This window comes from Manis pentadactyla, chromosome 12, assembly GCF_030020395.1.
Source record: "Manis pentadactyla isolate mManPen7 chromosome 12, mManPen7.hap1, whole genome shotgun sequence".
In the NCBI taxonomy this organism is placed as follows: Eukaryota; Metazoa; Chordata; class Mammalia; order Pholidota; family Manidae; genus Manis; species Manis pentadactyla.
This window is the reverse complement of record NC_080030.1, coordinates 4,939,677-5,213,607: the sequence shown is the minus strand read 5'-3', so window position 1 is coordinate 5,213,607 and position 273,931 is coordinate 4,939,677. Positions and strand designations below refer to the sequence as shown.

At 54.9% G+C, this 273,931-nt stretch overlaps 17 protein-coding genes and 1 long non-coding RNA gene across 48 annotated transcripts in view; 6 read left to right on the top strand and 12 right to left on the bottom strand.

Annotated features, from left to right (window-relative positions):
• ZNRF4 (zinc and ring finger 4) overlaps window positions 1–19,693 on the bottom strand; it is a 27,396-nt gene extending 7,703 nt beyond the window's left edge. Inside the window, 2 exon segments of the mRNA XM_036882925.2 lie at window positions 16,425–16,526; window positions 19,654–19,693. Of these exon segments, the coding sequence (XP_036738820.2) occupies window positions 16,425–16,526; window positions 19,654–19,693 (142 nt within the window).
• Window positions 19,694–38,390: 18,697 nt separating this feature from the next.
• TINCR (TINCR ubiquitin domain containing) lies at window positions 38,391–46,801 on the bottom strand. Of its 6 annotated transcripts, XR_008993005.1 has the most exons (4): window positions 44,702–44,825; window positions 40,769–44,123; window positions 40,091–40,177; window positions 38,401–38,731 (listed from the first exon to the last, which is right to left on the bottom strand). XR_008993005.1 is itself a non-coding variant. In XM_057489784.1 (2 exons), the coding sequence occupies exons 1-2, from the start codon at window positions 46,719–46,721 to the stop codon at window positions 44,054–44,056; spliced, it is 330 nt and encodes a 109-aa protein (XP_057345767.1). In that variant the 5' UTR covers window positions 46,722–46,801; the 3' UTR covers window positions 38,772–44,053. The 6 variants fall into 6 exon arrangements, 1 of the variants encoding a protein (XP_057345767.1); XR_008993003.1 differs by having other exon boundaries at window positions 38,391–38,731; window positions 40,091–44,123; XR_008993006.1 differs by lacking the exon at window positions 40,091–40,177 and having other exon boundaries at window positions 38,403–38,731.
• Window positions 46,802–59,192: 12,391 nt separating this feature from the next.
• SAFB2 (scaffold attachment factor B2) lies at window positions 59,193–88,193 on the bottom strand. 3 transcript variants are annotated; one of them, XM_036884394.2, is made up of 21 exons: window positions 87,805–88,193; window positions 86,614–86,701; window positions 82,764–82,828; window positions 82,477–82,680; window positions 80,974–81,036; window positions 80,213–80,240; window positions 78,792–79,302; window positions 78,318–78,367; window positions 77,708–77,808; window positions 73,259–73,408; window positions 73,055–73,167; window positions 69,610–69,740; window positions 68,260–68,351; window positions 65,603–65,739; window positions 65,181–65,471; window positions 64,033–64,173; window positions 62,875–62,917; window positions 61,788–61,915; window positions 60,112–60,224; window positions 59,882–59,948; window positions 59,193–59,594 (listed from the first exon to the last, which is right to left on the bottom strand). In XM_036884394.2, the coding sequence occupies exons 1-21, from the start codon at window positions 87,988–87,990 to the stop codon at window positions 59,438–59,440; spliced, it is 2,859 nt and encodes a 952-aa protein (XP_036740289.2). In that variant the 5' UTR covers window positions 87,991–88,193; the 3' UTR covers window positions 59,193–59,437. The 3 variants fall into 3 exon arrangements, with proteins under 3 accessions (XP_036740289.2, XP_036740293.2, XP_057345765.1); XM_036884398.2 differs by lacking the exon at window positions 87,805–88,193 and having other exon boundaries at window positions 86,590–86,701; XM_057489782.1 differs by lacking the exons at window positions 82,764–82,828; window positions 86,614–86,701; window positions 87,805–88,193 and having other exon boundaries at window positions 82,473–82,596.
• A 139-nt stretch (window positions 88,194–88,332) lies between these two features.
• Window positions 88,333–118,318, top strand: SAFB (scaffold attachment factor B). 4 transcript variants are annotated; one of them, XM_036884412.2, is made up of 22 exons: window positions 88,333–88,660; window positions 91,607–91,691; window positions 91,785–91,874; window positions 100,829–100,893; window positions 100,974–101,180; window positions 104,458–104,520; window positions 107,043–107,070; window positions 108,013–108,523; window positions 108,948–108,997; window positions 109,817–109,911; window positions 111,507–111,656; window positions 111,733–111,815; window positions 112,097–112,236; window positions 112,392–112,480; window positions 114,041–114,147; window positions 114,407–114,697; window positions 115,816–115,953; window positions 116,174–116,216; window positions 116,800–116,918; window positions 117,199–117,305; window positions 117,657–117,723; window positions 118,006–118,318. In XM_036884412.2, the coding sequence occupies exons 1-22, from the start codon at window positions 88,472–88,474 to the stop codon at window positions 118,133–118,135; spliced, it is 2,847 nt and encodes a 948-aa protein (XP_036740307.2). In that variant the 5' UTR covers window positions 88,333–88,471; the 3' UTR covers window positions 118,136–118,318. The 4 variants fall into 4 exon arrangements, with proteins under 4 accessions (XP_036740307.2, XP_036740316.2, XP_036740334.2 ...); XM_036884421.2 differs by having other exon boundaries at window positions 88,346–88,660; window positions 117,205–117,305; XM_036884439.2 differs by lacking the exon at window positions 91,785–91,874 and having other exon boundaries at window positions 88,347–88,660; window positions 117,205–117,305.
• A 4,755-nt stretch (window positions 118,319–123,073) lies between these two features.
• MICOS13 (mitochondrial contact site and cristae organizing system subunit 13) lies at window positions 123,074–124,906 on the bottom strand. Its single transcript, XM_036884677.2, has 4 exons — window positions 124,756–124,906; window positions 123,895–124,072; window positions 123,645–123,696; window positions 123,074–123,298 (listed from the first exon to the last, which is right to left on the bottom strand). The coding sequence occupies exons 1-4, from the start codon at window positions 124,782–124,784 to the stop codon at window positions 123,201–123,203; spliced, it is 357 nt and encodes a 118-aa protein (XP_036740572.1). The 5' UTR covers window positions 124,785–124,906; the 3' UTR covers window positions 123,074–123,200.
• A 134-nt stretch (window positions 124,907–125,040) lies between these two features.
• HSD11B1L (hydroxysteroid 11-beta dehydrogenase 1 like) lies at window positions 125,041–130,283 on the top strand. Of its 17 annotated transcripts, none has more exons than XM_057489765.1 (9): window positions 125,041–125,289; window positions 125,495–125,544; window positions 127,198–127,284; window positions 127,366–127,496; window positions 128,062–128,173; window positions 128,445–128,608; window positions 129,021–129,127; window positions 129,260–129,425; window positions 129,506–130,283. In XM_057489765.1, the coding sequence occupies exons 3-9, from the start codon at window positions 127,212–127,214 to the stop codon at window positions 130,010–130,012; spliced, it is 1,260 nt and encodes a 419-aa protein (XP_057345748.1). In that variant the 5' UTR covers window positions 125,041–125,289; window positions 125,495–125,544; window positions 127,198–127,211; the 3' UTR covers window positions 130,013–130,283. The 17 variants fall into 17 exon arrangements, with proteins under 17 accessions (XP_057345748.1, XP_057345746.1, XP_057345757.1 ...); XM_057489763.1 differs by having other exon boundaries at window positions 127,168–127,284; XM_057489764.1 differs by lacking the exon at window positions 125,041–125,289 and adding an exon at window positions 126,249–126,595 and having other exon boundaries at window positions 125,310–125,544.
• Window positions 130,284–131,585: 1,302 nt separating this feature from the next.
• Window positions 131,586–133,321, top strand: LOC118911962 (60S ribosomal protein L36). 2 transcript variants are annotated; one of them, XM_057489779.1, is made up of 4 exons: window positions 131,586–131,820; window positions 132,068–132,162; window positions 132,665–132,799; window positions 133,196–133,321. In XM_057489779.1, the coding sequence occupies exons 1-4, from the start codon at window positions 131,601–131,603 to the stop codon at window positions 133,283–133,285; spliced, it is 540 nt and encodes a 179-aa protein (XP_057345762.1). In that variant the 5' UTR covers window positions 131,586–131,600; the 3' UTR covers window positions 133,286–133,321. The 2 variants fall into 2 exon arrangements, with proteins under 2 accessions (XP_057345762.1, XP_057345763.1); XM_057489780.1 differs by lacking the exon at window positions 131,586–131,820 and adding an exon at window positions 131,874–131,941.
• A 109-nt stretch (window positions 133,322–133,430) lies between these two features.
• LOC130680008 (lon protease homolog, mitochondrial) lies at window positions 133,431–152,513 on the bottom strand. The gene is made up of 18 exons (XM_057489754.1): window positions 152,061–152,513; window positions 149,121–149,209; window positions 148,398–148,517; window positions 146,433–146,664; window positions 144,717–144,778; window positions 144,009–144,138; window positions 143,732–143,815; window positions 142,689–142,909; window positions 141,250–141,388; window positions 140,403–140,581; window positions 138,091–138,178; window positions 137,658–137,780; window positions 137,464–137,580; window positions 136,083–136,223; window positions 135,545–135,710; window positions 134,679–134,893; window positions 134,432–134,596; window positions 133,431–133,759 (listed from the first exon to the last, which is right to left on the bottom strand). Exons 1-18 carry the CDS (start codon window positions 152,487–152,489, stop codon window positions 133,583–133,585), a joined length of 2,877 nt encoding a protein of 958 aa, XP_057345737.1. The 5' UTR covers window positions 152,490–152,513; the 3' UTR covers window positions 133,431–133,582.
• A 98-nt stretch (window positions 152,514–152,611) lies between these two features.
• On the top strand, window positions 152,612–185,818 carry LOC118911879 (cation channel sperm-associated auxiliary subunit delta). 3 transcript variants are annotated; one of them, XM_057489757.1, is made up of 22 exons: window positions 152,876–152,981; window positions 154,594–154,648; window positions 156,739–156,815; window positions 157,548–157,620; window positions 158,306–158,420; window positions 160,367–160,434; window positions 161,760–161,873; window positions 164,966–165,049; window positions 167,395–167,545; window positions 168,446–168,541; window positions 170,922–171,004; window positions 173,370–173,540; window positions 174,925–175,038; window positions 175,816–175,908; window positions 176,463–176,521; window positions 178,184–178,262; window positions 179,557–179,609; window positions 180,691–180,765; window positions 181,552–181,680; window positions 183,064–183,247; window positions 184,524–184,681; window positions 185,529–185,818. In XM_057489757.1, exons 1-22 carry the CDS (start codon window positions 152,908–152,910, stop codon window positions 185,764–185,766), a joined length of 2,343 nt encoding a protein of 780 aa, XP_057345740.1. In that variant the 5' UTR covers window positions 152,876–152,907; the 3' UTR covers window positions 185,767–185,818. The 3 variants fall into 3 exon arrangements, with proteins under 3 accessions (XP_057345738.1, XP_057345740.1, XP_057345739.1); XM_057489755.1 differs by lacking the exons at window positions 152,876–152,981; window positions 184,524–184,681; window positions 185,529–185,818 and adding an exon at window positions 152,612–152,867 and having other exon boundaries at window positions 183,064–184,300; XM_057489756.1 differs by lacking the exons at window positions 154,594–154,648; window positions 156,739–156,815; window positions 157,548–157,620; ... (1 more) ...; window positions 184,524–184,681; window positions 185,529–185,818 and having other exon boundaries at window positions 152,877–152,981; window positions 183,064–184,300.
• LOC118911977 (uncharacterized) lies at window positions 164,791–166,594 on the bottom strand. Its single transcript, XR_005024678.2, has 3 exons — window positions 166,465–166,594; window positions 165,603–165,727; window positions 164,791–165,057 (listed from the first exon to the last, which is right to left on the bottom strand). It is a non-coding gene; the product is annotated as an uncharacterized LOC118911977 (long non-coding RNA).
• Window positions 185,819–187,977: 2,159 nt separating the features above from the next.
• Window positions 187,978–190,144, bottom strand: LOC130680011 (proline-rich protein 22-like). The gene is made up of 3 exons (XM_057489777.1): window positions 189,914–190,144; window positions 189,759–189,821; window positions 187,978–189,160 (listed from the first exon to the last, which is right to left on the bottom strand). The coding sequence occupies exons 1-3, from the start codon at window positions 190,035–190,037 to the stop codon at window positions 188,118–188,120; spliced, it is 1,230 nt and encodes a 409-aa protein (XP_057345760.1). The 5' UTR covers window positions 190,038–190,144; the 3' UTR covers window positions 187,978–188,117.
• Window positions 190,145–190,315: 171 nt separating this feature from the next.
• LOC130680009 (tRNA-dihydrouridine(47) synthase [NAD(P)(+)]-like) lies at window positions 190,316–194,353 on the bottom strand. The gene is given in 9 exon segments (XM_057489758.1): window positions 190,316–190,701; window positions 190,807–190,935; window positions 191,009–191,197; window positions 191,468–191,543; window positions 191,727–191,868; window positions 192,203–192,355; window positions 192,509–192,550; window positions 192,899–193,411; window positions 193,658–194,353. Coding segments are annotated over 9 exon segments (1,752 nt in total). The 5' UTR covers window positions 194,093–194,353; the 3' UTR covers window positions 190,316–190,628.
• A 2,555-nt stretch (window positions 194,354–196,908) lies between these two features.
• Window positions 196,909–198,161, bottom strand: LOC130680012 (lon protease homolog, mitochondrial-like). The gene is made up of 2 exons (XM_057489781.1): window positions 197,810–198,161; window positions 196,909–197,727 (listed from the first exon to the last, which is right to left on the bottom strand). Exons 1-2 carry the CDS (start codon window positions 198,014–198,016, stop codon window positions 197,560–197,562), a joined length of 375 nt encoding a protein of 124 aa, XP_057345764.1. The 5' UTR covers window positions 198,017–198,161; the 3' UTR covers window positions 196,909–197,559.
• A 2,372-nt stretch (window positions 198,162–200,533) lies between these two features.
• On the top strand, window positions 200,534–226,162 carry LOC130679942 (cation channel sperm-associated auxiliary subunit delta-like). Its single transcript, XM_057489546.1, has 16 exons — window positions 200,534–200,551; window positions 201,902–202,105; window positions 205,197–205,280; window positions 207,738–207,888; window positions 208,789–209,006; window positions 213,715–213,885; window positions 215,270–215,383; window positions 216,161–216,253; window positions 216,808–216,866; window positions 218,528–218,606; window positions 219,900–219,952; window positions 221,035–221,109; window positions 221,896–222,024; window positions 223,408–223,591; window positions 224,868–225,025; window positions 225,873–226,162. The coding sequence occupies exons 1-16, from the start codon at window positions 200,534–200,536 to the stop codon at window positions 226,108–226,110; spliced, it is 2,028 nt and encodes a 675-aa protein (XP_057345529.1). The 3' UTR covers window positions 226,111–226,162.
• A 2,061-nt stretch (window positions 226,163–228,223) lies between these two features.
• LOC130680010 (proline-rich protein 22-like) lies at window positions 228,224–230,488 on the bottom strand. Its single transcript, XM_057489776.1, has 3 exons — window positions 230,258–230,488; window positions 230,103–230,165; window positions 228,224–229,504 (listed from the first exon to the last, which is right to left on the bottom strand). The coding sequence occupies exons 1-3, from the start codon at window positions 230,379–230,381 to the stop codon at window positions 228,462–228,464; spliced, it is 1,230 nt and encodes a 409-aa protein (XP_057345759.1). The 5' UTR covers window positions 230,382–230,488; the 3' UTR covers window positions 228,224–228,461.
• Window positions 230,489–230,890: 402 nt separating this feature from the next.
• Window positions 230,891–235,217, bottom strand: LOC118911200 (tRNA-dihydrouridine(47) synthase [NAD(P)(+)]-like). Its single transcript, XM_057489759.1, has 10 exons — window positions 234,997–235,217; window positions 234,001–234,286; window positions 233,242–233,754; window positions 232,852–232,893; window positions 232,546–232,698; window positions 232,071–232,315; window positions 231,812–231,887; window positions 231,353–231,541; window positions 231,151–231,279; window positions 230,891–231,045 (listed from the first exon to the last, which is right to left on the bottom strand). The coding sequence occupies exons 1-9, from the start codon at window positions 235,092–235,094 to the stop codon at window positions 231,205–231,207; spliced, it is 1,677 nt and encodes a 558-aa protein (XP_057345742.1). The 5' UTR covers window positions 235,095–235,217; the 3' UTR covers window positions 230,891–231,045; window positions 231,151–231,204.
• A 6,983-nt stretch (window positions 235,218–242,200) lies between these two features.
• Window positions 242,201–255,202, top strand: NRTN (neurturin). 2 transcript variants are annotated; one of them, XM_057489752.1, is made up of 3 exons: window positions 242,201–242,629; window positions 251,650–251,825; window positions 254,615–255,202. In XM_057489752.1, the coding sequence occupies exons 2-3, from the start codon at window positions 251,657–251,659 to the stop codon at window positions 255,037–255,039; spliced, it is 594 nt and encodes a 197-aa protein (XP_057345735.1). In that variant the 5' UTR covers window positions 242,201–242,629; window positions 251,650–251,656; the 3' UTR covers window positions 255,040–255,202. The 2 variants fall into 2 exon arrangements, with proteins under 2 accessions (XP_057345735.1, XP_057345736.1); XM_057489753.1 differs by lacking the exon at window positions 242,201–242,629 and adding an exon at window positions 242,944–243,151.
• A 2,414-nt stretch (window positions 255,203–257,616) lies between these two features.
• LOC118911992 (3-galactosyl-N-acetylglucosaminide 4-alpha-L-fucosyltransferase FUT3-like) lies at window positions 257,617–263,377 on the bottom strand. Its single transcript, XM_036884745.2, has 2 exons — window positions 263,195–263,377; window positions 257,617–259,149 (listed from the first exon to the last, which is right to left on the bottom strand). Exon 2 carries the CDS (start codon window positions 259,135–259,137, stop codon window positions 258,022–258,024), a length of 1,116 nt encoding a protein of 371 aa, XP_036740640.1. The 5' UTR covers window positions 259,138–259,149; window positions 263,195–263,377; the 3' UTR covers window positions 257,617–258,021.
• Window positions 263,378–273,931: the final 10,554 nt, after the last annotated feature.

The following is a 273,931-nucleotide window of genomic DNA, read 5'->3' as shown; positions in this document are numbered from 1 at the left end:
GGGCCTTCAGACCTATGTTGCCTGGCTGCCTCTTGGCAAGGTGGCGGCTGAGCTGGGAGATTGGAGGGGATGGTTGGAAGTCTGGGCTGTGGCCTTATTCTTGGGGAAAACTGGAGGCCCCTGTGCCATTCTGGAAAGCAGCCTAGAGCCACCCACCCGGTCCCAAAGGATCCATCGACATTCAACTCTTGGGGCTGCAGAATGTGGCTGTTCAGAGCACAGGCTGGAAATCCCAGAGACCTGGCTCTAATTCACCCTCCACAACTGCTTGGCTGTGTGACCTAGGGTGAGTGCCTTCACCTCTCTGGGCCTTGGTTTCCCCATCTGCAAGATGGGAACAGATATAGTAGCCCATTTCACAGGGCTGCTGTGAGTCCTATATTAGATCTAAAATCCTTATAAAATGAACGTGGAGTCAGATATACAGTAAGGGCTCAATTTAGCAATCATGAGGTGGGTTATTATTACTGTTTGTTGAGCTCTGGGATGTGTCCTGGGAGCTGGAGCTGGAGCAACAAAGGAAATGGATGGTCCCCACCCCCACCCAGCCCCATGTTCAGACCTTATTTCTTCTTCACCCTTGCACTTTACATGTGAAGGCTCACAGGGACACAATGTAGGATGTGGACAAAGCAAAGTTAAAGATGCCTCCGTGACCTCAAGGTCTCTCCTTTTTGCTGATGGGGAAACTGAGGCCCAGAAAGGGGCAGGGAGGGCTCCCAGGCCTCCACCTCTGAGCCCAGCCTGGGTTTTAAGAGGGAGCCCAGACATTCCCAGTCACGTCCCTGCTTGTCTTTGATGCTGCAGCCACAGGAACTGCCTGCCTGCAATTTACCAAATGTGACAGTGTCTTGGCCCTGATGGCACAGCCTGAGCCAGTAGCATCTGCAGGGCTGTCACCTCCCCCGCCGGGTTAGAGTGATGGACCGAGGAAGCAAGAGTCAGGCACTTACGGTGTGCCAGAACCAACCGGCCAAGTGCTTCTGCAGACCTGGGGGACAGCTAGAGACACCCAGTGACCCCAAGGATGCACGCATCATGACCCCATTAGACAGATGTGGAAAGTGAGGCTCCGGGGCAGAAAGTAAAGACCCCCAGGTCACATAAGTACCCACCTGAGTCCCTCCTATGGCCAGGCCCGGGGCTGGTGGCTGCAGACAAGCAGTGACTAAGACAGACCCATGCCCTGCTGTCTCAGGGCTCACATCCAGTAGGGAGGATGAGCACTGAGCAATAAACGCTATAAATAACTGTGGGGTGTGTTGGGTAATAAACAGTACTGGAAACAAGAAGCAGAGAAGAGGGTACGGGGTGCCAGAGATGAAGGAGAATGAACAGTATAAAAGCAGGGGAGGCCTCGCTGAGGAGGTGACCTCTGAGCAGATATCTGAGAGCGATGAGGCAGGGAGCTATGGAGGTGTCTGGAGGAAGGGCATTCCAGGCAGCAGAAGGAACTGCATGTGCAAAGGCCCCGGGGCAGGACTGTGCCTGGCATGTAAGAGGGAGAACTAAGAGGCTGTGTGGCTGGAACAGCGTGAGTAAAGGGGAGGGCTGGGAGGGGACAGGCAGGTGGTACAGGGCCTGTGGGCTGTGGGGAGGGGGCAACACCTGACTCAGGTGCTCCCAGGCACCCTCTGGTGGCTGCTGAGGGGAGGACAGGCCGTGGGGTATAAGGATAGACAGGGGATAGGCAGCCACAAGCCAAGGAACCCCTGGGACCCCAGAAGCTGGAAAAGGTAGGAAGCACCCTCCCCTACAGCCTTTGGAGGGATTCACTGGGCTTAAAACCAAGGTGTCGGCCAAGCTGGTTCTTTTCTGGGGACTCCTGGCGGGACCCCTGCCTTTTCCACTTACCCGAAGCTGCCCACGTTCCCCGGCTGGTGGCCCCTCCCTCCATCTTCCAACCAGCAGGGTGGCATCTACCCATTTCTCTCTGATTCTGGCCATTTTGTAATTCTAGAGTCCAGAAGTGTAACATAATAAATCTGTGTGATTTTACGCCACTGATTTGGTAGTGATTGGTTATAGCAGCCAGACGGAACTCATACAGATGGTTGTAATGGTCTCCATTTAACAGGAGGCAGACTCTGTGCTGAGCTCTGCCCTCCCCTCCTCCCTCCCTCCCCCTTGCTCACTCTGCTCCAGTCACATGGGTCTCCTCACTGTTCCTCCAGCATGTCAGGAATGGTGCTGCCCCAGGACCTTTGCACATTCTATGCTTTCTGCCTAGCTTACTTCCTTCTGCTCCCCCCTCTCCAAGCAAACTCATTTTTCAAATCACAGCTCCCATGTCCTTTACTCCTTCCAAACACATTGAGGGGAGAGAAAGGGGTGAGGATGTCTAAGAGAGAATGTGAAAGGCTATCCAAAGAAAGAAGCCAGGCAGAGACTGGGAAGGAGGGAGTAGGGAGCTGGGCTGAGCAGGGCTGGGGCTGGGTTGCTGAAAACGCTGCTGGGCCTGGGGAGGGGACAGCTGGCCCCTGCTGTGGGGAGCCCCCCATCCCCCACCAGTGTGCGGGCTCTTGCACATCAACACTCACCAGAGATGAGGGAAGTGTTTTCTCTCCGGCTGACACTTTTGGCAAAATACAATTGCTCCAGCTTTTTTCTGTGCAAAAAACATGTCCATCAAAACCGTCCCTGCGGCGCCTGCAGGAGAAAGAGGCCGCTGGATTTGGTCTGGGAATTGCAGAAAGAGCTCCAGGGAGATGGAGACGCGGCAGCCTTGTCTCTCTCTGCAGTTGGAGGGCAACATAAAACAGTAGGAATAATAGTACAATGGGGGCCACTTGCTGACACTTGGGTGGGGTGGACGCGCCCCTATCCGTGTCTGTTCTGTGTGCCTGTACGACTTCACAGTTACTATCTACATTTTTCAGATGAGGAAGCAGAGTCCAGAGAGGGGAAGACACTTCCCCAAGGTCACACAGCAGTGCGCGGATTTGAACCCAGACCCTACATCACTTCCCAGGGATACCCGGAGAAGCCCCTACCCAGAAGAGCTCTTCTGGAAGAGGAAAGGCGGTGGAGGTGGAAGGATCAGCATATGCAAGGGCTTCAACTAAGTGCTGTTGAACAGCTCCAGCTGTGGCCAGCACCCTCAGTTAAACCTGTCTGTGTGGGGCCTAGAAGAAAGTGCACAAGTTTAGAGTGTCCCTGGCCATAGCCGTGATGGGGACAGTGTTCTTGGCATCCCCCACTGGGATGACATCTTCCTCAACTGCCTACATCGTCCATGTCACGTCCTAGTCCTCACAGACCCCTAAGCCAGAGATAAGTGCAGCGGCGGCAGCCGTGCCCCCTTAAACAAGTTGCTTAACCTCTCTGTGTGCCAGTTTCCCTGTTGGTTAAAATAGACAGAAAAAATAATCCCTATTTCCCAATTAAAACGGATGATGTTCCCATAACACTTGGGCCCTGGCCTGGCACACAGTAGGGGCTTATAAATGTGGAATATGATTAGGTCAGTGATTCCTGACCAAGGAGGGGATCGGGGGTGGGGGGGGATCTTCCGCCCTCCCCGCCCACCCAACCCAGGGAAAGGTGCGACCTCTAGAAAGGCAGCGGGAAGATGGCTTCAGTCCTGGAGCCCTGCTTGCCGCCTGTTCCCGTGGCAAGGGATTGAGTTTTCTCGAACGTCGCCCCTCCTCCCAGCTCCCATCCGGAGCCAGCGCCGCCGCATAAATCCCGCTTTACGGCTGTTATTGACGGGGCGCGGGAGAGCAGCCTAGCAAGGCCCAATTAATTTTCCCGGCTGGCATCTGTGCGCCAAACAGATTTCTGAGCTCCTGGAGGGAGGGGGCAGAGAGAGATGGGGACAGACCAGGCTGAGGACAAGGTCGTGGGCAGGCCGGGGCCTTCTCACCTCTGTCTTAAGAGCACTGTTTAGGGAGTCCCCTGGCTCTTGTCCGAAGGGTAGAATAGTTGATGGCTCTAAACTCTGAGTATGGGGCAGGGTTTGCAATTTTTAATTAGGATGAAAATAAGGGTTTCACCACAGATATTTGAGCAAAAACCCAGAGGAGGTGAGAGAGGGAGCCATGTAGCTTTCTGATGAAACAGCTTGCTAGCCGAGGGAACAGCCTGTGCAAAGGCCCTGGGGCAGGACCAGTCCCGGAGAGCTGGAGGGACAGCAAGGAGGCCCGTGTGGCTGGAGCAGAGTGAGCCAGCGGGTGAGAGGGAGGAGGGGAGGCCAGGAAGGGGATGGGGCAGGTCGTGCAGGACCTTGGGGGACACGGAGAAGACTTGGACTTTGACCCAGAGGGAGGTGGGAGCCCTGGAGGGCTGTGGCCAGAGGAGGGGAACCTGACTCAGATGCTCACAGACGCCCTGGGCGGCCGCTGAGCAGAGGACAGACGGTAGAGGGTGAGGGCAGGACCTGACTCAGGTGCTCGCTGGCGCCCCCTGGCTGCAGTGGAGAGAACAGCCGGTCCGTCTCCCTGCAAGGCCCCAGGCGCTCTTGAAAAGGAAAATCAGCGCATATGAAGAGGCGTCAGGGCCCTCTGAGCTTTCTAGGATGATAGAAACGGTCTACATCTGCGCTGTCCAATATGGGAGCCACCAGGAGCTTCTGGGGCAGTTCGCTGTGGAATTGCATTCCAAATTTAACTTTTCTAATTACTTTTTTTTTTTTGGTGGTAAAATACACACCACAAAATTCACCATCTTAACCATGTCTAAGTGTCCAGGTCAGTGGCCTGAAGCACATTCACACTATTGTGCAACCACGCTCACCATCCACGTCCAGAACTTTCCACCTTCCCAGCCTGAAACTGTCCGCATGGAACACTCACTTCCCATTGGCTACTGTGGCTAATGCTGCTCTCCGCATGGGTATCCGCAAGTATCTGTTCCAGTCCCTGCTTTCAGTCAAATTTCATTTAGTTTTAATTCGGTTAAATGTAAACAGCCACGTGTAGCGCTGGCTACTGTATTGGATGGACAGTGTGGCTCTAGAAGGGTGAAGACGAGAAGACATCTTTTTCTTTAGTGTAGTTTAATGCTCAGTCAGGGCCAACAATAACATCTTCTAAGCCACTCACACTCATTCATTAACATCGTGCCCTGTAACCCCAAAGGCTTTGGAGGTAGTGGAGGAGCTCGTGCCCAGGATGAGGCCACCCGGGCCTGCTGCTTCCTTCTCTTCTCCCCAGGGGCTAGTGGCCTGGACCCCACAGGCCTGGGGGTGATGGCCACCATGTCATTGGCCACCCCTCCCTGGCTCTCGCTGCCCAGCCCTGACTTAGAGAGCCCTGGCACTGCTACGGCCCACCCCGTGGCATGGGCCTCATTAGCATGGTGCCAGGAGCAAGGGGGCTGAATGGAGAAGCTGGCACTCCTTGTGTGTTACCTGAGCTTAGAGGAGCCCCTATGGAAATGTTTAAATCGGGGTGTATCAGCCAACTATTGCTGCATCACACAGAACCCATAAGCCCAGCAGCTTCAAACAGCACATTTATTATCTCAGAGTTTCTGTGGGTCAGGAATCCAGGCGTGACTTAGCTGGGTCGCCTGCTTCACGGTTCCATGAGGCTGCAATTTTGGTGTCAAGCCTGGACAATAGTGTTGATGGGGGAAGGGTCTGCTTCTAAGCTCCCGCAGGCTGTTGGTAGGATTCATGTCCTTGCAGCTATGAGCCTTAGGTCCCTAGATGCTCGCTGACTGTCAGCGGGATGCTGTTCTTGGCTTCCAGAAGCCACCTACAGTTTTGCCACATGGCCCTCTCCAGGGACTGTTCCCAACATGTCCATTTGCCAGCAAGAGAGAAAAAGAGTGGAGAGTCAGCTAGCAAGATGGTCTTATATAAACTAACAGTCATGGAGGTGACATCCTATTGCGTCTGCTGCATTAAGTCCCACCCACAGACAAGGGGGCGGAGTCATGCAAAGTCATGGACACCCGGAGGCAGGGATCAGGGGAGCCACCTTAGGGTCTGTCTGCCGCAGGAAGCAAAGAGAGAGAGCCTGAAATGGCTCTGGGCCCTGAGGGGCTTCTGGGTGGGAAGGAAGAAATAAGGAGGAGGGAGAAGCTGAAACTAAGAGATTAAGAACTGGAAGAAAGACATTAAATTCTATACATATTTTTGATGTCCCCTTGCAACCTCGCATCCAGAAAAGACAGCTCTAAGTCCTCTTGTTCTCACACTCATACTCCGAGCCCGGTGTGACATCTGCTGTGATGGGAGAGAGGACCCTGGAGGAGCCCAGAGAAGGTCTCTGATCCACCCTGGGAGTTGGGACAGGTTTCCTGGAGGAGAGGCAGCCTCTGCACTGACCCCCGAGGATGAGACAGAGGTGACGGGTGACAGGGGGAATGTGCTCTAGGTGGAGAGACAGCCAAGCCAAAGGCCTGGAAGTGTGGATGAGAGAGAGAGATGTACATGACTGGCAGAGAAGCCATGCAAGTGGGTGAGGGGCCCAGTCATCGCTTTGCCTTGGAGGGAATCAAAATGCTGTGCCCGTTGTACAGATGGAGAGACTGAGGTTCCGGGAGGTGAAGCTGCTCTCTCCCGGTCACATGGCTGGGAAGAGGAGTAGCCTCACTTGCAAAATGGATGTTTGAGGTCCTTTTGTCTTATACCCTGACTCTGAGGTCCCCTTTATGACTTCCAGATTTGAAAAGAGCAAATTACGTGGTAGAATTTGTTGAGCACTTCCTATGTGTTAAGTACTATTATCAGGCTATATTTCCCTCAGGGGGTCAGCCCAGGGTCAAATATAGACCGATACCTGTTTTACACATTTTTTAATGGTTGGGGGGAAAAAAATCAAAGAATATTAGTTTGGGACACAGGAAAATGATATGAAATTCAAATTTCAGTGGCCATAAATAAATTTTTTTTGGCACACAGCCACACCCATCCATTTATATGTTATATATGGCAGCTTTTGCGTGACAATGGAAAAGCAGATTATATGGCCTGCAAAGCCTAAAGTTTTCACTGTCTGGCTTTTCACAGAAAAAGTTTTCTAGTCCCAGCTGTTCATTGTATTTCCTTAGAACAGCCCCAAGAATTAGATGTTATTACCTTCCCCAGTTTATACAGATGGGGAAAGTGAGGCACATGGGCTAAGTGGCTTGGCTAAGGTCACAGCGGATGAGTGGCCAAGCAGAGACTGGAACCCGAGTCTGTTGGACTCCATGTACAGTGCTCTCAGCTCAGCACCATACCTGGTCACGCCCTCTGGTGCTGTGTCAATTGAAACTGGGTGTCTGCATCCAACTTCCTCCCCCAGCCAGGCAGTCAGCAAGCGCTCAAGCCCTGACCCTCTCTCCCCTTGGGACCATCCAGGAAGACAGTCAATTAAGAGCAAATCAATTAAACAAACTCCGTGCTGGCTGCTGCCCTGTTTTTTTGACCTCAGCCAAGAGGCTCCATTTCCGGGACTGGCTGACTTGGGTTCAAGCAAATGCATTTGTGGGCAGATCTGAGAAGAGGCTGCAAGATCAAAAACTGGAATGAGGAATTTGGACCCAGACCCCTGGGGGCCTGTGATATTGGCTTGTATAATCTGATACCCCTTGGGGGAGGCAAACTTGGGGGGCCCTGCGTTAGCAAAGGCTGGGAGAAGGGACCCCGTGGAAATGAGAGCATGTCCTGCAGAAGATGAGCTGCTCAATTTGACTGGGAGAGTGAGGGGAGCCATGGGAAAAGAAGGCTATAATTTGCTCATTTTACCTGTCAATCAAGTGATGAAGGTTGCTGTTTTCTTTCTCACATGCTATTTGAGAGATGGGACACCTGAAAAGGGAGCGTCATAATGCAGGCTTTTCCTACTGCACTAAAACCTGCAATGATAGGAGATCAGAGCTGCTGCAGACATCTTGTTAGGGGTCTGCGTGGAGCCTGAGAACAGGGCAATGCAGAGAAAGCAGAGCAGAGATACAGAGAGCAATGCGACCCTGGATCCAGCCATGCCTGCAGCTCGTATACACCCGGACTTTCCACTTATAACTTGGGCACTTATGTATATGGCTTATGTGCGGTAACTGAGAATGCTTTCACCAAACATTTCCTGCTCTTCACCTTCTAGGATATGGAAGATTAGATTATTATTCAGCAAATTCCACTCAAACGTCCCCCAAATTCCGTGGGAGGAATAGACTTCTCTGGCCCCAGCCATGTGACTTGAATTGGCCATGGCCACATGAGCAAAAGCAACAGTGTGCCAGCTCTGAGCGTAGGCCCTAAGAAGGATGGCTTGTTTCTATGTGCCCCCCTTGTAGTTCTGCCTACAGCCATGAGACAAATATGCTTTGCGTAGCTGCTAATCAAAGGAAAGTGAGAAATAGACCAGTTCTGAACACCAATTTGCCAATCAGAACTGGGCCCCGCTGACATACAGATGTGAGGGTAAAAAATAAATGTTTGTTGTTGCAGGCTGCAGAGATATGGTGGATGCTTGTCACGCAGCAATAGCTGACTGCTGCGTAAGCACACAACAGGATTGCACTTCCTGGCGACTATGATTGGCTGGGCTGGCCAGGGCTTTGTGACTAATCTGCATTAGAGAACAGGAAACAACCTATGTTACCTTCGGGCCAGAGCGTTTGGAGCTCTTTCTCTGGGCCTCAGAGACCAGTGACTTTCCAGACAGTGGCTGCAGCAAAACCAAGCCTGTCCTAAGGCAGTAAGGACAGACTTTTTTGATCGGTTGGGCAGAAAGAGATGGCCCCAATTCTGGTGAGAGAGAAGACTCTCAACTCTAACAACAGGTCGCATTTATCAAACCTTTTCTGTGGTCCAGGTGTTCTGCTCAGCACTTCTCCTGAGGGATTTCATTTTAATCCACCTACCTATGCTATGAGCTAAGAGTTAATATCCTCTCCATTTTGCCAGCCAGGACACTAGGTTCAAGCCGGGGTCATCACGTGCTCAGGGTCAGCTAGCCAGGAAGTGGTGGAGCTAAGAATTGGCCCCGAGACCTGTCTGGCTCGGGAGTCTGCCTCTCCCCAGAATCTGGCTTCCCTTGGGCCACGATGCTCTGAGCGTCCGCAGACATGTGGTTTATCACTCCCACCAAGGGGATTTCACATCAACACAGAGGCCACATGGTCACAAGCTCTAAAGTTGCCCAGGCCCACCTGTTGGAATTTAAGTCAGCAAAACTGTAAACAAAAATTTAAGTCCAACACATCCAGCTCTTTCTATGATCTCACCGTGATGGTGTGGGATCAGCACGGATACCCAGAGCTCCATCCTACATGAAACTCGAAATGCCAATCAGTTTCCTTCTAAGTGCCATGTGAAAAGAGACCTGACCCCCAGGTGTGGTGCGGGCTGCACAGTTTCTCGGTTTGCGTCAAAGTTTTTGAAAACACCATCAATAAAAGACCTCCCTTCCACAGTTGGTCTCATTTTCCAAACGCATCCTGCCTCATACTCACTTATTACTGTATCCCATGGATTCTGAGCCGCATGCCATCCCACAGAAAACTCACTGTTACTTTATATCCCACTAAGGAAGAAAACAGTCCTGCCAACTAAATCATGGCCCAGGCGAAGAAGGCACACCTCCCTGTCAGAGACGCTAAAACCCAGAAATTGCACATCTCTGAATCAGCGAAATGTGGTGTGTTTGTTGTTTCATGACCGCCTCTTCTGCTGGACCCAGGACGCAGGACGTTGTCTTGGTTTTTGCTGATTTTCTGGCGCCTAAAGCAGCGCCTGACACACAGTAGGTGCTCAATGAATATTGGTTGAATGAATGAATGAACGAACTGCCTGGCCCAGTGCTAAGAAGTTCTCAAGCACTGTCTCATTTCATCCCCACCATGGGAGACTGAAGCCCCCAGACGGGTGGTGACTTGCCCAAGGCCACACAGCCAGGGCTGAAATTGGCCCCTGCCCGCCTGCTGCAGAAGGGGCAGACTCGACTGCCCCCAGGACCCTTCCTCTCTGGCTGCGCTTCCCCAGAACCTGTTCTGTGAAAGCCCAATCATGCCTGCCCAAAAGTCGTCATCGAAATTACTGCCGAGCCCTTGACTCGGGGTAATTAAGAGCATTTTGGGACGTCTTGCTTGATTAAAAGCAGATCATCCGTTCAGAATGAAAATTCAGAAGGCAAATTGCTTTTGTTGCTGCCACGATGCTATTTTAAACCCACGCGGCTCTCCAGCTAATAAAGGCCCGTCACTCGGTCTGTTGGCCTGCCTGGCACCCATTTGCATGGCTCCCTGACTGCTGTTTACTGCCATCGCAGGCTCTGCCCCGGGCCTGGAGGGACCCCTGTCAAGGCATCAGAGCCAGTGGGGCCCGGGCCAGCCTCAGCGATGCCCCCAAACCTGCTCCCTTCTCAAGGACACCCCAACACTTGCCTGGCCCCCCACCTGTCCCCACCACCCCACCTCAGGCCTCATCCTCTCCTCCTGGCCTCCCCAGCCTCCCCACCTCCCATCTCAAGCCTTTCTATCCAGCCTTCGCAGCTTCTCCCAGCATCTGATCAGGCTGCCTGCAGTCTGTCTTCCCAGCTAACCCCTCCTTACTCCACATCCTCAGCCTGGAAGCCCCCCGCCCCCCAACCTCCAGGCTGGCTGGGAGGAGCTCAGGACTCTCCTGGCTGCCTGTGTGACCCCCATTACCGCTCTCCTCACCAGGCCTGTAACAGGTCACGTGCTCGTCTCTCCTCCCGCACTGTGAGCTCTGGCAGGACAGGGCCAGGCCTGTCTTGGTCACAGCTATGTCCCCAGCCTCAGCCTGAAGGGAGGAAGGCCAGCCCCTCGGCCAGCTCTCCCCGACCCCCAGGGCCAGGGAGGGGTGTGGGCCCCCCTCTATAGGGCTGGGGGCTGGGCGCTGGGGGTCCGGTTCCAGCAGAGGTGGGGCAGGAACTGCAGTGGGAAGTCCCTCCCGCAGGGGACAACCCGGGAGCATCGGGTCCCCTCACAGGGTGTCCAGTTACGGGGAGGATCGTGGGCACACCTTGACAACCTTGTCATTCAGGGTGTAAAAGGCAGAGGACCAGCTGACAACCATCTATCATGGTTTTAAAACAATGGGCATACGCTTCAGCCCGGCAAAGTCTCTTCTAAGGATTATTAATAATGTAAAGTGATGGTGCTCCTCCAGGGACGATCCTGCCCCTCAGGGGACACTGGGAGATACTGGAGACGTCTGTGGCTGTCACAGCTGGCTTGGGGCAGCTCCTGTCCTTCCATGGGTGACGGCCAGGGAGGCTGCTCACCCCCCCACAGTGCCCAGGGCGGCCCCCCAGAGAATGACCCAGCCACAAATGTCAACAGTGCCCAAGTGGAATGGGGCAGGTGTGGGGGGGGCTCTGATGCCGGCTAAGACTTAAGGACATTCATTCCGCACCAGGTTTTCTGGGAGCATCTCTGTTCCAACTTCCCATGAGGTGGACACAGACACCACCCCATTTTCCATATGCGAAAAACTGAGGCCCAGGGCTGCAAAGGCCCATCCCAAGGCCACGTGGTCTGCTGCAAGGTCAGCCACGCAAGGGCGAGGGCTGTAGCGTCTGTTGCATCCACGGCTGGGTCCCCGGAGCCTAGCTCAGGGCCTGGCACAGAGCGGGCTGTGAGAAGAGCAGAGCTAGGATTCGAACCCGAGTCAGATGCTTGTCGGGCATTGGACCCGGGTGGTCCTGACTGCTGGAGTCCAGCTCACAGCCCTGGGCTGAGAGACCCCTCTGCTGTCCCCCTGGTGTCTCTGCAACTCCTGGGGCAGCTGAGCCCCACGAGGGGGCCAGGGGCCTTTTGGGGATCCTGGAGGCGGTGGTTGAAGCTTAGCTTCCCTATTGTGGCCGCTGAAAAGCGTGGCCGCTGAAAAGCGAGCCGGGGCGGCTTTGCCGAGGAGCCCCACCGCCCGCCTTTGTGCCCTGAGCCCGTAGCATCCTCTGCTCCGAGCCAGCTTCCTTTCAATGCGCTCAGGTCTGCGCCCCGCTTTCCCGGCCTCCATCTCCGCCTGAAAGTACCCCGTTCTGCCCGGACGGCCTGGAATGCACCTTGCTGGTCTTCTCTTGGCCTCATCTGCCTGTTAATCTCTTCCTCCTGAGCTGTGGGAGGAGGAGGGTGGGCAAGAATAAATAAACGTGGAAGGGAAAATAAAGAGAATCTCTGAGCCTCCGGCAGAGGCTTCCATTGAAGGGGATTTTCACCTGGCGCTCTGAGATACTGACAAAGGGAGCGAGGGGCGGGCGCGGGAGTCCAGGCCCAGCACTGGGTGGGTGCCCTTGGCCGGGGAGCTGCACTGAGATATTCACAAAGACAAGTTCATCGGGCCTGTTTTCCAGACATCCATTAACCCGTGCTGGGGGACCGCCATCAATGCCCCCAAGCCTGGAGAAGGCTGGGGGTGTGGATGGGTATGAGCCCAAAGTTGCAGTGGGGACTGGGAAGCAGAGACCTCCCCTGGGGGCCAGTCCCTTCTCATCCCATGACTTGCTGTGTGACCTTGAGGAATCTGCCTGCTGTCTCTGTGCCTTGCCAATAATCAGCCCTTTAGGCTTCCACTGTGGAGGGATGTAGGCTCTGGGGTTGGGGGTGGATCGCTTCCCTTCTCTAAGCTTTTCCAATAAAAACAGCCCATCCAGTGTATGTTGTTGAATTCAGGTATTCGGGCCCAAATACTGACCGTGCTGCTATGTGAGCCAGACTGTGCACTGGCCCCTGGGGATACAGTGACCAAGACAGCTGGGTCCAGCTTTCCGGGGGCTGCAAGTGACCGTGGACCAGGCAGCCCAGCCCCAGGGCGATGATGGCCTGGATGGGGACACAGGCGCTGTCAGGCACACTCAGTCCCCTGGGTAACCAGGGACCGTTGCCTGGAGTGGGAGCCGTCTGGTCTGATCTCCCAGGTCTCCTTCGGGTGCGCAAGAGAAAGCCCAGTGAAGGTGAAGAAAGAGGCCCAGGTGGAGGACGCAGCAGGGGCAAGGACCTGGCAGAGGGCACGGGCATCTGAGGGTATCAGCTGAGGGTATCAGCTGGGGGGATGCAGTATGCTGGGGGGTCAAGATCTGTGAGCAAAGAGACATGTAGAGAAAGGGGGGAAGGGTGTTCCAGGAAGAGGGAACAGCATGTGCTAAGGCCTTGAGGTAGGTCTGTGTCTGGGGTCTTGGAGTGCCAATGAGGAGACAGGAGAGACTGGTCTGGGCTGGGATAGCTGAAGGATTCCTGTAAGACTCAGGGCTAAAGCCTGGGCAAAGGTTAAGAATATGACCAGCCTAGAGCTTAGCAACAGAGCAGGCCAGGGAGGACAGAGTGGAGGACTGGAGGCCAGCTCACAAAGCTCCAGGATTCAAAGCCTCGACTTTGCTTGGGGCCTGAGGAAAGCCTGAAGGTTGTGAGCGGAAGGGACCAGCCAGAGGCAGACGCCCAGCCTGGTGTTTACGAGCCAGCCTGCCTGCATTTGAATCCCAGCTCTGCCACTCTTACGCTGTGCCACGTTGGACAAGTCCCCTCCCCTCTCTGGGCCTGGTTTCCTCATCTGTAACATGGAGATAATGGTCATGCCTACATCACAGACCTGTGTAAGGAGGAAATGAACAAATCCCTGACAGGGTCTGGGCTTGGAACACAAGAAAGCAGAAACCACAGGCTCATTTACCTCGAGACAAAACTCGGCCCTAAAGATTCGGCATCCTCTTCTCTGCCACACTGGCTCTCGTTTTCTTTGATGACACGTGTGCCCGCATCCCTGGGTGGGGAGTCTTGCTATTGTCAGGAAATGATCCGCCACCACCTGAGCTTGATTGCACCAGCCCCTGGCCCCAGGATCCACTCACCGCGGGGGCAGGGCAGGGACGACGGGGCATGGAAGCCCCACAAGGAGCGCAGAACTAATCAGGGCGCCATTCGCCATGGGTGCCTCGGCCCTTGCAAACTCTTTAATAGCATACAAAAAATGATGGCTTCCTGGAGGAACAGGAGGGAGACACATTTTGCATTAGGACTTTGGTTTCTTATTTTAAGAAAGAGCATGCAATAAAATCCCTGCCCTGGGTTCAAGCCAGAGAGAAGGGCTCCAAGGAAATGGTGCCTCGTTGCACAAGTCCTGCATCCCCCCAAGACTGAGGGGCTCTCTCTCTCCGAGGTGCTTCTTCACAGGTCTTCTGTTCTGCCGTCATGTGGTGCTTATCCTTCTAAATGTCCCCCCTCTGCATCTGCCTTGCACCTGGGAGGGACCCAGAAATGCTGGTTCAATGGAAGTGAGTTGCTGCCAGGGGCCATGGAGCGGTGGGAGGTGGGCGTCTGAATCCATGCTACCACTGGGGTATTTCTTCCTTTGGTAAATATTTATTGAGCATCTGCTGTGTGCCTGAGCCTATGCTGAGCACTGGGCCCATAGAGAGGACCAAAACAGACTTTTTTAAAAAATGCTTGCCCTTGTGGAAGGAGATGGGCAGACAGAAAACAGGGTGACAGGAGTTATTTGGGAGGTGCACAGGGCGAAGGGGCCTGATCCAACCAGGGAAGGCATCATGGAAGGCTTCCTGGAGGAGGTGACTCTGCGCAAAGACCTGAAGGACGTGTTGGGAGGAGCCAAGAGAGAGGATGTGATGAGGGATGCCAGGTGACCAGGGAGGAGGCAGAGCCGTGGGCAGAAAGGTGGGGACAGATGGAAGAAAGGCTGCAGAAGGAAAGCAGGCAGGACCCAGGGACTGACCGGTCATGGGGGAAAAGGAGGCAGGGAATGATTTTGAAGCTGACATCCAGGTCTCCAACTCGGGGATGGGGGCATGGCAGGGCCCCACAGAGACGGGGACCCAAGAGGAGGAGCAGATTTGGGGAGAGGCTGAGGCCGCACTGGATCCTGAGGATGGAGGCCCCGGGGGATGTCCAAGGGAGAAGGCCACGGTGGGGGCCTGCCCTGTGGGGAGGGGGCTGGGCTAGAGTCAGAACTGGTGTCAGTCTAGCACTGCTGTTCCCTCTGCCCAGAACACCCTTCCCCCATGGCCTCCACCCAGCTTACAAGCTCTCTCCTTCCAGGCCTCAGCCTGGAAGACACCTCCACCTGGAAGCCTCTCTGAGTTCCCACTGTGGCTGCGTATCCCCATCACCTCTGGAAGCCGGCTTTGCTGTCACTGCCTGGCCACATGAGCCCTGTCCAAGTCGGACGGGGTCTGCCCCAGTCCTGCGCGTCCCCAGCACCCGGTCAGCACCAGAGACCTGTCTGTGTTCCAGAAACAAGTGGTGTCTGTCATGACTCGGTCAGGCCCTTTGGGAAACCCTTGGCGATCTCCCAAGCCCAGGCCATTCTTCAAGGGCCCAACATGCAGAGGATTCGCCTGAAGCAGGCACCGCATATGTGAGCGAGACGGGGGACATTTCTCACTGCCGAGGCCCCAGAAGAAAGCAAAACCCACAGAAATGCCGAAAGCGCCCATTTATGTTAGCAGATTATTTCACGAGCGGATGCTTCTGCTGCGTGCCACCCGCGATGCAAAGCTAGCAACCAGGTCCTTTATATGAGATCATTACCTGGTTTATTTTGAATTATGAATTCCAGGTGCACCAGAGGCAGACTCATGTACCCACTGACAGGTATGAACTGAGCGCCGACTGGGTGCCAGGTACTGTCCTGGGCGCTGTGTGTCGATGGCATGGTAACCAGTCAGCCCTTCCTCAGTCCTGGGGGAGAGACTGAGAAGAAACACATCAGCAAAAAAATGAACAAGAACATTTCAGATGTTGATAAGTTTGGGACCAAATACGTAGATGATGGGGCTGGGAAACCCAAAGGTGCTACTTAAACCAGAGAAATTAGGGAAGGCCTCCTGGAGGAGGTGATATTTCAGCAAGTTGAGATGGAGCCAGCTGTGTGGTTAATAGAACAGAGGGTACGGCATGTCTGAAGGCCCTGGCACAGGACTGAGCCCCACTGAGCCCCCACACTGTCCTCATCTTTGTCCCGTAGCTGTCTCCATGATCTCCTACCTGCCAGGGCTGGGGTGGGGACCTGGGGGAGAAACCACAGGTCTTCAGTGCCCCCACCTAGTTTCTGGACACTAGTGGGAGAAAGATGATGACCGCAGCTGTCATCCCGAACTGTGGTGGCGGTGGTGTCTGGCCTCCATGCCTGTGGGCCTTATAGAGGTCATTGTGGGTGGGATTCCTTTATTCATTCAACAAACCCTGGCCTGGGGCCCCTTTTGAGATCAGTCTAACCCAGGCTGAGCCCTGACTCTGGACTGGGGTGCTGGATCCTGCCCACCTCTGAGCCACAATTCCCGGGAGGAGACTGCACCCCTCCCAGCACCACCACCTCTAAATCCACCGCAGGGCCTGGCTCTGCTGGCTTGGCCCAATCCAAAAGCGCAGCGGTCCTGCCCCACCTTTGCCCCATGGAGTCCCCAGGACTGGAGGTTTCCAGAACAAGGCAACGAGGGAGTGTGTCAGGGTTCAGGCCCCAGCCAGGGAGGAGCGAGAGCTCTTGTCTGAGAGGCCCTGCCGGGAGCTCCATCTCTTACCCAGCAGGGGCCGCATTAGCCGCTCAAAACCCATTCGGGAAATTAGAGCAGAGGCCTTGGCGACAATCACCGGCCATTCTCTCATCTCCAGTTCCCAGGCTCCTGCAGCGGGTGGGGGGGATGCAGGGAGATAGGGGGGTCCCGGCTGGCCGCAGGGCCCAAGGCCTTCTCCAGGCCAGCCAGGGAAAGAAAAATGCAATCACTATGGGTTTAAGGGAGTCGCTTCTCTGCTCCAGCACCTTCCATGACTCCCAGCTGCCAAAGACTTCAGTCCAGACAGTTCACCTTGACAAGCAACACTGTATCTTGGCACCACCAGGGGAGAGGGCTGCTCTGCCAGCTCTCCACCTGTCTTCCCACACAGTTTGTGGGCTTCTGGAATGTCCCCAGCCTCAGCGGCTCATGAGGCAAAATGGGGCCAGGTTTGCATTTATTTCAGAAGTAGGGTGGACTTCAAGAATGGTTTGATCCAGCACTTTCAGTGGTCCTCAGGAATCAAACTCTGGTCCGTCTTCCGACATTTAGTCCAGAAACCTTCCCCAAACTCGCCAAGTTTTCCCACCTCCCCGCTCTCGCTCACACCCAGCTGGCTCGTCCCACCCCTCCTAATAACCCTGCCTCCCCGCTTTCCTCGGCCCAGAGGTCACGCCCAAGGTCAGCACAGCAGTGGAGTCCCTGGAAAGAGAGGTCAGGACGTTGGCTGGACCCAAGCCAAGATTTCTCAACTTCCCCACTTGGAGAATGAGAAGTCTTGGACCCAGGATCCCTGGGATCTCCCTGGGCTCTCAGGTTAAATGGGTCTGGGGCCCCCACAGGGGATGTGCACCGGGGAGGTTCAATGTCTCTCTCCTCTGCCACGTTTGTCCTAAATCTGGCTCCCTCGGGGTTGAAAGGAGGCTGCTGCCAGCTCTGGGGAGGGAAGGAGAGAGAGAGAGACTAGGTTCAAGAACCAAGCTACCTGTGCCTCTACCCTGCTGCTAGCTGGCTTCACACTTACCATCTATACACATTATTCATTTATCATGTTTATTGTTTTATGCCTCTTTCTCCTGCCCTTGGACAGTCAGCCTCTGAGGGCAGGGACAGATGACCACTGGACTCTATATTGTATCCTAAGTACCCAGAACAGTGCCTGGCACGTAGCAAGGGCTCAGTAATATCCGGCGAATGACTAAAAAAAGGCAGGATCAGCCTTAGGCAAGTCACGGTTTCTCCTGGGACTGAGGGTTGGGTCAGCATCCCCCGAGGGGACCAAGCAAACATGGGGGTCTGTTGGGTAGGATGCACAGGGCTGGGTATGCGTGTCCCTGGCTCTCGCCCTGTGGGGTGGCTGTGTCCCTTTCCCAAAGACTCAGATCTTGTCTAGAAATAGTACCTTTATTCAAGTCATCACAAGTTATCCAAATTCAAGTGAGCCAGCTATGTCCTGCTGAGACCCTCCACCTCTCCATCTCCCATTTCGCTGCCCCTGTGTCCTCACCAGACTCCTCCTAAACACCCCCCCCACGTTACAAAAGAACCTAGTGAATGCCCGCAGAAACAGAGGGGGCTGTCCACACGAGCAGAAGCTCCACTTCCTAGGGATTTACTCGGCCAGGCTCCATGCCGTGAGCTTTTCCCACCTGGTGTCCTGTAATAAGCTTCACGGGTGCTCTTACCGATCCCATTCTACAGATGAGAAAACTGAGGCTCACAGAGGGCAAAGTAGCCTGTCCATAGCGGTAGGAAGTCCCAAAGCCGGGTGTTATGGGTTGAACGGTGTCCCCTACTCCAAAAATAAAGAAAAGAGAATGCTGAAGTCTTAGGAGCCCCCAATACTTGTGAATGTGACCTCATCTGGAAACAGGGTCTTTGTTAAGATGAGGTCCTTAGGGTGGGCCCAAATCTGGTATGACTGGTATCCTTTTAAGAAGGAAATCTGGACACAGAACCACACAGAGAGGCCATGTGAAGATACACACATGGGAAGGTCACCGTATACAGTGTACAGTAAGTACACGGTTACATACCCAGTTCACTGACTGGATGAAATCATTGACTCCAGGATTTCGAGGGCCCGGCAGGAAGGCAGGTGAGGGGCCCAGAGGCCCATGCGACGGCGGAGAAAACTAAACAGCCCGTTTTCCCTGGATTATAACACTAGCCACTGGCCACAAACCTAAGACTTGAACCCAGGTTTGTCTGCTTTCACAGCAGGCCTGTGTCCTCCAAGTTTTGGAATAACCAGGACGCAGGGCTCAGAAGCAAAGATGGGGAAGAGGGAGGGCTCCCCCAAATTGTCTGCCATGCATTACCCTAAAGCAAGGTCTCCCCCTTGGCACTGCTGACACGGGGCTGCGTGGTTCTCTGCTGGGCTGCCTTGGGGGTGGGGGGCAGCACCCCTGGTCCCAGCCACTCGAAGCCAGGAGAACCCCCAGTGTGACAACCACAGATGTCCCCAGACACCGCCCAGTGTCCCCTGGGGGGCAGACCCATCTGATGGAGAAGCCCTGCTCTATAAAGAGCTGGCTCCCTGCCCGCAGTGCTCGTGGGCCAGGGCTGGGAAGACCCTGGAGCCCACAAGTCCCAGCCTGCACCCAGCCTGCGCCCAGCCTGCCCAGTTGCAGCCAGACCCAGGGAAATTGGATTAACTCAGAGAAGCTCGCCAAGATGATCTGTCACGTCATCTGAAGGACAGCGTATTGATCTCCACATTGCGAAAAAAAATTAAATGATATCCCTTTTTGTTATTTAAAATGCTGTTTAAGCAATTTCCTAATGGACCGGCCCGGCCCCGGGCCAGGAACTGGCTGGCCGGCCAGCGGCCTCCCCGGATTGGGTGGGGGACGAGGGAATGTGGATGTGGGCCTGTCGTCCCCTGGGTAATTGATGACCCCCAGAGAACCGCTCCATTTTGCAGGAGACGTGCACGGCTTTGATTTATTAAAGACATAACAATTATGAAAATAGCTGATTTATAATCAACTTGCCCGGGCCCCTAATTGATTTTCGGGGTAAAATTTAGACCGGGAGGTATTGACACCCTGGGGGCAGGGCCTTGGGGTGTCCAGAGGGCCGGTGTGGGGCGGGAGGATGGGGTGGAGAGACAGTGGCTGAGCCTGGCTGTATTCTCTGTCACCTTGGGAGAGAGACTTCCGGTCAGCTTTGCCCAAGACAGTCAAGCTCCCCAGATGCTCCCATTTCCAAATGACCCAGGTGGGCCCTGGGGCCGGCAGAGGGGCCGGATTACCCACAAATCTCTCAGGGTGCTCCAGGTCCAGGTACCTCATTGTTGCATCCAGAGGCCATGAGGACCAGGCACTGTGCATGTAAATGAGTCTGTCCCCTTGTGTCTAGAACCTTCCGGAGCCCCATGGGAGGGTTGCCAATTTAGCACAAGTATATCCCATACACTATTCAGGCCATACTTATACTGAAGAATTATTCACGTTTATCTGAAATTCTAATTTAACGCCGTGTTTTGTATTTTACCTGGCAATCCCACCGGGACAGTTCCATGCCTGCTTTCAGAGGGAAGGAGCAACAGCTTTGCTCTCTGCGCAGGGAGAGATTAGACTAGTTGCAGGGACCCAGGTTCAGCCTTGTTATTATTGCTGTGTGACCTTGGAAAAAGATCTCTGCTTCTCTGGACTTGAGTCTTCAGCACTGCAAAATGGGCATGATCCTGGCATCTCCATCACGGGGTGCTGGGGAGGAGAAAATGATTTGTGGACACCCACACTGGATGGGTACTTAATACATGGGGGGAGTCACTTGGGTCTTCCAGAGTACTAACAAACACAAAGACAGACAGACAGGACAGAGAGGAGCACCCCCTATTTGAAGATGATGTGTTCCCAGAGGGTGAGAATTTAAGTTTGCAAATCAGAAGGTTCCACCAGTTTCCTTACAAGGGGAGAGAGGAAATGAAGCCCGTGGGACACAGAGATTCCAGAGCGCACGGCTTGGCTGCCGCCCATGCCCAGTCCCCGTGAGGGCCCTGCTGAGCAGTTTTAAGTATCGTTAAAGATAAAATAATTTTTCCCCCTCTGAGCCGTGTGATTGACGAGATAATGGGCCCCGCCGACAGGGAGAAGGTCAGGCTGGAATGTAATCAGTTTTTTCCAGAGCAATGCATAAACATGATGGCACCGCAGCTGGGAAAGAGGGAGGGACTCGGGACTGTCCCCAGACTCTCTGAGCTCTCAGCCAAGAGGCATGATGGGGCCACAGTGCCTGTGGAGGCCAGGAAGACTTCCTGGAGGAGGTGTGTGTGGCTGCAGCTGGGATTGGAATAAAAAGGCATCACAGGCAGGGGAGACTGGGTGTGCAAAGGTGTGGAGGTTGGACGTGTCTTTTTGTGCATCTTTCCACCCCCACCTGATCCCACTGACAGAACACACATCTCCCTGCCTATTCCCAGTCTCAAACCTTCCATGCATCCCAGACACCCACTCCACCTAAGGGTTCAAATCCTGGCTCTCCCTAGGACATGTCCTCTCCCCTTCCCAGCCTCAGTCTCCTAGTCTGTAAAACAGGATGGTCAGAGTCCCTCTCCAGCCTGCGGATTCAGTGTGAGGACTCAAGAAACACCAGTGGCAATGCTCGAGGCTACAAATAACAGGAAAACCCAAGGGAACTTGCTTCAACATTAAGAAACATTTTTCATCTTACACAACAAATCATTAAGGTCTTTACTCAAAAGACACCTCTTCCAGGAAGCTTCGCTGATCAGTCCTGCTTTCTTATCCTCCTTCATTTTTCTCCCTAGCACCTATCACTTCCTGATACTATGCATTTATTCATTATCTCCTCCAAATGTCAGCTCCCGAAGGCAGGAATTTTTGTCTGTTTTGTCAGATATGTTCCCAATGGCACACAGAAAGTGCTCATTAAATGTCTGTTAAATAAATAGATGACTTATTCCATCCACGGATGATTGATTCAGCTATTTGGGAACATAGTCCTGTGTCTTTCTCAGACCATCTACCATGTTGCTCCTCATAGTCCGATATGATTGCCCAAGCTCCAACCATCACATCCTTGTTTGAGCAGCCCAGAAGAAAAAGGATGGAAGGATAAAGGCGGGGTTCTCCAGTGGACTGTCCCCTGTAGGGATCACTCCCAAAGCCCCTCCCAAAGTCTCATTGTCCAGAACTCAGTCACATGCCTCATCTAGCTAGCTGCAAGGGAGTCTGGGAAATGCAGTCTTTAACAGAGTACTCTCCATCTTCCTCCTCAATCCAGCAGTGGTTCTGCAGATGAGGAAGAACAGGAAGATGGATGTTGGGAGGCAGGGAACATGGACATCCTCCCAACCCACAGCTGCCGGTGCCTGTGTTAGTTTTACCACCAGCTTAGTGAAACACTTAGTAAAACAATACAAATATATTATCTCACACTTCCGGAGGCCAGATGTCAGACTCAGGTCTTACTGGGCTAAAGTCAAGATTTTGGCAGGGCTGGCTCCTTCTGAAAGTCTCAGGGGAGAATGTTTCCTGCCTTTTCCAGCTTCCAGAGGCAGCCTTCATTCTGTCAGCAGAGTTAACTCCCTTTTACCGTGTAATCTAAAGTACTCATTGTGGGTTCTGGGGATTACAGCCTTCATCCCCCTGGGCCTCCTGCCTCCTCCTCACAGCCTCCATGGAGGAGAAAATACCACTGTACCCAAGGCCCAGATCAGAATATCGAGGCCCCCCAGAGATTGAACAAGCTGCCTATGGTCCCCCTGAGTCTCATAAATTCCAAAGTTGGATTTCAAATTCACGCCAGTGTGACTGCAAAGCCTGTGCTCTTGTCCTCCAACCGTTGTTTTGCAACCGTGGCTATGATTTGTATCATTACTATTTTTCTGGCTATCATTGGTCGAGTGCCTGCCTCGTCCACACCAGCCCCCAGAATTCACGCTCAGGCTGACCCTCTAGAGAAGAGTGTTACAAAAGAGACTGCGGAGGCCCAGGGAGGTTGAAGGACATTTTAAGGTCACCCAATGGGTGGCAAGTCTAAACTTAGTTCCAAGCCCACCTGGCTACTGATCACTGCCCTCCCACCTCTGAGGAGAAAGCTACGGCCTAATGGAAACTGCAGATGATCCTGCTGGGGTTTTTTTTGCAACACCAGGGACTCACTAAGGTCCTTACTCCTTCTGGCAGGGGCTGGAACGGCAGAAGTCAGGGGAAAGTGGGCCAAGTGCTGAGTGTGCAATGTGACGGGTCTCTGCAAAAGCCAGTGGCCACACGGCACAGAGGCCCAGGGCCCTGCACATGATCAATCTTGCCCCATCCCTCTTGCTGGCTGCCCTCCAACACCACCCTCCATCCTTCCATCTCCCTGTCTCTGTTCTGCTTACTGAATCCTGGAGAAGGCATCCCACCAAGACACCCATGTGAGGAAGGTCAGCCCGTCCGTCATGCACACTCAGAAGCAGGATTCGCCAGCCAGGGAAAGAGTAGAGGACAAGAACATAAATCATGGGGTGCACGGGCCAGGTCCTCATCTCAGAAACGTCTCTAGTGCTGATGGGCTAATTAAGCTTGCTGTGCTTCAGTCTTCTCATCTACAAAATGGGTTTAGGAGAAAGAACCTACACAGTGGGACTAATATGAAGGTTATATGAAGTATGACAAGCACTTTGGTTAAGGACAGTAGATAAATCTTGTGTTAGGCCATGGGAGATTTAAAGGTAGCCTGGGCAGGCTTCCTGGAAGAGGCAACATTTGATCTGGGCCTTAAAATATAGGGAGAATTTGGAGGGACTGACAGAGGAAAGGGGGAAGGCCTGGTGGGTGGAATGGTTTGAGCAAAGGTGTGGAGGCTGGAAGTTAGTGACTCAGTGAGGCACCTGGGTGGCAGAAGATAAACACCTGGGTGCTTATAAGGGGAAACTGAGGCACAGAGCAGTTCACTGATTTGCCCAGGGCCACAAGACAGGCAAGATCCAGGGCTGGGATTTGAAGTCAAACACCAGGGCCCCAAGGTGCCACATTCACCCACTTTGCAGGAAGGGCTTCTACCAGCAGGGCCTCACTGCAGCCCCAAAGCTGCTCGATCAGCAGCACCTGTCCCCTCCCAGGTGCTAGAAACTGATGTCCAGCCCTGTCACTCCCATATCCCCAGGACCAACCCAGACAGTTCCGTAGTTACAGAGGTTCTATGGATCCCACACGCACAGACACTCACTTGGTACCTGTAACGGACTGAATTGTGTCCCCCACAAATTCACGTCGGAACCCTAAGCCCAAGGCCATCAGAATATAAGTGTATTTGGGGATCGGGTCTTTCAACAGGTAATTAAGTTAAAAGAGGTCAGTAGGGTGGGCCCAAATCCAATAGGGATGATGTCCTTACAAGAAGAGATTAGAACCCAGACACGCACAGCAGGCCGACCACATGAGGACACAGGGAGAGGACAGCGAGCTACAAGCCTGGGAGAGAGGCCTCCGAAGAAACCAACCCTGCCCACACCTTGCTTCAGACTTCTAGCCTCCAGAATTAGAAGTAAATAAGTGTCCTGTTTCCGCTGCCCTGTCTGTAGGATTTTGTAACGGCAGAGCCCTAACAAACTCACATAGCACCCAGGAGACCAGCCCCACCAGACCTGAATCTTCAGTACTCAGGACTCTGTGGTCTGCAAGTGACAAAAAAAAAAACCAACAGCAAAAACTTGATTCAGATCAACTCAAGCAAAAAGGGCAAAATATTTGCTCTCAGGCACAGTTTGATCCAGGTGCTCCAAGCATGTCAAGATCATCTATCTCCCCCTCTGTTAGCTGCATTCACGGGGAAGTATTTCCCACACAGTGATCAGATAACTCCTAGAAAGACCAGGCTCCCATCAGCAGCAACCCTGGAGGAAATGAGTGTCTTCTCCCCCAGAGCAGACCCACCCCGTAAACCCAGCAGATGTTCAGGAGTTCACTCTGATTGGGCCAACTGGGGTCACAGTGGGTAGCCCTGAGCCAGTTGCTGAAGCCAGAAGTTCAGAATCCTCTGATTGGCCGGCTGTGGGTGTCTTTGATTGATCTCCCCCCAAAATAAGACCCTGAAGCCAGGATGGGGGTCAGGGAACACAAGAAGATTCCAGGAAGCCTCAAGAGGGGAGGAGAAAGTGAGACCTGGAGGGAAAGAGCCTACACAGGGGGCACTGGTGAGCAGGTGAATGTGTGGGAGCCTCTAGGAGGCGGCAAAATGTGCCTTGGAGTTATACCAACAGCAGAATGAGGGAGCTGCCGCATTTTTCCAGCCATTCCCCATCTGTAAAGGCTGAGGGCTGCATTAGGTCTCCTGTCTCCGGCCTGGCCCGCCTGGGGCTGAGTGAGCTCCAGTAGCCAGGAAAATACCCAGAGGATGGGGTGGGGCTGCCACATTGGGTTATAGCCTCCCTCCCTGGTATTCAGGTTGAAGTCAACTTTGTCTGAACCTCATGAACCAGAGAGAGGCGCCAGGTTGGGGTGCATGCGGCCATTCTGCGGTTACTTCTGTGGCTGCCACAAGGTGTCACTGCTGAGCAATGGCCTTGCGCCGTCTGGTCTCTCTTAGCCTTGGGTGTCCTCGCGAAGCCAGATTCTTGCACCAGCCCCCTGGAACCCCAACTTGGGTCCCCGAGATTAGAGCTGCTTGGTTTACGCACATGAATAAGTCCAGGCCCTAATCACCAAGCTAGGGGAAGTGAGAGAGGTAGGATTTCCCACCCCACCTGCTTTAGAACCAACAGGCTCTCCTTTTTTCCTTGATTCAGTCCCCACTGGGACACCACTGTGTGTCCCTTCCTGCCTTCAGATCGCCATCAGGGCCACCTCAACCCAACAGAGAGCATTTCAGAAGCAAAGGAATCTCAGTCCCTTTGCTCCAGTAAATTCCACCTCATCCCCGTTGGCCAGCTCTGCACGGAGTTTACACGGACCTTGGGGTGAGGTGTATTGGTCAGCTGTTGCTGCATAACAAGTTAACACAGACTCAGCAGCTTAAAACATTAGTTTATTATCACAGTTCCTGTCGCTCCAGGATTTCTTGCAAGGCTGCAATCAGGTGTCAGCTGAGGCCGCAGTGACCTCCAGGTTCAACTGGAAAAGATCTGCTTCCAAGTTCAAGAGATCGCACACGCTACTGCTCATAAGAGCAGCTGCCACAGGAATAAGCTCAGGCTAGAATGCCAGAAAAAACATCCCTGCTCTTCATGGAAGGTGACTGTGGGTAAAATTGCAATATTTCCAGAATCTCTTGCCTGGCCTTAGTGCATTCCCATATCAATAGGTGTTTCCAAGGGGTGGAGAGAAGTAGTCTATCTCCACATCAGTAGGTGATTACAAGGGGGAGCAGGGCATATCTGGACCAGAGGTTGAATGGGGTCTCCTCTTCTGCAGCTGGGTCACGAGAGACGTGGAAGAGCAGAACTGGACGCCTGCTTGTAAGACATAAACGGGTTTCTCCCAGTTTATTTCTCCCTTTGACTGATTTCGGTTTCAAAGGTGTTTTGTCCCGGGATTTGCCCCACCCCACCCCGAAGTTATAATAACCATGCCGGAAAACCTGGTTGTCCCAGTCAAAAGCCAGCTGAGCCCCCCCACAACCAAGCCAAGATTCAGGACAATAGGCACCCACTTAAATATGAATAAAACTAGGAGGAACCATTCAACTGACTCATCCTAAATAAAGAAGTTCTGCTTCACAGAGTTTATCTGTCTCTACTCGACAAAGGGAAGGTGGCTGGCAGCTTCTCCTGATTAAAAAATGTCACGTTCCACCCCGCCAGGCATCTCAGTGCCCTCCTTTTTCATCCACCTTCCCAGGAGGGCTCAGGGGCAAGGGAACACCCTTCCAGGCTTGCAGGCTGGACCAGGAACTGGCCAGGGGGCTCTCGAGACCCTTTAGCTGCCACAAATGGGGTCCCTCCCTGCCATCCTGGCCCTGGCTGCTTGTGATGGAGGCTCCCTGAGGATCAGCTGGCCTTTTCTTTCCATTTCCAGCAACCCAAGATCCCCTCAAGGACAAGGAATGATACACCTGGGTGGAGATTGGCAGAAGTGTCTCCAGGAAGCCTCAGACCAAAGTACAGATACATAGGGAGCAAGGAAACTTGTGTTCCAGACTTGGCTGTGACCTTGAGCTTGTCACTGTCCAGGAAATGCTTGGTCAATAGATGATTTCCTGGCCCATCCCTGAGTGCCCCAGATCTCTTCCAAGGTCTGGACACTAACGGCACTGCTGGGACCTGCCCCAGTGCCACCATTCGTATTGGTCATTGACACAGCTCTCTACCTGTAGCTAAGTATGTTTGGGTTTTTTTTAGCTATCACCCCAGAAAGCAAGGGTTCCCAACTGGATAGCTCAGTGGCTAGAGCACAGACTCTAGAACTAAACCTGGAAGGGATAAATAAAAGAAGCAATGATTAGAAACCTCGAATGATGATCCGTCCACACCAGGGAACCCTAACACCACTGAGCTATACACTTAAAAATGCTTCAGGTGGTACATTTTATGTGATGTGCATTTGACCACTATTTAAAAGCAGGGGCAAAGGGGAGAGGGGAAGTTTTTACCCTTCCTGGGGTGACCCCACCTTGTCCTTCCCACGCTGTGGCTCCTCACCAAGCGGGGCTTCGACTAAGCAGTGTCTGAGCCAGGTTTAGAGAAACTGAGACCCAGAGAGGGTGGGGAATTGTGCAGAAGCAAACAGCATGGAGGGTGCATGGCCAGAGTTTGAAAGACAGCAAAGAGGCCTGAATGAAACAGGCGGGCCCACGCATCCCTCTCCTGGGAGCCGCCGATTTTGCTTAAGCTCCTGCCAGGGGGAGGCAGAAAACGAGAAGGAAGCATTTTCTCTCCTTGCGGGAGCCTTGGGAATTCCACCCTGGGGAGAGAGGTGCGGCTGCTGAGGACGTCCTGTTAAGTCTCCGATCATGAAATTAGGTGATTTCATTATTGTCTGCAAAGCGTTCGTTCCCGAGGATGTTTGCGCCTGAGATCGTCACCTGTGATACAGGGCACTGGAGTCAGCCATCAAGGACCCCTACGGCTGCTCAGGTGGCGGGAGTCCAAGGTGGAGGGGCCAAGAGGGTACACAGAGGTGGCCCTGCCCTTCACCTTCGTGCACACAGAGGGGCTCAGGAGCCAGAGAAGCAGGGACCTGTCCAAGGTCACACAGCCAAAGAGCTGGAAATACTGCCCTGCCCTGCAGCCGCCCTTGGTAAATCAGTCAGGTCTCCTCCCCTGCCCACAGCCCTCCAGGGCTCCCGCCTTCCTCGGGGGCAAAGCCCAAGTCCTCCCCGTGGCCCGTGAGGTCCTGCCCGACTGCCCCGTCCCTTCCCTGCCTTCCCCTCCTCCCTCTCTCCCCCTTGCTGCATCTATCCCAGCTCTTGGGACTTAGCAAGTCCTCAGAACAAAATTAAAGGACCCAGTGCAAAATACACGGGCACCTTGCACACCTGTAAGATCTGAAAGGAACTTCAGGTTCATGGCCTCTACTTGGATTCCTCTCTGAATGAGGAGCTCACTACCTTCCACCCACTCCTGTTTCATCTCTGAGCTCTTCTGGCCACTAACAAGGTCCTCAGCAAATCTGGGCTGAGTTTTGTGCCCTGGACTGTGTGTGTTGGGGTGGGGGGTGGGATGCGGAGTGAAATGGGGTCACGTGGGGGAAGTTCTGGAGTCTGTGCAGCATGGTCAGTGTTTTTGAGTAAGTCGAATGCCTGCTTGAGGCCCCGAGGGTGGGATTGGCCCAGAGTGACTTTCCTCTCTCTCTCAATGTCCCTCTCTCTTTGTTTCTGTCTCTCCTTCTCTGTTTGTCTCTGGGTCTATGTGCTGTTCAGGGCACACAGATACCAACACAATTTCTCAGCCTGCCAAGAAAATTGCCAGAAGCCCCAGCAGCAGAATAATTGAATCGGCGGGCGGCCGGGACAGAATCAAGTAAAGGAGAAAGGGGGGAGTGCTGGGGGTCTGCGTTTCAGCTAAAAGCGGGGCCGTCCGCGGGAGGATGCACGTAGCTGTGGGCCGTGGGGGCGCCGGTGCGCAGGGCAAGGGGCCGTGGAATCCCACGCAGGGGCCTGGCTCCCCCAGCCCCACCCGAGCAATCAGAGTCTTCGGCACTGTCTCTGCCCCCCAAAAACACAGAGTCTGCTGAACCCTCCGAGCCATTTCGCAGGCCTCAGATGGGGGTCCCCCAGGGTGCACTGCCAGGGGCAGCCGGCTCGTCAAGGAGAGATTCCATGATCTGAAACGCATCCATCCACACATTCCCTCAGCCCCGCACATCCTTCCTTCCATCCGTCCATCCGTCCATCCCCCTGCCCACCCACCCACAGCTCTGATCTTTCCACAGGTACTTATTAAGCTCTTACTGAGCCGAGGCCCCGCTCAACTGGAGCTTAGCGTCTAGTTGGGAAGATAAATGTTAGACAGACTGTTGAACAAACAACTCCATCACTGAAATTGTGGCACTTTCTTAAGACACACTCAGTCTGCCCCGGAGTGTGTAATGGAGGGAGGGGGCTAATTAGACTGGGCGGGGGCTGGCCACGGAAGGGCCCCAAAGGGGAATAGTGTCACCGGCAGAGGGAACAGCATATGCAAAGGAGAGGCCGATGTCTGGCATGTGGCTCAAGGGCAGGGCGCCTGAAGCAGCCCCTTGACAGGACGTGGGGACCCTGGACAAGGAGGGGCCTTGAAGGGGTGACAAGGAGCCGAAGGAGACCAGAATCGCAGCCAGAGAGGTTGGAGGGGAAACAGGGATGGGTGGAGGCTCAGAGCCCGAGGAGGGGAGACCTAGGCGGGGCCAGCCATGGCTTCGGCTCGCCCTGGTGGGTCAGTGGGGCCCTGCCTCCCGCCCAGGCTCTGACCAGCGACCTCCTGCCCCTTCCTCGTGTCGGACAGCAGCAGGGGCCCTAAGGATCATCGAGGGAGGCTCTTTCAGCAGCTGGTTTCTGGAAGCCTCTGTATTCTCAGCTGTGAAATGGGACCATTTCAGCCACTCCACGAGGCCAAGGGGAAGCATGGAAGCCACAATGACCACAGCAAGAAGTCACTGCATCCTCCACACCACCTCCAGCGTGGCCTCTCGGCCTCTGCGTTGCTCACTCATTCATTCATTCAGTAAATATGTATTGAGGGCCCAGAGACTGTTCTGGATGCTGAGGATACAGCAAGGAACACAACAACCGCAGTCCCTCTGTCCTCAAGGAGCTGATATTTGAGTAAAGCAAGCCAGAGAATAACACACAAATGCCTAATCTAATTTCAGGAAGCAGTAAGAAGGATAAAGCAGGCAAAGGGGACAGAGTGGTCTGGGGGAAATGCCCATTAGCTCGGGTAACCACGGGAGGTTTCCCTGAAGAGGTGATACTTGAGCTGAGAGAGTGGGAGCAAGTGTCAGTCTGGCTAAAAGTTTTGGGAAAACCATTCCAGACAGAGGGAACAGCAAGTGCAAAGGCCCTGAGGCAGGACCACATTTGGCATTTTAGGGATTGGCTCCTTTTTGTGGCTGGAGCAGAGGGAGAGAGGGAGAAAGAGTCCATGCTCCCTGACCACCCACCCCTGGGACTCCCCATCCCCCTTCCCTGCTTGCTTCTCCTCCATTGCAATTTATGCCATATGCCAGGTTATACGTTTTGTTTATTTATCTTGCCTGCTTTCTCTCTCTCTCTGACTGTCAGACTCATAAAGATGGGACTTCTTTCTTTCTGGCTGGCCTGTATATTCCCTGCTTTACCTCAGAGTCTAAAACACACAGCCTGGCACATGGTAGACACTCATGCATAATTTTGAATAAATGAATGAGTGAATGAACAAGTACATAGGCATCATTCCCAATGGAAGGGCCAGGTGGGAAGGCAATCAGAGCCTCCAGCCACTTCAAGAGGCCCCTTCAGGAGGTCAGAGCTGAGAGATGCAGGGTCAGGCCCTCCCTTGATTACTGAGATTCTAATTAACTCTGAGGCCAAGAGGGCTGCCCCGCTCAGAGGAATTATGGATAAGTTTGCATCCAAGTGTTTGAGCAGCAGCTCTAACGGGGGCAGGGCAGCGGCGCCCCATCTCCCTCCACCAGCCAGCTGGCCGGGGAGGCGGGCACAGAAAGAGGTCATTTGCATAGACAGGTAATTGGTTTTGCAAATAAATCTGGTTCTTGAAATTTGTAGATTAGCAATAATACGTCTCCAGATGAGAGAAAAAGGTCACGGATGAATAAAACAACAATTAAACTTTCAGGAGATTATTAAACTAAACAGAAACCTGGCACGGGGCGGCCGAGGAAACATGGAGCGAGGCTGGGAAGGTGGGAGAGTTCTGGGGTGAGGGGGTCTGCAGCCCTGCGGAGCCAGTCAATGTCTTGGCCTTCCTGCCTCGTGTGAGCACCTTCTGCAATGCCGGGCTCTGGGCCTGGCAGGACCTTCTGTGGGATATGCCCAGGACCCCACACAGCTTTTAGGATCCCATTGCTCAGCAGAGAAAACTGAGGAAGATGCCCAACACCGCACAAGGCAGGATTTGAACCCAAGACCACAAGCTTCACACAGTCCTGGGTGGCAATGAGCCCCATCAAACACTGGCGAGGGAGTGGGAAGGATGGAATCTCTCCTCTGCCACCTCTTGGCTGTGTGACCAGGAATCCTCCACCTCACCATGCCTCTGTCTTTTCATGCCTCCCAAACTGGGGCTGAGGGCATCTTATGCATGATTTTTAATTTGCAAATGTTTTTATAGTTGGGTGACAGTGAAGTGTGACAAGGAGGTTAATGGGCCGGGCATGATGGAGATGCCCTCTTGGCCACCCCAGCTTCTTGGCTGCAAGCAACAGAAATGTGTCCCAGGAAACATAAGCAGAAATGAAATGTACAGGCAACTGTTGGAGTGGAAGAGAGAGGTGGAGAAAGGGGGTCAGCTGATAGAGAAGACTTGGGAACTTGGCAGGTAATGAACATACTTTACCACCCACTGGCATGTGATCTTGGGTGACTCGCCTTTCCCCTCAGGACCTCTGTTTCCATCTCCGTAAGACTGAGGATCATTGTGCCTGCTGTATTTGTTCAATACAGTCATTCAAAGTATTTGCTGAGCCCCAACAGAGTGCTGGGCATTGTTCTAGGCACTGGGAACGTAGCAGTGAGCAAAATGGACATAAATCTCTGTCCTGGTCAAGCTTGCAGTCCAACAGCAGACACAGACTGTAAGATAGATGAATCAGTAACATCTATAGGGTTTTAGAGAGTGCTGAGTGCTAGGAAGAAAACTAGGGCAGGAAAGGTGTCAAGAAGGGGCAAGGATTGGGGAAAGAAGGAGCCAGGGAGTGATCTGGGGGACAGAATTCCACAGAGGGAACAGCCAGTGCAAAGGTCCTGGGACAGAACCAGTGAGGAGCTTTGTGTGGCTGAAGGAGAGTAAGTGAAGGGGGAAGGGAGAAGGAGAGGACAGAGAGGCAATGGGGCAGGTCATTCAGGGGTCCAGAAGTCAAGGAAAAGGGGCATTTCCCTGCTGGTATCACTGAAATAGTGACAAATGTCCACTTCTTCCCAGCCCATTTGGTGACAAAAGCTGTAGGCTGTCTCCAGTATTCATTCTCTATTCTCCTTTAATGCAGAACCTTTCCAGCTAAAAACTCCACTTCTCAGACCTTGCAACTCAGTGTGACTGCTTGACTTCATGATGGATAACAAGATGTGAGCATAAATGATGTGTGTAAATTCCAGGCTGTAACCTCAGAACATAAAGACAGGCCCTCCTCTCAGGCTTCTTCCCTCCCCCAAGCACCATCCTCTGGAAGGTGGCTGTGATGGCAGGGGCTGGAGCAGCCATTATGGTCCACAAGATGGAAGTTTGGCTGAGGAGGTGGAGCAACAAGTCTGGGTCCCTGGTGATTGTGGAGCCACCACTGAAGCCTGCAATTATGCCCAGACTGGGGGACAGGGAGTGACGAGCTTCCCCCTCATCTGAGTCATGGCCAGTTTGATGGTATAGTCATGGTTTCACGGCAACATAGATCTCAAATCAAGTTTTTGAGCACTGTCACTGCCCACATTGCAGATCTCAGACTTCCTTGCTTCCCTGCTAACAGTCCCCTGCTGCACACCGCCCATCATCCCCCCTCCTCTTTCCAATTTCCCTCTGACTCTGCCCTGGATTTCCCCACCTTGCAACAACCAAGCTGTACCACGCCAAATGCGCCACCTTGTGGCTGACCTTGATACTGACATTTTTGGTTCTCCTGGAAATTCTGCGCGTTTGAGGCTGCCTTCCAACAGATTCTCCAACAGACTTAGTTTTATTCCAAGACGTCTTCATGAATGTCCATCTGCTCCCACATCCTCTTTCCTTTTGTATCTCTCTCCTCCTTCCTTCCAAATTTTGGTTGCTCCACTAAGGTTGAGCTGGGTCCTTTCAACCTCTGAGTCCTATGCGGCGATTCCGTAAGGCAGAAAGGGAACCAGAGAATCTGGGTGACCCGGCCGAGTCACACAGGCAGGCCGCCCTCCTCAAAGTAAGCAGAGGAGAAACCTGCTTGAGAGGGGACAGACGGCTGACAGTCTGGTCTGGAGAACCTGTAGTCTGAGTGTCCACCATAATCCCCCCACCAGAGCTATAGATCATCTCCCCCCATTCATTCCAGAAACAGGGCACCACGGCTGGGTGCCACCTCCTATTCCCCACTCGGGGACCAAAACCCACTCACCCTCTCCCTCTCTGGGCCTACAGGTTAGTGTAAGAGCTGTGATGGGGATGCCCGAGAGAGGCCCTGAGCTAGGCTCGCCTTCCTAGTGGAGGTGATGTGTAAGCTGGGCTTGATAAAGTCGAAGAGAAAGAAGGCAGCGCGATCCGCGCACCGAGGGAAGAGCAGAACCAAGATTCCGTGCCCCTGAGAGACATCAGAGCAGGGGCAGGTGTCAGGGGAGGAATGGGGTGAAATGAGGGCGCTTGAGGCCAAGGGCCGTGGGGAACCGAGGGAGGGCCGGCCCGGCCCCGCCGCCTCGCCTGCAGCCTCTCTGCGCCCGGGAGCGCGCGGGAAGGAGGGCCGGGAGGGGTACCTGGCTGCCTAAAGCCCGGCAGCTAATGAGCCCGGTGCGCCGCGCACTATTTTTAGCAGCCGCGCCTCGGGACGTCTAATCGCTCCGGCCGGCTCCCGCCAGGCTGCCATGGAAACGCTCAGCGCCGCAGCCGGGGGCTCCGTCCCCGGTCCCGGCCCGCGCTCCCCGCCCCTGAGCCCCGGGCCAGGTCGCCCGCGCCGCGCTGCCACCGCCAGGAGCGCCCTGCGAGCCCGCGCGCACCGCCGCTGCCCCTCTCCTGACCTTGGAGGGTGAGGGGGCTCAGCACGGGGCGCGACCTCGAACCTGTCCCATCCCGTCTCGGAGCCTCCGTTTCTCACCTTTAAAAGGGGCCTACCTCATACGCCTGCAGAGGCCGGGATGCCTGGAGCTCAGAAGCCCAGTGCGGGGCCCCACAGTGATTTCAGTGACTCACTGGGCACCTGCAGTATGCCAGGCGTTTGCCCTAAGCTTTCCGGGCTCAAGTTTATTCATTTAATCCAGAGGCATTTTGTAGATTGCATTTCACAGGTGGGGCCCCAGCTCCAGAGAAGTTAAGTGGTCCTCCTAGGGTCACAAAGCATGCAAGTGGTGGAGTCGGGATTCGAACCCTGGCTCCTGGCTGCTCCTGGCTCTGGAATCTGAGCCCTTTCCACTGTCTCACTGACTGAACTGCATGTGGACGTAAACTGGAGTTTGGAGGGTTACCCACCTTGCTGAACGGGAAACCAAAAGTGGGGCCTCATTCCCCCAGGACAATGGGTTCATCAAGGCACAGACTGGAGCAGCAAGTTGCCCCGTGCCAAGCGCCGGAGCTGGGCTCTGTCCCCAGCAGAGGAGCCATATTACTGAGGGCTTTGGGCACGTGGCCCGGTGGAGCTTGCCAGCGACTGACACCCACAGTTAATTAGGGCTGTGTCGCTGAGGCAAGTTGACAGTGACAAGCTGGGGAGTCAGGAGGGAGGGGTCCGAGCTGGGGAGGGGAGTATGAAGCTCTGGCCTAGGCCAGGGCACGGCGCTGGAAGGACAGAGTAGGATGGAGGCCAGATAGGACAAGAGCATGCCGCCTAACTGCGCCGTTCCTCCGTTTCCCCATCTGTAAAATGGGGTGTTGCTCATCACAGTCCCCACCTCCTAGGGGCTGTGGGGACGATCAGAACGTGCACCCAAGTCCTACCGCCTTCTGAGTTTAACATGTGGACATTTTGTTTCACATGGACTTTCTTGCACTGGTTTGGATTTTCGAAAATACGATTTAAAATGGTATTCACCTTGCCGGCTGGATTTGTCCAGGACCCCTTAAATCTGGCCTCACCCTAAGCCCCGCCGGGTGATGATCTCACACACTGCTCGTAACTGTGCCTGGCTCATAGTAAGCACTCGAGGATAGCAGCCCCGAAAGTAGCTAACATTTCCCTAGACCCAAAGGCTGTGAACGATGCACAAGGTTCTGTGTTGCCAAGAGTCGGTTTCATGATTCACTATTTAGGCACCAGGCTGGACCTCTGGCTCTGGACGGGCGCCTGCCTGGAAGACAGTGGGATAGCCGACATCATCGCAGGTATTATGAGCAAGCCCGATGGGTTGGGAGGGGAGGCGAGGGTGGGAAGGAGGCACCCCGGCGCCTGCACACCGTTGCCCGGAGCTGGAATTCCCGTGCCTCCTTCCCACCGCCCTGCCTGGCCCTGAGCCCGTTTCGGTACCAGCCCTGCCTCTGAGGATGTTCGCTGGGAGGAGGTGCTAGAGGGGTTGGCAGGGCTGCCCAGAGCTGGGGGCAGAGGGGCGAATGCAGCCCCCTGTCCCCCACACCGTTCCCCTGTCACCTGGCGGCAAGACGGGCTGAGGAGACGGGGCCCAGGTTACCTTGCCCCTCCCCCAGCCTGGTTATAATTAGCCCTGAGATGAATTAAACATGAGGCGGGCTCAGGGCGGCAGCACCGTCTCCGACACTATAATTGTTCCCGGGCAGCAGGCAGAGGGCGTGGCTGGTGAGTGAGGCCGGTGGGTGGGGAGAGAAGTCACACGCCACCCACAGGCACCGTGTGGGCCCCGGTGTGTGTGAGGCATCTGCATGTCTGCGGTAGGTGCACCTATGTGCCCACTTGTGTGTGTGTGCGTGTGTCCTGGGGGCTCACCAGGCATGAGGCTAGTGGCCTGTGGGCCTGGAGGAGGCTGACGGCTCAGGAGACCTGGCAGAAGGGGTGCAGCCGGCAGCCCTGGATCATTAAAACTGCCACGGGCATCGTGTCTTCCTGGGAATCCATTACTCCAATTGCCTGCCACTGTGTCCATCCAGGGCTTCCCCCATTAACAGATGTCATCACCCACTCTCACCTTCCTGGGGACCCACTACTATGGTTTCCTGCTAACACACCTGAGTTCCCACTCGAACGTTCACGAACACACAATTTCCCACAGTACAGCTCTGGAAGGGCCGAGGAGAGGCACATGGTGGGAGCGCCATGAGATCGAGGGATAAGGTGACAGAGGGTAGGTGCAGGCCTGTCCTCTCCTCTCTGGACCTCACTCTTCCCATCTACAGGGTGGACCTACCGTGGCCAGAGAAAGACTTGGGGTGGGGGATGGATGACAGGCGCTCACTCTGGGTTCACCTTCCCCACCAGATAAATTGATTCCCTAGAGGAGTTGAGGGAATTGGTGCCTCGTTTTCCCCCTCCATGCAATGGGGCTACAATGACTCAGGTATCAGAGTTCGACCTCCAGGCCCTGTCCCCTCCCGGTTGCTGCCTCTCTGTCTGCAAAATAAGAGGATAATAGTGCCTGGGGGTGAGAGAAGAGTGAGCAGGGGCCCCTGGGCTGCAGCCAGCTGAGAGCTAGGGCACCTCCAAACCTCCCCAAGGAAATTTTTAGACCTAAAAGATGTTTTCCTCATTCACGACCCCTCCAGCCCCAAGGAGCCCGTGAGCATCCCCCCATTACTGATATCCTATCCGAGCTAGGCCAGGTGGGGTCCCCAGCACCAGCCCTGGAGAAGCTCCCAGGCTGGGGGGACCGAACCTGATGGGGAACTCCCAGCCCAAGTAGTCAGGCCTATGGGGGGGTGGCTGAAGTCTCACTTTGGAGATTCACAAGGAAAGCCTCCTGCAGACATGTGCCCCCAGAGTTTTGAAGACCTAAGAGGATTCACACACGGGAAGGAAAGACATTCATGATAGAGGGAACAGCCAAGGCAAATGCTTGGAGGCAGAAAGCAAAATTAATCACAAATGCTGGTCTCGGCAGGAACCCAAAGTGGCTTTCCCGGATAGGGCAGTCTGCCCGGGCTTTTCCAAGATCTCAAGTCAGATCCCACTGTGGTGGGTACAGTTAGGACTGAAGAGCACAGACCCTAGAGTCAGACAAGCTCTTGTAAAACAGGGGTAAATAATAGCTTACATCCCCAAGAGCTATTAGGAGGAGATGACCTAAGAGAAGTGTGTAAACACCCGGCGCATACTCAATGTCCACAGGGCAGCTGCTGTTACATGGTTCCAAATTGGACTATGTAGATCATTTTTTAACAGTTATATATTCATTTCAATATATATTCCTCCAAATTTATATACACTGTCTACTCTACCCCCCAAAGATATATATCTAGTTTTTCATGGTAGAATATAAAGGTGCATTTCTAAAATAGATATATTTTGTTGGAAAAGAATGGGGAGGATGTTTAGAGACAAAATAATGGAATAAAGAGAAGCCTGGAGTCGGGAACCACCCGGGTAATAGATTTCTCAGCCTGTTCCTGGGCCCAGTAATTAATCCTGAGGGGCTAATTAAGTTTGGGCTTCCATTCCAGCCGTTCAGCGGCCTCCTTCCCCGCCTTCCGTCTCCCCTAGGGAGGCCCAACCTGGCCCACCCCTCCAGGGCCTCCCTCCTGCGCGCCGCCAGGTCCCCCAGATCCCTGGGCTTAATCATCAGGAATTAGGGTTTAATCAGAGGCCTTTACTGCTGGGAGGGAAGGCTGTGCTGAGGAAGGACCTCCCAGGCGTGGTCGCCCTGGGCAGAGGGCGAGGTGTGCTAGGCAGGGTGGAGCCGGTGCAAGGGTAGATCGTGGTAATATTTAACATTTTGATACTTTGTTCTCTGTAGATGTTTTTGCATTCATTGTGAGTTTTGGGTTTTTTTTCATGTTGCATTAAAATAGCACTTATCGGGGTGACTGAGTCTGGCAGCCCCTTGTCTGCAGAGGTAAGTGACTTGCTTACCGCTCCCTAGTCCCCAGGTGACTGCCACTCGGAGCTGGGCGCCCCTGAGCATCCTGAGGCCAGGAGCTTATTTGAACCTGACCACTGTCCGAGGATGGTCTGTTACTGGACGGATTTTGTAGATGGGAAGCTGAAGCACAGCAGGGCAAGTCCCTGGCCTCCGGACACTCAGCTATGGGGAGGTAGAGAGGCAAGATTCAAAACCTTGCCTCCTTTGAGGTGGGGTTATCACCTATCCTGGATCCAGAGACGAGGCAAACAGCCTCCCTCAACGGCTCAGAGCCTTTGCTCTTGCTTAACCCACCGTATCCCGTCCATTTAGGAGGAGAGCGAACACCGTACCCCACGAGGCCCTGCACAAACCTGCCCCCACCGGCAGTGAGGTCCTTGGAGGGCGGGGGAGGAAGGGTACCTGACTCGCGTGCTCACAGGCGCCCTCTGGTGGCTGCTGCGGGCAGGACATCGTTGTGGGGTACGCGGGGCAGAAGCGACTGGCCTGCTGCTCAGGCAAGCCGTACTCAAATACCCCGATATTTGCGTCGGCGGACTGTCCAATATGCGAGCCACCGGCAACTTAAATTGTGACTAGTTCAAACTGAGATGCTCTGTAAATATAAAACACACACCAGATTCTAAAGACCTGGTCTGAAAAAAAGAATGTAAGTTAACTGATTAGCAATCAAATAATTGATCACATGTTAAAAAGATGTTTTCGATGTATTGAGTTAAAAAAAACATACATTAAAGTTAATTTCACCTGTCTTTTTTTACTTATTTCCCTGTAGCTACCAGAAACTTTTAAATTACGTATGTGGTTTCCATGATCTTTATACCAGGCGGCGCGAGCCTAACTCGAGGACATGTGAATGTTAAGATGTGGCAGCTTTTGCACCGTCCAGCAGAGGGCACTGTGCCCTTGCGGTGGGGCGCGGGCGACCAAGAATCTGAAGAAAAAAGTCGTTTAAACATTTGCTCTTTAATGGCGGTTGTCTTAGATCAGTTCTTAACCACGCAGACCTGTTGGCCATCTGCCACCTCTCACCACGAAAGGGAGACAGATCCACCGCTGGGTGAGGATTCTGCCTCCAGCCCTCCAGCCACTTCATTCTGCCGGCAAAGGCGGGGGTGAAGAATTAGGCCTGCAGAGTCAACTCATCGATACTGCATTTATTGGGGACCTACTGTGTGCCACGCCATTACCTAGAGGAGACTCCCCGAACAAATTCATCCCGACAGATGAGGATGTTTTTGTCCTTCCCTTTTGCCAAATGAGAAAACTGCGGCTCAGAGAGGGAGAGGGAGTTGCCCGAAGTGGCCCAGCAGAGCCAGGCTCTGCCCCCACCTCCACCTGGCTCCGGTGCCTCTGGGCCTCTCCTCTCAGCCAGCTGCCTCCCAACCGAAATAAACTCCTGAGAAGTGTTGGGCAGACAAAATGGCGAGGATGCTCTTTATCTGCCCAGATCGGGCCAGCTCAGTGGGGCAGTCAATAATGAATTCTGAATTTTCTCCATTTATCACGGTGCCAGGAGCCAAAGTACCTGGAATCCCAATCTGGAGCCTCTGCGGCCCTGGGTTACCTGGAATTTGACACAGTGGGGACGGGAACTGGGCAAGGGACCCTCACGGAGCCTGGGAAGTGGAGGGGTGTTCCTGGCTCCCCAGCCCGTTACTCTGGGTTCTTAAATGTTGTGTGATCTACTGGTGACCAGATCAGACCACGGCCCAGCCTTCACAGTGCCCTCGGACTAGTGGGGAAAATACACACTGAATGAATAATGCTCTAAAGGAAGAGAACCGGACGGTGTGAGAATGCAAAGCAGGAACGGGACTTGTCTAGGACCTCCCCAAGAAAGGGACACTGAGCCTACAAATCAGAGGATGAGACATGAGGGGTGCGGTGTGGCCAGGGCGCTCTGCACACAAACCGCGGCCCCAGCACGGCCCTGTGGCTGGGAAGAGCTTTTCCCAGGGGGATCTGCCAAGGGGTTTAGTGGGTCTGGCGCTCAGACCACAGGGGTGAGGTCAGTGCCAAGTCAGAGCCCTCGGGGCGAGGCCTGGAGCCCTCACAGTGAGGCCAGCAGCCTCCAGTGGACAGCCAGGGGCCATCGGGGAAGAGGCAGGCACGTCTGCAGTGATCTGGGGGACAGCAGGGAGGCTGGGCCCGCCCCAGGTGAGTCAGAGAGCAGGCTGGGCAGTCGTTTTGTATTTTCGTACAACTGTTTCCCCCGGAGGATTCTTTCAAACTCATCTGGGTGCAGGCGTGAGTCAGGATTTCTCTGCCAACAAGCAGCCTCTGCCACGCATGCAGCTCTTGGCCCAGCCACCCTGGACACCTCCCTTCTCCAGCAGGTGGGGAAACTGAGGCCCAGCGTGGGACTGGGACCACCCAGGATCATTCAGAGGAGGACTTTCAGCCTAGCCCAGAGCAGAGGATTGTGGGGACTCAGGAACAGCCCCCCACCTCACCCTGTAGCTTCTGGAAGAGTCTGCTGGACCTTGAGCACCGTGAGGGCCAGTGGCTGGTGTCATGGTCACCATGCTCTCCCCAGCACCCTGCAAATCATACGGGTGTGATCAATGATTGCAGAATGGATGGTCCCAGCAGCTTTTGAAAATGCCCCAGATGTCATGCTCAGGGCGTCAGGGGAGAGAGGGTCCTTTTGGAAAGGGCGCATGAGAGCCAGATACAGGGATACGGAGAGAGTCAGAGATAACCATCCAGCGAGGTGGGAAGACACAGAGAAAGACAGAGATGGAGGCAGAGACCCACACAGAGATAATAAGGAGAGGCAGAGGTAAACAAACACAGAGACACGGAGGAAGAGAGAAACAAGAAGCAGTTATGTAGAAAGGAGACAGTGAGATGCAGAGACAGATGAAGAAAAAGAGAGAGAGAGGGAGGATGGCAGGGGCAGGGCCGACCCTGGCCTGTAAGGGAGGCTTTATGTGAATTACAGAAGGATCCCCCTTCCTGGGGCTCTCTGGCCCCCTCAACTAAGGACTTTTGTGCAGTGAGCAACCTGCCCCACCGTCTGTGGCAGCCGGAGCAGAGTCTTCCTTAGTATTCCAGCAGGCAGCACACGGAGGGCTCCCAGTAAATGCCTGCTGAGTGACCAGACGGTACTACAGAAGGCTAGAACCCACCTGGAGGCAGAGAGAGGGACGCCGAGCAGCACTGAAGCAGGAAGCCCGGGCGCCTGTAGTTTCTGCCTGAGCTGCCTTCTCTGGGAACCGCCTGGATTTTCTTGCCATCAGGGAAAATTCCCCTCGAGGTACCGGGACCACAAACTGAGAGGGTAGCCAGGGTGGGAGCTGGCCCCTCCCTGGGACGCCGCGGGCCCCAGCGTGGACGGTGGTTGCCAAGTCTCACCTGAAACTCCTCGCAGCCCAGACTTGCTCCTGGGGTGGGGCCAGGAGCCTGGGAGGCCCTGGGGGGGACCAGCTTACTCCATTGTCACAGCCCAGAAAGGAGAGGGGGCCAGCTTGGGTCACCCAGAATAGGAGTCGAGGGAAAAGGCGTTCCTGGCAGAGAGAACAGGCCGTGCAAAGGCTTGTTGGTGAGCAGCAGAGAGGGCAAAGGGGGTGCTTAGCTGGGGAGATTGGAGCCCAAAGACCACGTTATGGGCTTTGAACTTGATTTTATTTTCAGACGCTTACTCTTTTACTCAATACACACTCCAAACCGGCCCCAACCTGGTCCCAACCTGGGTGATCCCGGGACCCCAGGGTGCCTCCTCAGACTGGATCTTGAAAATTTAGGAGTGTGCCAGGTGAAAATTTCGACCAGAAAGGGCTTTTGGGTAGAGAACATGCATATTCAGAGGTCTGGGGGAGGGGCAGTGGTGTATTAATGAAACAAGGGCTGGAATCTGGCCAGAGTGGTCAGTGACTGCCGGCCCCAATTGGTCAGGACTGGGCCAGAGAGAGAGAGAGATCTGGGGCCAGAGAATCCCAGAAGGAAGTGGAGGCTCTCCTTGGAGGATCAGAAGTGGCTGCATGAAGAAGTGGGTGTTGGAGCTGGGGCTTTGGAGGATAAATAGGAGTGCCAAACGTAGAAGGCATGCAGAGTGAGTACAGGGGCTGGACCAGAATTCAAAGAACATGCTGATGGAGTGGAAGGGGAAAGAAGGACTACAGGAGGAGCAAGAGACAACGTCAAATTCTGCAGATCCAAGCTCGGCAGCCCCGCCATTCAAGGCCAAGAGACCCCCGGAGAGCGTCCCACGGTCCTGCCAAACCACGTCAGGATGGAGCCTCCCTCAAAGTCCCCGTAACTCCAGTGGCTGTCGTCTCTCTTCCTGGGCCCATGAGGGCACTTGGTGGGGGACACTTTTCACACTGTGGCTCTGGGACCTCCAGCCAGGCTTGTGCCTCAGTTTCCTCGCCTGGGAAATGGGGATACTGGAAGCCACTTTTGTTGTTTCCTCTCAGGACTGGGAGGCCTCCAATGAGCCAGGTGAAGGAAGGAATGGAGAAAGGTAGGAGGGAGGGAGAGGCACAGGGGGAAACGAGAGAGGGAAGGAAGGAGGGGGGAAGGGACAGGGTCTGGACCCCTCCTCCAGGGTGACGCCAAGGGACAGGTCCAACATTATTATTTCAGAACACGCCAGAGCTGTCGAGGCTTAAGAAACGGGTGATGATTTGCATGCAATTTGCATACTGTTTGTTAAATGTCAAACTGGCCTGAAAAGGCTTTACCCCACCCCCACTCCCCTTCAGGAAGCACCCTCCCTCTTCTGCCTCAGCGCCCCGCCTGCGCTGGGGCATTGTCAGTTCAGGGCCTGCCAGGGGTAGCCGCTCTGGGCAGGAGGGGGTGACCTCAGACACCCCACCTATAAAAGGGGCCATAATCACGGCCACCACCTCACACTGCAGTGGAGTTTAGGGTAAGTCAGAGCCTGGCAAGGGTGCATCCTGGCACATAGTCGGGGACCAAGGACTGGAGCTGGGTGATTATGGGAGCCACTTCCCTGCCGGGCCCAGGGTTGGGCGCAGGTCCCTGGATGTGCAGGGGGCTATCCAAGAGGGGTCCCTGGGTGCGTGGGTCAGGTATGAACGGAGTCCCAAACCAGGCACAAGCGAGGATCAGGGCTGCCTCCACTGCCGTGTGCCCCCGGCGGCCCAGCTACTACCTGGGGCCTCAGTTTACCCACTGCTGAGAGGAAGTTGAAGGCCCTGCCCTAGCAGGACCTGCAAGGAGCAGGCACTGAGATCTTTGGGTACCCAGCCTTGGGCTGGGCACCAAGGGGGAGAGGAAACAGCTAAAACCCAGGTCCCCCGCACTGCGTCTCCAGCTGTCTGCAGGAATGGGGGTCCCTCTCTCCGACTCCTCTGTCCCCCGCCCCCTCCGAGGCTGGCCAGCGGAGCCCAGCAGGCCTGGTGCTGCCCCCATGACAGGCAAACGTGAGGTCTGAGCACGGATCTCCCTTGGCCGTGAGTTATTATCCCCCCTTCTCCGCTCTGCACCCTGCAGCAAACATGATTCTTAATTGAAACATTATTTCTCAACAACAGTCTCCCCCACCTCTGCCCCTTGCACCAGCAGCCCCTGGACCATGAACCCTACCCTCGAGGGCAAGCGCAGGCCCCTGACTTCCCCAGGTTCTGCACAGAGGACCTGAAGCTGTGTGGCCACAGGTTAGAGGTCCAACTGAGGCCCTGCGTTCTACTCAGAGGGTCTGGTACCCAGAATTTGCACAACACAATGCCTGGAACACCCTCCACGATTACCACCCACGCCTCAGCCTCCCCTCCAGGTCCCCGTCCGTGGTCCATGCAGCCAGAGCCCTTCAGATGCAAACAGGAGACCCCATGCAGAGGGCAAGGCTGTGGGATTTAAGGGAAAGAAAGACACAGCCAAGGGGTTGGCATAGGTGCAACCTGGGGAGGTGTTTGGAGTAGGGGCTGGGGGCTCAGCATGATGCTGGAAAGCTGAGCAAGGGCTGGGGTCCCCCTGTCTCCACCTTTGGTCATTTGAGATTTCATGAGTAACTGGTGCACCCCCCAGCCAAGGCTGCTCACAGTAGAGGGGGCATGTGGGAACCCCAAAGAGGAAAATGTGCTGATTGGCTGGGCAGGAGAGAATACAAGAAGACTTCCTGGAGGAGGCTGGAATCTCAGGTGGGTCGGAGCCACAGAGGAGAGTGTGAAAGGTGCTTCGGACAGTGGGAACAGCTTGGGCAAAGGTGTGGCTGAGAGGGGTGACGTCCTCCTCCTTTCCTCTCCCCTCTGTGCTTCTCTTCCTGGGAGAGCCTCTGGCTGCCTGTGGGAGCCTCCCAAGGTGGTTTGGGGGTGCCCACAGTCGACCGGACCCCCTGAGGCCCCAAGTGGAGAGCCGTGGCCTCAGAGGCACACACACTTAGAAGGTCCGCCGCGGCTCCTCCCAGGCTGGCTGGGTGGCGCAGTCCTAGGTCAGCATCAGGAGCTCCATCAGGAGTGTCGAGGCAGCAGGCAGCAGCTGGTCAGGCCGCTGTTACACGTCCACTCCGGGAGCGCGAACCTGGAACAGCAGGAGGGAGAGGATAAGACAATTCCAATCCACGCCTGTGGGAGGATGAAAATACCAGCCCTCTAGTCAGTTTCCCTTCTTCCCTTTTCCCTAACAGCCCCGACATGGACGGTGACACCTGCAGCCCATTTCTTCCCTCCTGATGGCCTTGGTGCCCTCCAGGAAGGACAGGGATGGCCCTTAGCCAATGGCAGCCATTCCTGGGAGGAGTGCTGCTCCTTGGAGCCACCTGGTGGCAGTCCCAGGAATTGCAGGCAAAGAATACGACCTGCCAACAGCAGCTCACCCTTTCCTTATAAGGAGGGGATAACGGAGCCCAGAGACCAAGGTCACACAGCAAGTTGGGGCAGCATCATTCATGTTAATTAGGGGCAACATATGCTAGTCTAAAGGTAAGTGAGAGGGTAAGAACAGGGCCCTTGCCCAAGGGGTGAAAAGCATAGAGGTATGAAAGGGGGTGATAGTTAACAGAAGTGAGTCCCTTCTCCTCTCTGGGCCCCCATTTCCCCATCTGTATTCTCTATAATCTGTGAGGTCCCTTCTGCGCCTGAAGTACTAGAGTAACTTACCCAGAGGGAGGCCAAGGCTCCTGGGAGGCACCTCCCCAAAGTGTCCCCACCCCTGCCTGCTCTTCAGCCAGCACCTCTGGTCCCCTTGGTCATGGCTCCACCTCCTCCAACCCAGACTACCTGGCAGGGGACAGAGAGACACAGGTTGTGGTCCAAATGCAGTCCTCATGGCACTCAAGCACTCCTGGAACTGCTGTGTCCACCTGGCAGCTCAGGGGCCCTGGCCCCCATGGTCTGCCCTCCCCAAAGCAGCCACCAGAGGGCGCAGGTGAGCACCTGAGTCAGGTCCCCCCTCTGCCTACAGTCCTCCAGGGCTCCCACCATCCTGGAATCAAAGCTCAATCCTCCCTGCAGCCCACAGGGCCCTTCACAACCTGCCCTGTCCCCACCCTGCTCTCTTCCCCTCGCTCACTCTGCTTCAGCCACATGGGTCTCCTCAATGATCCTTCCACACAGGCAGGGCTGATCCTGGTCCTGCCCCAGGGCCTTTTCACAGACTGTGCCTTCTGCCCAGAACACCCTTCCTCCCCTCCCTCCTGTTCTCTTTGTTTAATCCACTCCTTCATATTATACCCTGAAATGCGCCTTCTCAGGGAGGCCTCCCCTGGCCACCACTGTGAGGGCAACATCTCCATCACCCTTGATCTTGGGCTGTCTTCCCACAGCACTGATTACAGGCTGGCATGCTGTCATATATTTACTTGGTTCCTTGTCTGTCTCCCCGGCTGAACTGACTGCGAGCTCCATGAAGGCAGGCCTGTCTGGTTAGCACTGAGCTCCAGTGACCAGCACATGATCTGGCACACAGTAGGCACTCAATAAATGCTTGCTGCATATTGAGCAATGGTCGCATGGACACCTGTGGGTCGTCCAACTGCCAGAACTTGTAGGAGAAGGTAGACTGCTGGGAACACCCTCTCTCAGCCCCCAGCCCTGAACCCCCATCAAGTTACCATCCCACCAGCTGCACCCACCCCACCGTGAACCTCTAGGACTGGCATAGGAGGCGCCTGCTCTCAGGCATGAGCGACAAAGCCTCTAGGAGCCTGGTGAGTGTGACCTCATCGACTCCAGGGTTACGCATATGGCTCCAGTCTGTGCCCCCTGCCCGCTGCCACCAAGATGGGGTCTGGGGCTCAAGGCCAGCCCATGCCTATCTCCACCACCTCACTGTCCATCTTGCCAGGTGTCAGCTTCCATTTCCCAGAGCTGCCCCAGGGCTCTGTGGGTGCTATTACCACGGCCCAGACGCCCTTCCCGGCAGATCCTCCTTGGGCCGGGAGACCCCTCTTGGGGGACTTCGGATGGCCGAGTCAGAGTGTGGGCAGCAAGCCTCGGGATGGGATTACAGGGAGGGCAGAGGCGGGGACGTACAGAGCAGGCAGGGACCCAGAGAAACGTGGAGGGAAAGAGGGACAGAAACGGACAGAGAGACAGAGGGAAGGAGTGACAGGAAATGAAACAGGACAACGCCGCTGAGCGAGCGAGAGAAGGGAGACGGTGAGACAGTGAGAAGGGCAGACCGGCCAGAGGGAGGAGGGCAGAGCGAGAGAAAAGACAGGGGCAGGAGGGGATCCGGGCTGCTCAGCGCCTGCCTCCCCGGCCCCTCCCAGCCGCTTGCCTCAACAGCGGGCGCTCAGGCCCAGGAGGACCCCAGCCCCCCGCCCCCTGCCCCCATCCCACCCCGCTCCGGCCCCAGCCAGGCCCCCCGGCGCCCCCACCGGGGCCCCCCGCCAGCCCTCCCGCCCCGCCCCGGCCACCTGGGGTCGCTGACGAGTAGCAGCACCGAGCCGTCCTGCAGGCGCACGTCGCGCACCGTCTGGTGGTCGTCCAGCCGGCGCGCGTTGTAGTAGAAGGTGCGCTTCCAGGAGCACACGCCCTGGCCCACGAGCTGGGCGCGCAGGTCGCTGAGCGTGTCCCGCGGCCGCACCGTGAGCGGCAGCAGCAGCGCCTCGTCCGCCAGGTGCACCTTGATGTGGTAGCGCTTCCAGCGTGACAGGCCCCGCCGCAGCCCCTCCATGGCGCCCGGCCGCGGCCCCGCGCGCCCTCGGCGCCCGTCCGCGCGTCTGTCGGCCCGGGCACGCCCGGCAGGCAGGCGGAGGCCCGCGAGGGCGGGGCGGCGGGCGGACCTGCTGGGGCGGCGCCTGGGCCCCGGTCCTCGCGCCCCGCAGACGCCCCTTCGCTCCTGCCTGCAGGGATTAAGTGCGTCCTGCGCGCCCGGTGGACGGAGGCGCCCAGGTGCCTGCGAACAGAACGCACAGAACGGAGGCACACAGGATACCTGTGGGCATACACTATGCGCCCCATCGTGGGAAGTGCTACGGAGGGAGAGAGGGGCCCGGCGGGCAGTTTTAGACAGAGATCAGGGCCCATGGGGGGCTCCCTGAGCAGGTGGCGTTTGAACTGAGGTCCGAAGGAGGAGTGAGCCCGCTACACAAAAGGCTGGGTATCAAGGGTACTGCAGGCTGAGGCCCGAACAGCCCGTGCAAAGGCCCTGTGGCAGGACCGGGCCTCGGCGGTTGGAGGAACAGCGAGGAGGCCCTCAGCTGGAGCAGAGTGAGCAAGGGGGAGGGCAGGGAGGGGAGGGCCTTGTCGGCCTAGGGGAGGACGTGGGCTTTGATGCCGAGGGCGGGAGCCCTCAAGGGCTGTGGACAGAGGTGGGAAATACTGAGGTTTCTGCTGGTAAGGTATTTACTGGCTTATTTCCCTCAGGACACAGTCGACCAGCATCTACTGTGCGTGGATTGGGCACCAGAGCACGCTCAGCCTAGGGCTGTGCCCTCAAGCGTCTCCCAGCTGGGAGTGGGGAACAGAGAGCTTGACACAGACACTCCCAGCTCTGTATGGTCGGGGCCTGAGCAGTAGGAGAGACCACAGGCTGGGAAAGGCCCGTAAGTGGGAATGGCTTCCCAAATCAGCAGACATTGGATCCTGAGCTTTGACAGAAGAATGAGAGTTCAGCACTCCTACCAAGGAGGCACCTGCCCTTGGTCACGAACTCTGTAGCCCAGTGTATGCCTAGGAGGCTTGTGAGCAGGGGATGGCCCACCCCCAGTTCCGTGCTATCCTTCCCCAGTCTTGCAACCCCTTTCTCAGGCCCCACCAGCCCCTTCTTCCACACTTTCCTAAGCACCCTCTTCCTAAAAGCCTTCCCCTGATTGGTGCTTGCCCCTACCCACTGCCTGTACCTGCCCAGACAGGACTGACCAGTTCTGGGGGTCCAAGTGGCTGAATGGACCTCAACAACTCAGTGTGTACTTAGATGCCACTTACATGGACCTCCCTGGGAGCTTCTCCTCCAGTAGGGGGAGGGACGCTGAGGCCAGAACAGGAGTGGAGAGCATGGGTGCTGATCCTGAGCCTTATCCTTGGGAGTTCCTCAGGAAGGATCCTCAGCTCCCTGGGCCTCAGTGTCCCCATCTATCTAGTGGGGTTGTCATGGGCATTAAATTACTGCAGGTAAAAGCACTTAGAAACATTCCAGAAACAGTCACTCACTAATTGGCCAAAGGAACAGATACAAAGTACAATTAGGCTCCTCAAAGAAAAGCAAATAAAAACGAAAATAGCAAACAGGAAAGCACCTGGTAAATTACAGATGGTGTTCTAGGTACTTGATTTTTAAAAAAAGAAAGCTTCCTTTAATTCTGTTATCTCCCGTGTTACAGATGAGGCATAGAGAGGGTAAGAGACTTCCCTGAGGATACACTGAAAAACGGCAAAGCCAGAACTCTAGCTGAACCTCAGCTGCCTGGCTTCATCAATCATGCTATTCTCCACTTATCACACAGCTTCTTACACAACCATCAGGTTTCAGATGGAGATTTAAAAAGTGGCTATGAGCAAAATAAATTCCAGATGGACATACCTCCACCCACCATGGGAAAAAAAGAGAGAGAGAAACTATAAAACTACTAGAAGAAAACAAGGAAGTTAAATATAACAATCCTAGCGTGATGAAACATGACATTAAATCCTGAAGCCTTTAATTAAAAGCTTAGTAACTGCCTACATACAAATATAAAATTCCTGCATGCGCACGCACACACATACAAAACACTAGGTCAATAAACAAAGTCTGGGAAACCTTTCTAAGACATGGTAGCCAAAGGCTGATTTCCTCAACTATGTAAAGAGCTTCCAGAAATCAATAAAGACCAACAACCCAATAGAAAAAGTCAAAAGACATGAATATTTTGAAAAGGAAATACAAATATCTCCTAAGCATATGAAAGGGAGTTACTTCTCAGTAAGCTAAACATGAAAGTACCATGAAATACTCCTTTTTTAAATTAAATCCACCAGGTGGCTAAAGATGAAAAAGCTTGATAATTCACCATGCTGCTGGGGTTCTGGGAAAAGAGCAGTCTCATGCGTTGAGGTTCAGAGTGTGAAATGGTGTAATCTCTCTGATAATAGCTACTGAACTGCTAAACCAGCTATATCCCTTCTTGGAATCTATCCATGTGCACAATGACAGATTATAGCATAACATACATGCTGAGTGATTTACACGTAACCCACATAAAACTGTGAGGCTGAGCTCATCAAACAAAGGAGAGAAACTAAGTTACAGAGAGGGGCATGGGAGAACGAGGGCCCAGGCCTGTGTGCACGCTCTCCAGGGAGGATCGGGAGGATCTACCTGCAGAACCGGGTCAGCACAGCCCCAGCCACCTCCCTTGTAAGGCTAAGCTCCAGGACTCATGCATCACACGTGTTGGTGTTTAGAACAGGTCAGTGCAAGGCCCAGGGACACTTGGCTTTAACATACGGAGGCCATGCCAACCACACGGAGCTCTGTGAGTGTTGGGCGCCAGTTCCAATTAATTTTGACTTTCTCATTAAGCCATTAGGAAAAGCCAGGTGGCTGCAGGCGGTAGGCCCTCTGCCTGGGCTGCTGGATTAGAAGGATCATGGTTTCTGCCTCGGGACACTGTATGGGCATCTGTCATTGGCAATTACAGAAGACCCAGGCGGACAGTGACAAGCTTGGAGACCCCTTGAGCTCTGGAACCTGGGAGGCTTAGCATTGGGGTATCGCTGAAATCGTGGACTTCCAGGATCTCAGAATGTCTGGCCCTTAAGACCTTCAGAACAGTCGCTCTTACTCCTGAACATTCTACAGCCAGAGAGCCAGGGTTCTAAGGGGCAACCAACACATACCACTTCTGGTTGTCTTAGCAGCACAAGGAATGTGGGGGAAGGAGTGGCATGATCTAATTAGGTGTCAGAAAGGTCCCCCTGTTAGGGACAGTGCTGAATCCATTTCAGAAGAGAAATACATTGATCTTCAGCTAAGAAAGACCTTGTCTCAGGTCAGAGTGCTTTCTTCAGAGCTACTACTTTTTGGACCTAACTGTTCCCATCCAATGAAATTGCCATGAAGTTTCATAAGGAATTCATTGCTATAAGATCCTGCAAATGAGGGTAAAGGATGGCCCCTGTTGGTGCATTGTGTTATTCCAGCCTATTAGAAGAGGCTGTCTGCCACCATCATGCTCAAATATGGCATGATGTAAAGAGGTGTTAGAAATAAATAAGACTAGAGAGATATACGCAAAGAACGTGAATGCCACTTTGGACACACAAAAGACACAGGTGGGAAATTGTAGGGTGAAGGCTTACATGAAAATGTTTAACCACCCTAGAATTCTCCCCGTTCTAATATTAGAGAAAGGTATTTGATACTAGATTTTGTGAGAGTACAGGGTAATGGGCACTCACATCTGCTGTCAGTATAAATTAATACCATCTTTGATGGTTAGTAACCATGTATAATGACTCACCTTTGCCACGTGACAAATCAGTTTCATTTATTACATTTTCCCCACTAGAAACAGAAGCTCCCCTAAGGTAGGAATCTCTGCCTGTTTTGTTCACTACTGAGTCCCTGGTGCCTGGAACAGCACCTGGCTCTGATTTATATACCCTCATGATCTAGCCTACTCATTTTCCTGTACACTAAAATTTGAGAACCACTGAGCTAGACCAAAAGGGAAGTTTTAGTGCAGATATCTGAGCATCCAACCTATTTAGGTCTTTAAGACAACCATCAAATCCCTAGCACTGAGTGGAGACTTCTCAGGCACCAACTGACCCACAGGTTAACGGATGTGCTTGTAGTTGTAAGGATTAAATGAGATGATTTCTGACACTCACTAGACCTTTGGACATGCCAGGCAGTGTTGGAAGAGCTTTATACAACCCAACTCACTTAATCACTTAACAGCAAAGCCATGTAGCAGGTGCTAATTTCAGGCTCATTTTACAGATGAGAAAAGTGAGTCCACAACATAGAAGCAACACTCCAGCTAGAGCCTGGCATATAGTAGATGCTTAGGGTTAGTAGAACCAAAATCTTGCTCAGTCAGCAGCTTGAACACCTGTTCTTGTCTCTCCAGAGAGCATTTCCTCTGCGGTCCCATGAGGGACTCTGGGCATCAGGACATGTTCCCTAAATGTTTCAGCACCCAAATTCCTTCTGTGGCTCATTATAGATCTGCTGGGGAAGGCGAGCAGAGATGGTAGTGGCAGGTTTCTAGGGGCATGGAGATGTGCAACACACACTGCCACCCCTCATCCTCAGACACACACAGGGACACACATGAACACCCCCTCCCCGCCCCAAGACAAATGCATTCTCACAGAGACACCACAGCCCCTGAGATACACACACATGCGCACACACTCACTCCCAGATGAATATGAACACACCCAAGACAAACACAGATACCCACATGCCTTTGGCCTGGGTTGGCCAGGTTGGGAGGCTCAGGACACCCTCGATTCCGGTGGAGCGTGCAGCCCCAGCCTCCCACCCCGTCCTCCCATCCCAGGGCCCACGGCCTCCTGCTACGGCAGTGGCAGGCCCAGCAGGGAAACACAACCAAGAGAAAAGGACCTCGGGCTGCAGGAGGGACCACTCAGCGCGCAGAGCGTGGCTCTCGGGCGCCACCTGGTGGGCACGGGGGGAAGGGTGCATGGCTGCCCGCGAGGCTCCACATCTCTGCGGGGCTCTGAATCTGTCGCTTTCTACCTCTCTGTCTCCAACTCTGCCTCTTTTTCTTTCATTGTCTCTCTGTCTCTGTCTCTTCTTCCCCCTCTTTCTCTTCCACGCTTCCTTCCACCTCTGGAGCCCAAGGCCCTTTCCCGAGCTGGGTGCCTCCAGGGACCCCTCCTTGCCCATGCTCTTATTAGCTGCATCGCGTGTGCCCCGTCCCCTGATGGCACTTCCTGCCACCTATGGGCTGCTGCTGTGACTCAGTGCAGGTGGGGTGTGGTGAGCAACCTCCTCAGTTTTGCCAGTGGGCCTGCTTCTCCCTCCTTGGCCTGGCCTTCGGGGAGGGGACCCCACACCTCAGTTTCACACAGGGTCCCCCAGTAGTGCCTTAGCCCAGACAGAGCCTGGTCCTGGAGCTCCCCTTAGCTCCGTGAAGACAGCAGGTGCGGTTGGCATGGCGGGGGCCTGGAGGACAGGGAGGCTTTGAAGCCCCAATCAAGCAAGAGCCCCAAGAGAGACAAAGATGGTCACCCTTGAACCCTGCTCAGAAGGCAGCGATCTCCTCCTCAACTGCTGAAAATCCACATGGTCTCCCATTGCCTGTGGGCTGGCATCCTGATTCCACTCTCCTGTTTCCTCCAACCTGCTGCACCCATTCCTTCCTGGGGGCTTCTGGGCATTCTGTTCCCTCTCCTGAAATGCCCTTCCAGTCACCTCCTCCAGGAAGCCAGCCCCATTCCACCTGCTGGTGGAAACCATCCACTGAGCCCCAGAGAACAGGTCTGTCACTGCTGTGCCCCGGCACAGAGACTGGCACACAGGAGGGGCCCAAGAAGGGCTTGCTGAGCAACTGAGCCCATGAGAAAAGATTCAGAGGCATGCCCTCGAGCCTGGATCTCTGGTCTTGCCTTGCTTGGGGTGGGGTGGGGGGTCTTGGTTTCTGCTCTGTGGCCTGTTTTCCCAGGGACAGAGGGTGAGGGAACATTTTCTGGGCTGCTTGTGAAACCTATCCTGCTGGGTCTCATTTCAGCCGAGTCGGTAAGTATTTGGTTCGCCGTGGCGGGCAGCTTGTACACGGGGGGGGGGATGCTTCAGTGCCTTTTACGAGCCTCCCCGCGGGGGCCTAAGGCGAGGTTTCTGTGGCTGGGTATGTGGGACGCCCCGGCAGCCTCACAGCGGGTCAGCACAAGGCGGGTAAGACGGTGGGACTGGAAAAAGCCAAGAGACACCACCAGCGGCTTCTGGTACTTAACCCCACAGTGTGCAGCATTCGAGAAGCCAAATGGGGCCTCTTGTTTTAAAACCGCTAATGCAACACTACAGATGACAGCCATGGTGGAAACAGAGCCCGAGCGGACCCCCTTCCCCAAGTCTGAAGGGCAGGCTTCATCCTTGGAAGGAGATTTCAGCAAGGAGAAGATCCCGGTTCACGCCCGGCTCTTCTGGACGAATTAACAGCAATGACAACCATTCGCTAAGCGCCTACTATATGCCGGGTGTTGTGTAAAGCACTTTGAATGCATCAGCCCGTTGCGTCCTCAGAACTCACCCTGCCCACTTTATGATCAGAAATTCAGAGGCATTCACGGTCACTGGCTCAAGGTCATCCAGGTGTGATTCCAGTTCTGCCACCTGGCTTGGTCTCAAGCAAGTCACCCAACCCTCGCGGAGGCCTCCCTGACAGGGACACCGTGAAGAGCCCTCAACAGGCCAGATCCCAGGAGAGACTGGAGGTCAGGCCTTGATCAGATCAGTAGGTCTGACCTGGGGCCCGGGGGACCCGCTCCAGGGAAGCCCCGAGAGGTGCGGCCGCCTTGCTACTGCGCACATGCCAGCGGGTTGGCGGTGGTCCCTCCTGGTACTTGCCCAGGTGACACCACAGGATGCAAAGATATGGTGGCCCCATCCGACTGCAAACTTGGGGAGTTTTTCTGCCAGACCTCAAAAGGCCCGATCAGCCAAACAAAGGGGGACGGGTTCCGAAAACTTGAAAATATGAGACTGTTAATGTTCTTTCTCCTCTCTGTAGAGTTGATAAGCATTCACTATGCATCTAGGACGCTCCAGGTGGTACGCCCTTGTCTTTATTTTTCTGGTTTTGGATGCTTTGATATCTGGGGCCTTCCAGCTCCTGAAGGGGACAGTCCCTCGGGGGCCAGCTAACTCCCAGAGACAGCACAGGACTCCCCCTAGTGTGCCTTTCAAATGCATGTGAGAGCCCTCTCAGGGTCACAGCCCCCCACCCCGCTGCCCTGGGGCGAGATACCGGACAACTAAGGACAGCCGCAGGCCCCAGAACCCACTGGAATGATTCAGACTAGCTGGTCCTAAGCCTGCTCACCCTGCCTCACCTGTTCTTCCCCATTGAAACCACAAGAAGACCTCTTGCCCTCATTTCCTGTCTCCCTCTGCCTCCTGATGGACCGCCAGGCTTCCCTGGGCGGCCTGCATGGCATGGAGTGCCCCCTCCTCTTGGGAACTGTGACAAAAAGTGTTTTTAGTGGCACTCATCTCCTGATCTGTTGGCCTCACCATCCGTGGGTAAAAATGAAACCTATGTTTTGAAATGCCAAGCATTGAAGAGACAGAACAAGAGAGAACAAATTGCTGCCTTAGTGATGTTTACATTCTAGGGAAGGGTGTGGACAGGTCCTTATGAGGACAGGTGGGGTGTGACAGGGACGAGGCTGGATGTGGAATGCGGGCCCTGACCTGCAGGGTGAGAAGGTTCTGCCAGCCATGGCCGGCCAGGCCCACACCATCTGGGCTGAGATCACCAGAGCCTGGTTCATTGTCTGGGAAGTGACGTGAGCAGAGCCTCTGAGGTCCTGAGTGCCTTCCGGTGCAGACGGTGGCCTCTGTTGTCAGTATTTGCAGCCAGATTCAAACGCAGGGGCGGCGGGTGTTTGTTGTGGATTTGAGGTCTTGCAGAAACAACAGGCCACGGGGCCAGGCTGCTGCTCCTGGGCGCCTGCCTTTAGGGGAGTGACTTGGGGGCCTCAGCCCCACTGTATAACCTTCACTGGGGGCTGTTTCCCACCCGGTTATCTGTTTCTGACAGCAACAGGGCAGTATGAAGTTAGCCTTGGGGTCAACTCTGAAGGTTTAGGCACACGCACCAAACAACACAGTCATCTTCGAGTCTGGCTGGCTCACTGGTGCTCAGAGCATCACTTTACCAGCAGGCAACCTGAACGTGCAGCCCCCAGCAGTGACTGAGGCGGCTGCGCAGGTGAGCTCTTGGGCCATTGAGCCTTCCTCTCTGTGAGCTCCTGGGAATGGACTCTGGTTCCCAGAGAAGCTGCGACCCGGTTTGGGGATGTCCTGGGATGTCTTTGTGGCCCAGGATATGGAAGAGTGTCATTTCCTTCGCCAGTGTTCACGTCTGCGACCCCCCAGTGCAGGTTTTGTCCTACCCCAGCATGATAGGCAAAATGGTACCTCTCTCCACCAGGATGTCTGCCTCTGAATCCCTGGGCTTCTGGCCTCCAGAACAGAGATAGGTTTGTGTCATCTCAAGTCACTAAGGTTGTCCACTCAATTTGTGTTAATTTGTTAAGGTAGCAGTAAGAAACTCACACACTAAATTATCCTGCACTGATTGTGTGAGCACCTCGAATCTGGAAATGAGTACAGCCCTCTGGGGAGAGGAGGTGAACCACATTCTGGAGAGAACGGCACACTGTGGAGCGGTGGGGCTTCCAGCACATGTGGCCCGACGTGGCTGATCATTAAATCCTCCCAGCGACCAGGACGGAGGTCATCGCACCCACCTGAGAAAGGACAAAGCTAAGGGCCCCAGAAGGGGTCAGTCACTTTCCCACGGGCACACTGCCGTCCAAGTGAAGCTGAGGTGTGAAACTCCTCTGACAGGTGAGGCTCACCACCCTGCGACCTTGGTCTGACCTCTCTGGAGGGGTCAACACTGGGAGGGTGGGAGGGGCGGTCAGTGGAGACCCTCCCCCTCCTCGGGGCAAGCCAGTCAAAAGGCGCCACACCCACCGGACTCCCTGACAACTTTTGTGGCTGTCTTTTTTAAAAATAAAAAGGCTTTCTTACAACTTTGTATTGGAAGTGATTTGACCAGGAGTCATCATACAGGCTTGGGAATTCCTGCAAAGTGAGAAAAATTTAACCTAGGAGCTGTTTTGAAATATAATAAAATTTTTATGAATACAAAATCTAGCAATTGATGGAGCTGACACATTTTTGTAGCTGTGGAGACATGTGCTGAGGTATTAATTCTGATTTTTGCGGTTTACTTTTTGTATTTGGGGAGCTGATCTTTTCTTCCCTTCTCCTCGCCAGGCCTCAAAACATTTGACAACCTAGGCCTGCAGGGCCTTCCAGTGCCTGTCAACATTTATTAAGTGCTCAGGGAATTGCTCCAGAGCTTTTTACGTATATTAAATAATTTAACTCTGGCAAGACCCTCTATGATAAATACATTAATATTCCCTTCTTCTGGTTAAGGGAGCCAGGCTGCAAGGAGTATCAACTCCTAGCAGGCACCTCCCAGCTCCCCACCCCAGTGGTTCTCACGTCTATGAAACCCAACAAACCACCACCTTTAAAAAACAATTTTAAATTATGATAAAATCCCCATATAACCGTTTCTAAGAGCACAGCTCAGTGGCATGAAGCACATTCAGTGTCATACAACCACTCCCCGTCTCCATCTCCAAAACTTTCCATCCTCCCAAACTGAAACTGTCCTCACGAAACACTCACTCCCAGTCCCCGCCCCCCACCACCCACTTTCTGTCTCTGAGGATGGGGCTCTTCCGGGGACCTCCTGGGAGGGGGATCAGACAGGATCTGCCCTTCTGTGTCTGGCTTATGTCACTGAGCATCATGTCCCCAAGGTCCATCCAGGCTGTGCAGGTGTCAGGATGTCCCTCCTTTCTAAGGCTACTGAATAATATTTTGTTGTCTGGATGCACCACATTTTGCTTATTCATACCACTACACATCTGTTAGGATGGTTATTACTAAAAAAACTCACCCCCAAAAGCAAAACAACCCAACAACCAACCACACACACGAGAAAATCACAAGCATTGGTCAGACGTGGAAAAGTTGGAACCTCTTGTGTTGCTGGGAAGCATGCAAAGTGCTGTGGCCACTGTGGCAACAGGCGGCTCCTCAAAGCTTAAACAGAATTACTGTGGGACCAGCAATTCCACTCCCACATATTCTCCCAGGAGAATGGAAAACAGGTGTGTAAACACACATATGCTGTCTCCAGGGTGGCATTAGTCAGAGGAGCCAGAACAGGTGTCCATTAGCTATAGTCCCCTTCCAACAAAATTTTGTTCCACCTCCCTTCCCTCCTCAAGTACAATTGAGCTGATAAAATCTAACTGCACACGCTTTTTAAAAAACCCCACCAATATGATGCCCGATCAGATACAAACAGTACACAAAGCAAAAGACATCCGAGAACTGCAACTCGGCCTTTAAATGTTTAGGCCCAAGCCCTGGTTACACCCCAAACACCACCAAGCACTCGCTCACTCGGACCTATTCACACATCTCTGATCATGGATAGAAGCAGCAGGTGTTTAGACCCCAGATCCCAGCAGCCCTGTTCATGGAAATGGTGAGCAACCCTTGGTAAGGTTCTGGACTAAATGATAAGCAATTTTCTCTCAATTTACCCAAGTTTTATTCCTGGAAAAATCCGTATGTAGGAAAACTATGGAGAGGCATTTTGGGGGTGAACTGTGTCCCCCTCCAGTTCCTATGTGCATGTGCTGGCCCCCAGGACTTCAGAATGACTGTCTTTGGAGACAAGGCCTTTACTGAGGGGATCAAGGAAAAATGAGGTCATGAGTGTGGGCCCGGGGCCGGTATGATCCATGGGTGTCCTTAAAAAGAGGGGAAATTGGGACACAGACACATACACAGGGAGAGGGCTGGGCGAAGGAAGCAGAGGTCAGGGTGACGCGTCCACAAGCTAAGGCATGCCAAACGCGGCCAGCGACGCCTAGGATCTGGGAGAAAGCACGCACGGCTCTCCCTCACGTGCTCAGTAGAAACCAGCTGGGCCGACTTGATGGGGACTCTGGCCTTGAGAACAGTGAGAGAATACAATTGTTTCAAGCCACCCGTAGTACCACGTGACCACATATCAATGTTTCATACAGCTTTGGGGAACAGCCCATTTTAGGCCCAAAGGGGCTGTTCTCACTTTGTGGGACTAGCCTAAATTTGACATGCCCCCAGGCTGTCTGGGCAGCTGGCGGTCAGCCCTGGTTGGGAGGCCTTGCAAGGTGCTCCAGGAGACCACCCCCACCTCCCAGGGAATGTGTGTTCCATTGCAGCGGTGTCAAGATGTGAAAACAGGTCTTACGCACAGCCCCAGGCTGAGTCACCCAACACAGAAGGCCGGGTCCCCAATTTCCAGACTCTGGCTTGCAGAGAGGAGACGGGCCTCTGTGTAGCAGTTAACATGCCACACAGACCCCCATGCACAACACGTAGATGGTGTCCTGTCAACCTGTCATTGGAAATGATTCTAAGCCCCTGTGGAGGGAGAAGCTCACAATGTATTTATTTGTAGCAATTCAGACGACAGCGTACTGAGGGCCAGGGCCGACCTGTCTTTAATTCTCTGGTTTCTGAGGCAAGCTGGGTAGGGTTTTCAGATTGCTCTTTTAAAACTAAACACCCCAGCGGGAAACAGGGTACACGAGGAGAACTGGCAATTGTTTGGTAGCCTGTGGGGTGGCTGTCCCAGTTACATAGGGAGGGAACTGAGGTTCCCAGCAGGTGGCACTGTGGATTAACTCTTACCAACCCGGGCCAGCGCCAGGATGCACAGGAAACCAGCCCTTCCTCTTGCCCCCAGGCCCGCCCCATGTGCCCACAGCCATCACTCTGTCAGCACCACTTTTATTAGTGAAACCCGCTTGAAGGAAGAGCAGGGCCTCGCTGTGGCCTCTCACACAAGGGGCTTGGACGGGAGGGCCCAGGGCCCAGGGATGGCACCTCTAGCCACCAGAGTCCTTGTCTGTCTTTAATGAAGAAAATGAATCACTTAATCACAACTGAGATTTCACACATGAATTTGCATTTCCAGCAAAGTGGGTGGATTGGACATCACTGGGCCATGCAAAGCAGGGGGTTGCCCATCCCTGCCCAGTGGCCAAGGGCAGCTACTGAGCACTGTGTGGGGCTTGCACATGTGCCTGCCCTCAATCAGACCCCCAAACTGCTGGACACTCCCCACAGGCACCCCAGCACAAGGGATGAAGCAACTGGCCCACAGGCCCCACAATGTCCGTGCCCCTCCCCCAAAGAATTCCTAACTCAGCACTCCTGAATTAGGTCCCCGCCCTGCCAAGCATGAGCTCTACGACCTTGGGCAAATAATTTGTAAGATGGGGAGAAGGACATAGGGAGAATTCAGCACTACCCGAATAATGGCGCCCTACAGGTCAACACCGTTCTCTACTCTGTAGCCACAAGACACACACGCACCAGTGCGAACCATAAACTTTTATTAATGGAAAATGGAATGCCTCGTTAACAGAAACTTTGTCTTAAAAATGGCAGAAAAGAACACATTTATTAAAAAAAAAAAAAAAGGTGAATTCACATTGTATTGAGCTACAACATGGTGGCAGGATTTGCTTTTGTTTCTTAAAAGATTCCGTAAGTTCAAGGTAACTCTGGCTAGGAGATTCAACAGTGCGTCCGCCTACCTGGAAACTCAGGGTGAGTGGGGTTTAGTAGCGGCGGGTGAAGTGGGGGTAGGGGTGGGGGTGCGGGTGGGGATGCGGGACTCTGCTGCCCCGGTCCTGGCCGGCCAGTCCTCCACCTTCCAGTCCACCACTGGGCACCACGTGACCCTGGGAATGCCCACCTTGTGCAAAGCCGCCTCGCCTAGGAACAAAGGCACACATTTGTCCCTTGAAGCACTTTTTGAGTTGTAACGTGGTGCAGAATACAGCTCTGCAGCCTCTAGGGCCTGTGTGGCTTTTTCCAGGTGAGAAAAATCATAATCACAGACTGCATTCCAGTAATTGAACAGTGTTATTTGCATAAGTTGCCAAGATCTGCTTTTGGGGTTTGTTTTCAAAACATTCCACCCAAAGAGTTGAACAAACATGCAAACAAGGGAGAGGAAGTTAGGAGGATTATAAATTTTATCCGTGGACAAAACTTCTTACCCCGACACTCCACCCCGATTTGCCAAGTGCCCTGGCCCTGAGGGCCCAGACGGGCCCCTCTCACCACCTGAAAAAGAACAAAGAGTTTGCGAACACTCCCTTCTTTGAAGTGCTTGGAAGTCTCTGGAAATGCTGGAGGGATGCTGACCCTCTGGAGAGTTCTGGGTCTGTGGTGGCCTTGCTCGGGAAGGCCCCTCTCCAACTTGTGACGTGCGGGAGTCAGCCCATACCTTGCCATCTCGCGTGCTCCCGGCCCACTGTTCCTGCGTCCACCGTGCCTGGCCAGGCGCGTTCCTGATGCTCCTCTAGCCTTTGACTGTGCTCGGTCCAGTCACGTCCACCCCTTCGTCAAAACAAAGAGCAGGCACACCATTTTCCCAGGGTGCCTCCAGGGGGAGGCTGTGGCATGCCTCATCACGCCCCATGTCAAGGGTTTCTGAGAGAAGCGGGCAAAGAATGGAACACACGCTTCCCAAAAGACACACACGCAGCCCCTAAGCACCACACGAGGTGTTCAGCACAGCTAACACCATGACCATGTGCATGAGGTGTGTGAGCCACCCCCGCCCCAGCTATGAGGATGGCTATCATTAAAAAGATGGTAACAAGCGTTGGCAGAGATGTGAAGAAACAGGAATCCTCACATATGGCTGATGGGAATGGAATATGGTGCACCCTCAGTGCAAAAGGCAGTGACCACAGGACCCAGCAATTCCATTCCCGGCTACCTATCCACCCAAGAGAATGGTGAACGGATGTGTTCACACAAAAACTCACACACCAATGTTCTTAGCAGCACGATTATACAACTGCCCCAAAGTGGAAACCACTGGAGTGTCCCTCAAACACATGGGTAAAGGAAGCATGGCCCAGCTGTACAGTGGAGCATTACTCAGCCACAAGGAGGAGAGCAGCTCTGAAGTGCGCTACAGCACAGACAGACCCTGGGCACTCGGTGCTCAGAGAGAGATGCCAGACACACAAGGCCACACAGCGTGCGATCCAGTGTCTGCGAGATGCCCAGAGCAGGCAAATCCACAGACAGGTGGGGGTGGGGGTGGGGGAGGGCTGGGGACCTGACTGAGGATGATGAACATGTTCTAAAATTGTGGTGATGGATGCATAATTCTGTGAATAAACTGAAATCCAGCAAACTGTGTACTTCAAACAGGTGAACTGTATGGTGTATGAATTATACCTCAAAACAGCTATTGAGAAAAAAAAAAGTTTCACACAGCAACTGGGGGGATTAAAATCAAACACAGTTCCACAGTGCAGGGACCAGCAGGCACCAGCAGCCTTCCTGAAAAGCTGGCCTGGCTGCTGGGCCAATGGGGACCTCAGGACCTGGAACCTGTCAGAGCCACTGGCACCTGTGAGTGCGAATATGATACTGCCCCCAAAAACTGAGATGCAAGTGTACGTAATGCCTGCCACCGGTGACAGCTGCTCAGTCACACAGCGCTCCAGCTCAGGGCTGCAGTGTGAGGACGAGTGCCCTACGTGCTTCCCACGGGGATTTAAGGCAAAACGTAAGGGGATGTGACAGGACCAAGTGCTAAGATGGCCGCTCAGGAAAGAGCCCGTTACGATAACCCATCAGGCCGGCTCAGCAATCTTCACTTGACACCTGAATACCTACCCAGAGATTCTGTAGACCATTCTGGCATCCAAGACACTGGCTTAAAAATGCTGAAAACCTGGGTGTGTGTGTTGGTGGGGGTGGGGCAGTAAAGCTTCTCCACCGCCAGTGGGAGCAAGTCTAAGGCACTGGGGCCATCTGTCACCTTCAGCAGGCAGGGCCCCCAGTAGTGCCCAGGCAAGACACCTGCATCGGCAGGCAGGAAGGGGGCACACATGGCCTCTGACCAGGGGCAGCCACCCGCCCGCCGTGACCCCCACTAACCTGGGTGGAGGCGGCGGCCCCCGGCCCTCGCTCAGTCTCTTGTCGGAGCCGTAGCCCCCCCAGCCATCTCGGGAGTCCCGCCCGTGGCGCTCTGGGCCGCCGTGGCCGTGGCGGTCATCCGAGTAGTGCTGGAAGGCACAAGAGGGACAGGACAACTCTAGCCATGTCATTCCTGCACAGGCCTGCCAATCTGCAGCCCCTGCCACGGTGGACGGAACGTGGCTCAGCACCCCCAGCGACCCCAAGCCAACCTGCCCGGGCCACCCCTGAACCTGGCTTCACCAGTGCTCCGCTTCCCTCCCTACGACGCCCCAGGAGCTGCGGGCCCAGCCCTCTGCTGTAGGGTTCCCGACGCTCTGAAAGGCCCACTGAGTAGAGTCTCTGAGAACTGTCCCTGAAGAACCACCTCCCTTCCTTGCCAATGACAGAGGGCCTGGTCCATGCCCCCGAGGCGGGTCAACACCCTCAGACCCTCTGTGCGTCACTCTCGGGGAGCAGGATGGGCCCTGCCCCCTCTCTGACCCCCTGAGGTCAGCACCTTGCAGACAAGAACGACTCAACACTCCCAGCAACTCCATTCTACGCTCAGGAACCCACCACCTCTGAGCAGCAAGAGATGTTCTCTCAAAAAACACCCCTATTTTTAAAAAGCCACAAATCTGATGCCCCCCACCTTTCTCATAGATGACTCCTTTCCTCTGATATCCTCTGCACCTTTCATGGGGTGCCTACAGATCACCAGACACCAGGACCCACCCCAGCACCTAAGAGGGACCCAGAGGGACTCCCACCTAAAACACGGGCTGACTCTCAGGCCCCTCAGCCTGCCTGGGGTGCTGGGGGCAGAACCAGGATGCAAAGGCACTCTAAGCCAGCAGGCAATCAAGAAACACCTGTAGTTTCTAAGGGACAAAATTAGGCAAGAAAAGCCTTATGTACTTGAAAAACACATAAGACTCACAAATCAGAAACCAGTAAACCACACACACTTGTCCTCGCTGGCCAGGACTGATCACTCCCACCTGCCCCACACAGAAGCAGGTGTGCCCCGGCAGGGGGAGGCGGTGAGTGCCTGAAGTTTACTCACCTGCCCGTCTCGCTCTCCCATCACTGACCTCGAACCTTCCCTCCTGTAAAAGAGAAATGTCTGATTGCAAAGCCAATCAATGGCCCGGTACAACATTTCTGCAGGCCACACAAGCATTCCACGGTTGGAGGGCTTACTGTGGTTCACAACCTAAGGCCTATAATTTAGTGGACTGAAAAAAGAGGCTGGTTTGCAACTAAAGGATTTTCCCTGACGGTGGGAGTGAAGCTGGGTCGGATGAAGGTAGGAACTAAGATTTTTACACAGCTAAAATATCTCAGTGGACTCCTGGAAGTAAAGACCCACACCTTGAAGTCAATGCCCAATGTATGTGTGGCCTGGTGACAAAGGTCAGGGTAACAGGGAAGCTTCAGAGGGTCCCTAACATACGTGACTCACACCAACTCTCAAACCGACTCCAGCCATCACTGACTAAATGAGGGCCTCCTCAGCCCATCTTTCCCCTTCCCCCCTCCCTTATGGAAGAGCTAATGAGGTGAAATGGCTCGACCACGTGCAGTCCAAGGGAGCACGATGGGAAACCCAGTAAGTGGAAAATCAAGGGTTGCCTTTCTAAGAGACTGGATAGTTCCTCATTAAAAAAGCCACTAGCAAAAAAAAAAAAAAGGGGGGGAAGGCAGTGGCTAAAACTCAGAGCCTTTAAAACACAGAGCAAGCCTAGCAGGGACTTTCCCCCGTTTTGCTGTCCGCTGGCACGGGAACCTGTGCTGGCCAGTGAGCCCACTGAGCTGACCCCAGCCGGCCTTGCCCTCAGGTCCCTTCTCTGCAGTGACAAGGCAGCCAGGCCACGCCCTCCTCCAGGGCCTCGTGCCAGCCAGTGGGGCGGAGCAGGGAGGCCCAGGAATGGCTGTGCAGAGCCCAGGGTGCTGTGGGAACTGCCCAGGGGACCCCCCTCCATCCCCTGTGAAGGGGACTGCACGTGAAATGAACTGCTAGACAAATGGAGGCAGCAGTAAGTGACTGCCAATTCCAACATCTCACTCAAGGCCTGTGTTTCTAAGTCCCACGTGTGGCAGGCCACAGTTCCCCACTGGGAGCCTCCCAAGTGAATCAGAGGTTAGAGAACAGATGAAGACCAATCCCTGTGCCAGGCCCAGATCACTTGTCTATGGCTGAGGGAGAGGGCGGGCCGCTGACCTGTCGGCCACATGGTCCTGGTACTGGCCCCGGTCACGATGGTCAAAGTCATGGAAGCGGTGATCAGGCCGAGGGAAGTCTGGGCGGTATCTGTCCTCCATGGCCATGCGCTTTCCCTCTGGCCAGTAGGCGTCATCTCGTCTGTTTTTATTTTAAAAAGGATGCAAATTTATGAAAGAGAACCAGGGCAAAGAAGGAAAGGGTGCAGGTGGGGGAGCTCTCCCCAGAAGCAGCATCATTTAAAATGTCCCGCAGTGCTGATCTCTAAACATCCAATCATTATTGCTTTGATCTGATAAATTAAAATCCCCCAAACTGCCAAGAGGCGCACTGGTATTCGCATCTGACAATCCCGAGCAAGGACTGCTGTGAGCTGATTGTACCACAAGGCTGCTAGTACCTTGATCCCCCGCATGAGCTCAAATGCAAGTGAAATGAAATCTTTGATTCTTCTGCAACGGCGTTCCAGAGAGCCACATTGGCACCTTCCTGTCTTCTATGGAAACCTGAACCTCCCTCCAAGTTTTTTGCAAAAGCAAAGGGAATCAGATTGAGTGATAGTGAACTACATTCAGCTCAGGATGGCATCCAATTATCTTCTTCCCGATTTTTACCAGAAAACGAGGCTCATGGGTTGGGGGGTGATGGGTGACCATCAATTAAACAGCTCAGAGAAGCTAGAGACCAATAAACCTACTTTTTGAACAAGAAGGCAATTTCCTTTTGCACAGAGTGGACTCTGCCCCTCCCTGTACAAGGCCCCACGAGGCTGACTGGCTGCCCATCCCACAGCAGGCCTAATGCCCACCTGGGTATCTCTGCCATAAACACTCAGAGGGTGGTTATGCCCCACCAGCAACCAGTGCGCAGGGGACAGCCTCGACGAGGGCATCGCCAACCTTCAACCCTGGCATCCACCAGCAAGACTCTCTGAAGGATAAAGCAGCTGGGGAAAATGAGTCAACCAGCCACGATCGTGACATCAAACGCCATATACTGGAGGGGGTGGCGGCCACCAGGTCCTGCAAAGGCGTCCAGGGGCGCCAGACCCTGCTCCAGTGTCTCCAGGGCCCGGCGCTCGGATGGCCGGGTGAGAACGGTCAGCGCAACGGAAGCCGCCCCGCCGCCCAGCGCGCCCCGCTCCTCACCGCCCGGCGTCGTAGGGCCTGCGCAGCCCCGGCCGCCGCTCCTGCTCGTAGCGCAGCTGCTCCTGCTGGCGCCGCAGCTCCTCGCGCTCGCGGTGGATGCGCTCCTGCTCCTTCCGGCGCTCGCGCTCCACGCGCATGCGCTCGCGCTCCAGCCGCTCCCGCTCCAGGCGCTCGCGCTCCAGCCGCTGCCGCTGGCACTCGAGCTGCAGGCGCTCCCGCTGCAGCCGCGCCTTCTCCTTGCGCTCGTGGAAGGCCTCCAGGCGCTGCTCCCTCTCGCGCTGCTCGCGCTCGCTGCGGGAGCACAGGGCAGTCGAGGCCGGGTCCTCCCCAGGCGGCCGGCGAGCCCAAGCCACACAGGAGACCGGCCGCGGAGGAAGGCTGACCTCGCCCAGGGTGCCCGCCAGCCCGCGGCCCGCACTCACCGCCGCCGCTCGGTCTCCCGGATTTCCCGCTCCCGCTGCCTCTGGCGCTCTCGTTCCCTTTGCTCCTTGATTTTGTCAAATGACAGGATGTCTCTCTTCTCTTTGCTTTCCGACTTGCGATCCTGACTCTTAGAGCTCTGTTTACCAAAAGCGGTTCATTAACGTCAGAAGAACGATCCCGACATGTCTGGGTGAGACTAACACTGTCCCCACGTGGTTTACGTGAAGGCCCCAGCAAACAAAGGGCATTAATGGTAGAGAAAAGGGGGAATAAAACCTACAGGGAGGCTTTCTAGGGTAGCAGAGCCAAGTACTCCGCATGACGTAAGGCAAAGCAAGGCTTCTTGGCGCCACAGTGCACAAGCGATGCCACGGCGGTCCCTGGCCCAGGGTCCTGGCTGTGACGCCAGCTGCTGGGGCAGCAGGTGAGAACTACGTTTTTTACTTCTCAACTGATGACTCAGGCTGCAGGCAGGCGCCTTAAAATAGAACACGCCAAAGATGCTTTACTGCAAAACACCCCAAGAAGGGCCAGGGGTGTTAATGGGTGACTTCCATGCTATTTCATTTCTGGGAGGAGGCACAAAACACCGACATCCAACTCCCACTTCTGCACCTCTCAATGGCTGGGACACCCAGGCCACGGAACAGACTCTCCCAGCAAGCGCTCACACAGCCCAACCCAGGGCCTCCTACAGACTCACAGCCTTGGAATCCCCGGGGAAGGGGCCTGGGAGACATTCTGCCCGAGTTCCTCAGCTTATTCTCTCAGCGGGCTCACGCAGAGGGGTGTGGGGGAGGTCAGCCAAGACCAGAAAGCATGACAGAAAGACAGGCAAAGGAGACGACTCTCAGGTTTTACCAAAAAGCAAGGGAGGAGGGGGACACACAGAGAGAGAGGACATGCTCACTGCGAGGGAGGATCCGCAGCCCCAATGCCACAATGCTGTCCTCGCCTATGACCACATACGGCAGCCCGCAGTGGGCAGGAACAGACACCGGACCTTCCCAGGCAGCATGGCAGTGGGGTCCCTGGAGTCCTGGGTTCATAACCTGGCCTTGCCACTCACTAGCGGCATGGCACATGCCACGTACCCTCCACCACCTTTCTGAAGAGCACTGCTAACATCCATCACAGAAACAACATACACACACCTTTGGACCAGCAACCCACCCACTGCTGGCGCTCACCAGGGGTGTGCACGCGGACATCAGGCACAGTGGGTTTCAACTGGGGGCATGGAGACAACCACAGCCCACCAAGAGGGCACTGGTTAAAATCACTGCAGTGCATCCACGAACCAGCCACAAAAGGACAGAGGACACACACAGCCTGGATAGATCTCACACGCTGAGTGAAAAAAGGCCATGTGCTGCCTGGTTCCATTTATATAAATTCTCAGAACAAACTCTGGAGATGGTTAACACTAGTAGCTTCCCAGGGCTGGGCTAGGCTGGGGTGACACAAAAGGGACACACAAAGGTCGCCTCCTAGCACCACACTCCGTGTCGCAATGTCATCACTTTCCTGGGTTGACACTGTGCTAGTTCCACGAAATGGGATCATGGGGGGTGACTGCGATCTGCACTGTCTTTGCAACTTCCTGTGAACCTATAGTTATACCAAAAGGTAAAAGTTTAAGACATAAGGAGGTAGAACTGTATGTCTCAGCATATAAAGCTCTCGAACACAAATTCCTCACAAGGTGACTGACAGCAGCTCACTGAGGACCCCCCACCATGGAATGGTGGGGCGCACCGTGTGTGGGCTGTGCGTGACGCCCTCTCTAAGACCGAGGAGTCCGTGTGAGAGCAGGGAGGCTTCCATTCTGCAGACGTGCAGGCATTACTGTCCAACATCGGCATTATCTGGGTGCTAAGACTGGGGGTTTTCTGTTTCCTTCTCTACCCTTTTCTGTATTTTATGACCTCCATGTAGCCCATGGGGAAAACAGCATTAGGAAGCCTGCTCTGTAGAACCCAAACGTCCACCTCAGCATTAGGTGCCGACCCCGAGAGCTGCTGGCAAGGATGTGGCCGCAGCCCCCAACTGCCCCCTTCATCAGCGTCGTGCCAGCCGCCCCTGCAGCTGGGAAGCAGGGGGCTTTGCTTTCCAGAGGGGAAAGGGCCAAGTAAGGAGCTCTCAGCCTGCCCAGCTGTGTGTACCACGTAGGAAATGTAGCTCGTTCTGTGACAACGTGAAAGACCGCCAGTTTTACGGTAGACTCTGCTTTTCTTGGTTCATGTAATAGGCAACTAGAAAATCAACTAAGAAAACACATAAACGAGTCTCAGATAAACCCAGGAGTTGAATCTGCTTTCCGACTGGAAAAGCCTGGGTCTTGCCTATCCTATTCAACGTGAGCTGTCGTTTGAGAATCAGTTCCCCTTCTAGAAGACGGTATCACCTGACACAGGGTCAGCAAGGGGCCAACATGGTATGGAAAGCAAACATGGTAAGTACTGAGTTTAAGTGTTAGCACCCAATTTCTGGCTGTATGTATAACCCTCAGCAGTTCATGACATGTCTTTTTGGTGCCTCAAAGAACTCTGAAATTTTAAACGCAAAACAATGTTGCTTCCATCACACGAATCCAAGTAGTCGTTAAACCACCATCATAATCGGTAGGACTTGAGGCGGCAGAGGCAATACTTACTCTCTCCTTTGACCTGCTTGTGGTTTTCACACTAATCACAGGCTCTCCTTTAGATTTGTCCATTACGACCGTCCGTTCCATTCCTCTGCTTCCTTCAGGAGGAAAGACAAGGCACCCGTGAAGCCATGCTGGCGGCCCAGTCCCGGACAGCGCACGCACTGGGGCTGCCTGCAGGTTCCCGAGGCTCCGGCAGGCGACCACTGCTATGCTCTGGGGCCTCTGCACCTCATCCCTCTGGGCGGCACGATAGGAAGTAAATGCTGCCCATATGGCAACACTGGGTTTCAAGCGGCAGGCAGACCCCGACAGGTCTTTGCTCACCTGGAATGAAGGGGCTGTGATTTCCTCACATCTCACTACTGCCATCCAAGCCCAAGTGCCCTGTGCAGCGTGTGCACAAACACATCCAACCTGCAGGCCTCCTTCACCCCTCACCCAAAATCCTAGTGGCTTCAGGATAACTGATTTCGATTTGTATTCCTCCTATACATTCTGGAAAGCTCTACAGAGCCCAGGCCCTTATGCTCTGAATCAGACACTGCTGGCTCTGAGGAAGCCCCCACCAGATGGGTGGGCTTTCCTTCATTCCTCTGTGGCAATAAAGTCTTCTAAACTGATTCTTCTCTTTGACGACACAAGAGCCAGACTCTAATCACCAGAACTCTTGCTGATTGAGGGAGATCTGCAATACTTGAGGAACATTTTAAAAACACATTCCCCAAGAGACTGCTGCTGAATCCCCTCCAACACTTAAGATGTAACTTGTTGTGTGTCCTACCAAACTCTAGTGCTCTCAGCGGCTGGGTTTTGTTTGTTTTACTGTGGAGGGGAAGACTGGTTTTATTTTTTCCACAAAACATTCTGCACAATCTCAAACTGAAGGCGAAGAGCATAATTAACTTTGCTAAAATGGTGCTGGAGATGAGATGCTCCAAATACACTGACTTTAAAGGGTACAAAATGCTGTGAGGTTTGCATTTTCTCTACATTTTTTCACTGCCTCTATCTGGCCTTCACACACATGCAGGAGAAACTTCATCATATACATATACTGCCAAACCGCATCAACTTAGTTCCCAGAGCTAGGACTCCTTCTCTTTGGCCAAAGACTCAGGAAAAAGCAAGAAGCCGGTCACAGGTCAGAATACCTCCAGGCTGCTACCGTCGCACACAAACTCCTCTGCGCCGTGTCTTCACCCAAGGCTCCACTGCTCTAAGGGCTGCCAGTGAACAGCAGCACCCAGCGAAGTCCCCAGAGAGAGCGCTGTGCTCACTTGGTTTCCGAAACCCTCCCAGTCCCATCCCGGCCCGGCACTCCCTTTTCACGAACACTGAGAAGACTTCAATCACCTGATTTGGTGACTCTGGACCGATTTGTAGGTCCCAGTTTCAGCTCGTCTGCATCTTTTTCTTCCTTTTTAATGTCTTCAGGCTTTTTTTCCTCCTTTTTCTCCATCTTCTCTTCCTTCTTAATGACAGTTCTATTTAAAAACACAGTTATCAAACTTAAGTTCCTGAGACTCTACCAGGAGTGGGGCACACCCGTCAGACTTCCTCACAGAACCAGCCTGGCAGCAAGCGGATGGTCATTTACAATCCACAGTGATGATAAGACCCTCTTTAGATGCAGCCCGTCCCCCCCCGGGAGTTATATGCTACATCTAGAAACATGCAGGCCGAAGCTGCAGGCTGGTGGGCAGGCTTCGCCCAGCTGCTGAGACGCACTGGTGTACACGACAGACACGCAGGCACACCTGAGGAGCACCCCAGCTATGTAAATGAGAATGCCTATTCAAAACTGGTGTTTCATTTTGTACGTGTGGAATACTTATTTTTAAGTTTTCCAAATAAATACAATGCAGTACGAGGATGGGAGGTACATGCTGTGTGAAGCCATGTGCCATCTACCCTAAACACCAAGGCAGCGCACCTGGTAATCTCCACATACTTGGGGTAACTAAGAAGATATGCTAAGAGCCAGTTAATAGGCAAACTGGTAATAACACTGCAGCCCAGGCAGCCTTCTCCTAAGCAGTGAGTAAATCATCACTGCCATTCCAACCTGTCCCCACAGCCCCTGATGTTGCCTCGCTTGGGCAATTCCGTACCAATTAAATGCCCACCAGTGACTGGGTCCAGGACAGGAAAGCCAGGGCGGCGGGATGCCCTGACCAGCCCTTCCTGAAGCCCTCTCTTCCCTCCGACCGGGGAAGAGTCAGGCCATTCAAAGGCAACCTCCACTCGTCTTCCTTCCCCTGAAGAGCACAGAGCTCTTCTTTAAAAGAATATTCACTTTGAGAAAAACTTCTAACACTTAAAAATGTAAACACACCCCTTAATAACTGACGGTGTGTACTGAAATTGACAACTGTCAATAGTTGGAACATACTGGTTTCCTGTCTTAAAACGAAAACACTACAAATCATGGTGGATGTCACACATACACCTGTCCCCTCCCTGTCCCAGGGACAACAGCCACCACAACTTTACTGTCCACCATTTGGCTCTGTGACTTCACACACACATTCAAACAACCAGGCTGATCTCCAGCGACGTTTTACATGTTTCTTAAGACTGACACAACCAGAACGGCACTCAGCAGGCTGCCCTACTACACTTCCATCTCCTGTTCTGAAGGTCAGCCCATGTGGACTGATCAGCCCGTGTGCCCTACTACACAGCCCTGACCAGCCCTTGTGCCCTACTACACTTCCATCTCCTGTTTTAAAGGTCAGCCCATATGGTTATTTAACCATCTCCCTCCCGACAGGAACAGAGATTGCTTCCCTCGACTCCACGTTTACAAATAAAGCCACAGGAATTAGATGTGCCTCTTCCACTAATCTGGGGTGATGCCTTCTCCTCTCCGCCAAGAGACCTGAAATGTCTTGACAAGAGACCCCTCCTACTTGTTCTGTACTCACATGGCACCTCCTAGACACAACGGAACTTTCTGATGACACTAAGTCAAAAATTGTTCTAAAAAATAAATGCCCATGTAGGAAAAAAATCACTGGAGGGATATAGATACCAAAAAGGTAGTGGGATAACACTGAAGATGTGTGTGTGCTTTCCAAATGGCGACTGTATAAACAACCCCTATTCATCCGAGACGGCAAGGACAAGCCACCCCTTTCAGAAAGTTTCTCTATTTCTCTGAGGCTATTAAACCTAGAAATTCTTGAAATGAAAGGGAAGGTTAATGAAGATACTTATTTGAAGAAAAAAATATAGGTCAAATGAATTTTAAAATGCTCAAACACACTTTCTAGGCACCACTTAAAGGCAGTTTGGTTTTAAACATCTCAAGCTCATTGCCTGGTTAAGGGCCTAAGCGCCATGTGCAGAAAGTGAGAATCCTGGCCTTGCCGCTTCCGGGCTGGGCTGTGTGACCTTGGGCCAGGCACGCTTTTCTGAGCCTGCTTCCTCTTCTACACAGAGCACAGACCTCACAGACTGTCCCAGGGAGTAGGACACCACCTGACACGTCGTCCAGTTATCATCCAATTCCTTTCTTCAACAAACACAACTCACATTTGTGATCAGAATATCAAGGAAGGAAATGCATCTCAAACAGCAGAAATACCAAGGACTCCCACCAGCTCCCCACAGTCTACCTACACAGACTGCTAAGCACTGCTCACAGATGTGCCTCTGTGGATGCGGCTGATGAAATTGCGAGTTTCACTCCTAAATGCATGAAGGCTAGTGTGACATCCTTTATTCGCAGGCCTATGAATTCCAATTTGGACATAAATGGAGACTGGCAATTAAATCTATAAAACCCAAGTTCAGCTCTTGAGTATTGATGCTCTCCACAGCCATGCTCACATGACTATAAATTTTCATACATAAAAAACAACAGCAAAGTGGAATCACTGTCAGACTGAGTCTCAATAAAGGGTGCAATTTTTAGGGTGGGAGTGGACCTAGAAGTGGGAATAAATTGTGATGAGAGCATAAACTTAACAGACACTCAGCATTCTGAGAATAGTGCCGTAGCAGGCATTATCACCAAAGCCCACCTTCTCAGAAAGATAAGCCTACAATTTTGATGAGAGTATAAATATGCAGTGCCTGCTCTGAAAGCTCTGCCCCCATCTTGATTAAAGATATAAAGTACCTCCTTTATAAACAATACCTCAGACCTGTGGTTCCCAAATTGTTGTACCACGGTATCCCTGGGGTGCCACTGTGAACTCACAGGTGCACTGGGACATTTTAAGGTTTTGAGGGCAACAGCAACGCCTGCCAACCATCTGACACTGCACATTACTGGCCTGAGCGCACTCATTTCTCCATTAGATTGGCTGCATTCCTTTGATGGCACCTATCTTTGCAAAGCTGGGTTTCTGCAGGTGCTGTGATATGAAGCACAGACTGCATGAAAGTCAACCTGGACCAGGAAACCACTCCATGGTTGGGGAGGCCATGCAGGGGCCCAGAATGTTGAGAATGAAATAAAAATATTATCTTTTCATGTCACATGTGGTATTTCCTAACAGGCTACTGAAACAAACGGACAGAAATACTTAAGGATCACCTGAATCTGGTGAATCCATTTTTCAGAGTTTGGGGTTACTTCACTCAAAATCTTTATTGGAAGCTAAACGAAGTGGCAGGAGAGGCAAAAGTCAAGTGAGGTTGAGAGGAGACGCTGGGGAGGCTGACTATGGAAAGGAGGGCTCATGCGGGCTTCACCAGTGACCCTGTGGCTGCCACCGGCCCCCTCCCAGCAATCTACCCAAGAGAAAGGCTAGGAAAAACAGAGAAAGGAGTTAAAAAATCACCTTACTTTTCAATTTTGATCTCCACAGAATGATGTCTGTCAACACTACATAATTTCTCCTTCTTCACTTCGCACTCTTTTCTGTCAGACAGCTTTTTCCCAGCAGGTTCGTTTTTGGCCTAAGATACAATATAGACAGAAATGGCTCATGGTCTATTGTCTCCTGCTTATGAACGTCACTGGGTTCACAACAGGCCAGGACCTCCTCACCTTCTCTACGGAGATCATTCTTCCATGAAGTTCGGTTCTGTGGAGGTGGCCGATACACTTTGTGGCCTCATCGGATGTAGACATAGTGACGAATCCATAGCACCGAGCCCCAGGACTGCGGGCATTGGTCACCACTTTAGCTCCAACGACCTTCACGAGAGAGGTAGTCTTTATTTTCTCACAAAAATAACCACACAACTTGTCAAAAATTATAAGCAGTTAACTGGTTACCAGAAGCACCTCCATTAGTTTTTACCTCTCTGAAACTGTTAGTTCTTCACAATTGGTTGTTAAAGTAGCTTTCATTAGTCCTGACCTTTCAAAAAACAACTGTTTTTGATGTAAGATCAGCCCTCATAGTGACAAAAAACACACAGGAAAAGCTAAAGACAGTGAAACTTCACTAAACACAACTTGTTAATTGATTGGAAGTCCTTCCCGCTTGGATCACCCATCTTCCCAATTCCACCACAGCCATGGAGGGCCGATGGGCTACCTACTCAGATGTGCACCCAACCTATGCAGGCCAGGGGTCAGATCAGCTTTGGCAGAGATGCAGAGAGGACTTCTGCTTCTGCTCAGGATGAAGTCCCCAGCATTTACCCTTCTGCTGCCTGAAAAACTCAACTACTGGAGGAAATGTAGGCAACAAGGGTTTTCAGACACCTGACATCGGGTCTTGTCAAATAAGAGGGTGGCCCCCACGAGAGGGGAAGCACTTGAGGGGAGCCCTGGGTTGCCCTGGCTTACTGCTCAGAGGTCCCACACCACGGGCAGGGAGGAGGGACTGGGGGAGGACAGGGCGATTTACCCCAGCTGAGCAGAGCTCAGTGTGAGGAAATCAAGACAGTGAGAAACCATAGTACTGGAGAGGGGAGGGCTGCACAGAGAGCTGCAGAGGGTCTCCTTGAGGAGAACGCCTGGGTGAGGAAAGCACCACAGGCTAGGGGGAGAACCAACTGTAAGAGCGGAAGGAACGACCTTCGAATCCTCTCAGGACCACAACTTTGATCTCAGAGTGAACCCAACAGCTGAAAAGGAAAAGCTTGTAATTCACGGGGCATTGTGCCAAGTACTCAGAAGGGGATTACCCTGGAAGTGGACAAAGTTAGCCCCAAACTAGGGCTGCTCTGGCCTGACTGATAAAGCCTAACAGCAAGCCTGGGAAGAAGCAAGCAACCAAACTACGTCCCAGCAAAAGCTGAAGCCCATTTACAGGGACACAAGAGTAACTAGCAGCAATGATGCAGATGACAGAATGGCTGGCATCCAATCGAAAATGACCAGGCAAGCCAAGCAGCAGGAACATACAACTCCAATGAAGAAACCAAACTAATAAAAACAGACCCAGAAGTGACGCCGATGACTGAATTAGTGTACATGGACATTACAGTTATTTTTGCTATATCCTAAATATTCAAGAAGGTGGAGAAAAACTGAGCTTTCTTAGGCAAACACATGGAAGGTATTTTAAAATACCCAAACCGAGCCTCTGGAGATGAAAAATATATTAGGTGGGGTTGACAGCAGATGCTGGGGAAGAAAAGATCTGGGAAGTTGAAGACATAGGAAGAGAAGCTATTCAGAATGAAACTAAGAAAACAGACGGAAAAAAACAAAACCAACCATAGCAACAGTGAGTTGTGGGGCAGCTTACAGAATCCCCACAGGCGAGAAGAGCAGGGAAAAGCTCAGGAAATGAAACCAAAGCGCAGCAGCAGCAAATTGCTCCAAAACACCGATGAAGAGGAATTTCTAAAGGCAGCCAGAGGAAGACAACACATGTACACTAAGGAACAAAGACAAGAACTGCAGCCAGTGATGTGAGCCAGAGGCAGCGGAGGTGCAATATTGTCTGGAAGAAAAATCAACCAGCCTGGACTTCTAAACCTAATGGGAAGAGCTTTCAAAAGAAGACAGAAGAACAACTTTTTCACACATAACAAAAGTAGCAAGAATTCATCACTGGCAACCTTGCACTACAAGAAAAGTTTAAGGAGGGAGAACGACACTCAGCAGGAATGTGGATATAAGTGCAAATAAATAAAGACCACTCCCCAAAAGGCAAATCTGTGGGTAATGAAAAACACGTTTTTCCTTATTTATAAATCTCTTTAAAATATAATTGTTTAAAGCAAAGCAAACAAAAACACAAAAATTAGCCAATAAGGTACTCTGTGGTATTAAGTAGAAGCAAAATGTGTAACGATAACATCCAAAGGTCAGGGTGGGAAATGGCAGTGCACTGCTGTTAGGTTCTTATACTATCTGGGAACTGTTGTAACATCACTGCGAGACGGACAATGATAAGACGTGTATTGTAATTCCTAAAAGCAACCACTAAAATTACAGCTCAACCAGTGAGTCAAAGAAGAAATTAAAAGAGAAATAAAAAAATACCTTGTGACAAATGAAAACTGGAAATACAACATACTAAAACTTAGGAGATGCAGCAAAAGCAGTTCTAAGGGGAAAGTTCATAGCACTAAATGACTACATTAACAAGAAAAATCTCAAATGAACAACAGAACCTCATACCTCAAGAAACTACAACATAGTTATACATACTAGTTATAACTAATAAGCCACAAATCATAAAAAATACTCAATGCATAAGGCTGCAAGTTAACAGGAACAAGGGATCTAAGCACAGAAAGGACAGGGAAAATACGCACAGCCAGACTATAGATTTACATCCCACCACACAAATGTAAATGTTCTGCAGGACATTCAACGAAGTGAGGGGACAGCCAGAACCCCTGAGAAGTGCAAAGAGCCTGAAGCACAGGAGCCCTAGGTCTAGCTTTGACCACCTCTGCTCAGTGGGTCAACGTGAGCAAGCCATCTCTTCCCTCTGGACCCCAGTGATCCCAACTGTGAGGGGAGGAAGGTGCTCCACACTCTAGGTGGCCAGCAGACCCTGACATTCATGTTTCTACCTACAGAGGGAGGTGGTGTTCTACTGAGCAAGGAGAGCCCATGTCTGGAGCACGCCTTCAGGGCCAGAGGTGACAGAAGCCTCTGCTGAGGATACAGATATCAGTTCCCCTACCAGAGATGAACCTTTACTTCTTCCCTATCCTCAAAGTTGGGGGCTGAGCCAATTATGGGGTCATCTGACCTTTCCATCAAACCAATTACCTTGCCAAGAGCATCACTCCATGGCTAACAGACCCAAATGAGAGCAGATACCAGGAAAAGATCCCATGTCCTGTCCTCCAGTCCTGCCCTCTGCCTTCACAGCAGCCCTTGACTGGTTTACCCAAATCACAGACCCTTGTCCCTCCATGGGGCATCCTAAGCAAGCCCTGGTGCTTTAGTCCAGAGCTGAGCTCTGTGGGCACGGTCGACTCTGATCCCCCAGGCCTCTGCTTAAATATCACTTCCTCAGCAAGGTGTGCCACACCCACCACCCCAATCCTAATTTGGTCTCCCTCCCACGAATTGAAGGCATGCTGTAATTTTCCTTAATGTATTTATCACAACATGTCATATGTATTTCCTTCTTAAATGGTTTCTCTGCCAGACTGTAAGATCTGTGATGACAGTAACCTTCTGTTTGCCTGGGCTTCCTAACTGGTTACTGAGTCAAGAAGGAAGTCACCAAAACAACTGAATGAGTAGACTGTGACTTAATAGCTTTTTAAGCCCCTCTGAAAGACATTCACTGTGAAGAAAAATTCAATCTAACGAATGCTTCTTTGAAGTCCCGCATGCTTAAGTTATTTAATGCAACGTCTTATCAGGTGAAAGACCTAAGCAAAGGAATGCCCAGGGCAGCCTTGTCGAGGCCACATCAGGTGGCTGCCGAAGCTCTGCCTGGAATCGCTGCCATGTCCTGATGCCAAGCAGTACCACACCTACTCCCCTGCGGAGCCACCCCGACAGGAGGGCAGAAGACCAGGGCAGTCCCTTTGGCTTAGGATGAGACTGCTGCTTTACCTAATTCCAGGACCATGGAAACGTTTTTAAATGTTCTTCAAGTCCTTGGAAAGCTTCTGAATTGTATCACTTCTCCTCCTGTCCCCAGGAGTAGCATATTAGTTGATTTGTTTTTAAACCACTAACAGTCCTCAAACTACATACGTACACATGTATATACACATGCTTAAGATACTAGAAGATACTAATGTTAACACTGTTAAGGAAAAAACTCAGCAAGCTAGCTACAAGTTTTGTATAGGCCAAAAGACAGCAATTTCTTTAATAAGAGAACATTTAGATTTTAGCTATTTACACCCATTTTCTGAGCAGTGTTGTACGATGCGGCGAACTATCTGCTCTGCCTGTTACTCTCCACCAGGTAACAGGACATAAATAAGGTGTTTTCTCTCCTTTTCTTAAAATGAGAAACGACCACCAATGAAATTAACAAGCAAGAAATAAGTGTCTAGACTACTGGGTTCGTTGTTCACATGCCACACTGAGGCTTAGCAGCAGGAAGCGTACCTTTCCATACTTGTTGAAAAGATTCTTCAGATCTGTTGCTCGGGTGGTGGAAGACAGTCCACTGACCCACAGATTCCTCCCAGAGCTGCTACTGGTACGACCTGCAGCGGGAGGGAGAGGATTACGCTGTGTCTCAGGCGTGGCAGGAGGCATGACCGTTCCTAAAATTATAGCCCAATGTCAACTCTCTGATTCTAGAATTTAATTATTGCCAACACACAGGACAGAAGATGGAAAATCCGGATCACAGAAGCTGTTTCCTTCTTGAGAAATAATCACAGCCACGGCAGTCACAAACTGAAATGTCTTGACCATCAGTTCTCAACCAAGAGAGGTTTCCAAAATTTCTTGTTAGGTTTCTCTTCAATGGGCAGGATAGGATTATAATAAACGATACCAGGATTCTCACTATCTCATAACTGACAACCAGCACAGGGACATGAAGCACAAAAGCTTTCAAACTAATCTGTCAAGATATCGTTAGATGGTAAATTCCAGCAATCCTCAACAGAACGAACTACTGGATCTGGAATATAGGTATATGTGCAGGCCCCTCCCTCCCCAGTAAGGGATCCACAGGTGGCTCGCTGCCACGTAAGTTAAATCATACCTTTTTCATCTTTAATGATTGGCTTTATATCTTTTTCTTCCTTAAAAGAGCTAGAGACAAAAGTTAATGTTACTCATACAGGAGAAAAGTGAAAGAGAAGCAAATTATAAATATGATACGTGCTAAACTGCATACCTACCAGAAAATTAGTCTGAAATAAAATTTTAACAGACATCTTTGCAAACTTATATTGGAAATCTGACCCCCAAAATACAACGTCAGATTATTAAGTCAATTCGATTTAGCTGAAGGTTAACACTTAACAATTTAAGAACACAACCATAGTAGGTTGAGAAAAAGAAAAGGAATCGAGTTACCCATTAAAAATACACAAAGAGAAGTAAAACATTCTTTAGCAGTAACTACAATTGCATCAGTCTGGCTGGCCAATTGCAGAAAAAACAGCTTATGTGTGTCATTAAACGACCAATGAAAAGGAGATAGCGTCTGGTCTAAAACTGAGAAAAAACAAACCTCATTTTCTGATCAGCGCCCTCACTGGCTGAGGACTCTTTAGGAGCCGGAGGGACTTCATTACAAGCTTCAAAAGCAAACTTCTTCACGTCTTCTTTGCTATCCCTGGGGTCTGGGCTTGAGGCTTCCTGGGGCGCTTCCGGGACCTCCTCGCTAGAGGCTTCCGCGGGCTCTGGGGCTGTCCTACTCTGCTCAACTGGCTTCTCTAGCCCTACAGGCTCACAGTCCGTCCGCGCGCCACCGCCTGTCTGCTCCGCGGGCTCCCTTTTCACTACCGCTAACAGGGTGTCTGCCTTGCTCGACTGAGCTTGTGCTGTTGACTCGCTGGCCAAATCTAAATCACCCTCTTCCGGATGGGCGCTGCCAAAAAGGTCCTCTTCCTCCGCAAGCTTTCTGTCTGGCCCCACGCTACTTGTATCCTGTGCAAATGGCTGCTCCAGCTCGGAACCTTCTTCTTTTACTGGCTCAGATTTACAAGTTTCCCCCAAAATGTCGAGTATTTTCTCATTTTCTACGGATTTAACAGGAATAGAATGGCACAAGGTTTAATTACCAGGGAAATAAAGCAATCACAAATGTGGAACTGGCACGGCTGCCACACTAACACGAAGAGAACCGCTAGCTACACAGAGATTGGAAAACCCGCGGGTACACAGTTACACTGGTTACACTACCTGCGCTCCGACCGACGGCTAGAGCAAGCCTCTACGCTACAGGGAAGAGAAAAGACCCCCAGATTTAAACACCTGCAAACATTGGGCTGCTTCTCGACAGTCTTCTTCATGTTTTTGTTCGAGTGTGGGTCTTCCGCTTATTTTTCCAAAGTCCAAGTTGCTTAACTGAATGTATCACCATTCAATGACAGCTCAATTTCCAAATTTCTTTGAATTTCTTTTAAACACAACAGTCCAACATGAAAACCAGAATTTCTTCCGGTGGCGGGAGATAAACGCAGTCCAGAAGGGGAATAACATGCTGGAAATTTTCATGAAGAAACTCTGTCTCCTCTTCTGGAATCCAGGACTTCTCAGATTACGAGTGCCCTGACCACCACTGTATCCTGCCTTAACTGTGTTAATCAATGACTGCAACAAAATATCACAAGATCTGTTTCATGTGTAGAAACACATGGAAGAATCATAGGGGGTGGGGAATTACTTAAAGGCCACGCTACGTGGTTAGAAATGGAAATAATCACTACATCTCACCAAATGTATTTTCCCTCCAGAAACCAGAACGGCACTTCCACAGATCTGGTGATATGAATGGGTTTCCAATCTCTGATCCTTGTACGATCTGGATTGTCCACCATTAAAATAATTTACAACACCGTAACACAGCTTAAAATATACAGACAGCTTGAAAAAAATAGGAGTGGGAAAACTTTCAAACCATAACTGCCGTGTTTCTCTTAACAGTACCTGGCTCCAATAGCGGTTCTTCAATATCCTATTTTAAAGAGACAGAGAAAGAAAACTTAAAACCTGGACAGACATGTTTCCCCAACAGTCATGTCTTTCACTCAAGTATGAATAAACACCTTTTTCCAAACAAATTTCATACTCAAAACCATGCATTCCATTGAATAATTCAAAGACAAGCTCGTTTTGACAGTTTTGCCCCAGCAGAGGTGGAGGTAATACTTAGCCTATTCAATGCCCCCCTTCATTTGGCCACCCCACCCCCAAGTCTGAGCTGACCTATGGCCTCTGCAGTGGGAAAGCTCCCGCAGTCAAGGTGCAGGTCACACAGATGGCCACTGCTTTATACATCACACCAGACTTGAGGAAAATGTACTTCTGCCAATGCAAGGTGTTATTTACAACCGGACGCTGTCAACACAACCCTCTCTCTGCCCTGCTCGCCGGGCTGACCCCTGACTAGTCATCAGATCCCGACTGGGAGAGAACTCCCTCTGGGAAGCCTTGCAGGTGCTCTCACAGGCCTACTGCCTGAGCCTCTGCCCCCCAACTTCTCTTCCCTGCTGGCTGCCTTCTCGCTGGTTAACAGCACCCACCAGACCGCAGACCCTGAGGCTACTACACCTGTTTGGCCCAGTCTCTCATCCCTGGCACCCAGCTCAGCACTAATGTGTTTACATACATACACATATCTTTTTTCACTACAGAAAGTTAACTACTCGTGTTGAGTTTCCAGCCACACAGAACCAGACAGTACTTACCGGAGGTACTTTCAAGTCCAATGATGAAGCATCCATAGTGTTCTCGAAGGCTTCGCCATCCACCTGAAAGATGAAACCTAAGATCACTTTGTGGAGACCGAGTTGTGGATGCCAAGACCTACGCCTCACCAGTCTCCAGGCAGTCTACATGTCTACTTCCTTCAGAGCACCTCTCACCATCTGCAAGTCTGCTGCTGGGCCTTTAGTTTACCACCTGCCTCCAGGACTAGGTGACACTAGCACTTCTGACAGGCTTGCAGACAGCAGGTGCTCTGTGGGCACTGGCAGTGAACAAACGCATTCCTCTCCTAGGCAATTTCTGTTTATTGGTGGTCAACATACACCGCCCAGAGAATTTCTAAAGCAGATCAGGAAAATGAAAACCTTCACACTCTCTGATTTCACATGGTAGGGATACTTTTAACAGTAACAAGTTAAGTGGGCACTTTCTTCTAGGGTGCTCTATTTAAAACAAACGTTTAACTTGTTTTCTCTTTTTACCGCTATTAAAAAAATAACTAGTTTTTTTAAAGGTTACTAAATTTGAAGACCTTTTACCTTTTTAAGTGGAATACAGTAATATCCCTTCCTCAATTTTCTTTTTCCTCTTCTAGGTTTGAACCTTATGACTGAGATGCTTCCATTAACCAATAAGTTAGAAACCAAGTCCATGCTCTGGAAATAATTAACACTTATACAACAGGATCAATGTGCAATGCTACCCTAGGCTGAAGGATAGTCATGTCTGGAGTTTGTGACTTCTGGCATTTAAGGTTTAAAGTTCAGTCTTACGTGGGTACTTTTTTCCAGTGTAAAGCTGTAATTCCTTAATCAAAAACAAAAAAACCACACCACCAAACTGAGATGGCTGGGCATGCCAAGTCAGTAGGTTAAAATGACAACCAGTCCTAGGATGGCCACCAGAGTGCTTTATGCCAAATACGGGAAATGAAAGTTGGTGGTGTGCCACTGGCAAAAGAATCCAGCCCTCTTTTATGTACAAGGACAGTCATAGTGGATCCCTTTAACGGCAAGGTTCTATTGGGGGGACAAAGTACTTTTCTTCACTGTATTTCGTATCTTCTCATGTAACTGTCGAACTTTGTGTATAGAACACATTTTTTAAAGTATCAACAGGATTACCTTGAAATTGAGATCATGTATGGTTTTCTTACCTTCCTATAGTTTTTTTGGAACTTAACTTTTATAGGAAAATACTTTAATCACTTCTGTCAGCCTTTCATGGCTTATGCTTAGAAAATGTCTCCCACCCAATTGTAAAAATGTTCTCAGCACTACAGAGAAGTTATGCATTTATACCTGACCTATGCAGAGTTCAAATGCCTATAATTTACCACCGATGTTTAGACACCGAGTTAAGTTAACTGGTGATTTAACTATGCTATTTAGCCAACTCCCAGCATGTTCTAGCTCATATGAACAGTATGTAAGCATTGGGGGGCCTCAGGGATCCCCATTTCACCATGTCTACAAGTTACCTACAGTGTGTTCTGTGAGCTGAGGTGGGAGCTCTCTCAGCTGTGCAGCCACATATTCCTTGCTGTCACAAAAGGAGTCCAGAATGCTGTCAGAGCCGTCGTCCCCAAAGTCTGGAGCACTGCTGCTTTCAACCTCAGTTTCTTCTAACACACTAACATGCATCATGTCAATATTCTGCAAGCTCTCCAAACTTGCTTCCAAATCCTCCTGTAAAGAGGAATGCAAGGTGCCAACGACCAGGCAGGCCAGGTTGCGGACTTCTTGCTAGTTTCCTCTGGGACGCCACATACCTGCCCGTCTCTGGAATCTTCTTCCAGGCCATTGTCTTCTGTGCCTTCTTCCTCCATCTTTTGTCCTAAAAACAGAATATATGTTCAATTAAGTAATACTCAGGTACTGGCCTCATAATTTGTTTATACACAATTATAGATTTCAGTCTCAGCAAGAATACATTATAAAGAACCTAAAAGTGCCTGTTCCTCTACTGTGTGTTTGGTCTCAAATGGGACATGAAAACCGAAGACTTCTGCAATACTATTAGACAATGTATTTTGACTTTGCACAAAATATCTAAAAGTGTCTGCAGATTTCAAAACCACTCCCAACTAGAGATGAACATCCCCACAAAAAATGAGCAAAGGGTAAAAACAGGTTATTTTCCCAAAAAAAGTGTTTCAAAAATACAAAGTCCATGTAGTAACCAAAACTGCAACCTAAAATAATATCCCAGATTATCAACGAGCTGATTTTCCCTAAGCAGCACCCATTTCAAGCAGGCTGCCTGCCTCTCACCATTCTTTAGCTCAGGGAAATTTTTTTGCAAGGCAAAAAGCAAAGGCTACTATCAGAAAGTCGGCAGTCACTCTGTATTTCACGAATGCAGAAGAACCAATCAGAGTTAATGCTATATCCTTCCAAGAGGGTTGGAGGAGGAGAGTGGAAACTTCCAGACTCAGAAAGGAAGTAAGATCTCTGGGCTCCATATGTATCAAAAGTCTTAGAACCATGCATACAGCCTTTATTCTAGGAATTTCTCTCTTAGGGCAGGTGCTAAAATGCCAAAGAATTCAGAACAGTGTACACGGCCTGAACGTTCCAAAAGGAAACAAATCATGGCATCTTTTGTTAATATGTGGGACACTAGTTACCAATAGGAGACATGGGGTGCAACCTGGCAATGACTCAAGACATTTTTGGTGTTATAACTGGGTGTGGGGGTCCTCTTGTCATCTAGTGCATCGTGACGTGGATGCTGCTCAAAGTGCACAGGACTACACATTACTCACTCTGAATTGTCAAGTGCCAGGTCTGCCAAACCCCGCGGCACACCATATGACATCTTGCAACTTACAAATTATGCTTTTAAGGAACATTTCATATGGGAAAACACCAACCAAGTAAAAAAACCAAGAAAACAAAAAACAAAACCACATAGATCTACTTTTATTTTAAAAGTGCACATGTGTACATGTCAGTGTGAGACTACATTTGTAAATTGCAGATGGATATAAAACAATTTTCAACAGTGTAAAACACTCAGTGGTAACAATACAGATAATTTTATTTTCATGTGTGCATTTTCAGATTTTCCTAAGCCTCTAAACATACCTTTACAATTTTGTGAAGTGAGAAAATTAAACATAAGAAACCTAATCTTTCACTACCATGGAAATGTCGCCATCTTAAGTATCTCACTCACCATTATTATGAATAATCACTCAAGAAAGTAGTTTCATTAGATGTCAGCCATCACAATCCTTACATTACTTAAAACTCACGGTATTACCAGCAGGTTTATTGTCTGCATTTGACACATAAGAATTTAGTTTGGCCCCAAAGTGAGACTTAAAACTCAGCTGTACCACTTCTCATTACATCTAAACCCAGTGTATTCTTTTGCAATATGTAGTATTGCAATGCAATAATGTCTAAAAACTATTGGTAATTGCACCCAATTTCTAGGCCTCTAAAAAGCAGCCTGCAGCACCCACCCAGATTATATACATGAGATGCAGACCAAAAAGCTTTACCAGAAAGGTCCCCACATGTGAGTGGGAATGACGGACAGATGCAGGGCAGACTGTACCCCAATCCCAAGGGCCTGGTCTAAACTCTGACTAAAAGCTGGTGGGGTGTGGGAAAAATCACATTTTAATTCCATGCACAACCTAACTCAAAATTTTAATTCGTCAAAACATACCCATATGTTTTCAACAATTTCATCTGTTTAGTTGAATTAGGGAGAGGTTTCTTGTTCTGACTCATAATGTAGTTTTCCTTCTCAGAAAGTTTAGCTACTCTATTTTGAAAGGTGGCAGTCCCTCACGAATTGCCCGAATTAGTCCAACTCCTTGGCACAGACTCAGGAAAACAACTGGTTAATGCTAGCTCAACACCCTGCAGGAGCTGTCCTCTGCCCCAGGACTTTGGCCACCTGTTTCTCCCCTGGGCTTTGGCGACTTCCCTGAAAAAGGAAGGGGAAGGGTCCAGTGTCTAATCCCAGCTGGAGCTGTACTGGCCCAAATGTTCCTTTACACCAATGGAAATCAACTATGATGAAAGCTTTTTGACAAAATGTTAACTCCAAGTAGTTTTGATGTCGCCTAAGCTTTCATCCAGGGATTCAAAGAGGTATTTGAAGCACTCAGCTAAAGTTTAGTCTGTCTAATGATATAAAGCTCCCCGTTAGGAGCCAGTAACATTCTGACTGGTAAGCCTTGAACTTCAAGTTTTAAGTGAGCATCTACATTAAAGCTTTCATTAAAAACCTTTGAACTAACATATTAGGTTGTTTCACAGCTGCAGTAAAACAGACTTTCAGACCATGGGTAACAGTGACGCACAAAGAGGTGTTTGTTTCTTCCTGTAGAACAATCTCTTACAGTCTGTATTCATGTGGACTGTATTTATAGCTGAAATACAGACAGTTCCAAGGGCACCAAAACATATCGATGTTTTAAAATTAAACCTAAATGTAAATTCCTTATGTAACCCAACTAAAAAGTTTAACCTTTCAAAACACATGGGTAAGTTCTAAACAGATGACTTATGGGAAAGTTTTCCTTCTAGGAAAAGCTGTTTAAAAGAGTAAAGTGAAATTGTTGAAAAGGCTACAAATTAACTTCTTTTTACTTTCTAAGCATTGTCCTCCACCACCTGAATTTAGCACCTGAATTCAGATGAACAGGACACATCCAGCTATGGGAATTTTTGTGCCATACCTTTCAGGAAAACAAGCCCATCACACAAGAGTTTTGATTTTATATTGTCCTCATCACCATAAAACCTAATAACGAGGATAACAGCTAATGAGAATTGCAAGGTTTCAAAGTTTTATGGAAAAATGCTTCCCAAACTACTGGTATCAGCCATTTAAAAAAAAAAAGAAACACTGATAAATGTCACAACATGGATGAACCTTGAAAACATGCTCAGTGAAAGCCGACACAAAGGCCACATGTCATAGGATCCCATTTATATGAAACATGCAGAGAAGGCAATTCCATAGAGAGTCAATCAGATGATCACCGAGGGCTGGGGAGGGAGGCAAGGGAGTTGTTTTATGCGTGAGGAAAAAGCTGTATGTAGATTAGATAGTGTTGACAGCTGCCCAGGCTCGTGAACATGCTTGAAAAGCACCTAATTGTATACGTTCAACAGATGAATTTTACAGTATGCAAAATTATGTCTCAATTTTTAGAAACCCACATTGGTGAAAAATAGGCAAGGTGCTAACACTCTGACATCTATTTTGGACCCTAGAGAAGTTGTGTTCTATTCTGTCTTGCGTTGGTGTCATTTTCCTTGGTTTAAGACCTATTTTTTGAACCAGGAAGGAAGCCAAGCAGGTGCCTCTGTTTGCTCAGACCAGTTGGGCAGCCTTTCCCTCTTGCTCTTTTTTACCCCCAGTGACCAGCAGTGAGATTTTTCTATATACGTACATATATTTCAGCCTCACTTGGCACCAGCACATCTACTCCTCCCCGCTGCCCAGACAGGGCTACTTGTTAGCTGGTGAAGAACAAGCTTATTTTCAGACAGAGGACATTCTTGCAGCGGGAAGAACAGGAACAGTGCTAAGAACCAGTTCTCTAAGTAAGGTCTCTAAACACTCACGCGGCTGTTAGCACAAGTGGATACCTTTAACAAATCTCTTCGCTGGCTTCTTGCTTGTGGCTTCCAATGCGATGTCAATGTCATCAGGATCCTGCCCTTCTTCCTCAACAGCCTATTAGGAGATGAATTTTACAATGTTATCGGGAGCTTTGGGGCACACACGGTTCTCTGTGACATACACTTCCCAGTAAACAAAGGCACAACTCTCCTTGCAAAGAGCAGTTCTCGGTTCTGTTATCTGGGCTGCGAGCCGGAAAGGCACAGGATGTGCCCAACACAACTTGGTTCTCTCTAGGCCCCATGCCCAAAAGACAAAGGGATGTGTGAGCTGGGGCTGCAGAGTCAGGGTCAATGACCAGTTCCCAAGGACACCCAACCTTGAAACTGTCGGACATTCTACTTTAAGATAACAGAAGACCTAAGATGTGCTTCGTCTTCCACAGAAAGGGGCTGAGCAGTGTTCAACAGGCCTTCTTGACTTCTAGGAAGGAAAACCACTGAACAGACAGGGTAGCTGGAGGTATTTCAGTGCCTTCCATGTGCCTGGCACAAGACCGAGCACTCGGTGGTGAATTTAAGCTCCTCTGGGAACTTGTTCTGGCTGGGGAGACGACAATCCCCCACACTCAACTTAGGATTAAGTACTACGAGGTCGGGTATAAAAACAGGATGGTGTGAGAGAGGCAGTGCTTTTAGAGAGGGTGGTAGGGGAGGTGCCATCTCAGACAGACCCAAAATGACAACACGGCAGGAGCCAAGAGAAGACTTGAGAGAACAGTAGTTGGGCGGAAAGCATAAGAGCAAAGATCCTGGGGCAGGAAAAGCAGAGCCCCCCTGTTTTGCAAAATCTCAAAGGTTTGGTTTAGTCATCCGTTCTGCAGAGAAGGAAACTGAGGCGCAGAGAGAGGAAGGCACTTGTCCAAGGTCACAGAGCCGAGTCGCCAACCCGAGCCCCGGGAGGGGCCCAGGGAACACCCCGGCGGCTAAGACAGGCCTTCCGCGCACTAGAGGAGCCTGGCTGGAAGACAGGCACAGACGGGCGGCGACGAACCAAGGTCGCGCAGCTGGGTCCCCCGGTCCGCGACGGCTCGGGCCGGGGTCGGCCAGGGGGCGGGAGGGCCAGGCGCGCCCCAGGGCCGGGAGTCGCGGTGACAGGCTCGCGCGGGGGCGTGCCCAGGCCTCTGGCTCCACCCCCGGGGGCCCGAGCCGACTCACCTTCTTTAGCCGCTCCATCAGGACGCTCTTGTTGCCGCTCGAGTCCAGATTCCGTTTCCTCAGCTCCGCCCGCAGGTCGATCACCCGCAGGTCGCTGAGCCGCCGCGTTCCTGCCTCCGAAGTGCCCGGACCGACAGCGGCCGTGCCAGAACCCGAGTCGGTGGACCCTGCCAGAGCCTCCGCCATCCCGGGCTTCCCGTCTCCGCCAGCTACTTCCCACACCGCCGGCGGCTGTAGCGGCTCTGAGCACAAAATGGCGCTGCCTAAGAGGAAAACGCACTCGCTTCCTCCCGCCCCGCTTTCCGGCCGCGCACGCGCGCCGCACACACCCGCTTTCTCATCCGCAAGCACGCTCGTGCGTCGTCCAACCCCACGTTCCCCGCCGCAACGCGCAGGCGCCGTAACTGCAGCACGCATGTGTCCCGGACGTTCGCGGCGGGAGGCTGGTGAGACACAACGCGCCTGCGTCTTCCCCCCAGGACTCTCACCACGCATGTGCAGACGCGACTGGGAGCGCCCGTCTTGCGCCGGGTGCGCTTGCGCAAACGCGAGGCGCGCCGGGGCGGCTGGAGCTGTTCCCTCGCAAGCGGCGCCATTTTGTGCGAGGAGCCGAGATAAAACCGGCCCGGTTCTGTGTGAAGTGGGTGGTGGAGCCAGGGTCCCTGGAATGGCGGAGACTCTCTCAGGCCTAGGCGATTCGAGTGCGGCAGGCGCAGCCGCTGTGAGTTCCGCCTCGTCGGAGACCGGGACGCGGCGCCTCAGCGACCTGCGGGTGATCGACCTGCGGGCGGAGCTGAGGAAACGGAATCTGGACTCGAGCGGCAACAAGAGCGTTTTGATGGAGCGGCTCAAAAAGGTGGAGCTGGGGCCCTGGGGGTGGGCAGGAGGAGCGGCGGAAGACCCCCGCGGCCGTGAAGGGGGGTTCCCTGGCCTCGGGGTTGGCTCCCCGGCCCTCTTTGAGGCCTGCTCCCGTGCCTGGCGCCCCGATCGCCTCCCGGCTCCGCCCAGGCCCCAGAGGGAAGCGCCCAGCCCCGTCGGGCCCAGGTTCGAATCCCAGCGCCGCATCGGGCGAGAAAAAGAAAAAAAAAATCTAGACGCGAATGGGGGAAGTTGACGCGGTCCCGCAACCGCGGGCGACGACGGCGGAGGGCTTCTGCTTTCCGCGTCGGCCACTGTGCCGGGGTCCCCCCTCTCATTGTCTTCTCCGCAGAGTCTCAAAGGAGACGGGGAGCCCCGAAACGCTCACTTCCTGCGGGGGCTGAGGGCACTCGGCCAAGGTCACGCGGCCGGGAAGAGCAGGCGTCGGGATTTGAACCCAGGCCTGCCGCGGGCGGTTTTTATTTCAGAGAAGATAAGATAGGTGCCCCTTGACCCGACCGGGCCAGGAAGCCTGGAGTAGGGGATTCATTTGCAAAACAGACGGCCCGAGAAAGTGTTCAGAGGGGGAGGAGACACGCAGTGCGGGGATTTTGCGGCGCGTGGAAAGGAAAGTGCCCGGAAGTGTGAAAAGCAGGCGCACGGTAGGGAGGCGGGCGGAGCACGGGCTCCGGGGCCTGCTCTTGGGCACGGGAGGCCCTTAGCCAGCCTCCGAGCCTGTGCTTTCTTGTGTAGAGAAAAGAAGAGGTAGTAGGGCCTTAGTGTTAGTATCAACCGAGACCCGGTGAACCGGGAAGACGCTGAAGCGTGATCGCTGCCGCTGCTCCTGAGCCCTCGTGCCCGCCCGCCGTTTGCCAAGCGGGGGTTCCCGCCCCTGCCTCGAGGGGCTCCGAGGCGTGGGAGTGGAAAGCACCGAGGACCGTGCCTGTTTCTGCCCTTCCAGTGCCCTTGGGGTCTCTCTTATTGCTGTTGGCGACTGTCTCTGCCTTTTTCTTACCTAACTACGCCTGTCTCGGGGCCTCTCCGGAATAATGTTGTCGGCTTGGCTGCCTGTCCCCTCCCCTCTCCCCCCACCCCTGGAGACTGTGATGCTTTCTGACTCATTCCACACTCCTGACTCCTGAACAACTGAAAACGGGGGTTTTATTTGTAAACGATTACTGTTGAGAGGAAGCAGGGGTTGTTTCCTGTTTTCTGAATGACCAGGCTTGGGTTCCAGGGTGAACTGATTTTGTGCAGTCAGTTGGGCCTTCCTCACTGGAGCTTGTGTTTCTTTTACTATGGATACTACACTCCCTTCACTCAGACAAGGAAGGCAGTTTATGGACCAACACTTTTTACCTGGAGAAAATGCAAGGAGGGTGAGGGTGAGGGCTGCCCCCGGGGCAGATGTGGTCCGTGTTCTTAGCCACCACGGCCCTGGTCAGCCCCAGAGAAGGACCTTTGTCCTTTTTACCCCACTCTGCAAGGTTGCAGTCTTGATAGGATGGCGTTGAACCTTCCTGTCAGGCAGGTGGCTGAGACCAGTGTGTGACCTCAAGAGTCTCCTATCTCGCCAGTCTCAGAGCTATACATCTTTCTAGTTAGGGATGAGGCCACAGCCTGTAGACTCATCTGCTTCCCAATAAGTTACTGACCTCTTCCTCTTCCACTTCAATCCTCCAGTTGGTGTTCCTCTTTGGTTTATTTTTCCAGGAAGGACAAAAGAGGAAAAGGTGGAGAGAATGCAGAGTATAATTTACTGAAGCCTCTAAGGCTGATGTAAAGCCACAGCCCCCGCAGGGATGATGCTGAGACACTGAGGAGCAAAATGGCACACTTTATGTCTGGGGCAGTTCTGCAGTTCTCCTAGTGGTGTTCCAGAATCTTTTGTTACCTGGAGTAGGGTGGGGGACTTTTCCGGTTGTGCTTTCCTTGATTCCAGAGTTGATCTCCAATTTCTGTATCTTGCTCTGGAGCGAAGGGAAAGATTTTCTGGTTACAAGTTAGTTGTGGAGCCCGAAACCACATTCTAAACTTGGACTTCCAAGCTGGAAGGCTCCTGAGAATCTGAGACTTGTGAAACAGTATTTGAAGTGGATTTAAATGGAACTTGTGCTTATAGGCTAATACAGTGAAGAGAGAAAGGGTTATCAAGTAAGACACAGCACCAGGAAGCCTGCTGTTACGCAGGATGTTTTCCTCGGCCTGTTCAGTGCTGATGACTGAGTGCCTCCTCCAGCATGGAAGGGGGCGATTCCAGTGAAAGACAAGTTCTAGGGATAAGAGGCGGGGCCTGCCTAGAGATCCACATAAATTGTGTCCTTCAAGCCAGGTTACCTAGTGGTTAGAACAAGGCCTTCGGAGCCAGTCATAGATAGGTACGATCTGATGAGGTAATACTGTTGTGTCCATTCCCATGCCCCACCCTGTAGGGATTCAGCCAGTGAGTTATCAGTATTCTGTCCCGACAGTGCTGTGTGTAGGCACAGGCGGGAGAGAAGGCCACAGAGGGTCGAATAGCACATTGTTGGATGAAGCCATAGGAAATTAGAGGGTGCCTTTCCCTTTTTGAGCTCCATTGGGTTCATGAATAGGATGAACCAGATTGTGGTGATAATAGTGTTAAAAATAAGCTAGATGTTTGTTGAATGCTTGCTGTACATGGGTGATACAGTTCTCACAACTGCCTTTAGGGTAAGTACTTTCATTAGCTTCTTGTTCCAGAGTATAAAGCTCAGAGCAATCTTAAGTAAACCTGCCTAAGTGCACACAGCTAAGAACCGGAGGGGTCAGTCTGCCAGCAGAGCCCTTACTCCAATATAGAGCAAGAAGACATGGGCAAGGCCCTTTCCAGCTCAGCAGTCTGAAGCTTCTCTGAAAGTGAAGTGAAGTCTTGCATACTGCCTCAAATTTTTGGTGATCTTTTCTCTTACCTTCCCTTTAGGCAATTGAAGATGAAGGGGGTAATCCTGATGAAATCGAAATTACCTCTGAAGGAAACAAGAAGACATCAAAGAGATCCAGCAAAGGTATCGAGGATTTTAGAAGCACCACTAATGTTAAGCGCGTTCTTCAGAACTACTTCCTTTGCTAATGTGCCTTCTATACTTGGCCGTGTTTAGGGTGTGGACTGCCCAGTGAGTATAAAGGGCCTCAAGGGCCTCTACTGTGTTTTGTTTCCATGGTGCTTGGGAATTCAAACAGGATGGAAGGTGGGTTTGCATCTTTACTCATTTTCCTCTGTAGGTGTCTCAGCATCCTTTGCTTATCCGGACCCTTAACTGTCTTTAAATAGGATGTAGGACTGCTTGAGTCTCCTCTCCAAGTTGCTCTAACTTGCAGAAAATAATTCCCCCTTTAAATACCACCTGGCCAAAACAGAGTTGTCACTTTACAGACATTGCTTTCAAAAACTGCCTACTGCATGAAAGCCACGTTCCACATGGCACTACCAACCTGCCTCACTGCCTGACCCCCAAATCTCCATTCTCCTCCCCCACCTTCCTCTCTACATCCTGAGAGTTAATCAGTCTCTGAAAATGTGGTTCACTCTCTTGGCCCCCTGTGCCTTAGCTTATGCTTTCCACCCCTCCTCTTCCCCATCTGTCTGCTGTCAAGTCCTAGTGCATCAAGGAGACGACTCCTGATCCCACCTACAGCAACCCCTGTCCTTCAGCCCTCTGCTCTGCCACGGCCTTTGGGTCCCTTAGACCTCACTTTAACACTTCGTCATCCTACCTGTGGCATAACCGTATTGTTGAAGACAGGAGCCGTGTCTTGCCTGTCTTCTCCCTTGGTATTTACTCAGTAATTCAATTCAGTAACATTCAACTATTCTAAGAAAGAATCTGCTAAAACTGGGCATTTGGACTATTCTGGAAGATCCCTTAGTAATTGGAGGCTTTGTTGCTTGGGCCCCAAAACAATGAAATATTCATATTACCCGAGGGAGGTGGGGGGAGCAGGCAGAATTGGGTCTGAGATGTCTAAGAGGCAGCTCTGCTGTGTACTGGGAGCTCTGGGGGAGCAGCAGTCGGTCACCTCGCTTTGGACTGAAGTCCCTTCTGTGGTACATTGTGTGTGTTTGGCTTTGCCCGCGTCAGTGTCTTTGTCAAGGCAAAGAGCACTGGAAAGTCAACAGCTGGTTGTGGCGGGGAGGAGAGCCTATGGATCTCCTTTTCTGCTTTTCTTTTTCTTTTAACAACAAAAAAGGAATGCTTGAACTAAAGTATTTAAAAATACAGACTTGCATTAAGTAAAATAAAGTTCCTTCCCTCCCTTCCAGGCAGGAGGTAACACATTACTAGAAGGTTGGACCTGCTTTCCCAGACTTTTCTGTGTGTATGCAGTAATTTAAAAGTAAATATGTAAAGACAGGCTCATACCTGTGTGTGTATATTTTAGAAAGACTTCATTCTTTTTTAACTGTTTGTAGTACTCCTTCATACAAACGTGCCCCAGTTTAGCTCATTAGTCTTGTTACTAGACTGCTGTGTTTTTTTCCAATTTTTACTCCGCATCTCTGATTATCAGTGCTGCCATGAACCAGAAGTATCTCTGTATAGTTAAAAGGATATATTTTTTGATAATTGAACCAGAAATCGAATTCTGGGGTCAAGGATATATGTATTTTATTTTGAAACAGCCACTGAGAAATCATTCTCAACAGGCTGCGTTGATCTCTCTACCAACAATGGCAGGGAATGCCTATTTCTTTAAATTCTCACTTAACATTGAATATTGTTTATCTTCTTAAATGTTGCCTCTTACATAAAAGAAAAATACTTAATTGTACTTACTGCATTTCTCCACAGGTTAAGTTTTCATTTGCTTATCTTCACTGTTTAGAAGCTTCTGATGCTTGGTGTCTGTATTTCTGTATTCTCTGAATTGCCTTTTCATGTTCTTTGCCCCTTTTTCTGGTGGGTTGTTTGTCTTACTGACTTTTGAGGGCTTGGTCTCTATTAAATGTTGCAATTGTTTTTTTCCCAGTTTGTCTGTTGACTTGTTTGTGCTATTAGGTCATTAAGGTGTCAATCTTTAATACAGGCAGTGTTGTCAACCTATTATATGTGGTTTCCAGATTTTATACTGTGCTTTTAAAAGTCCCACCTTGCTTTAAAGTTATAAAAAAATATTCTACATTGTAGAGTAATATTTATTATTTTATTTTTTCACGTGATGTGAGGTAAGTAAGGATCAAAAAGTGGAACATTTCTGTTAGATTTCTCATGCCCTTTCCCAGTCCCACACATACACCACCACCACCCAAAAAAACAATTGTGATGACTTTCACCATAGATTTGTTTTTCCTGTTCTAGAACCTTAGGTATGTTAGAACCATTTGGTACAAACGTGTCTGGTTTGCTCAGTGTAATTAGTTCTGTTGTGGAACTCTGCAGTACAGTTTACTATTTGAGAGGGCAAACCTGTAAGTTCTAGTGAATTATTTTTAACTATTAGATGTCACGATTTAATTGAGTTCTTCTGATCTGTTTTATGAACACTCAGAATGATTTGTACTGATTATTTTCATCATAATCCTAGAAAACATATCTCATGTAATTTCATTACTCCTCCAAAACAGTTTTACACCAGTAATTCATATACCAGAGTCTTTTACAATAATTACTGGTGAAGTAAAATTAACTGGAAAAGCGAAGTCAGCGTGTATGCTTTAAGCTATCACCTGATCCTGTGCTGCTGGATTTTTTCTTCATTTTGACAGAATCTCGTACATAAAGAAAAGATGCAAGAATAAGTAATAGAAGAAAGACCCATATACTCTTCACCCAGATTCCGTAAATGTTAGCAGTTTACCTCTGTTTTGTTCTTTCCTCTCCCCCTTCTCTCCCTTTGTGCATGGATGTTGTGTGTATTTCTCCTGAAATAATTGAGAGTGAGTTGCAGACACGGGCCCCTTTGCCCTCCCTACTGCAGGAGTGCCTGAAAGCAAGGCCCTTACATAACCATAGTTAGGAAAAGCAAGAAAGTAACATTGATGCAATGCTATTACATAAGCTTAGAACTTACTTAGATGCAGTCCTTTGTTTCAATAATGTTTTTTATAGCTCAAAAGGAAAAAAATCTAGGGTCATGCTCTCCATTCAGTTGTCATGTCTTTTTGGTTTCCTTTAATCTGGAACAGTTCCCAAGACTGTCATTGGATTTGTAACATTGCCATTTTTGAAGAGTACAGACCATTTATTTTGAAGTCTGTTTTTTTTGTGTGTCAGGGGGGTGGTTTGGTTGGTTGGTTTGGTTTTCTCATGATTAGGCGCAATTGTACACTTTGGTCGGCATTTCACTGGACTTCCGTGCATCCTTTGCAAAGGCACGTGGTGTGCATTTCACTAACTGACTTAAAAGAGGTGTTGGTCTGGTTTCTTCACTGGAAAGTTACTCTCTTGTCCTTTGTAAATGTATCTAGGAGGAAGAGAACTTGAGACATGTGAATACCCTGTCATCCTCATTAAAGATGAAGGAACCCGTTTCATCATCCACTGATTCTTGTCCAGTAGAGTTTCTCTAAATTTATTATTCCTTCTGCATTTGTCAGTTGGCTTTCTACCATAAGGGATAGCTTGCCCTTCTCTCTGATTTATCAGTATGAACTGAAGGATTCTTGTTATATTCAGTAGGTTACCTTTCTTCATGGTCATTACTAATTTTGACACTCAGATTGTCCCAGTGAGAGCTCTTTAAGCGGGCTCCTGAGTCCTCTTGACATGTCTGTATCAGTCTTGCAGCATTAGCTACACTTGGGCTCAAGAGGGGGTTGTGGTCTCTTACGCTTTCCCTTCCTGCACCCCAGGTGGGGACTGACTGTTTCTTCCAGGCATCCTTGTTCCTTTCCGTGGAGAGTGGGACTCTGCTACTAATGGCAGTTCCTTCTAGATGAGCGCTGGGTTTGTATGGTCTGTTGGGCTGAATATGCCTCACGTGATTAAATCCTGGTGAAACGATCAGAAATAAGCCAATGACAACTTGAAAAAACTGAAAAAATAAAGCATTGTCTTAATATGAACAGTGTATCTCCCAAACTCAAGAGCTAGTTATAATTATCACTTGATTCTTGGATTTTTGAGGTGGCAACGTCATCATCTGCAAGTCAAAGACTTAAGCAAGAAATTGACTGGTGGACATTTTTTATATATATATATGTGTGTGTATATTTATGTATGTATGTATATACACATGGTTTTCTTAAATAGTAAATCAAGCCTCTCAAGGAAATATTCAAGACTTCTGACATGGCTACATTTTCCCAGATGGGATGACTTAATATCAAAAAGCTGTCAATTCTCCCCCAGAGTATCTAAAAAGAAAATTTGGGACTTGTTCTAAAATTAATCTGAAAGAAAATGCACAAGAAAACTAGGATTTAGAAAAACCAGTGATGTAGACTTGCTCTAATTTCAACAGGATATTAGAAACAATGGAACGTTTCAGGATTTCTTCATTTTGAGGTAGCACCAAGGATTTCCCAGTTGGCTATTTATCTGAGGGGGTGGGGGTGGGGGGAGAAGCTCTATTCTTAACTTCCTTCCACTCAAAATAGAAATTCCAGCTGAAATAGTACTTGTGGAATATAGTGGTAAGAAAGACCTGAAATGAGACTAAAACGGACACTTGGCTATGTGCAAGTAGTCTCTGGACAGAAGATACCATTAATAATTAAAACACATAATAGGCTGGGAAAAAATACTACAGCATCTAAACCAGTAAGGAGTATAGTCCAGTTGATGAAGAATAGAGACTATGAACAAGTAGTTCACAGATAAAAGAAAAAACAAACATGGCCTATATACAAAAAGAGTTCCCCTTGCTAATGATTGAAAGGAAAGCAAATAAAAATAAAGAAATGTCATTTTTTTCTGTCACATTGGTAAAAGTTTACACCGTTCCTAATATCCCACATTGTCAAGGGGCTGAGGAGATGGCAATTGTTGGAGATGGTAATAACCTTGAGGTGGAAATAACTAAACAAAGGAACATTATAGAGTGGAGTAAAGGATGTAGGTGGATCAGTGTGTAGTGCAGGAAGGCATTTCAGGGCCTGTTAGTAACAGGAGCAAGTAACAGCAGTGTGTGCCCCGTGCAGTCTCATTACATGACACATCTGTTTCTGTTTGTATGTGCATGTTAATGCCCAAGAAAACGCTTTGAAGAACCTGATAACAATGGTTACCTCTTACAAGTACAGTGGTGAGAAGGAAGACTAGCTTTGTTCCTTATATTTATGAAGGTGAATCTTTTATTAGCAAAGTAAAATTTACAGTGAAAATGAGTATGAATCTTTGAATGAGTGTATGTGTTTAATTACATAATTGTGTAATCAAATGTTTTAAAATCATGGCCTCCCCACATATGCAGCAGGCCATGTGGAGTACTGTGGGGAATCTCAGCAGAAGGCAGTGTAGACCATCTAACAGGTGAGTTTAGCCATAATCTCTGAGGCAGAAGCTTAACAGAAGATGGAATCATACGTAAGGGGGGCCTGGGAGCAGGTGCAGGGGCAAGAGCAGAGTACCTTCCTGCTTCCGGAGGCTGCCAGCTAGGGTGTCACTACTCTGTGGAGGAAGGATTTGAGGGGCACCTTCTCCCTTCGCACTAAAGACGGCACTTCAGTCTAGTTTCTGCCAGAGTGCTATTTTTCATTCACATTAATTTTGTGTTGGCTTAAGCTCATTGTTTTTCATCTTTGGAAAGTAGGGCGTCTTTCCTAAAATAGGAATTTTTTTTCCCCGTGATACATTTTTAAAAAAATAATTCTTACAGTACTGTGTTTCAGTGGAGACAATACTGGTAAGGCTAAGAATTCAGAGAGAAGTGTGTTGTTCTCTCCTGCTGCTCACTCCAAACACATGCCTAAATTCCCAGTAGAGGTACCATCCAATAAGAAGAGATCAGATCTAGAGAGACAATGAAGGCGAGGAAAAGCAGGTTAAATAGAGCTGGGTTCTTGAACCACCAGAGGGCAGCATGCTTTGCCGCTGCCCCACCTGCAAGATGGATGTTAGGCACCTCCTTTCTCCAGCTGTAGATGCCACAGTGGCCCTGAAGCCCCAAGTGCCGCTCACTGGTCTTCGTGATGAGCTGTTTCTACCCTTCCACACAAAGCCACCCAGGAAATAAAACAACCTGGTGTTAGAAGTTGAGAGCAGGTGATGATGACCAGGATAGTGATTGTCGATAAACAGCTAGCGCTGGTGCGCGTTTTGTATGGATATTATGGTAGATCATGTTTTTCTCTTGATGTTGTCCTGTCACTTCTTACTGGAAGAATTCCCCCGGGAGGGGTGGGCCTGCAGTGCCCTTGTGCCTACTGCCCAGGGCGGAAGGTGGTTGTGAAATGGAAGATTGATTTTGCTTGATGGACCTGACTTTCTTGTGAAAGAAATACAGTGTAAACGGGGTGACAAGTTTGTGGTAACTTTGAGTTTCCAAATAACTAGGATAGGATTGGACACAGAAACCAGTGTATATATTCTAGAATGTCATCAACTTTGTCAAATACAATAAATCTGTGGAAATGCTGCTGGTGCATCTTCCTGGCATATTACACTGACCACTGGGTTGAGTTCCAGACAATTAGAAGCTCTAGGCATGTTCTGCCATAGGAATACAGTAGTGATGGGGGGTTCCCGGCCAGCCACCAAGGCTATTTGCCTGTAATAATGTGTTAGATTCTAGTGTTAGTGTTATGATCCTCTGTTCCTTGATGAGATACTCCTGAAAACATGAATTGAGACTAGAATATGGAAAAACCAGATAACACTTGTTATAAGGAAATTTTTATCCCTGAGAAGTTTTTTTTAGCCTCAGTTACAGTATAAATGATTAGGTCTGGGTTCTTGTCACCCACCTCCCCAAATGTTACATTTTATGCTCTTCGGAGATTAATCATTAAATACAGGCAAGTTAGTGTCTATTTCCCTTTTATTACTTAAAAAAAAACAATAGTTTTGAAAAATGATCTTCACATTGAGAGAAGGACCTTGTAGGAAGTGTGTTCCTGAGGTTCTGCCGCAGGAATGTACTGTAGCCGAGCAGGGGTGGCCAGTGAGTGTCCCTTCCTGCCGCCTTCGTGTAAGGAGCTGTAGCTCCAAAACACCTTACCCTGCACTGTGCTTTTGAGACATGGTCTCCACAGTATATTTCATGTGTTTCATACTTAGCATTTATTCTTCACATTGAAAATAGTTTAATTTTAGCAAGCCTGCTTTTGAGACCAAAAATATCATTTTTTTTTGTGAATTTCCATTTTGCTTCAGCTGTCTGTTATCATTTTATTTTATTTTTTTAACTCATTTTAGCATTTGTGTAAAAAATAAAGGCAAATGACCACATAAATACTATTGGGATGAAAGTGCCAACATACCTGCCCTCTGTGTGAACTGCTGTCTGCAGAACAGCTTGTGAATGTTATAAACTATTGCTTTGAAATATTAAGGGGTTAAGTGAAGGGAGTTAGGAAAACGATGTCCTCATTTTTTAAAACAGAGTCAAAGTTGTCTAATAAGTGAAATAAGAGCCTGAAAATGTCTTCACCCTCTTAATGTTACTCATATTTTCTTGATTTTTAAATTTACTAACCTCCTGAACACACACCTGAAGCTAAGCCATTCTCGTAGTTTCCTTTTTTCCTAGTTAATCTCAATACTTTATATTTTAAGAAATACTGTACTTCCACAAATTAAAACTGGAACAAGAATACGAGGTCAGTGGAAGGGAGGAGAAATGTTGAATCGTCCCAGGCATATAAAGGTATCTAATGATGAGCAGGACCAACATTTCACATGAGTGAGGAGAAAAAAGATTAGCACATGGTGTGGGGAAACCAGTTTCCAAATGGAACAGCCATTTGGAAAATTGTCTCAGCACAAAACTGAAAAAGTTAAATGTAAAAAAATGAAAGAAAAATAAAAAACAGGTGAAGGCATATTTATGTGGTCTTAGTGTGGAGAAGGGCCTATAAACATGAAGTTTGGTAAGAACCATTTATATGTAAAAGCCAGTTAATGGCTTGGCTACATGAAAGTTAAATTTACCCAAAACCCATAAAGTTAAGAGATGGGGGAAGAACTGTGGGGGTGGGGTGGGGATTGTGTTCTATATATGGCAAATATAAAGTGAGAAATGGAAGAGACTTTTTAAATGGAGAAAGGATGTAAGAGAAATTTTTACGAAACTACAAATAACCAACAATAAATAATTCAACCTGAGCAATCAGATAAACTCAGATTAAAACAAGTAGTCCTTTTTTGCCTAGCATGTTGGCAAGGAGAAAGAAAAATGGCTGATTTTAACAAAGCTTTAGAAAGACTGGCACTTTTTTTCACTAGCTGGACCTCTATGATTTATAGTCACCGCCTCTGGGATCTCTTAATGGTATTGTGGGTTTGTGGGGGGTTTTATTTTGTTTAATAAAAGCCTTAAAAACATCCCTTTGTCTTGGGGATGTGTTTCTAGGAATAGGACCTAGAATAATTGCCGTTGTGCAAAAATAATTACCAGGATGTTCATCTTTGTAAGCATTCTGAAATTTCCAGACATATTAATCATATCAATGATGGTGTATCTGTATAAAGCCACTAAAGTATATGGAAATATGTTAACATGAAGTGAAAAGATTACAGAATGGTAGCACAGTGCCATTTTTACAATCGTAGAACATACATAGCAAAACATGGGGCTATCTGTATGTGTCAGTACATGATTACATGGGGGCTAACTCTGGGTGGTAGGTAACATTGTGAATGGCTTCTCTGCTTATTTGTGTTTCAATTTATGTCATTGTTTCTGTGGGAAAACACGTTCTTTGTTACTTAAGTAGAAAGCAACACATTTGTATGTGATCTGTCTCCCGACAACAAAAGTCACTTGACACAAAAGCCAGGCCTTAAAACAGGTCTGATCTGCCTCGGCTCAGCTCATTGCCAGCTCCCTGTGCTTTCACGGCCACTTGGTGAGAACAGAGCCTCTGCCTGTCGTGGGAAGGGGCTCCCTTGTCCATAATGGCCTTCCCATTCCTGGGTCACAGGGAAGGCCACAGCTGTTCTAGGTGTCCACTTTTGTAGTGCTCAAGGCCTATGAAAGTGAAAGTCCTTGCTTCTGGAAAATACTTAAAACTGATGTCATGCTGAAACGATTCTCTCTTCAGGGCGTAAACCCGAAGAAGAGGGTGTGGAAGATAACGGACTGGAGGAAAATTCTGGAGACGGACAGGTACGTGCAGCCTTGTCAGTGAGTGACTGGGCCGGGTGGACCCGCAGCAGTCACGTGGTGCTTACTTTGTTTCGTCACAGGAGGATGCTGAAACCAGTCTGGAGAACTTGCAGGACATTGACATGATGGATATCAGCGTGCTGGATGAAGCAGAAATCGATAATGGCAGCGTTGCAGATTGTGTGGAAGATGAGGATGCTGATCATCTCCCCGAGTCCCTGGCTGACAGTAGAGAGCTAGTCGAGGGAGATATGAAAGAGTTTCCTGAGCAGCTTCAAGAACATTCTGTAGGTAACTCGGCAGAGTCTCTGGAATGTACTGGAATATAGCAGCTCCTCAGATATAACAGATGATGTGTTTTCTGTCTGGAATCAAGTTCTTTTGATGCCAGTTCAGGATAATGGCTCATCTGTTCCATGTACCATTCAGTTGATTTTGAAAACAGCACTTTGTTTCATTGAAAAGTGGTGTCTCGTGAAGAGCAGGAGCATATGCTACCATCTGCATAATGCAGCATTAAACATTTCAGGGACACTGTTCAAGACCATCCTTACAGGAGGTCATCTATGGTGTTATGGCTTGGATGCCTCAAGAGTGCTGGAATAGAAAGAGCTTGAAAGTGAGTCTTTTCCTGTTAATAGCCTGTTTGTGCTCTCCTATGAGTCAGCCTTGTGCTAAGCTTTGACATTGTTCTGAAGCCTGGGTGTTTTTCCTGTTAGAAACAAACCAAATTATAACACAGTTCTAACGAGTAGTATTCATTGGACTCTGCCAGGCAGTAGGCATCGTGGCTCTTAATTGGCCTAACCACAGCGCAACACAGAGCTGCTGGTGTGCCTGATTCCAGCCGAGAGGCTTGGGAAGTAAAAGGGTCAACAGCTCCAGGCAGCACACAGCTTATAAAGAATGAAGACCAGCTGATCCCAGAGTCCAGGTACCTAACTCGTAGACCACATCGTCTTGGTGCCTTCGATTTATCAGCTTGTTTCTACAAGGATGCATGTGCAGATCTCTTGCAGAGTGTGTCTTCTGAGTCGTTTCAGGGGAGACCTTCTTGTGTGCCCCTGTCGACTGGCTTTGCTCTTCTCCAGAAGAGTTTCGCGTGTTCTCTTGGAACTGATTCTTGGTATCCTTAGAGGTAGCAGACTGTCATCTTTTTTTTTTTTGGTAGATAATTATTTTTTATTGAAGGGTAGTTGACACAGTATCACATTAGTTTCAGGTGTACAACACAGTGATTCAACATTTATATACATGATAATTCTAGCTACCAGCTATCACCGTACAAAGTTGTTACAATATTTTGACTATATTCCTTATGCTATACATTATATCCCGGTTACTTATTTATTTTACAATTGGAAGTGTGTGCTTTTTTTTTTTTTTTTTGAGAGGGCATCTCTCATATTTTTTGATCAAATGGTTGTTAACAACAATAAAATTCTGTATAGGGGAGTCAATGCTCAATGCACAATCATTAATCCACCCCAAGCCTAATTTTCGTCAGTCTCCAATCTTCTGAAGCCTAACGAACAAGTTCTTACATGTAGAACAAATTCTTACATAATGAATAAGTTACATAGTGAACAGTACAAGGGCAGTCATCACAGAAACTTTCGGTTTTGCTCATGCATTATGAACTATAAACAATCAGTTCAAATATGAATATTCATTTGATTTTTATACTTGATTTATATGTGGATACCACATTTCTCTCTTTATTATTATTATTTTTAATAAAATGCTGAAGTGGTAGGTAGATACAAGATAAAGGTAGAAAACATAGTTTAGTGTTGTAAGAGAGCAAATGTAGATGATCAGGTGTGTGCCTGTAGACTGTGTTAATCCAAGCTAGACAAGGGCAATAAAACATCCACAGATGCAGAAGATTTCTCTCAGAACAGGGGGGGTGAGGTTCTAAGCCTCACCTCCGTTGATCCCCAGTTTCTCACCTGATGGCCCCCCTGCGACTGTGCCTGTCTTAGGTTGTTCCTCCCTTGAGGAATCTTACCCGTAGACTGTCATCTTTGAACGGGACATTTGATTTTTGAGAAATTACTAAGTCGTTTTGATACAGATAGTGTGTGCAGTCTTTATTTTATCTTACTTTGCTTATTTTTCTGGTGAGTCTCATTCACTGGCTTTCTAAAAAGGAGTACCAAAACACTGGAGCAGCAACAGAAGCACGTGCCATTCACTACTGGCTGCTTTCCCTTACGGCTGTTTTTCCCCCTCTGATAAAAAGTAACACATTTGTAACAAAAGCCTGGAAACCCCCTAAATGTATGTATCAGTAATGGTTAAGTTGCTATGATTTTTGGAATTAAGAATTAATTGTTAATGAGTTGGTAACTGATTAAGGATTAAAACTATTGACTAGAGGTCTGCCGCTTAACTTGCTGTGGGGACCTTAGGCAAGTTACCTAACCTCTCTGGGTCTCATTTGCAAAAACAGGTTTTTGGAGGATTAACTAGATGAATATTTATCATTAATTGATTAAAATTCATCATACTGGCCAAAGATGTATTAGAATACAGCCACACCTATTTGTAGCTGCTGTCTATGGTTGATCCCTCAATAAAACAGCAAAATGGTCTTAAAAGAGACGATTTGGCCCTCAAAGCCTAAAATATTCACTGGCCCTTGATTGAAGGTTTGCTGGCTCCAGGTTGAGTAGTGCGGAGCATACAGCAGTACCATAGGCTTAACACTGTTCTTCCCCGAATTTATTTGTACTTCAGTAATATAGGTATTACCGTTCATAACCATCTAAACGAACCACGCAGATTTATATGAACTAAAGCAGCCTCCAATGGAGAGGTGAAAATAAGGCAGGGTACTGAGTAATGCGCTGCCAGTGAGGCAGCGAGAAGATGGTCTCTGACATGGACGTGTGCCTGCGCACTCGGGAGTGTGCCTAGGCTACCTGGAGATGGTTGTGTCGGAAGGAAGGAAGGAGTGGTGCAAGGGTGGCTCCCAGTCACCTAAAGGTAATGACAGTGCACACTCAGGAAATACTTGTAACAGCACCCGCCATATACCAGCCTCAGGGTTTTATAGTAAACAGGCAATTATTTTGAATAACACAACAGTGATTTTATGAAGCACCTTTTCATGTGTGAGAAATCCCCTGCCCCCTTGGTTGGAGTCCACCTCCTAGAATGGAAACTCTGCCTGCCAGTTGTTCTCCCCCTGTAGGTGGGCCTTCAGCGGGCCCCTGGATGTTGGCAGCCCTGTGCTCCTTTCCACCCCCAGTCCAGCTGGACATTGTCGCAGGAAGAGCAGCCCCAGGCCTGGTGTTGCGATCTGCTGAGCCACTCTGTGTGCTGCCTAATTCTCACCTTCTTTCTGCTTTGCTTAGACTCTTATTCTTTGTTTGGCTTTGCATCTTGAAATCCACACTGATAGTATTTTAGTGGGTCTGCAAGCATATATTTACATAAAACATTTATTTCAATCACAGGGAAATCATATTTTTTGTGGCTATTACTTTTCATTGTATGTATGTACCATAATGTTACCTCATCATTGATGTAATAAACGGTTCTCCATTTATTTTACAGATAGAGGATAAAGAAACTATAAACAATTTAGATACTTCATCATCTGACTTCACTATATTACAGGTAAATTGATGCATGTCACAATAATCTTAGAATCTAAATCACACTTCAGTTTCTGGAAATAATTTCAGACATTGTGTGACATTTCCAAGTAAAAGTCATTTGCAAGTTTTCCATTGGCAGCATCTAAATTAGAGTGGGTTTTGCTTTCCACTTTCCCAAATACAACGTGCCTATTGTAAAGGACTTGTTGGCTTGGCTGCTGGTGGAAAGGTGTCCCGTCTGCTGGGATCTGGGGGCCATCCTGTGCAGAAGGGCTGCTAGATGAGACAGCAGGGGTGCCCTCCCTAGGGAGGTGGATGGGGCCCAGGTGAGGGTGCAGGGACTAGCATAGCCGGACCAACTTCACAGCTGGGAAGGGCTGTTCTCAAGAGTTCTGGTTCTGCCTTCAAGAAGTTTTTCTCACAGAAAATGCACAGATTTCTCTTGATGACTGTGTCATCTTGGCTCTCTCACTACCATCTGTGTAAATAGTAAGTCTTAGAGCCAATGAAATGGGCATATCAGGTATGATTTGCATAAATATGGGTCTTGAGTTTCTTCCCAATTTTTCTGCCAGCTAATGCAGATGTAAATTACTGGAATAAACCTGGGTAGCTGTCTTACTCCAGTGGAAGCTTTTGTGAGGAAATGAAAACCTAGTCACTTTGTGCCTTTCCTTGTTTTTGTTGATAACCTTGTGGTACTTAATTACAAATCACCTTCCGCACAAGGTCTCCACTTGCTCCCACCAGGCAGAGGTAAGGCCTGTTTCTGATGAGCCAAAACCCCAGCTAAGGAAAACTTGGTGGAACTCAGCTCACCTCGAGGTCTGGTGTCTCTTCAGCTATGAAGTGACACAACACATACCTGACTCAGAAGGGGAAGGAGGGCCTGGGTCTTGTCATGTTCTGGAGCATCTTTCTAGGCTAAAGATGCCCGTGTAAAGCTGGAAAATACGTAGACCCTCCCAGAGAAGACAGGAATGTAGTCACTTCTCTCTGGAGAACTTTGGAGAGATACGCGTTTTGCCTGGAACGATCCTTTGCGGCAGTTGTCTTCCTAGAGTGGGGTACTACATCATGTGGGAAAAAAGTGGATCACCAATAAGTGGAACTGTGGGGAAAGTGAGCGGTTTCCTAGGGCTTCCTAGAATGACAGGCCAGTGCCCAGTGGAAGGTGCTGCAGGGCATCCACGTGCCTTTACTGAGGGGTGAGGTACCTGTGATGTGTCAGCCTGGATACAGACAGGTGAATAAGGGGATGGTCTCCGTCCTCTCAGCCTGTCCCCGTAGGACAGACACACAAAAAATGCATTGAGAAGAAGCCTGGACTGATGCACAGACTTGAATCATATGGCCTTTGCTCAGACCTTCGTTCTGCTATGTTTGTTGATGAGTATGAGCAAGTTTGTCAACCACTCTGTGCCAATCTCCTAATCTATGAAAAGGATGGTTCTAATAGTACCAACCGGCTAGGGCTATCTAATGAGCAATACATGTATATGTAAGGTGCTTAAATTTGGGCCTGGAACCTAGCTGGTACTCAGCAGTATTGGCTAGAACACCAGAGTAATGTTCTGTGTGCAGAGAGAACCTGGGGCAGGGAGCACACACTGAAAGAAGCCTCCTCCTCAGTGGGGTAGCCTCTGGAGCCAGTAGGGGAAGGCTTTCCACAAGGAGATGGCCCCCGAGTCAAATGCCAAGGGAAGACGTGGCAGGAAGTGGGGTGCCAGTGCACCACCAGGGAGGGAGGTAGTGAGAGGAGCCAGTACTAAAGGCTTCAGGCCACAGGGTCATGCTGTAGTGGCAAAGTATAGACACAGGGGCCGAAGATGATAAAACCAGATGTGAGGAATTGCAGTGGTCTGAATCAACAGGGTTTCCTGGGAAGGGTTTAGTAAGGGTGGTACTAGGAATTCAGGCTGGCCTGGTGGGGGCTTTGACTGCGGGAGATAAAGGGAGGAGCAGTACGTGCTCTGGAGAGCGCTCAGGTGGGCCAGGGAGGCCCACCAGGCGAACAGGGTTCTGTCCATCTGTGTCTATTCACTCAGGCTTGTGAATTTTCAGAAATGAATGCTATATTAACTGAAAAATGACTGTTAATGTGTCAGGCATTGTATTAGACACTAAAGGTAGAAAAACAAAAACACCGTTCACGCATTTACAAGTTCAGACTAGAGGGACAGATGAGTCTGCGTGTGCTAAGTCCATCACCGTGAAGAGTGATGGCGTTGACAGGCAGGCAGTGGGTTACCAGGCAGACTGGACTGGCTCCCAGGCTCCTTGAGAGTAGCCTGAGGTGTGCGGCTGGGGTTGCGAGAACGTGGTGTCATCCCAGCCATGTGAGCTTTCCTGGATGAGCAGGTTCTCCGTTTGCTGGGTTTCTGAGTTTCTGAGTTTTTTAATTTATTTATTTTTATTAAAATGTAGTTGATACACAGTAACTTATGTTTTAAAAATTCCCTTTATAGTTATTAACAGTTTTTGGTATAAACCATAGGTTTCATTCATTTGGCACAATCTTATTTATGTTTTTTGTTGCAGGAAATTGAAGAGCCATCCTTGGAGCCAGGTACTGTTAAATGAAAAACTTACCAGTGGGGGTTTGAAACCGTTCTAGTTTTCCACCTTCTCTAATTTGAATTCTTTTAATTTTAAAAGTTGCCTTACTATAGTATACATTGTTCTAAATAAAGGTTTACGATCCAGAACATACCAGGATCATAGAGATTGGAAACCCAGCCGTATCACCAGATCTGTGAAAGTGGCTAACTTTTCATTTTGCGAAATGTTATTGGAGAGCTGAACTATCTCATGCCTTTTGAAATATAAATGGCACTTAAACATACGTATAAAAAGTTTGCATGCCTCTTAAGAGCTGATACCGCTGTACCCACAAAACAGATCTTGTGATATTGGGCAGTATCTTAACTTTGTGGTTTTTAATTCAGGCAGTGCAGGTAGTGGTAGGGAGATAAATTTTAAAACATTCAGACGTAACTGGATTCCGGAAGAGGAAAGAGTTTCTTCATGAGAATTCCAAACCAATACTGTTCACTTTCTGGACTGCAAATCTCAGAGCACCGATGGAAGAGATTCTGGTTTTCATGGTGGACTATTCTGTTAAAAGAAATACAAAGAAATTTGGAAATTGAGCTGTTCAGTGAATGGTGATACATTCAGTTAAGCAACTTGGACTTTGGAAGCTAAATTTGGAAGAGTCATGTATAAACGACGACAGAAATGAAGACTGTCAAGAATCAGCCAGAAGGTTTTGGGGGTTAAATCTCTGGGATGCTTTTCTCTTCCCTGTAGCGTAGAGGCTTGCTCTAGCCGTCGGTCGGAGCGCAGGTAGTGTAACCAGTGTAACTGTGTACCCGCGGGTTTTCCAATCTCTGTGTAGCTAGCGGTTCTCTTCGTGTTAGTGTGGCAGCCGTGCCAGTTCCACATTTGTGATTGCTTTATTTCCCTGGTAATTAAACCTTGTGCCATTCTATTCCTGTTAAATCCGTAGAAAATGAGAAAATACTCGACATTTTGGGGGAAACTTGTAAATCTGAGCCAGTAAAAGAAGAAGGTTCCGAGCTGGAGCAGCCATTTGCACAGGATACAAGTAGCGTGGGGCCAGACAGAAAGCTTGCGGAGGAAGAGGACCTTTTTGGCAGCGCCCATCCGGAAGAGGGTGATTTAGATTTGGCCAGCGAGTCAACAGCACAAGCTCAGTCGAGCAAGGCAGACACCCTGTTAGCGGTAGTGAAAAGGGAGCCCGCGGAGCAGACAGGCGGTGGCGCGCGGACGGACTGTGAGCCTGTAGGGCTAGAGAAGCCAGTTGAGCAGAGTAGGACAGCCCCAGAGCCCGCGGAAGCCTCTAGCGAGGAGGTCCCGGAAGCGCCCCAGGAAGCCTCAAGCCCAGACCCCAGGGATAGCAAAGAAGACGTGAAGAAGTTTGCTTTTGAAGCTTGTAATGAAGTCCCTCCGGCTCCTAAAGAGTCCTCAGCCAGTGAGGGCGCTGATCAGAAAATGAGGTTTGTTTTTTCTCAGTTTTAGACCAGACGCTATCTCCTTTTCATTGGTCGTTTAATGACACACATAAGCTGTTTTTTCTGCAATTGGCCAGCCAGACTGATGCAATTGTAGTTTACTGCTAAAGAATGTTTTGTTTCTCTTTGTTTATTTTAAACTGATTTACATAATCTTTTTTCTTTTCTCAACCTATCATGGTTGTTTTCTTTAATTCTTCCTAATTATCTTTAGCCCAGCAGAATTAATTAACTCCTGTGGGTCTGAAATCCTATGGTTAGGTCAGATTTCCAATACAAGTTTGTCGGGGTATCATTTTTTCAGAACTAAATTTCGGGTAGGTATGCAACCTCAGCACATATTTATAATTTTGAGTTTGTTTCTGCTCTGCTGCTTCCTTTTGGAGTGACATTATCTTTTTGTCTCTAGTTCTGTCGAAGATGACTCGGACACAAAAAGGCTTTCCAAAGAGGAAAAGGGTAGGCCACTGCGGCACCCCGGTCCCTGGGAGCAGGTTTGGCCTCAGCAGCAGTGGGGGGGTTTTGATTCTAGATGACGTACTGTGTTTCTTACGCAGATTTGCCTGTGAGCCTTTCTCCACTCCTTTGCTGTTCACTCTGCAGGTTCAGGGTTGTAGGGAGCAAGCCAGTTGCTCAGAGTTAATATAGCCATCTGATGTGGACCCTTGTTTTTGCTAGAGCACCTTGAGCTCATCCGTCCTGACTGACCCTCTGATTTGCAGATTCTTTAACCCAGTAACACTTGCAGATGGAAAAAATGCTTCTGGTTTCAGATATCACAGGGTTACGTGGTATTTCAGATTTATCAGCACCGTAGCCTTATATTAAATTCACTAACTAAGAAGTTCCACTGGTCCAGATTCCTTTTTAGTCAGTGAATGTTCTTTTCAAAAAGAATACACATCGGGGAGAGGTGGGGAGGCATGTGCTGCCCAAGAGAGAAGCACCTTTCAGAGCAGGTACAAACTGATAGTGGCTGTTTGATGTTTTTAAAAAAGCCTCACTGGACTTTGTAATGCCATTCGCAGCTTTCTGAGGGAACCTCCCAAGGTCCTGACTGCCCCCGACTCCTCTGTAAGTGGCATTGCTGGCAGTCGAGGTGGGCCTCGTTATGTAGCTCAGGGTCCTGTGAGGACAGTGGGCCAGGCCCCCACACCCAGCTGGCTTTGGGTGCGCTGCCATCTGGGAAAGTGGTGAAAGCACCTTTGGAATGACTTTAATCTTAAAACTCAGAATCTTGGTATCGTGGTTTTGACCAGAACCTTTCTTTTGAAATAGGTCGTGGCAGTTGTGGTAGAAATTTCTGGGTTAGTGGACTTTCTTCTACCACGAGAGCTACAGATTTGAAGAATCTTTTCAGCAAGTATGGGAAGGTAAGAACTGGGGTTTTCTGGAGAAGGAGTTGTTTCTAAGCCTTGCCTTGGAGATTACCACCCCCTCTCAGTAACCGTTTTGAATGACCGTGAAAGTGAGGGGCTTGTGGGAGTCCCCAGGGCCCATGCCCACTTGGTATTTCTTCTCCTCCTGCCTTGGCCCCTAAGCCACCACTTAGATTTTGTAGGGTTTCCTGAATCCATTTCTGTGGCTTCAGGCCTTAAACCAGGGGAGGCTGTGGGGACCGTGGCAAAGGGTGAGATGGGGAGATGCCATCACCATTTTTTTGAGATGGTGGCTGCACAAGAGCCCAAGGGAGGCTGTCAAGGAGTGGCGAACAGGGCCTGTGGAGTGAGGCTGATCTGGACGCTGCCCCATGTGAGCCTCAGCTCTACCCCCAGGGCCTCAAAAGTGCTGCCTCCTTCTGGCAGGCTCTGTGTCTGGGGCAGAGCTGTTGGTGCCTGCTTTCACCCACAGCTTTCACCCACCACCTGGCCACCTTTGCTGTGCAACACCTTTCTCTTCCCTCTCTCAGCCCAAGAAGGGTGGCAGTAACAATAGATTGCCAGCCTTCCCTCCCAGGTGCCTGCTTTAGTTCCTGTGTGTGCTGGGGCACCTGTGAGCTTTCCTCCCGTCCCTCTGTCTGCCTCCCCCACTTCATCCTCAGCTTTCTGGCCTCACCTCCCAGATAAACTGCTGCCACCAGGGCTCCTTGCCTCAGTCAGCTTTTGGGACAGCCACAGCAAGACCTAGCAGTGGCCCTTACTCATAGGGGGCCTCAGCGAATTGTTGCAGAGAAAACCAGTGGTATTCGCCTTGGTTATTGATGTCCAAAAAGTAACAAGAGAAAAGCTAGATATGACATGGTTACAGAGGTCATTAGAGACACAAGGTGGGCCCCTTCCTTGTCCCGTCACCCTCAGACCAGATGGCTGCCCTCAGCAGAGCAGTGCACCCTGGAGCCCAGGGCTGACAAGGTCTGAAGAGGGAGGTGAGTGTGCCACTCCGACACCTTCAGTGGCTCTGAGGCTCCATATGGCCTTAGCAGGGTAAACACCAGCTCTGGCACCTTGGGGCCTGCCTGCAGGAATCATGGGGGGGCTGGCGCAGGAGGTAACGGTGTTGCTTGTAGAGCCTGAAACACCCTGTTGGATTCCATCCGGTGTGTCCTTCACGAACCTGTCCTGATGTCACTGTCTTTTGATAGGTAGTCTCCTTGACTACCCATATCACATGACTGTATATTCAGAATTGTTTCTTTAAGAAAGTTGTGAGCGCTATTAAAGGAGTGCTGGCAGGGCTCTGCCTGGAGCTCACGCTCCTCTCTGGGCCTCCATGCTGCCATCCAGGTCCCCTGGAGGAGCAGCCAGAGCAGACTGGGCCCTCGGAGTCACAGCAGTGAGGCAGCAGCATTCCCCTTCCCAGTCCTCCTCTGCCCCTTGCCGGGCACCTGGTGACAGGGCCTCATCTCAGGGAGGGCACCGGGAGCTGTGGGTCCAAGGAGAGCCACGTGAACCGTGATGCCATTGTGGGCATTGGGGTCTGTCTATCAGGGGCATTGTGTCTGAGCCACATATGGGTGCTTTCCTTCAAGGTGGTGGGTGCCAAGGTTGTGACAAACGCCCGGAGTCCTGGAGCTCGCTGCTACGGCTTTGTTACAATGTCCACAGCAGAAGAGGCCACAAAATGCATTAACCATCTTCACAAAACAGAGCTCCATGGAAAAATGATCTCAGTGGAGAAAGTAAGTGGCCATTTTCTTCTAGGGATGTGACCATTTTAGGAAATAAGGGAATTCTTCACTTGATTCTCTTTTTCAGGCGAAAAATGAACCTACTGGGAAGAAAACCTCTGACAAAAGAGAGGGTGAGGGGAAAAAAGAGAAGTCCAGCACCGGCGACAGGTACTGTTCTTCCTGGAGGGGGCCAGGCCCCTCACCCTCACCCTCACCCTCTTATTCTTCACGACGTGGACCAGGAGGTGCAGATGATCTCCTGACTCCAGTCCCTCTTCCCAGGGAATTGGGAAGGCAGGAGGGCAACCCCGTACAATCTTGGTCGGCCTGTGGATGCCAGCTGGGGCTGCCGCGGCCCATGTGCCCATCGCAGGAGTCCAGTTGTGGCTGGTGTGTTTCCCTAGATACCTGCTCTAACGCACTTCTGTGTCTCCGGGTGCTGTTTATAGATCTGCAAACCTGAAGAGGGATGATAAAGCTGACAGGAAAGATGATGCTAAAAAGGGTGAAGATGGAAGTGGAGAGAAGAGTAAAGATCAGGATGATCAGAAGCCTGGGCCCTTAGAGCGCTCTCGGACCACAAAGTCAGGTAGCTGGCTCAGAGGTGGGGGCTCGCCGTGGGCACTATTGTATTTGCTGCGATCACTTGGCGACACACACTGGATTTGTTTCCATAGAGAGTTTTTTTTTTCTGATTTGGGTTTTTCTTGTTTCTTAACTTAAACTTTAGTCTTCTTTCATTAGGAAGTCGAGGAACTGAGCGGACTGTAGTGATGGATAAATCTAAAGGTGTGCCTGTTATCAGTGTCAAAACATCAGGATCCAAAGAGAGAGTGAGTATTCATTTTCTAACTAGGGTATTTTACAACTTTATTTCATGTGACATTTCTATTTTTTACATTTCTTTGTGTTTTGGGAATTGCTGTTCTTTTCAAATTGTAGGCATCTTGAAATTTTTAAAATTTAAAAGCTTAAAAGCTTTCCTTTATCCTTTGTTCTGATGAGAATTGTTGCCCATTTTCTAAAGCTAATTTTAAAATTAAAATTTGGGGATGGTTGACGTTTTTCCCATTTTTGTTGCCTGCCCTTAAGGTTTCGGCAGTGCTGTCATGCGTTTTTAAAACCACGTGCCCCAGGCTGCTTTCCAGCCATCCTGAGCCCTAGCTCCAGTCCTGTACTCTGCCGCCTTGCGGGTGCCCCACAGAGCATGGGGTCCACAAGGTACCTGTCTTAGGTTCCCGCCACTTGGCTCTGCCTACTGTGAGTGTCACGGGCAGCTATTGATGTCCTTAAGGTCAAGTTGTGATAGCCTTACGACTTTGATAGATAGGGGTCCAAGGTCCCCATGGCCACCCCATTCAGCAGTTGACTCGAGGGACCTCTGGGCGCCCCTGCAGTTGCATTGGGAGCTGAGATTGGCTACAGTAGTAAGGATACAGTGCCCCACTGGGGGGAGGACAGGCAGAGCCGAGGAAGCCTGTGCAGGCTCCCCGTGTTCGCCGTGAGGCATCCCCCAGCAGTGAGGAGGCAGCAGTGCATGGGTGGTGCTTCTGCCCAGGGAGACCCGGTAAAGCCTCAGCACCCAAGGTTTTTACTGGGGGCTGGTCACATGGGCACCCTCTGCCAGACACCTACCACAGGTCCTACTCCCAGGAGGAAAGCTGGTGTGGTGTTCACCATATACCATGGTTTGCATGGGCACAGTGACCTGCCCTTCCCACCTAACTTAGCTGGGGCCAAATTCCCAGGCACTGGCCTCAGGGCTCTGCGTTACCCCTGTGCTGCACAGACCATTGCAATTTAAGCTTCTAAATGGTGTGGGTATTTTGCAGGCTAATGTTTCCATTATGGAAGCTATTAGTCTTGCTTGTATTTGTGCAGATATTTTAATCTATTACGATCTTTTAGCCTTAATAAAAAGAGGAGTAGAAAATGACAAAAGTGTAGATTAGAGGGTAAATAGGTAGATCTCATAAAATAATGCAATCACAGAAACCATTAATCCTGACATCACAGAAGTGGCCTCAGGTGGGCGCTTTCTGCATGTTTACTCATAAAACGAACAAGACTAAGGAATTTATTTTGGACAAAAGACAATTTATAAAAAACATTTTTTTGATCTTGTGAAAGTTTTGAGGGAAAATGCTTGTTTTCATTGCAACGCTATTGAGTACTCAATGGAATAATATTTTAGCATTAAAAGGTGGTGAAAGTCTGGAACTTTGAATTATGATAAGGAAAATGGGAAGTTTCCTGGGAGAGAAGCCCTTTTTATGTGATCACTTCATTAAATGTTCATTGCCATTTCCAATCTTCCGATGTTTAGACTGGACACACCTGATACTGCCTGTTGTCATTTCTACCATAACCTTTTCATGTTCTTGGTGAATCAGGTTTCCAAGAGCCAGGATCGCAAATCGGCCAGCAGAGAGAAGCGGTCTGTCGTGTCCTTCGATAAAGTCAAAGAGCCTCGGAAGTCGAGAGACTCAGAGTCTCGTAGGTGAGTTGGGGTACAGGAGCGTTGGCTGGCTGGTTAACTCCCGGGATGGGTGGTAGCCGTGTCCCAGGAGGATGTGTCGGGGTCCTCATGGGCAGGATACTGCTTGCAGCCCATTTGCAACCTGGGCTCAGTCTGTAGACATGCCGAGCCGCTGTTCGACGAGGCGGCTGTCTGCTGGGGCACAGCTCTGTGTGTGGCCGCCCAGGGCTGCCTTGCAGCCACCTTGGGACCGCGCCCTGTAGCTGCTCCTGCTCTGCAGGGCACGGGAGCGCAGCGAGTGGGAGCAGCGTGTGCAGGCGCAGTGGGAGCGTGAGGAGCGCGAGCGCCTGGAGATTGCCCGTGAGCGGCTGGCCTTCCATCGGCATCGCCTGGAGCGCGAGCGCATGGAGCGCGAGCGGCTGGAGCGCGAGCGCATGCACGTGGAGCACGAGCGCCGGCGCGAGCAGGAACGCATCCACCGTGAGCGCGAGGAGCTGCGGCGCCAGCAGGAGCTGCGCTACGAGCAGGAGCGGCGGCCGGGGCTGCGCAGGCCCTACGACACGGACGGCCGGTGAGCCAGGCCGCCCTGAGGTGGCCCAGGCCTTTGAGCTGTTAGGTCCCCGATAGTCTGCTGGTGTGGAGTTTACTTCAAGGAAAGTGCACATAACTGCTGAAGGCAAATCCAGTGTTCCGCTCTCTGTCGGGAGCCAGGTGGTTGGGGATCGGTGGAGATGGAGTTGAGGTAGTGCCTCGAAAACCACACAGTCCCAGCACGGCTCCTGGGAGGAGTTCAGACACTGAGCAGCAGGTGGACATGTGAGGCTAGGAGGTGACCCCCAACCATAAAGCACCTCTTGGGCCCTGTCAGGCTCTGTGGTCATCATAACAGTGTGCTTTGGCTTATTCCAGTAGTGAGATTGATTTAATATCTCAGATACACTGATGTGAGGGGTGAAAGCAAAACGCTAACCTCCAGGGCTAGCATCAGCGCTTGTACCCGTGCTCTGCGTGGGTGGGAAGGCCCACACTTTGTTTTTATCAGAATTCTTTCCACTGCATGGGGTGAAGAAGTCCCTGTATAATAAGCTTGTGAAACTTCTGTAAAGGGCTTCTGAGCTGTTTTACGACTTTTTATGCCTTCATACAAAGTAGTGATGCTAGGAGTCCTTAGGGTACTCCTAGCATCACTAGGAGTACAATAAACGTATTGAAATAGTACGTTTCAAGTGCTTTGGAGAGTCCCCCCCGCTGGGTGTCTTCACTACATCGTCACTGTCACAGAGGAGACAGAAGTGCACTGAAGAAAGTGCGGGGTGACACTCTTGCTGTCCTGATAGATGGAGGCCAGCCCTCCTGGTGGCTGTGTGAAGCTCCCAGAGGCCACCTGCAGGCGTTTGTGCCTGTGTCCTTCAGCTGTCGCCCTGCTGTTAGGGTGTCAGAGCTCTTCTGCTTGGCAGAAGTGGGGCAGGTTGAAGAGTCAGCATAAAGTGGAACAGAGCCGTGCCGGCAGGTCCCATGTCACCCCTCCAGCCCTTTCAGCTCATTTAGCAGAGAATACTTTGTTGCTGAAGTAAATTCTCCTGTGAAGTCCTAGGGGCAGGGACAGTTTACGGGTTCAGTTCCCCCACTCCACAAAGGTCATGTACTTAGGGAGGAAATAGATGGGTTCCTTCTTGCTTCCCCTTCTAGGCGAGACGATGCCTACTGGCCAGAAGCCAAGCGGGCCGCCCTGGATGAGCGCTACCACTCTGACTTCAACCGCCAGGATCGCTTCCATGACTTTGACCACAGGGACCGGGGCCGCTACCCTGACCACTCAGCTGACAGGTCAGCCTGCTCCCCACTGACCATGCCCGCTCGATGCAAGTGTCCTTTGTCCTGGTTTGTTCCCAGTGATGAGCAGCTAGGGTTGGCATAGGCTTTGTAAGCCGCTCCAGCCACCAAGCATGTGTGAATTACCTGGTGCCATTTGGGAAATGTTTTCCCAGGGGGCTCACGGACCTGTCCTCCTCCTCCTCATGGTTTCCTTTTAAATTGCCTTTTTCAGGAGAGAAGGTTCAAGGTCAATGATGGGGGACAGAGAAGGACAGGTAAGTCAACAGCTGCAACTGTAGCCAGTTTTCCCCATAGGATTGATTCTCTTCCCTTCTACATGACTGCTTCCTCCTCATGTGTGAGCTTGAGGAAGAAAGAATAAAAGGCCACAGTGCCCACCGTGCTTGTGGGGCGACGCCTGGAGTGACTTGTGTTTGCTCCTGACCGGCATTCTGAAGCCTCTTCGGCCTTGACACTGAGGTTCTAGCCACCATAGTAACTGAATGCACTGGTACTGAAGGCTAGACGGCCTTGGGTGAGCCTGGCAGGCACTGTGGGAAAGTACCGCGTGACCGTACAGCTGGCTAGATGCCCACTTCTGCACGGAAGAGCCCACCATGCTGTCAGCGCAGGGGCAGCCACCTGCTCACTCTGCGGTCCGTGCCGCTTCACTTTGCCGGATTAACACAGTGGAAAATACGCTCTACGTATCCCTTTTTCCCGCCCCACATTTAGATTGAGCCCCAAAGAGCCTGAACTTGGAAAATCAGTGGTTGAGGGAAGGTTGTGGGCAGGGCACAGCCTTGGGGTCCTGGGTGAGTATCTAAGCGCTCTTTCATTCTGGCTTTCTCACGTCAGCATTACCCTGAGCGCCACGGAGGCCCAGAGCGCCACGGGCGGGACTCCCGTGACGGGTGGGGCGGATACGGCTCCGACAAGAGGATGAGCGAGGGCCGGGGGCTGCCTCCGCCACCCAGGTTAGTGGCCCGCCCCCACCTCACACAGCTGGCGGGGTTCATGTGTCCAGCTGAGGTTCCCCTCTCCCGTCTCAGGGATGAGATGTGTGCAGCCACAGGGCCCAGTGTGCCCACTATGGTTTGGGCCCCGTCCTAGTTCTCTGAGCAGTGTCAGACTGCAGGCCCGGACGGCTAGGGACTGAGAACGCAGAATGCACCCACCTTCCAGAGCCCCCCCAGTGTTGGTGTTCTGAACGGCAGAGATTGGGGGCAATCCAAATCAGAGATATCTTTTTCCAAGGGGCAGACGTGACTGGGGGGACCATGGCCGAAGAATAGAGGATGATCGTGCGTGGCAGGGCGCTGGCGACGGAGGCATGATAGACAGGGACCACAAGAGATGGCAAGGTGAGGACTGGCTGGTGTCTGCAGGCGCGTCTGTGTGGAGGAGCACGAGGAACATTCAGGCCATGCCTGCTGGACTGGGCTCCCTGCCTCTCGCGGGCGGGAGCATCCTGTCTGCTCGCCCCTCCTCGGGGCCGGCTGGGTGGGTGGGTGAGGTCAGGAGCAGGCAGGGTGCCCGGGCGGTTCCTGCCTCCTCACCACGGGGACCAGGGGAGGGTGGCGGGTGGGTGTCAGCCTGCCGTTCTGGGCTGACTGGGTGGCTCACGGAGCTGGAGTGGCCTGGGCGGCACTGGTGTCCTTGGAGCTCCATGCTGTGCCGAGAGGCTCTGTATGAAAGTGTCTCTTGTTTCCTAGGTGGTGAAAGGAGTATGTCTGGTCACTCTGGGCCAGGCCACATGATGAGCCGGGGAGGGATGTCAGGGTAAGGCCTTCTGCCCGTGCCGCTGCCCTTCTCCATCTTCACCAGTCTCCTCTTTGCCTGTTGGTTGGTGTCGGTGGAGGTTTAGAAACAGTCATCTCCCAGCTAACACCGCCTCCCGTGATGTGCTGTGTGCTCAGTGGAGTCGCCGCTCCTAAGGCAGCGCGAGTCTCCTGTGCTGCCTGAAGAGCAGGGCCCGCGGCCAGGCGAGCTCAGCACGCCTGGCCTCTGGGCTGAGGCGGTGGGGGGGCTGCCCACAGACACCAGGCTCTGCCTTTGTTGCAGGCGGGGCAGCTTCGCCCCAGGAGGGGCCTCAAGGGGCCATGTGATCCCCCGCGGCGGCCTGCAGGGTGGATTTGGAGGACAGACCCGCGGGAGCCGGCCCAGCAATGCCCGCTTCAGTCGCCGCTACTGAGAGCTTGCAGTCCTGTGTAACGGCACGTGGCAACCAGAGTATGTTTTGTTAGGAGTTATCTTAAACTGTGTACAATAATTTTTTTTTATCTGCTGCCATATTGTAGCTCAATACAATGTGAATTTGTTTTTGGTTTTTTTTTTTTTTTTTTGTAATAAATGTGTTTCTGTTACATATCCTTTATTTAAAGCGTCTCTTTTTAATTCTGCCTCTTTAAGTGAAAATCATACTCAGCATTGCTGAGCCATGGCTCTTCTCTCGGTGAAGGACAGAAAGGGAGGTGACCGTTACGGGACAGCTGGGGCTTCCAGGGTCACTTGCCAGCAGTGACACCCCCAGCCTGCCTGAACCCATCGGGCTCTTGAATGGAGGCTGTCTTGTCTCTCCTCTGGGGCCCGAGAGGTACCTCAGGTGTCGTCTACATGTCTGGGGCTCTCAGCCCTTGCTGAGCACGCTGGGTTTTTCTTTTTAATATACATAACATCCAGTGTACCATTTTTTTTAAATGTATGTATGTATGTATCATTGATATACAATCTTATGCTCAGATTTCACATGAGCAACATTGCAGTTACTGCATTCCCCCCATTATCAAGTCCCTACCACATACCCATTACCGTCACTGTCCATCAGCAAAGAGTCACTACTTCTCTGTGCTATACCGCCCTCCCCATGCCCCCCCATATTATGTGTGCTAATCATAATGCCCCTTAATCCTTATCCCTCCCTTCCCACCCACCCTCCCCAGTCCCTTTCCCTTTGGTAACTCTTAGTCCATTCTTGGGTTCTGTGATTCTGCTGCTGTTTCATTCCTTCAGTTTTGCTTTCTTGTTAAACTCCACAGATGAGTGAAATCATTTGATACTTGTCTTTCTCTGCCTGGCTTATTTCACTGAGCATAATACCCTCTAGCTCCATCCATGTTGTTGCAAATGGTAGGATTTGTTTTCTTCTTATGGCTGAATAATATTCCATTGTGTATATGCACCACATCTTCTTTAGCCAGTCATCTACTGACGGGCTCTTAAGTTGCTTCCATATCTTGGCTGTTGTAAAAAGTACTGCGATAAACATAGGGGTGCATGTGTCTTTTTGAATCTGAGAAGTTGTAGTCTTTGGGTAAATTCCAAGGAGTGGGATTCCTGGGTCAAACGGTATTTCTCTTTTTAGTTTTTTGAGCAACCTCCACACTGCTTTCCACAATGGTTAAACTAATTTACATTCCCACCAGCCGTGTAGGAGGGTTCCCCTTTCTCAGCCTCCTCGCCAGCATTTGTTGTCCAATGTACCATTTTTAAGTGCACCATTCAGTGGCATTGAGCACATTCACAATGTCATACAACCCCCACCATCTCCAGAACTTGTCCCCATGAAAAACACACTCCCCAGCCCCAGCCCCACCATCTGTTTGCTGTCTGAGGGGTGACTTCAGAGGTGGAATTGCATCCCACTAGGGTGAGTCAGCATTGTGTGACCCAGGCGTGCACGTGGACAGAAACGCCCCCCAGGTCAGCTCCACACTGTCCCTCCGGGGGTCCCGGGTCTGTGTGGACTGGCTTTGGGGCCTTGGTTCTGTGGAAATGAGCCGGTCACTTCCCCTCTCTGGGTTCCATTTCTTACACATTAAGCCAGGGGTGGGGAATGTGCTAGCGACCAAGGCACCCTGGGCCTGTGCCCCCAGGGCCCGCAGCTGGGGGAAGACAGACACGTGACCAGGCCAATTAGACCCCTGTCTCCAGAGGGGGCCAGAGATGAGCCGTGTCCTAGCCCTGGAACCAGTGCATAGGCAAACCTCATGAGGGATTCAGTTAAGGACCTTAAGATGGGAGCTGACCTGGGGACACCCAGGTGAGCGTACTGTCACCACCAGTGTCGGGAAGACAGGCCCACAGGCCAAGTGGCCTCCAAGCTGGAGAAGGTCGGGAAACGGATGTCCTGGAAGCTCCAGCAGGAACCAGCAGCACCCGCACCTCCACTTAAGCCCAGGAGGAACCAGGACTGGCAGGGCATCAGCTTGTGTTGAGCCACTGAGTCTGTGCTCGTCTGCTGCAGCAACCAAAAAACTAATACCACCTCCAAAGCAGTGGTTCTCAACCAGGATGATTCCCCAGAAAATAGGTGGCAATGTCTGGAGACATTTGTGGTTGTCATGACTGGGCAGCAGGGTGCTTTTGGCATTTGGGGGTGGCGGCAGGACTGCTGCTCAACACCTGCAGTGCCCCAGGCTGCCCTGACAGACTGCTCCGTGGGAGGCCCCGCCCTGGGGTGGAGGGCGCCAGGCGGCCCAGTGGGAGGGGGACATCGGAGGCTTTCCGGGGGGGGGGGCGGGGGTGAGGAGGAGGGCAGGTGGGGGGCCGTCTGGGCGCAGCTGTGGGCAGGGTAGGCAGAAGTCAGGAGGAAGGATGGCCTGGTGAGGGGCACGTGAGTTGTGGCTCAGGCTGGGGGTGGACACCAGCTGTGTTCCAGAACTGACGGCCATCAAGCATGTCTGGGAGGGTCCCTCTGAGGGGTCCCGGCTTGGGAAGAGGGAGCCACCGGTGTTTGAGCAGGGGAGTGAGATCAGACGTGGACTTGGGGAAGCAGATTGGACAGGGCAGCCAGGAAGACCGGGGAGCTGGGCTTGGCACGTGGTGAGTCCAAGCAGATGAGCCATTAGCGGGGTCAACGGGTGTTCCAGTCTCCAGGCTGGCGGCTGGGTCCATGTGGACATAGAAAGCAGCCAGCTGACCCTGGGCCCAGGCTGAGGGTAGTGACTGTGGATACCAGCTCTCGGGTTCAGTTTCAGGGGACCTGCCAACGCCCCGACACACACTCTTCCATTTCCCCTTCCTTCTCCCGTTTCTCCTTCCTCCTCCTCCTCCTCTGGCCAAGCCACCCAAAAGAGCAGCGATGAGCTGAGCAAAAGCATAGGGCTTGGGGAGTGCCAGGCAGGCATGGGGCCGGGGCTCCAGCCTCTGCAGAGCCGCCGAGACCCACAGCTCCCAGGAGCCGTGCCGGGAGTCCATGTGCACTCTGCCACCTCACGGCTGCTCCTGACCCCAGCCCTGCCTTGCCTGGTGCCTAATGGGAGCATCCATCTCAGCCTCAGTTTCCTCATCCGTGAAACAGGCTGCAGCTCCTGTGAGTGGCCGTGGGTGTGACCAGGCACTTCCCCACCCCCTCCAGCCCACTCAGTACACCCCTGCCCCTCTGGAGCCCCCATGTCAGTCTCCCACCTCATCTCAGCCACAGCCTGCAGGGCCTGCAGTCACTCCTGTGAGCAGCTCTACACCTGTGGGTTGGGGGACACGGGCAGACCCGAGACCCGGGGGAGTAACTCCATCGCCAAGTTCATGGAGACGCAGGACACGGCCACCTGGACGGGGAGGTGGGCCGGGAGTGCCGAACGCATCCCCAGGGCGGCTCCCACCGAGCCTGCGGGCTGGTTTCCCTTCCTGTGTGCTTTGCTGGGGCTTCACACTTGGGGCCCTTCACAGTTGTTCGAGAGCGTGGTGGGGTGGCCCTAGCAGGTCTCCCCCACTCTGTAAAATGGTAATAGCACGGTCGTGAGGTCTCAGGGACCTGTGGGACACGCCGCTGCAGCTTCCTGCGCCCTGAGCACGAACCCCTCCTGTATTGGAAGGCCTGGACCTGGGTCCACGGGGGTGAGACGATTCTAAATCCTGCACCCCGGGGAGGGATTATGCTAACTCCCTGGGCTCCCAGCACACAGAGGGCTTTGAACCTGGCAGTGTGTCTCCCCATCTGTAAAATGGGCCACGATCCACCGGGCCTGCTGGAAGGGCTCGGTAGACACAGTCAGGTGGGGTGGGGGGAAGCTTGCCCTGAACCTGGGCCGGTTTCCCTAGGCAGCCCTGAGGGGTCAGGGACGCTGCCCAGCCGCACCCATCCTGCCCCCACTGAGGCCCAGCCACAGAGGTTGGGCACAGGGTGCCAGGCGGCCTCCAGGTGCCACACTGTGCATGGGAGGCCACCTTCCACCGCCTCCCCCTTGGGCTGCTCCTGGTGGGCAGCGGCACAGCTCACTCCTGGGCTCTGCCCCCCTGCGTTCCTGGGGCCAGGCTGCCGCTAGCCACACCCTCCCTTGCCTGGGGGCGGCTGCACGGACATCACTGGTTCCTCCCAGGAGAAACCTGGATACGCCTCTGGCCTCTGCTTCCCTTATATGTAGGAAGAAACTGTCCCATGCCACCTCAGCGCACCCCTGCCAGGCCTGCTGCCTGCTCGTGGAGAAGCATCCTGAGCCAGGCCCCAGCTCTCACCCCAAGCCTGTCCCCTACCCTGTCTGGGCGCAGGTTTCCTTCCATGGCCACCTTGGTGGGGGCGTCCCAGGGGGCATCCTGAGGGTTCTCTCCTGGAGCCCCAGACCAGAGGGGGTGGCAGGGGGACATTCAGGTCACCAGGCAGCTGACCCAGCATGGGGGAGGTCAGGAAGGCTTCCCAGGGGAGCAGGGCCCTTGTGGGCTGGGGAGACCCCCTGCATGGCAATGTGTGCTCTCCAGGAGACCCCGGGGTGTCAGGAGGAATCGGGGGGATACCAGGCAGGGACTGGGCCAGACCCAGGTGATCAGTGAGCCAAACAGGATGGAGAGAGCAGCTGTAAGATTCCTGGCCCTGCACATGGCGAAGGACAGACCATTTGCCACTCCTCAGGTTCCCCACTCCCCGACTACCCTACCCTGGGCTCAGCCCTCCTGGAACTGAGACTCCCAGACCCTTTGCAGGGCCCTGAGCACTGTCAATGGAGCACCGTGCCAGCTCTCTGCTCCCACTCCCCATCCCAGCTGGAGGGCCCAGAAAAGATGGCAGAGGGGTGAGCCACGAACTGTGCTCGAGGTCCAATGCTGAGCAGCCAAGAGCTAAAAGCCCAGGCCTCTGTGCTCTGGGCACCAGCTGGGCCACCCCATCCCCCCAGGGCAAGCACAGGCAGGGGTCGGGAACATTTCCAAAGTCCTTTATTGGGCCGGCAAGGCCGGGAGCTGCCCTCGGAATGGGGTCCCTGTCTGGAGTCTCTGAGTTGCGGTGCCCCTGCCCCCGACGGCAGCAGGCGGTCTCCTCTGACAGGCTACTTGGTTAGCCCCTTGAGGTACTCCCAGCCTTCTCTGGAGTACTCGCGGGCCTTGGTGGGGGCCACCGACAGAGCCAACATCACGGTGGTGATGCCTGTGGGGAGGGAGGCCCGCAGCCCTCAGCCACAGCTGTAGTCTGGCGCCCAGAAACCCTAGCTCAGGCGAGGCTTTGAGAAGCGCCACCTCCAGCCCCATCAATTCTACACAGGGAAACTGAGGCAGAGAAGGAGCAGGGCCTCGCCTTGTCAGACACACACAGAGCTCTGATGTGCTCAGTCTTCCGAGGAGGCTCCATCTCGCTCCCACCTCAAGGAATCTCCACCCCTTTTCCTTGATTAGGTTCCCGGAGGGCGAAGGAAAGGCCTGGCCAGAAACCAGGGGTGGGGGGGCTAGCCTAGGGTACCTGTGGCCCACCCCCAAGCAGAGGGACCGGGGCCTACCTGAATTCCAGGACTCTCGGATGGGGAAGTTAACCTTTGGGAAGGCTGGCAGCTGGGAAGAGAGGGGAGAAGGGCCTGGTGAAGACGGAAGGGCCCGGCAGCCCCAGCCCGCCTCTTGGGGGCAGGGAGAGCAGCACATGCCTCCGGGCAGCGGGCACCAAGCAGGGCTGGAGGGGCGAGGGGCGGAGGGCCACCCAGAGCTGACATGGCCCTTTTGCCAAGCCTTAGCCTCGCTCCCAGCCCGAGGTACCTGGGGTATCTTCAGGCCTGTCTTCTCACACACATACTGGCTGAACTGGTAAATGGCGGGGGGGAACACCTCCTCTGCCTTCTGGAGGGTCGCCTGGCTCTTGTCGCTGGGCCCCAGCAGATCCTGGTCGTACACCAGGTAGACGGCGCCCCCAGCCACACTGCCCTTGATGAGGAACCTGGGAGCAGGGAAGGAACCACAGCAGCTCAGCGGGCACCGCGGGCCATCCCGGGGGTCCAGGCCCTCGCGGAAAGGAGTTAGACACACCCCCACCGGGGACCCGCCCACGACTCACACACCTGAAGCCAGGCAGCTACGTGACGCACAGGGCACCGAGGGGGCCCAGAGGCGTGCCCGACTCCCTACCAGGCACAGCGCTTAATTTACAGAGTGCAAACCGAACTGATAGACTTGGGCTCGCAGAGGGACACTGGGTCACCGGTAGTTCCGCAAAAAACAGGTAACAGTGAAAACTCCAGACCCCTAACCTTCTGCCTTCCAGCCCTGTGGGGAAACAACCCACAAGGGGTTTCCAAGTGTCCCCTGTCGCTTCCTGTCACAGGACACTGCCGCGCATTAATCTCCAGGTAAACGTGTGTGGCATTCCCACTCTAAGGAGGAGGCCAGCTGAGGCGCGGAGGAGTTTTGGCTACTTAAAGTCGGGAGGCAGGGGCTCGCTACGAAAAGACGGGAGACCTCGGCAAGACCCGCGCCGCCTGAGCCTCAATTTCCTCATCTGGGCCATGGGGGACCGGACATTACGGGAATCTAAAGAACTGGTCCAGGGCAAACCGGAAGTGGGGGTGTCCAAAGGAGGGGATTTTTCCAGTGGCTCGAGGCCCGCCCGGAGGCCCCACGCACCTCATCAGCGACCACACTCGGGGTACCATGGTCGCTCGGCTCCGCGCGCAAGGACACTCGACTCGCCGCCGCGCTTCCGGTTGCGGCGCCGCAAAAGGCCTCTGGGAAGCGTAGTCTCGCGGGTTAGCCGCAAAGGTCTCTGGGAGTCAGAGTCTTGTGGCCGCTGAGATATGCCTGAGTAGGATTGCAAGCCCACAGCGAAAGGACGGGGAAGTGCACTCTTCAGGGCCCGGCTTGCCGCAAAGCAACATGGGAAATATAATATAGCCACCAGGACTCCTGGGAAATGTAGTCCTGCCTCACGGTCCGGGGGTAGTGAGTGGAAAGAGGAGTCAAGGGGTCTGGAGTGAGGCCTGAGAATAACCCAATAAGATCGGAGCCCGGGAGATTCACGCTCGCCCGCGCGAGGGACTAAAGGCCCGGGCCTAAGAAGACGGGGCCTAGAAATGGTTGTCAAAACAACGCGAGGTCGAAACTGTGCGACAGAGGCAACCCTAAGTCACGTGATCGAGTCGGGGCGGAGCTTGCGTGCAGGTGGCTGGGCCAAGGCCGCAGCTGGGAGAAGCCGAGACGGGCGGGAGGCCGTTGCCTGGCAACGCCTGATCGCCTGGTCCCTCCCCTCAGGAGGGGGGGGGACTCGGAGTCACGTGACAGGGGCCCTATGGGAGGGGGCGCGGTCGGGGGACCAGGCCAGACGCAGCCACTAAAGGTGGCCGGGGGACGAGCCCGTGTCTCTTAGGCCGCGACCCCAACTGCGCTGGAGGGCAGGAGAAGCTGAAGCCTGAGTGGGTGAGTGCGAGGTTGGGAACGTGCAGCGGGCCGCACGCCCCCTTGTCCAGAAGAGAACCAGGCCTGGCGAGTTCAGGGCGCCAGTGGGTTCTGTGAGCATCTGGTTGCACCCGTGGCTCCAGCACTGCAGCCGACTGCTTCATCCATCCATCCATCCAATCACCCACCTATCCATCCATCCCCGTCTTCCCCTGCGAGACTGCTGTGGTCTGGACGAAGGTGGGGAATAGAGTTCAGCTGAGGGGCCTCACCGGCTTTCCCTGGATGTGGGGAGAGGCGGGAGCTTGTTCCCTGCCGCAGGGATGGCTGGCATGACTGGGAAGGGGCCAACGGCTCAGTTTTATGGGAACTGAAGGATTCACAGGCAGGAGGGTGGACGATGAGGATAGACAGGTGGGCAGGGGTGTGGAAGGTGCTGAGCCTTGTGGGCGGAGGTGAGAAGCTTTTTCTCCATTGGGAGTCCTGGGAAGTTTGGAGCAGAATGAGGTGCGCCACATTGCTTTTAACAAAGATAACTTTGAGAAGAAAGGGTGGGAGGGAGGGAGTGTGAAGATGAGGAGCCAGGGAAGAGGCAGCCGGAACTTAGCGGTGGGGTCCAAAGAAGGAGGGCTAGATCTAGAACCTGGGGATCTGGGGCCTCCCCAACACTGCCCCCTCTCAGCCTCGGGTTCTAGAAGGCTCCCTCTCCTCTCTGTCTCACTGAGGATAAAAACCCTAAGACGTGATTGATGGACCTGTGCCCTTGTCAAAGGAGGCCCACAACCCCCGAAACGCAAGCAGCCAGCCTGTTTCTCGTTTTCACCTCTTCCTGGAACAAGCAAATCCTCTCCCACAGCTGAAGTCACATCTTAACCCCGATGACACGGGCTCCTGTGTCTCCCACCGACCCCCTGGGGGTCTCCAGACAGAGTCGGCTCCCGGGCAGTCCACCTGCTCTCACCTCCCACGTTCCTCACATCACTGTGTTGTCAAACTAGTATCTGTGGAGCACCTCCTGTGTGTCTGGCCCAGTTTGACACTGAGGACCCAACAGTGGACAAAACAGAAGCAGGTTTCCATTTCCTTCTTGCCCTCGTGGGGCTGACAGTCTACGGGGAGAGAGGATCAGTGACTGTGTAACAGATCATTAAGGGGATTTCAGGTGATGGTGAGTGCTGAGGAGATGTAAGTTCTGCGGGTAAGGGAGAGAGAGGGGCCAGGAGGTGCTTTATGAAAGGAGGCCAGGGAAGCGCCCTAGGAGGAGGTCATTTCTGTGCTAAGACTCGAAAGAAGTGAGAGCAAGCCACTGGATTATACTTGGGAAGAGCATTCTGGGCTGAGGGAACGGCCAATGCAAAGGCCCTGAGGCATGGTGGTGACCGGCTGGTTCATGAGCCCAAAAGCAGAGCTGGGAGACGCAGGGCCTTTTGACCATCATTGGGTATGGCTTTTGTCCTAAATGAAATGGGGCAGGGGGGATTTTCAGCAGGGGCAAGCAAAATGTGATTGGGCTGCCTCGTGGAAGGAGGAAGCCCCGAAGAGGGGAGAGACCTGGACCGGGTGGTGGCTGTGACAGGGCCAGAGCCAGGAGCATCTTCATCAAGCAAAGGCACAGCTGGGGAAACACGTGTGGCTGTGGGCCAGGCCTGTGCCGGCCCCTCTCTCCCACTGCAGACCCCGACAGGGCCATGAAGGTGCTACTCCTCACGGGGCTGGGAGCCCTCCTCTTTGCCTTTTATTGGAATGACAACTTCGACCCAGGTAAGGGCCTGGGAGTAGGGAGGAGGATTGGGGTTGGCTGTCCTGTGCACCCCCAGCCTAACCACCCCTGCTCGCTGCCAGCTAGCCTCCAGGGAGCCCGCGTGCTGCTGACCGGGGCCAGTGCTGGTGTTGGGGAGGAGCTGGCATATCACTACGCACGCCTGGGCTCCCACCTGGTGCTCACTGCCCACACCGAGGCCCTCCTGCAGAAGGTGAGACACCCCATTTCCAGTTTAATGGGGTGTGCCTAGATTTGAATCCCTGCAAAGATCCAGGATTCCTCTGTGACCTTAGTCAAGTCACTTAACCTCTCTGAGCCTTAGTTTCCTTATTTGCAAAACAGAAAAATAAAAGCACCTTCTCATGGGTTAGGGCGTTGGTTTGATGCAGTAAGACAGTGAGTGTAAAGCAGGGAGCGTTGCTCAATAAATGGGAGAGTTGCTAGTGACCAAAGCCTGTGTGGATAGCCGGGAGGGGTGGGTGGGCACTTCTCAGCAACAGCCCATAGTTACTCCAATGAAATGTACAACTCTTGGGACAAACCTCCCCCAAATACAAGAGAAGCCAGAACTCTCGAGATTTATTTGGTGACTGAGTAAATAAAACATCCCCTATTCTGACCCAAGGGCTGGCTGCCAGTTTGCCTTGGGACTGATGTTGAAGGAACAAGAGGCTCAGAGTAGGGGACGGGGCTTCAGGCTGGGGCCCCGATGGGCCCGGCAGGTGGAGGGGGGCCAGCTGGGTGGAGGGGCCCACGGGCAGCTCTGGCCCCCCCAGGTGGTAGGGAACTGCCGGAAGCTGGGCGCTCCCAAGGTCTTCTACATCGCTGCGGACATGGCCTCCCCGGAGGTGCCCGGGCGCGTGGTGCAGTTTGCGCTGGACAAGCTGGGTGAGGGGCGGGGCCTGGAGTCCGGGACCTTGGCCTAGGCCTAGCGGCAATACCTGATTGGGTTGGGGGTGTGGTAGTATGGGCGCCTGAGGGCGGAGATTCATGGGACCCGGGGGCGTGGCTAGGGTGGAGTCTCATTGCATCCAGGTGGAGGAACTCGATCTGGGGAGAAACCTAGCTGGACTCAGAGTAGGGCGGGGGCTCTGATCTTAGTGGTGGTGCCACCTGGAGCAGAGCTCGGTGGATTAATGCTCTGGAGGGACCTTCCTAGTTCAAGGGGGCGGAGTCACGCCCGGGCGGGGCCTCAGGACTACCTATCAGCTGACCGGCCTCTCTGGGCCAGGAGGGCTGGACTACCTCGTGCTGAACCATCTCGGCGCCACCCCTGCAGGCACGCGGGCCCGCAGCGCCCAGGCTACACGCTGGCTCGTGCAGGTGCTCCCCCCCTCCGCGGCTGGCTCCGCCTTCTCGGCCCTGGCTCCGCCCATCTGGGGCGGGAGCTAGAGCCCCTTGCCTCCTCTCCCCAGGCCCCGCTCCTCCCATGTTCTAGGTTTCACCCTCTTTAGACCTTGGCTCCACCCGTGGCTGGCGCTTGCAGACCGCCTGGCCCAGACTCAATCCCCTCCTGGGGTCCGGCCCCTCAGGCCCCGCCCCTTGTGGTTCTAAGCTCCACCCTCTATCCGCGGGGCCCCTGGGACCCACCCACACGCTAAGCCCTGAGCCCTGCCATCCAGGAATCCACCCCAGGTCTCGCTCCTCGCCCCTCCCTGCCCGTGCCCGGCCCATCCTGGTACTAGGCTCCTCCCCCTCCCGGGCTTGGTTCCCTCCTTGGCCCGGTGACTTGCAGTCACCACCTTTAGGTGAACTTCCTGAGTTACGTGCAACTGACTTCGTTAGCGCTGCCCAGCCTGACGGACAACAAAGGTTCCCTGGTGGTGGTGTTCTCGCTGCTCGGTGCGTGCACACGGGCTGTGGAGTCTGAGAGGCCACAGGGCTGGATGAGCGGGAGCCTGGAGGGGCCGGAAGGCTTCCTGGATTAGGGGAGCAGCGTGCGGCTGCTCAGCCGCCGCCCCCCTGCGTCCGCAGGCCCCGTGCCCGCGTCGTTTTCCAGCCCCTACTCGGCAGCCAAGTTCGCGCTGGACGGTTTCTTCATCTCTCTGCGGCGGGAGCTGGACGTACAGGACGTGAACGTGGCCGTCACCGTGTGCGTCCTGGGGCTTCGAGATCGCGCCTCAGCGGCCGAGGGAGTCCGGTGAGGTCCAGGCCGTGGGCAGGGTCTGTGGGGGGCCGCCAGCCCCAGCCACAATCCCCACCGTGTCTTCTCATCCCCAGGGGTGTCACAAGGGCCAGGGAGGCCCCTGGGCCCAAGGCGGCCCTGGCCGTGATTCGTGGTGGTGCCACTCGGGCCCCCGGAGTCTTCTACCCACGGCGCCTCCACCTGCTCTGCCTGCTCCGGGGGTGGCTGCCACACTCAAGGGCCTGGTTCATCCGCCAAGAGCTCAACGTCACGGCCGCTGCTGCTGCCTGAGCTCCGGGGGGTGGTGCTCCCTCATCTTCCCAGAGGGGACCTCCATCCAACCCTCCGAGAGCCGGGACACAAACCCAGACACCTCTGAGAAGGTGGTCATAGCCCAAGATCGAGTCAACGAGACAGAAAAGGAAAGCCGAGAGAAACTACCAGCATGTGGAAACCATCACACCTCTGGGTGTGGGAGAGCGACTGTGTGTCAGGCACCTTGTCAGGGACTCGGCATTACGTCAGTCTCTGCCATCCTTGATGATACGATTGCTGCTTCCATTTTCCAGATGAGAAAACTGAGGTTTGAAGAGGTGGTGTGACTTGCCCTAGGCCTGGCCACATCAAACAGGTCACACACCCCTGAGCCACCCTGGGAAGCTTCTCCATCTTCCACCTGGAAACACGAAGACCCTGATTTGTTCTTTCCACCCACTGAACCTCAGAGCATCCCCCAGCCCTTGTCCCAGGCAAGGGAGAGCTTCGAGAGCTGCTCCCGTGATGGCGGGGTCTGAGGACCGGGAGGAGGGAAAGGAGGTATTCTGGGCTGGACCCAGCCTCCAGTTTCACAATAAAAATCCCTCCTCCCTTGCACATCCATTGTTCAAATTGCCTGGTCCTTCCAATTTGCTGGTGGCAGGTGAGTGGAGAGGGATGTGTGTACTGGGACCAGAACTCTCGGCCCCAATTTACAGGTGGAGAAATGGAGGCAGAGAGAGAGGTAGACCTCAGTCAGAAAGTCAGGGCAGAAGGAAGCGTACTGACTGTGGGCCAAAGGCCTTATTTGCAGCACAAAGTACATGGTTTGTGCATGAATAATGGTGACGTGCATCGGGAACTAAGCACCTGACATTCATGATCTCATGGCATCTTTACAACCGGAAGTTGGTGTTAGCACCATCCCCATGTGATAGATAAGAAAATTGATGCTTAGAGGAGAAGTCAGTGGCAGAAGCAGGGATTCTGACACCAGACTGGACCCGTGGAAGGCAAAGTATGGGCTATATCTGCAGTTAACTGATATTTACGTAAGTTAATAGAAAGTGGACACTTTCTAGCCCTAAAATGGTAAACCAGAGCTGCTTGCACAAGGAAGAAGCAACTGTAAAGATAATGGCTGCATAATGAAAAAAAGAAGTTACAAAATGCTAGCTTCTGCTGGCTATCCAAAGCTCTCAGATTAACAAGTGTTAGAAGGGCTAAGCCGAAACGGACCAGCCCTAAATTGAGACTGTATCCTGGGGAGACGTAGGATCGACAGATAACCGGGAAAAAAGTTCTGGTCCCAACAACGCCTCTCATCCATGTACCACCTAAAATTACATCGAAGTATATCAAGCGCCACTAGGGGGCAGTATATGACAGCCTTCCTCAGCCCTCGTACAGTGCTCGGACTCAGAATGAAACCAATGCTTCTGCTTACGGAGAAAGTTTATTTTGTGCCACGTACCATTATACCTTGTTCAAACACTTTGGAATAGGCGTTGTGAAAATTAAGAAGGGGAAACCTCGCAAAAGTGGAGTTGGGAGGCCAGCAAGGGGGCTCATTCCCACCACTCCCCGTCAATTGCAGACTCCACAAACAGAGACCTTGCAAGTCATTCTATTTTAGCTGCCTTACTACCCACCAGACCGTCACAGCTCAGCCAATGAGAAGCCATGAGACGTGGGACTCCCAATTTCTCCAGTGAACTTTTGGCTTAAAACAGCCCTCCCAGCTCAACCCTTTGCTCTATAAAAAGGGGATCCTCTTCTTTTTTTCTCCAGACTTGCCTATGGCGTGTCCCAAACTGGAATCCGTTCTGCCGGAATTAACCCATTTTTCTGATTAAATAACTTGACAGTTTTAATTTTGAGGGTAACGGTACCATTATTGTCCTCATTCTATAAATGGAGAAATGCAGGTACTGGATGGCGAACTCCCCGCTCCAGTCAGGAAGCTCGCCGCCTGCGCGGGACTGCAGGCAGCAAGCGGCCCCCCCAAGCCACCCGAGGCCGGGCTTCTGGGATAAATGCGCATGCTCCAAGAGCCCGGTGGAGCCGGCAGAGGGAGGGAGCGAGCGGGACGCCTCCAGCCACGAGGGGGAGCGCGCGGCCTCCCTGCCTCTCTGGCCCGCGCCTCCCATTGATGGTAGCTATCCCAGGGTTCCGAAGAGTGCCGGCCCTTCCGCCTCGGCAGCCATTGGAGGGCGGCAGGTTGGAGGGGTCCTCCCGCGGGTAGTATCCGCCGCCATCCGGGCTCCGGAGTCCCGGTGCGGCTCAGCGGCGTGCCTCGGTGCAGCGAGCGGGCCCGGGGAAGACGCGGCGCGGAGTTCCGGGCGGCGGGGATTCCCGAGCCCCGACTCACCTCCACCTCCTCTCCCCTTCCCTGTCCGCAGCCATGGCTCTGCGCTACCCCATGGCCGTGGGCCTCAACAAGGGCCACAAGGTGACCAAGAACGTGAGCAAGCCGAGGCACAGCCGTCGCCGCGGGGTGAGTGCAGGGGGCGCGCGGTCGGGGAGCCTCTTCCGGGGAGGGGGAAGGCCTGGGCGGAGGGCAAGGCCGGGGAAAGGCCCCTGGGGGAGGTCAGCACCGCGGAGCAGCCCCGTTCCGAGGGCTTGCGGGAGCCTGGGGGTGGAGCGGGAGAGGAGGCGTCGGGGGGACGGAGCAGTGCGTGCGGCCGACGCCTCGCCGGGCGCTCGGGGCGGAGGGAGCGGGTTTTGAAGCATGAGCAGAAATTTGCCCGCAGCACGGGAGCTGGATGTTCGGTACAATGTAAAGGGGACTCGGAGGCCCTGTGAGTTCGCTGCGGCCTGTGAAGCAGCTCCGACCCCGTGGTGCCCGGTCGGAGGGGGTTCCCGGCCCAGGGAACGGCCAGGCGGGACGTGACGTGTTTGAGCTCGGAGGGCGGTGGGCAGTTCGTGCCGCCATTGCACAGACCTGACCCGGGTCTCGTCTCGGGGCGCCCCACCCTGACTGCCTCCCCTCCCCCCAGCGCCTCACCAAGCACACCAAGTTTGTGCGGGACATGATCCGAGAGGTGTGCGGCTTTGCCCCGTATGAGCGGCGCGCCATGGAGCTGCTCAAGGTCTCCAAGGACAAGCGGGCCCTCAAGTTCATCAAGAAAAGGGTAGGTAGGCTTGTTACCAGACAAAGCGAAACTCAGGGTGGCGGAGCAGCCCAGAGACTGACTGGGCAGGTTTATGGGGGGCCGGGGCGCGCAGGGTGCTTGCTCAGCTGTGGCACATTCTTCCTGTTGTAGGTGGGGAGGGTTATTTTGGAATTTCTTAGTGATCAGTCTTCAACTGTGGCTTCACTTGTAGCCAGGCATGGGGACAAGGGTCCTGTGTGGTGTAGTGGCTTTGCTCCACCTTGGCAGGCGACCTCGCCTTCCCTGAACCCCTGCTGCTGCCTGCTTATGCGCCACCCAGGACCGAGGCTTCTCTGAACGGAGGGGCTGGCTGCGCTTCACACCAAGGGCGGGTGGGGCTCCTGGCCCTGACTGATGTCCCTTCCCGCCTGGCAGGTGGGGACACACATCCGCGCCAAGAGGAAGAGAGAGGAGCTGAGCAGCGTCCTGGCGGCCATGAGGAAAGCGGCAGCGAAGAAGGACTGAATCCCCGCTCTCTACGCAATAAAGCCTTTTCAGGAACTTGGGGTGTTCTGTCTGGTCCATCTGCTCAGAGCCCCCTGCTGCCAGCCTCCTTCCTGGGCCACAGAGGTGTGGGCATGTGGCAGTAGAAGAAAAAAGAAGCAGGCAGTACTTGAAATGGTGTTTTAATCATAGCTAAATAAGTCATATGCCAGGCTCAGTGATTAGGCTGTAAGTCAGGTTCCTGAGCCTCGGGGGGCTCGGCTGCCTGGGGCCTCTGCCCTGCTGGGCCCCTCGGTGCCAGCCACACCCAGGCTGCTGTCACCGCTCCGGGGCCAGAGCCTTGGCCTGCTCCTCAGGGAAGGCTATGGCGAAGATTTCATGGTAGTGCTCCACGAAGTGGACCTCCAAGCCCTCGGTAATGAAGGCAGCCAGGTCATAGAAGTCCTTCTTGTTCTCGGCGGGCAGGAGGATGCATGTCACGCCAGCGCGTTTGGCCTGGGAGGGGACAGCAGGTCAGCCAAGGGCAGAAATGGGGTTAGGAGCCTAGGCCTCGTCCTGGAATCCCCACCCTACGGTGTCGGGGAGACGTTTCCTGAATCTATGGCAGTGCCCACTGCTTTACACTTAGGGGTTCACACTTGTGCGGGGAGCTGGAAAGGAACCGTGAGTGCATTTAAAATACAGCCAACATGACATTTCCCTGCTTGCCTGGAATTCCAGCCCCATAGGCCCGGGCCTCTGCACTGCCATCCCTCAGCCTGAATCCACCCCTTGGAGGACAGGGACTCGGTCCACGGGGCTCCTGGAGCATCTGCCCCGGAGATCCTGCCTCCCAGAGGCTGTTAGGCGGGGTGCTGTGGAGGGTGCTCTGCCAAGGGTAAGACGGCACAGGTGTGCCTCTGGTCTCAGCCCACCAACCTAGTACCCATGCAAGGCCGCGTGGGCGGGGCGGGGGTCCCACTGCCATCCTCCGGGAGCCAGATGGGTACTTTCTCATGAAGAGGCCCTGAACACTATGCAAATGACTGGAGGGGCAGCCCAGTCCCGTGCCACCCTAGGCTTCGCTTTGCCAGCCTATAAAATGGGCCATCCCCCTTTGTCGCCTAACCCGTGTAATGTGGCTGGGAGCTTCCCGGGGCAGTGTCAGCCCTCGGGCCCCACACTCACGGCGATGGTCTTCTCCTTGATGCCGCCCACGGGCAGGATCTTGCCTGTGAGGGAGACCTCGCCCGTCATGGCCAGATTCTGCCGCACTGGCCGGTCCATGGCCAGCGAGAGCAGGGCTGTGACGATGGTGCAGCCGGCGCTCGGGCCGTCCTTGGGGGTGGCGCCCTGGGGGGAGATGCAGGTGGGTGGTGGGCCCCACTGCTCGCAGCCGGCAGGGCCAGAGCTGGGGTCTGGGCGGGGCCCTCACCTCGGGCACGTGCAGGTGGAGGTGGGAGGTCACCAGGTACTCGTTGGAGGGGTTGTGCTGCATCAGGAAAGCCCTGGCAAAGGTGTAGGCGATGCGGGCACTCTCCTTCATCACCTCCCCCAGCTGGCCTGTGACCTCCAAGCTTCCGTCCTTGTCCCCCTTGTCCTTGTCCCTCGGCCGCCTCAGTGACGTCTCAACAAACAGCGTAGAGCCTCCTAGGAGTGGAGAAGGCGGAGCCTGTGTACGCAGGAGTGGGCTGTTCCTCCCCAGCTCCTCTGGACGTCCCCACACAGCTGCTGCACAGTCCCCACGGCCACCCTAGACTTTGAGACCCTGCTGCCCCCCACCACACGTCACTGTGAATGCCATCCTGAGCACCACACCTTTGGCCATTCTGAACCTGCTGGCTATGGAGCCCCAAAGCTGCACAGGACCCCTGCCCACCACCAGGAACAGTCCTGGCTGCGTAGGACTCGGAGCCACACCACCCTTCAGAGCTGTCTGCCCCAGCCTCCTCTTGGGCTGAACAATGTCACCTGGTCTTGGAAGTCCCCCTCCAACCCCTTTCTCCCCTGCTGGGTAGGGGCCCCCAGGCCAGAGGCTCCCGGGCTTTGAGGGACTCTTCTCCCCAGCCTGACCCCCAAAACCTGTCAAAGCATCATCCACATTAAATTTGCCTGTGGGCCGCTCTGCCATCTCCTGGTCCCATCATTTTCCTCCATCAGCCCCAAATCCCAACTCCCCATGCTATTCAGCCGGGAGGGGCACGCAGAGCTACTGGTAGACACCAGCCACAGTCCCGGGTCCCAGGGGGTGACCCGCAGGGACCGCAGAGCTCCCCTCCCTTCTGCCGACAGGCCACTCACCCATGGCGGTCCAGGCCAGCCCCATGACCACACCGGGAGGCGTCACGTCATACATGCGGTCCACAGTGAACATGGGCTTCCCCACGAAGTCCTGCAGGTTCTCAGGTGTCACCTCCACGAACTCGGCCTCGCCACTGACGATCTTGTAGGCAGATTTCCGTAACACCTGCCGGGGTTGGCCCAGGGTGGGCAAGGGCCAGAGGGGCCTGTGTGTGCGCAGGCCCACCAGCGCTCCCTACCTGCCGTAAGCATCATCCCAACCATTTTAAGTGCACAGCTCAGCAGCCTTAAGCACATTCATGTGTCCTATGACACCCCCACCCCCCATCTCCCCAAACGGAAGCTCTGACCCATGAAACACTCCCACCCCCTCCCACGGCCCCTGGCCCCACCACCCACTTTCTCGGCAGATGGGGGTCCTCTAGGGACCTCCTCAGGGTGGGTCAGGCAGCACGGACCTCTGCGCGGGGCTCAGGGCAGGCAGCTCCAACCCCAGGCCCCTCCCACCACCAGGGGCAGCCCTCAGCCGCCCTCTCACCTTCTCCACCTGCTTCTGCAGGTTGCGGACGCCGCTCTCCCGGCAGTACTGCTTGATGAGGAGGGTCAGCACGTCTGATGACAGCCTGGCCTTGCTCTCATCCAGACCGCACAGGGTGCGGGCTTGCGGCACCAGGTACCGCTGGCAGGGACAGAACACAGCCGTCAGCACCCCGGGGGGCTGGGACTGGGGTCAAGAGCCGACACAGCTCCCACGGCCACCGCCCACTACCCCAGCCTCACCCGGAACCCTGGCCCGGCAAAGGACAAGGAGGTGGACCCAGGGCCTGCCCACATGGAGCGTTCGTCCAGCAGTTGGGGGTGCCAGGGAGGCCGCTCCGGGAGGTAGGACCTCAAGGGTGAGGGCCAGCAAGGCCAGGAGGGAGGGTGGCGGTGTCTGGGCAGAGCCCCGCAGGCACAGGACCCTGGGTGGCGAGCCTGGTGCCGCCACCCTCCAGAGGCTCCAGGGCCGGCTTCCCCTGTGCCCACTGTCAGGCCCACTCCAGGCCTCCCTCCCTCTATCCCCCCCTCCGTCATCCGAGACACAGCTTCTCCAGGAAGGCCTCCCTGATGCCAGGGCTCTATACCTCTCCACAAAGAACCCCTGAATGGCCTGTGACACTGGGAGAGAGGAAACAGAGATGAGTCCTGACGCAAGGACCCCCTGGGTGACAGGTCTAGGGCAGCTGCCCCTTCCGTGACACCCGTGTGTGCCAAGGACAACAGGCCTGTGGCCAGGTGGCCAACCGTGGGGTTGGAGGACGGCAACTGTCTGCATGTGAGCAGCGGGCGGAGCCTCCATCAAACCTTGAAGTGGGGTTTTGATGGATCTGGGAGGGAGCACCCGGAGAGGGCCTGGGAGCCCCTGCCAGTCCCACGACTTGCCGGAACCTCTTGGCTGTCCCCTAGTTGTATGTTCACAGTAAACTGGTGACAGTAAACAGTGAGCTGTTCTAGCAGTTCATCAAACACAAGGAAACGTGGGGACACACTACTTTATGGCTGGGGGTCAGAAAACCGAGGGGTCCCAGAGTGGCGCCTAAGGCAGGGCAGCCCTCAAGGACAGAGGCCTTAACCGGTGGGGTTTGACTAACTCCACAACCACCGCCCCTTTGAACCCAGGCAGCGGCAGAGTAGGTGGACTAGGGAGACAGCGGAGGGGCTGGCTGGGGTGGGCAGCGGCCCTGGGGTGTCTGAGGCGAGAGCTCTCTCCGGAGCACCTCGGGGGCAGTGCCGGGCCTGCCCCGCTGGCCCTGTGGAAGGGCGCCACAACAGCACGTCCCCGTGGATGCCCAGCTCTGGTGAGCACCACATTCAGTGAGCACTCGTAGTTCTCGGGCCTAGGCTGCCACAGAGGCCCCTTCTCAGGGAACTGGCCTCACCTCTGCAATGGCGAGCTTCTCCTGGGCCACGTAGCCAGACACGCTGATCATCTCCATCCGGTCCCTCAGCGGCTCCGGGATGGTCTCAGTGACGTTGGCAGTGCAGATGAAGAGCACCTGGGAGGGGCGGTGGTGAGGCCTGCAGGATGGGCCAGCTGCCCCACACCAGGCACGGCCCCCAGGTGGCCACCCACCTTGGACAGGTCCACAGGCACGTCCAGGTAGTGGTCCAGGAAGTTGGCATTCTGCTCAGGGTCCAGCAGCTCAAGCAGTGCTGAAGAGGGGTCTCCCTGGAAGCCCCGGCCAATCTTGTCCACCTGGGGGGGCCGAAGGCGGTGGGCGGGTGTGGCGCCTTGTCTGGCCCCCAGGTCTGCTAACCAGACACTCCTGGTAGGGGACTAGTGGGTGGGACTGGGGAAGCCCTGGGCGAGAGCGGGAGGGCTGCCTTCGCCTGTCGGATGGCCCAGGAGCAATGCCATGAGACGCCCAGACGCCCCCCGCTGCGGTCAGGCCCCCGTGAGACTCGGAGGCCACCGAAACCACAGGGGCCAGGGGCTCGCCGGGACGCAGGCCCCGCCCACTCAGGGCCGCCTGGAGCTCTAAGCCAGAGGGCAGGCCCCTGTGTACCTCGTCTATGAGGACCAGCGGGTTCTCCGTCTTGGTCTTCTTCAGGCACTGGATGATCTTCCCCGGCATGGCACCCACGTATGTCCGCCTGTGGGGGGAAGGCACAGCTGGGGCGGCCGGGGCCTCACCCACGGTACCCACAGGCCCAGCCGGCTCGGGGCCCCAGGGCCACCTGGAGGAGCCACTGGAGACGCACTGATCATGGCCACAGTGGAGGCCAATGAACAGCGGCAGCTGCTGTCCGTGCCGGGCCACAGGGCCCTGGGTCACTCAACAGCCTCACGCCTGCAAGCAGGGGGGCGTGCCAGCATGTCCCCCCCAGCTCAGGTTCAGGGTGGGGATGGGGCCACGGCCAGGCCCCACTCAGACCTGGCCCCCAGCAGCACTTCCCACCCAGAGGGTGAAACCAAGCCCACACTGCCCGACCCAACATAACTGGAGGGCCAGGGGGGCGGGAACGGCCCCCGTGCTGGGCCCCCGCAGGCATGCACAGCCTGGTAGGGCAACTGGGCCCAGGGCCTGGCCCTGCCTGTCAGAAGGATTTCCTGACAACCTACTTGCCCTACTGCGCACACCAGGGCCTCCCTGGGAACGGACCAGATGTGAGCCTTGAGCTTGTGAGCTGAGCCCCAGCAGGCAACCAGACAAACCAGAGGAAACCAAGGGCGAATGGAGCTGTGCGCTGGTGCCACTTCTAGGGGGCGGGGGGTCTTAGGGTGAAGATAAGGAATGCCGTAGGGAGAGGTCTGCAGCAAAGAGGGGGGAGGACAAACTGTGTGGGTATTTGGAGGAAAAGGGTTTTCTGGGCAGAGGACACCGCACGTGCAAAGGTCCTGGGGCAGCACTGTGCCTGATTGGTGGAGGAACAGTGAGGACGTCCGTGCGGCTGAAGCACAGTGAACGAGGGGGAAAGGAAGGGAATGGGGCAGGTGGTGCTTGGGCTGGTGGACCTCGGGGAGGACCTGGGCTCTGACCTGAGGGAGGTGGGCACATGGAGGGCTGTGGGCAGGGGGGTTTCACTGCTGTTATCAATGCCATGTGGTCCTTGTTCTGAGACCCCAGGTGGCATGGAACACCTGCCTGCTCCTGCCCTCCTGGGCCCCTCTCCCAGTGATGCATCCCCAGCATCACAGATGGACCCTGCACTCATTTAGAAACCCAGCGGAGGCCTCTCCTTAGCCCTGGAGAATGGTCCTTGTCTACAGTTCTGGGGCATTGCCTGAACTGGGGGCAAAGGGGCACCAGGGCCAGCCTCTGCCTTCCCTCTGTCCCCTCCCCCTCCTTCGTCCTACAGTTCCTCCCAGCTCAGACTCCAGCCCTGAGACCAGAACTTGTGACAGCTCCCCGCATCCAGCGCTGTGCAGAACGCATCTCCTGCCACGGCCCTGCCGCACTCCACGTCCCACCTCTCAACACCTGGAGCGCACACCAGGCTCCAGGCTGGGGATGCCACGGGCGCGACCACCTCCCTGGGGTGGGGACAGTGAGGAGCAGGGACCACAGCAGACCGGGTGTTCTCCTCCCACGCGGTGGGCGGCCCGGCTCTGGCCAATCGCTGCCAGGAAGGCATGCGAGCCGGAGGGGCTGAGTGGGGGTGGAACTGTCTTCGTTCTCAGAGAAGCCAGAAACTGACTTTGAAACATGGACACAAAACCTCTTTGAACACTGCAGTTTGTCAGGCGTTTGCGGCAGGTGCGGGTGGCGCAGCCGGGCACTGGGGAGGCACCAGGAGATCCTGTGGGGTGGTTGGTTGGTGCAGCCGCACACCTACCAGTCATGAGGCAGAACACCCAGGACAGCTCACGACAGTGCCACCTCCCCACACCTCCTCTGCAGGCAGAGACAAACTTGCAACAGGTACTTGCATATGTTACCCCCAGTTCTCTGCAGAGGCCGGCACGGTGGGAAGCCCCAAGTGAGCCCAGCACCTGGACTGCCCCACCAAGGGCGCCCCGCACGGGGCCAGGCGGCCCGGACACTCGGACACAGGACAGCAGCCCTGCGTGGCCGATGAGGGAGGCAAGAACCCGGGGGGCGCTGAGGCTGGTGGGACACAGGCTGGGATCACAGGGGCCATCTTCTGACAGCCTGGCTGAGATACCCTCTGGGTGGTCGGGTGGCTGAGATTTTGATCCAGTGTTGAGGCCTGGATTCGGCCCAGTCTGCAGTCATTCGAAGCCTGGGCTTGTCAGTTAATCCAGTGAGTAGAGCTCACCGCTGACTGCCAACACTGCTCCCACACATGGAAGACCAGCCAGGAGGGACAAGGCCGGACGGGGCACGGGGAGCCCAAGGGGAGAGGCTGTGCCTACCTGTGCCCCTTGATCTCGGCCACATCAGTCATGCCCCCAACACTGAAGCGGAAGTACTCGCGGTTCAGGGCGCGGGCGATGGAGCGGGCAATGCTGGTCTTGCCCACGCCAGGCGGACCGTGGAAGCAGAGGATCTTGCCCTGGGTGGAGCCCCGGAGCTGGCTGACGGCGATGAACTCCTGCAGGCAGAGCGGCTCTGGTGAGGGCCCCGTCATCCTCTGCACAGCAAGGGGCTGGCTGCCAGGGACCAGGCACACCAAAAAGCTGAGCTGATGGGAACTGTCACTTGCCAAAGGGAGAGGGACAGCCTACGGTGCCAATGGGCCAGGAGAAGGCGGTGACTGATGGACGACTGTGGGTGACTGTGGCGCCAGGTCCTTCCATCTCCCATCTGGGATCACAGCAGCCTCCTCTCTCCTGCCCAGCCATGGCCCTTGCCCTGAGCCATGCCCTCGTTTGTGCCTCCTCCAGCACAATTTCTAGCCCCCTTGTAAATCCACGAGCCCGCTACGCAGGGCAGGCTGGCCTGACTGCCCTGGCATCCCTGAGCCGCTGTGCTGCCAGCCCTCTAGCTGGAGGCCCCTGCCTCACCTTTCTTAGCCCTGCCCACCCTCCCCAGCCTTGCCTCAGCCCAGCCCCTCCCAGAGCCCCAGACCCACAAACCCACTAGGGGGCTCCTCTGGGTCACCCACAGAACAGAGGGTATCCTGGGTCCCAAGCTGAGACACCCACCACCCACAAATCCAGACCACGACAGACCCCATTTCAAAGCGCGGGCCCTGGGTGCACGAGGCAAGAGCCGGGGACGAGCTGGGACAGGCAGCGCCTGGGGGTGCAGCAGCCTTACCAGGATGCGCTTCTTGACGTCCTCCATCCCGTAGTGGTCCTCCTCCAGCACCGCCTGGGCCCGGGCCAGGTCCAGGTTCTCGTCGCTCTGCTTGCCCCACGGGATGGACGTCAACCAGTCCAGATAGTTCCGGGTGACGCTGCCACAGACAGGCCAGAGCCAGTGAGCAAGGCCCGGCCGGCTGCCAGGCCCTGCCACTGGTAACCCGAGCCTGACACCAGCACCATGCCACATGCACCTCCGCTGGCCGGGCTGCCCTGGCATGAGCTGCACCCCGGGAATCGGCACAGGCGCTAGACCCACAGGCCAGGCTGGACATAGCAAGCACGGGGATTGCTCAGGGTCCCCATCACAGAGGGGACGGGTTGGTATAAGGGAGACAACCAGGCCAGGGCAAGCAGGGAAACTAAGCCTGGGGCTGGCAGGTCAGCACTGCCAGGAGAGTGACCGCCAGGCAGGGAGCTGCGCACCCAGGGACAGCAGACACCCTGTGCCTAGGACAGCCCTCAGCAGGGTCCTCCCAAGAGGGAGGTGAGGGTCAGAAACAGAGGCAGGAGCCACACACCCTGAAGCTGGAGCGGGGGCTCCGAGCTGAGGGATGTTTCCCCGAAGCTGGAAGACAGGAAACAGATCCTGTCCGAGACCACCCAAGAGGACCCAGCCCCCACCACCTGGACTTTAGGACTCGGGCCTCCAGACCGCGGGACAGGTCTGTTCCATCCAAGGCACTAAGTTTGTGGTCATTTGTGAGCAGCGGAAGCCCAGGAAACAGGAATGAGCCCAGGAAGAAAGCTCAGGGTGTCTGTACTGAGGACTTGAGTGCCTGGGGGACACAGTGAGTCCCAGGGTCCTTCTGCAGAGGACCCAGGCCTCCCGGACACCCTGAGTCAGGGAGGGGCCTGGCCTGGCAGCCCAGGAGGAACGGAGGGCCCGGCCAAGCCCTGGCCAGCCCACGAGCTGCCCACGAGCAAAGCCTGAAAACTCCCACAGCTAATTGGCCACACTCACCCGCTCACAGCCAATGTACCCGGGACCGCGACCAGCCGGGGAGCTGGGCCCCCGGGAGCACGTGCTCACTTCCTGGCTGAGTCTTAAAGCAGCATGAGGGGGGCCAGGGGCAGACCCAAGGGGAGGAGGGTGGCCTCGGAGGTTGGCTCCTGGCCCCGGCGGGGAGCACCAGCTTGTGCCCAGACAGCCCTGCCTCCAGAGGATGTCCCCGGGTTCAAATCCTTGTCCCCACCTACCAGCTCAGAGGCCCCGGTCAGTGACCCACCACGTCTGAGTCCCTATTTCTTCCTCTGTGAAAGCGGGACGACACAGGAGGGCGTCCACACAGGGCGGTAAGCGAGGACTGACACCCTGTGGCTGCCTCTCCAGACGTGAAGCCCCCGCAGAGGCGAGGGCCCCACCCCTGGCTCCCGGCGCCGCCCAGTGCTCACTTGAACTCCGAGGAGTGGTTGTCCAGCAAGCCCAGCTTGCTCAGCTCCTCGTCCACGACATCCATCACGTGCTTGGGGACCACGAGCTCCTTGAGGCGCTCGCGGAACTTCTCCTCGATGGCGTCCTTGTCCTCCTTCTCCAGGCCCAGCTCCTTCTTGATAATCTTCAGCTGCTCCTGCAGGAGGTACTTGCGGTGCGTCTGCTTGATTTTCTCCTCCACCTGCGGGGCCCAGAAGCCGCTGTCAGAGAGCCCACGGGGAGGTGCGTTGGCGTGTCCGTGGGACAACCCAGGCCAGGGAGGAGCCCTGCTGCCTTGGGACACAGCGCACTTCCTTCCATCATTGGCCTGAAGTCCCCCCAAGCGTGGGCCTCCCTGGGCGCAGCAATAAACCTCCCCAAGTACCCAGAGAGGAAGGCATGTGCTTTTCACTCCTAACGATGACGAGGGGAAGCTCAGCCTGACAGCGGCACGTGTCCCCAGCTTCCCGCGGGGGCGGCGAGCTCCTCTGAACAAAGCAGGCAGCTGCTGCTGGCCCTGAGCCCCCGGCCAGCACCGCCACCCCCGCCTACGGGGTCCTGCCGCTGTGTCCGTTGTATCTGAACCTTCCCTTGTGTCAACAGCCAAGTGTTAGGGGTTTCCCAACTAAAAATGTGGTAGGAAACTTTTTCTAAAGGAAAGTTGAGTGAAAAAAGTGAGTCAAATCTGAAAAATGACACATCGTGGTGGGTAACTGACAATCTAGGCAGCCCAGGACTTTGCCCCAAATTAGGAAGGGGCGCTTCAAACAGCCGAATCTTGGGGAAACAGCTTTTCAACCTTTCCCAGGCTGGCTCCCGATTTCTAGTGCTTCCCCCAGGACTTCGAGAGCAGAGAGATCCTGCCCTTTGACAGAGGACAGTCCTGCGACCCCTCCCTCTGGCTCAGCTAATGAGGCGTTTTAAGTGTTCACATGCAGTTTCATGGTCCCAAGTGAGAGCAATGGACTGCAGGCAGCCCCCAGGACAGACTCCCCCTGCCATCTCAGGCTCTGGCCCAGCTCACCTCCCGGCCCAGGCGCTGCTGCAGCTTACTGAGTTCAAACTCCTTCTTGAGGAGAGAGAGGGCCTTGTACAGCCGCTTAGGAATCTGCCAATAGAGATGGGAGGGGACAGTCAGAACAGTCATCCATCTGTGCAGGATGAGGGGAGTGTGGGGGCACAGGCACCCCACAAGCTGCTGAGCACAATCTGGGCAGGTCACCCTGGCCATGCCTCACCAAATCCGAGGCATGCAACCTCTGACCCAACAAGCCAGATGAATCCCCCTGGGCCACACTCACGCTAGTCTCCTCCAGGACGTCCTGCAGCTCATGGGACTCAGCTCCAGTCAGCGCAGCACCCATGTCACTCAGGTAGATGGGGTTGTCCACCACCCTCTGGCCGGCCTGCATCATCTGCAGCACAGACTCCCTGGAAGGGCCACACGGATGCTGCCACGGGGCACAGGGACACACGGCAGCTGGGCCTCACTTCTCACTGGACCATGGAGCCACTCGAGGGCCCCGGCCTTGGCCTCCTCTCCCTGCACTGTGCAGAGAGCAGCTGTGCATCTGGGCCTCCCCAAGTTCAGGCCTAGTGGGGCCACCATCGTAGAACCAAGAGGTGAACACCACCCCACCCCTTTCTGCCCAGAAGCCAGCTCCACCCAGCAGCCACTCAGTGACCCAAGACTCCCTCCCTCCTCCCTAGCTGATGACCACGAAGGCTTCCAGCCAAATCCAGGCCCTTGTTAGCAGGAAGAAGACAAAGAACCGAGGCCAGGTAGGACCCCCAACTTCTCAGCCCAGTGCCTTCCTGCCTAGAGAGAAGCTGGCTCTATGCACACAGGGCTAGGCCCTGAGCCACAGATTCCCCCAACCACCAAGGGATTCTACGGAAGGACACTCTGAGACAGTATACCCCAACCCCGCGGCAGGAAGAGCCACACAGACCCAAGCAGGCCTCGGGGACGGCGGCCACACACTGGGGCTGGGGGGGCGCAGACCGACCTGTAGAGCGGGTTCAAGGCGATGATGTCCCGGATGGTCTTCACGATCTCGGCAGTCAGCGCCTGGTGAGCAGTGGGCCGTGTGGGTCACTGGGCCACGGGGGCACCCCACCCACCTGGCCCTGGCCAAGGACCCCAGCAGCCCAGGAGCAGAGCCCAGATGCACAGGTCACAGGGACAGGGGCCCAGGCAGTAAAAGCCAAAACCAATGCCTGTCTCCCTAGACTGCACTGAACCTTGACCTAGGAAGAAGCCTTCTTGAGGGAAAAAAATGGGGAGAAGGAGGCTTCTTTACTCCATTTTAAGCACTGTCCTCACAACTGACATTGGTCCAACCACAGTGGGGGACACCCCGATCTGGGGAAGTGCCTGAGTCACCCGGGCTCCCGGCCTGTCCCACCCAGAGCCTCGGGCCCCAGGCTCCCTTCCAAGGCAGGGGTCCCTCTGCCGTGGATGCCACGGGCTTGGCCAGTCCTCACTCCCTGCCAGGATGCTGATAACGCTTCTGGCAGGATCATCGGGTAGTTTACAGCCTAAAGACCCGCGGCTCCTTGGATCCCGGGAGGCTCCCGAAGAGGGCACATGCGGGCGTGAAGCCAGCCACGTTCTCAGTGTGGCCGCCGCTCTCTGGTTCCTGGCTTTGTCCCTGAACTGCCTGAGGTGACCTTGCTAGAAGGAACCAGCACAGGCCAGCTGGAGGCGTGCAGCTCTCAGGAACGAGGGCGTGCTTGCTCTCTGCATGGTCCGATTGCTTCCCACCACAGCATGTGTGTGCTCAGCCCTGCATGTCCCCAGTGACGGGACTGTCACGGGCAATTCTAAGGCTGTGGCACCCAGCACAGCGGCCTCTAGGCAGTGGAAGCCATGCAGGTGGCAGGGAGCGAGGGAGGTGAAACCACGCACTCTGTTCCTCGGTCAGCCAGGCATCAGGCGTCTGACAGCCCCAGGAGCTGACAGCACAGAACTGTCAGGCACTCCCACCACGGCAGATAGCACTGCTCCAAGGGCCCCGAGGGCCCCACGGGTGTGACTGCTGGCCCAGGCCAGCAGCAGTGCAGCTGAGCGTCACCCAGGGCCCGAGGGAGACGTGGCCAACGCGTGGCAGCACTGCCTTCCGCCGAGCTCGGGGCTGCCCTGGAATCCTTCTCAACCCGGGGCCAGGGGGCCAGGCCAGAGCGCTCAGCTATGCCTCCTGTGTCCTCAGGGGCCAAGACCACAGGGCACATGCACCTGAGCAGCCCTGGGGAGAGCTGCCTTCCATCCTCACTCCGTGGAGGCAGGCCGCAAGGTGGGAGGGCACCTCCCTCCCCGCCCCCCGACCCCAACAGCTGGCTGGCCACGCGAGGCAGGCCAGTGAGCCTGGGTCTGGGGGTCAAGGTGGCCAGAAGGCTATTTCCTGCCAGGCAGCATGGGCCATGCCGACTGTGTCCTGCTTCCCCTGGCCCACCCCCTGGGCGTGCAGGGAGGGGGCTGTCACGGAAAGGACGGCCCTGCCTGGGGAACGAAGGCAGGAGTTGGACGCGAGTTTAAATCCTGCCATCTCCACCTGTGCCTAAGGACCCGGACTGTTTCCTTTACCTTTCTGATGCCAGTTTCTTCTAAAGACTTTTGGGAGGAAAACCACACTTTGCATTCCAAAACCTGAGGCCCACAACGGGCTAGACCCCTGCAGAGTGCATGGCGCAGGGGGAGCCACTGGGCAGCCACGCTGACTCACCTTCACTTCCTCCGTGACCTGGAAGTCTTCGTGGACTACGTTCTCAACCTCCACCATGAGCACCTCGCCAAGGGGGCCCGAGGCGGGCTCCATCACCACCTCCATCTGGCGCTTGGGGCCCACGTCTCCCTCAGCCTCCTGCTTGACTCTCTTGGGCTTCCGGCGGGCCTTCTGCTTGTTTTCAGCCTCGGGCTCTTCCAGCTCCACCTCCAACTCTCTGTTGATGTGGATCCTGAGGATGGAGAGAAGCAGGGGAAGCCAGAGGCTGGCAGTGGCCCTGGGACTGACGGTAAGGGTCCGGCTGTGGGGGTGCAGGGTGGCCCAGGGCCCTGGGGACCCCGCTGCCTTCTTGGGACTCTGACGCCAGCACCCGTTTGCCCTTGGGCTCCAGCCCACCCATGTGGTCCCAGTTCTCCACATCATCCCCCGCTGCCCTCCTTGGACGTTACCTTTAGAAGCCTGCTGGCCGACCGGCAATAACCAGCCCTGGGGCCCAGCACCGGCTGTCTCTGGGACTGCCAACCCCAGCCCTGCCCCTCCCCCTGGACTTGAGCTCCCCACACAGCAGCTCCTTCACATCATTCAGGCCTCAATTCAAGGGCATCTCCCCAAAGAGGTCCCTGCCCACGTCCCAGGCACATGGCGCCACGCACACACACACCGTGGCCCCGCCCATCTTCGTTCCGCCAGCACCCGCTGCTGTCACCCTCAGCTCACGACCTGTTTTTGGATCCTGCCGCCGCCACAAAGAGTGGGCTCCCTGAGGCGGGCCCCATGCCTGTTACTCTGCTCACAGCTGAGTGCCCTGTGCTGACCACACACAGGCCGTTTCTCCTCTCAGCTCCTGTCACTCGAGTGACTGACCAGTGACTGCCTCCGAGGGCCAAGAGCCCCACCCCGGCAGGGACTCGGTGCCCAGCTGGCAGCAGGGAGGCACACGGAGGGCAGGATGTCAGCTGTGGGAGCCAGGACTGGTCCGGGTGCCTCGTGGGTTAGGACAGCAGCTGCAGCCACCACCGTTCTTACTAACTTCGGTTGCATCCTATTCTCTTTCCCCGGCCCACGAATCCTGTGGGACAGAGGGGCAGCCTCTTCCCTAAAACAGGCTCATCTCCTAAGGGGAGACCAAGCCAATGTGGGGCTCAGGCTGTGGGTGCCACCAGGACTTTCACACCATCAGTGCCGGCGCACACCCACTTCCCGACTGTGTTCAGGGTGCTACCGGCTGATACAAGGACAGGCTTTGTGAGAGCAAAGGATGGAAGGCTCTAGATTCAAGTCACCAGAGAGCTACTTCCATGAGGGGCCTTTCACAACATTTCCCGCGTGTTCATGTTCTGGGCCTCTGAAATGTTTCCCACGTATATTTGACCAAGGGATTCAGGTGAGTGTCTCAGAAAAGCTACGTTCCTTGGAAAACTCGTGAAGAGCTCTGCTCGGTTTCTCCATCAAGAGCTTCAACCAGCTGGCCTTGTAGATTTTCCTTAGTTAACCGTGACAGTGTAAGGGCTTCATTAACTGGGTGTGCAAACTCACATAGAGCCCTTCAGCAGACTGAACGCAGAAACTAACAATAATGTCTGGTTGAGACAAGCCACAAACCCCTCAGAGGCCTGCACCACATGACAGGCTGGTACGCACAGACCCTGCCCTTGGAGGAAAACCCGCCCAAATGAGCGCGCGGCGCTGACACGGGACACCGGCAATGTGCTACCTGGCTTTTGTGATGCTTTCCTGAATAATGTGCATAAAAGAAACGGCTTCTCGTGGACCACCCGCACTGCCACTTCACCAAGGGGACTCTGGGGAGAGTGGGATCCAGAGGCGGCACACCTCAGCGCCCACCTCCAGTGCTGGCCTGACCCCATGGCTGCCCAGCAGACCGAGAAGGGGAGGCTGTGCCATGGCCTGGGGGCACTCAGAGCTGCTTGCCCTTCCTGCCATCCCGGGGCTCGGGCTCTGCACCTCCTATGTCCCATGACGATCATGCGCAGCTTGTCCCCAAGGTCCTGCATCTCATGGATCTGGACAAACGTCCCCGTGTGGTAGACCTCATCCAGGCTCTCGACCACGTCGGCCTCGTTGCTGAGGGAGAGGGATACAAAGGCACGTGGGCACGGGTGCTGGCTCTCCAGGGCTCCCTTGGGCTAAGAGGGAGGAGGAGAGAAACACCCGAACCAGCCCGAGCAGAAAAGCACAGCCACTTCCTGGAGCCCTGGAGCCCAGCAGACTGCCTGCCAGCTCGGGGTTGCCGCGACCAGGGGCTACTGCACCTGAGCGGGCAGCTTCTGCCTAGCCAGCCGTGAGGGCCGTGGTTCCATTCCATCTTTCCCATTACACAGCCTGCTCAGGATGTACCTTCAAATTTGGAGGGGGACCCAATTCCCATTTAGTCCAGGTGGATGGACCTGGAGCTGCGACATCTGCCCACCTCACTCAGCCCCGAGCAGCCTCGCAGGTGTGTTTAACACCCCCCACGTCCTGACAACATGGGAAGCTTTGTGCTGTGGGCCGAGTCTTCAGCCCAGACTAAAAAGCGTGCTCAGGTCTCGGCCTCATCGCTAGTAGATTCTGCTCGGCTTCCTTCAGGTCAAGGGTCAGAGGTCTGGACTACCCTACGGGGCAGGACTTGCGGCAAGCTACACTCAGGCAACTGCAACGAAGGAGTGACGGAGGAATCACACTTACTTGTCATCTCTCTTTAGAAAGACACCGGCATAGGGCTGGGCCAGGCGGACTTTCCTTCTTAGCAGCTCAACCAACTTCTTATTTTTAACCTAGCATGACAATGACCTCAAGGTGAAATGCTGGGTACATTTTCTAGCTTACATTTTGACCACAACTCTAGCATCTTCTGTGTTACTCTTCCGGGATATGCTAATCTGATCCAGGATACTAACCAACATGGTCCAGAAACCTCTGAACCAAAGACAGACAGACAGACAGACAGAAAGAGAGGTGTGTGGCAAAAGGAGTGGGGTGAGGTCGGCTGGCTGCATTCTGTAAGTTTCCCCACCTTCCTGAAGATAACTCACAGCACACAACAGCCGGAACCAAGAAACCAACTTCACATCCAATTGCAGGACTGCTTCTGTGGCAAAACATCTCAGCTTGAACATGTAGACCATTCTGATGTTATCAACATCAGAAGGACAACACTAACTGTGCCTAATTCAAATGTGCCCACCCCACAGGCTGGTGACTTCAACTGTCACTCCAAGTATTTCCCAATCACACTTACACCCTGTTCACAGTCACAGCACACTCTCCCCACGTCACGTCAGTGGCAGCCAGGGGGCTAATGATGTCTTCCAGAAAGCACAACTGGGGGTGGGGACACACACCAGTGCCCTCACGGCTCAACTGCCTTCTCTTGGGCCTGTTAGTGCGCAGACCAGACTCTGAATAAACTTCCGGCCCTCCAACTTTAGGACACGTCAGAATGACCTGGAGGCCTTGGTAAAACAGACAGCTGGGCCCAGAGCCTGCAGGCCCCTGATACAGGGGCCTGCGGCAGCCTCAGGACCTGTATTTCAAGCCCCCAGGGGATGCTGACACTGGTCCAGGCACCAGGCTCCGAGAACAAGTGTTTTAACTCAACCCCTAACAGGGCCTTTTAGCTTACAGTCTGGGAATTCCTGACACGATGGATGCATTTTTTTCCCTGGGTAAAGATCCCTAATGGCCATCAGGAGAGTACATGACCCACCAAAAATAAAGAGTTACCAGTCTATGCTCAGAGAGCACAATTACAGAGAGAAGCTACTGGGGCAAGTTGGCCACATACAGCGTCCACTATAGCACCAACAATAAACACGCCTTACTAACATGTTCAGAAAATTTCCGCAGAAGTTTCCCTGATTTTACCTCTGCTAACAGCTGATGGCTACCATCACCCTGCGCCTGTCCTCCCTCTGGTAGGGTCTCTTTTTGCTGTTTACAAGATAACAGCAATAGAAACACAGTAAATACCGCATACCAGCCTCTGGCTATCCACAGACGCTCATTTGACCCTCCTGGATAGTACTAGGTGTGCAGACAGAATCTCTTGGAAGAACCATATCTCTGGGCACTGGGGACAAGGGACAGCTGCCACCCTGCAAGGCTGCAGGGGCCAGGACTTGTTCACCTAGGGACCTGGGCGGCAAGGTGTCCAGGGCAGGCTTCTGAGGTGTCAGGCCACACCTCATAGGAAACAGCAGCAGCTTCCTATTGAGGCTTATGAAGCACTAAACACGATTCTAAATCCTTTACACACGACCTTGTCTACTTCCTGCACCAGCTCTAAGAAATACGATACCATTAAGATGTCCATTTCACGGAAGAGAAAACAGAGGCCCAAAGGAACAGCGTGTCCAAGGTTCGGAGCTACAAAACGTAGAGCCATAGGAACCCACAGGGTCTGGCTCTGGGGCCTGCAGGTTAACCACCAGTCTACACCAAGGAAACCCCCTGGAAGGGGTAGCTCAGACACACAGTCAGCTGTGCTGGAGAGGAGGTGGAGGGGACTTCTGTGCCTCCCCACCCCCAACTAGCTGGCTGCTGCCCCTCTGTACTGTCCTTCCCCTTTCCAAAGGATCCCTGGGATTGATTTAGCAGACATGGGAGTGTGAGGGGGAGAGGCCAGAGAGTGAATGCAGATGCTGACTCACTGTATGACCTTGCTTGGACAGTGAAGAGATAAAACTTTCTCCTCCATGGACAAGTTTCCATTACTGTTTTTTTAAAAAAGGGGAAGGTAGGAAGAAGTCAGGCATTTGGGTCCTTCCTACTCTAAAAACTCAATTTTCTAACACTCACACTGCTTTCTCTCTATCACAACATCCTGGTTTCTCCCCGATTCCTAGCTTAATCTGAAACTTGTCGTCTGCTGTGTTCTCCACCAGAATATGAATTCCTTTAGCATGGGGACTGTGTCTGACTTGTTTGCTGCTGTGTCCTCAGTGCCTGATACATGGTAGGAGGTGAAGACACTCTGCTAAATGAAATAACTGTGGTGCACCTCTCTGAGAGCATCCTTCTCCCCACTTCCTCCAAAGTCTCCTAAACCATCCCTTGCTCTATTCTTCCAATGTAGTACTTACTGCCTCACAACAAAATTATTTACTAATAATCTTGTTTATTGCCTCTTGCATCCAAAAAGAACGGAGCTCCAAAGGCAGTGATTTTTGTCTTGTACACTACTGCATTGCTAACACTTAGAAGTGGACCTGGCACGTGGTAAGCGGCCAAAAAACATTTAAGGGAAGAATGAACCCTTATCCCCAAAGGGGCTCCTAATCAGACGGCAGACGGAGTTACACAACATTTATCAAGGCTCCCCAAAAAGTAACGGGGCCGCAAGACATGCTGGCTCCTGCCCAGCATGTATTTCTATGACTAGGATTCCTATTGGACAGCGCTAAAGCTCGTTGGATTCGACTCCACTGAAGGATCTGTAAATGGGGAGGAATTTCGCTCCAGTTCATCAAGCTGGTGGTGAGAATACAGGGACTCTAACTTCAGCCTTTGGAAACTTCGTGCCTGGAAAACTTTGGGAGGCATGAGGGTGCTGCTAAATGAGTCCTCGGGCCAACGCGCTCCTTGCAAAGGTGGGGGAAATGGAAGCCGGGCAGGGGCGCTCATTACCTCGATAATCTTGATGAAACGCGGGAACACCGGGTTGCGGGTGACCGCGATGAGCGGCAGGTGAGGGAACACGTCTGGGATCGTCATGGGCGTCAACGCCGTTATGACCGGGCCTTCTCCACCGCCCGCGCTGCCCCCGGCGCCAGCGACCCCATCCTCAGCGCCGCCCTCGGAGGCATCCTCGCTCCCCGAGAAGGCGTCGCTGCCACGGCTGTTCGCCTCCCAGAGGCCCCGCCGCTGGCTCGCGGTGGCGGGGCCTCTGCCCCACAGCGCCCAGGGAGGCGAGGCGTCGCAGGCCGGCCGGCTTCTGGGCAGCCACGCTCCGGCCACAGTCGGGACCCGCCCTCCCGCGGCGGCCAGCAGCGGCCGCCGCAGCGCCCACCACCGCGCAGCGCCCCACAGCCGCACGCAACCTGTGCCCGCCGTCATGGCCCGGCCATCCTGGCGGCGCACAGGACTGACATCACTACCTCTCTCCCAGCTGGGGCGTACGTGACGTCGGGCGCGTCCGACTTGGCCCCAAGCGAGTTGCTACGGGGGGGCGGGGCTGGGGAGAGGTTGGGCGTGCCATACGCGCATGCGTGGGGGCCGTGTTCGCGCGTCAGTTCGAGAGGCGACGAGAGCTCGTCACACTTCAGCGAGGGTGGGAGCGTCTCTGCGCATGCCCAGGTGCTGTGGTAAATGTTGAGGCGTGCGGATTCAGGCTCCTAGAGAGAAAAGACGTGCTCATTCTCACACTCCAGGCTGCCTGCCCCTCGGCCCAGGCTCTAGTCTGCGCATGCCCAGGCAACGAATCGGTTACGCCTGGTGGTTGAGGGACGGAAGTGGCACCCGACTCTCCAGCGAGATGCTGGTCTTAATGCTGATGGCAGCGGGGACCTTGCGGTTCTGCGCGGTGACCAGAGCCCAGGAGCTGTGCCGGTGGGACTGCCCTCCCCTGGCTGGGGTGCAGCCAGGGGTCGGGGACCCTCCCTGGGGGGCCTGGGCTGAATCTGGGAAGGACGCCCCTCTCCCCGACCTCATTGCGGCTTCCCAGTTTACTGTTTTAAGGAACTGGACACGACATTTCTCTTTCTCACAGCCCCAGCCTATCCCCTCAAGGCTTCACATTGCCACTTAAAACCTTTGGCCCGATTTCGACCCCTATTACCAACATCCACCGCCACCACTCAGACCCTCCTGTCGGAGACAGTTCCCTCCAGGCCATCCCCCAGCCCGGCAGCCAAAGGGATTACTTATAAATGGATCTGATCTTGTCGTTCCCTTTCCCGGTTCCCTGTGGCACCCAAAATAAAACCCAAGTTCCTTGCTGACCCTTGGGGCCAGATCGTTCTCTGGAATGGGGCCTTCCGTGCATTGTAAAATGTGCAGTATCCCTTGCCTCTATCCACCCAGTAGGTGCCAATAGCACCAATTTGCCCAAGCTTGACAGTCACAAAATGTCTGTAGGAATTGCCAAGTGTCCCCTGAGGCTTGGAAAACCCCTGGTCTGGCCCCTGGCCACCCTCGAATCACTGCTCCAGCCACCCCGTTCCTTGAACGTGCCAAACTCGGTCCAACCTTTGGAGACCTGGGACCCTTGGCTCTTGCTATTCCCTCTATCTCGCCAGCTTTGTTTCCAGATTTCTCCTTATCATTTAGATCCCGACTTAAATAGCACAGTTCCTTTTTTTTAAGCCCCACCCACCCATAGCTGCTTTTTCCTATCCGTAACGTGTGTTCCTCTTTCTTGGTGAATCTTTTCTTGTCTGTTTCTGTCACTAGAATATTAGCTCCATGAGGGAGTAGAGGGTTTCATTGATTTACTTCTTACCCCAGCTATTTTTAGATTTCAGTAGATGTTAGATTACTGAATACTGTATGCAAGGTTCCCACTGGGGGTGCTAGACAGATCTTAAAGCCTAGTTCCTGCTCGGGGAACTCCTACCTGGAGTGACCTGTCGCGTTCAGCAGGGCCCTGTTTGCCGCGGAGATAATAAGGCAACCAGAGCATGATGGCCTCATTGGATCTTTACAACCAAGTTCATAGAGTGATGATTACTTAAACAGACCCAACAAAATGAAAGATACACTTGCCTGAAGACAGCAAGTAAGTGGAGAGTAGGGTCTTCCAGGAAGGTTTCCTAGTAGGGTACGCCTCAGAGTATGACAAGATGGGTTATATCCAATTCTCCATCCATGGATCAATCAGTGAATGAAGAGCCTCAGCTGTAAACAACATTCTCCCAGCCACCAACACCCCACTTCCAACAACAACAAAAAAGAAGAAAAAGCAAGCTTTGGAATAGGAGTTCTGAATCTGGGGTCTGCAAATGAACCTTTATGGGTTCTCAAGAAATGTACCTCCATACCTGCATGTGTTTGTAGGAGAGGAGAGGAGGGCCGAGTTTCATCAGATTTTCCAGGGGCTCCCCAAACCCTAAAGGCACCAGGAACAGGTCCTTTAGGGTTAACTCAGAGGTACCCTGGTAGGAGTCATGCAGAATATTCAATAAACATTGACTGGCGGTCCCTCCTGTCGTTTAACTTCTAGTACTCGTATGGTGAGGACAGGAAAGGTGTTCCACACCGGACATCAAATTCAAGGGGTAGGTGGCTCCATATATTAATGAACTTAACAGTCATTCTTTGCTTTTGTCTAATCATTTGATCAGAACAACCATTGCCTAGTATTTTCTTGGGTGTGGTGTTGTGACAAGCCTAGAACATCCCCGAGGCCTTGGCCTTTGAAATAAGGGATTTGTCTTTACCATTTCATTAAAAAACAAGGTCAGGTAACCTGAACAAAGCCAGGAGATAGAAGTGGGTTTAGAACTACAATCACCTGCGTTTTTATCCAGTGTTCTATTTGATAGGGGAGTTTAAATCTAGAGTAACATAGGAAGTAAAGTGCTCCTTTGCTTACACCTGGGTTACTTAACTGGCTTCATTGGATACGGCCCATAACTGTGGGTCTCCTTTGTTATGTATCTGTATTCCTGTTCTGTTAATGTGTGTACATAAGTTAATTAATAGTCTGTTAAAACCTATGCAGGCTTATGCTATTCTACAAGAAGTTATGTCATAGAAATAATCTTCTCACATTTTTCTAACGTTTGCCTCTTCTATAACTTTTCTTCTCCCTTCCTGAATACAACCCTTTTTCTAAAATTTGTGCCTCATACATAGAATTGTAGTGCCCCAAAGCCTTTCCAGCTAATGAAGATACGTCAAGACAAGCACTGGGCATAGTAGCCATGAAGCACAAATTTTCAAAAAGGCAGAAAGCTAGCAACCTCTTCAAAGAATACTACTTCTCTCTCTCTCACCAACTTCACATCTCCCTGTGTAGCCCCGGAAGATGGCTGGTAAGCCAGAGACGGGAAAGATTCCTCAAGGGAGGAACAACCTAAGGCACAGTCGCAGGGGGGCCGTCAGGTGAGAGATTGGGGGCCAACAGAGGTGAGGCCCAGAACCTCACCCCCCCAGTTTGAGAGAAAGCTTCTGTACCCATGGCTGTTTTGTTGCTCCTGCCCAGCTCAGATCAAAACCCAGTCTATAGGCATAGCCCTGCTCACCTGCAATCACCTTCTAATTGCACTAAATCTATTTTCTGTCTTTATTTCACATCACGCAAATTCAAGAAGATTTTTATTTCATACCGCAGAATTTGGAGAAGTAAACTATGTTAAAACCCTCCTGTTAGAAACTATCTGCTTACTATATCTATCTACTACTTAAAAGAAAAGGGGGAATGTGGGATTAATGGGATTAATACATAAATCAAATGTACAAGTACATATGACTTGATTATTTTTCCTACAACTCTTGACGCATGATCAAAAACAGAATGATTAGAGCCGAAACAGCTCCTACAACCCGTGTCCGCCCTCACAGGGTGTCGGTGTCCTTGAGGAGCGTCACGCCCTTGGGCTGGACTGAAGGTCGGGTAATGATTGTGTGCTGATCATGTGTTGAACCCCCTACTCAGAATTCTTTAGATGTTTTAAGTCCATTTGCACAATAAATATGCGGAGTGCCTTTTTGGTGTTACTCTTGTGCTGTGATGCCTGAGTCCCCTGGATGGCCTCTCGGATCTCCAGCATTCTGTCGCATTCCCTCCAGGTCTGCGGGTCAGAGGCAGGGGGTACCTGACATTTGCTTATAGTCATGGTGCGATAGAAAACCTTCACCGCATGTGTGCCTCAAATGCATGAAGGAGAAAATAGTTCACCAGCTCAAACGTCAATACTGCACTATTTTAGAGGTGTCAGCATTTCTAACCTCCAAATGACTGGTTTCTAACACGTCAGCTTTACAATTCTTTATCCTCCTACCTTTCTCTCAAATAACTAATACTTGGTAAATAAACAGTAACATAGACATAGAATGAGATGTGGTATTATCCCTGTGATAATTACCCTGCGAGTCATTCCATACTTTTTATTTCAACATGATTACAGATTCACAGCAAGGTGCAAAAGAACATTACAGGTACCGTACACCCACACTCTCCCAATAGTAACATCTGACATAACCAGAGGATAATATCAAAGCAGGAAAATGACATTGACACAATACCACCTAACCTAATCCAGATTTTCACCTTCACGTTTTCAATGTTGCCCGTTAGGAAATTGTTTTTATCAGGTGTTTTATTATTACTGAAATAATTCAAATGTTGTGACTGTCACTCTAGGACCGTCTGTACTTTTCATCTATGACAGCACGGTTGATCAGACATCCTTGCAAGAAAAACCTAGCCCTGTATTTAGGGTAAGTGACCATTTTATGTATTGGTACCTGCCTTTTTATTCAAACTGTAGGTTTGCCCTCATTCATTCATTCAGTGAACATTAAGGAAGATGGCTCTGTCCTGTGCTGCCAGCTGCTGGCCTTCAGCGGATTCACAGTTGGGTGGGCATTGGGGGAAAAGAGCTAAAGAGACCAGCAAGTAACGAAAATAATGACAGGATAGTGTGGTGCCCCCCGTCTCAGAGGCTTGATATAAGCACTCGTGTTGGGGGGTATGTGAGGAGAAAATAGCTGGAAAGTTTCCACTGGGGAATGGATGCCCAAACTGGGTTCTGAAATAGGAGTTCATGTTGGGTGGGGGGTCATGGTAACCAAATCCGAAGGAATGGACACGCCCCGGTCAGCATGCATTTGGGGTTACCAAGGTCTAAAACCCTTTAATGGGATGAGAGCCATTTAATGACAAAACTGAAGTTCATCCTAAGCAAGGCAAGCTGTCACTTAATGTCTATTTTTATATAATTTTACAGTTGATCGCATTTCCTAAATAATGTTATTTTGAGAGGTCACATACCCAGGCTAAGGAAGTTTACTCGTGCAAAAATAGGTGGATGGTAAGACAGATCGAACCCGATGGTTCCTGTTAAGAGGGGAATTCTGTTTCAATGGAACATTATTAGAGGGCCCACCGTTGCCTTTTTTCTTTTCTTGTGTGAAATTGTCCTAATTTAATTATTTTACTGTTTATTTCAGACAACAGGTTTTTTTGACAAGAGATAACTTTGAGAGTAGTGTCATTCCGTTTTCCATCCCTACATCAATGAAGGTACTTGTCCTACGGAACAGTCTGAGGGACACTTGAGTCAAGTAATACTCAGGGGAACAACATAGCTTGTAAATACCACTGGTGTGTTTTGGTTCATTTGGGGCTTTATCTTCCCATGTACCTCTTAAAGACATTGAGAGCACTTTCTAAGCCCAAAGAAGGGTTGATTCTAATCTGCCCTTACTATCAAAATAGTTTTCTTTTTATTTCTAAAAACAGAAGCAGAATTGGTTCAAATGCTCCTTACAATTGGTCATGTGTTACGAATGAATATATCCCATGCCCTAATTTCAGGGCCTCCCTAAATCGGTCCTAAACCAAACCAGAAAACTCTGAGTAGCCGTCCTGAGAAATTCTGCTTTGGGCATCTACACGAAAGGAGGCTTTGCCATGAGCCGAAACACCGCGTCTCTCGTAGGCGGCCCACCCATCAGTTCTGCTCACCACTCATCATTTGTACTTTAGACTTGATGCTCAGAGGTGGTCTTGCAAAGGGAGAAGGAAGTGAAGTGAAGTTAGGAATCAGGTTCAACCCCCAGTTCTGACCCCAGGATGCATAGCTCCCAAGATCCAGGAACCAAACAACTCTTGCTGGCATAAATGTTCCTCAGATGTGCATCTAGAAGCACTTTCTGACTGATGTCTGAAAAGAGACCCTGGTGGGTATATATGTCGTCATCTCTAGGTCGGCACACCAGAGCTAACAGCAGCACATTTTGCGGGTTCAGTATTACTGTTTATCATCAACCGAAAAGTCTATGTCTATGATTATGAAACCGATTCCTGGAATGCATCTATAGGTACGTGAGTTTGGTGTGTTTTTTTCTTGTTTGAATTTAGCCAATGGCAGAGAAAAGCTTATTCACTGTGGGTGTTCCAATAATGCTGGGAGTTGGATGTCAGCTCCTCGGCCCTACCTTGTCCTGGAACATTCCAATGAAAATTAGCCTGGCCCCCCGCACCCCCATCCCATAGTGTGGGAAACTAATGCTTCCATCGGGGACTGGGATCATGAGTTGCAAAACCCTGCTCTGACTGATGGACGCAAGCGAGGGAGCAGGTGTCTGGGAGCAGGACTCCTGGCTGCCCAGGGACAAGGCTGGTGCCGGGGATACTCAGCCCCATGTACTGCATGCCACGCAAAGGGCCAGAGAACAGTAGAGAGGATGAGCTTGATTGAGAGAGGAAGGAGAGGAGGTCAGGAGTGGGAACAGTAGAGGTGTTATTCTTCAGAAAAGAAGGATGGGCTCTCTGGGAAAGGAGGAGGAGAAAGCACAGCTCCTCGCCGTGAGAAAGGGGTCTTTCCGCCCTGGTGCTGCTGACACTTACGGCCAGACCATCTCTGGAATGGGGCCGTCCTGGGCACTGGGGGGTGTTGAGAAGCATCCGGGGCCCCACCCACTCAATGCCAGGAGCGCCCCCCACAAGTCCTAACAACAAAAATGTCCCCAGATACCACCCAGGGCTCCCCATCCCCACTCCCAGCCCCTGGCAACCACAAGCCTACGTTCTGTTTGCAGATCTGCCTGCTCTGGGCACTTCACAGAAATTGGGTCACATGCCGCGTGGCCTTGTGGGGCTGGCGTCTGTCACTGAGCACCGGGTGTGGTGCGTGTTGGGGCTCCAGCCCTCTTGTTGGCTGAGTGAGGTTCCCGTGTGTGGACGGATCACGTCTTCTCTGTTCAGTAGCTGGCAGCTGTTGGTTCTGCTGCTCCTATGGGCCGTTGGGAACAGCGCTGCTGTGAACCTTTGCACACAAGTTTCTGGGAGGGCGTATGCTTCCAGTTCTTTGGGTAATCAAACCCAGGGGCAGAATTTCTGGGTCCGATGGCAGCTCCGTATTTAACCTACTGAGGAGCCACCAGAGCTCCTTGTCAGTCAGTCTGGTCTGTCCTTCCTCTTCTCTCTGTCCTTATATTTCCTAATAGCATCCAGATAGGCAACCCCTCCTCCCCCAGACCCCGGCCCCAGTGCCCACTTTGTCTCCTTGAATGGGCTCCTCCAGGGACGTCCTGGGAGGGGGATCCGACAGGATCGGCCCTTTGGTGTCTGGCTTACGTCACTGAGCACTGTGTCGTCAAGGCCCATCCACGATTTAGCATGTGTCAGACTGTCCTTCCTTTTCATGGCTGAATAATATTCCAGTGTGTGGAGGGACCACAGTGTGTTTATCTGTGGACCTTTGCGTTGCTTCCACATTTTAGCTGTTGTGAATAATGCTGCTTTGAACATATGTGTCCAAAGGTCTCCTTGAGTGCCTGCTTTGAGTTTTTGTGGGCATATACTTCAATGAAGTTGCTGAATTTCTATTTTCTATTTTTTGAGGAACCCCCATACCGTCTTCCAGAGTGGCTGCCCCATTTTCCATTCTTGTCAACAATGCACAAGGGCTCCCATTTCTCCACATCCTTGCCAGCACTTGTTCTGTCCCTCTGATAAGGGCCATCCTAATGTATATGCGTGGTTTCGCTTTGCACGTCCCTAATGACCAGTGATATCGGGAACATCTTTGCATGTACCTGTTGTCCATATGTCTGTTTTCTTTACAACCAAATCTTCTGAGCTTTTAAAATAGAAGCAAGGGAAGGGTACCCTTCCTGCAATTTTGGCTAATTTGGTCCTATAAGAGTGTCAGCAAAGCCAGTGCTTATCAACTGGGGGCAGCACCCGTGGTGCTGAGGGTGAGAAACCCTTTCCTCTGAGCTTCAGGGAAGTCATCTTTTGTTAAACCATCTTCTCCTTCCAGGCATAGAACACCCCGTTTCACATATGTCCGGTGATAATTGTTGTTACAGTGGGAGTCCCTCCTGCCTGGTGAGTAGAGAGTGCAGTCTGACATTTTGTACCCTGCTCTGAGCACAAACAAATATGAGTAATTCAGGTCAGTCTAGGCCCTGAGGGGTGGGACTGCGATGGACTTGGACAGCAGCGTCTCCCCAGGGCCCCTAAGAGGACCTGAGAGGTGGGTAGCCTCTGGAGCTACCTTCAGACCGACTGGCTGACACTCTATAAATACATCCATCTCTCTCTCTCTTTTTTTTTTTGACCTGTTATTTTGAAATAATCAGAGACTCTATGGGAAATTGAAAAAAATAAGAGTCCCATGTGCCCTATGTCCAGGTTCCTCCAGTGGTTGCATCTTACATAAGTATGCACACGACTAAAACAGGAAATGGACATGGCTACACAGGACGTGTGTGTCTGTTCTATGCTGTTTTGTCACCTGTGTAAAGTCACGGAACCACTACCGCCATCAAAATACGAGACTGTTCCATCACCCCAGAGCCACCTGGCCCCCACCCTGTACCTAACCCCTGGCAAACACTAGCCCGTCCTGTCTCTGTAATTTCATCGTTTCGAGAATGCTATACGGAAGGGACCATACAAAGTGTAACCCTCGGGAACTAGCTTTTCCAGCAAAATTCTCTCGAGACTCATCTCATCTGCTCTGTATATTGGCAGGTCACCTCCTTTTTCGTTGCTGAGTAATGTTCCATGACGTGGATATACCACCACTGGGATGTTTCCACTTCAGACCTATTCCAGAGAAGGCTGCTAGGAAATCTTGCACAGATTTTCATGTAGACATCAGTTTTCATTTCTGTGGGATAAATGCCCAGGAGTATGATCACTGGTATCTCTCTCCCCATCTTTTTTTTTTCTTTTACTTATTTTTATTCCCGTATGATCGATACACACTCTTATGAAGGTTTCACATGAAAAACAATGTGGTTACTACATTTACCCATATTATCAAGTCCCCACCAGACCCCAATGCAGTCACTGCCCATCAGTGTAGTAAGATGCCCATCTTCTTTTTAAACCAAGATGTAATTGACAGACACCGCTGTGTAAAATTTAAGGTGTAGGGTGTGTTAATTTGATATATTTTTGTAACAATATAATCACCACCATATCATGTCACATAATAACCATTTCTTTTTTGTTATGGGGAACAATTAAGATCTATTTTCTCAGCAATGTTTATAATGCAGTGTTGCTGTCTACCATCACGATGCTGTACATTAGTCTCTGCACTTACCTACTAGCTGCAAGCGTGCGCCCTGAAAGAACAGCTCCCAGTCCACCACCCTCCATCTCCTTTTGAAGAGACTATTTTATGTGTCTTTTTTCCCCAGGATATAAGCAAATCAGTTTTTGCTTATTTGCTTGGAGATCAGCTATCTCAGGCCAATGTGTATTTCTCGGATACCCAGGGATACAGCTTTCAGAAGTTTGCACACAAAAGACAGGTATGTTAAACTGGTAAAAAAGTGAACATAAAAATAATTTTCTTGTGTGCTACAAGTTATTAGGTGACAGTGGTTGAACAAGGGCTTTTCTTTCTTTAGAAAGAAAGCCAGGTGGCTGGGAGAGTAGGGAAAAATCCAGGTCTAAGTAGCAGGCTAGGGAGCTTTGGAAGTTAGGAAAGGATTTCGGGTCATAGCCCTGGTTTGGGACTGTGCTTATGGAACGCTGGGAGCCGTAGTAAAATCTGCACGTTACTTACGACACTTAACCCCACGTCCACCCAAAGGTCAGCAACATCAAGGACCATCACCACCCCATTTTGTACATGGCAGAACTCTGCCAGGTTGAATATGTGTCATCCCCACCCAAACTCGCATCCAACCACAGCCTCAGAATGTGACCCTACTTGGAAATAGGGTCTTTGCTGACGTCATTAGTCACGCTCGAATGAAGTCATCCTGGGTGTAAGGTGGGTCCTTGTTCCAATGACTGGAGTCCTTGTAGGAAGAGGAGGGGACACGGAGAGATGCACACACAGAAGACAGCCTCGGGGCGACAGAGGCACATGGGAGGGATGCGACCGCAAGGAATGCCGAGGACAGAGGCAGGAAGAGCCGTGCGCGGCCAGCTGCGTCCCTCGGGGCCTCGGAAGGAAGCAGCCCTGCCAGCGCCTGCTTTCGGACTTCTGGCTTCCAGCACCAGGACAGCAAATCTCTGTTGTTTTAAGCCACCAGCCATGGGGTGCTTTGTTACGGCTGCGCCAGGAAACTGATACGGTAATGAAGGCTCAGAGAGGCACAGGGCCTTTGCCAAAGCCACACAGCTTGGCAGAGCTGGGATCTGAAGAGCTGACGTGGACAGGACCCTTGGGTAGCGAAGGGATAAGGGTGGTCATTCCGACAGAGAGAGCGGCTTCCCCCACACACTTGGGAGGTATGTCTAAAGGAAGGCAGAAAGAATCGACTCTGCTCTCCAGTTCTGCTCCTGTCCCAGGTCCCATTTCTCTGCCCTGCCCAGGAGGCCAGAGACGCCTAGAAGTGGCCACCTGGTTTCGAAACCAGGCCCGTAAGGCCCCAGAGTTAATACTTGTGCTCGGTTGAGAATCATCATCACTAAAACCCCCAACTGGATTAGGGTTCTTCAGAGAAACAGAACCCATATGGGCTTTTTTTAATAGGAATTGGGTCGCATGGGTATGGAGGCAGAGGAGTCTCACAGTCTGCTGTCTTCCCTCCGGAGAAGCGGGAAGGCTGGCTGTGTAATTCAGACCGAGGGCAAGGGCTGAGAACCAAGGGGCCGCTGGCACGGGACCCCAAGATCAAGGCCCCTGGAGCCAGGAGCTCGATGTCCGAGGGCAGGAGAAGGTGGACATCCCAGTTGCAGGGGAAGGAGTGGGCTCACCCTGCCTCCACCTTTTTGTCCCCGAGGACTGGATGGTGCCCACCACAGGGGTGAGGGCAGGTCCACCTCGCAGGCTCTACTGAGTCAAACGCTAACCTCCAGAAACACCCCCTCAGACAGGCCATGAAACGATGTTCCCCCAGCTACCTGGGCATCCCTGAGCCCAGTCAAGTTGACGTGAAATTAACCACCACAGGTCCACCCCTTGTCAATGGGGCAGCCATACCCATGTCCTTGAACCATACTTAATCTTCAAAGACCCTGACACGATCAGAATTCCACCCAACATGGTACAGCCACCCTTTGTACCACCGGAAACTCACAGCCCTCCCGGGGAGAGGCGGTGAAATCCTAGAAACAGGTCCATTCCCCCCCATGATGCCCCACCATTTACATACCAATCAATGCAACAGTCTTTGCTCTGTGTGTGGCTGTGTTTCATGGCCATGGGGCGGAGTTCCCGAGCCTGATGGTCTAGAGCCATCACTGTTCACCCCCTAAGACCAACGCCCCCTGCGGGTTCTGCCAGCAGGGAAGAGGAGCTGGGATGTTCAGGGGGGAGGTGATGGGCAGGCCGCCAGGACGTCTGGCCATCTGGTCAGGTTGGGTGGCCATAGCAGACCATAGACGGGGTGACATAAGCAACAGCTGGTCCTTTCTCAGAGTTTGGGAGGCTGGAAGTCCAAGACCAAGGTGCCAGCAGGACAGGTTCCTGGTGAGGACCCCTTCCTGGCTTCTGGACGGCCGTCTTCTCACTGTGTGCTCACGTGGCGGAGAAAGCACACTCTGTGTCTCTTCTTGTAAGGGCACTAATCCCACACAGGGGCCCCGCCCTCATGGCCTCATCCAAACCTAATCGCCTCCCAGAGGCTCCACCTCCAATACCATCCCACCGGGGGTGCCGTCATCTGAATGTTTGTGCCCCCCACAAACTGGTATTTTGCCATCCTGCCTGATCTGATGGTATTGGGAGGTGGGGCCCTTGTGAGTGGGATCAGTGCCCTTATAGGAGGGCCCAGAAAGATGACTAGCCCCCTTCTGCCCCATGAGGACGCAGTGAGAAGTCTGTGCCCCGGAAGTGGGCCGCCCTTGGCGTCTCAGACTTCCAGCCTCCAGAACCGTGAGCAATAAATTTCTGTTGTTTACCAGCCACTCTGTCTGTGGCCGCTTGTTAGAGCAGCCCGAACAGAGCAAGACAGGGTGTTAGGGCTTCGGCATATGGACTGGAGGGGGCACGATTCAGTCCATGGCGCCCCAGGTAATAGTAACAGGCTTAAATAAGACACTCGTCTGCCTCTCTCGTACCTGAGAGGTGTCTGGAGATAGCCCGCTGGGCTGCCGGGGCAAACTGCCCCGCTGTCCTGGGGGGCCCTTGGCCTCACGCTCCATCCAGCTTGCCTGCTGGGCACTTGGCGGACCAGCCAAACATCAGCACGGAGGAGCCGAGGCAGGAAGGAAGGACGCAGGGGGGCCCCTGGCGGTCAGGGCCACTCCACCCCCTCCGACGCCTCACACCAACACCGCCTTCACCCGAGGTTCTGCCTCACATGCCGCAGCTCCAAACAGGGGAAACCGAGCATAATAAAAAAGACTTTCCTTCATTTCAGCTTGTTTCGGAGTCTGGAGTTAAGTCTGCAGCCAGGCTTCGGCTCAGAACATGCTCACCCGCGGTGTCTGTTGGATTGTTTCACAGGCAGAACCGGACGGGACCTTGGGTGGCATCTTCTACTTCCACTCCTTGTCACAGGTTGGGACGCTGCTCGTCAATCATGGGCAGGTGAGCGACTCTGAGTGGGGAAGAATGGATTAAGTGACTTTTGCCGCAAGCCAGGTTTGTTAAAACTTATACACTTAGATTTTCCTATCTGAAATTTATCTAGCTTTTCATTCACCTATCCGTCCATGAGACCATCCACCAGACTATCCATTCAACCACCCATCCTCCCTCCCACCCACCCACCCACCCACCCATCCACCCTCCCACCCGTTCATCCACCCATCCACCCACCCACCCACCCATCCACCCACACACCTATCCATCCACCCATCCACCCACCCACCCACCCACCCATACACCCTCCCACCCATTCATCCACACATCCACCCAGCCACACACCCACCCATCCACCCATCCACCTAATGACGTCATCCGCATACCCACCCTCACACCCCCCCACCCCTTTCTCCCCCGTTCATCTGCTCCTTCAGTCATGCACGCAGCAATATTCAAGTAGTGTCTAGGGGGTGCTGGTCATTATGCTTCGCACTAGGGACGAAATACAAGACGGGGCGCGTGTGTCCCAGACGGCGCACAGGATCGTTTCAAATACCTGGCATCCAGCCTTTTTATGGATGACTTTCATGTGTACTCAGAAAACCAGGACGAGAAACCTGTGACCTCAGAGACAGCACTTAGGCTAAGTTGAGAAGAGGGGTCAGTTCACGTAAACTGCATCTGAAAACAAAGTAGAGTCAGAAACAGTTTAAGTCCAGTCAGTACTGGGTATTGCACACACTGTCAGCCGGGGCGCGGCTCTGAAGGTCTGGGGAGACCCCGCCTCAGGGAGTCTCCAGACGGTGGGCTGATGGCTGGTGGTGAAAGCCTCAACCCTCTGGAATCATGGCGGGTCCTGCTCCCAGCCTGCATCCCCTCATAGTGTAAACCTCCCAGTCCTCCATGAATAACAGGGACACTCCCACCACCCCGAAAATCCCAAGAATGTAATGGCTGAGGAGTCCAGCTCCTGGTTACGACTCTGCATGACTTCTGGGGCCTGGCCACAGGCAGGCAGGAAGGCTGCCACGTAATGTGGCTCTGCCCACACACAGCGGGCTGGGACGCGGATGCCGTCAGGGCTCGGGCCTCACTGTCTGCATGTTTGCCTTCCTCGCCTGGGCACCGTCGTTGCCAGGTCCCTGTCTGTGGCCTTCCACTACGTCCCGTTCAGGGGCCTCTGCCTGGCCTCAGGGAAGGAGAAGGTCCTGGAGGCTTGTGCTCCACTCTGGCTCAGCGCTTCGGGCCCCTCCCGCTCGGGGCCCCGGGTGTGTGACACTGCCGGAGCCTTTATCCGCAGTGCGGGACCTCACAGCTGCACTGACCCAGTGGGCACCCCAGGGCGCCCCGCCCGTTAGCCAGGGAGGGACAGAGCAGGGTCTCAGGTGTGCTCTGTCCCATCGCTCTGAACTGCTGACCTCTTTCCTGTTCGCCTTGTTGCCTTAACCGGCTTCTCCAACACCTGGCATCTCAGCCGGGCTCCCGACACAGAGGCCACTTCTCAGGACCCGCAGAGCAAGGCCGGCCAGTTCGGGCCCCAGCGGGGCTGAGCCGGGTCTGCAGACTCACTCAGGGTGGGCCTGGTCCTCGCGTCCGCGTGGGGGGCAGGACGGGTCGCGTTCGGCAGCCCGTGCGCAAACCCGCGTCGGCCCTGAGCACTAAGTCCCTCCCCGTCCTCTCCCTTGGGTGCCGTCTGGGAAAGGAATCCAGGCATGATGGTGGGACCCCTTGGAAACCCGCCACACTGTCTGTGTTCTTGATTCCGTCCTCGGGAGGCACAGAGGTCTTCCACAAACAGCAGGGGAGAGAGAGAGCTTTGACGGCACTCAGGGGAAGGGGACCTGACCCCAGAGGAGCCCGTGGAGGGTTGTGATACGCCAGCAGCTTTAGGTGAGAGGCTGCTAGGAAAAGCATCCGGCGTGTGCAGGCGGCTGGAGGAGAGACGGGGTCTCGCCCCGGGAAGTCAGCTCGAATAAACACCCGGGGCTAAGGTGCCGACGCGGGCCTGGCCGAGCAGAGCAGGAACGCGTGGGGAGCACCGGCTCTGCGGGGCTTTGGGGTCAGATGGCTCTTTGTTGGGAGGGCCCGTCCTGGGCATGTAGGGCTGCGCAGCACCCCTGGGCCCCATCCCCTCCATTCCGGGAGCTCCCGCGTCCTGATGACCGCAGATGTCCCCAGACATCACCCAGTGTCCCCTGGGGGCGGGATCGCCCCACACTGAGAGCCACTGGCCTAGATGATTAGGCGTGAAGGGCATCTGAATAAAGGGGGACCCACATGCACTGTCCTGTCTGCATAAGCACGGACCCAGCTTTGTACTGCCCACGACTCTGGTCTTCCTCCCGCAGGCCAAGTTCAGCTACTCGGACCACCCCCTGAACCTCACCTTTGTGCTGCCCTTTAACTACAGTGAGCCGCTGGAGGTCCTCATCGTGCCCGGACAGAGAGGCTTTCTCATCTTCTGGTTTGAGAAGAGCCTCTTGGTTTCCGTAAACGAAGGTGAGCGAGGCCCAGGCTCAGGGCTGCCGTGCAGTGTCCCCACCACGCAGGGACAGCGCTGCCCTGACTTGAGTGGACAGCCCCTAGGTCCTGCCTCCTGGAGTCTTTACAGCCATGTGGGCAGGTTCTGAAAGTCCCCGGATGCCTAAGGCAGAGGGTTCGAGCCCTTGGTCCAGAAATGGCAGGTCGTGTTTTGGGAATTGGCAACAACCAAGCTTAGCGGCTCTGGGAGGTGATGTGGGTCAGGGCCACCCCCTTGAACTTTTCCCAGGCCAGAGGAAAATCAGGAAATGTCCAGTACCTCTGGCTGGCCCAGCTGAAGAATCCTGGCAGTTTCCTGGCTACATGAGCCCCAGCCTAGCCTAAGGAGAGGAGCAGAAGGAGGCCTCCCTCCCTGGAGGGGGCGCTGTCAGGGGCCTCTGGACACAGGAATGGCTGCAGGAGCACCTACAATTGCAGCCTGCTACCCAGCACCAGTCAGGTCGCCTGAACATGGCTGTTTACCCCAGTGCAAGAAAAAGGCTCAGGACTGGCTGCCCATTTGGGGAGCCCATTCCAGAATGAATGTGTGTTATTCTCTAAACACCTTATCCAGGTAGTAAAAGGCGTCCCACCATGTTCATGCCTCCAGACAATGAAAAATTATTTCTCTTACCAACTCAACAGCCATGCCTCAAGCTCTTGTCCCAAGGAGAGTTGCAGGGGTTGAGTTTTCTTAACCCTAAGCATGTTCCCTATGATATTTTACAACACTGCCTCTCAGAGCTCTGTCTTCCTTGATTCTTCATCACTGGTGCCGAGAACCAAGCGGGCAGAGTGGGAGGCAGTGGGTGGCGGCGGTGGGAGTCCCTTTCCCCGCCCATGCACAGGCCCTCACAATTCTGCTCCATTTTCCCACAGGTCAGCTTGTCAAACCCGTTGTGGTGCAGAAAGGACGCCGCACATTGTATTCTTCCATTTCTGAGGCCAACATCAGCATCCGCGGCGTGGCTGCCAGTGAGTGCCCAAGCCTCAGCTGCCTGCCTAGACGGGCTTTGTACCTGGCTTATCAACCACTGGCCTGCTGGAACGAAGGCAGACCAAACCCAAACGCAATGATCATGCATTCTGGAAAGACTGTGGGCGTCAGCTTCGATGCCCTCTTGCCACCCCATGGAATGTCGTTTGGGCATGTGTTTCCTAGGGCTGCTGTGACCATGTACTGTGAACCAGGCGGCTCAGAACAACACATATTGTCTCTCAGTTCTGGAGGCTGGAAGTCCGAACTCAAGATGTCAGCAGGGCCGTGATCCTACCGAAGGCCGCAGACTAGGATCTGTCCCCCAGCCTTTTTCCATGGCTTGTAGATGGCCGTCATCTCCCCGCGTGCCTGTCTGTGTCCAAACTTCCCCTTTTTATAAGGACACTGTCATATCACATCAGGGCTCACCCCGATGACCTCATTTTAACTTAATCACCGCTGAGAAACCCTGTCCCCAGAGAAGGTCACATTCCAAGGTCCTGGGGTTAGAACTTCAACACATCTTTTTGTGGAGGGGACTCAATGCAATGTGTAACAGATGGCGCTGTTGGGATTTTTTAGCTAGTAAATTGTCCTGTTGCTCTCCTGACCAGTTCTGTCAGGAAAGATGAAATTCACCAGTATGGCTGTTCTCCTAACACAGCTCCTGGCTTGCAAACGTTGAGGCAGACAATGCCACAAAGCAGACCGTAACGTCACTTGATGTTTTAAGAGTCAGTATTTCCCGTTTGCTGGTTTTGCCCCGCCTCCTGTCACCTATATCCCTTTATCCATTTAAAATCAATTTAGATCCTAGGAATGAATGATACATTTGTTTATAATTATACCTGCGATGCATGATCCCTTAAAGCTTTTTTTAAATTACAAGTACAATTAAAGTCCCTATGACCAGCCCCCAACTCCAGGCCCCTCTCCAGCTTCCTACAATTACCCGCTATTAGGGATTTGGGGTGTCCCTTTCCAGTCAGTAGAGACACTCACAATGTATATTAACTGTGGAACTGCTGAAAACATACAGCATCGTCTGTGCCCCTTAAAGAACCGCTGGTCTCCGGAAATCGAGCGGGTACCATGTATTTATCATCTCTTTCCCCACCGCTAGAAGCTTCCTAATTGGTCCTTCGCATTCTCACCTCTTCCTCCACCAAGCCCAGGCTGCTGGTGTCTGAATGGTGGTGTCCCACCCACAAATCCATATGTTGAGATTTAACCCCCAGGGTGATGGTACCGTGAGGTGGGCCTTTGGGGAAGGGATTAGGTCCCGAGGGTGGGACCCTTGTGAATGGGATCAGTGCCCTTATAACAGAGACCCCATAAGGCCCCCAGCCCCTTCCTCCACATGAGGACGCAGGGAGAAGGCGCCGTCTGTGAGCGAGGAAGCAGCCCTCACCAGACACCGAAGCTGGCGGCACCTTGACCTTGGATGTCCAGCCTCCAGATCCACGGGGAGTAAATGTCTGCTGTTCCTGAGCCTCCCCGTCTGTGCTATGGCTGCCCACACGGGCTAAGACACAGGCAAAGCAGAGAAATCATTTGCTGAGTTTTGGTTGTTACAGCTTTATTGAGATATAATTCACATATTGTACAATTCACCCATTTAAAGTGTGCAATTCAGGGGTTTTTAGGGCATGTACAGGTTTATGACACCATCACCGCCGTCAACTTTCGGCCCATGTCATCCCCCCACAAAGAAAGTCATCCCCTTAGCTACCACCCTGTAATCCCTCATTTCCCTCAGCCCCCAGCCCCCACAAACCCACTTTCTGTCTGTGGATTCACCTGTTATGGGCATTTTACAGCAATGGGGTCACCGATCGTGTGGCCTGTGTGTCTGGTGTCTCCCTGACCACCATGTGTTCAGGATCCGTCCACACTGCAGCACATGGCAGTGCTCCGCTCCTTTTCACAGCTGCGTAATATTCCAGGGGGTGTGGCTGGACACACTGTGTGTATCCATTCCTCAGTAGATGGGCACTTGGCTTGCTTCCACCCCTGAGTGCTGTGAATCACACTGCTGTGGACATTCACATGCCGCCTTCCGTGTGGGTAGATGGCCTTTCTGTTCGTGGACACCTAGGAGGGGACGTGCTGGGTCATCCGGCAGCTCTGGGCTTCACCTTTGGAGCAACCGCCGGCTGGGCACAGAGGCTGCCCCATTTTTTATTCCCACGAGCAGCGTATGAGGGCCCTAATCCCTCCACAGCCTCACCGACACTCATTAATATCCCTGGTCTGTATGATGGCATTCGGGGCAATTTTTTTTTTAACTTTAACTTTTTATCTTTTAAAAATGTTTTTGTCCCTGGAGCCAACCTTCATTTCAATTGTTGTTTTGTCATCTTTGGTCTTTCATAGACACACATCAGCTGGCAGTTCTAACGCGGGAGAACACTGTGTATTACGGTAACCTGGGATACCTGTCCAATTCCCTGATCAAAGTAGGTAAAATCCAAGCAGGGTGGTCACCTGGGTGGTGAGGAATGGCGGCCCTCTTCCCAAACTTCCCGTCCCTTCTCTGAAGGCTAGAACTTGCTCTCGTTATTAACACAGCAATAGTATTTTTAATGGTGATAGCAATACTTTAGCAATGATTCCAATTAATATTAAATTAGTAATGTTAATTTAATGCTTAATAAGTGTATCATAATAGTGATTTTAAAGGTTATTAAAATGACACCAACGACGGCTAAGACTTGGTCAGCGCTTGGAACAGAGCAGCTGATTCCTTCTTCTCTTACCTCACTTAACTCGAATTTAACCATAGTCTTAAGAAGTAGAACCCTTTTTTTATTAAGGTATCATTGATATACATTCTTATAAAGGTTTCACATGAAAAACATGGTGGTTACTAATTCACCCATATTATCAAGTCCCCCCCACATCCCACTGCAGTCACTGTCAGTGTAGTGAGACGTCAGAGTCACTACTTGTCCTCTCTGTGCTACACTGTCTTCCCAGTGACCCCCCCACACACACCACGTATGCCAATCGCAATGCCCCTCAATCCCCCCCTTCTCCCTCCCTCCCCACCCCTCCCCTTTGCTAACCACTAGTTCCTTCTTGGAGTCTGTGAGTCTGCTGCTGTTTTGTTCCTTCAGTTTTGCTTCATTGTTACACTCCAAACAAGGGAAATCATTTGGTACTTGTCTTTCTCCACCTGGCTTATTTCACTGAGCATAATACCCTCTAGCTCCATCCATGTTGTTGCAACTGGTAGGATTTGTTTTCTTCTCATGGCCGAATAGTATTCCATTGTATATATGTATCACCTCTTCTTTATCCATTCATCTGCTGATGGACACTTAGGTTGCTTCCATATCGTGGCTATTGTAAATAGTGCTGCAATAAACATAGGGGTGCATCTGTCTTTTTGGGTCTGAGATCTTGTATTCTTTGGGTAAATTCCAAGAAGTGGGATTCCCAGGTCAAATGGTATTTCTATTTTTAGTTTTTTGAGGAACCTCCATACTGCTTTCCACAATGGTTGAACTAGCTTACATTCCCACCAGCAGTGTAGGAGGGTTCCCCTTTCTCCACATCCTCACCAGCATTTGTTGTTCTTAGTCTTTTTGATGCTGGCCATCCTTACTGGTGTGAGGTGATGTCTCATTGTGGCTTTTATTTGCATTTCCCTGATGATTAGCGATGTGGAGCATCTTTTCATGTGTCTGTTGGCCATGTGAATTTCTTCTTTGGAGAACTGTCTGTTCATATCCTCTGCCCATTTTTTAATCGGGTTATTTGCTTCTTGGGTGTTGAGGCATGTGAGTTCTTTATGTATTTTGGATGTTGACCCTTATTGAATATGTTGTTTATGAATATATTCTCCCACACTGTAGGATGCCTTTTTGTTCTGCTGATGGTGTCCTTTGCTGTACAGAAGCTTTTTAGTTTGATGTAGTCCCATTTGTTCACTTTTGCTTTTGTTTCCCTTGCCCGAGGAGGTGTGGTCAGGGAAAGTTGCTCAAGAGGTTTTCGCCTGTGTTTTCTTCTTAGAGTTTTATGGTTTCATGACTTACATTCAGGTCTTTGATCCATTTCGAATTTACTTTTGTGTATGGGGTTAGACAGTGATCCAGTTTCATTCTCTTGCATGTGGCCGTCCGGTTTTGCCAACGCCAGCTGTTGAAGAGGCTGTCATTTCCCCACTGCATGTCCATGGCAGACGTAGAACCTTATATTGTCCCCACTGGACAGAATCATACAGTGCCCCCAAGGTCACAGACGTAGAAAGTGTTGGCACTGGGATTATCTCACATTATCTTGCACATCACGCTTATCTAATTTTATTTCATCATCGACACAAAACCTCATGAAGTAGATAATATCCAGCTTTTTAGGAGGGAGAAAAAAACTGACTTTTGAGCTTTTCCTTTTTTCCTGTAACTCGTTAGCACCCAAGCCAGGAACGTTCCCCTGGGCTCCTGACTTGCTGATGCAGAACTTTTCCTGCCAGCATCCCAGCCACCCTACTTCCGGCAGGGCGGCCTAACCCCCCAACAGAGTAGGGTTCCCCTGGGTGGGGCTCGCTCAGGACTCTCTTCCCCGGTGACGGGTGTGTGTTCCGGGCCTGCTTCCCCCGCACTCCCCCCACCGCCCGGGTGTCCTCTCCATGGGGATTGTCCATCTAATCACCGCGGGAGGGATGCACAACGCAGGGGGGCCGGCGTCTCAGCCAAGCTTCCCTATCACCTTGCTACTTCCTGTTTGTTCTCCCATCTTTAACCCTGAGCCGCAGGATAACATTTAAATCCTCAAAAACAGAACTAGAATGACCTGGCTCACAAATCACTTTTCTCCTAGTTTCCGAAGGGACACATCTGGTCCCAGGAGGCAGCCCTGATGTTCACGGACGTGGGGATGCTGGAAATACTGACCCCGGTGCCCGATCCGGTGTTTCCAGCTTTTGATTTCCAGAGGTGCCTCGTGAATGTTCAGGCGAGTCTCATGGACCTGCATGTCGACGACTGCAAGGTATGTAATCGTTACGGTTTAGACCAGCGTTCAAGGCACTCTTCTTAAAAAAGAGCAAATCGCAGAGACCCAGAGGTGGGCATTTGGAGGCAGCACCCACCCATGGGAGATCCACGTAGGGCTGCCGGATGACCCCTAGTTAAACCCAGAGAAACCCGGTTAGGTTTGAATTTCACATAAACAACTTACTCAGACAGCCACCGCCAGGCCCCAGAGGGCTGGCCCCCTCGCCTTGTACAAAGTTTTTCACCTTGTACAGTTTCATGTCCCTTATTTCACACAGAAACATATTTCATCTTTATTAGAGGCTCTTTGTAACAAGCACCCCTCGGAATTGTTCAGAAGAGAATGAAGTAAATCATTCTGTTAAGAGAATGAGAACAACACCAGGGTCAGAGGTACTGGGAACACCCCCCACGCTGTTGAAAATGCACGTATAACTTTGGGCTCTGCCCAGAATTAACCATTAATAGCCTACTGTTGACGAGAAGCCTTCCCAATAAGGCAAAGAGTCACCTAACATGTATTTTGTATGATGTGTGTATTCGTGATGTATTCCCACAACGCAGTAAGCTAGAGGAAGGGGTCTGTGTCAGGAAGCAGGTGTCGAAGGTGTGACAGAACACAAAGTTTAACCGTTCTTCTGAGACCAGTTAGAGAAGAGGGGGTGCACAGACCCCATCTCCCTAATGGCCCCCCAACTCTATTTAGTCCACTCTGAATAGAGTCCACGTTAACTCCTTTGATCCACGTTTACACTATGAAATCAATCCAGGGAATACAGGGAAACAAAATGATACAATATTGCCACGTGGCAACCTCCGCATCCAGAAAGCCAGCCAGCGACGGCCTGCCGCCAGCAGTGGTCGGTGTCCCATGGGGTCCTGTCGACGGGATCCGACGCAAAGCTGATGGTCCAGCTGCCGATCTGCTGGAACCGCAGGCCCAGAGGCGTGTGCCCAGCTGCACCAGGAGAATCCAGGCTCCGGGAAAGCTACGTGGCCCACCACCTGTGTTCTTCACAAATGAACAGAAACAAGAAGAACAGGGGTCGTGGGGGAGCCCATGGACCAAAAAACAAGAAGACATGACAGTGTCCGGATCCGGACAGTGATGCCATCTAGGGGCACATGCCCGGTGGTAACTCTAGAAAGAAACACAGGGCCGCAGTTCCCTCCCAAGGCAGGCGGGGCTGCAGGGGTTGGGGGGCCCTCGATAGCCTTCTCGTGGTCATGTGCTTCCCCACCTACAAGACTGGAAGGTTCCATCCTTTGCAGGGACCACTGACCACCTCCCACCTGCTTGCCCTTTCGTTTTGGGTAACAGAGGCTTGATTTAACGTATTCACCACCGTTACTGTATACTTTTTTGCCCTTCTAACCAGGTAGAGCTTCTGGAAGGAGACTTTGCAGACAAAATGTATACCGTTGACATGTACGGCACATTGGAGCTGACAGCGCTGATGGTACCCAAGGCAGGCACGTCACCAGTGCCGCTGGTAAGGACACCGCCAGGTTTGAGGAGCTTTCATGTGAGTGGTGTTCTCCCGGGCCTCAGGCCCGTGGCCCAGGGTTCCGAGGCTCTGGGAGTTCCCGGGCACCGTCCCGTGGGGGGACCCCGACCTCGTGACACACGTAGTAACTGTCTCTCTCTGTCTCTCTCAACTGGCCGCAACCTGTCTGGCCACCTCTCACGGGGACCACCTCTGCCCCTGGCTCCCTGCCCTCCGAGCCGCCCACATGCTTTCCAGAAGCCCCTTCATGTCTTAGCTCAGCCACAGCCGGTTTCTGTGGCTTCCAGCCAAGAGCCCGAGTGCCCCATCCTGCCCTCACTGCGGCGGAGGTGCCCGCAAAGACGGGGAGTCTGTGAGCCTGAAATCCAAGTGTCTAGCTTGGACTCTCAGACGCAAGCAGTCAAGCTGCAAATGGGGGACCATTGGGTGTCAGGATGTGGGGGAGGCCAGCCAGCCAGGAACAGGGCCCGCAAGGGGACGCCAGCTGGCTCTGGCTCACCTCCAGTGCTGTCTCACTGGGCCTCCAGGCCTCCCTGTGCTCCATGGAGGGTCTGGGTCTTGCAACTGTGCAGCCACATGCTGTCTACAAAAGGGGCTTCTGGGGCCTGGGATGGTGGGTAGGGGAGGTGGGGACACACCTGGGGACCAGACTGGCAGCTGCACGAGCAGCTTTATTGTGGTCACTGGTGGGTATGACCCCTGTGGCGCCCCTTGGCACCTGCCAGCGCTGTGCAGTGTACGCTTCTCCCAACCCCTCCCCAGCCAATGCTGAGCAACCCCCACTCCCTGGGGATACACGACGCCATCATGTATGAGGACGGCTACAGGTACGACGGGAGGACCATGCACAGAATGGTGAGCAGGGCCCTGGCCCCAAACCCGGTCAGTGTGGTGAAGGGCGTGGCCTTGCCTGGCCCGGTCAGGTGTAGCCACCTCGTCGTCCCTTGACCGGACCCTCCTTCCTCCTTTCCTGCCCTGCACAACCCTGGGTGAGGTGCTTCAGAATTTGAGGGGACCTGGCCCTGGCCCAGCCCCACCTAGGCTGGTGGCCATCACCCAGATGTGTGAAATCAGTAAGGTATCACAAGAGAGGCCCCGAGGATATGACAGGGAGCCTCTCCAGCCCTGGGGAGGGTGCTGGACCTGTGTTAGCTGGCACACCCAGGCGTCAGGGCACAGGCAGACCAGGTGCACAGCCAGGCCTGTGACACCCCAGATGAAGAAGAGGGCGAACAAAGTCACACCTAACTCTGGGTCCCCAGGACAAACACAGCAATGAAATGAACTTGGGACAGTGATTTCTGTGAGCGCCTAGAAGCCTTTCCCAGGCAGCCCCGCGTCCACCTCTCCCTGCAGCCCGCTTCGCGCTGTTCCACCAGGTCAGGCAGGCTTTCTCTCCTGTTCCACAGAACATTTCCCTGAGGCAGCAGCAGTTCTGCGGCAGGGCTGACGCCAACTTCACTTCCGAGTATGTGGTCACCTGGCCAGGGGTGGGTGGCCTGGGCTGTCCATGGGTTCCTTCAGCAGGGGCTGGGGAAAGCAGGGCTGAGGTCTAGTCCTTCCCTCCCAGGATGGTAAAGCAAAAATCCTTTACAAATGGTGGTTCCTCAAGAAATTAAACATGGAATAACTACAGGACCCAGCAATCCCACTTCTGGGCCTATGGCAAAAAAATTGCACTCAGGGACTCAAGGAGATACACGCAGCCCACGCTCACAGCAGCATGCTTCACGACTGCCACCACAATATGTGAATAACCCAGCAGCCGCGGATGAACGGATACACACAGTGTGTCTGCACACACACCGAAATATTATTCAGCCTTAATAAGGGGGGGACATTGCTGTCCCAGCGTGGATGGACCTTAGCACTGTGCTCAGTGCAATAAGCCAGATGCAGAAGGACAGATCCTGCCTGGTGCCACGCCTAGGAGATCCCTAGAGCATATATTTCCACAAATATGTTATAATTCTATAGATAGAACTTAACACTACATTGTGTAGCTGAAATTTGCTAAGAATAAAACTGAAATGTTCCCACACACACCTGAAAAGTTAACTATGGAAAGTGATGGATGAGGTAATTAACTCAACAGGGAGACTCTTACAAGTGTGCCTGGGCCAGTCATCATGCTGTGCATCTTAAATATCTTACACTATTCTTTGTCAGTTTTACCCCAATGAAGCTGAAAAAATACATAAATGAAAAGTTAAAAAAATCCATTGTATGCTGCTACTGTAGAATATATGTTCCTCTCTCACGGTGAGTTTATTTAAAAATCCTTAAAGTATTCATGTACTTGGTCATTAAAAGAATGAGTCCCAGTAGAGATGTTCAGACCACGTTCTCAGGACTTAATCTGGTAAAACTAGAATGTGACCATCAGAAACACACCACCAATAACAACAATCCACTTGGAAATTCAGAAACAACCTTGTAAATCACCCCTGAATGAAATAATCATGGAATAGCTACAATATACTGAGAGAGAAATTTGTACCCCAAGCACTTTTCCTTGGAGAGGAACAAATGGACTGGAGGGAAATAGAGCCAGTATTGAACGTAAGGAACCAGGGAAACAGCCACCAGGAATTGTGGGAAGGGAGTGAACAGTGGTACAATCAGAAACGTATTACATAGAGGGCAAAGGACAGTGTAAAGCCAAAATAAAACATAAAGTTCGTTCTTCAGACCAGTGTAGTAGACAACACCCCAGCATCCTGCAGGAGAAAGAGAAAACGAACAATAGGGATGGGAAATGAAGAAGAAAGTGTGGATGCAGAAGCTACTAGGAGAACAAAAAGCATCATATACAGCTAGGTAATAGTAAAATAGGATTTCAGGTGTTCGTGGCAATAAGTTGTTATATATCAATTAGCAAAACTGACTTGAGAAGAGGTAGAAACTAGAGGCAGAGCAGGGCGGCCATGTGTGAGCAGAGGTTCTCAGCCGAAATTCCAGAATGAATGGCTGAAGGATGGCTGGATGGACGGATAATGGGTCGATGATGAATGGGCGATGGATAGATGGGGGGATGGATATGGGTGGATGGATGACGGGTGGACGGGTCAATGACGCTTTTTACTGCAATACTGGTGTAGAATACAATAACACCCCCATTGCTTTGCAGCATAAAAAGACCCACAATGTCCACCATCTCTCTGGACATAGACGACAAGGAAATTTCCTGTGTGGACCTCAAGCCACTGGTATGTCCCAAACTTGTGCTGTCCCATATTCTTCGTGGCTCGTGTTAAGAATAATGGCAGTGGGCCTTGGGGGGCTTTTCGCTGAGGGGCCGGCCAAGCCCCAGTTCAGGATCTGGAAATGGAAGTGATCCTGTCCCGGTTGCCAGGCTCCCCGCCCCTCCTCCATCACGGTCCCCTCGTCAGGGCTGCCCCTCGTGACTCCCCGACCTCACGTCAGGTGCGTCATCAGTCAACGGTCCTTCTTGAGCATCCCCAGAACAGCCTCTGGCCAACAGGGATGAAAGCCCTCCTCAGCGCCCCCAAGGAGCCCAGAAACAACACACAGCCCCACGAAAACCTGGGCACACGCCTCCTCAGCTGCGTCACACACAACAGCCCAGACCTGGGGGCATCCCAGGTGTCCGTGGATGCAGGGATGGATGCACGCAGGGTGTCCAGCCACGTGCTGGTATAGTGCTCAGCCTGAAAAAGGAAGGACACGCAGACACCTGGTGCACCGTGGGTGGACCTCGAGGACACGCTGCTCAGTGACATGAGCCAGACACAACAGGCAGACCCTGTCTGATCCCCCTCCCAGGACGTCCCTAGCAGAGCCGCATCCACGGAGACAGAAAGTGGGCATGGGGGCAGGGGGAGGGGGTGGGGAGTGCTGCTTCAGGGGACAGAGTTCAGTTTGGGAGGAGGGAAAGTTCTGGGGATGGGGGTGGGGACGGCTGCACGGAGCTGCGTACTGGGAGACGGTTAAGATGGTGCATTTGATGTCATGGGTATTTACCTCAATTTTTAAAAAGTTGATTTGAGTCTTGCATTCTGTCTCATGGTAAAGCCATGTTTGTCTCAATGTAAAGCTCTTGTTCAAAAGTCTCTGTCCCGTGGCTTTTAGACCCTGCGACTCTCTGAGGTACCCACCCACCCCCGTTTGAGCAGCGTGTCTCTAAGGCTATCAGCCTGACCCCAAATCATTCTTTCTCTCTCTCCTCGTGCGTATGCTCATTGCAGCCCATTCATTCATTCATTTCCCCCCTTGCCCTCCATATGCTACCCGTTGTCCCGGCTCATAGACTGGCTTCCGGTCTCTGGGCCTTAGCTGCACCCCTCGGCTCGGGCAGGCTCTCCACGGGGCCGGGCACAGTGACAGTGCCTCTCAGGCCCCGGGGCCACCGTGCTGGGGTCCACAGGCGCTGTGCTAAATCCCTCCAGGCGTGAGTGTGTCTCCATGTGGGTTTTCGCCATGGCCGGGCTGTCGGCAGCTCTCGCCGGTCCCGGCCAGCATCCCTGTCCCCCTCCCCCGCAGACGGCGCTCATCTCAGTCGGCTGCGACCATGAGAAAGAGATCGTCGTCCGGAAGTGCGTGAGCTCACAGCGGGCTGGGGTCCGGGGAGAGGCGGGGCGGTGGGGGCACCCCGAAACAAGGGGCTTTGGTTTCATCCTTGCTGAAAAGCCACCCACGCGCTCACGGAATTCCTGAAGCTCTAACAGGGGCTCCCGGGATCGAGCAGGAGCCCCCTTCTGCCCTCCGCCCCTCCAAGGCCACGGTGACCTCAGGCCATGGTTTTACCAGATGTTTGCTCTCAGATGGCAACACCCTGTCGAATCAGTCAATTACACATTTAGGACCTATGTGCAGGAAACGCTTTTTTGAAACAACATTAAGAAAAGCTTTTGCCATACAGAGAGTAGGGAAGCTGTTTGCCACATGTGTAACAAACAAAGGACTTAGATCCGGAACTTACAAAGAATTCCTCAAATCAGTAATTTTTTTAAATGACACACTAGTAGGGAAAAAAATGGGCAAAAGGCTTGAACAGGCACTCCCAAAGGAGGAAGAATGAGAAAACAAAGAAGCCCAAGTGGTATCAAAAATGTGGTCAACCTCAGTTAATTGGGAAAAGCAATGAAAACGTTCACTTGAGACCCTTGTCCATCCACCCACGTGGGAAAGTCCCCAAAGCCACCCGGGAACAAGTCCTGGTAAGCATGACGCTCCCCTGGCGGCCTCAGGAACTCACAGACTGCTGGGAGGTGGACTCATTCCTCGGCTGCTCGGGGGAAGCGCATCTTCCGACTGAGCAATTGCACTCAGCACATTTGCAGAGGCCCGGTTTGCAGAATGCTCTCGGCAGCATCCTTCCTCATCGCTCCAAGCTGGAAGCACACCAACCCACATGTGTGAAGAGTTAGGGCCCCCAGCGCCCAGGTCTGGCTCTCTAAGGCCGTGTTACGACAAGGGGTCAGGTTCCTTGGAGAAGTGGCTGGTTCTGGGCTGGACAGGGAAGACAGCAGACCAGACTGGAGCGTCTTGAACCAGAAAGCGAGAAGGGGCTCAAAAATCAAACCAGTGGGGCTCGAAATGCCGAAAGGACACATGCCCGAGTCCCCAGTTCTGGGTGGCGTCAGGCAGCTTCTCACCGTCCCATCTTGCTCACAGGGAGGTCTCGGCCTGCTACAAGGGCATTCTAGACATCATGGCCCTGAGTGACAATTACAGCTACGTCATTGAGAGGTGAGCCAGGGGTTTCCCTTCAGCACCCCCTTCCATGTCCCACACTCCACCGCCAGGGGCAGGTCGAAAATAGCTTTTAAATTGATCTCCAGAAAGGGGAGGTGGCAGAGACCCCCCACCCAGGCTCAGCCACCCACCGGACCACCTCTGACACCTTGCCAGCGTGCCACCAGCCCTCAGAGCGCAGCCACCTGTGCACCTGAGCTAGTGAAGTTAGCCAGATGCTCTCAGCCAAGGCAGCAGCGGGTAGGGACCAGGTGACCCTCCATACACTGCTGGGAGTCCCAGGTGCCACTGTGGGAAGATGTGTGCGTCAGGGGCTCCAGGGAAAGAGAAGCAACAGGATGCGTGTGTGTGCGTGTGCAGAAGAGAGAGTTGGAGAGAGGGACGGAGACAGAGGCAGACGCAGAGAGAGAGCCCTCTGTTAAGGAACCAGGATTGCAGAGGTTGGTAAGCCTGCAGTCTGATGGAAGACGCCGGAGGCTGAGGGGAGGGAGGCAGTTGGAGCCCCAAGGCCGCTGCGGCAGAATCTCTTGGCATCTGTCTCCGTCAGCTGCCCACGTTAAGGAGGGCACTCTGCTCTCCTCAAGAGTTCACTGATTTAAATATTAATCTCATCTCCAAAACCAGCCTCCCAGAAACATCCAGAAGAGTGTGTGGCCACATACCCATGCCCCATGGGGCAGCCAGGCGGACCCACTGCCTTAACCTTCCCCGGGGGGCCAGGGCCATCCGACCACGGCTCTGATGCCCCCCTCCAACCTCCCTGCTCCCGTGTCTGCTTAGGGACGCCTACGACCCCAACTTCAGGGGGCAGAAGGCCACTAAGGACCAGGTGGTGCACTACCCGTACGACAGGCTGGGCTGCCCCGACCTCGTCTACTACGACAACCCATGGAAGCCTGTGGTGGAGATGTGAGACCCCAGCCCCACTCCCGCACACCCACACCCCGGGGCCCTGCTCCTCCCACGCTGCCTCAGCTCTGGAGGCCTGAGGTCGGAGATCAAGGCGTGGGCGGGCGTGCCTTCCCCTGAGGCCCCCTTCTCCCTGGGTCCCCACAGGTGGGGGGACGGGAGCTTCTCAGATCACCGGCCACCCTTATGACGTCCCTCAGCCTAAGGGCCCACCTCCAGTACAGTTGCCCTGGGGCTCAGGCTTCCTTGTAGGCAGGCATCTCTGGGGGGCACAGTTCAGCCCGTAACACTAATGTTGCTCCTCCCGTGAGTTCTGCTGCCTTCCTTCACTGTACCCCTACGTGCAATCCCTCCTTTTCCGTGGGTGGTGGACCCAGCGGAGCCAACCAAGCTCGGGCAGCGGGACCAGAACCATCCACCTTGGGGTGAAGCGATCTTCCTGCAGCCCCAGCCCACCGCTGCCCGGCGGAACTTCCTGTGATGACAGAAATGTCCTGTAATGCTCCACAGTCCAGTCGGCAGCCCAGAACCACGCAGGGCTACTGAGCACTGGACATGTGGCCAGTGCGCCCAAGGAATATGCCTTTCCATTTTATTTAATGATCATTAATTTACATAAACCCTGTAGGCCCATGCCCACCCCCTGCTCCCCCATTTGTTGCCCCCAATTAGTCTGATGATATCAGACTAGATGGGTGTTGACTGACTTACTGATGGCAGGAACTGGCTCATACCTGTAAACATTTAGGTGCATTACAATGTTGCATCTTAGTTCCACCTGGCCTTCATCCCGTGCTGGGGAAAAACTGTGGGCTGGGCACACAGGACTGAGCCCGGCTCCAAGGGCCAATCCCCAGCTCAGAGCTGCCCTGTGGTGGGATGCAGGCTGGCCTGGAGGGAAGGTCAGGGAGAGGGTCCAATCCCAGGAGGGGCGGGAGCCCCCACTGCGCAGGAGGCGACAGACTGTGCACCAAAAGAATGCTTTAGAACAGCCCTGACTCTATCCCCTTTGAATGTCCGCAGATGTCATCAGAAGGACTTCACAGGACAGGTGGCGAGGGGTCTTACCTGTTTGTTGGTTTAGTTGCTGTGTAACTCATCAGTTTCTTTACAAGTGACATTACTCAGTTATAGAACATCAGGGTCTTCCAGTCTCCACTCATGGTGGCCACTCAGTAGAAAACACCGCTGCCTGCTCCCCCCACCCCTTTTCTGCCGGCTCTTCCCACCTGTCCTGGGGTGTCCACATGTGGAGCCCAGTGGGGCCACCGGGCTGCAGGGGGGGCTCCGTCTTGCTCTGCCGCCCCCCGTCATCCCCAGATAGTCTTGGAACGCGTGGGGGCGGCTGTGCCTCCCTGCAGCCGAGCCCTGTGTGTGTCCCAGGTGGCGGAAAGGAAAGTTCCAGGAGGTGGTCCACACGGAGTACGTCCTGCAGGAGGTGAACGGGCTGTTCACGTACACGTACTCCCTGAGCGCCCGCAGCGCGCTCTGCAGGGCGCAGCCGCAGAACTGGACCACCGTCATGGAGCCCGCGGGCGGCGAGGGGCGCTCGGCCTGGCACCGGGAGGTAAGGGCCGCCTTCCGTTCCCACAAGAGGTCCCGGCGACACGTCGTGGGCGGCCAGGTGGCGGCTGCTGGTCACACCCAGTGTGTTCGGGGACGGGCTCCGTGCGCTGGGGCTGCTGTGCCCCCACCACAGATCAGGACCGTGCGACCGCAGACCCCCGCTCCCCGCGGTCCCGGAGGCCGGGGGCCCAAGGCCACGGTGACGGCAGCGTCGGTGTGCGGGCCGGGCCGGGCCCACCTCCCGGCTCACAGACGTGCTTCCCGCCGCGTCCTTGCGCGGCGGAGGCAGAGGAGCGATCCCGTCCCGAGGGTGCGACCCTCCTGCGCTAATCGCTTCCCAAAGAGCCCGCCTGCCCCCATCACCTTAGGGATCAGGCTTAGGCGGACGCATCTGGGCGCGCCAGGAGCATCTAGTCCGCAGCGTGGGTGGGGGTGCTGGGAGCCCCACCGAGCACACCAGGCCGTCGGCCGCTCCGGGGAATGCAAGACCAGCCGGTCCCCTGCGAATCTCGCCCAAGGGAATTGCCCAAATGGTCAGAGGTGTCGCGCCGAGGGTGGCCCTCCCGGGAGCCTGCGGCTCCGGTCACGCAGCTGCGCCAAGCCAAGGGCGCTTACACCGAGCCGCCAACAGGTGGCGCTCGCCGCCCGCGTGCACCGGCTCGTAACGAACCGTTTCAAAGAGGGCCGCCCACTCGGGCATCTCGCACGTTCAGTGTTGCGCAAGCACCTCTCCCCGGGTCCCACGGAGCGCCACCCCTGGTGTGGACACCTGTGTGGCCTTTGTCGAATCAGTACTGCACGACCGTGCCGGGGGCTGCACTTGCGTGCTTTTTACAGGCTCTCGGGCTCAAAACAGCGCGCCGGCTGCATTTAAGAGATTGTCCCGTTACTGTTTTTTCTTTCATCAGCCCTGGGGAGGGGGAAGTTTTGGACAACATGCGGTTTCTTCCTACCGAGTTAGAGCGCAGCCCCTCGGTTCTGAGCGCACCACTGGATGGACTGTAGGCCCAGTCGCTTAGCCCCTGAAGACCCCGAGGTGGGGCCGGCTCTGTCAACAGAGGTGGGTCGCCCGGCTAAGCGACCGGCTCCTTTCTCGTCCACATGGGCTTTACGTTGCCCAGTCTTGCGTTTTTTCTTTTTAACTCCCAAAGGACTTTTTGTGTGTGATAAAATATGCACATTAAATTGACCATCGTAGCCATTTTTAAGTATCCTTATTACCCCTATAAAGACCCTATACCCGAATAACCTGGGCATCCCTCTGTCCTTTTCCCCAGAACTACGTGAGCTGCCACGACGCCAACAACCACGCCCCCGTGAGGTGGCCGGATGTCCCGTACCAGATCCTGGGAGGCCCGACTGCAAACAAGGTCCTTTTTGACGAACGGAACGGGATATACATCTTTCGCATTTCCATCGTGGATCCCTTCTACAGGTGAGCGGGGCCTCTGGGGCAGCTGGCTCCCCGGGGGCGGGCTGCACGCGGCGTGGACCCACTTTCCTCCCTCCCCTCGGCCCGAGGTACACCCGAACCCCCCTGAGAGCCCGGACCGTCCCCAGGAAGAGCGCTGTTTTAAGTTCTGGATGACGTCTGTTCTCTCCTGAATAAATCCTCGTTCAGAGCCTATGCTGGGTGCTGGAGGGGCGGCAGTGACCAGCAGCCACGTCCCTGCCCTGTCTGATTGCTGGGCTGCAGGATTCGGCTTAGGCCGGCTCCCAAGGGCCCCTGTTGAGTACTCCAGGGTTCTGCACGCCGGCTGGTTTCCCACTGGCTGCAGCAACATTTACACCACGGAATGGGCACACAGTACATGCCACGCCTGCCCCCAGCAGCTGGCTGATAACCGCTCCCCATCCATGCGGGCTGAGAGGTTTCAGGGCTCACGTCCAGGTGTGCTGGTCTAGGTTATCAGCGTCTCCCCTGGGAGGGACGTGGGGTGGCATCCTCTCTCCCATAGATCCCCTCCAGACGGATGCAGAGTCACCCGGGAGCGCAGGGAGACCCTGCCCTCCCTCAGGCCCAACCCTTCACCAGGGGGCTCGGCCTGGGACAGCCGCGGGTGGGAGGCACTGGTGGGGGATGTCCCGAGACGGGGGGCTGCCCACCTCTGCTCCCAACACGTGCTTTCCGCAGAGACTCAGCGAGTGCTCCATCCCTGGGCCATTCCCCTGGGGTCCCCTACCTGTAGGTTTTCACACAATTGCTGTGGTGAAGGGCAGCTCTGGCAGGCGGTGCCCATGGCCTCAACACCGCCCCCCCCGACCCCCAACGCCTCTTGCAGCTACTGTCGCCTGGAGACCACCTTCAGTGTCTATGTCTATGGGGCCCTCCCACCCTCCATCATCCCAGTTGAGATCTCCATCGTCCTGCTCACGGCAACCATCCTGCTGGGCACGTGGCTGTCCTACGTAGTGCCCACACTGCTGCACACTGGGAAGGGCCTCCGGTTCAAGAGGTTCTGGACCAGTCTGTACAGGAGGTACAGAAACTCCTGGGCGCGTTTATGGGGCAGGCGCTGAGTGTGCACCGGAGGGGTCCAGCGTTGCCTTAAAATAAAGTGTTAACAAAGCAGGTGGGTGGATGGGTCGGCCACATTTTGTGTCTCCCTGACCACCACCGTCACTACGGCCCTGGACATTCTGGTGTCAGAGCACCTTTGAATTACAGTGCCTGCCTTGGGTATAACGGGCGGCACCAGGGGATTGGTGAAATAAACCAGCATGGGCACCACGGAATAACACGCAGCCCTCTGAAAGGGGTGAGACACCACGACACGTCTGTTAGAGACGGATGAGGCCCAAGGACAAGTGGGGCGATCTGGACAAGACAGTGGTTGGCAGGGCCCCAGTCCTGTGTTTATACGTAACATACACACACACGCCCAAATGGTCGGACATGTACGTGAGTGAAGGCTTGGAAGCATGTTTTATATACATATACATGGTTTTATACATATGCATGCAGAGAATATGCACACATTTATATACAGATGCATGCATATGTAGGTGTGTACAAGTGTATAGGCATACACGTACAATGTATATACATGTGCATGTAGACCTATATATGCACATGTGCACAATATGCACACACACATGCATATGTACACACACATGCGTGTGTGTACCAAGATATGAGCACATGTGCATTACCTGTATGTAATGTCTATATGTATGGGTCTGTGTGTGCAGGTTCATGTGTATAGTTGGCATGTACACCTATACAAATGTATGGATAATGTCACCTAGGTACATATACACACATATAGATAATATGTACAGGAATTAGATATAAGTGTGCACATGCTGTGGACACAGCCCCCCAGTGTACATACGTGTGCATTCGACCCATCTGTTCAGTGGGGGTTCCCTCGCCTACCACTTCATTGTAAAACTCAGGCTGGCTGGCCATGTCATTCCATGTGAAAACTTGGGTGGTCCCACTCCTTCCCTGATGACTGAGGCTAAAACAATGTGTTCCACAGTCATTTCCAATTGTCTCAGTCTGGTTGCTGAAAACCACTGCTCTAGGCTGTGCAGTGGCCGTGACCTTCCCCTCCCTGGCTGAGCCAGCTGGGCCCCAAAGGCCCTCCAGGCCTCTCAGGAGGAGGCGGACGTGTCAGGTTGTCAGGTACCACTTGCTGCCAACCCTGGTCTGTGTCAATTACCAGGAAATGCCAGCCTGTCCTCTGACATCTATCCATCATTTACCAGGGCCTTCCCTTCATCGGGGCACTTGGGGGATGTTAGTCTCAGCGACACCCCCAGTGCGGCTGCAGGGAGGGGGCTCAGAGGGAAGCTGAGGAAGTGGGCTCCGTGCGGGGACAGGAGACAGGGGGCAGGGGGGCCGCGCTGCTACAGGCCCGGGCACGGCCACCTCCCCGTCCCTGGAGCCAGTTCGGGGAAGCGGCCCCTGCGGCGTGCGCTGTGGGACCAGCACTTGGGCAGCACCAGGGCAGCAGCCCGGTCTCAGCTTTGCGGCGCCCAGCACCCTGGGACTCCAGCCAAGCTCATGGGGCTTCCCCAGAGGCACCCACCCAGGGACCCCTCGTACTCTGCAGGGGCGGCCCGGGCCAGGTCTTGTGCCCCAGCCTGGCATGCCTGTCCCCCTTTTTGCTTCCTTTTGGCTTATATGCCACCTAGGAAGCCAGTCAGCCTGTTTCAGGTCACCTTGGGTGTTTCTGGGGAGGAGGGCACTGCTTGCGCCCCTCCTGCACCCTCTGGAAAGGCCCGTGGTCTGTGGGCCTGAGGGTGACAAGCCAGGATGGGAGGGCGCCCAGGAGCGGTGAGGGCAGGGCCGCACGCTCCTACCTGGGACCCAGAACCTGCCTGTGGCCTGGCCCGGCACAGTGGGTTGCCCTCCCTGGCTTTCCTGCCCGCCCTTGGCCCACAGGCCCTCCAAAGGCCTCCCCTCCGCCCGCACCAGCCATGGCATTTGGGGGACAGGAGAGGCAGCAGTGTGGCAGGAGGGCACTCCCCAGGACCCACCCTGCTTGCTGTGTGTCTCTAGGCACGTTCCTGCCCCTCTCTGGGAAACCTTGGCTTTCTCTACCGAACACAAGCAAAAGCTCCTTAGAGCCCAAGCTTCTGGACAGCGTCCCATCCCCTTCCAGACGCCCTCCCTTCCCTGCTGCCCAACTCCAATTTTCTGGGGCCAGGAGATGAGGGAGTTTGAACTCCCCATGAGTCTGGGGCTCCCCCGCTTGGCTCTGGACACCGGGCACCCAGAAGACGCTGGGGGCCTGCCAGGCCTTGCAGTGTGGTTCTGGACGGGCTGCGTGAGCGGACAGAGCCCCCCGGTCCAGGCCCCAGCCCACCGACCCTGGACCCCAATAGCAGCAACTGGCCAGTGAGCTACAGTCAAATACGCTTTAATGGGGGGCGGCTGCCCGGCCCTGCCTGGGCCCGGCGGCCTGCCTGGCCTTGCCTCTGGGCCGCCCTCTCTTGGCAGAGGTGCCAGCCTTCCTCCTGCTGGGCAGCTCAGGCTGCAGAGCAGCGAGCGCGGTGCCGACAGACGGCAGCCCGGGGTGGGGCAGTGGCTCCTCCTCGAGGGCCTTGAAGTTGAAGAGGTCGTCCACGCTGGACATGGTGTCCAGGACCTCAGGCACGCTGTAGTCGAAGGACAGCAGCTTGTCGGGCAAGTGCAGCGAGCGGATGTCACTGGACGGGTCGGCCCCACCGCCACCGCTGCCGGGCAGGGCTGGCCCGGGGGCCTTGCTTGGCGTCCCCTCACGCTCGTCACCACCCAGCAGGCAGTCGAAGAGCCTCATGACGTCCTCCAGCGGCACCTGCTCAGGCGGCAGGAAGGCCGTGGCTGCCTCCAGGCTCTGGGCCTCTCCCGCAGGCACCTCGGGCTCCCCGGGGCCCAGAGGGTCCAGCAGGCCCGGACTGGAGCAGCCGGCCTCTGGCTCCTGGATGGGGACAGCCGGGGGCTCAAGGGGCCCGTTCAACCGGCTGAGGCGGTTCTTGAGGCGGTCATAGATGCCGGGGGACAGCTCAGCCTCGGTAGAGATGGTGATGGTCAGCTGGGGCACCTTTATCTTCTTGGGTGGAGGGGGGCCCAGGCTTTCCGTGAGCACGGGTGGGGGCGGCTCCACAAATGCTGGGGGCCCCCCATCCCCCACAAAGCCCAGGGCCTCTGGCCCGGGCTCCTCAGGTGGGAAGTCGGGTATGAGATACTGGGGGCCCTCAGGCCCTGGCTGGTAGTGAGGGTACAGCTGGGGCAGCGGCGAGACCTTCAGATGCTGCTGGGGCTCGAGGAGGAGGGTGCTGGGCGAGGCAGGGCCCCCAGCCGGCCCCCCGCCGTCCACTGCCACCAGCTCGTACAGAGGTAACTGGCCGATGTCAGTGTCGACCCGCTTGATCTGGTAGACGCAGGGATCAAAGATGCACCCACAGGGTGCCATCTGGAAACCTGCAGGCCAGGAAGTGGCACCCTGAGAGGCGGCGGCATGGGGGACAGTGCCCAAATTCAGGGGACTCGTCGGGGGAACTGGGAAAATGAGCCTGGTTTTGCGGTGCATTTAGGGGATAGGGCTGTAAGTCTTGGCCTCGGGGACCCGCCACGGGGTCAAGGACCCCAGGAATAGCTATGGCGGCCAGTCTGGGAGTGGGGGCACAGGCCTCACCCTTGGACCCCCATTTAGGAAGAGGGACAACGGGCCCGGCTTTGCGGCCCATTTGGAGAAGGACACAGGCCTTGCTCTTGGGGCCCCATCTCGGAGTCTAGGGCCCTGGGCCTTGCTTGAGGGCCCTGTCTGGGGACCCGAAGTCAGGGCGGGAATCCTAGGGACCCAGCTGGCTTTGGGGGAGGGTCTGTCTGGGGAGACAAGACACAGGACTTGCCTTCAGGGCCCTGTTTAGGGACAGAGACCTTTGTCTGGGGGCCCCCCTGGGATGGGCACAGAGGCCCTGCCTTCGGGAGCTGCCTGGGAATAGGCACAGGGGGGCCAGATGGGCCCCGTTCACCGGCCCACTCAAGTCCTCTTCGGGGATTTGGGGAAGGCCGGTACCTGCTGGAGAGCCCAGAAACCCTTCCTTCTCCAGCTTTGGGGAATGGTACAAGTTGGAGGAGCCTGTGGACGAGAGAAGCAGGCAGTGCTGAGGCAGGTGGGCGCAGCCCCCGTCTCCCGCCCCGGCAGGCCCCCCGCCGGCCCCCAGCTTGTACCCAGAGACTCCATGCAGGCAGAAGCGGGCTGGCTGCCTGGGCCCTCGGCGCCGCCGCCCAGGCCCTGGAGGCCGAAGCCTCCTTGGGGAGCTGCGGGTGTGCAGAAGGGTTTGGGGGGCTGCATGGGGAGGCAGGCCAGGGAAGCACAGGCAGGAGTGCAGGAAGCCCACCCAGAGGACAGGCTGAGCCCTGCAGAGTACTGTTTGGTTACTCGGGGCAACAGGTTCCAGGCTGCGGGCCCACCCACTCGCAGGGTTCCGTAGGGGTGGGGGGCGCGAGACCGGGGCAGCCAGCGACGGGCCTCACACAGGGCGGGGCAGGTTCTGGGCCTAGTCCGCTGCCTTGTCTGCCAGCGATGCCTGCCTGATGGCTCCAAGGCCCTTGCCTCCAGGCAGCCCACCCTGATCCATAGCCATGGAGGCCAAGGCCCCCCCCATGAGCCCCGGTGACCTGTGGTCCAGGCCTCTCTGGGCACCAGCAGCACTGGCACGGGGCTGAGCCAATGGGGGCAGCTGGGACTTTGGTGAACAAGAGAGAACAGGAAATGAGCTGTTGGGGACAGGGTCACCTGCTGTTGAGGGAAAAGTTCCAGTGGGGGGAAGGGGCATGCTCAGAATCACAGAAAAGCCTGGGTTTTAAAAGAATAAAATTTATTGTCTTCTCGAGCACCCGGGTTGCTGCTGGGCCCTCACACGCCCTGCGCCGGCTGCCATGGCTACTTGTACGCGTTGGCCTTATGCTTTGGCAGGAAGATGAAGTTGGGGGGTACGGGTCCCAGCAGCATCTCACTGTGAGGAGGGCGAGTTGGGGCACGGTCAGGCCTGGGCCCAGCACGCCCCACGGCCTTCAGGGCCCTGGCGCCCCCGCCCCCAGGGCTGAGGCTCCCCGGGCACCTGATGCGGATCCAGTCGGTGGCCGTCTGGCTGGCCATGAGCGTCTCCAGGTAGTCACGGCCCAGGTAGCAGGGCGGCCGCTCACGGATCCTCTGCGGGAGCCGCTCCAGCAGCCCCACGGGCACGTACCTGCGGGCAGACGGGCGGGGGCAGGTTGGGCCGGCGTCCCCACGCACCCCGCCCGGACCATCCCCGCACGCGCCTGCACAGGAAGGAGAGCCACTCGAGGAGGAAGCGGCGCGTCTTCTCCACGCCCTGCGTGTCCGAGCCCCAGTGCTCCAGGCCGTAGTGCGTGAAGTCGCGCAGGATGTCCAGGCGCTCGGCCGACGAGATGTCCCAGTGCCGCTGCTCCTAGATCTCCGTGAACAGCCACGGCTTGAGCAGGGCGCCGCTGCGGGGCGGGCAGCAGTCAGTGCCCGCGTCCCCGAACCCGCCGGACCGCCCTCCCTGCTGCGCTCACGCAGCCGCCCAGCACGAGGGCTGCGGCCCTGGACCCAGAACAGCTGCAGACATTCCCAGCCCTTCTCCCCCGCAGCGCCGACCCAGGCATCTCTCTGTCCCCGTCCCGGCAGAGCCGCCCACGGGGACGAACAACCGGGCCGAGGCACCAGTCGCCGGGACAAAACTCCCACATGCCTGCTCCCCCGCCGGGCTCGCCTACCGGGCAATCATGACCCCAGCGACTCCAGTCTGCATGGCGCGGTTGGCATCCTCGCACGACAAGATGTCCCCGTTTCCTGAGGGGCAGAGGCTGGGGTCTCAGGGAGCCGCACGTGGGCGGGAGCACCAGGTCTTGGGGACTGTTCGCCAGCCCTGGGTCCCCTGGTGGGGCTGGGTCCCAGGTTGGGGACGGGCCCGGGTGTGTGGCCTCCGATGGCAGGATGGGTGGGAAGGTCTGAGCTGAAGGGCAGGGGACCCACCGAACAGGGCCATGGGGCAGGCCGCCGTCACACACTGCTCGATGTACCGCCAGTCGGCCAGCTTGGTGTAGCGCTGCTCCCGGGAGCGGCCGTGGAGCTGGAGGGAGGGAGGCCGCACAGGGAGGGAGGGAAGAAGGGAAGCCTGGGGGACAGAGGATCAGATACAGAGAGAGGGACCCCAGGGACCGAGAGAGACGGGCTGAGAGAGAGAGACACAGACAGACAGACAGACAAGAGACAGAAAAACTGATGGACACAGAGATGCAGGGAGAGCCAGAGACCAAGAGCGGGGAGCAGGGAGAGAGGCTGTCAGAGAAGGTCGCCAGGACACCAGGCCTGACTCCCACACGCCCCAAGACCCACGGGGGGCACTTGAACCACTGGCCTCCTCATCCCTGAACTTGCTCTGAAACTTGGCGGCTGAGAGCCCCCCTCTTCCCTCCCTCCTTCCCTCCCTCCCTCGGGGCAGCACCGACCTGGACCCCAAAGATGTCCTCACATGGGTGGCGTTTGAGCAGGGCCCACTCGGACGTCTGGCCCTGCAGCAGGTTGGTGCACACGGCCATCTCCCCACAAGTCACGTCAGCCCCAAAGCGCTTACAGATTCGCCGGAAGGGCAGGTTCCCACACTGGGGGCAGCAGGGGACACACACCCTTGTGGGGCGGGGCAGGCAGGGACACTGAACACCCACCCCGGTCCCAAGACCCACAGGCAGAGGAGACGCTGGTCACTATGAGGAGACGGTGCTGCCACCACCCGGCCTGGCCCACGGGAGTCCTACCGTCGTGAGGGGGGCCAGGTACAGTTTGCCGCTGACGTCCAGCTGGAGGGAGAGAAAACGCGCAGCGAGGCGTGACTGCCACCTCACTTCCAGGCCCTCTGGGGCCTCCCTTCCCCCCGCACTGAGGGACGTGCCTTGCCCTGTCCCCCCGGCCCAGCAGCCCTTCTCGGTCCTCTGCGAGGGTCAGTCGATCCTCCACGTTCTCCTCTGCTGGAGGGTTTCTACTCACCCATCGGAATCCCTGCTCCAACAGCCCCTCTGCCAGGAGGCCTCTCCCACTGCCTCCCTCTACCCCAGCCCCGTCTCTTTGGGGCTGAGAGGGTCTGTCCGGTCCGACAACTGTGCCCCGCAAGCCGCCGGCATCTTCGACAGGAAACCCAAGACCCATACCCGCTTCTTCTCACAGGGCCGCAGCCTCACCACGTCCTCATCGGTCAGGGGCCCACAGGTCTGCACAGAGGCGCTGGGAGGGGCGCCCGCGCCTGCCCCAAGGGAGGCCTGCTCAGCGGCCCAGCCGTCCTGCCCTGGGGCACCCTCGCTCCCCACGGGCTCGGGGTCCGCAGCAGCAGGGGTGGAGCCCGGCAGCTGGCCTTTGCTCAGCTGGCGCAGGGCCCGCTCGGCGCGCTCAAAGTGGATCTTGCGCTTCCGCAGCTGCAGCTGCAGGGCCTTGTCCAGGCTGTTGCGGACCAGCGGGACCTGGACCGGCGGCTCCTGCACCAGGTTCTGGCCCTCGGGCCGCAGATGGGCGCCGGCGAAGCGGCAGGTAACGCCATAGGGGCACTTCCCGAAGGTCTCATAGAGCACACAGCGCGGGCCCAGGTCAGCCGGCTTGGTCTCCAGGTAGCAGCCCACATCATGCAGGAAGCGGCAGCGGTCGCCGGAGAAACACTTAGCGGCGGATTCCTGCAAGAAAGCAGCGGAGCGGTGGCGGGAGAGGAAAGGCCGAGGGAGCCCAGCGAGCTGGGTGTGGCCGTCAGATCCCTGCCCCTCTGGCTTTGTGTCCTGGGGCCGGTCAGCAACCGCACTGAGCCTCAGCTTCCTCATCTTGGAAACTAAACCATGATACATTCCAACATCCCGAGGACTGAGGGGGGGACACAGAGGCTCAGACTGAGGGCCCCCAGACGTTAGAGCACCAATGACACTCACCTGGACCAGGGAGGGGCAGAGCCTGTTCCTGTCATAGTGGGTGGGCTTCAGGTGGGCTCGGCCCCTGTTCTGGCCCCGGGCCCTCTTCTGAACCTGCGGCTGCTCCTGGGGCTCGGCCGCCTCCCCTGATCGCCTGTCCTCCTTGTGCCCATCCTCCAGTCGTATCCTCTTGGCCTCGGGTTCAGACAGGTCATTGCCACCAAGGTTTCCTGCCTCGGTTTCCTGGCTGGGCGTCTGCCCTTTGGCTTCCAGAAAATCATGGAATTGCCTCTTGGTGGTGAGGAATCTGCCAGCAGGGAGGCAGGGGAAAGGAGCAGGGCTTGCCGAGGGGGTCCCTCTGCTGAGCTCAGACTCTTGCAACCATAAGATTGACTGCCACTGCTCAGAGGCTGGGAGCCCCCGACTTGCAGTTTGCTGGTCTGCGCTGCAGGCCATTCCAACGTCTGCACGTCTCTCCTGGGGCTGGGGATCCCTGGAGCGGGGACAGACGCATGGAAATTACATTTAGGCTCCTGAGCCCTGGGAATCTGTGACTCGGGGCGCCTCCTGGCAAGGGTGGGAGAAGAGGGCTGGCCTTAGGCCAAACTAGGGCCCCTGTTGGAGGCAGGAGGAAGGCTGTTTGGGCTTGTCTCTTATTTGCAGCACAAAGTACATGGTTTGTGCATGAATAATGGTGACGTGCATCGGGAACTAAGCACTTGACATTCATGATCTCATGGCATCTTTACAAACGGAAGTTGGTGTTAGCATCATCCCCATGTTATAGATGAGAAAATTGATGCTTAGAGGAGAAGTCAGTGGCAGAAGCAGGGATTCTGACACCAGACTGGACCTGTGGAAGGCAAAGTATGGGCTATATCTGCAGTTAACTGATATTTACGTAAGTTAATAGAAAGTGGACACTTTCTAGCCCTAAAATGGTAAACCAGAGCTGCTTGCACAAGGAAGAAGCAACTGTAAAGATAATGGCTGCATAATGAAAAAAAGAAGTTACAAAATGCTAGCTTCTGCTGGCTATCCAAAGCTCTCAGATTAACAAGTGTTAGAAGGGCTAAGCCGAAACGGACCAGCCCTAAATTGAGACTGTATCCTGGGGAGACGTAGGATCGACAGATAACCGGGAAAAAAGTTCTGGTCCCAACAACGCCTCTCATCCATGTACCACCTAAAATTACATCGAAGTATATCAAGCGCCACTAGGGGGCAGTATATGACAGCCTTCCTCAGCCCTCGTACAGTGCTCGGACTCAGAATGAAACCAATGCTTCTGCTTACGGAGAAAGTTTATTTTGTGCCACGTACCATTATACCTTGTTCAAACACTTTGGAATAGGCGTTGTGAAAATTAAGAAGGGGAAACCCCGCTAAAATGGAGTTGGGAGGCCAGCAAGGGGGGCTCATTCCCACCACTCCCCGTCAATTGCAGACTCCACGAACAGAGACCTTGCAAGTCATTCTATTTTAGCTGCCTTACTACCCACCAGACTGTCACAGCTCAGCCAATGAGAAGCCATGAGACGTGGGACTCCCAGTTTCTCCAGTGAACTTTTGGCTTAAAACAGCCCTCCCAGCTCAACCCTTTGCTCTATAAAAAGGGGATCCTCTTCTTTTTTTCTCCAGACTTGCCTATGGCGTGTCCCAAACTGGAATCTGTTCTGCCGGAATTAACCCATTTTTGCTGATTAAATAACTTGACAGTTTTATTTTTGAGGGTAACGGTACCATTATTGTCCTCTTTCTAAAATGGAGAAATTCAGGTACTGGATGGCGAACTCCCCGCTCCACAGTCAGGAAGCTCGCCGCCTGCGCGGGACTGCAGGCAGCAAGCGGCCCCCTCAAGCCACCCGAGGCCGGGCTTCTGGGATAAATGCGCATGCTCCAAGAGCCCGGTGGAGCCGGCAGAGGGAGGGAGCGAGCGGGACGCCTCCAGCCACGAGGGGGAGCGCGCGGCCTCCCTGCCTCTCTGGCCCGCGCCTCCTATCGATGGTAGCTATCCCAGGGTTCCGAAGGGTGCCGGCCCTTCCGCCTCGGCAGCCACTGGAGCGCGGCAGGTTGGTGGGGCCCCCGCGCGGTAGTATCCCGGGGGCTTGCGGGAGCCTGGGGGTGGAGCGGGAGAGGAGGCGTCGGGGGGACGGAGCAGTGCGTGCGGCCGACGCCTCGCCGGGCGCTCCGGGCGGAGGGAGCGGGTTTTGATGCATGAGCAGAAATTTGCCCGCAGCACGGGAGCTGGGTGTTCGGTACAATGTAAAGGGGACGCGGAGGCCCTGTGAGTTCGCTGCGGCCTGTGAAGCAGCTCCGACCCCGTGGTGCCCGGTCGGAGGGGGTTCCCGGCCCAGGGAACGGCCAGGCGGCACGTGACGTGTTTGAGCTCGGAGGGCGGTGGGCAGTTCGTGCCGCCATTGCACAGACCTGACCCGGGTCTCGTCTCGGGGCGCCCCACCCTGACTGCCTCCCCTCCCCCCAGCGCCTCACCAAGCACACCAAGTTTGTGCGGGACATGATCCGAGAGGTGTGCGGCTTTGCCCCGTATGAGCGGCGCGCCGTGGAGCTGCTCAAGGTCTCCAAGGACAAGCGGGCCCTCAAGTTCATCAAGAAAAGGGTCGGTGGGCTTGTTACCAGACAAAGCAAAACTCAGGGTGGCGGAGCAGCCCAGAGACTGACTGGGCAGGTTTATGGGGGGCCGGGGCGCGCAGGGTGCTTGCTCAGCTGTGGCACATTCTTCCTGTTGTAGGTGGGGAGGGTTATTTTGGAATTTCTTAGTGATCAGTCTTCAACTGTGGCTTCACTTGTAGCCAGGCATGGGGACAAGGGTCCTGTGTGGTGTAGTGGCTTTGCTCCACCTTGGCAGGCGACCTCGCCTTCCCTGAACCCCTGCTGCTGCCTGCCTATGCGCCACCCAGGACCGAGGCTTCTCTGAACGGAGGGGCTGGCTGCGCTTCACGCCAAGGGCGGGGGTGGGGCTCAAGGCCCTGGCTGATGGCCCTCCCCGCCTGGCAGGTGCGACACACATCCGCGCCAAGAGGAAGAGAGAGGAGCTGAGCAGCATCCTGGCCGCCGTGAGGAAAGAGGCAGCCAAGAAGATCTGAACCCCCGCTCTCTACACAAGAAAGCCTTCTCAGGAACTTGGGGTATTCCGTCTGGTCCATCTGCTCAGAGCCCCCTGCTGCCTGCCTCCTTCCTGGGCCACAGAGGTGTGGGCATGTGACAGTAGAAGAAAAAAGAAGCAGGCAAGGGCAGAAATGGGGTTAGGAGCCTAGGCCTCGTCCTGGAATCCCCACCCTATGGTGTCAGGGGGAGATGTTTCCTGAATCCACGGCAGTGCCCACTGCTTTACACTTAGGGGTTCACACTTACTTGTGCGGGGAGCTGGAAAGGAGCCGTGAGTGCATTTAAAATACAGCCAACATGACATTTCCCTGCTTGCCTGGAATTCCAGCCCCATAGGCCCGGGCCTCTGCACTGCCATCCCTCCGCCTGAATCCACCCCTTGGAGGACAGGGACTGGGTCCACGGGGACTCCTGGAGCCTCTGCCCCGGAGACCCTGCCCCCCAAGGGCTGTTAGGCGGGGTGCTGTGGAGGGTGCTCTGCCAAGGGAAAGACGGCACAGGTGTGCCTCTGGTCTCGGCCCACCAGCCTAGTTCCCATGCAAGGCCACGTGGGCGAGGAGGCAGCAGGCGGGGCGGAGGTCCCACTGCCATCCTCCAGGAGCCAGATGGGTACTTTCTCATGAAGAGGCCCTGAACACTATGCAAATGACTGGAGGAGCAGCCACAGGCCCAGTCCCGTGCCACCCTAGGCTTTGCTTTGCCAGCTATAAAACGGGCCATCCCCCTTCGTCGCCTAACCCGTGTAATGTGGCTGGGAGCTGTGGTGGGGCAGTGTCAGCCCTCGGGCTCCACACTCACGGCGATGGTCTTCTTCTTGATGCCGCCCACGGCAGGATCTTGCCTCTGAGGGAGACCTCGCCCGTCATGGCCAGATTCTGCCGTACTGGCCGGTCCATGGCCAGCGAGAGCAGGGCTGTGACGATGGTGCAGCCGGCGCTGGGGCCGTCCTTGGGGGTGGCGCCCTGGGGGGAGATGCAGGTGGGTGGAGGGCCCCACTGCTCGCAGCCGGCAGGGCCAGAGCTGGGGTCTGGGCGGGGCCCTCACCTCGGGCACGTGCAGGTGGAGGTGGGAGGTCACCAGGTACTCGTTGGAGGGGTCGTGCTGCATCAGGAGGGCCCTGGCAAAGGTGTAGGCGATGCGGGCACTCTCCTTCATCACCTCCCCCAGCTGGCCCGTGACCTCCAAGCTTCCGTCCTTGTCCCTCTTGTCCTTGTCCCTCGGCCGCCTCAGTGACGTCTCAACAAACAGCATAGAGCCTCCTAGGAGTGGAGAAGGCGGAGCCTGTGAACTCAGGTTCCCACTGGGGGTGCCAGGCAGATCTTAAAGCCTAGTTCCTGCTCGGGGAACTCCTGCCTGGAGTGAGCTGTCGTGTTCAGCAGGGCCCTGCTTGCCGCGGAGATGATAAATGAAGGCAACCAGAGCATGAAGGCCTCATTGGATCTTCACAACCAAGTTCATAGAGTGACGATTACTTAAACAGACCCAACAAAATGAAAGATACACTTGCCTGAAGACAGCAAGTAAGTGGAGAGTAGGGTCTTCCAGGAAGGGTTCCTGGCAGGATTCGCCTCAGAGTCTGACCAGATGGGTTATATCCAATTCTCCCATCTCCCCCCACGGATGCTCAGAGTGCGGTCCCGGACCAGCGGCTTCAGCATCACCCGGGAATTTGTGACATTTGCAGTTCCCTGAATCAGTGATACACAGTTTATCTGGTGCACATCACAAGCCTGAAAAGCCTCAGCTGTAAACATTCTCCCAGCCACCGACACCCCCCTTCCGGTGTCGAAAAGAAAAAGCAAGCTTTGGAATAGGAGTTCTGAATCTGGGGTCTGAAAATGAACCTTTAAGGGCTCTCAAGAAGTACCTCCATATTTGCACGTGTCTGTGGGAGAGGAGAGGAGGGCCAAGTTTCATCAGATTTTCCAGGGGCTCCCCAAACCCTAAAGGCATCAGGAACAGGTACTTTAAGGTAAACTCAGAGGCACCCTGGTAGGATTCATGAGGAACATTCAATTGACATTGGTAGTCCCTCCTGTCGTTTAACTTCTAGTACTCGTACGGTGAGGACAGGAAAGGGGTTCCACACCGGACATCAAATTCAAGGGGTAGGTGGCTCCATATATTAATGAACTTAACAGTCATTCTTTGCTTTTGTCTAATCACTTGATCAGAACAACCATTGCCTAGTATTTTTCTGGGTGTGGTGTTGTGACAAGCCTAGAACATCCCTGAACCCTTGCCCTTTGAAATAAGGGGTTTGTCTTAACCATCTCATTCAAAAGCAACGTCAGGTAACCTGAACAAAGTCAGGAGATAGAAGTGGGTTAAGAACTACAATCACCTGCGTTTTTATCCAGTGTTCTATTTGATAGGGGAGTTTAAATCTAGAGTAACATAGGAAGTAACGTGCTCCTTTGCTTACGCCTGGGTTACTTAGCTGGCTTCATTGGATACGGCCCATAACTGTGGATCTCCTTTGTTATGTATCTGTATTCCTGTTCTGTTAATGTGTGTACATAAGTTAATTGATACTGTGTTAAAACCTATGCAGGCTTATGCTATTCTACAAGAAGTTATGTCATAGAAATAATCTTCTCACATTTTTCTTCCGTTTGCCTCTTCTGTAACTTCTTCTCCCTTCCTGAATACAACCCTTTTTCCAAAATTTGTGCCTCATACATAGAATTGTAGTGCCCCAAAGCCGTTCCAGCTAATGAAGATAACGTCAAGACAAGTGCCGGGCATAGTAGCCATGAAGCACAAATTTTCAAAAAACCAGAAAGCTAACAACCTCTTCAAAAAATACTACTTGTCTCTCACTCACCAACTTCACATCTCCCTGTGTAGCCCCAGAAGATGGCTGGTAAGCCAGAGACGGGAAAGATTCCTCAAGGGAGGAACAACCTAAGACAGGCACAGTTGCAGGGGGGCCATCAGGTGAGAGATTGGGGACCAACAGAGGTGAGGCCCAGAACCTCACCCCCCCAGTTTGAGAGAAAGGTTCTGCACCCATGGCTGTTTTGTTGCTCCTGCCCAGCTCAGATCCAAACCCAGTCTATAGGCATAGCCCTGCTCACCTGCAGTCACCTTCTAATTGCACTAAATCTATTTTCTGTCTTTATTTCACATCACGTAAATTCAAGAAGATTTTTATTTCATCCTGCAGAATTTGGAGAAGTAAACTATGTTAAAAGCCTCCTGTTAGAAACTATCTACTTACTATATTCTTTTATTATATTTATCTACTACTTAAAAGAAAAGGGGGAGTGTTGGATTAACGGGATTAATACATAAATCAAATGTACAAGTACATATGACTTGGTTATTTTTCCTACAACTCTTGACGCGTGATCAAAACCAGAATGATTGGAGCCAAAACAGCTACAACCAGTGACAGGGTGTCGTGTCCTTGAGGAGCGTCACGCCCTTGGGCTGGACTGAAGGTCGGGTAATGATAGTGTGCTGATCATGGCGTTGAACCCCCTACTCAGAATTCTTTAGATGTTTAAGTCCATTTGTGCAATAAATATGCGGAGTGTCTTTTCGGCGTTACACTTGTCTGTGGCGCCTGAGTCCCCTGGATGGCCTCTCGGATCTCCAGCATTCCGTCGCGTTCCCTCCAGGTCTGCGGGTCAGAGGCAGGGGGAGCCCACATTTGCTTATAGCCGAGGCTCTCCTGGCACCAAGTCAAAAGAGGGAGGAATCTGCAGACCACCAAACAGGGCGCCTAGGACGGCCCCACGACCGAGGACGATCGGGCCCCAGATGTCCGTGGTGCTGAGGGTGAGAAACCCTTTCCTCTGAGCTTCAGGGCAGTCATCTTTTGTTAAACCATCTTCTCCTTCCAGGCATAGGACACCCCGTTTCACATATGTCTGGTGATAATTCTTGTTACCCTGTTAATCCCTCCTGCCTGGTGAGTAGAGAGTGCAGTCTGACATTTTGTACAGACAAATATGAGTAATTCAGGACAGTCTAGGCCCTGAGGGGTGGGACTGCGATGGACTTGGACAGCAGCGTCTCCCCAGGGCCCCTAAGAGGACCTGAGAGGTGGGTAGCCTCTGGAGCTACCTTCAGACCGACTGGCTGACACTCTATGAATATATCCATCTCTCTCTCTTTTTTTTTTTTTTACCTGTTATTTTGAAATAATCAGAGACTCTACCGGAAATTGAAAAAAATAAGAGTCCCATGTGCCCTATGTCCAGGTTCCTCCAGTGGTTGCATCTAACAAGTATGGCAGACGACTAAACCAGGAAATGGACATGGCTACACAGGACGTGTGTGTCTGTTCTATGCCGTTTTGTCACCTGTGTAAAGTCACGGAACCACTACCGCCATCAAAATACGAGACTGTTCCATCACCCCAGAGCCACCTGGCCCCCACCCTGTCCCTAACCCCTGGCAAACACTAGCCCGTCCTGTCTCTGTAATTTCATCGTTTCGAGAATGCTATACGGAAGGGACTGTACAAAGTGTAACCCTTGGGGACTAGCTTTTCCAGCAAAATTCTCTCGAGACTCATCTCATCTGCTCTGTATATTGGCAGGTCACCTTTTTCGTTGCTGAGTAATGTTCCATGATGTGGATGTACCATGACTGGGATGTGTCCACTTCAGACCTATTCCAGAGAAGGCTGCTAGGAACTCATGCACAGATTTTCATGTAGACATCAGTTTGCATTTCTGTGGGATAAATGCCCAGGAGTATGATCACTGGTATCTCTCTCCCCATCTTTTTTTTTCCTTTTACTTATTTTTATTACCGTATGATTGATATACACTCTTATGAAGGTTTCACATGAAAAACAATGTGGTTACTACAGTTACCCATATTATCAAGTCCCCACCAGACCCCAATGCAGTCACTGCCCATCAGTGTAGTAAGATGCCCATCTTCTTTTTAAACCAAGATGTAATTGACAGACACCGCTGTGTAAAATTTAAGCTGTAGGGTGTGTTAATTTGATAGATTTTTGTAACAGTATAATCACCACCATATCATGTCACATAATTACCATTTCTTTTTTGTTATGGGGAACAATTAGGATCTATTTTCTCAGCAATGTTTATAATGCGGTATTGCTATCTCCCATCACGATGCTGTACATTAGTCTCTGCACTTACCTACTAGCTGCAAGCGTGCCCCCTGAAAGAACAGCTCCCAATCCATCCCCCTCCATCTCCTTTTGAAGAGACTGTTTTATGTGTCATTTTTTCCCAGGATATAAGCAAATCACTTTTTGCTTATTTGCTTGGAGATCAGCTATCTCAGGCCAATGTGTATTTCTCAGATACCCAGGGATACAGCTTTCAGAAGTTTGCGCACAAAAGACAGGTATGTTCAACTGGTAAAAAAGTGAACATAAAAATAATTTTCTTGTGTGCTACAAGTTATTAGGTGATAGTGGGTGAACAAGGGCTTTTCTTTCTTTAGAAAGAAAGCCAGGTGGCTGGGAGAGTAGGGAAAAATCCAGGTCTAAGTAGCAGTCTAGGGAGCTTTGGAAGTTAGGAAAGGATTTCGGGTCATAGCCCTGGTTTGGGACTGTGCTTATGGAACGCTGGGAGCCGTAGTAAAATCTGCACGTTACTTACGACTCTTAACCCCACGTCCACCCAAAGGTCAGCAACATCAAGGACCATCACCGTCCTATTTTGAACGTGGCAGAACTCTGCCAGGTTGAATATGTGTCATCCCCACCCAAACTCGCATCCAACCACGGCCTCAGAATGTGACCCTACTTGGAAATAGGGTCTTTGCTGACGTCATTAGTCACGCTCGAATGAAGTCATCCTGGGTGTAAGGTGGGTCCTTGTTCCAATGACTGGAGTCCTTGTAGGAAGAGGAGGGGACACGGAGAGATGCACACACAGAAGACAGCCTCGGGGCGACAGAGGCACATGGGAGGGATGCGACCGCAAGGAATGCCGAGGACAGAGGCAGGAAGAGCCGTGCGCGGCCAGCTGCGTCCCTCGGGGCCTCGGAAGGAAGCAGCCCTGCCAGCGCCTGCTTTCGGACTTCTGGCTTCCAGCACCAGGACAGCAAATCTCTGTTGTTTTAAGCCACCAGCCATGGGGTGCTTTGTTACGGCTGCGCCAGGAAACTGATACGGGAATGAAGGCTCAGAGAGGCACAGGGCCTTTGCCAAAGCCACACAGCTTGGCAGAGCTGGGATCTGAAGAGCTGACGTGGACAGGACCCTTGGGTAGCGAAGGGATAAGGGTGGTCATTCCGACAGAGAGAGCGGCTTCCCCCACACACTTGGGAGGTATGTCTAAAGGAAGGCAGAAAGAATCGACTCTGCTCTCCAGTTCTGCTCCTGTCCCAGGTCCCATTTCTCTGCCCTGCCCAGGAGGCCAGTAACACCTAGAAGTGGCCACCTGGTTTCGAAACCAGGCCCGTAAGGCCCCAGAGTTAATACTTGTGCTCGGTTGAGAATCATCATCACTAAAACCCCCAACTGGATTAGGGTTCTTCAGAGAAACAGAACCCATATGGGCTTTTTTTTATAGGAATTGGGTCGCATGGGTATGGAGGCAGAGGAGTCTCACAGTCTGCTGTCTTCCCTCCGGAGAAGCGGGAAGGCTGGCTGTGTAATTCAGACCGAGGGCAAGGGCTGAGAACCAAGGGGCCGCTGGCACGGGACCCCAAGATCAAGGCCCCTGGAGCCAGGAGCTCGATGTCCGAGGGCAGGAGAAGGTGGACATCCCAGTTGCAGGGGAAGGAGTGGGCTCACCCTGCCTCCACCTTTTTGTCCCCGAGGACTGGATGGTGCCCACCACAGGGGTGAGGGCAGGTCCACCTCGCAGGCTCTACTGAGTCAAACGCTAACCTCCAGAAACACCCCCTCAGACAGGCCATGAAACGATGTTCCCCCAGCTACCTGGGCATCCCTGAGCCCAGTCAAGTTGACATGTGAAATTAACCACCACAGGTCCACCCCTTGTCAATGGGGCAGCCATACCCATGTCCTTGAACCATACTTAATCTTCAAAGACCCTGACACGATCAGAATTCCACCCAACATGGTACAGCCACCCTTTGTACCACTGGAAACTCACAGCCCTCCCGGGGAGAGGCGGTGAAGTCCTAGAAACAGGTCCATTCCCCCACATGATGCCCCACCATTTACATACCAATCAATGCAACAGTCTTTGCTCTGTGTGTGGCTGTGTTTCATGGCCAAGGGGCGGAGTTCCCGAGCCTGATGGTCTAGAGCCATCACTGTTCACCCCCTAAGACCAACGCCCCCTGGGGTTTCTGCCAGCAGGGAAGAGGAGCTGGGATGTTCAGGGGGGAGGTGATGGGCAGGCCGCCAGGACGTCTGGCCATCTGGTCAGGTTGGGTGGCCATAGCAGACCATAGACGGGGTGACATAAGCAACAGCTGGTCCTTTCTCAGAGTTCGGGAGGCTGGAAGTCCAAGACCAAGGTGCCAGCAGGACAGGTTCCTGGTGAGGACCCCTTCCTGGCTTCTGGACGGCCGTCTTCTCACTGTGTGCTCACGTGGCGGAGAAAGCACACTCTGTGTCTCTTCTTGTAAGGGCACTAATCCCACACAGGGGCCCCGCCCTCATGGCCTCATCCAAACCTAATCGCCTCCCAGAGGCTCCACCTCCAATACCATCCCACCGGGGGTGCCGTCATCTGAATGTTTGTGCCCCCCACAAACTGGTATTTTGCCATCCTGCCTGATCTGATGGTATTGGGAGGTGGGGCCCTTGTGAGTGGGATCAGTGCCCTTATAGGAGGGCCCAGAAAGATGGCTAGCCCCCTTCTGCCCCATGAGGACGCAGTGAGAAGTCTGTGCCCCGGAAGTGGGCCGCCCTTGGCGTCTCAGACTTCCAGCCTCCAGAACCGTGAGCAATAAATTTCTGTTGTTTACCAGCCACTCTGTCTGTGGCCGCTTGTTAGAGCAGCCCGAACAGAGCAAGACAGGGTGTTAGGGCTTCGGCATATGGACTGGAGGGGGCACGATTCAGTCCATGGCGCCCCAGGTAATAGTAACAGGCATAAATAAGACACTCGTCTGCCTCTCTCGTACCCGAGAGGTGTCTGGAGATAGCCCGCTGGGCTGCCGGGGCAAACTGCCCCGCTGTCCTGGGGGGCCCTTGGCCTCACGCTCCATCCAGCTTGCCTGCTGGGCACTTGGCGGACCAGCCAAACAGCACGGAGGAGCTGAGGCAGGAAGGAAGGACGCAGGGGGGCCCCTGGCGGTCAGGGCCACGCCACCCCCTCCGACGCCTCACACCAACACCGCCTTCACCCGAGGTTCTGCCTCACATGCCGCAGCTCCAAACAGGGGAAACCGAGCATAATAAAAAAGACTTTCCTTCATTTCAGCTTGTTTCGGAGTCTGGAGTTAAGTCTGCAGCCAGGCTTCGGCTCAGAACATGCTCACCCGCGGTGTCTGTTGGATTGTTTCACAGGCAGAACCGGACGGGACCTTGGGTGGCATCTTCTACTTCCACTCCTTGTCACAGGTTGGGACGCTGCTCGTCAATCATGGGCAGGTGAGCGACTCTGAGTGGGGAAGAATGGATTAAGTGACTTTTGCCGCAAGCCAGGTTTGTTAAAACTTATACACTTAGATTTTCCTATCTGAAATTCATCTAGCTTTTCATTCACCTATCCGTCCATGAGACCATCCACCAGACTATCCATTCAACCACCCATCCACCCTCCCACCCACCCACCCACCCACCCATTCATCCACCCATCCACCCACCCACACACCCATCCACCCACACACCTATCCATCCACCCATCCACCCACCCACCCATCCACCCACACACCTATCCATCCACCCATCCACCCACCCACCCATCCATCCATCCACCCATTCATCCACCCATCCACCCACCCACCCATCCATCCATCCACCCATTCATCCACACATCCACCCACCCACCCACCCATACACCCTCCCACCCATTCATCCACACATCCACCCACCCATACACCCACCCATCCACCCATCCACCTAATGACGTCATCCGCATACCCACCCTCACACCCCCCCACCCCTTTCTCCCCCGTTCATCTGCTCCTTCAGTCATGCACGCAGCAATATTCAAGTAGTGTCTAGGGGGTGCTGGTCATTATGCTTCGCACTAGGGACGAAATACAAGACGGGGCGCGTGTGTCCCAGACGGCGCACAGGATCGTTTCAAATACCTGGCATCCAGCCTTTTTATGGATGACTTTCATGTGTACTCAGAAAACCAGGACGAGAAACCTGTGACCTCAGAGACAGCACTTAGGCTAAGTTGAGAAGAGGGGTCAGTTCACGTAAACTGCATCTGAAAACAAAGTAGAGTCAGAAACAGTTTAAGTCCAGTCAGTACTGGGTATTGCACACACTGTCAGCCGGGGCGCGGCTCTGAAGGTCTGGGGAGACCCCGCCTCAGGGAGTCTCCAGACGGTGGGCTGATGGCTGGTGGTGAAAGCCTCAACCCTCTGGAATCACGGCGGGTCCTGCTCCCAGCCTGCATCCCCTCATAGTGTAAACCTCCCAGTCCTCCATGAATAACAGGGACACTCCCACCACCCCGAAAATCCCAAGAATGTAATGGCTGAGGAGTCCAGCTCCTGGTTACGACTCTGCATGACTTCTGGGGCCTGGCCACAGGCAGGCAGGAAGGCTGCCACGTAATGTGGCTCTGCCCACACACAGCGGGCTGGGACGCGGATGCCGTCAGGGCTCGGGCCTCACTGTCTGCATGTTTGCCTTCCTCGCCTGGGCACCGTCGTTGCCAGGTCCCTGTCTGTGGCCTTCCACTACGTCCCGTTCAGGGGCCTCTGCCTGGCCTCAGGGAAGGAGAAGGTCCTGGAGGCTTGTGCTCCACTCTGGCTCAGCGCTTCGGGCCCCTCCCGCTCGGGGCCCCGGGTGTGTGACACTGCCGGAGCCTTTATCCGCAGTGCGGGACCTCACAGCTGCACTGACCCAGTGGGCACCCCAGGGCGCCCCGCCCGTTAGCCAGGGAGGGACAGAGCAGGGTCTCAGGTGTGCTCTGTCCCATCGCTCTGAACTGCTGACCTCTTTCCTGTTCGCCTTGTTGCCTTAACCGGCTTCTCCAACACCTGGCATCTCAGCCGGGCTCCCGACACAGAGGCCACTTCTCAGGACCCGCAGAGCAAGGCCGGCCAGTTCGGGCCCCAGCGGGGCTGAGCCGGGTCTGCAGACTCACTCAGGGTGGGCCTGGTCCTCGCGTCCGCGTGGGGGGCAGGACGGGTCGCGTTCGGCAGCCCGTGCGCAAACCCGCGTCGGCCCTGAGCACTAAGTCCCTCCCCGTCCTCTCCCTGGGGTGCCGTCTGGGAAAGGGATCCAGGCATCTTCGTGGGACCCCTTGGAAACCCGCCACACTGTCTGTGTTCTTGATTCCGTCCTCGGGAGGCACAGAGGTCTTCCACAAACAGCAGGGGAGAGAGAGAGCTTTGACGGCACTCAGGGGAAGGGGACCTGACCCCAGAGGAGCCCGTGGAGGGTTGTGATACGCCAGCAGCTTTAGGTGAGAGGCTGCTAGGAAAAGCATCCGGCGTGTGCAGGCGGCTGGAGGAGAGACGGGGTCTCGCCCCGGGAAGTCAGCTCGAATAAACACCCGGGGCTAAGGTGCCGACGCGGGCCTGGCCGAGCAGAGCAGGAACGCGTGGGGAGCACCGGCTCTGCGGGGCTTTGGGGTCAGATGGCTCTTTGTTGGGAGGGCCCGTCCTGGGCATGTAGGGCTGCGCAGCACCCCTGGGCCCCATCCCCTCCATTCCGGGAGCTCCCGCGTCCTGATGACCGCAGATGTCCCCAGACATCACCCAGTGTCCCCTGGGGGTGGGATCGCCCCACACTGAGAGCCACTGGCCTAGATGATTAGGCGTGAAGGGCATCTGAATAAAGGGGGACCCACATGCACTGTCCTGTCTGCATAAGCACGGACCCAGCTTTGTACTGCCCACGACTCTGGTCTTCCTCCCGCAGGCCAAGTTCAGCTACTCGGACCACCCCCTGAACCTCACCTTTGTGCTGCCCTTTAACTACAGTGAGCCGCTGGAGGTCCTCATCGTGCCCGGACAGAGAGGCTTTCTCATCTTCTGGTTTGAGAAGAGCCTCTTGGTTTCCGTAAACGAAGGTGAGCGAGGCCCAGGCTCAGGGCTGCCGTGCAGTGTCCCCACCACGCAGGGACAGCGCTGCCCTGACTTGAGTGGACAGCCCCTAGGTCCTGCCTCCTGGAGTCTTTACAGCCATGTGGGCAGGTTCTGAAAGTCCCCGGATGCCTAAGGCAGAGGGTTCGAGCCCTTGGTCCAGAAATGGCAGGTCGTGTTTTGGGAATTGGCAACAACCAAGCTTAGCGGCTCTGGGAGGTGATGTGGGTCAGGGCCACCCCCTTGAACTTTTCCCAGGCCAGAGGAAAATCAGGAAATGTCCAGTACCTCCGGCTGGCCCAGCTGAAGAATCCTGGCAGTTTCCTGGCTACATGAGCCCCAGCCTAGCCTAAGGAGAGGAGCAGAAGGAGGCCTCCCTCCCTGGAGGGGGCGCTGTCAGGGGCCTCTGGACACAGGAATGGCTGCAGGAGCACCTACAATTGCAGCCTGCTACTCAGCACCAGTCAGGTCGCCTGAACATGGCTGTTTACCCCAGTGCAAGAAAAAGGCTCAGGACTGGCTGCCCATTTGGGGAGCCCATTCCAGAATGAATGTGTGTTATTCTCTAAACATCTTATCCAGGTAGTAAAAGGCGTCCCACCATGTTCATGCCTCCAGACAATGAAAAAGTATTTCTCTTACCAACTCAACAGCCATGCCTCAAGCTCTTGTCCCAAGGAGAGTTGCAGGGGTTGAGTTTTCTTAACCCTAAGCATGTTCCCTATGATATTTTACAACACTGCCTCTCAGAGCTCTGTCTTCCTTGATTCTTCATCACTGGTGCCGAGAACCAAGCGGGCAGAGTGGGAGGCAGTGGGTGGCGGCGGTGGGAGTCCCTTTCCCCGCCCATGCACAGGCCCTCACAATTCTGCTCCATTTTCCCACAGGTCAGCTTGTCAAACCCGTTGTGGTGCAGAAAGGACGCCGCACATTGTATTCTTCCATTTCTGAGGCCAACATCAGCATCCGCGGCGTGGCTGCCAGTGAGTGCCCAAGCCTCAGCTGCCTGCCTAGACGGGCTTTGTACCTGGCTTATCAACCACTGGCCTGCTGGAACGAAGGCAGACCAAACCCAAACGCAATGATCATGCATTCTGGAAAGACTGTGGGCATCAGCTTCGATGCCCTCTTGCCACCCCATGGAATGTCGTTTGGGCATGTGTTTCCTAGGGCTGCTGTGACCATGTACTGTGAACCAGGCGGCTCAGAACAACACATATTGTCTCTCAGTTCTGGAGGCTGAAAGTCCGAACTCAAGATGTCAGCAGGGCCGTGATCCTACCGAAGGCCGCAGACTAGGATCTGTCCCCCAGCCTTTTTCCATGGCTTGGAGATGGCCGTCATCTCCCCGCGTGCCTGTCTGTGTCCAAACTTCCCCTTTTTATAAGGACACTGTCATATCACATCAGGGCTCACCCCAATGACCTCATTTTAACTTAATCACCGCTGAGAAACCCTGTCCCCAGAGAAGGTCACATTCCAAGGTCCTGGGGTTAGAACTTCAACACATCTTTTTGTGGAGGGGACTCAATGCAATGCGTAACAGATGGCGCTGTTGGGATTTTTTAGCTAGTAAATTGTCCTGTTGCTCTCCTGACCAGTTCAGTCAGGAAAGATGAAATTCACCAGTATGGCTGTTCTCCTAACACAGCTCCTGGCTTGCAAACGTTGAGGCAGACAATGCCACAAAGCAGACCGTAACGTCACTTGATGTTTTAAGAGTCAGTATTTCCCGTTTGCTGGTTTTGCCCCGCCTCCTGTCACCTATATCCCTTTATCCATTTAAAATCAATTTAGATCCTAGGAATGAATGATACATTTGTTTATAATTATACCTGCGATGCATGATCCCTTAAAGCTTTTTTTAAATTACAAGTACAATTAAAGTCCCTATGACCAGCCCCCAACTCCAGGCCCCTCTCCAGCTTCCTACAATTACCCGCTATTAGGGATTTGGGGTGTCCCTTTCCAGTCAGTAGAGACACTCACAATGTATATTAACTGTGGAACTGCTGAAAACATACAGCATCGTCTGTGCCCCTTAAAGAACCGCTGGTCTCCGGAAATCGAGCGGGTACCATGTATTTATCATCTCTTTCCCCACCGCTAGAAGCTTCCTAATTGGTCCTTCGCATTCTCACCTCTTCCTCCACCAAGCCCAGGCTGCTGGTGTCTGAATGGTGGTGTCCCACCCACAAATCCATATGTTGAGATTTAACCCCCAGGGTGATGGTACCGTGAGGTGGGCCTTTGGGGAAGGGATTAGGTCCCGAGGGTGGGACCCTTGTGAATGGGATCAGTGCCCTTATAACAGAGACCCCATAAGGCCCCCAGCCCCTTCCTCCACATGAGGACGCAGGGAGAAGGCGCCGTCTGTGAGCGAGGAAGCAGCCCTCACCAGACACCGAAGCTGGCGGCACCTTGACCTTGGATGTCCAGCCTCCAGATCCACGGGGAGTAAATGTCTGCTGTTCCTGAGCCTCCCCGTCTGTGCTATGGCTGCCCACACGGGCTAAGACACAGGCAAAGCAGAGAAATCATTTGCTGAGTTTTGGTTGTTACAGCTTTATTGAGATATAATTCACATATTGTACAATTCACCCATTTAAAGTGTGCAATTCAGGGGTTTTTAGGGCATGTACAGGTTTATGACACCATCACCGCCGTCAACTTTCGGCCCATGTCATCCCCCCACAAAGAAAGTCATCCCCTTAGCTACCACCCTGTAATCCCTCATTTCCCTCAGCCCCCAGCCCCCACAAACCCACTTTCTGTCTGTGGATTCACCTGTTATGGGCATTTTACAGCAATGGGGTCACCGATCGTGTGGCCTGTGTGTCTGGTGTCTCCCTGACCACCATGTGTTCAGGATCCGTCCACACTGCAGCACATGGCAGTGCTCCGCTCCTTTTCACAGCTGCGTAATATTCCAGGGGGTGTGGCTGGACACACTGTGTGTATCCATTCCTCAGTAGATGGGCACTTGGCTTGCTTCCACCCCTGAGTGCTGTGAATCACACTGCTGTGGACATTCACATGCCGCCTTCCGTGTGGGTAGATGGCCTTTCTGTTCGTGGACACCTAGGAGGGGACGTGCTGGGTCATCCGGCAGCTCTGGGCTTCACCTTTGGAGCAACCGCCGGCTGGGCACAGAGGCTGCCCCATTTTTTATTCCCACGAGCAGCGTATGAGGGCCCTAATCCCTCCACAGCCTCACCGACACTCATTAATATCCCTGGTCTGTATGATGGCATTCGGGGCAATTTTTTTTTTAACTTTAACTTTTTATCTTTTAAAAATGTTTTTGTCCCTGGAGCCAACCTTCATTTCAATTGTTGTTTTGTCGTCTTTGGTCTTTCATAGACACACATCAGCTGGCAGTTCTAACGCGGGAGAACACTGTGTATTACGGTAACCTGGGATACCTGTCCAATCCCCTGATCAAAGTAGGTAAAATCCAAGCAGGGTGGTCACCTGGGTGGTGAGGAATGGCGGCCCTCTTCCCAAACTTCCCGTCCCTTCTCTGAAGGCTAGAACTTGCTCTCGTTATTAACACAGCAATAGTATTTTTAATGGTGATAGCAATACTTTAGCAATGATTCCAATTAATATTAAATTAGTAATGTTAATTTAATGCTTAATAAGTGTATCATAATAGTGATTTTAAAGGTTATTAAAATGACACCAACGACGGCTAAGACTTGGTCAGCGCTTGGAACAGAGCAGCTGATTCCTTCTTCTCTTACCTCACTTAACTCGAATTTAACCATAGTCTTAAGAAGTAGAACCCTTTTTTTATTAAGGTATCATTGATATACATTCTTATAAAGGTTTCACATGAAAAACATGGTGGTTACTAATTCACCCATATTATCAAGTCCCCCCCACATCCCACTGCAGTCACTGTCAGTGTAGTGAGACGTCACAGAGTCACTACTTGTCCTCTCTGTGCTACACTGTCTTCCCAGTGACCCCCACACACACACCACGTATGCCAATCGCAATGCCCCTCAATCCCCCCCTTCTCCCTCCCTCCCCACCCCTCCCCTTTGCTAACCACTAGTTCCTTCTTGGAGTCTGTGAGTCTGCTGCTGTTTTGTTCCTTCAGTTTTGCTTCATTGTTATACTCCAAACAGGGGAAATCGTTTGGTACTTGTCTTTCTCCACCTGGCTTATTTCACTGAGCATAATACCCTCTAGCTCCATCCATGTTGTTGCAACTGGTAGGATTTGTTTTCTTCTCATGGCCGAATAGTATTCCATTGTATATATGTATCACCTCTTCTTTATCCATTCATCTGCTGATGGACACTTAGGTTGCTTCCATATCGTGGCTATTGTAAATAGTGCTGCAATAAACATAGGGGTGCATCTGTCTTTTTGGGTCTGAGATCTTGTATTCTTTGGGTAAATTCCAAGAAGTGGGATTCCCAGGTCAAATGGTATTTCTATTTTTAGTTTTTTGAGGAACCTCCATACTGCTTTCCACAATGGTTGAACTAGCTTACATTCCCACCAGCAGTGTAGGAGGGTTCCCCTTTCTCCACATCCTCACCAGCATTTGTTGTTCTTAGTCTTTTTGATGCTGGCCATCCTTACTGGTGTGAGGTGATGTCTCATTGTGGCTTTTATTTGCATTTCCCTGATGATTAGCGATGTGGAGCATCTTTTCATGTGTCTGTTGGCCATGTGAATTTCTTCTTTGGAGAACTGTCTGTTCATATCCTCTGCCCATTTTTTAATCGGGTTATTTGCTTCTTGGGTGTTGAGGCATGTGAGTTCTTTATGTATTTTGGATGTTGACCCTTATTGAATATGTCGTTTATGAATATATTCTCCCACACTGTAGGATGCCTTTTTGTTCTGCTGATGGTGTCCTTTGCTGTACAGAAGCTTTTTAGTTTGATGTAGTCCCATTTGTTCACTTTTGCTTTTGTTTCCCTTGCCCGAGGAGGTGTGGTCAGGGAAAGTTGCTCAAGAGGTTTTCGCCTGTGTTTTCTTCTTAGAGTTTTATGGTTTCATGACTTACATTCAGGTCTTTGATCCATTTCGAATTTACTTTTGTGTGTGGGGTTAGACAGTGATCCAGTTTCATTCTCTTGCATGTGGCCGTCCGGTTTTGCCAACGCCAGCTGTTGAAGGGGCTGTCATTTCCCCACTGCATGTCCATGGCAGACGTAGAACCTTATATTGTCCCCACTGGACAGAATCATACAGTGCCCCCAAGGTCACAGACGTAGAAAGTGTTGGCACTGGGATTATCTCACATTATCTTGCACATCACGCTTATCTAATTTTATTTCATCATCGACACAAAACCTCATGAAGTAGATAATATCCAGCTTTTTAGGAGGGAGAAAAAAACTGACTTTTGAGCTTTTCCTTTTTTCCTGTAACTCGTTAGCACCCAAGCCAGGAACGTTCCCCTGGGCTCCTGACTTGCTGATGCAGAACTTTTCCTGCCAGCATCCCAGCCACCCTACTTCCGGCAGGGCGGCCTAACCCCCCAACAGAGTAGGGTTCCCCTGGGTGGGGCTCGCTCAGGACTCTCTTCCCCGGTGACGGGTGTGTGTTCCGGGCCTGCTTCCCCCGCACTCCCCCCACCGCCCGGGTGTCCTCTCCATGGGGATTGTCCATCTAATCACCGCGGGAGGGATGCACAACGCAGGGGGGCCGGCGTCTCAGCCAAGCTTCCCCATCACCTTGCTACTTCCTGTTTGTTCTCCCATCTTTAACCCTGAGCCGCAGGATAACATTTAAATCCTCAAAAACAGAACTAGAATGACCTGGCTCACAAATCACTTTTCTCCTAGTTTCCGAAGGGACACATCTGGTCCCAGGAGGCAGCCCTGATGTTCACGGACGTGGGGATGCTGGAAATACTGACCCCGGTGCCCGATCCGGTGTTTCCAGCTTTTGATTTCCAGAGGTGCCTCGTGAATGTTCAGGCGAGTCTCATGGACCTGCATGTCGACGACTGCAAGGTATGTAATCGTTACGGTTTAGACCAGCGTTCAAGGCACTCTTCTTAAAAAAGAGCAAATCGCAGAGACCCAGAGGTGGGCATTTGGAGGCAGCACCCACCCATGGGAGATCCACGTAGGGCTGCCGGATGACCCCTAGTTAAACCCAGAGAAACCCGGTTAGGTTTGAATTTCACATAAACAACTTACTCAGACAGCCACCGCCAGGCCCCAGAGGGCTGGCCCCCTCGCCTTGTACAAAGTTTTTCACCTTGTACAGTTTCACGTCCCTTATTTCACACAGAAACATATTTCATCTTTATTAGAGGCTCTTTGTAACAAGCACCCCTCGGAATTGTTCAGAAGAGAATGAAGTAAATCATTCTGTTAAGAGAACGAGAACAACACCAGGGTCAGAGGTACTGGGAACACCCCCCACGCTGTTGAAAATGCACGTATAACTTTGGGCTCTGCCCAGAATTAACCACTAATAGCCTACTGTTGACGAGAAGCCTTCCCAATAAGGCAAAGAGTCACCTAACATGTATTTTGTATGATGTGTGTATTCGTGATGTATTCCCACAACGCAGTAAGCTAGAGGAAGGGGTCTGTGTCAGGAAGCAGGTGTCGAAGGTGTGACAGAACACAAAGTTTAACCGTTCTTCTGAGACCAGTTAGAGAAGAGGGGGTGCACAGACCCCATCTCCCTAATGGCCCCCCAACTCTATTTAGTCCACTCTGAATAGAGTCCACGTTAACTCCTTTGATCCACGTTTACACTATGAAATCAATCCAGGGAATACAGGGAAACAAAATGATACAATATTGCCACGTGGCAACCTCCGCATCCAGAAAGCCAGCCAGCGACGGCCTGCCGCCAGCAGTGGTCGGTGTCCCATGGGGTCCTGTCGACGGGATCCGACGCAAAGCTGATGGTCCAGCCGCCGATCTGCTGGAACCGCAGGCCCAGAGGCGTGTGCCCAGCTGCACCAGGAGAATCCAGGCTCCGGGAAAGCTACGTGGCCCACCACCTGTGTTCTTCACAAATGAACAGAAACAAGAAGAACAGGGGTCGTGTGGGAGCCCATGGACCAAAAAACAAGAAGACATGACAGTGTCCGGATCCGGGCAGTGATGCCATCTAGGGGCACATGCCCGGTGGTAACTCTAGAAAGAAACACAGGGCCGCAGTTCCCTCCCAAGGCAGGCGGGGCTGCAGGGGTTGGGGGACCCTCGATAGCCTTCTCGTGGTCATGTGCTTCCCCACCTACGAGACTGGAAGGTTCCATCCTTTGCAGGGACCACTGACCACCTCCCACCTGCTTGCCCTTTCGTTTTGGGTAACAGAGGCTTGATTTAACGTATTCACCACCGTTACTATATACTTTTTTGCCCTTCTAACCAGGTAGAGCTTCTGGAAGGAGACTTTGCAGACAAAATGTATACCGTTGACATGTACGGCACATTGGAGCTGACAGCGCTGATGGTACCCAAGGCAGGCACGTCACCAGTGCCGCTGGTAAGGACACCGCCAGGTTTGAGGAGCTTTCATGTGAGTGGTGTTCTCCCGGGCCTCAGGCCCGTGGCCCAGGGTTCCGAGGCTCTGGGAGTTCCCGGGCACCGTCCCGTGGGGGGACCCCGACCTCGTGACACACGTAGTAACTGTCTCTCTCTGTCTCTCTCAACTGGCCGCAACCTGTCTGGCCACCTCTCACGGGGACCACCTCTGCCCCTGGCTCCCTGCCCTCCGAGCCGCCCACATGCTTTCCAGAAGCCCCTTCATGTCTTAGCTCAGCCACAGCCGGTTTCTGTGGCTTCCAGCCAAGAGCCCGAGTGCCCCATCCTGCCCTCACTGCGGCGGAGGTGCCCGCAAAGACGGGGAGTCTGTGAGCCTGAAATCCAAGTGTCTAGCTTGGACTCTCAGACGCAAGCAGTCAAGCTGCAAATGGGGGACCATTGGGTGTCAGGATGTGGGGGAGGCCAGCCAGCCAGGAACAGGGCCCGCAAGGGGACGCCAGCTGGCTCTGGCTCACCTCCAGTGCTGTCTCACTGGGCCTCCAGGCCTCCCTGTGCTCCATGGAGGGTCTGGGTCTTGCAACTGTGCAGCCACATGCTGTCTACAAAAGGGGCTTCTGGGGCCTGGGATGGTGGGTAGGGGAGGTGGGGACACACCTGGGGACCAGACTGGCAGCTGCACGAGCAGCTTTATTGTGGTCACTGGTGGGTATGACCCCTGTGGCGCCCCTTGGCACCTGCCAGCGCTGTGCAGTGTACGCTTCTCCCAACCCCTCCCCAGCCAATGCTGAGCAACCCCCACTCCCTGGGGATACACGACGCCATCATGTATGAGGACGGCTACAGGTACGACGGGAGGACCATGCACAGAATGGTGAGCAGGGCCCTGGCCCCAAACCTGGTCAGTGTGGTGAAGGGCGTGGCCTTGCCTGGCCCGGTCAGGTGTAGCCACCTCGTCGTCCCTTGACCGGACCCTCCTTCCTCCTTTCCTGCCCTGCACAACCCTGGGTGAGGTGCTTCAGAATTTGAGGGGACCTGGCCCTGGCCCAGCCCCACCTAGGCTGGTGGCCATCACCCAGATGAGTGAAATCAGTAAGGTATCACAAGAGAGGCCCCGAGGATATGACAGGGAGCCTCTCCAGCCCTGGGGAGGGTGCTGGACCTGTGTTAGCTGGCACACCCAGGCGTCAGGGCACAGGCAGACCAGGTGCACAGCCAGGCCTGTGACACCCCAGATGAAGAAGAGGGCGAACAAAGTCACACCTAACTCTGGGTCCCCAGGACAAACACAGCAATGAAATGAACTTGGGACAGTGATTTCTGTGAGCGCCTAGAAGCCTTTCCCAGGCAGCCCCGCGTCCACCTCTCCCTGCAGCCCGCTTCGCGCTGTTCCACCAGGTCAGGCAGGCTTTCTCTCCTGTTCCACAGAACATTTCCCTGAGGCAGCAGCAGTTCTGCGGCAGGGCTGACGCCAACTTCACTTCCGAGTATGTGGTCACCTGGCCAGGGGTGGGTGGCCTGGGCTGTCCATGGGTTCCTTCAGCAGGGGCTGGGGAAAGCAGGGCTGAGGTCTAGTCCTTCCCTCCCAGGATGGTAAAGCAAAAATCCTTTACAAATGGTGGTTCCTCAAGAAATTAAACATGGAATAACTACAGGACTCAGCAATCCCACTTCTGGGCCTATGGCAAAAAAATTGCACTCAGGGACTCAAGGAGATACACGCAGCCCACGCTCACAGCAGCATGCTTCACGACTGCCACCACAATATGTGAATAACCCAGCAGCCGCGGATGAACGGATACACACAGTGTGTCCGCACACACACCGAAATATTATTCAGCCTTAATAAGGGGGGGACATTGCTGTCCCAGCGTGGATGGACCTTAGCACTGTGCTCAGTGCAATAAGCCAGATGCAGAAGGACAGATCCTGCCTGGTGCCACGCCTAGGAGATCCCTAGAGCATATATTTCCACAAATATGTTATAATTCTATAGATAGAACTTAACACTACATTGTGTAGCTGAAATTTGCTAAGAATAAAACTGAAATGTTCCCACACACACCTGAAAAGTTAACTATGGAAAGTGATGGATGAGGTAATTAACTCAACAGGGAGACTCTTACAAGTGTGCCTGGGCCAGTCATCATGCTGTGCATCTTAAATATCTTACACTATTCTTTGTCAGTTTTACCCCAATGAAGCTGAAAAAATACATAAATGAAAAGTTAAAAAAATCCATTGTATGCTGCTACTGTAGAGATATGTTCCTCTCTCACGGTGAGTTTATTTAAAAATCCTTAAAGTATTCATGTACTTGGTCATTAAAAGAATGAGTCCCAGTAGAGATGTTCAGACCACGTTCTCAGGACTTAATCTGGTAAAACTAGAATGTGACCATCAGAAACACACCACCAATAACAACAATCCACTTGGAAATTCAGAAACAACCTTGTAAATCACCCCTGAATGAAATAATCATGGAATAGCTACAATATACTGAGAGAGAAATTTGTACCCCAAGCACTTTTCCTTGGAGAGGAACAAATGGACTGGAGGGAAATAGAGCCAGTATTGAACGTAAGGAACCAGGGAAACAGCCACCAGGAATTGTGGGAAGGGAGTGAACAGTGGTACAATCAGAAACGTATTACATAGAGGGCAAAGGACAGTGTAAAGCCAAAATAAAACATAAAGTTCGTTCTTCAGACCAGTGTAGTAGACAACACCCCAGCATCCTGCAGGAGAAAGAGAAAACGAACAATAGGGATGGGAAATGAAGAAGAAAGTGTGGATGCAGAAGCTACTAGGAGAACAAAAAGCATCATATACAGCTAGGTAATAGTAAAATAGGATTTCAGGTGTTCGTGGCAATAAGTTGTTATATATCAATTAGCAAAACTGACTTGAGAAGAGGTAGAAACTAGAGGCAGAGCAGGGCGGCCATGTGTGAGCAGAGGTTCTCAGCCGAAATTCCAGAATGAATGGCTGAAGGATGGCTGGATGGACGGATAATGGGTCGATGATGAATGGGCGATGGATAGATGGGGGGATGGATATGGGTGGATGGATGACGGGTGGACGGGTCAATGACGCTTTTTACTGCAATACTGGTGTAGAATACAATAATACCCCCATTGCTTTGCAGCATAAAAAGACCCACAATGTCCACCATCTCTCTGGACATAGACGACAAGGAAATTTCCTGTGTGGACCTCAAGCCACTGGTATGTCCCAAACTTGTGCTGTCCCATATTCTTCGTGGCTCGTGTTAAGAATAATGGCAGTGGGCCTTGGGGGGCTTTTCGCTGAGGGGCCGGCCAAGCCCCAGTTCAGGATCTGGAAATGGAAGTGATCCTGTCCCGGTTGCCAGGCTCCCCGCCCCTCCTCCATCACGGTCCCCTCATCAGGGCTGCCCCTCGTGACTCCCCGACCTCACGTCAGGTGCGTCATCAGTCAACGGTCCTTCTTGAGCATCCCCAGAACAGCCTCTGGCCAACAGGGATGAAAGCCCTCCTCAGCGCCCCCAAGGAGCCCAGAAACAACACACAGCCCCACGAAAACCTGGGCACACGCCTCCTCAGCTGCGTCACACACAACAGCCCAGACCTGGGGGCATCCCAGGTGTCCGTGGATGCAGGGATGGATGCACACAGGGTGTCCAGCCACGTGCTGGTATAGTGCTCAGCCTGAAAAAGGAAGAACACCCTGACACCTGGTGCACCGTGGGTGGACCTCGAGGACACGCTGCTCAGTGACATGAGCCAGACACAACAGGCAGACCCTGTCTGATCCCCCTCCCAGGACGTCCCTAGCAGAGCCGCATCCACGGAGACAGAAAGTGGGCATGGGGGCAGGGGGAGGGGGTGGGGAGTGCTGCTTCAGGGGACAGAGTTCAGTTTGGGAGGAGGGAAAGTTCTGGGGATGGGGGTGGGGACGGCTGCACGGAGCTGCGTACTGGGAGACGGTTAAGATGGTGCATTTGATGTCATGGGTATTTACCTCAATTTTTAAAAAGTTGATTTGAGTCTTGCATTCTGTCTCATGGTAAAGCCATGTTTGTCTCAATGTAAAGCTCTTGTTCAAAAGTCTCTGTCCCGTGGCTTTTAGACCTGCGACTCTCTGAGGTACCCACCCACCCCCGTTTGAGCAGCGTGTCTCTAAGGCTATCAGCCTGACCCCAAATCATTCTTTCTCTCTCTCCTCGTGCGTATGCTCATTGCAGCCCATTCATTCATTCATTTCCCCCCTTGCCCTCCATATGCTACCCGTTGTCCCGGCTCATAGACTGGCTTCTGGTCTCTGGGCCTTACCTGCACCCCTCGGCTCGGGCAGGCTCTCCACGGGGCCGGGCACAGTGACAGTGCCTCTCAGGCCCCGGGGCCACCGTGCTGGGGTCCACAGGCGCTGTGCTAAATCCCTCCAGGCGTGAGTGTGTCCCCATGTGGGTTTTCGCCATGGCCGGGCTGTCGGCAGCTCTCGCCGGTCCCGGCCAGCATCCCTGTCCCCCTCCCCCGCAGACGGCGCTCATCTCAGTCGGCTGCGACCATGAGAAAGAGATCGTCGTCCGGAAGTGCGTGAGCTCACAGCGGGCTGGGGTCCGGGGAGAGGCGGGGCGGTGGGGGCACCCCGAAACAAGGGGCTTTGGTTTCATCCTTGCTGAAAAGCCACCCACGCGCTCACGGAATTCCTGAAGCTCTAACAGGGGCTCCCGGGATCGAGCAGGAGCCCCCTTCTGCCCTCCGCCCCTCCAAGGCCACGGTGACCTCAGGCCATGGTTTTACCAGATGTTTGCTCTCAGATGGCAACACCCTGTCGAATCAGTCAATTACACATTTAGGACCTATGTGCAGGAAACGCTTTTTTGAAACAACATTAAGAAAAGCTTTTGCCATACAGAGAGTAGGGAAGCTGTTTGCCACATGTGTAACAAACAAAGGACTTAGATCCGGAACTTACAAAGAATTCCTCAAATCAGTAATTTTTTTAAATGACACACTAGTAGGGAAAAAAAATGGGCAAAAGGCTTGAACAGGCACTCCCAAAGGAGGAAGAATGAGAAAACAAAGAAGCCCAAGTGGTATCAAAAATGTGGTCAACCTCAGTTAATTGGGAAAAGCAATGAAAACGTTCACTTGAGACCCTTGTCCATCCACCCACGTGGGAAAGTCCCCAAAGCCACCCGGGAACAAGTCCTGGTAAGCATGGCGCTCCCCTGGCGGCCTCAGGAACTCACAGACTGCTGGGAGGTGGACTCATTTCTCGGCTGCTCGGGGGAAGCGCATCTTCCGACTGAGCAATTGCACTCAGCACATTTGCAGAGGCCCGGTTTGCAGAATGCTCTCGGCAGCATCCTTCCTCATCGCTCCAAGCTGGAAGCACACCAACCCACATGTGTGAAGAGTTAGGGCCCCCAGCGCCCAGGTCTGGCTCTCTAAGGCCGTGTTACGACAAGGGGTCAGGTTCCTTGGAGAAGTGGCTGGTTCTGGGCTGGACAGGGAAGACAGCAGACCAGACTGGAGCGTCTTGAACCAGAAAGTGAGAAGGGGCTCAAAAATCAAACCAGTGGGGCTCGAAATGCCGAAAGGACACATGCCCGAGTCCCCAGTTCTGGGTGGCGTCAGGCAGCTTCTCACCGTCCCATCTTGCTCACAGGGAGGTCTCGGCCTGCTACAAGGGCATTCTAGACATCATGGCCCTGAGTGACAATTACAGCTACGTCATTGAGAGGTGAGCCAGGGGTTTCCCTTCAGCACCCCCTCCCATGTCCCACACTCCACCGCCAGGGGCAGGTCGAGAATAGCTTTTAAATTGATCTCCAGAAAGGGGAGGTGGCAGAGACCCCCCACCCAGGCTCAGCCACCCACCGGACCACCTCTGACACCTTGCCAGCGTGCCACCAGCCCTCAGAGCGCAGCCACCTGTGCACCTGAGCTAGTGGAGTTAGCCAGATGCTCTCAGCCAAGGCAGCAGCGGGTAGGGACCAGGTGACCCTCCATACACTGCTGGGAGTCCCAGGTGCCACTGTGGGAAGATGTGTGCGTCAGGGGCTCCAGGGAAAGAGAAGCAACAGGATGCGTGTGTGTGCGTGTGCAGGAGAGAGAGTTGGAGAGAGGGACGGAGACAGAGGCAGACGCAGAGAGAGAGCCCTCTGTTAAGGAACCAGGATTGCAGAGGTTGGTAAGCCTGCAGTCTGATGGAAGACGCCGGAGGCTGAGGGGAGGGAGGCAGTTGGAGCCCCAAGGCCGCTGCGGCAGAATCTCTTGGCATCTGTCTCCGTCAGCTGCCCACGTTAAGGAGGGCACTCTGCTCTCCTCAAGAGTTCACTGATTTAAATATTAATCTCATCTCCAAAACCAGCCTCCCAGAAACATCCAGAAGAGTGTGTGGCCACATACCCATGCCCCATGGGGCAGCCAGGCGGACCCACTGCCTTAACCTTCCCCGGGGGGCCAGGGCCATCCGACCACGGCTCTGATGCCCCCCTCCAACCTCCCTGCTCCCGTGTCTGCTTAGGGACGCCTACGACCCCAACTTCAGGGGGCAGAAGGCCACTAAGGACCAGGTGGTGCACTACCCGTACGACAGGCTGGGCTGCCCCGACCTCGTCTACTACGACAACCCATGGAAGCCTGTGGTGGAGATGTGAGACCCCAGCCCCACTCCCGCACACCCACACCCCGGGGCCCTGCTCCTCCCACGCTGCCTCAGCTCTGGAGGCCTGAGGTCGGAGATCAAAGCGTGGGCGGGCGTGCCTTCCCCTGAGGCCCCCTTCTCCCTGGGTCCCCACAGGTGGGGGGACGGGAGCTTCTCAGATCACCGGCCACCCTTATGACGTCCCTCAGCCTAAGGGCCCACCTCCAGTACAGTTGCCCTGGGGCTCAGGCTTCCTTGTAGGCAGGCATCTCTGGGGGGCACAGTTCAGCCCGTAACACTAATGTTGCTCCTCCCGTGAGTTCTGCTGCCTTCCTTCACTGTACCCCTACGTGCAATCCCTCCTTTTCCGTGGGTGGTGGACCCAGCGGAGCCAACCAAGCTCGGGCAGCGGGACCAGGACCATCCACCTTGGGGTGAAGCGATCCTCCTGCAGCCCCAGCCCACCGCTGCCCGGCGGAACTTCCTGTGATGACAGAAATGTCCTGTAATGCTCCACAGTCCAGTCGGCAGCCCAGAACCACGCAGGGCTACTGAGCACTGGACATGTGGCCAGTGCGCCCAAGGAATATGCCTTTCCATTTTATTTAATGATCATTAATTTACATAAACCCTGTAGGCCCATGCCCACCCCCTGCTCCCCCATTTGTTGCCCCCAATTAGTCTGATGATATCAGACTAGATGGGTGTTGAATGACTTACTGATGGCAGGAACTGGCTCATACCTGTAAACATTTAGGTGCATTACAATGTTGCATCTTAGTTCCACCTGGCCTTCATCCCGTGCTGGGGAAAAACTGTGGGCTGGGCACACAGGACTGAGCCCGGCTCCAAGGGCCAATCCCCAGCTCAGAGCTGCCCTGTGGTGGGATGCAGGCTGGCCTGGAGGGAAGGTCAGGGAGAGGGTCCAATCCCAGGAGGGGCGGGAGCCCCCACTGCGCAGGAGGCGACAGACTGTGCACCAAAAGAATGCTTTAGAACAGCCCTGACTCTATCCCCTTTGAATGTCCGCAGATGTCATCAGAAGGACTTCACAGGACAGGTGGCGAGGGGTCTTACCTGTTTGTTGGTTTAGTTGCTGTGTAACTCATCAGTTTCTTTACAAGTGACATTACTCAGTTATAGAACATCAGGGTCTTCCAGTCTCCGCTCATGGTGGCCACTCAGTAGAAAACACCGCTGCCTGCTCCCCCCACCCCTTTTCTGCCGGCTCTTCCCACCTGTCCTGGGGTGTCCACATGTGGAGCCCAGTGGGGCCACCGGGCTGCAGGGGGGGCTCCGTCTTGCTCTGCCGCCCCCCGTCATCCCCAGATAGTCTTGGAACGCGTGGGGGCGGCTGTGCCTCCCTGCAGCCGAGCCCTGTGTGTGTCCCAGGTGGCGGAAAGGAAAGTTCCAGGAGGTGGTCCACACGGAGTACGTCCTGCAGGAGGTGAACGGGCTGTTCACGTACACGTACTCCCTGAGCGCCCGCAGCGCGCTCTGCAGGGCGCAGCCGCAGAACTGGACCACCGTCATGGAGCCCGCGGGCGGCGAGGGGCGCTCGGCCTGGCACCGGGAGGTAAGGGCCGCCTTCCGTTCCCACAAGAGGTCCCGGCGACACGTCGTGGGCGGCCAGGTGGCGGCTGCTGGTCACACCCAGTGTGTTCGGGGACGGGCTCCGTGCGCTGGGGCTGCTGTGCCCCCACCACAGATCAGGACCGTGCGACCGCAGACCCCCGCTCCCCGCGGTCCCGGAGGCCGGGGGCCCAAGGCCACGGTGACGGCAGCGTCGGTGTGCGGGCCGGGCCGGGCCCACCTCCCGGCTCACAGACGTGCTTCCCGCCGCGTCCTTGCGCGGCGGAGGCAGAGGAGCGATCCCGTCCCGAGGGTGCGACCCTCCTGCGCTAATCGCTTCCCAAAGAGCCCGCCTGCCCCCATCACCTTAGGGATCAGGCTTAGGCGGACGCATCTGGGCGCGCCAGGAGCATCTAGTCCGCAGCGTGGGTGGGGGTGCTGGTAGCCCCACCGAGCACACCAGGCCGTCGGCCGCTCCGGGGAATGCAAGACCAGCCGGTCCCCTGCGAATCTCGCCCAAGGGAATTGCCCAAATGGTCAGAGGTGTCGCGCCGAGGGTGGCCCTCCCGGGAGCCTGCGGCTCCGGTCACGCAGCTGCGCCAAGCCAAGGGCGCTTACACCGAGCCGCCGACAGGTGGCGCTCGCCGCCCGCGTGCACCGGCTCGTAACGAACCGTTTCAAAGAGGGCCGCCCACTCGGGCATCTCGCACGTTCAGTGTTGCGCAAGCACCTCTCCCCGGGTCCCACGGAGCGCCACCCCTGGTGTGGACACCTGTGTGGCCTTTGTCGAGTCAGTACTGCACGACCGTGCCGGGGGCTGCACTTGCGTGCTTTTTACAGGCTCTCGGGCTCAAAACAGCGCGCCGGCTGCATTTAAGAGATTGTCCCGTTACTGTTTTTTCTTTCATCAGCCCTGGGGAGGGGGAAGTTTTGGACAACATGCGGTTTCTTCCTACCGAGTTAGAGCGCAGCCCCTCGGTTCTGAGCGCACCACTGGATGGACTGTAGGCCCAGTCGCTTAGCCCCTGAAGACCCCGAGGTGGGGCCGGCTCTGTCAACAGAGGTGGGTCGCCCGGCTAAGCGACCGGCTCCTTTCTCGTCCACATGGGCTTTACGTTGCCCAGTCTTGCGTTTTTTCTTTTTAACTCCCAAAGGACTTTTTGTGTGTGATAAAATATGCACATTAAATTGACCATCGTAGCCATTTTTAAGTATCCTTATTACCCCTATAAAGACCCTATACCCGAATAACCTGGGCATCCCTCTGTCCTTTTCCCCAGAACTACGTGAGCTGCCACGACGCCAACAACCACGCCCCCTTGAGGTGGCCGGATGTCCCGTACCAGATCCTGGGAGGCCCGACTGCAAACAAGGTCCTTTTTGACGAACGGAACGGGATATACATCTTTCGCATTTCCATCGTGGATCCCTTCTACAGGTGAGCGGGGCCTCTGGGGCAGCTGGCTCCCCGGGGGCGGGCTGCACGCGACGTGGACCCACTTTCCTCCCTCCCCTCGGCCCGAGGTACACCCGAACCCCCCTGAGAGCCCGGACCGTCCCCAGGAAGAGCGCTGTTTTAAGTTCTGGATGACGTCTGTTCTCTCCTGAATAAATCCTCGTTCAGAGCCTATGCTGGGTGCTGGAGGGGCGGCAGTGACCAGCAGCCACGTCCCTGCCCTGTCTGATTGCTGGGCTGCAGGATTCGGCTTAGGCCGGCTCCCAAGGGCCCCTGTTGAGTACTCCAGGGTTCTGCACGCCGGCTGGTTTCCCACTGGCTGCAGCAACATTTACACCACGGAATGGGCACACAGTACATGCCACGCCTGCCCCCAGCAGCTGGCTGATAACCGCTCCCCATCCATGCGGGCTGAGAGGTTTCAGGGCTCACGTCCAGGTGTGCTGGTCTAGGTTATCAGCGTCTCCCCTGGGAGGGACGTGGGGTGGCATCCTCTCTCCCATAGATCCCCTCCAGACGGATGCAGAGTCACCCGGGAGCGCAGGGAGACCCTGCCCTCCCTCAGGCCCAACCCTTCACCAGGGGGCTCGGCCTGGGACAGCCGCGGGTGGGAGGCACTGGTGGGGGATGTCCCGAGACGGGGGGCTGCCCACCTCTGCTCCCAACACGTGCTTTCCGCAGAGACTCAGCGAGTGCTCCATCCCTGGGCCATTCCCCTGGGGTCCCCTACCTGTAGGTTTTCACACAATTGCTGTGGTGAAGGGCAGCTCTGGCAGGCGGTGCCCATGGCCTCAACACCGCCCCCCCCGACCCCCAACGCCTCTTGCAGCTACTGTCGCCTGGAGACCACCTTCAGTGTCTATGTCTATGGGGCCCTCCCACCCTCCATCATCCCAGTTGAGATCTCCATCGTCCTGCTCACGGCAACCATCCTGCTGGGCACGTGGCTGTCCTACGTAGTGCCCACACTGCTGCACACTGGGAAGGGCCTCCGGTTCAAGAGGTTCTGGACCAGTCTGTACAGGAGGTACAGAAACTCCTGGGCGCGTTTATGGGGCAGGCGCTGAGTGTGCACCGGAGGGGTCCAGCGTTGCCTTAAAATAAAGTGTTAACAAAGCAGGTGGGTGGATGGGTCGGCCACATTTTGTGTCTCCCTGACCACCACCGTCACTACGGCCCTGGACATTCTGGTGTCAGAGCACCTTTGAATTACAGTGCCTGCCTTGGGTATAACGGGCGGCACCAGGGGATTGGTGAAATAAACCAGCATGGGCACCACGGAATAACACGCAGCCCTCTGAAAGGGGTGAGACACCACGACACGTCTGTTAGAGACGGATGAGGCCCAAGGACAAGTGGGGCGATCTGGACAAGACAGTGGTTGGCAGGGCCCCAGTCCTGTGTTTATACGTAACATACACACACACGCCCAAATGGTCGGACATGTACGTGAGTGAAGGCTTGGAAGCATGTTTTATATACATATACATGGTTTTATACATATGCATGCAGAGAATATGCACACATTTATATACAGATGCATGCATATGTAGGTGTGTACAAGTGTATAGGCATACACGTACAATGTATATACATGTGCATGTAGACCTATATATGCACATGTGCACAATATGCACACACACATGCATATGTACACACACATGCGTGTGTGTACCAAGATATGAGCACATGTGCATTACCTGTATGTAATGTCTGTATGTATGGGTCTGTGTGTGCAGGTTCATGTGTATAGTTGGCATGTACACCTATACAAATGTATGGATAATGTCACCTAGGTACATATACACACATATAGATAATATGTACAGGAATTAGATATAAGTGTGCACATGCTGTGGACACAGCCCCCCAGTGTACATACGTGTGCATTCGACCCATCTGTTCAGTGGGGGTTCCCTCGCCTACCACTTCATTGTAAAACTCAGGCTGGCTGGCCATGTCATTCCATGTGAAAACTTGGGTGGTCCCACTCCTTCCCTGATGACTGAGGCTAAAACAATGTGTTCCACAGTCATTTCCAATTGTCTCAGTCTGGTTGCTGAAAACCACTGCTCTAGGCTGTGCAGTGGCCGTGACCTTCCCCTCCCTGGCTGAGCCAGCTGGGCCCCAAAGGCCCTCCAGGCCTCTCAGGAGGAGGCGGACGTGTCAGGTTGTCAGGTACCACTTGCTGCCAACCCTGGTCTGTGTCAATTACCAGGAAATGCCAGCCTGTCCTCTGACATCTATCCATCATTTACCAGGGCCTTCCCTTCATCGGGGCACTTGGGGGATGTTAGTCTCAGCGACACCCCCAGTGCGGCTGCAGGGAGGGGGCTCAGAGGGAAGCTGAGGAAGTGGGCTCCGTGCGGGGACAGGAGACAGGGGGCAGGGGGGCCGCGCTGCTACAGGCCCGGGCACGGCCACCTCCCCGTCCCTGGAGCCAGTTCGGGGAAGCGGCCCCTGCGGCGTGCGCTGTGGGACCAGCACTTGGGCAGCACCAGGGCAGCAGCCCGGTCTCAGCTTTGCGGCGCCCAGCACCCTGGGACTCCAGCCAAGCTCATGGGGCTTCCCCAGAGGCACCCACCCAGGGACCCCTCGTACTCTGCAGGGGCGGCCCGGGCCAGGTCTTGTGCCCCAGCCTGGCATGCCTGTCCCCCTTTTTGCTTCCTTTTGGCTTATATGCCACCTAGGAAGCCAGTCAGCCTGTTTCAGGTCACCTTGGGTGTTTCTGGGGAGGAGGGCACTGCTTGCGCCCCTCCTGCACCCTCTGGAAAGGCCCGTGGTCTGTGGGCCTGAGGGTGACAAGCCAGGATGGGAGGGCGCCCAGGAGCGGTGAGGGCAGGGCCGCACGCTCCTACCTGGGACCCAGAACCTGCCTGTGGCCTGGCCCGGCACAGTGGGGTGCCCTCCCTGGCTTTACTGCCCGCCCCTGGCCCACAGGCCCTCCAAAGGCCTCCCCTCCGCCCGCACCAGCCATGGCATTTGGGGGACAGGAGAGGCAGCAGTGTGGCAGGAGGGCACTCCCCAGGACCCACCCTGCTTGCTGTGTGTCTCTAGGCACGTTCCTGCCCCTCTCTGGGAAACCTTGGCTTTCTCTACCGAACACAAGCAAAAGCTCCTGAGAGCCCAAGCTTCTGGACAGCGTCCCATCCCCTTCCAGACGCCCTCCCTTCCCTGCTGCCCAACTCCAATGTTCTGGGGCCAGGAGATGAGGGAGTTTGAACTCCCCATGAGTCTGGGGCTCCCCCGCTTGGCTCTGGACACCGGGCACCCAGAAGACGCTGGGGGCCTGCCAGGCCTTGCAGTGTGGTTCTGGACGGGCTGCGTGAGCGGACAGAGCCCCCCGGTCCAGGCCCCAGCCCACCGACCCTGGACCCCAATAGCAGCAACTGGCCAGTGAGCTACAGTCAAATACGCTTTAATGGGGGGCGGCTGCCCGGCCCTGCCTGGGCCCGGCGGCCTGCCTGGCCTTGCCTCTGGGCCGCCCTCTCTTGGCAGAGGCGCCAGCCTTCCTCCTGCTGGGCAGCTCAGGCTGCAGAGCAGGGAGCGCGGTGCCGACAGACGGCAGCCCGGGGTGGGGCAGTGGCTCCTCCTCGAGGGCCTTGAAGTTGAAGAGGTCGTCCACGCTGGACATGGTGTCCAGGACCTCAGGCACGCTGTAGTCGAAGGACAGCAGCTTGTCGGGCAAGTGCAGCGAGCGGATGTCACTGGACGGGTCGGCCCCACCGCCACCGCTGCCGGGCAGGGCTGGCCCGGGGGCCTTGCTTGGCGTCCCCTCACGCTCGGCACCACCCAGCAGGCAGTCGAAGAGCCTCATGACGTCCTCCAGCGGCACCTGCTCAGGCGGCAGGAAGGCCGTGGCTGCCTCCAGGCTCTGGGCCTCTCCCGCGGGCATCTCGGGCTCCCCGGGGCCCAGAGGGTCCAGCAGGCCCGGACTGGAGCAGCCGGCCTCTGGCTCCTGGATGGGGACAGCCGGGGGCTCAAGGGGCCCGTTCAACCGGCTGAGGCGGTTCTTGAGGCGGTCATAGATGCCGGGGGACAGCTCAGCCTCGGTAGAGATGGTGATGGTCAGCTGGGGCACCTTTATCTTCTTGGGTGGAGGGGGGCCCAGGCTTTCCGTGAGCACGGGTGGGGGCGGCTCCACAAATGCTGGGGGCCCCCCATCCCCCACAAAGCCCAGGACCTCTGGCCCGGGCTCCTCAGGTGGGAAGTCGGGTATGAGGTACTGGGGGCCCTCAGGCCCTGGCTGGTAGTGAGGGTACAGCTGGGGCAGCGGCGAGACCTTCAGATGCTGCTGGGGCTCGAGGAGGAGGGTGCTGGGCGAGGCAGGGCCCCCAGCCGGCCCCCCGCCGTCCACTGCCACCAGCTCGTACAGAGGTAACTGGCCGATGTCAGTGTCGACCCGCTTGATCTGGTAGACGCAGGGATCAAAGATGCACCCACAGGGTGCCATCTGGAAACCTGCAGGCCAGGAAGTGGCACCCTGAGAGGCGGCGGCATGGGGGACAGTGCCCAAATTCAGGGGACTCGTCGGGGGAACTGGGAAAATGAGCCTGGTTTTGCGGTGCATTTAGGGGATAGGGCTGTAAGTCTTGGCCTCGGGGACCCGCCACGGGGTCAAGGACCCCAGGAATAGCTATGGCGGCCAGTCTGGGAGTGGGGGCACAGGCCTCACCCTTGGGCCCCCATTTAGGAAGAGGGACAACGGGCCCGGCTTTGCGGCCCATTTGGAGAAGGACACAGGCCTTGCTCTTGGGGCCCCATCTCGGAGTCTAGGGCCCTGGGCCTTGCTTGAGGGCCCTGTCTGGGGACCCGAAGTCAGGGCGGGAATCCTAGGGACCCAGCTGGCTTTGGGGGAGGGTCTGTCTGGGGAGACAAGACACAGGACTTGCCTTCAGGGCCCTGTTTAGGGACAGAGACCTTTGTCTGGGGGCCCCCCTGGGATGGGCACAGAGGCCCTGCCTTCGGGAGCTGCCTGGGAATAGGCACAGGGGGGCCAGATGGGCCCCGTTCACCGGCCCACTCACGTCCTCTTCGGGGATTTGGGGAAGGCCGGTACCTGCTGGAGAGCCCAGAAACCCTTCCTTCTCCAGCTTTGGGGAATGGTACAAGTTGGAGGAGCCTGTGGACGAGAGAAGCAGGCAGTGCTGAGGCAGGTGGGCGCAGCCCCCGTCTCCCGCCCCGGCAGGCCCCCCGCCGGCCCCCAGCTTGTACCCAGAGACTCCATGCAGGCAGAAGCGGGCTGGCTGCCTGGGCCCTCGGCGCCGCCGCCCAGGCCCTGGAGGCCGAAGCCTCCTTGGGGAGCTGCGGGTGTGCAGAAGGGTTTGGGGGGCTGCATGGGGAGGCAGGCCAGGGAAGCACAGGCAGGAGTGCAGGAAGCCCACCCAGAGGACAGGCTGAGCCCTGCAGAGTACTGTTTGGTTACTCGGGGCAACAGGTTCCAGGCTGCGGGCCCACCCACTCGCAGGGTTCCGTAGGGGTGGGGGGCGCGAGACCGGGGCAGCCAGCGACGGGCCTCACACAGGGCGGGGCAGGTTCTGGGCCTAGTCCGCTGCCTTGTCTGCCAGCGATGCCTGCCTGATGGCTCCAAGGCCCTTGCCTCCAGGCAGCCCACCCTGATCCATAGCCATGGAGGCCAAGGCCCCCCCCATGAGCCCCGGTGACCTGTGGTCCAGGCCTCTCTGGGCACCAGCAGCACTGGCACGGGGCTGAGCCAATGGGGGCAGCTGGGACTTTGGTGAACAAGAGAGAACAGGAAATGAGCTGTTGGGGACAGGGTCACCTGCTGTTGAGGGAAAAGTTCCAGTGGGGGGAAGGGGCATGCTCAGAATCACAGAAAAGCCTGGGTTTTAAAAGAATAAAATTTATTGTCTTCTCGAGCACCCGGGTTGCTGCTGGGCCCTCACACGCCCTGCGCCGGCTGCCACGGCTACTTGTACGCGTTGGCCTTATGCTTTGGCAGGAAGATGAAGTTGGGGGGTACGGGTCCCAGCAGCATCTCACTGTGAGGAGGGCGAGTTGGGGCACGGTCAGGCCTGGGCCCAGCACGCCCCACGGCCTTCAGGGCCCGGGCGCCCCCGCCCCCAGGGCTGAGGCTCCCCGGGCACCTGATGCGGATCCAGTCGGTGGCCGTCTGGCTGGCCATGAGCGTCTCCAGGTAGTCACGGCCCAGGTAGCAGGGCGGCCGCTCGTTGATCCTCTGCGGGAGCCGCTCCAGCAGCCCCACGGGCACGTACCTGCGGGCAGACGGGCGGGGGCAGGTTGGGCCGGCGTCCCCACGCACCCCGCCCGGACCATCCCCGCACGCGCCTGCACAGGAAGGAGAGCCACTCGAGGAGGAAGCGGCGCGTCTTCTCCACGCCCTGCGTGTCCGAGCCCCAGTGCTCCAGGCCGTAGTGCGTGAAGTCGCGCAGGATGTCCAGGCGCTCGGCCGACGAGATGTCCCAGTGCCGCTGCTCCTTGATCTCCGTGAACAGCCACGGCTTGAGCAGGGCGCCGCTGCGGGGCGGGCAGCAGTCAGTGCCCGCGTCCCCGAACCCGCCGGACCGCCCTCCCTGCTGCGCTCACGCAGCCGCCCAGCACGAGGGCTGCGGCCCTGGACCCAGAACAGCTGCAGACATTCCCAGCCCTTCTCCCCCGCAGCGCCGACCCAGGCATCTCTCTGTCCCCGTCCCGGCAGAGCCGCCCACGGGGACGAACAACCAGGCCGAGGCACCAGTCGCCGGGACAAAACTCCCACATGCCTGCTCCCCCGCCGGGCTCGCCTACCGGGCAATCATGACCCCAGCGACTCCAGTCTGCATGGCGCGGTTGGCATCCTCGCACGACAAGATGTCCCCGTTTCCTGAGGGGCAGAGGCTGGGGTCTCAGGGAGCCGCACGTGGGCGGGAGCACCAGGTCTTGGGGACTGTTCGCCAGCCCTGGGTCCCCTGGTGGGGCTGGGTCCCAGGTTGGGGACGGGCCCGGGTGTGTGGCCTCCGATGGCAGGATGGGTGGGAAGGTCTGAGCTGAAGGGCAGGGGACCCACCGAACAGGGGCATGGGGCTGGCCGCCGTCACACACTGCTCGATGTACCACCAGTCGGCCAGCTTGGTGTAGCGCTGCTCCCGGGAGCAGCCGTGGAGCTGGAGGGAGGGAGGCCGCACAGGGAGGGAGGGAGAAGGGAAGTCCGGGGGACGGAGGATCAGATACAGAGAGAGGGACCCCAGGGACCGAGAGAGACGGGCTGAGAGAGAGAGACACAGACAGACAGACAGACAAGAGACAGAAAAACTGATGGACACAGAGATGCAGGGAGAGCCAGAGACCGAGAGGGGGGAGCAGGGAGAGAGGCTGTCAGAGAAGGTCGCCAGGACACCAGGCCTGACTCCCACACGCCCCAAGACCCACGGGGGGCACTTGAACCACTGGCCTCCTCATCCCTGAACTTGCTCTGAAACTTGGCGGCTGAGAGCCCCCCTCTTCCCTCCCTCCTTCCCTCCCTCCCTCGGGGCAGCACCGACCTGGACCCCAAAGATGTCCTCACACGGGTGGCGTTTGAGCAGGGCCCACTCGGACGTCTGGCCCTGCAGCAGGTTGGTGCACACGGCCATCTCCCCACAAGTCACGTCAGCCCCAAAGCGCTTACAGATTCGCCGGAAGGGCAGGTTCCCACACTGGGGGCAGCAGGGGACACACACCCTTGTGGGGCGGGGCAGGCAGGGACACTGAACACCCACCCCGGTCCCAAGACCCACAGGCAGAGGAGACGCTGGTCACTATGAGGAGACGGTGCTGCCACCACCCGGCCTGGCCCACGGGAGTCCTACCGTCGTGAGGGGGGCCAGGTACAGTTTGCCGCTGACGTCCAGCTGGAGGGAGAGAAAACGCGCAGCGAGGCGTGACTGCCACCTCACTTCCAGGCCCTCTGGGGCCTCCCTTCCCCCCGCACTGAGGGACGTGCCTTGCCCTGTCCCCCCGGCCCAGCAGCCCTTCTCGGTCCTCTGCGAGGGTCAGTCGATCCTCCACGTTCTCCTCTGCTGGAGGGTTTCTACTCACCCATCGGAATCCCTGCTCCAACAGCCCCTCTGCCAGGAGGCCTCTCCCACTGCCTCCCTCTACCCCAGCCCCGTCTCTTTGGGGCTGGGAGGGTCTGTCCGGTCCGACAACTGTGCCCCGCAAGCCGCCGGCATCTTCGACAGGAAACCCAAGACACATACCCGCTTCTTCTCACAGGGCCGCAGCCTCACCACGTCCTCATCGGTCAGGGGCCCACAGGTCTGCACAGAGGCGCTGGGAGGGGCGCCCGCGCCTGCCCCAAGGGAGGCCTGCTGGGCGGCACAGCCGTCCTGCCCTGGGGCACCCTCGCTCCCCACGGGCTCGGGGTCCGCAGCAGCAGGGGTGGAGCCCGGCAGCTGGCCTTTGCTCAGCTGGCGCAGGGCCCGCTCGGCGCGCTCAAAGTGGATCTTGCGCTTCCGCAGCTGCAGCTGCAGGGCCTTGTCCAGGCTGTTGCGGACCAGCGGGACCTGGACCGGCGGCTCCTGCACCAGGTTCTGGCCCTCGGGCCCCAGATGGGCGCCGGCGAAGCGGCAGGTAACGCCATAGGGGCACTTCCCGAAGGTCTCATAGAGCACACAGCGCGGGCCCAGGTCAGCCGGCTTGGTCTCCAGGTAGCAGCCCACATCATGCAGGAAGCGGCAGCGGTCGCCGGAGAAACACTTAGCGGCGGATTCCTGCAAGAAAGCAGCGGAGCGGTGGCGGGAGAGGAAAGGCCGAGGGAGCCCAGCGAGCTGGGTGTGGCCGTCAGATCCCTGCCCCTGTGGCTTTGTGTCCTGGGGCCGGTCAGCAACCGCACTGAGCCTCAGCTTCCTCATCTTGGAAACTAAACCATGATACATTCCAACATCCCGAGGACTGAGGGGGGGACACAGAGGCTCAGACTGAGGGCCCCCAGACGTTAGAGCACCAATGACACTCACCTGGACCAGGGAGGGGCAGAGCCTGTTCCTGTCATAGTGGGTGGGCTTCAGGTGGGCTCGGCCCCTGTTCTGGCCCCGGGCCCTCTTCTGAACCTGCGGCTCCTCCTGGGGTTCGACCGCCTCCCCTGATCGCCTGTCCTCCTTGTGCCCATCCTCCAGTCGGGTACTCTTGGCCTCGGGCTCAGACAGGTCATTGCCACCAAGGTTTCCTGCCTCGGTTTCCTGGCAGGGCGTCTGCCCTTTGGCTTCCAGAAAATCATGGAATTGCTTCTTGGTGGTGCGGAATCTGCCAGCAGGGAGGCAGGGGAAGGGAGTAGGGCTTGTCGAGGGGGTCCCTCTGCTGAGCTCAGACTCAATGAACGCTGGACAAGGGGACTGATAACACTTGCCCCCTCTTACATGCTTCTCCTGATGGGGAGCTCACTAGTTGGATTCGGCCAGCTGCCAGCCCGGGCGCATCTCAAGGCCACAGTGATCTACTTTGTCCCTGGGTCTCCACTCCCCAGAGTGCTGAGCCAAGCTACAGGAATCAGGCCCGTCCACGTACAGTAAAAGTACACGTACCAGCATGCCTTGCAACGGGGTGGTGGAAGGGCCCCCACAGCCGTCACACTTCCCGGCAGTCCCTTCAGCACTACCAGCCCCAGCATGCCTCGTGGTAGTCGCATGAGACACGAGTACCCAGCCTGTACCTGACGCTAGCCGGCGGTGCACATGCGCAATTCCTGCAATATTCTGGGACTACAGTCCCAGCATGCACAGCGGTCCACGCCTAGTCCCAGCATGCACCGCGGCATCCTTTGCGCGTGTGACAGCCACCAACGTGCACGGTTTCAGCTACCGCCGCTGATTCTGATGGCGGACGGAGGATCCAAAAAGAAAAGCCCGACAACTTCCAGGCCTGGGGCGCTGCCCCATCAACCAGCATCCACCTCTTGGGCCGCACTAGGGGTGCTGGGAAAGCCCCGAGAGTTTCTCCCCGTCTCGGCAACTCACTGCGGTTTAATGGGCGCCACTCCCCGTTCTGGCGCGCCGGCTCCCGACTCACCACCGCCACCGCTCTCTACCGAGGCCTCCGCTGCTCCCTCCGCCATCGCCTCCCCCCACCGCACGCCCCCTTCGGAGTGTGGCGGGAAGGCCTTCCGGGTCGTGCTTGTGTCCTCCCGTTCGTGGTGGGCAAGTGCGCATGCCTGGGCCTCTCCAGGTGTCGCTATTGCACTACCGTTGACGTAACGGGGCGGAGCTTGGGTGGGGGCGGGGCCTCAGTTCCTAAGTAAGGATCTCTTTGCGGGGACCGGGAATACTCAATGATCCTCCCAGGGCTTGCAAAGTGCATTGTCGCGCGCCACAGTCGGCCCACGGTAGTGTTTTGTTATCCTGCTACGGTTTTAAAAGAAAATTAAGTCCCACTACGTTGATGCGGACGTTCATTCAGAAAATAATTTGTTGAGCGCCTGTGTGCTAGATGCCGAAGATAACAGCAGTGAACAGAACAGGCAATCCCTGCCCTTGAGGGCGCACAGCGCAGTGGGGCTGGGGTACGAGCGGCGTGCATTCCATCTCTGGCCTCGGCTGCCCTCTGTAGGGCCATATTGGCATAAAACGGTGGAACCGGACTGGAAAACAGAAACCACCTCAGGCCTTGGGAAACTTCCTGCCTGGCCGCTTGCCCACCTCTGGGGACGGAAGCTCACTCGTCCCTCCAGAGATACCCGTGTCTTGCCCTCTAAAGTTCTACTAGTAGGAAAACTTTCCTAGCGTCACACAGGCCCCCCCCCAGACCAGTCTGGGGAGACAGTTGAACAGGTGGGGAAACAGGCCCGCAGAAGCCTACCTCGGGGACGTGCTCGCCTCTCTCTGGGCCTCAGTTTCCACAGAAAGCCATCCAAGGACTCCCTGTCCTGCTCTGGGATGGCCTGTCCTCTGTGCCAGGCAACCCAGGAAGGCTTACTGCGTGGGCGGAGGCGGGGTTGTGGACTGGCCACTGATAGCCATGATACTAATACTAATGCAGTAATATTATTATTTATTATCCTATTGCTATGGTACAATGTTAAACGTTTGCCAGTAGCTAAACAATTACTGAGCGCTCCTGTGTGCCAGCCCCCATTCTAAGCCCTATTCGTGCCTTCACCCACCTGTTCCTCTCTCTCACCACGTGTGGAGGAAACAGGCATTCATCCCAACTCCACCCGAATCCAGGATTGCGGAAGTCCCTGCCCCGGGGACTAACTCCACTGTCCTGATCCAGAGACCAGGGCAGCAGCCTCGCCTCCCGTCCCTCCCCCCACTGCGGGTCGGGTCCCCACGTCCTCACCCACTTTTCCTCCAGTCTCTTCAGGTCACGCCCCCTCCCATCACCCCCCACCTTCCAGGCCTCAATCTCCCGTCCTGCCCCCAACAGCCGAGCCTCCCACAGCCCTTCCTAAAACACAAGTACGACAGGGTCCTCCCCTGCTCCCAATCTTCCCATGGCTCCCTACTGCTGCAGCCATGTACCACAGCCCCCAAATTCTTGCATGACCCAGTCCCTGCTGCCTTCCTCAGCTTCATCCTTCATCACCTCCCCACACCCTAAATTCAGCACCAAGTTCGTTCCAGACCTCCCATGTGCCAGTCTTAACCTCCTAGTCTTTGCATATGCTGTTCCCTCTTCCAGGAATCCTATTCCCTGCTCCGGGTCAACTTGCTCATTCCATTCACCCATCAGTTCTCAACCCCTCCTCTTCTAGAAGCCACTCCGGCCACTGCTCAGGATGGGTCCAGTGTCCCTTCAGGTTCTGCAGCACCTGAGTGTCCCCTTGGGAGTGCAGAAATGCCTCAGTCAGTCTGTCTCCCCAGCACTGAGCCTGGCACACAGTAGGTGCTCAGTGAACACTTGCTGAGTGAATGCATCTTATTATGGCTGGGGGAGCTGAGGCACAGAAGGGGCAGGGCCTGCTGTTGGGGGTCCCACCTTCACTGAGGCTGTGGCAGAGGGCTGAAGACGTCCCAGGTATCACCCTGGAGAGTGTGGGGACATTGAGGAAGATGTCCCCCCAACCCTGGACCAGGTCCGAGTCACCTTCTGAAAGCCTGACCTCGACTCATCTGAGGAGGGAACGAGGCAGGTGGCACTAGGTTCCCTGAGGAGGGGGGAGACCCCCAGGTAGGCGGTGGGGACACTGCCCCCCTGCAAAGTCACTAGCTCGCTCTCTGCCTGTCTCTCTTCCTCTTCCTGTTTTTGTCTCAAAAAATGTTTTTTTGCTCTGTCAATATTTCTTTCTCTGGGTCCCTCTGTCCCTCTCATGTCTTTCTCTACGTGTCTCGTCCCCGCCATGTTCCTCCGCCCCGCTTTCCCCGTCCGTGTCTCCGTCTCCTCCTCTGGGTCTCTGTCCCCCCAGGCCTCCGTCTCCCCCTGCCCTCTCCCTGTCCCTCATCCCTGTCCGCCAGGCCGCGTGAGGTGGCTGCAGTGGGGCAGGTGTGGCCCAGGCTCAGTGCCCGTTGCTGCTGTTCAGCCCCGGATTTGTGGCTGCACCTCCTTTATCTGGGGCTGCAGCTGCCCCTTATCTTCTGGCTGCGGGACACGAGACAGGGATTAGGGCAGCTCGGGCCAAGGACGCGAGACAAGAGGCGCGGCGGGCGGGTAGCAAGAGCGGGCTGCCGGGAGTCCACAAACCTCGGCAGCTGGGGCTGCTCTGCGTGTGTGTGCCAGTGTGTACACATGTGTGGCTTGTGCATGCGTGCGTGCGTGCGTGCGTGTGTACACATTAGCAGCTGTGCCTGTTGCATGTGTGTGACTTGAGGGTGTGTCTGTGTGCAAAAGTGTGTGCCTATTGAGTCTGTGTGTGTGACTGTGTCTTCACATTTGTGGCCTGTGTGTCGGTGCCTCTGCAAGTCCCAGTCCCGCCCCGCAGGCGGCTGCCCAACCGCAGCCTGACCCTTGCCCGGCTCCCTCAGGCCAGCCTGATGGCTTTCCCACCTTGCTGACCTGGGCCCCCAAGGACAGGGCCCTTGACCTGTAACCTGCAGCTGCAGATGGCCCTGTGGGGACGGCCACTGGCCCTGCTTTTCCCATCCTGCCTGGAACCCGCCAGCTCCTTTCTGCCGCCCACAGGCCTCGAGGGCCCCATCCGGGCCAGGGCAGGCCAGCTCCTCCTCTGACCCCCCGGGAGTGTGTCCAGCTGTGTCCCTGTCAAGTGTAAGGCCTTTCTCCACTCGCAGCATTGTCCAAGTCAGAGCAAACATCACTGTCAAATCCAGAGCCCTGGAGCCTAGCTCTGGGGAGCCCCTTGGTGGTCACCGGCCATCCTGAGCTGTCCCCGTGACCCTGGGTGAGCCCTTTATTCTCCATGGGAGAAGGACACTATTCTCTGCGGAGGGTCTGCACTGGGCACACAACAAACACGGGAACAGTTTCACAGATGGGGAACCTGAGGCCCCAGAGCTCAGTCACAGGCCCGTTGGGGGCGGGGCAAGCCCCAGTGCCTCGGGATGGCTGATGCTCCAGCTGGGAGCAGCTGAAGGGACAGCGGGCTCCGGGCCACCTCCACCCTTTCACCCCTGTGGGGCTGGTCCCTGGGGGTCCTGAGGTGTAGCCCTGGGCCCCCGGGGCCTGGACCGGCTCCTGGCTCTAAGATGGAAACTTCTCCACCGGCCAAGCCCTCGTCTTGGCCAGCGGCCCCCAGCCTCCGCCAGGGCTTCCACCCGCGAACAGGATACCCCCTCGGGAGCAGTGACTGCGCGGGAAGGGCAGGGGCCAGCCCTGGGGGACAGGCGGAGGAGTGGCCTGGCCAGTGGCTGAGTGTTCTGGAGTCATCTAGCTCCCCTGAGCCTCTCCCTGACTGTGTGACCTTGGGCCTTGGTCTTGTCCTCTGTGATCCTCAGGCTTCACAGGTGCCAAGGGGCACAAAGCACCCTAAGGACAGGGAGGCGCTGCCGGGAGCCACCTGGGGGAGACAGCTGAGGAGGTGGTGAATGAGCGGAACTAGTTTCCCCGCAAGCACCGTGCAGGGAAGGCGGGTGGAAGGGAACTGGGTCCCTGCCACCCCTGAGCTGTCCCGTCTCTGCCGTGGCCCTGACCCTGGGGCCAGCAGGCTCCAATCAGCCACGGGGCCACGTGCCTCCTGCTCCCACCAGGCCTCAGGTTCCCCTCATCCAGGCACCGGAGGACCACAGTCCCTCTGCAGGGGCTGCCCTGGAAGCGTGGGAGGGCCAAGGCTCATCCCTGCCGCGCAGCACAGCAGCCCCAGTCGGGGACAAGGAGGGTTTAAAAATAAAGCGTTGTAAATACCCGTGTTTCCTGCAAATAGCACCAGCCACCTAACCCCCTCGGCCTCCCCGGCAGCCGGGCGCAGGCAGGTCCCTTGAGGGAGTGGGGACCAGAGGGCGGGTGTGCCTGTGTGCGCCCCAGTTCCCAGCTGCACTGTGACTCAGCCAGGGTGACAGGGTGTCTGTCACCACCTGTCCAGGGGGTGACAAAGGTGTGTGCGCTGGTGAGAGAAAGTGGCCAGGAGTGCTGGGTGGCATGAGGTGACACAGCAGCGTGTGAGGGTGTCAGGAAGGCACAAACCTGTGCCTCCTGAGCCCATGTGGGGCTGGCCCCGAGCAAGCAGGGTCTCTGGGCGCTCCCCCCAGGTGGCGGTGTGCAGGAATGCTCCCAAGAGGGGTGTTGGGGTCTCCAGCCGCAGGGGAGGGTGGGCCTGGGTCCCGCCCCCTCGACCCCGCCCACCCCAGGAAGAACCAAGTCTTTCCAGTCACTGTTGCCAAGGCAACCATTTTACGAGCGTCCACATGGTGGGCACATGTGTCTGCACGCCCCTGCCCCCACAGCGCCCGGCCGCAGCAGGGAGGGAGGCGCAGGCAGCGCGGGGTGAGCTGGAGGCAGCCGACGGGCAGCTGGGGACGGCTTAACGGCGGCTGCTCGTGTGCGGCTGGGCCGGGCTCTGCCGTGTGTGTGCCGCGGCCAGGGCCTCCCAGAGCTGCCCGCCACGGTGTCTGAGATTCCCTCACTTGTGTGGCTGTGGGGTGGGCACAGCCTGCTCAGGGTGGTGGGTGTGTCACAGGCTGTTGTGTGAATTGCATGTCTGAGCGCTGTGTGTGTGCCCACGGTGGGGATGTGTGAGTGGTCTCAGGTGGCCGTGGGTACCAGCAGGGGGCGTGGAATGGGTCACACGCGGTGCCTATGTGTGTGTTAATGTGTGTACCGATTTCAGGCAGCAGGGGAGCGTGAAACAATCCACTGAGCGTGCATGCGCGTGCACGAGCAACCAAGGAGCTACTCTGAGGGCCAGTGGGCTGTGCGTGACACATGGGTCTGTGCCACTACTGGGAGCTGTGTGTGCGTGCATGTTTCAGGGGCAGTGTGAGCTGTGTCTGTGTGCGTGAGTGTGCCTGGACGGGAGTGAAAGATGCCTGTGTGAGTGAACGTCCACGGGTGTCTGCTTGGGGGGACATGGGTTGTGGGGACCGTGACTTGTGAAGGAGTGGCTCTGTGCTCATACGGGTGTCCAGGTATGTGTGCGGACAAGGATGGTGCTGGGTGACCCCACCTGGAACACAGGTACGGAGGTCTGTGTGTGAACCGCGACCAGTGCCACACCAGTGCCACCTTCCCTCTCAGCCAAGGTGTGCGTGTCGCTGAGACTGAGCCCCTGGCAACACCACCAATAGCGGCTGTTGGGACCGCGTGCCTGGCCCAATCAGTCAGTCGTCACTAGGCTGTGTTAACAGTACACCGTGTGACAGGTGCCGAAACAGACACGTACAAGAAGTATCCACGCGAGGCCACCCAGAACACAGACACCTGTTCTTCCCACCCTGCACCAGGACCAGGCAGTCGCGGGGACGCCACTTCTCTGACACACTCTCGCTCTCATGCCCAGACGCAGCACAAACGCATATACCCGGGGGACACCCCGCTACCGCGTGCACCACGCCGTGCGCACGCGCTGGGTGCACCCCTGACCATCATCGCGAATGAGTGCCCGCCATCCCCTCGTACACGGCGTGGTGGTGCAAGTTGTCCAGGCCCCTTGTAGGGGTGTGTGTGTGTGCTGGGGGTGGGGTGGGTCTTAGGAAGGCCTAATGTCCGCACACCCCCCCGAGCTCCTGGGGCCAGAGGATTGCAGGTGGCCTGGGCCAGAGTGAGGAGGCCTCAAGGAGTGAGGCTGCAGGAGGGAGAAACCAGAGCACGGGCTCCAGGACCGCCCGCGGCGCTCGGGACCTCGTGGCGAGGAGCTGCAGTGCGGGGGCCGAGGGCGGGGCTGCTGGGCGGCTGTTCCTCGCGAACTAGGTCGGGGAGGGGCGGGGCCACGATGGTGTCCCCCCAAAGCCCCGCGTGCAGCGGGGACGCCAGGGGGCGCTTTGGGACCACGGAGCCGTCGGGGAAGGGGCCGGGTGGGTTTATGCTCGCGGGAGCGGCGCGGGCTGTTGATGCCCAGGGGAGCACAGTCGGGAGCCAGGGTGGGAAAGGGACCCCCGGAGGGCCCCGAGGCCAGACGGGGCGGAACTGCCCCTGGGTGAGGGGCCCTGTGGACGGCGTGGTCAGTCTTAGGGTAGCACTTGCTGTTTAGGGGAAAACTTTGGGTCTCAATTCTCTGGAATGGCTTTCTTAGACCGGGATTGTTGAGCTTTCTGAAGAAAGGGGCTGGGGCAGGGCTAGGGGGCCCTGCAATCCTTGGTGGGGTGAGGTCAGAGCCGTCGGGGGGACTGCTGTGGCTCGGCGGGGGTGGGGGGTGTCTCGGGGCCCGGATTTATGAAAGATGCTCCGTGGCGGGTCCCTGGAGGTGGGAGGAAAACAGCTAACTGGCGAGACCGCTGCTCTGGGGGTTCCCTTGACCGATTTCCTTGGTGTGGGACTTCTTGGGGCTTGGCTTTCCAGATGGGGGCCAGAGAGGACCGGAGGACCTGGTAGAGCCCCTGTCGGGTGGCACTGAAGGCCACGGGACTGACGTCGGGGACCCTGTGGGTCTTATCCTACGAGACGGCTTTTGGGGAGGGGGCGTCTTGGGGCCCCGGGTTTCCCAAAGGGGCGCCGCCGGGGGTCTCCGACTATCAGGCAGATCATCGTCTAGGGGGTCGCTGAGGCCCCGGCACCCGTGGCACCTGCGCTCCCCCGGCCCCCCTTGGGCAGGGGCGGGGCGAGGGCGTCTCCCGTCCCGGGAAACCCGAGCCACCGCCCCTCGCCCCGCCCCTTTCCCCGCCCCCGGCCCCGAGCCGGCCGAGCCGTGCGCGGCGGGAGCGGCGCAGGCAGCAGGAGAGCGCGCCGTGGAGCCGCTCCGAGCGCCCGGGGCCCCTCGCGCCGCCGCCCCGGATCCCCGCGCCGCGCGCCGAGGCCGTCTGCGCCGTCCGTGCGCCGCGCGCTGCGCGCCCTCCGAGCCGCCGTCCGTCCAGGGCGCCCCCAGCCCCTGCCCCCGCCCCCGCCCGGCCGGGATGGCCGCCGCTCGCGGCTGAGCGAGTCCGGGGAGGGGGGCCCCATGGGCCGGCACGCGCCGCGCCCCCCCCGCGGCCGCCCCCTCCGGCCCGGGTCCCCCCGGGCGCCGCGGGTCCAGGCGGCCCGGATGGCGGTCGCGGCGGCAGGGGCCGGGGCCGGGGCCGGCGCGGGCGGCAGGCGCGGCCACCACTGACGGGGAGTCGGCCGCCAGAGCAGGTAAGCAAGGCCACGGGGTCCCGCAGGAGACCGGCCGGGTGGACGGAGGTCGGGGGCTTCCAGAGACTCCGGCAGCTCCTCACTACCTTTGCTCCTGGAGCCGGGAACTGACGTGCGCATCAGGGTGCGGTCAAGGGGGCGACAGGTCCGCGTGTGGCGGGGGGCGGGGAGAGCTGTCTTAAGCGCCTCTCCAAGGCAGGACCTGGCCGGGCCAGGGGGGCGTGGGGTGGGGTCCTTGTCCGACGGGGCGGGAGCGTCCCTGGCTCCTTGGACTCCCAAGTGTGTGTCTGAAGAGGGGTGTTAGCGGGGGCAGCCAGAATCCCCTCCTCAGCCTCTAGGAGGGCGAGACCCAGACGCCTCTTCTGTCTGGTGGTCTACAAGGGGCCGTGGGGCGCACCCGGATCCTGCAGACCCCAGCCGGGGAGGTGCCGTTCGCGGCCCAGCTGCACGCAGAAGTAAACATCTGTCAGTGGCGCGTTGTGGCCGCCGCCGCCGCCGCCGCCGGGGACACGGTGTCCTCCGGTAAGGGCCCCGCGCTCTCGGCTTCTGGAGCCGCCTGTTTAGCCACAAGAGGGCGCGAAACCCTTTGGGGGGGTTCCCTTAAGGGCAAAGCGGGATTTGAAGGAGAGGGGGCTGCCTCCCTTCCTTACCTGCTTTTTACAAAGCCATCTCTTGCTTAGGATAGTTTCAGAATTCGCCCCGAAGGTGCAGTTTGTGGGTTCAGAGTCATTAGATCCAGGGCGCTGCACACAGTGGGCAGATTTGGGGTGGAACTGGAGAGAGGAGTGGCCTCTCCCATGGTCAGTGTCAGCACTACGTCTCCGTAAGAAGCACCAGCATATATTGTGGTGCCAGTGGCCTGGCCCAGCGGGCTGGTGGTTACCTGCAAGGCTGGGCCCTCAGCCGGGATGTGGGGAGCACCACCAGGGTCCTGGCAGGTGGTGCAGGAGACTGACCCCTGACTTTCCTCACCCCTGCCTGCCCACCCTGCCCTCTCCTCGCCCAATATCCTTCTCTCCGTGTTCCATGACCCTCTTTGTCTGTCTTCACGTGCCCCAGGCTGTGGGAGCCCCAGTGGGGCGTGACTGATCTAGGCGGATGTCAAGGGAGGGGAGACTCCCAGCTTTGCCAGCTTCCCCCAGCCCCTTGCCCGGGGGCCCTTTGGACACTCCTCCCCACTCCCTTCATCCTAGGACTCCCGAGGATCTGGGGTCCAAAGCCAGTCCTGGCCCTCACAGACCAACGCCCAGCCGTGAGCTGCAAAGAGCTAGTTCTAGGGATACAGGGAAGAAAACCAAGCCTCCCCCCCTGCAGCTAGGTGACTGGGATTCCACCATCAGCGCCTGCCTCTTGGGGTTCAGGCCTCAGTTTTCAGGGGGTGAGCAGAGGCTACAACTCTGAAGAGTCTGGGGTAGGAGGAGGAACGAGTTTGCAGCCGGGCACAAGGACACAATTAAGAGATTGTTTCCACAAATGTTTGTCAGACAGCGATGGTGTGGCAGACAAAGGGCTCCTGGGCCTTGACCTTCAAGGAAGATAGACTTAGACTCAGGGTGGAGCACAGAATGGGGAGCAAAGGCTCTACCTCAGGGTAGGAGGGTCAGGGGAGACTTAGTGGAGGGGCATTGGAGCTGGGGCTGTGAAGCATGAGTAGGAGTGTTCCAAGCGGCAAAAGAAAGGGCATTCCAGGTGGCAGGACGGCACGTGCAAAAATCTGGAGGCAGGAAATAGCATGTGTAGTTTTGGAAAATCCAGGATGCCTGGGTGAGTGTGGGAGGGAGAGAGTGCTCAGAAAGGTTGGCAGAGGGAGAACTGGGCTGGGGCATTCAAGGACGGATTTCTGGAGGTGGGCGCTGGATACAGAGGAGAGAGGAACGGGTCTTTAATGCATCTGGCATCACCGGGCCCAGCTGTCTTTGCTAGGAGGCTGTGTGCATCTTTGCCTGTTCCCCAAGGGGGGCAGAAGGGTCCAGTCCACAAGGCCCACAAAGCGGAGACGAAGTGGCAGATGGGGTCTTCTTCCCTCTGCTCAGTGAGCACCAACTGGCAGGCCCGTGGGCGCTGGTTCTCCCTGTTTTGCAACAGAGAATACTGAGACGGGGCTTGCTGGAGGGACTTTTCCTGCAGGCTCCTTGTAGTTCCGGAGCATTATGCTACTGCCAGCCCAGCTTTGCGCTAGGATGAAGCAGAGAACGAGACGGGCTGGTGCCTGCTGCGCACGGGGTGGGGTGGGGGTGGGGGAACGGACAGGAGCCTCCCAAAGCAGCCAGCCTACCCCCTGGACTCCCCGGAGAGGTAACAGCCTCAAAGGAAGTCTGAGCAGGGAATGGGGCATTTCGGTGAGGTGTCTGCAAGCTGAAAGATCTTTCCTTCAAATCCAAGGGAAATCAGGCTTCGGGCTGTCCTGGAAGGAATTCAGTGAGGGGCCCCTGCGTGCAGCAGGTGGGTCTCACATCCCAGTTGGGGAAACTGAGTCCCAGAGAGAGGGCACTGTTCACACCTGAATAGTTCAGTGTGTTGGGGACCTGAAGCACTGTTTGAACTTGGGGAGATAGAAGAGGTGGGATCTCCTAAGACCCTCGTTCTCAGGAAACCATTTTAGGGCTTGAGCTGCACCTGGGGTCCATGCCTCGGTTTCCCTTTCTGCCCAGTGGCTGGCTTTGTGTGATGCCCTCCTGGCCATTCCCAGAGGACCCACATCCATCACACTGCCTGCTGGCTGGGCCCCAGGCCAGCTGCTCAGCATGCCCAGCCTCATTAGGCTGATCCTGTTATCCCACCCCAAGTAGCCCCCCCTGCCTGGCCCAGACACCTGTGGGGCCGGTCCCGGGCCAGCCTGATGTGGTCTTGGTGGGAGTTTTATGGGCCAGCAACAGAGGGCTGGGCCAGAAGTGGGGGGTCTGAAAAGCTGGCGGTGCTGCCACACACGCGCCCTGCAGCCTAGTCTTCTGGAGAACAGTTCCCTCTGCTTCTATCTTCACAGGGTCTCAGCTCACATGCTGCCTCCTCTGAGAAGCACTCCTTGACCACTCAGCCTAAAAGCAGTCCCCAGTCCCTATCACTTCCCCTTGTCTTATTGTGCTATTTTGTTACACTGCCAATGTCTCAATCACCTCGCTTACTTATTTCTTATCCATCTCCCTGATTGGATGGTGATCTTGTCAACAACCGGACGCAGGTTGGCCCTGGCGGTCCTGGCTCAGCGTATAGTCCACGTTCATAAGGGTTGAGTCCATGCGTTGGGAGCGGAACCCAGCCTGGCACACTGGGCTTTCTGCCATGTGGGCCTTTTATTTACTTACTAGTTCTGCTCTGCTGTGTGTCTTTGAAAAAACGCTTTCTTCCTGGATCTCAGCCCCACTTTTCCCGCGAACAGCAGGACCCACCACACCCTCCCTGCTTCTCCCCTCCCCCTCAGCCTCACCCGGGCTGCCCAGGTCCCGGGCACTGTGACGGCATCAAGAGAGCAAATTTGGAGTCAGACCCAGGTTCGACTGCAGCTCAGCCACTTAGTTCCTGTATGACCCTGAGCAAGTCACTCTACCTCTCCAAGCCTCCGCTTCCCCATGTGGAAAATGGTGGGGGTGGGGGTGGGGAGGAAAAACAGCATCTTTTCCTGGGACTCTGGGGAAACTAAGCATGTGGAAAGCACTTGGCACAATGCTCGGCAGTGAATAAATGGAAAGCTGACATTGCCGGGGTGTTAATGTGATTATTGTTGTTGTTAGAGAGGCCGTATGGTACAGTGGTTAATAATGTGGAGGAGGGGGTGTTGGGTCTGGGGCTTTGAAGGATGAGTAGGAGTTTGCCCGACCACTGGCTCTCAAATCCCAGTTTGGCTGCTTATACTCTGACTCTGAGGAAGTCAAGTGAAATTTCTTTGGACCTCAGTTTTCCCTTCTACAAAACGGGAGGGGAGTCAAATAGTCCATGCCTTGCTCTGAGTAGCTATGTGTAAAGTGCTTAGAATGGCACCAACCGTGTTGTTTGCTAGGGTAGCGTTAGCTGTTTTTTTCTCTTTTTACCACGAAGCAACCAGCAAAGTACCCCCCCAGAAATCATTCTCCCCATCTGTCCGCCACTCAGATTCACTTTGGTGAAGACGCACTCAGAGCCCCTTAAGAAAACCTCAGGAGCCAAGACTCCATTCTGAGAGTAGCAGGGAGCCTGTGATGGTTCTAGAGATTAGGCAGCAGGCATTTTCTGGGTTGGAGGAAGAAGCTGTGCCCCCCACTCTGGCCAGTCCTGGAAGGGTCAACCAGGGGTGTCTGTGACTGCAGGCCCCCCATGAGACTGCCCCAGGGGCTGGCCCCTGGCCCCCGCCACGGACACGGCATCAGAACCAGCTGTGCTAACCAGATGTTCCTTGTTTACCCCCAGATGTGTGTTGCCGGCTCGAGGCTGCCCCTGCCTCCCCGTCCCCATCATGGGGTGGGGCTGGGGCCTGGGGCCCTCCAAGGAAGGGGGCACATTTTTGCGGGCTGCGGAATCTGTGTCTTGTTTTACAGGACCATTGAGGCTTGCTTTGAGAGAGGCCCAAATCCCGCCCCTCCTGGGGCCTCAGTTTCCCCATCTGTGGAATATCGGGGAACCCTCAGGGGCCATCTGGGAAAGAGGAGAAAGGCAGGCCTCCCCCGGAATAGGCCCAGCCGCCAGCCCCGGAGCTGTCGGCACTGACGGAGGAGAGGGAGGCCGAGACATGCGAGCACGTGTGTCTGAGGCCCGCACCCAGCTGCCGCCATCAGCTGGGCCTGCAGGACCCCACTGAGTCACGGGGCTCTCCTGATGACAGAGGGTGTCCCTGGCAGTCCTTGGTGCAGGTGGGGACACTGAGGCTCAGAGTGAGGGCGGAGCTTGCCCCCCGTTATCCAACAAGGAACACATAAAGCAGGCGTCCCAGCTCAGCTGTCTGGAACCCACAGGCTGCGTGTTCAGACACAAGACACACACCCTCCCTCCCCTGCTCTCCCGGATGTGCGGGCTGCTCCCACGTCCACCCCTATGGCTTCGGGTCCTGGCTTGCGCTGCCTGTGACCAGTGAGGACAGCCACCCAGCCACCCAGTCAAGCACCTCCAGGCCTTCCCTGGTGTTCCCACAGCGCTGGGTGGCCCCCTTGGGGTCCTTTCTGAAGATGGGAAGCCAGGTTACGGAAGACCTTGGACACATCCGGGAGTGAGGTGCCAGGACAGAGACGGGTGGACAGAGAGGGAGGCACCACATAGGCAAAGCACGGAGACTGGGGAGTGCCACAAGGTCATGCTTCTGTGGGCAGTTATCCGAGCCTGCCCCTGCCTGCAGAGGACCCAGCCCAGCTGTCCCTCCAGAAGACCCCAGTCCAGCGAGCACAGAGGTGGACCCAGGCACTATGCCTGCAGGGCTGGGCAAGAGGGAGGGACCTGTGGCCAGGGAGCCGAGCCGGGGAGCAAGGATGGCTCTCTGGAGCCGGGGCTATGGGAGCAAGGGCTTTGAGGGGTGAGTATGAGTTTGCCCAATAGGGACTGGTCCCAATTCCAGGCCTCCTCCAAACTAAAAAGATTAGTGGATGGAGGTAGGGGTCCCCTCTTGTCCTTCCTCTCCCTGGTAAAGAGCAGGAAGCAGGTGACTCCCCAAAGCCAGGATGCCAGCAGGATGGAGGCTGGTGGCCCCCCAGGAAACAGGTATGCCTGGCAGGTGTCCCCTAGGAAGCTCAGTGGAAAGGTGGAGCTCCGGGGTGTTGCGTTGGCACAAGGATAACATGCAGCATTTCCTAGAACCACTGAGGAAGCTGCCAGAAACCGCCACACACCCACACATCCTCACCCTGCCTGCTCCTTCAGTGATTAGAAGAACCCATCTGGCTGTGTGACTTTGGGTTACATATCGCCCTCTCTGAGGGTCAGTTTCCCTTCCTTCTGGGTCCCAACCCTGGGGAGGGAGTCTATGGCCTCCAGCTCAAAGTGGACGTCTATCCACGATCCCTCTTGCTGCCGTTAAGACTGGTGCACCACCCAGGAAAGGAGAGTGCCCCCTTTCCTGGAGACATGAGGATTCTCAAGGGTCTGGACATTTCCTGAGGGCTGGGAAGGGACTCCTGACCAAGCCCTGAGATGCCAGCAGGTGTGGACCTGGGCCGGGCCGCAGTGGTGCATTTCTGGCCTGGCCTTTCTGCCTCCGCCGTGCCCCTCCCTCTCCCTGGACACTCACTGTGTGTATGCTGCCCATTCTGCCCCCAGAGTTTTGGCCACTGAGGACCCAGCAGCCCTGGTGTCTTGCTCACACGCGTGCCCCCGTGGGAGTGCATGGTCATATGCAAGTTTCGGTGTGACCGGTGATTGTACTGAAGTGTGCGAGTATAATCATGCTTGAGGGTGTAAGTGTGAAAAACTCCTATTGCATGTGAGTGATCACATCTGGGCACAAGTGTGAAGACACCGAGTGTGTTTCGGTGTGTGTGAAAATGTCCACGTGCATAAGTGTGAAAACATGGGGTATGTAAGGGAAAGGATGGTCTCTGAGCTGGTGATTGGGCATGTCCAGGCGAGCACGTGCAAATGTTTGGGTGTGTATGAGTGACAGCCCCCAAGTGTGTGTGCATGAGTGGATCAGCATGCACATGAGGAACAGAATGCTGGGTGTGAGTGTGAGTGAATAAACCTCCCCAGGTCTAGGGGCCTCCACGACACAAGCACCCTGCCTGTGCCCACCTGGCCCCCGCCCCCGTGCCCTCCACCGCACAGCAGCACCCCTCCCAGTCAGGTCACAGACAAACCAGTTGGGTGACCCCCGGACAGAGAGGCCCATTGTTAACAGAAGCTTATCAGCCGCTGCTGCTGGACCCCCTCCACCATCGGCCCCCTGCTTTCCTGTCCCCCATCAGAGCTCCAGGGGGTCTGCCCCAAGGCCGCCAGGGGCTCTGGGCATCTTGGGACTGGCGTCTCATTCACTCTCTCAGGCCCTCGTTTTAAGCCCTTAGCAGAAACAGAGGCCCAGAGCACCACGCGTGCAGGGGCCTCGGTGCGGCCTAGCAGGGAAGTTGAGGCACGCTGCTCCAAGACTCGGTTGTGAGGGCGAGCAGGGTGTTGGGGGTCCAGAGAAGGCCTTGCCCACCTGACATAGAACGGGATCTGGGATGAAGTAGGTGCTTGTTAAGAGTAAAGGGGGTGGGATTTGGCAAGTGACAAATTTGAGGGCTGACTGCTTGCAGCACAGCCTTGAGAATTAATATACTCCCCGGGCCCGAGGCCCACGAAGCCCTGCTCCACCTGCCGCGTTCCCTCCCTGCTCCGCGCCCCCTTGCTCACCCTGCTCCAGCCCCGTGGACCTTGCTGTTCTCCCAACGCACCAGGCTCGGTCCTGCCCCAGGACCTTTGCACCTGCTGTGTCCTCAGATCTCCAGCCTGGCCCTTCGGGGAGCTTATGTTCTGTCCACATCACCAACCCTAATAAAAGTGGCCACATGCAATACCACCAGTAGTAGCGAGTCCTCCGGGTGACTGTACACAGCACTTGCAACCAAGCCCAGCCCGAGGGGGCTGTGTGGGGTCCAAGAACCCGAGCTCAAATCCCAGATCCCTTTTGAGCTGTGCTCTCGGACAATCCCCTACCTATTTTTTTTTTGGTGGTGGTTTCTTCCCAGTTTTTAAAAAAATTTATTTTAGTATTATTAATCTACATTTCCCCTATTTTGTGCCTCAGTTTCCCCATCTGTAAAATGTAGATACAGTGCCCCCTTCGTGGGCTCAGCAACGGGTCTGGTACACAGCAGGTGCTTAATAAATGTAACCCGGACTCACTGTTGGGTGGGGGCAGGTCCCTCTCCCGCGCATCCACGGTTGGGGACATGGGGGAGTCGCTGAGGGTAACCGTCCAGGGTTCGACGCCCAAAAGTCACAACCAAAGAGATGCAAATGGCACGCAAAGAACTGCTCCCTGCGGGGTGTAGGGGCGGGGGCGCGCCAGAGGCCTGCGCGGTCGGCGTGGGGGCGCCCCGCATCCCGCCGCCCAGCCCAGGCTGACCCGCGTCCCGCCCGGCTTTCTGCGCTTCGTCTAAATGTTTACACCGGGCCGGCCGCCAGCCCCGCGCAGACCGACCCCAGGCGGCCGGGCGGGGGAATGTAAACGCCGGCTGGGGGCCGCCCAGCGCGGGGCGCGGCTTGGACGGCGAGGGGGCGCCGTGTGTTACTCAGCACCTACTCTGTGCACTGAACACGACGCGGCTGTGCGGCCGCGACACTAGCAATCTGAGTAATGGGGGAAGCTGTGGGGGCCCAGGGCAGGCCTGGGGCCGGCCTGGAGGAGGAGCAGTTAGGGAAGGCTGCCCTGGAGAGGCGCCCTTCAAGCCGTCACTAAGCAGTGCGGAGGGAGAGAAGAGAATTTTCAGGGTGGAAGGACCCGCTTGTGCAAGGGCCTGGACATGGGTCGGGGCAGCTTTGGTCCTTCGCTGCCCACGTCTGGGCATCAGTTTATCTGGAGATGAAACCCAGGCCCAGAGATGGGCAGGAAGTCACTCCCAAGGACATCAGCAGGTAGGGAGACATCTCAGCCCGGGGTTCTCGTCTCCTAGGCTGTTCTAAGTACCGTCTCCCTCCTCGCCCTAGTCCCACAGTGCCCCCTGCTGGGGACGCTCTCACCTCCTTCCACTCTTCCCAGCTCACTGGGCTCCCGCCACCTCCGGGCAGAACTTGCCAAGCTTGGTCCGGCCGCAGGACCTTTGCACTGACTGTTCACCTGCCTGAGGTGCCATTCTCTTTGTCCTGGCAAACTCCTACCTTTGTTCAAATCCCAATTTTCCTCAATCCTCAGGAAAGCACTCTGGGACCCTTAGATGGGGGGGTTTCCGGGTTACCCCTGGCACAGAGCCTACCCACTCCTTGGCAGCATATTTCACAACCTTGTTCAGCGTCTCCTTGAGGAAAAATTTCTGTTATTACTGATTATTAAGCAGAATCAGGGGTCCCACTGGGTCCCCTGTGCCTGGCCCACAGCCCCGTGCCAATTTGTTGCCTGACTGGCCGTGTGGCCGACCACTTCGTGCCCGCAGGCGGAGGATGCAGCGCTGGAAGGCGGCGGCCTTGGTCTCGGTGTTCTGCAGCTCCGTGCTCTCCATCTGGATGTGTCGGGACGGCCTGCTCCTCAGCCACCGCCTTGGACCCGCGCTGGCCCCCCTGCGCCGGCCGCCTCGCACCCTGGACGCCCGGATCGCCCGCTTGGCCCAGTGTAAGCCCTCCCTCCTGCCTGGGGTCGCATACCCCCCATACTGGGGCAGCCGTAATGGTGGAATTTCACGCAGTGCAGCGCAGGCCACGGAGGCTTATTTTAGATGGGGTGGAGGGAGGGTGCAAATCCCCCCAAATGACATGGCGGGGGTGGCGGGGCGCGGATGCCTGCGGGGAGCGGGTGTCTCTCGGCTGGGCCGTCACAAGGAATTAGGCTTCTGCCCTAAGGGGCTGGGGGGCCAGATGGAGATTAGACCTGGGCATTCGGCCCAGGCGGCCCCCGCTTTGCAGCGAGGGGTGGAGGAGAAGGAGGCTGGACCCAAGGCCCCAGTCACCTGGAGGGTGGACAGAACCCCACGGGGAGAGGGAGACAGAGACCCAGAAACGGGAAGAGACCTAGAAATGGGAAGAGAAGCAGAGACAGAGGGCGGGAGACTGACGTAAAGAGGCGGGGCGTTTGAGAAATGGTAACGCCCACCCTGGAGGGCGTGGTCACCCAGGCCCAGCTCCCCACTCGCCCCTGGCGCCTGCCCCTTGCAGGTTCGTCTGGGCGAGGGCGGTGCGTGGATCTTGACCTCGTGTGCGCGCACGTGTCCATGCGTGCGCACGCGCGGGCGGCTGCGGTGTAGGCGCGGGTGGGGCAAGTGCAGGGCACCCGCCGGTGGTTGCTGCGTGCGCGTCGTCGTCAGCTCTGCCGGCCCACACAATCCTTCTTTCTTGTCTTCACAATGGACAACGGTGGCCCCAGGCACGGGCTCCACTTCCGCCCCTCGCCGCTCCCCGCTGCAGGCGGCGAAGTCCTCAGGACACTGGGTCCCAGAGACCCGGGTGGGGCCCCCAAAAGCTAGCGCTCCAGGACCTGGGGGCAAAGCTCCCATAGTGGAATTTCAGGCTCCAGGGAGGGTTTCGGTCCATAGGCGGGTGCCTGCCTGCCCTACATCCTGGCCCAGCCCCACTGGGGGAAGGGAGTGGTCGCTGATCCCCCAGAGTCCCAGTGTTCCAGGCCCTGGTGAGACTTCAGGCTGGGGGTTGGGGGGCAGGTGCGGATTTCATCTCTCTGTGTTCCAGCCCCATAATAACTCTCTAGATACACACCTTTGCGGTGGGCACTCTGAGCTTCGCTGGAACCTAACCGAGAGCAGTGCTGGCCATTCCTGCCTCTGGGCTTCAAGAACTGAGGACATGCTGCTCAGTCGCGCCTCTCCCCCGCCCCCCGCCCCCCGCGCCTCCCCCCCTGCAAACCCTAGCCAAGGCCAAGGCCGGGACTCTGCAAGCCTTATTGGGCAGACAGGGAAACTGAGGCACGGAGCAGGGCCAAAACCTGTCTCAAGTTGTGCAGGGCTGAAAGTGCCAGAGCTGGGCTCAGAACCTGGGTTGGTTCGCTGGGACCCCCTGTGGGCACGGCCCTTCCTAAGGCTGTAGACGGCCCCTCCCTCTCAGGCATCCCAGTAAGCTTTCTTTTGACATCCAGGTGTGCCAGCCTTGGGGGCAGGCGGGGCCAACTCAGGATTTCCTCTTGCAACCACAAGATTGACTGCCACTGCTCAGAGGCTTGGAGCCCCCTACTTGCAGTTTGCCGGTCTGCGCTGCCGGCCATTCCAACGTCTGCACGTCTCTCCTGGGGCTGGGGATCCCTGGAGCGGGGACAGCCGCTTGGAAATTACATTTAGGCTCCTGAGCCCTGGGAATCTGTGACTTGGGGCACCTCCTGGCAAGGGTGGGAGAAGAGGGCTGGCCTTAGGCCAAACTAGGGCCCCTGTTGGAGGCAGGAGGAAGGCTGTTTGGGCGTCTCTCTCTGCCACCTGCTGGTGGTGCGGTCTTCAGTCCCTGCTGTTTTGGAGGTCTGGTGTCTTCTTCAACGGTAACATGGGGGTGGGCCCTGACGATAGCCGCTGCCACAGTAGGAGTAGGGCTGCTGCACAGGCTTTGCAGGTAGGCCTCTGTACCTGCTGCCCCCCCTCTGTGTGTTCTGAGAAGCCCAAACACCCCAATTTGGGTTTGTGCGTGGGCAACTAAGTCTCTCTGCACCGTGGAGCAGTGGGGATGGGGTTTGGGTGTATGTGAACAGTCCAGTGGCTCAGAGATGTGGTGGTTTGGGTGGGACCCCAGAGTATGAGCTAGAGACCCATGACAGCTGAACCAAAGGGTGAGGGATTGGGGCATGGCAAGCAGTCCCCTGACACTGCTCAGAAAGGGTGTGCCGGTACCCTGGGGCAGCCCAGCATATGGGTAGGGGCAGCTCGGGGCCAAGCCGGGACGGGGATTTGTAGCACCGCACACCCTGCTGAAGACTCCCTTTCTTTGCTGCAAAGGGGTTAAAGCAGCTCAGTGCAGAGAACAATCTCCAGCACAGCCCTGCGCGGAGATGGGGTCCACTGCCTGCTGGAGAGCGCGCGCGCGTGTGTGTGTCTGTGTGTGTGTGTGTGTGTGTGTGTGTGTGTGTTGGGAGTGGGACACCCGGGTCAGTTTGGCTCTCAAGGTGGGGCAGGCTGGAAAGTGATCTAGGGCCCCAAAAAAGGTTGAGCCAGGTTCTGGGCAGTCCATCATAGGGGTAGGGTCCAGAGAGGGGTGCTGGTAGCCCTGCAGGCCCAGCGTGGGCTTCTGGAGATGCACTCCCACATCACCCAGAGGCGCCTGGGCAGGGCATCTGGGAGTGAGATAACAAGCAGGTCAGCAAAAGGGTGTGCTAGCGCCCAAGAGGCCCTGCAAGGATCCTTTTTGGCAGGGGGACAGCGAGGGGGCGGGAGGCTCCCACTGACCCCCTGCCGTCTTCTCTCTCTCCCCTCGCAGACCGTGCACTGCTGCAGGGCGCCCCGGACGCGGTGGAGCTGCGTGAGCTGACACCCTGGGCCGGGCGGTTCCCTGGTCCGCGCCGTCGAGCGGGGTCCCGGCGGCGGCGCGCGCGTGCGCGCTCGGGCACGCGGCCGTGTGGGCTGCGCGAGCTTGAGGTGCGCGTGAGTGAGCTGGGCCTGGGCTACGCATCAGACGAGACGGTGCTGTTCCGCTACTGCGCAGGCGCTTGTGAGGCGGCCGCGCGCATCTACGACCTGGGGCTGCGGCGCCTGCGCCAGCGGCGGCGCGTGCGGCGGGAGCGGGTACGCGCGCAGCCCTGCTGCCGCCCGACGGCCTACGAGGACGAGGTGTCCTTCCTGGACGCCCACAGCCGCTACCACACGGTGCGCGAGCTGTCGGCGCGCGAGTGCGCCTGCGTGTGACACTACCTCAGCGGCCCGGCGGGACGGCGGCTACGCTCCAGCCCCGACGGCGTCCACCGTCCCGCCTGGCAAGACCCCCAGCAGACTGCTCATGCGCAGGAGATGTAGTCGAGGCCTCGGGGCTCTCGCGATAACTGTACTGAGATAAAGTGTGGAAAACCGAGCCCGATTGGTGATTACGCGCTTCGGGGCAGTAGGGCGTGTGGGGAGGAGGTCCCAACTCCGCAGGGAAAAGGTGACCGTGTGCACCACCTGCGTGAGAGTGGGAGGATTCCGTTTGCTTTGGGGGAAAAGGAAATAGATGGAAAGAGGGTCCTGTTTCCGGGGTGTAAAAAGGAAAGTGGGTCCGTGTTGGCAGGGACCGACCTTCCCACCTCCCTGCGGGTCCCTGTGCCCCACCTTGGCAGCTTGTCCCATCCGCACCTCCCCGTTAGGTGTGCTTCTGGCCGGGGAAGGCGGAGCCACCGTGCCAATGAGAAGACTGATTTCCAGGTGGACCCAACCTCCCCATCTGGTCCCCAACACCACCTTCCCTACGATGTGTGCTCCCTGGGGGCAAAATGGGGGAGAATTGAGGTTGGTGGAGGGAGGTGAAGTGTGGGACACTTCCGCCCCGGAGCTACATGAAGTCAGTCACTGCAGGTGAGGAGACTGAGGTCTAAGTGGACCCAGGCCTCCCTCACCCTACGGGCCTCCTCAGGTCCAGCCGGCCTCCGCCAGAGTGAACTCAGCCACTACCTCCTTTCATTAGCTAAAAATATACGCGCACAGCCTATCTCCCTGTGGGGATAGGTCTGGGGCGCCCGCCAACTCCGTCCAACCTTAAACCGGCGCCTACTGGGGGTTGGGGGGGAGAGAGAGAGAGAGAGAGAGAGAGAGAGAGAGAGAGAGAGAGAGACAGCGGGGTCCCCAGGGACCTAGGTCTGGGGCCCATAAAAGCGCCAGCCGGAGCTGGAGAGGGGATTTACGACGAGCCCCCGCGGGAATGGAAAAAGCTCGGTGTTTAGATTTGCCCGCGGTGTCACCTTGATGCTTGGCAGGCCCCGGACAGCTCAGGGTGCTGCGTTCTCAGAGCGCCGGGAGGGGTCCGTGGGTCTGAGGATGGGCAGGCGAGGGGGCGGGGGCGCCCCCGGAGACCAGAGGGCGTGGACGCCCCCCTCCTGTCCCTCAGACTGCGGGGGTCTTGAGGGCAAGATCACCCTATCCCGAGACGGCTTTCCTGAGGGCGTGGCCCCCTCTCCTCCCCTCCCACCCCGCCCCGCCAGACTGGCCCTCCTGAGGGTACGGTCCCTTCCCTCCTTTGCTGTTCTCCTATTCTGGCCCCCTCCCGTCCAACCCCCACATCTGAGCTCAGGACCAAGTTCTAAGCACCCCGACCTTACCACGAGCAATCCCCATCCCGAAGCTGGAGGGCTCCAATCAGAAGCTGCCCCCAGAGAGGATCGCCCCGTCCCCAGCTGGCAGGAACTTCCCAAGCTCCCTTCTCCCCAGGCCCCACTGCCGCAGCTGGGGACAGGAGGCAGCTAGCAGGCAGAACTTCCAGGGAGCCCGGAGAGCGGGGCTTGTCCGGCAGGCCCCAGACTGTGGGTGGTCCGCTGGAAGGCAGCGTCAGGGCTGAGGCTGGCTGGGGTTCCCACCCGCCCCCGCAGTCTTCTGACTGAGGTTTGGGGTGGTGGATTCCTCCCGCGTTTGGGCTGACTCAGCCAAGCTGTGCGGAGAGGTCGGAGTTCTCAGACACTGTGGAAGCTGAGCCTCAGTTTCCCCATTCTCGGTGGCCCTGAGCCTCAGAGAGGGAAGTTGCTCAGCCCAGGACACACGGTGGGAAAATTGGCCTTGGAGCCCTGGACTGTGACCTCTGAACCCTGGCTGTCTTGGTGTGCTGGGGAGTGAGTGGGTGAGTGAGTGAGTGTGTGTGTGTGTGTGTGTGTGTGTGTGCACGCGCTCACGCACTCTCCCAGAGCCTCCTGGGACCTTGGCCTGCCCGTCTCCCACCCTGATCAAGCATCCCCACCACAGGGCACTGGCCCAGCCCTCCAGAGAATTGGAACATAAACAGAGCTGCCCTGCAGACCCGTCGGGGCTGGGGTTCTTGGCAGTGCGTGCCACACACACGCACACACACTCTCACAGAGCAGAGACTGCCACCCACATGGGGTTAGCAGGGAGGATCACATGCACACTCATGGCCCACATGCTTACACCCTAGCCATCACTCATGCTCAGAATAGCACACTCAGGGGGCACACTCAATGTCACCACTCATCTGCAAAAACACACAGGGTCACGCATTTGCTCACACCCAGCCTGCACACCCACAGGACAGTCACACTCCAAGCCTGCGTGGTCATTGGTGGCCACACACACAGCAGCACACTCTCCCCCCTCTCCCTCCTTTGAGGATGTCCCTGCCCTTCCTCAGGTCCCAGCCCTGCCCCATGCTGACCCTTGTTGAGCACTGTGGGTTATTGAGCAGAATTCCTGGCCCCCTACCCACCTGATGCTATCAGCCCACTCCCGGCCATGACAGCCACAGATGTCCCCAGACATCGCTGAGTGTCCCCAAGGGGGCAGTGCCACCCTGGGACGAGAACTGCTGTTCTGGAGTAAAGGCAGACACATCAGTTTACCTCGGAGCATTCCCTTCTGAGAAAAAGGTGCAGAGATGGCCTCCCTGCACACCCAATAGGCAGTTAGCAAATATGCCAGAATCATCACCAACAGGCAGGACCCTAGACCAGTCCCCCAGGGGTTGAGGGCCTTGGTGGGTGAGGTCCCCAGCAGGTGACACCACACTCCACCTCAAGCAGATGACACACCTGCTCCCCCCCCCACCAGGTAAGACCCCTGACAGGTGAAGTCCCTGGGGCCCAGATTTCTGGCAGCAGAAGCGCCTGGTAGGTGAAGTCCCAGGTAAGTGAGCTCTGCAGCAGCTAAGGTGCCTAGCCGGTGAGATCCCGGCAGGCCGGCCCCTCGGCGGGAGGCTCATGTGAACCAAGAGGCTATGCTGGGCACCGTCTGGTAGCTGGACTCTTGCTGCAGCCGCCAGCAGGCCTTGCAGTACATCAGGGCCCAGCTGAAGGACTGAGGCCGTAGTGTCTCCCGCCAGCGGAAGTAGCCCAGGTAGCGGGCATCGTCCTGGTCCAGCGCCAGCAGATACTGGGCCAGGTCCCTGGGGCTCTGGAAGTCGTCCACGTGGATGAAGGCATCGGGCGGCAGGAACTGCTCGTAGTTGCTCCTGCTGGGGCCCAGCACCACAGGCACGGCCCCGGCCCGCAGGGCATTCTTCCACAGCTTCTCCGTGATGTAGTCGGGATGCAGAGAGTTCTCGAAAGCCAGGTAAAACTTGTACTGGGCCAGCCGCTCCATCATGACCGCCGAGGGCAGAGGCTTGTGGCCGCGCCCGTACACATCCACCCTGACGTGAGCCTGCAGCTTTTGGTAGTACTGCACCCTGACGGAGTCTGCCCTCCAGTTGGACACCACCCAGGCCACCAGCTCCGTCTTGGCCGAGAGGTTGACCGCCGTGTTGGCCGGCTGGCCGGGCCATGGCTCGAGCCAGCCGTATGGCGTGAAGACATCCGAGTCTCGGCGGTAGGACATGGTGAGGTTGAAGAAGCCGTCCAGGGCCTTCAGCTGTGGGCAGTGGCTGGGCGATTCCATGCTGTACCAGACCCAGCGCTGGCCCGGCGGCCGCGGGGAAGGCGGGAGCTGCGCCCTCGGCCTGGAGCTGACCTCCCGGTGGTGCACGAGGACGGCATCCGCCCGAGGGTACACTTTGCGATTGGCAGTCAGCTGGCAGTCGGGCGTGCCGGGCCACATCTTCGAGCAGCTGGACAGCTCTACGGGGCTGTGGAAAGGCCATGTCCATAGCAGGAGCAGCAGGGGCGGGCGGGCGGGGGACGCCTGCCCTGCCGACCCATTGGGCCTGGGGGTGAGAGGTTCCCCGGCTGTGGGCTCCAACTTAGGGGACCATATGGGCTTGTCTTGGGACACACGCAGGTAGGAGAAGAAACACAGGGCCAAAAGCAGCTGCAGCAACAGGCTGGGGAGATAATGGTGCCAGGAGCTCCTTATCTTGGCCCAGCTGAGCAAATCCATGGGGAGGAGCAGCTGGGGGTGGGGGAGAGTGGAGACAGCGTCACTGACCACAGAATATTAACCCACATCCTGGTGGGGGCGGCGACCGCCAGCTACCAAAGCCAATATTCACGAGTGCTGAGATTGGCACTAATGTGATTCCTATTTTCAGACGGGAAAGCTGAGGCCAGGAGACTCGGCCAGAAACGGGCAAAGCTGGAATTCCAGCAAAGAGAGTCTGGCCCCAGAGTCCATTTCCTCCCAGCCACTAGGCAACACGGCCTCTCTACCTGGGGAGGGGTCCTCAGGGAAGGTGTGATCGGTCCCAACTGCTCTGAGGTTCCCACCTTGACCCTGCCCCTTCCCCAGCTTTTCCACTCCTCCCCAGTCCAGGGAGAGGACAAAGCTGCTTACAAAATGCTCCCAGGGCCCTGAAGGTGAGTCTTGAGTCTGGGGCTCCATCTGGGAGGGGTACATGGGATTGGGTTTTGAAGGTTCTGTAAGAGTTCACTAGGTAGAGTAGGAGTTGTGGGGAAGGGCATGCCTGGGGGAAGAAACTGCCAATACTGAGGCCTGGAGGTGAAAAAGGGCCTGGCCGATGTGCCAGGAGAGCAAAGAGAGTGCTTAGGGATGCCAGTGTGAACTTGATTTTCTGTCTATGATAGGTGCTCAAAGGCAGCCCTTCTGGTCCCACACTGGGTGATCCTGGGCATCTCCTGGCGGAATTCTCTCCATTCCTGGGTCTTTCCTGCCCCTGCAGGTGTTCACAAAGTTCTCCCAGACCCCAACCACTGGGGCGGAACTCTGGGGCTTTGCCTCTTCCCCTCTCCACACCCTGCTGCCCTGGAGTCTCCCATTTTACACAAGAAGAAACTGAGGCTCAGAGGGACACGTACGTCTCTCGACCAAGTACACACAGCCAGAGCCGTTAGGATCCACAACCGAAGGTCTGCCCCCTGACGTAGCCCCGAACTGCCCACTTTGCAGGTGGGGCTCCAATCTACGGCCCACCTCCTCTAGAGCTTCCGTCATCCTGAAAGGTTCTATGTCTGCACCACCACTGCTCCCCCCTGGGCCTATGGAGTCCTTCAAACGTGGCTGTTTTTAATGGAATTTAAATTAAAAAACAGAGACTCTCCTTGGTAAACTGACACTTTTTCTGAAAACAACTTCAAAATAAAAAGCAAGAAACAACCCAAAATAACGCCTGAGACTCAGCTCAGTGACTGGAAAGCTCCCGAGCGCATCCGGGGCATCCTGGACATGCTGAGCGGCTTCTTCTGTTGCACACGTTTTATGGAGTCTGCATACCGGTCAACTATCCATGACGCAAACTGAATGTCCAAATTGGGATTACACACTGGTTTTCCAAGATTTAGGATGAAAAAGAGAATGGAGAACATCTTGATCATTTTTATATTGATTACACATTGAAATAAGGCTAACTTGGACCTATTAGGCTACAAGAAGTGTAGTATTAACATCAATTTCAATCTGTGTCTTTGACATTTTTAAAAAAGTGACTACTAGAAAAATAGTAACTGCACATGTGGCTTGTGTGATATGTCTATTGGACAGCATGTGCCGCTCTAGGATTTCCAAGAAAGGCACAGCAGTGATGATGAATCATGATTTGCAATGCACCCGCCTTCTGACCGGTGAGTTGGCTTGAATGCCTAAAGACATGCCTACGAGGGTCATTTGGCCAAGCTACTTGCGCAGTGGTGTGGGGCTGGTCAAATCAGGGCCCTCCCTACCACAGTGGGCCACACAGCTGGGGAAAACGAGTAAAGCCGCTGCGTCCAGGGTCTCCGGACGCTGGAACTTCAGGAGCCTAAGAAATAGTCGATAAAATTACGAGTCTGGACTTAGAGGAACAGAGGCAGATCTTAATTAAGGGGGCCCAGAAGCTTAACCTTCGTCTGCTGCGTGGTCCGTCTGCCTCTGCCTGATACAAAACGGTTTCCAGAATTAGATAGTTCCATCCGAGCCTGCACTGCGTCCGATGTGGGAGCAAACTAGCCCCACGCGGCTACCGACACACGTGGCTGACGCAACAGAGAAACGGAAGCTGTAAGAGTTACGAAACTTCAAATGTGAGCTTAAAAATGGATCGGCATAAAAATTTTTGTTTTCATTAAATACAACTTTTCGGATAGGATCCCATTTCACTCCAGCTGTTGAAAATGTAGTGGCCCAATAGAGATGTGCTCAAAATGTAAAACACACGCCAGATTGGCAAGACTGCAGGAAGAAAGAACGTAAAATACCTCATTAATAATTTTCCATTTCAATCATATATTGAGACAATGCTTTGGATGGATTGGGTGAAATAAAATACATCATTAAAATTAATTTTCCTGGTGTCTTTCTATTCTAAGACTAGAAAGCCCGCTAGAAAATCCAAAAGTGCTTGTGGCAGGAAACAGTTTGGCAATTTCCCAGAAAACTAAACTACTATATTGCCCAGCAATGCCACTCCTAGATATCCACCCAAAGGAATTAAAAGCAGGGATTTCAACAGATATTTGTAAAGTCATGTTCACAGCAGTGTGATTCACAGTAGCCAGAAAGGTGGAAACAACCCCAGTGTCCGCGGTTGGGTGGATACACACAATGTGGTCCGTCCACACACTGAATATTATCCAGCCTTAAAAAGGAAGGACATTCTGACACCTGCTACAAGGTGGCTGGACCTTGAGGACATGGTGCTCAGTGAAATAAGCCAGACACAGAACAACTGATCCCGTCTGATCCCCCTCCCAGGAGGTCCCCAGAGGGGCCACATCCAGAGACAGAAAGTGGGCCAGAGGTTACCAGGCGCTGGGGCGGGGTGGAAGGTGGATGGGGAATTTTTGCTTATTGAGTTCAGAGCTTCTGTTGATGAAAAAGTTTTGGAGCTGGATGGTGGGGCTGGTTGAATAGCATTGTAAATGTACTTAATACCATTGAGCTGTGTGGTTAAAACGAGGCAGGTGGGGGGACTGGTGAAACAGGTGAAGGGGACAAAGAGGTACAAAATTCCAATTATAAGATAAATTAGTCATAGGGATTAGTCATAGGGACAGAATAGAGAATATAGCCCATAACACTGTAATATCTTTGCGTGGTGACAGTAACCACAGTTACAGTGGTGCGCATCAGTAATGTGTATAATTGTCGAATCACTAGGTTGGACACCTGAAACCAGTATACTATTGTCTGTCAACTATACTTCAAGAAAAAAAACAGGTAGAACAGCAAATTATATGTATATGTGTATGTATAGCCACGGTTTTAAAGATCATGAAATCGCAAAAGTCATTGAGCAGTACACTGTAAGTGGGTGATTGGTGTGGAAGGTGGATTACATCTCGATGGAGCTGTTTGACAGAATGCTGTTCACGGCTGGCAGGCTCGTTGGGTCGGGCAGAGTGCAGGGCCTGGTAGGTGGCAGTGAGGGGACGCAGGCCAAGCCAGGCCCTCAGGGACACAGCCCAGAGTGAGGCAGGAGTGGACTTTGACCACATGCTGCTTTACGCTTAGGACTTTTTTGGTCACACACCAGAGTAATCCACAGAAATATAGTTAAAATCAACAGTTTGTTCTTTCTTTTTGATATCAGCCTGTGTTTCTGGCAGCCTCTCTCAGGAGACACGGAGGTTCCTTGGCAGTGGCCTGGAGGAGCGCGGGCTGGGGGATACATGATGGGAAGCCAGGGCTGGGAGCCCACCCAAGGGGAACCCAAGATATGTTTTCCTAGAAAAGGACAGAAAAATGCCACTGTGTTGGGACACCACAAAGGTCTGGAAAACCCAAACCCAAGCCACTTGCGTCCTCATTTCCCACCAGACAGAGGCAGAGAGAGGTGAAGGGTCCTCGGCGCTGAGAGGCCGGAAAACAGTGGGGTTTCTACTCCGGGACGTCGCCACAGGGAGACCAGCGCTGGGCACTCCCGGCCAGGCACACCCATCTGGACTTCCCCACCCAGGTCCTCCTTCGGTCCACCCGGTACCCAGAAAGCGGCCAGGAGGCCTTTCCCAGGAGGCATCGGTGCCTTCTGGGGAGTGGGGGGTAAATTTGGCCCCAGAGGCCTTACCTGGAGGCTGCGGCGTGTCGGGCAGCGAACAACTGACCAGGAGGTTTAGAATGGAGGCACGGCTGGCCTCCCAAGGGTGTAGATAAGGAAGGCAAAGGAAATGTACCTGTGGCTGAGGCTTGGTCGGTCCGGCCCCACCCCTGCCATCAGGTGACCTAGGGTGTTCTGTCCCAGGAGCCAGGCCACCATCCAATAGCAACATGTGGGAGCCCCTGATCTCGAAGACCCAATGGGGCGGTGCAGGAAGTTGTGGACTGGAGTCGCCACCCTGGCGTCGCACACGGCCTTCAGGTTGGTGTGGTTTGGGGCAATTGCTGGCCCACCCATAAAGTGAAAAGGCAGATGTGAACAGCTGGTTCTCAACATGGGTTCCATGGGGAAATGCACCTGGGGTTCTTGGAGAATGGAGAGTGCCAGGTGAGAAGAGTCTCAAGCTTCCCACCTCCACACCCACCAGACCCCACTCCCTCCTTCAGGCAATCAGTCAATACACATTTCTTGAGTTCCTGCTACGTGCCAGGCTCCAGGGAGCAGGTGGGTGCGACAGAACACACAGACAGGGAACTCAGAACTCAGGTGTGAACATAAAGTCATAACTTGCAGAAAGTGAGAAGGCCTCGGAGTTTCCGGATGTCTGAGCTCAAGCCCTGTAAAAGTTCTGTAAGGAAAAAGGAAGAAAGAGCTCTCCAAGCAGAGGGGCCAGCCAGTGCAAAGGCCCTGAGGCAGCAGGGAATGGAGGCAATTCAGGGAGGCTGGGTCTTGGAGAGCAGGAAATGAGGTCAGAAGTGGTGCTGAGGTCAGGCCCCTTCAGGCGGTCCAGCTGTGGCCAGTGATGGAGGATTTAGCATGAGGGCGACAACAGAGCCATGCAAGACTTCACAGAGAACAGTCACCTCCTCGACTCCTGTGCTGAGATGCTCTCTCAGGCTGCCCAGTGGGGAACGGGCTACTGGGGACAGAGTGGAGGCAGGGAGGCCAGGGCTGAAAAGGCTGCTGCACGTGGGTGGGAGCCCACGGCCCAGCCTGTGTCACCATGGAGCTGTCAGTCTCGACCTCACTGTGTCCTGGGCCATGGCAAGTCTTCAGCCTTCTCACAGCCATTCTGCTGCTGATAAGTGGAAAGTAAGGTCTAGGCAGGAGGCGTCCGCTGCCAAAGTCACTGGGGCTTTCAAGCGCACTAAGGGTCTCCAGCTGCACGAGCTGCCCCGCCAGGATCGCTCTTCGCCCCCTGCCACCTTGGTGATCCTCACTCATCCTGCAGGGCTCAGTGGAAACGCCTCCTCCAGGGAGCCTCCCTGGATGCCTCCCCTGCCCTCTCAGCTGGACCAGATCCCTTCTCTGGTTCCCGAAGCTACCTACATCCCCCGTCATAGCTGTGTTACTTCCTCTGCTGGGATGATGACTCCGTGAGGACAGAAAAGCTGAAAGGACCATGAAGAGAGAGTAAGAAATCAGGTTGTAATTCAAGGGTTTAAAACCCCAAGGTGGGTCTCTGGGGGAGGGCCACAGGGCTCTGCCTATTCCAGGCTTGGGGTCAAAGTTTGGCAGACTATGGCTGCGAGTGTGCTGGGTCGGGATCCTGGTCCTTTTACACACAGAGGGACCTGGGACGAGGGACAGCCCTTCTCCGTGCCTCAGTTTCCTTCTGTAACACTGGGCTTGTGCTGGGGCCACAGGGAGTCACTGTTAGGTCTCCAGAGAGGACCCTCCTGACCAGAAGGCCCCAGGCTGCAGAAGGAGGTGCTCTTCAACCCCACTTTACGGCGCCCAGAGCTCCTGCCAGGCTGGGGTGGCAGAGAGGGAGGCCCTGGGCCACCATCTCCCACCTTCTCCTGGACCCTCCGGCTCAGATCCACTAGTCACCGTGTGACCACGGGCATGATGCTATGCACAGGGGGTCCCCCCACAACTGCCCCACAGGACCCCAAGGCCTCTGTGGTCCTTGGGGGCTCTAGCCATCCGCCACCAGGTCACAGCTGGGCTGTGGACTGCAGCAGGGACGGACAGGCTGACCGGGATTTTTCTATACCCCAAACCCCGAACCCGGCCTGCCCGAGCCTCCCACAGGCCTGCGGTGGCCTGAACTCAGCCCCACGGGGCACCAGGGGCTGGGAGGCACACCTGGAGTCAGCAACTGCAGCTAGGCTGAGCCCCAACCACAGAGAAGGGGAAGCTGGTGACCAGGGTTTTGGGGGACTTAGGGGCTCCCGGTCACAGACCTGGTGGGGGTCAGTCACCTCTCGCCCACCCACGGTCCTGACTACATTCATGGAAGCCGCAGGCACACTTTGAGTCCTTCCCCACACCCCTCCAGCCTGTTCCCTCCACACAGAGCCAACCCCACCCTAACCCCTTCCTGCTCAGAGGGCCGCCGCCTCTAGGAGACCTCCTGCCACTGTACCTCCCATTATTTAGTTTTATGGCCTCAAACCACCCATTTTGCCTACAATTTTATTTCAGACTTTATGGACATTTTCATTGCCTATTTCACAGCTGGGAAGTTAGGTGGGGTGTGGTGGGGGTGGTGGCCTGGGATTTGAACCCCTGCCTACTGGCCTTAGGATGTGTAGCTGGACCAAATGCCAGCACCTGAGGTCCAGCCTTCAGGGGTCAGGGGACCCCTTGCCCCTTCACTCACGACCATCCTGAATTTGCTGTCTGATCTGAGGATCTCCCGACCCTGAGTCAGGCTTGTCTGACTGAAGCCAGGTGGGCCTCCCTGGAAAGGGGCTGGTTCCAGTTCCACAGTTGGGGGCCCTGGGGAACCCCTCTCTCAAGCCCAGGAGGAGCTGGGACCAGTGTGGAAGGGAAGCGGGGCCACCTGTGCCCCCCTGCTGGACACTGCCCACATCTGGTGCCCCAGTGCCTTGCCAGGAGCAACAGAGCAGCCAACTCACTGGGAATCGCATTCCACTGGGGCCTCAGGGCTGTGAGCCAAAGGGCGCTGGCAGCTCAGGAGGGGGGCAGGGGGCCCTGGCCAGGGATGGGCAACAAATGAACCATGTGTGTGATCTGGGCACATGGGAAGGCGGCAGGGGGATGGGTGCAGGGTGGGGATGGAGCTTGGGGGTGATGGGCACCCTGGCATCTCCTGAGTTTGGCCCGGGTGGCTGGGGCCCAAGGAGGGTTCCCAACCCCTCTGAGCCTCAGAGACACTTCCAAGAGAGGGAGATGCTCAGCTCTCAGACATCTGTTCAGTTGGAGGTGGGGGCCACAGGGATGAAGTGGCTTAAGGCTGCACCCTGCCCTGCCCCACACCCCCAGCCCTGCCCCAGCCTACAAGGAAGCCCTGGCCTGGCCTCCCAGCCCCCTGGCTTGCAGCCAGCCAATGCAGAGAGCAGCCCCAGGTGTGTGGTGTGGGTGGCAGGTGAGCGATGGACCCAGCGAGGCGGGCTCGGGCCTGGGATCCCTGGCAGGCTTGGCAGAGCCACTCCAGGCCCTCCACATCCACACGCACTGTGCCCCAGACCCAGTCAAAGGCATCAAGATGATCCCTGCCTGTCCACTGTTCAGACAGGGAAACTGAGGCTCAGGGACTACCTGGCATTCACCTCCATCCCCCCAAAAAACCTCAGTCTCCCTTGGGCATTCTCCAGGAAGCAGAACTTTCCCCAACCCCAGCATGTTCTGGAATGTTTCCGGAGTCCTCATTCAACATTAGAATCCACCTGCAGCGCCTCAGTGGTGGGGCTGGGCATGTTGGCTGACCTCACAGCCTATGATTTACAAGTGCTTCGGAGAAATGGACTTGGCCGGAGGGCTCTGGGCCTCATGCATCTCATCTGCACAATGGAGCCCACATGGGTGCTCTACTCTCTTCAGGGGCCTGGAGCACGCAGATCCTCCGGCCACAAGTGCTCCTGGGTCTCTGTACCCAGCCTCTGGGAGCAGAATTGTGAGTAGGGGCTGGAAACCCAGGGGCCTGACCCTTGGCCCTCTCTGGGCCTCTGTCGGGGTGCTGGTGACTGCCTCGTGGGGAGGGAGCGGGAGGGAAGGACAGAGTGACAGAAATCTGGCACTCCTGGGCTCCCCCCGCCTCTCCCCAGCTTTCTTCACGTTGGGGTCTGCCTGCCCCTGGCACTGGGTCCCCGTTGGGTTCATGTGGCTTAAATTTCAACCTGTGGTGGGTGAGGAGGCGGGGGCCAGACATGCTTCATTTTCCAATTTCTGGAAATAAAAGCTGCGGGGCCCTCTATTGTCAAGTGGAAAAAAGCCCATTGCAAAACTGTGTGGGAAGAAACCACCCCAGTGCCTAGGTGTATCGCTGTTGTCCGTGCAGACAGACAGAAAATCCTGGGACTGCCCTGGGCTGGTGAACAAAGAGCCTTTTCTCTCCCTCTGGAAAGGTTCTGAGCGGCATGCGTGTGGCGGCTTTACCACCAGCTAAGCCAGTTGGAGGTATTTTGCAAGAAAGAAGACGGCTCACAGAAGATCTGTCGGGACAAGGAAACAGAAAAGCATACTTTGTTGGTTTGTTTTGGGAGAGTGTTTTCCAGTTTTGGAAGACACCTGTCCCTCCACTGGCAAAAAATGGAGCCAGGGATGCCAACGACCTGGGCATGGAGCCCAGCCCTGCAGGGAGCGTATGGAGATGCCACGTGCAGATGTGCCCAGAATGTGCACCCCCTCACCCCCACCCCTCCACCCCATTGGCATTCTCCGGAGCACAGCAATTTCCCCCACCCAGGCTCTCCGAATGTTCCGGAAGTCCTCATGTACAGTTGGAATCCACCTGCAGCCACTCAAGTCTGCAACCCAGCTGCAGCCCCTGGCCCTGCCCTCAGCCTGAAGGCTCACAGTTCCGGGGATTGACCCAGGATCAAGGGCGGAGCCGGACAGGAGAATTTTAGGCCACGACTCGCCCTTCCTCTGCGAGAGACCCTCCCGCAGCCCGGCTGACGGCAGAGGCAAAGCCCACCGGTCCTGCCACATTCCCCCACGTGCCCCCTCACTGATCACCTTTGCACGTGCTGTTCTACGTGGAAGTCTCTCCCCTCCTGATACCCTCAGGGCTCGCTCGTCTCTCCCTCTGGAGTCACTGTATTTCACATTGCCCCCTGCCAACACTCCCAGCCCACCTCCCGTCTTGTTATTCTCTATGGCGATTACCTCCCTTGCACCTGCCTGCGTGCTGGACTTATTTGCATCACCGCAGCCCTCGCCCCTCTCTCCTGCCTGGATGTCAGCTCCCGGAGGGACCTTGGTCTGCTCAGCTCCCTGCTGGGCCAACCCCTTCAACAGCGCCTGACACCCAGCGGAGCTCCCTCAACAAGCGCGCCTGGAACAAACGAATGAATGGTCCTGATCATGCTGGAAAATCCTCCTGTTCCCCAGCTTGTCATCACTTTCCCCCGAGACTGGGGGCCCACGGGGCCAGAGCCTGGGTCCTGAGTTCGGACTGGGAACCCAGTAGGTGCTCAGTGAACAGTCGCTGAAGAAACTGCAGGGATGTTTGGGGAGGTGGATGGAGGCATCAAAAATGAAGGTGTCAGAGGACGCTGGCCTTGGGGCAGCGGTGACCCCGTCCACCGTCATCCTGGCCCCCCATCCCTGGCCATGGGCTGTCTGTATGGGGCCTACAGGTGAGGTGGTCCTGCCCCTGGGCGATAGGGGGCAGGCGACAGGGGGCTCCACGGGAGCCTGGAAGGCAGGCGGAGGCAGGAGGCAGGCGAGGAATGCTCCAGCCGGCAGGAATGAATAAACAGGCTCCTTGGATGTCAGGGGGTGGGGGTGGGGGACGCTTTGAACCTCCTGCTTGGCTGAGGATGTTTGGACAAGGCGGCAGCCAGGGGGTGTCATCAGGGCTAAAATTAGCCTCGATTCCCGCTCAGCCTTCCCCTCTGGGGCCAGGAGGGAGGCTGGGACCGGCCATCACTTGAGTGAGCACTAACTTTGTGCCAGGCCAAGCTCTTTGGATATCTAATTTAATCCTCTCAACAACCCTGATGGCCACGTACTATTATTAATAGTAGTAGTATCCCCATTTTACAGGTGAGAAAAGCAAGGCGCAAGAGAACATTTGGTTCAAAGTCAGGCAACTTGAAAGGGGCAGAGCTGGGATTCCAACCCAGGGTTCTAGGACTGTGCCCTCACCGTCAGGGCCTTGCTGAAGGCCAGGTCAGCACGCCTTTCCTTTCCCCCAGGAATCTCTCCAGATGCACAATTTCAGTGCCCAAGTGAAAATACACCCACTGCAGTAGGCAGAGAGCTGCGGCCTCCACCCACCTCCCCCACCGTCCCTGGGCCTCTGTCCTGGGCTCCCCAGGTGCCCCAAGGCCCAGGCCCTAAGATGGGAACACCCGACAGGGAGGTCCCCAGCATTCCAGGTGTTCACCCATAAGCCTGGGAGGACAACTGAGGCCCACTGCCCATCCAGGCAGGGTTAGGAAAGAGCTGCCAGACAGAATGCAGCTGGATGTGAATGTCCCACAGACTGGACCGGACATGTACTAAAATGTGGTTCATTGTTTATCTGTGGTCCAAACTTAACCGGCCATCTGCATTTCTATTTGCTTAACCTGACGACCTTAGTTGGGGGGGTACCCGAGAGGACAGGCAATAAGGAGGTTCAATGAGCCATAGAAGGCACAGGGAATGACCTCCCAGCACAGTGACTGCTGAGAGCTTCCTGGGGGCTGGAGTGGCGGGCCCGGCAGAGAGCAAAGGGACCGGGGGCCTGTGTCCCGACCCAACCCCTCAGGTCCTGCCCGCCTGGGCTTGTTATTCACTTTGAGTCATGGTCTCTGGGGCGGAATGTGGGCAGGGAACACCTAGGATAGGGGCTAGAGAGAGGGTGGGGGTGTCCTGGGGCAGGAGGTGTCCGATTTGGGGCCGAGGTGGGAAGCACCCCCTCTCCTACCTGCCTATGTTTATGTAAACATTTAGGCAAATTCAAACCGCAGAGAAAGACCACCACACACACACCTATGGGAATGGCCCAAATCCAGACGCTGACACCGAATGCAGGCGGCAAGGATGGGGAGCAGCAGGGATTCTCATTCATCGCTGGGGGAAACGCAGTGTGCGGGGCGGTTTCTTACAAAACCAAGCATGCTCTCATCGTACGAGCCAGCAATCGCACCCCCTGGTATTTACCCAAAGGAGCTGAAAACTTATGTCCACACAAAAAGCTACCCATGAACGTTTATGGCAGCTTTATTCATAAATGCCCAAGCCTGGAAGCGGCCCAGATGTCCTTCAGTAGGTGAATGGATAAACAAACGGGACATCCAGACAATGGGGTATTATTCGGCGCTAAAGTGAAATGAGCTCTCTAGCCACGAAAAGACATGGTGGAAACTGAAAAGCATATTCCTGAGGGAAGCCAATCTGAAAAGGCCCCGCGCTGTGCGATCCCGACTCCACAGCCTTCTGGAAAAGGTGAAACTATGGAGACTGCAAAAAGTTCCGCGGCTGCCAGGAGCTGGGGGCGGGGAGGGTGAAGAGGTGGCGCACAGGATTTTTGGAGGATTTTTGGGGCAGTGGAACTGCTCTGGGTGAGGCTATGATGCCTGATCCGACACGTGTGTCCAAACCCACAGAAGGCACAACACTAAGAGCTAGCCCCGGCGGTAAGGCCGGACCGCAGTTCACAGCAAGGTACCAATAGAAGTTCATTCATTGCCACAAGCATCACACATCGTTGCAAGATGTGGGGAAAGTACGTGCGCCCCTGCCAGGCTCAGGGGGCCTAGAGAGACTCTGCACTTCTCCCTGTTCCTGTAAACCGAAAACTACTCTTTAAAAAATAAAGTTTATTCATTAAAGACATTTTCAGGAAGGGCGTGGATAATATTCACCCACACGCAAAAGGACATTTGTGAGAAGTTCTTCCCCATGGCAGTACCCCTAGGAGCAAAGGGACAATGATGTGGCTGCAGGATGGAATGTTATGCAGCCGTTAAAAAGCAAGAGAGTTTTTTAGTGCATGGGGAGAAATCCGAGATGCATTGTTAGGAGGGAACCAGTCTGGGGTCTGTGAAATGCAGGGGCAGCGTGCTATGGTTTCTGTGGCGGGGGTGGGGTGGGGAGAAGACACACAGACACGTTTGTTTCGGCATGGAACATTGCTGGGAGGGGAAACAAGAAACCAGGCGGGTGGCCTCTGGGGAAGCAGGTGGGCTGGGAGGTGGCTGGTATTTTTTCTGAACACCCTTTGGTGTGCTGTGAACTCTGTGGCCTGAGTCGGTTTTACCTATTGGAAAAAAGAAACTATAAAATATATTTCAGCAAGGCTGCTACACACACACAAAAAGGAAAAAATAAAAGCATTTGGATTGGTTAAAAAAAGGAAGGGGAGCTTTTAGGCCAGGCCACGGGCCAGCCTAACCTGGCCCCTCACAGCTGGGGCCGACCACCCAGCGTTCCGGGAGGCCCCTGGGGTGGCCTGGCTGGTTCCGAGGACACACCAATGGGGGGCTGGGGGGCGAGCCAGACCCCTCTCGGCTCCACCCCAAGGGGAGCAGAGTGAAGTTCCTGGCAGGGTGAAGCAGGGAGCTACCAGAGGCCCCCCGGGAAGCCTGGGGTGCGGTGGGTGGTAAGTTGGGAGGTGGGGGTGGGGGGCTGCTCTGTGCCTCAGTTTCCCCATGGGCAAAGTCACTCCCTGGCTGGGGATGCCTGAGATGATCTGTGGGGCTCCACTGGATTCTGAGCCCTGGATGTCAAGCCAGATGGTGTGGGGGGAAGTAAAGGTCTACCCCCCAATTCCAGACCCCTGAAGTGACAACCCAACTTTGGGCTTTGAGGGTAGGGTGGCAACCCTGGGCCGAGCCAGAGCCCAGCCAGAAGACCCTTGTGTCCTCCTTTCCTAAGACCCCTCTGCCCCCTGCAAGAAGGGCCCTGTGCGCACACCTCCGGAAGGCGCCAGGCCTCGGGACCCGTCCAGAGCAGCCCGTCTGGTGTTTCCCGGGGTGGGCAGGAGCTGCTCTGGGGGTCTTGGCCAGGACAAGGGAAATGTTTTCTCCCAGCAGTGCCCCCTACAGTGGAAGCAGGATGGATTTTGTGGCAACCAAACGGCCAGTGCCCCCAATGGCAGCAAATCCTGCCGACGTGCTGGTCTACCTGGGACGCATGCCCCACTCTGAGCAGCCGTTCTGTGGCACAGCCCCCTAGCTGTTCCGGGGGGGCACCCAGCTCGGTCCAGGCTTGACACCTGCACACCGTTCCCTGTGCCAGGAACCCCCTTCCTCCACGGTACCCCATTCTAGGCCCTCCCTGCCTTCCTCCAGCTAGAGCCACCACCGCCCTGTCATGTCAGACTGCCTGGTGTGGCCTCTCAGGCACACTTCTGTGTAAAGCATTTTCCCACTTATGTTTGCTCATCTTTTTTTACTGTCTGTTCTACTATCTCTCCCTCCAGGCCAGACTGAACTCCTGGAAGGCAGGGATCTTGTCTGTCTTCCAGCCGAGACCTATGGATGGCTTCTCCTCCTCCCCGGCAGCCATCACCTGCTGGCACCCAAGCAGCAGGGCCGGGACACTTATTTGTGGCGCCCTGCTGTGTGCCTAGGCTGGGTGCTGGCCTGAGGGTGTAACAGCCACGGGTGTCCCAGCCCTCAAGGAGACACAAAGTCCCCTGGGCAATACACGTGGTGATGATGTGGGACTTGGATGCTGGTAAGTGCTGTGGGCAAAAGCAGGGGTGTGAAGGGCGTGTGGGGTGCAGCTGGATTGCTGGGATGCCATGTCAGTGGGGTGTCAGGGAGGCAGGAAGTGACATTTGAGATGAGAACTGAAGGAGGGGAGGTGGGGAGCCGTGCTGACATCTGGGGAAGAACCTTCCAGGCAGAGGGCACAGCCTGTGTATAGGTCCTGGGGCAGCACCGGGCCTGGTGTGTCGCGGGAACAGCCGGCGTGGCTGGAGCAGAGTGAGTGAGGGAGGAGGGCAGTCAGGTGGTGAGGTGCAGGGCCTGGTGGGTTTTGACCCCAGGAAGGCGGGAGCCCTGGAGGGTTGTGTGCAGAGGGGGCAAGTGACTCAGGGGCTCGCAGGCGCCCCCTGGTGGCCGCCTTGAGGAGGACAGACTGGGGACAAAATGGGGACGCAGGGTGGAGAGGACTGAGCTGTCTAGGCAGCTGTGGGCAGGCCCAGGGTGGAGTCTGAAGACAGGGGTCCCGCAAAGGGGTGCAGGCAGACACCAGCCCCGAGGGGTCATCCCGAGAGCCTCGCGTGTCCCACCCCGGAGCCACAGGCCCTCCCGGCCACATGCAGCCTCACTGCCTGAAGGAATGTGGGGGGTGTCATGTTGCCGTCAGGATCCCTGGGCCGCGACAGCACCTCCTGGGCCCACTGGGCTGTTTTTGTTGCCAACACCATGACCCCTGGGGAAATCTTCCGGAGGCAACTTAAGTGTTTCCAACAATTGCTACTAACAAAAGAACTAACCCCGGGCGCCCGGGCCCTGAGAGGTCACCTCGCCCGTTTCCTCCCCTGTAAGCAGGGCACCTATGGGTAATAGCTGCTCCCACCGCAGCTCCGAGGATTAAATGAGCTGACAATCACAGTAACGCCGATGGCGACCGGGCCTCCTGGCGGGAGGGAGAGGCCCCAGGGTTTCTCTCCTCTGGTCTTCTTTGCCTGGCTCACGTTTTCTTGGCTTAGGAAGAGCTTCGGGACCCCCGGCCGAGCCTGCGGGCCTGGGTCAGCCGCATAGCCTTATCCCGGCTGGGAAGAGTGTCTGCAGGGCTGAGGCCCAGCCGGCTGCAGGGGCAGAAATAGAGGTCCTTCATCTCTCCCGTGCA

What these genes read in the sequence shown, in the direction of transcription:
- SAFB (XM_036884412.2), top strand. Translation starts at nt 88,472, where the DNA reads ATGGCGGAGACTCTCTCAGGCCTAGGCGATTCGAGTGCGGCAGGCGCA. An exon ending in CCCTACGACACGGACGGCCG is followed by an intron (nt 114,698 to 115,815) that starts GTGAGCCAGGCC and finishes TTCCCCTTCTAG; the next exon opens with GCGAGACGATGCCTACTGGC. An exon ending in GGACCACAAGAGATGGCAAG is followed by an intron (nt 117,306 to 117,656) that starts GTGAGGACTGGC and finishes CTTGTTTCCTAG; the next exon opens with GTGGTGAAAGGAGTATGTCT.
- LOC130680010 (XM_057489776.1), bottom strand. Translation starts at nt 230,381, where the DNA reads ATGCAGCCCCCCAAACCCTTCTGCACACCCGCAGCTCCCCAAGGAGGC. An exon ending in TGCCTGCATGGAGTCTCTGG is followed by an intron (nt 230,166 to 230,257) that starts GTACAAGCTGGG and finishes TCTCGTCCACAG; the next exon opens with GCTCCTCCAACTTGTACCAT. An exon ending in GTTTCTGGGCTCTCCAGCAG is followed by an intron (nt 229,505 to 230,102) that starts GTACCGGCCTTC and finishes CCTGGCCTGCAG; the next exon opens with GTTTCCAGATGGCACCCTGT.
- HSD11B1L (XM_057489760.1), top strand. An exon ending in CCGAGGCCCTCCTGCAGAAG is followed by an intron (nt 127,497 to 128,061) that starts GTGAGACACCCC and finishes TGGCCCCCCCAG; the next exon opens with GTGGTAGGGAACTGCCGGAA. An exon ending in GGTGGTGTTCTCGCTGCTCG is followed by an intron (nt 129,128 to 129,259) that starts GTGCGTGCACAC and finishes CTGCGTCCGCAG; the next exon opens with GCCCCGTGCCCGCGTCGTTT.
- LOC130679942 (XM_057489546.1), top strand. An exon ending in GCACGTCACCAGTGCCGCTG is followed by an intron (nt 215,384 to 216,160) that starts GTAAGGACACCG and finishes ACCCCTCCCCAG; the next exon opens with CCAATGCTGAGCAACCCCCA. An exon ending in TGGAAGCCTGTGGTGGAGAT is followed by an intron (nt 222,025 to 223,407) that starts GTGAGACCCCAG and finishes TGTGTGTCCCAG; the next exon opens with GTGGCGGAAAGGAAAGTTCC.
- LOC118911200 (XM_057489759.1), bottom strand. Translation starts at nt 235,094, where the DNA reads ATGGCGGAGGGAGCAGCGGAGGCCTCGGTAGAGAGCGGTGGCGGTGGT. An exon ending in GGCCCTGTGAGAAGAAGCGG is followed by an intron (nt 232,894 to 233,241) that starts GTATGTGTCTTG and finishes CTCTCCCTCCAG; the next exon opens with CTGGACGTCAGCGGCAAACT. An exon ending in TGGCTCTCCTTCCTGTGCAG is followed by an intron (nt 231,280 to 231,352) that starts GCGCGTGCGGGG and finishes GTCTGCCCGCAG; the next exon opens with GTACGTGCCCGTGGGGCTGC.
- LOC130680008 (XM_057489754.1), bottom strand. Translation starts at nt 152,489, where the DNA reads ATGACGGCGGGCACAGGTTGCGTGCGGCTGTGGGGCGCTGCGCGGTGG. An exon ending in ACGTCAAGAAGCGCATCCTG is followed by an intron (nt 140,582 to 141,249) that starts GTAAGGCTGCTG and finishes CTCTGCCTGCAG; the next exon opens with GAGTTCATCGCCGTCAGCCA. An exon ending in TCAAGGAGAAGACCATCGCC is followed by an intron (nt 133,760 to 134,431) that starts GTGAGTGTGGGG and finishes GTCCCCTCCCAG; the next exon opens with GCCAAACGCGCTGGCGTGAC.
- LOC130680012 (XM_057489781.1), bottom strand. Translation starts at nt 198,016, where the DNA reads ATGCTGTTTGTTGAGACGTCACTGAGGCGGCCGAGGGACAAGGACAAG. An exon ending in TCCACCTGCACGTGCCCGAG is followed by an intron (nt 197,728 to 197,809) that starts GTGAGGGCCCCG and finishes ATCTCCCCCCAG; the next exon opens with GGCGCCACCCCCAAGGACGG.
- LOC118911992 (XM_036884745.2), bottom strand. Translation starts at nt 259,137, where the DNA reads ATGGATTTGCTCAGCTGGGCCAAGATAAGGAGCTCCTGGCACCATTAT.
- LOC118911962 (XM_057489779.1), top strand. Translation starts at nt 131,601, where the DNA reads ATGGCGAACTCCCCGCTCCAGTCAGGAAGCTCGCCGCCTGCGCGGGAC. An exon ending in GGCACAGCCGTCGCCGCGGG is followed by an intron (nt 132,163 to 132,664) that starts GTGAGTGCAGGG and finishes CCCTCCCCCCAG; the next exon opens with CGCCTCACCAAGCACACCAA. An exon ending in TCAAGTTCATCAAGAAAAGG is followed by an intron (nt 132,800 to 133,195) that starts GTAGGTAGGCTT and finishes CCCGCCTGGCAG; the next exon opens with GTGGGGACACACATCCGCGC.
- LOC130680011 (XM_057489777.1), bottom strand. Translation starts at nt 190,037, where the DNA reads ATGCAGCCCCCCAAACCCTTCTGCACACCCGCAGCTCCCCAAGGAGGC. An exon ending in TGCCTGCATGGAGTCTCTGG is followed by an intron (nt 189,822 to 189,913) that starts GTACAAGCTGGG and finishes TCTCGTCCACAG; the next exon opens with GCTCCTCCAACTTGTACCAT. An exon ending in GTTTCTGGGCTCTCCAGCAG is followed by an intron (nt 189,161 to 189,758) that starts GTACCGGCCTTC and finishes CCTGGCCTGCAG; the next exon opens with GTTTCCAGATGGCACCCTGT.
- NRTN (XM_057489752.1), top strand. Translation starts at nt 251,657, where the DNA reads ATGCAGCGCTGGAAGGCGGCGGCCTTGGTCTCGGTGTTCTGCAGCTCC. An exon ending in GATCGCCCGCTTGGCCCAGT is followed by an intron (nt 251,826 to 254,614) that starts GTAAGCCCTCCC and finishes CTCCCCTCGCAG; the next exon opens with ACCGTGCACTGCTGCAGGGC.
- LOC118911879 (XM_057489755.1), top strand. Translation starts at nt 152,839, where the DNA reads ATGCCCAGGCAACGAATCGGTTACGCCTG. An exon ending in GTGGGAGTCCCTCCTGCCTG is followed by an intron (nt 160,435 to 161,759) that starts GTGAGTAGAGAG and finishes TTTTTTCCCCAG; the next exon opens with GATATAAGCAAATCAGTTTT. An exon ending in TGCATGTCGACGACTGCAAG is followed by an intron (nt 173,541 to 174,924) that starts GTATGTAATCGT and finishes CCTTCTAACCAG; the next exon opens with GTAGAGCTTCTGGAAGGAGA.
- SAFB2 (XM_036884394.2), bottom strand. Translation starts at nt 87,990, where the DNA reads ATGGCGGAGGCTCTGGCAGGGTCCACCGACTCGGGTTCTGGCACGGCC. An exon ending in AGCGAAGAGATTTGTTAAAG is followed by an intron (nt 82,829 to 86,613) that starts GTATCCACTTGT and finishes TTCTGTTTTTAG; the next exon opens with GACAAAAGATGGAGGAAGAA. An exon ending in GTGGAGATCAAAATTGAAAA is followed by an intron (nt 69,741 to 73,054) that starts GTAAGGTGATTT and finishes GTTTTTAAATAG; the next exon opens with AACTGTCATTAAGAAGGAAG.
- MICOS13 (XM_036884677.2), bottom strand. Translation starts at nt 124,784, where the DNA reads ATGGTACCCCGAGTGTGGTCGCTGATGAG. An exon ending in CGAGTGTGGTCGCTGATGAG is followed by an intron (nt 124,073 to 124,755) that starts GTGCGTGGGGCC and finishes CCCTGCTCCCAG; the next exon opens with GTTCCTCATCAAGGGCAGTG. An exon ending in CAGGCCTGAAGATACCCCAG is followed by an intron (nt 123,697 to 123,894) that starts GTACCTCGGGCT and finishes CTCTCTTCCCAG; the next exon opens with CTGCCAGCCTTCCCAAAGGT.
- TINCR (XM_057489784.1), bottom strand. Translation starts at nt 46,721, where the DNA reads ATGGAGGGGCTGCGGCGGGGCCTGTCACGCTGGAAGCGCTACCACATC. An exon ending in CTACTCGTCAGCGACCCCAG is followed by an intron (nt 44,124 to 46,461) that starts GTGGCCGGGGCG and finishes CTGCTGTTCCAG; the next exon opens with GTTCGCGCTCCCGGAGTGGA.